Genomic DNA, 288358 nt, shown 5'->3' on the forward strand with positions numbered 1-288358 from the left:
AAGGGTGTGCCCTCATGGATGGAGCAATAGTGAGCGCACACCTGGACAAGGGAGGGGAAGGGGTTCTTATTGCTGACGCACGTGGCCCCTGCTGCTGTGTCATTCCCCTATTGGCCAGGGTTAGACCACACAGGCTAAACTAATTCCGATTGGCTAATTTAAAGAGTGATGGGGTGAGTGGTTTGGCAGCCACTCCCCATTGCTCATATCACCACCTGAGCTCCACCTCCTGTCAGATCAGCAGCAGCACTGGATTCTCACAGGAGCAAGAACCCTATGGTGAATCACACATGCAAGGGATCTAGGTTGCATGTGCCTTATGACACTCTAATGTCTGATGATCTGTCACTGTCTCCTATCACCCCAAGATGGGACCATCCAGCTGCAGAAGCAGCAGCTCCAGGCTCCCACAGATGCTACATTATGGTGAGATGTATAGTTATTTCATTATACATTACAATGTAATAATAATAGAAATAAAGTGCACAATAAATGTAAGGTGCTTGAATCATCCCGAAAACATCCCCCAACCCCAGTCCATGGAGAAATTGTCTTCCACATGAGTTCAGTGAGAATCTGTGTTCTTTTGTAACAGGACACAATTAGAGATACTGCTTATTTTATCAGTGCTTTGACTGGAATGATATATTTTCAGATATGACCAGACTGAGGAATTAAGATTGACTTTCTAGAACCAATAAAAAAGCTCCTTGGAAACACTGGCCTACTACCTTGCCTAACTGGTTCCTTTACAAAGTTTCCAACCTGTGGTAAATAACGAATGCCACTTTCTAACAGGCCCAGGAGCCTCAAAATATTTTGGGACCCCAAGAACAGAATTTATACAAGTATTACAAGCACAGTCTAAAAGTGAAATCCCTGCCCTGGCTTCTGCCCTCAAGGCTTTTAAAAAGTCAAATCCAAAATTCCTTATAAAAGCTCCAGCAAAGCCAACTTAAAAAGAACCTATATTCAAGAGAATCACTTGAACCCAGGAGGCAGAGGTTGCAGTGAGCTGAAATGATGCCACTGCACTCCAACCTGGGTGACAGAGTGAGACTCCATCTCAAAAAAAAAAAAAAGAACCTAGATAGTCAATCAATATTCTTGCTACACTTTGATACTTTGTATAAGTAACCAGCCCAAGTACGAGACCAAAATTTATTTTGCAGATAAATTTGTCCTACAATGATTTATTCTTGGTAAAAATGGGGGAAATGGAGAGAGAAAAATTTAGATTCTAGCCCTGACCATTGTTTTGATATTTTATTATTTGCTTACAATTTGAGATAAATCCTGAATTATTTCCTAACTACAAGACATCTCTAAAGGAAACCAGGTTTTAATTTTCTTCATGATGCTTTTAGTTGGCTCCTTAATGGAATGGGTTATTTTTGTTGCTGTTGTTATGGCACACACCTTCTCTTTTGGTTATAATCTTTGGATGCATTCTACGTCTACTGTTCAAATTACTCACAGTCTGTATCTCTTATTGTTTGACTTCTTCTGAGAAAACCAAAGTCATGGTATTCTAAACTGAAGGGATGGTGTTCTGAAGACTGGAGATGATTCCACAGCCTGTGAATCTCACTGGGCCCCGTCTGTTTCCCATGGCCAACACACCGCTGCTAAAGCTATACCGTATCAAGCACTCTCCCCACAGGCTCAGAGATCATCACTGAAGAAGAGGAGGAGGGAGTATGAGATTGTAAGAGCCGGAAGAGGGGGGTGGAGTGCAGAGGTGGAAACAGCTCCGTCTTGGAAACTCACCCACCATGTTGGCTTCTGATTAACCCCAGTTCCGGGAAGGCCTCTGAGATTTCCAGTTTCCCTATGTCCTTTGTGTCAGAGCACATGGCTACTGTAATTTCTACCCATTCCCCCTGAAGCACGCCTGCCCCTCCCCTGGGGATGTCGGCTGGTGGATGGCAGCTCCAAGGTAAAGGGACAACATCTTGTTTAGAAGGCCGCTCCTGTGATTGAAGATGAGTCAAGAAAACCTTTCTCCTTTTGAGTTACTTACAGCTCAAAAGGTATATACATATATACATTTCATTTATATATAGAATATATATGTTTCATTTATATATATATATATACACCTTTTAAGATTTGTGCCCTTCGCTGTATGTATGTTATACTCTTCAATATAAATATTTTAAAGTTAAATCTTGTCAATTTAGCACATCACTTGGGCTCAATATTAGCTACTTACAGCTCAAAAGGAAATACGGTACGAGTATCCACCATCTTGTCTCACCACTGCCTGGGAGACAGATGTGGCTTCTGTTAGTAAGTCCCTATTAAACGTCTCTTCCTATGGTGGGGGGAAAAAAGACCCAGCTCTACATGTATACTAATTTATTACAAGCAAATTTACAGCACAAGTGCCCCTGGAAGACCAGCGCAGTTAACTGGACACCTGAGTAGGACATGATAAACCTCATCTTCCAGTTTGTACAGCATATAAAACTTGATTCAAAATGGATCATAGACGTGACTGTGAAAAGGAAAACATTAAACCTTCTAGGAGACACACAGCAGAATACTCCCATGGGGGAGGGAAAATTTCTTACACAGAACACAAAAACCTCTAAACATAAAAGACAATGTTGACAAATTGGACTGCATCACAATTAAGAACTTCTTTCTTCTGCCCCATTCTCAGCCACTAAAAAGAAACTTTTATTCACCAAGAGACACCACTAAGAAACTGAAAAGGCAAGACATAGACTAAGAGATATGTATATCTGACAGAGGACCTATGTACGCAATATGTAAAACTTCTACAAATCCTTTAGAAAAAATCAAATGACCCACTTTTTAAAAGTAGGTAATAGACTTAAACAGGCAATTTACCAAAAAGGATGTCCAAAAGGCCAAAAGCATATGACAAGTTGTCAGTATCATTACTCATCAGATACATGCAAATTAAAGCCACACTGAGTTATCACACATGCACCAGAATGACTAAAATTAAAGACTGACAGTACCAAGTGTTGGTGAGGATCTGGAGCAACTGCAGTATCTACTGATGCTAAACGTGCCGTTATTCTATCACCCATCAATACCACTTTCAGGTATATGCCCAACAGAAATGAGTGCATTTGACTGCCAAAAGTTACAGCCAAGAATATATTACAGCTTTATTTATAATTTGCATAAACCTGGAAACACATCAATTGCCTATGAAGAGTAAAATGGATTTGAATTATTGTGACGTAAGTATACACTGGAACAGTGCATAGCGATGAAAAACTGGTCTACTCCATGCACAGCCTGGTTGAATCTCATAGACATAATCATGAGCAAAAGATGAAAACACAAAACAACTGTACATATGACGATACATAGAGGTAAAACTTATCAAAGGTAAGGAAAGTCACAAAGCTCTTTATCTATGGTTGGGGAACTGTGCAAGAAGAAAAGAAGAAATAGTGCTGACTTAGGAAAGAGCCACAAAGGAGCCTTCTGGGTGCTGTAAGCATTCTCTATCTTGATCTCAAAGTGGTGGCTATGCCGAGATATATATATATAGTGTATATATACACACACACACACACACACACACACACATACATATACACACACACACCTTTTCATTTAAGATTTGTGCCCTTTGCTGTATGTATGTTATACTTCAATATTAATACTTTAAAGTTAAATCTTGTCAATTTAGTACATCACTTGGGCTCAATATTAGCATAAATGCAAATTTAGGCAAATTGAGGTACCAAAGTTGCACAGCAGTACATAGTTACCAGGTGTAATCCAGGGACCCAGAACACGATCATGTCTTTTAAGATTGCAATTAAAATGAAACCACAAACATATATGCTTTATAAAATTCACAGGCCCCTGAGAATACAGCACATACTGCCAGGATGCTGTCCATTCTGGTTTTGGAAATATTTAGAAATATGGCCCAGCATTCAAACTACTGTGGTCAGCTGCTTATGAGATCATTAGTGCCCCCTCCCAGCCTTGGCACATCTTGGCACAGCCCCATGTTTTGTCTTTGAGGGTGCTGTCAGGGGTCATTTTGAAGATAAAAACCACGTTAAGTTTAGTTCCAAACTTCATTCTCTATTGTTAAAATTTAACCCTGGAAATACCTAACTTTTTCTCAGCAGTCCTTGTGGTTCATTAATTTACCTAAATTAATGGAGCAAAAGAGAAGAGATACAACAAAAAGAGCAAGTCTAGGCTCTGACTCCTGGCCTTCTGACTGCATGGGGTGCTCCAGACTCCAGCAGAATCAAGAATTCCCAGACCTTGTCAGCTTAGTCAGAAAACTTTCTCAACAGGATAGCAGGAAACATGGATTCAAACCCAGTCTTTCTGCTCAGCCTCACTGAGTTTTTGCTTCTGGACCTGGAAGACAGGGATGACAGCACTGGCCCCTACTGACCTCAGTTTGAAGCAATGATGAAAAATGAGACATCTTTTCAGAAGGAAGGTTGCTTAGGGTGATAATACCATCTTCACTGTCATCTCCACAAGGGTGGAATTGGTGAGATTAATGGATGCAGATTGGGCATCAGTAGTACATCTCTGTAAGAAACCAGGTTTAGATACTATAAATAAGTAATTTGCCCCCAAAATAATGATTTTTCTTTTACTTAATCCCCAATGTGATAGTAAAAGTAATGATTATTTCACTGGTAAAAAAGAAATTTTACTTTCAATAGGAAAATTTTTAATACTGATGCTCCCCCATGTTTTTTAAATGATCCCATTGACAAAAACTACGTCTTCCTGCTTCTTATTGTCCAATACTCCCCAGTGCAATGGATGTAGTCGGTGCCAGATCAATAGCACTTAAATGACACAGTGCTGATGCCTTTACTGACTGTGTCTGCCACTGCCATAAAGTCACCTAAGTCAAGTTTGCTTAAAAATTAGACTCTAAATCACTTGTCTCAAAGCAAGTCTTGGGGAACTTTAGCACCTTAAAGCGTTTTATGAGAAAGAAAACAAAAAGGATTCCAGCAACTATAATTTAGGACCATCTTATACACAAATACCCCCAGAAGGGCGCAAAGCTTGGCATAGAAGAAGGTACATGGCAACGTGGCCCCTCCTACTGTTAGTGTGCATCTGTTCACATTTCCTTTTATCCTTAAAGTTTTGGCAACACACATGTTGTCAGTTACACGTACATTTAGGGTTGTTATGTCTTCCAAAGAATCGATCCCTCTATCATATGCCATCCCCACTACTCTTGGTGATAGCTCTTGTTGGGAAGTCCACTGTATCTGAATTAATATAGCTATGCCAGCTTTCTTTGAGTCATGCTTTTTTATTATTATACTTTAAGTTCTGGGGTACATGCTCAGAATGTGCAGGTTTTTTACATAGGTATACACGTGCCATGGTGGTTTGCTGCACCCATCAACCTGTGATCTATGTTAGGTATTTCTCCTAATGCTATCCCTCCCTTAGCCCCCCTCCCGCCGACAGGCCCCTGTGTGTGATGTTCCCCTCCCTGTGTCCATGTGTTCTCATCATTCAACTCCCACTTATGAGTGAGAACATGCGGTGTTTGGTTTTCTGTTCCTGTGTTAGTTTGCTGAGAATGGTGGTTTCAAGCTTTATCCATGTCCCTAAAAAAGTCATCCTTTTTTATGACTGCATAGTATTCCATGGTGTATATGTAAGTCATGTTTTCTTGGACTATTTCCTCTATCCTTTACTTTTGTCTACATCTTTATGTTTAGAGTGGGTTTCTTGTAGACATCATACAGATGGGTTTTGCTGGGGAACTAAACCACATAGAAAAAATTAAGACAGAGCTACATATCCTGGAAGAGAAAAATGTCATGCTATAAGTAAACAAATAAATATAAGTTACAGAAGTGTGGAATAACCCTATTTAAGGAAAAGAAGAAGGCCGTGTGTGTGGATGTGTTCAGCACAAGAAACACTCTGAAATATGAACACTATAGTCAGTTCTGCTGGTCTTCAATCCTTGTCTTAAAAATGCGTATTTGTTCCAATGTGTTTGACATATTAGGGAAAAATTTGAGCATAATGAGAATTTTGCATTTGCTTATTCTGTGATTTTGTCCACCAGAAACACAAAATGTCTGCAGAAACCTGCTCCCAGCTTAACCAAGCACAAGAGGAAAACACAGGACACGCACGTGTGCACACACACGTACCCCTCAAGAATCTCCTGGCTGCCTCAGCTCATCCCATTGTTACAGGCTCCATGCATCCACATTTGGTGTCACAAATGTCCTTCCACGTCAGACGACCCTCCTTCCACCACTTCATAATCACTCACAAGCTGAAATCTTTCTGACACGCGTGTCCACAAACAAAATTCAAACTTTACTTTTTTGAGACAGCGTCTCATTCTGTCACTCAGGCTGGAGTGCAGCACTGCAATCTCAGCTCACTGCAGCCTCAACCTCCCAGGCTCAAGCAATCCTCCCACCTCAGCCTCCTGAGTCGCTGGGATTACAGAAGTCCACCACCATGCCCAGCTAATTTTTATATTTTTTGTAGAGATGGGGTTTTGCCATGTTGGCCAGGCTGGTCTCCAGCTCCTGGGCTCAAGTAATCTGCCCGCCTTGGCCTCGCAAATTTCTGGGATTACAGGCGTGAGCCACCGTGCCCAGCCCAACATTCAAGCTTTTTAAAAGTGCCATAATGATCATAGTATACATATATGTATTTCTAAACCATTTAACATGTAAACAATTGAGCTACTGTTTTTATTAAGTGCCACTTTTTTTTTTTTTTTTTTTGAGATGGAGCCTCACTCTGTCACCCAGGCTGGAGTGCAGTGGCGCAATCTCGGCTCATTTCAACCTCCAACCTCCCAGGTTCACGCCATTCTCCTGCCTCAGCCTCCCGAGTAGCTGGGACTACAGGCACCCGCCACCACGCCCAGCTAATTTTTTATATTTTCAGTAGAGACGGGGTTTCACCGTGTTAGCCAGGATAGTCTCCATCTCCTGACCATGTGATCTGCCCTCCTCGGCCTCCCAAAGTGCTGGGATTACAGGCGTGAGCCACCACACTCGACCTAAGTCGAGTGTGGCATAAAAATATGCCATATTTTTTAACATGTCACTGATAGTTTTCAGTGTTATTCCTCTAACTCATTTTTCACAGAAGCCCTGTAGCTTTTACGGCCCCATTTTGCATAACATGGTAACTTTTAGGAATGCTTATAGCAGAATTGACTGTATGAATTCTGGGAATGAATTGGGAGAGTGAATGGAATGAATGTCTCGCTTTTTTATTATACACATCCATGTTACACAATAAAATAAAATCAAGCACAAAACAGTTGAGCAATCAAGGGCTAAGGAGCAGAGCCTCGGGTATATCCACGCAGGCCGTCTGCTGCACAACTCTGGGGAAGACAGACTGCCGTGTGCCCGGTGTCCCCAGAGCAGTGGCAAGGGAAACTTCCTTGAGTTTGCAAAATGGCATGTAGTAGCCTCCTCTTAGAGACTGACAACACTTGTCAGCGTATCAAAGGCTCCGAGGGAGAGAGAGTATCAAAGGCTCCGTATCAAAGGCGTATCAAAGGCAGAGAGAGAGAGAGAGAAGAAGGAAAGAAGGAAAGAAAGAAAGTCTGCAACACAGAAAGAATAAATGTGGGTGGGATTAGGCAGAAAGTTGGGAAAGGAGGAAAGGAAACCAAATGAGAATGTTTTCAAGCTGCAGGCTTGGAATTTTTGCCTGTTGCTAACTTTCCAGAATCCACCATTGGGCTCTGCTGGACAGAGTATCAGAGGAAGGAGGTTTCTCCTGCATCTGACTCAAGTTAGTGCCCATTCACTAGGAGCAACTTAGCAAATACATGAGTTAGGGTCACCTTTAGGCTTACTTTCAGATCCAAATATCTGCTTCTTTGACTTGAGAACTCCTGAGTCTCTTCTTGTGTCCACTGAATTTGCAGACATTTTAAAAATTTTTTTCTACCTTTGTCGAGCTATGATAGGCAAATAAAAATTAAATATATTTACAGTGTACAACTTGATGCTTTGATAGAGGTATACATTGTTAAATAATCACCATGAGCAAGCTAATTAACTTATCCATCACCTCACATTTTTTGTGAGTGTAGTGAGAATATTTAAAATCTATTCTCATAGCAAATCTCAAGTATACAATACAGTATGATTAAGTGAAGTCACTGTGCTGGATGTTAGACCCCAGAATCTGTTCATCATACAACTGAACCTTTGTACCAGGTGACCAATATCTCTCCGTTTCCTGCAGGAATTAGATAAATTTCCTCCAGGAGCTCAGCCTCACACACTTTTACAAATCAATGGGCTACATTTTTGCTAACACTTTAAGAAATAATTAGCCTTGCTAAGAAAGCTCTCAACAGAATATTCTGAAATGAAGCATCTAGACTGAGGGGCACTGGACCTAGTTTCTTGTGAAATATACGGCAGCGTGGCAGCCTGTACTCAAGAGCAAAGCAGGTGGCATTTCTCAAGGCCATCAAACAAACCAGCCAACATGGCTGCCGCTCCTGGGGGCTTCCCAGCCCCGCTAAGCTGGCCAGAACACTCGTGTTCAAGAAGCTGAAGATCTGTTTTAAACCCCACAATTAAAGCTTCTCCTTGGTATTAGCTTAAGACTCAAGTGTCTGGAGTGAAACCACCTCTGAGATGGAAAATGGAATATTTAAGCAGAAGTAACTTCTCAGGCAGCCTTAAATGGTTCTGCCTTAGGGAACACATCCAACCATGCAAGAATGCTGTCCATTCCGAAACCTAAAATGTCAAAGGAAAAGAACCACTGTACTTGGGCTGGGCACGGTGGCTCATGCCTACAATCCCAGCACTTTGGGAGGCTGAGGTGAGTGGATCACTTGAGGTCAGGAGTTCAAGACCAGTGTGGCCAACATGGTGAATCCCGTCTCTACTAAAACTACAAAAATTAGACGGGTGTGGTGGTTTGCCCCTGCAATTCCAGCTACTCAGGAGGCTGAGGCAGGAGAATCGCTTGAACCCAGGAGGTGGAGATTGTGGTGAGCCAAGATGGCACCACTGCACTCCAGCCTGGGTGACAGAGCAAGACACTGTCTCAAAAAAATTTAAAAAAAGAAAAGAAAAAGAAATGCTGTGTTCGGAGGCCCAAGTGAAATAGGTTCGCTAGTTTATGTTCAGTACAATTTAGAGGAAACTTGACTTAGGTTGCAGTGCTGAGGCAGGAAAATAGGGTCTGGAGGCAGGGAACCTAAGGCCCATTCACACTTCAGTTATGACAGGAAACATCCTCTCCACAGGGCGCACCCCGAGGAAATGACTTTGTAAATTTCCCAGTTCATCCTCTCCCAGGGATGTACTTGGTGTACATAGGGCGTACACCGAGTAACCAGTGGAAACCCCTAGAAGGTATTTAAACTCCATAAAATTCTGCAACAGGGCCCTTGAGCCCCTATGCTCAGGTCCACTCCCACACTGTGGAGCATACTTTCAATTTCAATAAATCCCTTCATTCCTTCCTTTTTGTGTGTGTTTTGTCCAGTTCTTTGTTCAAGATGCCAAGAACCTGGACACCCTTCACCAGTAACAGTGCTTCAGAAAGAAATGACCAAAATTCTTATTTCTCAAGTTCGTCAGAATCTGGCCTTTGTTGAAGATACCACTGCAGATGAGGCAGGTCCCACTAAACTGAAGGTACCACAGAGCAGACATCAGTTGTCATCCCTCTCTGCCTACCCTAAGCCAGAGCTTACAGCACGCAGAAGATGCATAAATGTTTATTGGATAAATAAGTGAATGCTGCCTACGTGCTGTATGCCACCATGTTCTCACACAAGACGTCATTATTCCAATGAGAGTAATCTGGTCCCCTTTTTGTAATTTCCTTAATGAAACTCAACCAGACAGAAAATAGGGCATCACTTGGAGGGCAAGTCAGGCTAGAGGATGGGTTCGGAATGATTTTTTAGTGTTATTCTTAAATTTCCCAATAGGTCATTTGTTGTTGACTGCACAAAAGAGGCCATTGGGGATTATCGTTATCGGCAAATATTCTGATGTCATTTAAATCCAGATTTGATCCCTGCTCTGCCATTCATTGTGTTTGTAACCTTGGGAGATGCACAGAAGCCCAGTAAATGTCAGCGCCCTCCTCTGTGTGAACAAGAGCGTACCCACCTCATGGGGCTAGTGGGGGAACGACATGGTTGGCACAGGGGAAGCATTTTGAAAAGTGTTTGGCATCCACAAAATTCTCAATGCACATCAGTTATTATCAAAAAGTGTCACGTTATGGAGCCAGCTAGCTGCTCTTCTACGTGCCTTCACTGCTCAGAGCTCTCACAAAAAGGTGGTTAGACTCTTCCACTAATTATACTACTTCCCAGAAAGGAAATAACATGCTAAGATTATTATTATTACTATTATTATTATTATGCTTACAATGTACCAGGACATTGTTCTGAGTTACAAATATTATTTTTAATCTTCACATCAACCCAAGAGTTGTCTCATGACCATCCTCATTTTACAGATAAGAAAATGTGAACACAGAGAGATTAAGTAATTTGCCCAAGGTCACACAGCTTGTGAGCAGCAGAGACTCACACCCAGGCAGTCTGGCTCCAGAGCCTGGACACTCCCCCAATAACTTTTAGTATTTATGCCAACAGACCCATTATCCCACACAAAGAAGACATGTTGGTTTTGTTTATGTTACTCGGGAGAAAAAGAAAAGGCATATTATTTCCAGGCATCAGCCAGACCATTAGAAAAAACTCCATCTGTCTGTGCCTCAATCAGCCAGAAAATAACAAAAAATAAATTCAAAAAAGAAAAAAAAAAAAAAACACTTAAAATGTTTGATTGCCAAGATTTCAACATGCCTTAAGAAGGCCTCCAGCTAAAAATCATCTTTGGATCTAATCTTCAATTACAAAGGGACAAATTAATTCCCTCCAGATGGCAGCAAAACTTAAAAGTATCCCCACTTGCCTCATTATTTTTCAATCTGTCTAACTGAAAACAAACCAAAACCCTACAGGAAAATAATTTCAAATGTCTTACTGTTGTGAAATCTAACTGCATCAAAAGAGCCATGTCTCTTCCATCTAATTATAAATGGCATTTCTCCTTCCCCACACTGCTGGGTCAGAGTAGGAGAGTGGGTCTCCTGACACCCGATGTCCAGATCAGGCAGCGTGCAGAGCTGGACAGAACAAAGCTTCTGGGGCACGTAGGCAAGGCCAGGCATTGGTTGTCTTGGGACTCACACAGAAATTCTAAGGATGGCTGTAGCCAGGACACTGTGGGAGCCACAGGGCTAGAGTGGTGGGGAACACACAACACAAGAGTGGGTGGAGGTGGGGAAGGGCCGAGGTGGGGAAGGGCCGACGGGAATCAGTGTCATTAGCACAACCCAAGAGCAATGTCCAGAGATTCTGTAAAAGTCAACTTAGAACACGGAGTCAGGAGAATTTCATTCATTCATTACAAACTATATTTGTTAAAATAGATGACCTTAACTTTGAACTTATTTCAGTGTGGGGATGGATTTTTCATCCTAACTGCTTGCAAGGTTACCACCTCAGGTAACCTTTGTAATCTACCTGGTCATGATTTTATTTCTATCTGATTTGCCCTAAGAACTGCCTCCAGTGTTTACATACCCATACAGAAACACATGGAGAGTGCAGCACCACAAGAGTTGGTCAGATTTTGCAGAGTCTTTATTCTAGGTGTGTTGTGACCTTCCTAGGTAATGACAGGGAATGCATTTACAGAGTCTGCTGTCATACCCTGGAAACAGGCTACTTTCCAGCACCATGGGTCGGAAAGCTCGCATCATTTGCCTTGAAAAAAGCTTTCCGACGATGCATAGGCTTTCTTTTAAAACATGCTAAAGCATACTATTTTCTTTCAGAGACTTAGGTTGTATTTTGTGTTTCTGAAATCTAGCACCTCTGCATATTTGAAAATAATGGGACATTTTTCATTGGATTTTGGAAAATTGTTCCCCATGTGTATTAGTCCATTCTCACACTGCTATAAAGACATACCAGAGATGAAGTAATTTATAAAGAAAAAGAGGTTTAATGAACTCACAGTTCCACATGGCTGGGGAGGCCTCACAATCATGGTGGAAGGCAAAGGAGGAGCAAAGCATGTCTTACATGGTGGCAGGCAAGAGAGCGTGTGCAGGGGAACTGCCCTTTATAAAACAACATAGGATCTCATGAGACTTATCCACTATCACAGGAAAACACAGGAAAGCCCTGCTCTTATGATTCAATTAGCTCCCATGAGGTCCCTCCCATGACATGTGGGGATTATGGGAGCTGTAACTAAAGATGAGATTTGGGAGAGGACACAGAAAAGCATATCACCATGGGATTCCAACCTCACTACAAAATGAGCAAAAACTTGGCTAAGAATTCTTCCACACACCACTCTCCTTTGGAAGTGAATGGTGATGGGAAGGACAGAAATAACTATTTTAAAATTAGACTGAAGGAGAAAAGCAAAATTTCTGTTAGTTTCACCACAATTCTAGTTGTTAGAACAAAGTTAAACCCCCACAATCTTAAAAAGAAAATCCTTGGAGGTTTTAATTAAACATTTTACACATTTGAAGTCTTGCAATGGTGCTTTAAGTGTCCATGTTGCCTGTGAATGGCTTTGTACAGACAGATAAAATTTTCATTTTTGAATGATGAAATGTGGTAACACTTCCTCATCTTTCACTTGAAATCAAAATGATCACTTTTTTTTATATAATTTAAGGGTGGTGAACTTAGGGGACTAGAAGTCTTCTAAATTGGCTTCTATACATCCAATGATTTAAATGTAATTATTTTGCTGGGATTTTGTAGTCAAAATTATATTTGTGTATATAACTAACTCATCTGTAAATTATAATAAACATGTTTGCAATTATTTAAATGTTAAATAATATTTTGGCTCAACTTTTTAAAAAATAAAATAAAAATGATACTTGTTAATATGCTTTATGTTCCAAGCACATAAAGTTAATATGGTTTATTTTCATCTTCTATCTCCAGAGCTCCAAAGCGAGGAGATGGTTCCATCAGCAAGTCAACGGGAGAGATAAGGACAGGAAGTCAACAGGAAAACTGGATCCCAGAAGGTGATTAAAAATTCAGTTATTGAGAGAAATCAGTTTCTTCAAAAGACCAGAGTGCAAGGCAGGACAGGCAGTACCAGTGAGCAGAGGTGTGGAGCCTGCTGCATGTGTCGCCCTCACTTGTACCCTCACTGTGGTCATTGTGGTCATTGTCCTGTTGGGTTCTTCCCCAGGAGACTTTCTCCAGATTAAGGCTCATTGTGAACTGACAGAGCCTAGCACCTGAGAGATGCTCTGTCAGTCCTAGAGGATGGATGGGGGGTAAAGGGAGGAAGAGATGAGTTTAAAGCTAAGCATTGAAGGAAACTGGCCAAGGGAATAAGACGGCAAGTCAGCTACTGGGTACCAAAGTCAACAGGGATGATTGTCAGAGAGATGCAAAGCAAAACCACACTGAAATACCACTTAACATCCATCAGAATGGTTTTTATTAAAGCCAGAAAACAGTAGACGTTGGCATGGATGCAGAGAAAAGGGAACACTCATACACTGTTGGCAAGAATGTAAGTCAGTACAACCCCTAGGAAAACAGTATAGAGATTTCTCAAAGAACTAAAAATAGAACTTCCATTTGACCCAGCAATCCCACTACTGGGCATTAACCCAAAGGGTAAGAAGTCATTATATAAAAAAGACACCTGCACCTGTGTGTTTATTGCAGCACTATTCACAAAAGCAAAGTCATGGAACCAATCTAAGTGTCCATCAGTGGTTGACTGGATAAAGAAAACGTAATATATATACACCATAAAACACTACACAGCCATAAAAAAAGAATACAATCATGTCCTTTGCAGCAACACAGATGGAGCTGGAGGCCATTATTGTAAGAAGTGAACTATCAGAGAAACAGAAAATCAAATATCACAAGTTTCTCACCTCTAAGTGGGAGTTCAACAAAAGGTACACATGGACATAAAGACAGAGAAAATAGACTCTGAGCTGGGAGAGCGTGAGGGGGAGTGAGTGTTGAAGTTACCTACTCAGTACAATATCCAAAATTTGGGTGAGGAGTACACTAGAAGCCCAACCCCCACCATTATGCATGCAGAACCCATGTAACAAACAAGCACATGTGCCCCTGAATCTAAAATAAAAATTATTTTAAAATTCAGAGTGGAGCCAACAGTGGTGCTGATTTGATGCTGAACTCAAGAGAAATCCTTGAAACCTCAGATTCCTCATCTTTAACCTGGAAATGATCGTTTACTGTAGAGTTGCCACGAGGAGTAAGTGTGATCGGATACTGTAAATGTTCAGCAGAGTCTCTGACTCACGGCAAACACTCATGGTGGTTGCGCTGGTGTGAGGAGTGATCACGGTGACAATGGTAGTAGTAGTAGTGGCAAAGGTAATGGTAGTAGTAGTGGGAGTAGTGGCAGCCATAGTGGCAGCAGTGGTAGTGGTAGTAGCAATGATGATGGAAACAGTGGTAACAATGGTAGTGGTGGTAATAACAGTTGTAGTACTAGTGATAGTAATGGTAGGAGTAATGATAATAGTAATGGTGGTGGTAAGAGTTGTTATGGGGTGGTAGTAATGGTATTAGTGATTACAGTATGTGGCAGCAATGGTAGTGGTAGTGGCAGTAATGGTAATAGTGGCAGTAGCAGTAGTGGTGGAGGGAGAGGTAGCCATAACTTCCCTGACACTCTCCTACCACCCTAGCAAGATTAAGGTAAGCCCCTAAGCAGGGGCAGCCCACAGATGGGAGTAAAGTGTGCAGAGAAGGTAAAAAGTAGTACTCAAAAGTCTTGTACCTAACCGCTACGATAACTAAATAAACAACAAAGAGGTCTATGTACAAAAACATTTATTTCAATATTATTTGAGGTTTTTTTAACTGTGTGATTGCAGGTCCACTTTCTATCCGTTTCTCTCTAGTCTCCATCTCTAGACATTTGGAATAGGGGAGGAAAGTCCTTTTCTAACCTGTGGGAGCAGAGAACCCATTCCACTCCAAATGCTGATGAGGATGCAGAGAAACTGGGAACATCCTCATTGCTGGTGGGCACACAAACCATACAGCCACTCTGGAAAATGGTTGGGCCATTTCTTATAAAACTAAACATGCACATATCACATAACCCAAAAAACATATTCTTGGGCATTTATCCCAGAGAAGTGAAAACATGTTCACACAAAGAAACTTGTACAGAAGTGTTCATGCCAGTGTTACTTATAATAGCAAAAACCTAAAATGGAGGGAGCATGGCAGACGGGAGGCAGGACTGCCATGCTCTGACTCAGATTGCAGCTCTGACTCGGACAGACAGAGCAGCATGTGGAGGCTCACGCTGTGAATTTTTGCTCCAGAATGACTGCAGGAGTAAATCAGGAAACCCAAGAGGACCCACAGACCGTCTGAAGGAAGTGAATGGCTCCTGCAGGACCCGGGAGACACCCCCAAATACAGTGAGTGCCCAACTGTGGAAGTGGGAAAGGGAGGGCATCTGCTGCCAAACACACACCCCCAGTGGAGAAACTGAAGGTCTAGATTACAGGAGAAGATTCTGACCTTACCTGGAACCAAGTCAATTTAGAGAGCTGAGCAAAATACAGGGGTAGAGGAAGCATCAGCAAGAGCCCTGTGAGCTCGCTGGGTCCCCTAGCAAACCATTTCTGCCTGGCCTCACTGGGGTCCTTCAGCAGGCTGGCCAGAGGCACTAGGGAAAGGCCACAGGGAGAAGGGAATCTCCAGCTGAAGTTTGTAACAGTTTGAACTGATCAAGAAGTGTCCTGGACAGAACTTGAGGGAGGGTGTGAATCCGGTATGCAGACTCCACAAGCAGGAGAAAAAGCCAAGCCATACTTGCTTTCACAGCTGGGAGGTGGATAGCCTGGGGCAAGTTCTCCACCCCGCTCGCCCACTGTCTGGAAACAGACTCAGTGCTGTTGGTGGGGGGCACAGTGGGAGTGAGACCAGCCCTTTGGATTCTGTGGGAGCCGGGTGAGGCCTGTGACTGCTGGCTCTCCCTCACTTTCCTGACAATATGCAGTAGAGGCAGCCATAATCCTCCTAGGAACATAACTCCGTTGACCTGGGAATGTCACCCCCATCTCCCACAGCAGCCACAGCAAGATCTACCCAAAGGAGAGTCTGAGCTCAGACGTGCCTAGCCCTGCCCCCACCCAATGGTCCTTCCCTACCCACCCTGGTAACTGAAGACAAGGGCATATACTCTCGGGAGTTCTAGGGCCCTGCCCACCTCCTGTTCCTTCCCATAATATCATAGCTGATGCTCTCTGTAAAGTGCCACCTCCTGGCAGGAGGCTAACCAGCACAAAAATAATGCTTAAACCACCAAAGCTAAGAAACCTCACAGAGTCCATTTCACCTCCATGCTACCTCCACCAGAACAGGTGCTGGTATCCACAGCTGAGAGAACCACAAGATGGTTCACATCACAGGACTCTGTGCAGACAACCCCAGTACCAGCTCAGAGCCTGGTAGACTTGCTGGGTGACTAGATCCAGAAGAGAGATGACAATCACCACAGCTTGGCTTTCAGGAAGCCATATCCCAAGGAAAAGGGGAAGAGTACTACCTCAAGGGAATACCCCATGGGACAAAAAATCTGAACAACAGCCTTCAGCCCCAGACCTTCCCTCTGACAGGGCCTACCCAAATGAGAAGAAACTAGAAAGCCAACCCTGGTAATATGACGAAAGGAGGTTCTTTACCAGCCCCCAAAAATCACAGTAGCTCACCAGCAATGAATGCAAACCAAGAAGAAATCCCTAATTTACCTGAAAAAGAATTCAGGAGGTTAGTTATTAAGCTGATCAGGGAGGCACCAGAGAATGGTGAAGCCCAATGTAAGGAAATCCAAAATATGATACAAGAAGTGAAGGGAGAAATATTCAATGAAATACATACCATAAATAAAAAACAATCAAAACTTCAAGAAACAATGGACACCCTTATAGAAATGCAAAATGCTCTGCAAAGTCTCAGCAATAGAATCAAACAAGTAGAAGAAATTCAGAGCTCAAAGACAAGGTCTTTGAATTAACCCAGTCCAACAAAGACAAAGAAAAAATAATAAGAAAATATGAACAAAGCCTCCAAGAAGTTTGAGATTATGTTAAACAACCAAACCTAAGAATAATTGGCATTCCTGAGAAAGAAGAGAAATCTAAAAGTTTGGGAAACATATTTGAGGCAATAATCAAGGAAAACTTCCCCAGCCTTGCTAAAGACCTAGACATCCAAATACAAGAAGCACAAAAAACCTGGGAAGTTCATCACAAAAAGATCATTGCCTAGGCACATTGTCATCAAGTTATCTAAAAAGACAAAGGGAAGAATCTTAAAAGCTGTGAGACAGAAGCACCAGGTAACCTATAAAGGAAAACCTATCAGACTAACAGCAGATTTCTCAGTGGAAACCCTACAAGCTAGAAGGGAGTGGGGTCCTATCTTCAGCCTCCTCAAACAAAATAATTATCAGCCAAAAATTTCTTATCCAGTGAAACTAAGCTTCATAAATGAAAGAAAGATACAGTCTTTTTCAGAAGAACAAATGCTAAGAGAATTCACCACTACCAAGCAACTACTACAAGAACTGCTAAAAGGAGCTCTAAATATTGAAACAAATCCTGGAAACACATCAAAACACAACCTCTTTAAAGCATGAACCTCACAGGATCTATAAAACAAAAATGCAATTTGAAAAACAAAAACAAAAAACAAGTATACAGGCAACGAAGAGCATGATGAATGCAACGGTACCTCACATCTCAATACTAACATTGAATGCAAATGGCCTAAATACTCCACTTAAAAGACACAGAATTGTATAATGGATAAGAACTCACCAACCAACTATCTGCTGCCTTCAAGAGACTCACCTAACACATAAGGACTCATGTAAACTTAAGGTAAAGGGGTGGAAAAAGACATTTCATACAAATGAACACCAAAAGTGAGCAGAAGTAGATATTCTTATATCAGACAAAACAAACTTGAAAGCAACAGCAGTTTAAAAAGGCAAAGAGAGACTTTATATAATGATAAAAGGCCTTGTCCAACAGGAAAATATCACAATCCTAAACATATATGCACTTAACACCAGAGCTCCCAAATTTATGAAGCAATTACTAATAGACCTAAGAAATGAGATAGACAGCAACACAATAATAGTGGAGAACTTCAATACTCCACTGACAGCATTAGACAGGTCATCAAGACAGAAGGCCAACAAAGAAATGATGGATTTAAACTATACCCTGGAACAAATGGACTTAACAGATATATACAGAACATTCCATCCAACTGCAGAATATACATTCTATTCAATGGCGCAAGGAACTTTCTCCAAGATAGACCATATGATAGGCCACAAAACGAGCCTCAATAAATTTAAGAAAATTGAAATTATATCAAGCCGTCTGAGACCACAGTGAAATAAAACTGGAAATCAACTCCAGAAGGAACCTTCAAACCCATCCAAATACATAGAAATTAAATAACCTGCTCCTGAATGATCACTGGGTCAAAAATGAAATCAAGATGAAAATTAAACAACTCTTCAAACTGAATGACAATAGTGACACAACCTGTCAAAACCTCTGGGATACAGCAAAGGCAGTGCAAAAACGAGTGTTCATAGCCCTAAACACCTACATCAAAAAGTCTGAAAGAATAGAAACAGACAATCTAAGGTCACATCTCAAGGAACTAGAGAAACAAGAAAAAACAAAACCCAAACCCAGCAGAAGAAAGGAAATAACCAAGATCAGAGCAGAACTAAGTGAAATTGAAACAAACAACAAAAAACAAAAGATAAATGAAACAAAAAGCTGATTCTTTGAAAAGATAAATAAAATGGATAGACCTTTAGCAAGATTAACCAGGAAAAGAAGAGAGAAAATCCAAATAAGCTCAATAAGAAACGAAACGGGAGATACTACAACTGACATCACAGAAATACAACAGATCATTCAAGGCTACTATGAACACCTTTACAAGCATAAACTAGAAAAACTAGAAGAGATGGATAAATTCCTGGAAAGGTACAACCTTCATAGTTTAAATCAGGAAGAATTAGATACCCTGCAAACCACTAACAAGCAGCAAGATTGAAATGGTAATTTTAAAATTACCAACAAAAAAAAGTCCAGGACAAGACCAATTCACCGCAGAATTCTACCAGACATTCAAAGCAGAATTGGTACCAAACCTATTTACACTGTTCTACAAGATAGAGAAAGACAGAACCCTCCCTAAATCATTCTATGAAGCCAGTATCACCCTAATACCAAAACCAGGAAAGGACATAACCAATAAAAGAAATCTATAGACCAACATAGATGATATACATAGATGCTGATAAACATAGACCTGATAAACATAGACCTGATAAACATAGATGCTAAAATCCTTAACAAAATACTAGCTAACCAAATCCAACAATATATCAAAAACATAATTCACCATGATCAAGTGGGTTTCATATCAGCTATGCAGGGATGGTTTAACATACAGAAGTCAATAAATGTGATACACCACATAAACAGAATTAAAAACAAAAATCACATGATCTCAATAGATGCAGAAAAAGCATTTGACAAAATCCAGCATCGCTTTATGATTAAAACTCTCAACAAAATCAGCATACAAAGGACATACCTTAATGTAATGAAAGCCATCTATGACAAACCCACAGCCAACATAATACTGAATGGGGAAAAGTTGAAAGCATTCCTTCTAAGAAGTAGAACAAGACAAGGATGCCCACTTTCACTACTCTTCTTCAACATAGTCCTGGAAGTCCTAGCCAGAGCAATCAGACAAGAGAAAGAAATAAGGGCATCCAAATCTTTGTATGACAACAGAAAGAGGAAATCAAACTGTCATTACTTGCTGACAATATGACTGTTTTCCTGGAAAACCCTAAAGACTCCTCCAGAAAACTCCCAGAACTGATAAAAGAATTCAGCAAAGTTTCCAGATACAAAATTAACGTACACAAATTAGTAGCTTTTCTATACACCAACAGCAACCAAGCTGAGAATCAACTCAAAAACTCAACCCCCTTTAGAATACCTGCAAAAAAAAAAAAAAAAAAAAACATTTAGAAATATACCTAACCAAGGAGGTAAAAGACCTCTACAAGAAAAACTATAAAACACTGCTGAAAGACATCATAGACTATACAAGCAAATGGAAATACACCCCATGCTCATGGATGGGTAGAATCAATACCGTGAAAATGACCATACTGCCAAAAGCAACCTACAAATTCAATGCAATTCCCATCAAAATACCACCATTATTCTTCATAGAATTAGGAAAAACAATTCTAAAACTCATATGGAACCAAAAAAAAGCCCACATAGCTAAAGCAAGAGTAAGCAACAAGAACAAATCTGGAGGCATCGCATTACCTGATTTCAAACTATACTGTAAGACCACAGTCACCAAAAGAGCATGGTACTGGTAAAAATAAGCACATAGACGAATGGAACAAAATAGAAAACCCAGAAATAAACCCAAATGCTTATAGCCAACTGATCTTCGACAAAGCAAACAAAAACGTAAAGTGGGCAAAGGACACCCTTTTCAGCAAATGGTGATTGAATAATTGGCTAGCCACATGCAGGAGAATGAAACTAGATTCCTCATCTCTCACCTTATACAAAAATCAACTCAAGATGGATTAAGGACTTAAATCTAAGACCCAAAACTATAAAAATTCTAGAAGATAACATTGGAAAACCCCTTCTAGACATTGGCTTAGGTGAAGATTTCATGACCAAGAACCCAAAAGCAAATGCAATGAAAATAAAGATAAATAGCTGGAACTTAATTAAACTAAAGAGTTTTGCACAGAAAAAGGAACAGTCAACAGAGTAAAGAGACAACCCACAGAGTGGGGGGAAATCTTCACAATCTATACATCTGACAAAGGACTAATATGCAGACTCTACAACAAACTCAAACAAAACAGTAAGAAAAAAATCCCATCAAAAAGTGGGCTAAAGACATGAACAGACAAGTCTCAAAAGAAGATACACAAATGGCCAACAAACATATGAAAAAATGCTCAGCATCACTAATGATCGGGGAAATGCAAATCAAAACCACAATGCAATGCCACCTTACTCCTGCAAGAATGGCCATAATCAAAAAATTAAAAAATACTAGATTTTGGCATGGATGCAGTGAACAGAAAACACTTCTACACTGCTGGTGGGAATGTAAACTAGAACAATCACTATGGAAAACAGTGTAGGGATTCCTTTAAAGAACTAAAAGAAGGCATACCATTTGATGCAACAATACCACTACTGGGGATCTACCCAGAGGAAAAGAAGTCATTACACAAAAAAGATACTTAAACAAGCATGTTTATAGCAGCACAATTCACACCTGCAAAAATGTGGAACCAACTCAAATGCCCATCAATCAACAAGTGGATAAAGAAACTGTCATATACATGTACATATGATGGAATACTACTCAGTCATAGAAAGGAATGAATTAATGGCATTCACAGTGACCTGGATGAGATTGGAGACCATAATTCTAAGTGAAGAACTCAGGAATGGAAAACGAAACATCGTGTGTTCTCACTCATAAGTGGGAGCTAAGCTATGAGAATGCAAAGGCATAAGAAGGATACAATGGACTTTGGAGACTTAGAGGGAAAGGGCGGGAAGCGGGTGAGGGATAAAAGATTACAAATAAGGTGCAGTGTATATTGGTTGGGTGATGGGTACACCAAAATCTCACAAATCACCACTAAAGAATTTACCCATATAAACAAACACCACCTGTTTGTTCCCCAATAACCTATGGAAATTTAAAAAAAAAAAAAAGAAAACTAAAATGTCTTTCAATAGGCGAATGGGTAAACAAACTCTGGTACGGCCACGCAGTAGAATATCCCTCAATGAGACAAAGGAGAAACTTCTGACACACCATACAACGGCCTAGATGGATCTCAAGGGCATTATGCTTAGCAAAAACAAAACAAAACAAAAAAAGAGTCCATGGCAGTATGCAATGGGTTACATACTATATAATTCCATTTATATAATATTCTAAAAATGATAAAAGCATAGAGATAGGGAGGGGACTACTGGTTGCCCGAGGGACAGGGACAGGTGTTGGGGGGAATATGAGGGTCACAGGAGGGAGCTTCTTTTTATTGATGGAACATTGATTTTGGTGAAGGGTCCACGAATCTATATGTGGGATAAAATCACATAGAACAATACACACGGACACACACAAATGAATGCACATAAATAATGAAATCTGAACATGACCTGTTGTCTAGTAGCAGTATTATATCCCTACATGGCCCTTCTAGTTTGGGTACTGATCTATAATTAGATAAGATGTCAGCACTGGGGACAGCTGGGTGAAGGGTCTCCTTGCGCTATTTTTGCAACTTTCATTAGTCTACAATTATTTCAAAACATCAAGTTAAAAAAGGATGCCTTCTGCCCAACTAAACTCATATAATCCAACTCTCTGCTTGACATTTCCATTTGGATATGTCAAAGGCCCCTCAAATTCAACAAATCTGGAAACCAAATCATCTTGCTTCACTTGCTGTCCACCAGCCCCAAGCCTGGTCCTCCCAGCTCAGTGTCAATTCAATCCATTCCATCTAATCCTGAAGACCAGAAACTCCACAGCCATTCTTGACACCCTCTTGTCACACCCTGTTCCTGATATCTAACACATCATCAAGTCCTGTTGATTTTAATCCCTAAATATCTCTAGACCCTAAGGACTTTTTCCACTTCCACTGCCTCCACCCTTGGCTGCCACCACCTCTCACGAGGATGACAGCAGCAGCCATTCAACGTGACCATCTCCATCCAGATGTCCTTACTCCAACTCATTCTGCAGAGAAGCAGTTTTCACAATGCAAATCCAAGCACGTCCACCTTCTGATTTCAGTACTTCAGTCACCTCTAATTGCTCTTAGGATAAGGACAAACTGCTCCACACAGCGTTAGAAGTCCCAGAGACACGGCTGCGTGGAATATTGGTCCACACTCACTAGGGGCTTAGCCTGGAGCCTGAGTGTGGTCAGTGTTCTGTACATGTCGGCTTAGTTATTATTACCTTTTTAAACAAAACCACCCAATGAGATAATTACAATAAGCATTGCTTATAGATGAGGAATCCAATGCAGAATGATAAATGATGTGCCCGAAACTACCCATAGATAAATGGCAGCATCAGCAGGAAACCATGCCGTCTGACTCTCTGTCCAGTGCTCTCTCTGCTTTCATCACCACCTGGTGTGGCCTCTAATTGTTGATGTGGGTCCTAAGACACCTCCCCAGAATGACAAACAGCCTCCACCCTCGGTCCGGCCAGGACTCGCCTCCTCCCCATTCCTGTAAAGCCTTGCCGCTTGCTCACGGCAGGTGTTCACTGGGAGGCAGGGAGGCAGGGAGAGAATGAACCAACGAGCATTTCAGGTGAAACTGAGATACAAAAACATCCACCGGGAGACTCCCCTTCATCTTACCACCCTGATCCAGTGGCTGTTCCTATTTGGGAACGTGGACTACTGTGATCAGATTGTCTGATTCCAAGCCAGAAACCCAAAATTTTATATGATAGCCCCTGAAATTTAAATGTTGGAACTAATTTTTTAAAGTTGTAGATACGTTAAAATGTTTGTACTCACCAGGCAGAGTGGCTCACGCCTATAATCCCAGCACTTTGGGAGGCCAAAGCAGGCAGACCATTTGAGGCCAGGAGTTCAAGACTAGCCTAGCCAAATGGTGAAACCCTGTCTCTACTAAAAATACAAAACTTAGCCAGGGTGGTGTCGCACTCCTGTAATCCCAGCTACTCAGGAAGTTGAACCAGAAGAATCACTTGAACCCAGGAGGCGGAGGCTGCAGTGAGCCAAGATAGCACCACTGCACTCCAGCCTGGGTGACAAGAGGGCTACTGTTTCCAATAAAAAATAATAAATAAAAATAATAAAATGTGTGTACAAAACAAACATCTTTGGATGGAACCCTATTTCAAGAATTGTCTACTTAACTAACCAGACTTCATTCCAACAGGTATCCCTTTTGATTTGATTTGTGAGATTCAAATAAAAACACCTAATCAATAATTAATAAATATGCTACAAGTCCCTTTTGTTGCTTTCTATAATGTCCTATCTTCTTATTCCCCTACTCATTTCACCATTTTGCTCTCCAAGTCTCTACCAGAAAAAAACATTCAGAAAGTGAGAAATATCCTGAAATATCGAAGCCCCAGGCCATCATGTGGAATCTGTCACCTAACTAGACATTGAAGGAAGGTCGTGTTTGCTGCAAGGAAACAGCATCTCCATCGTGTACTCTAATCAGCTACAAATGTCTGTATTTTCAAAGCATAATCATTCTCGCCCTGAGGAAATGGAAAAGTATCAAAATCTTGGAATCAGTGCCATCTTGCCTGGACTTTTTGCCTCTCAAATGAATGTCAGTAAGAGTGCCTGATGGTACCTGTAATGTCGACAGACTGGAAGGACAAACGAAAAAAATCCTAGGCTAATTTCAAGCACCAGTGGAAACTATTTTTTGAAGTGAAAGGGGAATGTATTTAATAGGATGCTAAGAGGCTATTACACACAGAGGGAAAAAGATTTACTTTAAATAAGCTATGTATGTGACACCATGAAGGACCACTGAAACTCAGGAAACAATGTAATGATTTCATTGGAGAGCCATTTAAGTGCCTCTGTTGAGTTGAATCTTTGACTTCAGTTTCAGAACAAAGCCAAAATTATCTGACACTTCTTGTTCTTGAGTGAACTTCCCACAGCACTGCCCTGTGATTGGCTGGTGAGTACCAGGAACCAGGTTCCCACCAGGCTCAGCTCCAAAAGCTTCCTCACTCAGTACATGAGGGAGAAATGTCGGGAGGGGCTAAAGTCAGAAAGGAGTTTAGAACATCCAACGACATAAAATGCTAACACGGTGAAATGCCTGGGGAAGTCTATGCAGCCAGCCCAGGTCTACCAGGAGATGGGGTACAAGTATAGCCGCAAGATCTAAATGGGTCTTGGTCCCAGCTGCAATTTGGTGTCATCTAAAGGCCATTGTCCTTTGGGGATTAAACATTAATAAGAACGGTTTTTGTTCCTGTGGCTGGCTGAGACTTCCAGGATCTCCCCATTTTAACTGCCCGATCTATAGAAAAAGAGTCACAAAAATGCTGGGGACATCGGGACTCACCACCATCTCTCCACTTCTTAGTGATACAGTGATCTGCTGCCTTCTCTTTGTTAATGCAAAAAATTGCACCTGACAAAGTTAGACAGACAAGGAAGATTTTATTCAAGGCTATTGCAGTATGGGAGAGGCCAGAGATGAGTCCAAACTGAACTCTGCTGAAACAAACGGCAGGAAAGTTTTTAAGAGTTGGGCAAGGAGGGACTGGCACAGTGGCTCATGCCTGTAATCCCAGCGTTTTGGGAGGCCAAGGCAGGCAGATAACTTGAGGACAGGAGATCAAAACCAGCCTGGCCAACATGGAAAAATTCCATCTTTACTAAAAATACAAAAATTAGCCAGGCATGGTAGCAGGTGCCTATAATCCCAGCTACTCAGGAGGCTGAGGCAGGAGAATCATTTGAGCCCAGGAGGCAGAGGTTGCAGTGAGCTGAGATCATGCCGTTGCACTCCAGCCTGGGCAACAGACGCAGACTCTGTCTCAAAAAAAAAAAAAAAAAAAAAAAAAAAAATCTGCCAGGTGCAGGTGTAGTGGTGCACGCCTATAGTCCCAGCTACTCAGGAGGCTGAGACAGGAGAATCGCTTGAACCTGGGAGGCAGATGTTGCAGTGAGCCAAGATTGCACCACTGTACTCCAGCCTGGGTGACAGAGATTCTGTCTCAAAAAAAAAATAATAGTAATAAAGAGTTGGACAAGGGGAAGACCTGGGCCATCTGTGTTTGCTAATCACCTTTACTGTAAGGGAAAGGAAACTCTCATATCCTCATGACAGTTGGTAGTTTACAACTTGGAGCAAGGTACCTACAGAAGTTAGACTCTCACCCTCCCAGGGAAACCAAAGATAGGAATGCTATCTTCTCCAACGATCATATGTCAAAGGAATGGCACCTGGGTCCTGGAGAAAAGCATTCCTGGGTTTTAAAACTGACAAGAGGCTCAAAGGGGCAGACAGAGAATTTACAAGTTTTCTAAAGTAAATGCTGTAAGAAAGAGAAGTCAGGGACCAAGAGTCAAGGAGAAGCCTGCTTGAAGTTCAGTCCTGCCAAGGAGGCATTGGTCACCTTAGTCCCCTCCACTCTCCAAAACTCCAGTCCACCTCTTGGGAGAACGGCCTGAGCAACAGCTAGTCACATTACACCCAATGTGTGCCATCATGAGGGACACCACCACAGGGCACGGCTTTATTTGTTTCTCTAGTATTTGTCAGCAGAGCTGATTTAATGAGAAAGGATTTGGAAATGAGCGAATAATTCTTCCTGAGGTCTCTTTTCTCACGAACTTTTTCTCTGAGGTCTGGCACAGTTTTAGGCTGGGTAGAGTGAGACTGTCACCCTCTGTGATAACGCCTCAGACACATACCCAAGAAGATGTGAATCCTTCCTTCTAAGACACACTCCACTGCAATTTCTGCGGCTATAATATGCTTTATTCTTCTCTCAGTTTAAGCAACTGTGATGAGTTTTTAATCACTTTCCTGTGAATATTTATCTGTACCTTTGCTTATCATATGCCCCGTGGCCAATGCCTAAGATGTTCCTCCCCTGTTTGCTTTAACTCATCTTCCAAGACCTACCTCTGGTTCCACCATACTCCAGCAGACTCCCATGGCCTTGTCTACTCATAATTGGTTCCAGTCTCTCTTCCAGAATGGGCTCATTCTCCACCCTTCCACCTCCCATGACTGGTGATCTGCAGGTAAAAGGAAGGAGACAAGGGAGCATATGAAAACATCGAGCAGAAAGTAGAGATGAGGTCACATGAGTAGACAGTAGTCATGACAAAGCCAGCACTGAAGTCCTATGTTGGATTGCACAAGTCCCCCACACCCCAACTCAGGACACAGCAACCTGGGGATCAGGTGTGCCTCTCCACAGAGTCAAGCTCACCAGTGCTGGTCCAGCCCCAGATTTTGCTTTTCCTATTTTGTGGCTGGGCACCCAAGCTTTGCTCCTTGCAGCAGGAATGAAGGTGGGTCATCAGGGTACCAGGACAACTTGCCAGAGGCAGCTTCAGAGAGCCCCGAGACCAAGTCAGAGGGACCAAAATGCTCAGGGAACAGTCTCCACTTCCCATGGTCCCAGAGCATGAGCTCCCCTAGGCCAGTTGCACAGCATGCCTAGGGAGAGGGTCAAGGTGGGAGCAACCCAAGGGGTGTGTGTGCACATGTGTGTCCTCAGGTATGGGTGTGTGCATGTCATCATGCATGGGTGCATGCGTATGAGTGTGTCAGTGTGCGGGGTTGTCCTGAGTATGTGTGTGCATGCCATATGTACGCAAAGGTGGGTGCATGTGTGCATATGGGAGGTATGTGCACACATGTAGAAGTGCTAGGGTGTGGGTGTTTGTGTGTACACACGTGGAGACAGGAATAGGCATGCATGTTTGTGGCCAGAAAGGAAAAAGAGGTAGACATTTAGGAGCACTTATTCTGGCCAGGAAACAATTGTCTGAAAGGAATTTGGCCAAAAGAAAATTGGCCAACATGATCATTTTTTTCAAAAATCAATATTCCCAGTCTCAGGTTTTCCAAGTTTCTTTGCCTTCATTCCTCCAAAAGTGAAGCTCAAGACAAAACCTACATACAGTTTATTTGGGATGTGACCTTGGGGGTGTAGGAGTGGAGATTCAAGAAGAAAGGCCAAAACTAGGACTGTTGAGAATTAACCCGAGCTGTGACTGCCTGACGCTCCATCCTGCTGGAGGCTTCCGAGGAGCAGCTCAGGACATGTCACAGAGTCGCCCACCTGAGAAGTGAAAGGGAGAAGTACTTATCCATAAACTCCACTTACCATGGCCCCGGGACATGAGCTCCCCTAGGCCAGTTGCACAGATATGAGTGCTTTCGGCACCACAATGTTGGGGGAAGGTCCCCAGGCAGGAAGCCAGGGCCATAGTTGACACCTCAGGTGAGGTATTGTCAGAACAAAGCAGGAAAAACTGTTTGCCACCACCAGGGATGGACTCAGAGGCCGGGCCTGGGGATGGGAGGTGATGTCCCAAGGTACCTGATATAGCAGATGGTAAATCTTGCAACCCTTTACATGGAAAGGCATAGATATGTCGATGAAGAGTCAAACTCTGTCAAATATTTGAAGAGATTTATTCTGAGCCAAATATGGGTGACCAATGGCTCATGACACAGCCCACAGGAGACTGTGAGAACATGTGCCCAAGACAGTTGGGGCATAGCTTGGTTTTCTATATTTCAGGGAGACATGACACATCAATCAATACATGTAAGATATACATCGGTTTGGTCTCAAAAGGCGGGACAACTGGAAGCCGGGCTTCCAGGTCACAGGCAGAATCAAAGATTTTCTGACCATTGGTTGAAAGAGTTATTATCTAAAGACCTGGAATCCACAGAAAGGAATGTGTGGGATATGACAAGGGGTTGTGGAGACCAGGGTTTGATCATGCAGATGAAGCCTCCGGGTAGCGGGCTTCAGAGAATGGATGGTAAATGTTTCTTATCAGACTTAAAGAGTCTGTGAGTCTTAAGGTCTGTGTTGATGTTAATGCTGGTCAGCTGGGCCTCAATTTCAAAAGGGAGGAGGGTATAATGAAGCAGGCCTGATTCTCCCTTTCCATCATGGCCTGAATTAGTTTTATCAGGTTAACTTTGGAATCCCCTTGACCAAGAAGAGCCCATTCAGATGGTTGGGGGCGCTTAGGATTTTATTAGTTCCTCCCGGTAACACTTTATGCACATACAGCCCAAGTGACTCCCATACAAGCAGGACAGAGAAGACCATTATCTAAAAAAGTAACACACCCACCAGATGATTTTCCTACTGCCTTCTGCACAGCAGGGGCTAAGGTTGCCTCCCCTTCTCCCAGAGGTGCTTCTGTGGTTGAAATGAAATAGAAGCAATTAAACAATAAATACGAATTACTGGCTCTTCAGGAGCTCCAGGGGTATACAGCAAAGCAAATGGGACCCTGGCCAGATGAGGGGAACACCAGGAGATAGTGCAATGAAGCTGAATAGGGTATAGGATGGAGAAGAGGTGTACTTGCCCAGCGCTGAGTCTTGCTAGTGCACCATGGTGGTTTGGTACATTTTCCACCCTCCAGAGGGAGGACCTTGGTGGGGCAGGCTCCAAGAGCCTCACTGCCTCATCTGTGTAAACAGGTAGGCTGTAGGTAGGCGATGTGGTAGGGAAATAGAAATTAAATTTGCCTAGAAGATGGCATAGTGTGGGGTAGAAAGACACAACATACATACATACAAAGACACAACATACATACATACATACACACACACACACAGACACAAATATTTTGCCTCAGAAACTGTATTAAGTGTGAGAACACTGTTAACACTGTCCATAAAAGAGATCAGGATGCTTTCCAAGTCACGCTAACAATGGCCTCTTAGTGCATGATTGGAGAAGAAGAAATTATTACAAGCATTTTTTTTCTGTTAATTCTTCTACATAATATAATTGATAACACATCAAGCTTTTCCTTTAAAACATTCATCTTATCCATGTGCTTAATAGTAAGATATTCTCAGCCTGCTGAACTTCAGCTCACAGCAAAGCAATTATTTATTTTAACATCTGCATTTAAACCAAATGGTATTAAAATTCATCAAAGCAAGATCACTAATACCACAAAACTGAGGGCAATGCTATCTCAGCCCAGCTCTTTGAAGCAATCTGTCCTCCAAATAATGAGACAGTCTATGATCAACACAAATTATAGCTGACTTTATTGTATGTTTCCATTTAGATATGATTGTAACACCATTAATGAAAAAAACATTCAGCAGTTGGCTTTCTATCAACAATGAAGTCAACCTCAAGCAATTGTGAACCAAGAAAATTCCCTTTGCTATAAAGACACTGTGTCCATTTTATTAGATCAAATGGTTTTTGGAACTCTAAATAAGGTGGCAATGATTCAATTTTGACAACATTGCTCACAAAATGCAATGTGCATGAGACCTGTAGCACCAGATAGCTTCGGTTGCAAAAGGTCCTCCTTTTCTTTCAGCAAAGCAACTGTTTCTCGAAGCAGCCAGAGTCCAACAGCTCTTTATATTCAAGGGAACACTCCCTGGGTGAACTTTAATTAGTGGTGAAATATAATCCCAGATAAGTCAAAGAGGATGACAATTTATTCTTGTAGGACTTGAATCAATACCCCTGGAGCTCCCGAAGAGCCAGTAATTCGTATTTATTGTTTAATTGCTTCTATTTCATTTCAACCACAGAAGTGCCTTTGGGAGGAGGGGAGGGAACGGCAGCCCCTGCTGTGCAGAAGGCAGTAGGAAAGTCATTTGGTGGGGGTGCCACTTTGTCAGATAATGGTTCTCTCTGTCCTGCTTCTACGGGAGTCACTTGGGCTGTGTGTGCATAAAGTGTTACCAGCAGGAACTCATTATTGTCTTTAAACTACACACTGGCTTCAGCAGCTTTTGTTTGTTTGTTTGTTTGTTTTTGGTTTTGGTTTTTTTTGTTTTTTTTTTTGAGACAGAGTCTTGCTCTGTCGCCCAGGCTGGGGTGCAGTGGCCGGATCTCAGCTCACTGCAAGCTCCGCCTCCTGGGTTTAGACCATTCTCCTGCCTCAGCTTTTGTTTTTCCTCCAGCACACTAGAATAGACTAGGGAGAACAGGATAAAGGTACTTCATTAAGACCACTAATGTTGTTTTTACGTGCTGGGTCACTGTTACAAAACTTGAAATGAAGATATGCACTTGGGCGTAACAAGCCCCGAGGTCAGCCTCACACTGAGCTCATGCAATCCAGGAGGCTCCAGGCTATTTGAGTTCTTGCTTCCTGGAAGGGCCCTGATGACCTATTTTCACATAAACTCATAGACCTGCAAGACAGCTTGGCGATCATCAGACCTTCTCAGTGTGGAAATGGAGAAGCCACCCAGATCTATGATGGCAGGACACAACTACTAGAAGCCAGATGTTCTGAATTCCCATGCTGGGCTCTTTTTCCTAGGGCCAGAGTTGGAAAATTAAGCTCTCATTTCTCAGACTCAACTTATTTGGAATGGGCATCCACTGAGGTTAAGGTCTTGATATGATCTGGTTCTGTGTCCCCACTAAATCTCATGTCAAATTGTATCCCCATTGTTGGAGTTGGGGCCTGGTGAAAGGTGACTGGATCATGGGGGTGGCCCTTCATGAATTGTTGAGGACCATCCCCTTGGTGCTGTTCTCATGATAGTGAGTGGGTACTCGTTAACGAGATCTGGCTGTTTAAAAATGTATCACACCTCCTCCTACTCTCCTGGTAAGACATGCCTACTTCCCCTTCACTTTCTGCCATGACTGTAAGTTTCCTGTGGCCTCTCCAGAAGCAGAAGTCACCATGCTTCCTGTACAACCTGCAGAACCGTGAGCCAATTAAAACTGTTTTATTTATAAATTACCCAGTCTCAGGTATTTCTTTATAATAGTGCAAGAACAGACTAATACACATCTGGATGAAAAAAAAAAAAAAAAAAAGCAAATAGATTTTTAAATTAAATTTAAAACTTAGCTCTGAATTTCCTGTGAGTTGTATTATATAAGTAAATATAAAAGAAACGTTTGCTAAAATTAGAACTATCATACAGTCCAACAATCCCACCACTGGGTATTAATCCAAAGGAAAAGAAATCAGTAGATGGAAGGGATACCCATACTCACATGTTTATCATAGCACTAGTCTCAATAGCAAAGATGTGGAAGCCACCGATGTGTCCATCCACAGATGAATGGATAAAGAAAATGTGGTACTTATACACAATGGACTCCTGCTTGGCCATAAGAATGAAATCATGTCATTTGCAGCAACATGGATGGAACTGAAGGATATTAAGTGAAATAAGCCAAACACAGAAAGACAAATATCACATGTCCTCACTCATGGGAGCTAAAAGAAACTTGACCTTATGGATATGTAACATAGAATGATAGATACCAGAGACTAGGAAGGTTGTGAGAGGTGATGGGGGAGGAAGAAAGGTTAGTAATGGGTATAAATGGACAGATAGAAGAAGTAAGTTTTAATGTTTGATAGCAGACTAGGGTGACTATACTCAGAAATAATATTATATGTATATTTCAAAGTAACTAGAAGAGAGGACTTAAAATATTGCCAACACATTAAAATGATGAGCACTCAAAGTGATTGATATGGTTTGGATCCATGTCCCCACACAAATCTCATGTTGAAATATAATCTCCAACGCTGGAGGTAAGGCCTGGTGGGAGGTGTATTGGTCCATTTTCATGCTGCTGATAAAGACATACCCAAGACTGGGAAGAAAAAGAGGCTTAATGGACTTAGTTCCATGTGGCTGGGGATGCCTCACAATCATGGCAGAAGACAAGGAGGAACAAGTCATGTCTTACACAGATGGTGGCAGGCAAAAAAAGAGAGAACTTGAGCAGGAAAACTCCCATTTTTAAAACCATCAGATCTCATGGGACTTATTCACTATCACGAGAACGGCATGGGAAAGACCTGCCCCCATGATTCCATTACCTCCCACCGGGTTCTTCTCATGACACATGGGAATTGTGGGAGTTACAATTCAAGACGAGATTTGGGTGGGGACACAACCAAACTATATCAGGAAGTGACTGAATCATGGGGGTGGATTTCTTATGGATGGCTTAGCACCATTCTCTTGCTGCTGTTCTTGTGATAGTGAGTAAATTATCATAAGACCTGGTTGTTTAAAAGTGTGTATCGCCTCCCTCTTCTCTCTTTCTCTCTCTCTTCCCTTCTCTATTTGTAGTGCTGCTCCCCGTTTGCCTTCTTCCATGATTAGAAGTTTCCTGAGGTCTACCCAAAACCCAGCAGATGCCAGCATCATGCATCCCATATAGCCTGCAAAACCATGAGTCAATTAAACCTTTTTTCTTTATAAATTATTCAGTCTCAGGTATTTCTTTATAGCAGCGTGAGAACAGACTAATACAGTAATGGGTACCCCAAATATTTAACTTGATCATTACACATTCTATGCATGTAATGAACACACATACTCCACAAATATGTAAAATAAAGAAGAAAAAATAGGTTTGCTAATACTGTGAACAGATTACAGTTTACTGAATAGAACAATTTTTTAATACAGAGAAGGACTTGTTAACACACAATAAGCCAAAATCAAATATAATGAATGAATGACCCATTCATTCATTAAAACAGAACCTTGGAGTTTGCAAGATGAATACACAACACATTCCTAATGTCACTAATGTTTTATGTAAACATGAAGGTGACACAAGTGTTTGAATGAATGCTGTCACTCAGACTTGGCACAGATTCCTTCTGGCCTTGACCCCATTCGCCTGAGTAATGAGTCTCAGCTCTATTTGTATACACCTTTACCTATAATCACCCTCCTTACAAAAGATGGTGGCATGTTCCTCCAGGAACATATAGGTTAGCTCAGACACGCGCACACTAGGAAAAAGTTGAAAACATTAACAAGACCTGTAAGTAATTCAAGAAAACAAAGTTATCACAAAGCTATATATGTGTGTGGATCAAAAGCACAGGTAGGAGATTAAGTGCTTTAGTTTCAGAGGCAGCACCAGCCACTCAGGCCCACTATAAAAGGGGAAACCTTCACATAGGATGGAAGAATTTGAAGAAAATGGGAGAGCTTTCATAGCAGAAAAGAATGAAGAAAGCACCCCAGGTAAGGACACAGACAAAAAGATTAAAAGCCATATTTAGGCAAGATACAATGGTTTGGCTAGATCAGAATGTTCTCATAAGTAATAGGACTTATACAAAAAAAAAAAAAAAAAAAAAAAAAAAAACCTTTGTGGTGCCTTTTAAAAAAAGGCATGAGGCAAGGCGTGATGGCTCACACTTGTAATCCATGGGGTGGATCATGAGATGAACAGATCATCCTGGCCAACATAGTAAAACCCCATCTCTACTAAAAATGCAAAAATAGCTGGACATGGTGGCACACACCTCTAGTCCCAGCTACTCGGGAGGCTGAGGTGGGAGAATTGCTTGAACCTGGGAGGCAGAGGTTGCAGTGAGCCGAGATCGCACCATTGTACTCCACAGCCTGGCAACAGAGCAAGACTCTGTCTAAAAAAAAAAAAAGGACATGGTACATGAACACAGTGAAAATCAGAGTAAAATGGCAAGTCTACTCAATGAAGGAGGAAGAAAAAAAATCATTTCACCAGAAAACTTAGACTTAGTAATTCTATTTAAATTGTGGTGACAATGACAGGACAATACATATGTCTAAACTCAAACTCACCACGTCATCTACATTAATTACATGCAGGTTTTTTGTGCACCCACTACTCAGTAAAGCTGGGGAGAGAAGCACCTATAGGAATTCAGACTTATCAACATGAATTAGCAAGACACTAGCAACTTTATAAAAGGTTTATTTTTTAATTGACAAATTGAATATAATTATGATATACAACATCACGTTTTGATACATTATGGAATGGTTAAATAAAGCTATCTAATGTATGCATTACTATATATTTTTTTCTTTTTTTTTTTTTTGAGATGGAGTCTCGCTCTGTCACCCAGGCTGGAGTGCAAGGGCACAATCTCGGCTCACTGCAACTTCTGCCTTGCAAATTCAAGCAATTCTCCCACCTCAGCCTCCTGAGTAGCTGGGATTACAGCCACGCCTGGCTAATATTTGTATTTTTAGCAGAGATGGGGTTTCACCATGCTGGCCAGGCTGGTCTTGAACTCCTGACCTCAAGTGATCTACCCACCTCAGCCTTCCACAGTTGCTGGGATTACAGGCGTGAGCCACCACACCCAGCCTCACATACTTATATTTTTTTTGTGCGGTGAGAACATTTCAAAACCTACTCTCAGCAATGTCAAGTACACAATTCATCACTATTAATGAATAGCTGTCACCATGTTGAACAATCGATTTCCTGAACCTATTCCTCCTAACTCAAATTCTGTATTTTTACAAAAAGTTTAAAAATAAAAGTGCTTTAAATACCAAAGAAAAATAAAAATAAATTTAAAAATTAAAATGATGTAGATGTTTAATTGATATAAAATACGTTAGTAGTATATGAAAAAGCAATTTACAAACCATCATATACAGTATAAGCCATATATGCATTGAATATCACTAGGAAAAAAGTCAAGCCCATACATGGAAGTATTTATGTGGCTGCCCATACGTATAGTAGTATGTCAGAATTTTTACTTTTTTAAAATTATTATTATTATTTGAGACAGGGTCTCACTCTGTTACCCAGGCTGGAGTGCAGTGGTGTGATCCCATTCAGCTCACTGCAACCTCCACCTCTCAGGTTCAAGGGATTCTCCTACCTCAGCTTCCCTCAGCCTGGGATTACAGGCACGCACCATCACACCTAGCTAATGTTTGTTTGTTTGTTTGGTAAAGAAGGTGTTTTACCACGTTGACCAGGCTGGTCTCGAACTCCTGACCTCAGTAATCCACCGGCCTCGGCCTCCCAAAGTGCTGGGATTACAGGTGTGAGCCACCATGCCCGGCCTTTACTTTCTTTAAATAACTTTTGTGAATGTTCAGAAATTCCACACGATAAGCAGCTATTTGTTCCCAAATCAGCTAGCTAGCTAGATAGATGACAGATAGATACACACACACAATGTATATATATACGTATATATGTGTGTGTATATATATAAAAAAGTTCCCGAATCATGCTTGCTCGCTCGCGCTCTCTCTCTATATATATACATATAAAAAATAAACACAGGCCGGGCGCGGTGGCTCAAGCCTGTAATCCCAGCACTTTGGGAGGCCGAGGCGGGTGGATCACGAGGTCAGGAGATCGAGACTATCCTGGCTAACATGGTGAAACCCCGTCTCTACTAAAAAAATACAAAAAACTAGCCGGGCGTGGTGGCGGGCGCCTGTAGTCTCAGCTACTTGGGAGGCTGAGGCGGGAGAATGGCGTGAACCCGGGAGGCGGAGCTTGCAGTGAGCCGAGATCACGCCACTGAACTCCAGCCTGGGAGACACAGTGAGATTCCGTCTCAAAAAAAAAATAAATAAATAAAATAAATACAATTTTGTTTTTAATTAAAATTAAATTGCAAAATTTAGCTCTGAGTTTCCTGGCGAGCTAAATGTCTCCCTTTACAGTTTTACTGCAAGGACAGGAAACTGGGCGGGCGGTTGGCGCCTTGCTCAGCAGGCTGCGGTTCGGGTGCCACCTGCCCGCTCTTCCCAGCCGCACGTCCCCTGCCGGGGCGGCCCCAAGCTCGGCCTCTCTTCCCCGCGACGGTCTCCCGGCGGGTCCGGGGACTGTTCCCACCCATGTCCGCGTGACGCCACCGCCCAGTGGGGCCGCTGGACACTCGGGCCGGGTAGCGCGGAGCCTAGGTCCGGCCCCTAGTCCGCGATGGGGATGGACTCGTGCGGGGTGCGGGAAAATCGCCCACTGTGGGGCTGCCTGGGAGAGGGACGATGGGGCAAGAGGGGGCCCAGGAACGTCTGAAGAATGCAAGGCCCGGTCCTTGATTCTCCACAGCCTGCGGGAACCATGCGCCCCTCAGCGTCGGGGACGGAGCTGCCTCTGCGGACCCCCAACCCCCACTCCCTGCTGGGGCCTCCGCAGTCTCCAGCTGCTCCCGCAGCTCCGCGGGCCTCCGGGTCTTTGCCTCGGAATCTCCAGCCCTGGGAGGCTCCTTGCAAACCCGGCGGAGAGCGCGCTCCGGGATCTGTTTTGATTCCGCACCTGGGGAATCACCGCAGGGGCTCAGGCCGCGCCCCTACTCGCCTGGCCGGGCGTTGGCGAAGGGGGCGGAGATCAACGACATCCTTCAGGCTGCGGGCATTTACGAAGCGTCCCCTCGGCGCGCTCTCCAGTGACCCCGCCCCGCGGCGAGCGGCCCCCGGCCCCTCGGCCCTGCGATCCCCGCCATCCCCCAGCAGAGGCCGCGCCCGAGAGAACGCGGGCCTCCACCGTTCCTTCTTCCCGGAAGAAAAGCCGCCCCTCCCCTCTCCCTGAGATGCCGTGTGGCGCCCCCCACCCACCTCACTGTAGGGGAGGCTCCCGGCTCCTGCCCCCAGGCCCAGGGCAAGCCCCACGAACCACGCGGGACAGGAAACCAGGTCGCGAGCGTCCTTAGCCCAAAATGCCTTCTGTTCTAGAATCAAGGGGAGGGCGCCCCAGCTTATCAGAGTTAACCCCTAAAACCAGCACATTATATGAAAATCACAAATTGCCAAATGACTAAAATCCCTGAAAGGATTTCCCTATTCCACATCCACAAACCATCCCCAGAAAATGCACCACAACCCCTTGCCCTGAGAACTCGAGGAAGGCTGGCGCTGGCAGCCAAGTCAGGTGAATGCGGCTCTGGAGTCCCTTTAGCTGGGGGAAAACGGGGTCTCACCTCAAGGGGGACAGGAATTAGGGCCCAGCAGAGGGACTCGGCGTCCATGAGTCCTCTGGACATCCATGCATGCTGGAGGAACGCTTCCACATTTGGACGCCCCCACCCAGCGGCCTCCGTGGCACACACCGCAGGGCGGGCGGTGAGGATGTCTCCTGTTTTACTCTTGTCTGAAGGGTTCCCATCTGAGAGTGGGAATCCCAGCCACTCTGGAACCGCGTGCACCTGGAATTTAATCTGGTCTCTAACTGTCTCAGAAATTAGCTTAAGTGTTTGCCAGGCCCTCACCTGCACCGTATCTGAATCTGACAAGCCTTTCAGTTGCACACAGCTTGCAGGTGTGAGCTCCCCACTCTGCCCAAGGTCCGCCTTACTCTGCGTTTTACAGTCTCCCCCCAAGTTCTGCTTTCCCTCGCCTGGGGTTACATGCAGAAAGGGAGAGCTCTTCCAGGGGGTAGAGACTCGTCCATCCCAGGTTGGAAACCCCCAGGGGCCCTGGCACCTGGAGATGCTGAGTCTTGCATGGGAAGCAACCGGGCCTACGAATGGCTCACTGACGTCACACCCCTCAGCCTGGTGTTGGAGACCAAAGAATGACCACTCTGTTGATGCCACAAACAATAGCTATTTTTTTACAGGACATTGCTTGGGAATTGTTGCAATATATATCTTGCTGCCGTTAGTCTTCTAAAACTCATAGGTTATTTATCAATTAAATAATTTGCCCATGTGGACTGATCTCATTTGTCACGCTGTAGCGAGCTTTTGGGATTCTGAGCTGTCTCCCACTTGCACACTTTTATGATTGTGTAATTCGGCTCCTGGGGTGTGGGTGCTTCTTTCTGACTACCTCTGAAGCTCTGGCTAAGCTTTGGGTGAAGGAGAGTTGAAAATGCACGAAAAGATGCACACACACTCGAGCTTCACCAGGCACCAGCCTTGTGCGGCACACAGCGCCTGGCAGCACCAAGCAGCTCGTGGGGACTGGCTGCTGCCACGCACCCCGATGCGGCGGCTGGAGGAGCTGCTGGGATGGACCCACAATTCACATCATTTCCATTAGGGTCATTCCAGTCACTTATGAAAGGGGAGATGGCCCAACGCAAAACACCACAATTCCTCATCTCCAGCCTGCCCGCTCCTGGGAATGGGTGAGAGCTCACAAAAACCTGAGCATGCAAGAGTCAGTGGCAGAGCACAGGATGGGGGCCTGGGAGGCCTGCGGGCCGCCCAGTCTCCACAGATGAGGACCCAGCAGCAGAAAGTCCAACTCCTGCCCTCCTCCCACAATCAAGCAGCAAGGTGGGAGTGTAAGGCCCGGGGCACTTTGCAGAGTGCCTCGTGGGACTCCAGTTGTCAGTGTCTGTGAATGCACAAGCCTGGCCCAAGGACATTCAAGAAATACAGGTACTCACCCAGGTGACATAACAGCAGAGACACCCAAGAGGACTCGTACTACCTCCCCCAGAGCCTGGAGCATAAAGAACACGCTGGAAAGCCCTAACTGACCTCCTTCTCATTCTGTGTCCAAAGCTATAGCCTTCCCACATCTTCACAGCACTAAGCCACTAAGAGCTGCTCTGCTCGGCCTTTATTGGCCCCAAAGCTCTAAAACCAGAATCTTTAATATTGCCCAGTGCAGCACTTCAATTTAGTAACCTTCTCCAATGCCAGCAAACGACCATAAAACTCAGAGGTCAGCTTAGGGTTGGCAGCAGGTGAGTTATAAGCCAGCGATAGAGGGAGGGAAATAGGTAGGTCTATGCCCTCTGAGACCTTTCTAGACATTACTGCTCTTTTATTCACCTGCAGCCTCAGCAGTACAAGGCGTCGAGGAGGGAGAATGAGAGGCAAACAGCCTGGGCTCAAATCGCCCAGTGGGGAACAGTGGTCTTTGCGAGCCATCACCTCCCCTCCCTCCTCTCGATAACATAAATCTGATTCATGTTAAGTCATTCACAGATTCACTGAATTTATCTTCCCAGATAGAATGCAGAGAAGGGGCGGTGTTGGCTCCAAATAGAGTATATTGAGTTGATACAGCTGGATAAGCTGCAAGGAATTGCCCTAATTGATACCCACGGGGTAGATGGGATGGAGCAGAGTCAAAATGCTTTGCAGGGGACCTATCAACCACCACCCTCCCTGGTAATCTGATTATTTGAAATTGCAAGGAGCAGAAAGAGGAGTAGAATTTGCAAAATTGTGTTTTCCAGAAATCAGTTTTGCAGGATATCAATTGTAGTAACGGGGGCAAGGGGGGAAGGGTGTCATAATTTGGGAAATGCAGGGTTTGTTGTGGTGGTTATCATCATTGTTACGTGGAGGCTTCTGGAAGCTGTTAAGATACAAATATGCATTGTGAAGCTCCAAGAAAGGCATTAAGCAGGCAGCACCCCTCCCGTGGCCTTTGTGGCTGCTGCACTGACCTGTGGCACTGCCGTGGCCCCACACTGGCCCCTCGCCTGACCTGACCGTGGTCTGCTCTCTTCCACCACCACACTAGCCCGAATGATGCTGTCCGATCAGAAGTGCAATGAGCTCACCCTTCTGTTCCAAACCCTCCAGAAGCTTCTCAAGTCACTTGGGAACAGAGCTAAAAGCTTTACCTTGGCCTGGAACACCTGCACACGTTGCCCTCCCTCTTCCTTTTTTTTTTTTTTTTTTTTTTTTGTTGTTGTTGTTGTTGTTACTGAGACAAGGTCTCACTGTATTGCCCAGGCTGGTCTCAAACTCCTGGGCTCAAGTGATCTGCCCGCCTCAGTCTCCCATCATGCTTGGATGACAGATGTAAGCCATTGTGCCTGGCCCCTCCCTCTTCCTCTTGCTGTTTCTCAAACCCCCAGGTTGACTTGCCCACCAGGTCCTTTGTCCCATCCCTCAACCTGGATGCTCATCCCCACGTTGTCCAACTGCTCATCCCTCACCTGCATCAGTGCTTCCCCAAGACCTCCCCATGTAAACTAGCACTGTCGCCCGTGCTCCGCCTCCCACCATGCTTTGTTTTCCTTGTTAATGCCAACTACCGCTTAATAGAACACGATCTGTCTCTCTGCACGAGAACATGAGTCCCACCAGACCAAAGTCTTGGTCTTGTCCATGTTGTATTTCCAGCACCTACCAGTGCATATATTAGGGATTCAATCCGTGTATATTTGACAACAGTGTCCATATCACAGGTTCTTTCAGAAGGCTGGCATTCCATTTCCACTCTTCCTGGAAGTTAGAAAAATCTTAGCTCTTGCCCCTGCCATGCTAACCCCTGTATGGCTTTGGGTAAGTGACTGCACCTCTCTATAAAGTCAGAGGGTGGGGCTCAATCCAAAGTCACCAACTGAATGTCCTCAGGGGCCAGCAAGGAATGACACTGTGTGATGTAGACAAGGGGTCAGACAAGAGGGAGTGGTAGGGACTGGGGTAAACTGGCGAGTGTACATGGACACCTAAAAATATTTAAAACTGTTAAAGGGCAGCCTACAAGAAATACTTCTGCAGGCCACAAATCAGCAATGCTCGGGCCACATGGTCTCTAAAACCCACTTTACATAAAACTTCTCACTTCCAAGATTTATATGAACTGAGACAAATCATTCCCCCAAAGAAATCTGATTTTATTTGGTTGTCTGGGATATGATTTATTGTAGGGTACAGATTTCAGGGATCCCCAAAGTAGCAGAGAAATAGGCACAGGGGTCCTTCTAGGGACCTCAGCCAAAGGATTCTATGCTCTTCAGCCTAGTGACTCCCATTAATGAAACGAGCTACCATGCAAGCACAAGCTTCTCCTCTGTTCCTCCACTCTTGGCTCAGTCTCTAAGTGCCCGCTTTCAAATTCCTATGGGAGAATCCTCTGGGCCTGTCTCAGAGCCAGCTCTGGAGCAGCAACGACCCAAGAAGGGCCAGGACATGAAGTCGAATCCTAGTCATATGAGCACACTTATTAATTAGACAGTGTGATATAGTTTGGCTGTGTCCCCACCCAAATCTCATCTTGAATTGTAGCTCCTTAATTCCCATGTATTATGGGAGGGACCTGGTGGGAGATAATTGAATCAAGGGGGTGGTTCCTCCATACTGTTCTCGTGGTAGTGAATAAGTCTTACGAGATCTGATGGTTTTATAAGGGGAAACCCCTTTCACTTGGTTCTTATTCTCTTGCCTGCCACCATGTAAGATGTGCCTTTCACCTTCGGGCATGATTGTGAGACCTCCCCAGCCATGTGGAACTGTGAGTCCATTAAACCTTTTTTTTTTTTTTTATAATTACCCAGTCTTGAGTATGCCTATATCAGCAGTGCAAAAACAGACCTGGTGGGGGTGAGCAACAGAACTTCCCAATACAAGATCAAAATGGACAGTTTCAAGTTTCCCAGTTACATTTTCTCTGGACATTTCTGGTTTTCCATCTGTCTAGTGGCACCCTCAGGCTGTAGTTGCTGCTTTCTTCCCCTCCTAAGCTCAAGGATGGGATCAGTCCTGGTGCCACTCTGGTGGGCGTGGCTTCCCACCAGCACCCAAAGGGCTGCCTGCCTCTGTCTGGCATTTTTCTGTTGGGTGGGAAGGGAGCCTTGGCCACTGAGCACATGGATACAGTGTTCTCCTGTGAGCAGCCGTTTTGCCTCCTTGTCATTCATTCTCAGCACATATGAGATGTCATGGGACTTTATGAGTACTAAATCAGTTTTATTGGCCATATGATTTGATTGATCTTGTTAGACCTGACAAGAAATCAATTGGAAAAAAATATATGTACTTTCCCGGAATGTGCTCTCCACTTTAAGGTAAAAGAACAATCTAACACGCAAAGAGGAAGATCCAAGAAGCAGCCTTGGTAAAATATCACCATCCCTGTGGCCTGGAAAGAGGCTACTTTATGACCTCCAGAACCTAGAAGGAAATGAGGAGGGAGGCAGATGAAGGAGACTCCATAAATTTAGGAATGTCACCTAAATTTAGGAATGTCAGGAAGGCCCTGAGAGCTTCAGAAAACAGGAGCTGCACTGTGCCCAGATGTTCTCCAGGCTCCTACCACAAACACCAGAGACAATGGCATAGCCATGGAAGTCAAGGGAAAGAGACTTGAGGGGACCCCTGGGGATGTGGCAATGTCAGCATCCACCAGCTGCCCCATGTGATAAAAAGATGAAGGTCATCTTGAATCACAGTCATGCTGACTCTGCCATTCTCTGGCTGGGTGACCTTGAGGCAATAATTTTCTTTCTCTGGCCCTCAACATGCTCATTCATAAAATAGGGACAGTGCAAATATCACACCAGACAACCCTGCAGCATGGCGTGAGGCTGACGTGAGATCACGTGCAGAGAAATGCATAGCTGGGAACATACCAAGCCCCATACATGCTCCTTGCTTCCTTGAGTTGCCAGTTATGAAGGTTACTCCAGTGTTGATTCAACAGAGAGGCAGAATGACCCCATGGAAGGAACCAGGCTGTGGAACCTAACAGACCAAGGTTCAAATGCGGATCCTGATAGCATGACCAGCTGTGACTCCCCAGGTCACTATTTCGACTTTGTTTCTTTGCCCATCAAATGGCCCTGTATCAGAATCACCTGTATGGCTTGGCAAAAGTTCCCATTTCTGAGGCTGGGCATCTGTAATCCCAGCACTTTGGGAGACCGAGAAGATGGGATCGCTTGAGCTCAGGAGTTCAAGACCAGCCTGGGCAACATAGCAAAACCCCATCTCTACAAAAAAAAATTAACCAGGCATGGTGGAGCATGCCTGTAGTCCCAGCTACTCAGGTACTAAGGCGTGGGGATCACTTGAGCCCCAGGAGGTCAAGGATGCAGAGAGCCATGATTATGCCACTGCACTCCAGCCTAGATGACACAGACCCTGTCTCAAAAAAAAAAAAAAAAAAAAAAAAGTCCCGATTTCTGGGTCCCAGGCTCACAGAATCAGACCCTCTGGGGGTGAGACCCTACACACTAAATTTCTAACAAGCTGCCTCCACCCCCACTACAGGTGGCTGGATTGCACCGTGGATTTGAGAACTACCAGGCTTGTTACAGGCAGGCTGGGACTACTGTCGCTGGCTCTCCAGTGGAGCCTTTCATAACAGGAGCTGAATTACCAAAGGTCTCTTGTAAGCCCCCAATTTGCCCGTCAGACATCTACACAGGGGCTGCAGTCACCTCTGTGCCCTTCCCATCCCTAGGCCTCCCTATCCTGCTGCCAGGGAGACTCTGTGGGCTTGAAATTAAATTTAGAGGAGCTTTTCAAGACTCCGACATTTCCGAAGTGAAAGGTGAATGGAAAAGTGAAAGGAAATGGAAAAGCAAGAATGATCTCCTCCCTCTGTGACAGACACTCACCACCCCGACCGCTGCCAACACTGTTCTCTTCGTTCCATTTCCTTTCTCACTTTTAATCATTTTGGCCAGATAAGACTTTAGAAATTAATCCTTAGATTCTGATAGGGTCATTTTACAGGTGAAGAAGAAGAGATTAAGAGATCTAGGGATTCTGGTTTCAAATTAATTTGGGTCTTTAGCAGCAAAATTCAGAACAAATGAGAGATTAGTATTTTCAAAATGCAAATATCTAAAGAATTCAGGGGTCATGAGTCAATCTCACGTTTCTGTTAAGTGGACAATTGAGCACCTTTTCTCTAAGCCCCTTCAACAACTGTGACAATGGGGGTGAAGGGGGAGGGAGATGGGGAGAAGTAGCTACCTGGAACACGGGACACGTCTCGTGACACCAGCCTGGGTAGAGTGCTAGAGTGGGATGGGTGGATACGAAAGGTACCCTGAGGGTCCTAGGACTGTGTTAGCCAGAAGAACAGTGGGCTACAAGGTGAGATGGGCTGTGAGGAAAAAGATAAAAGGATTAGAACGAGAACTTCACTAGATTCTTTGGCAACAATGAGACGCTACTATACACCTCTCAGAATGGCCAAAAATCAGAACACGGACATTACCAAATGCTGGGGAGGGTGTGGAGGAACAGGAAATCTCATTCATTGCTGGTGGAAATGCAAAATGGTACAGCCACTTTGAAAGACAGTTTGACAGTTTCGTATAAAACTAAGCATACTCTTAGCATTTGATCCAGCAATCTCGCTCCTTGGTATTTGTCCAACTGAGTGAAAACTTAGGCCCACAAAAACCTGTATGTGAACATTTGTAGCAGTTTTCTTCATAATTGCCAATACTTGGAAGCAGTCAAGATGTCCTTTGGTGGGTGAATGGTTAAATACATTGTGATGCATCCAAACAACAGAATATTATTCTGCACTAAAACCAAAGTGAGTTGTTGGCTGGGCAAGGTGGCGCATGCCTATAATCCCAGCACTTTGGGAGGCCGAGGCAGGTGTATCACTTGGGGTCAGGAGTTCAAGACCAGCCTGGCCAACATGATGAAACCCTATCGTCACTAAAAATACAAAAATTATCCAGGTGTGGTGGTACACGCCTGTAGTCCCAGCTACTCAGGAGGCTGAGGCAGAAGAATCGTTTGAACCTGGGAGGCAGAGTTGCAGTGAGCCGAGATCACATCACTGTATTCCAGCCTGTATTAAAAAAAAAAAAAAAAAAGTGAGCTGTCAAGACCTGAAAATACATGGAGGAAACTTCAATGCATATTCCCGAGTGAAGGAGGCCAATCTCAAAAGGCTACATACTGTATGATTTCAACCTTATGGCATCTGGAAAAGGCAAAACTACAGAGACAGTAACAGGATCAGTGGTTGCCAGGGGTTGGCAGAGGGAGGGAGGGGTATAGGTGGAGCCCATAGGATTTTTAGGGGAGTGAAACTATCTGATATGACACTACAATGGTGGATACATTTGTCTTAATCCATAGAATGTACAACACCAAGAGTTAACCCCAATGTAAACTGTAAACTTTAGTTAATAATGTATCAATGTTAGCCCACAAATTGTAACAAATGTGCCACATGAATGCAATTATTATATTGCATAATTATTTATTATTGCATAATAGAATAATATTACTATTAATATACTATTAATATATTAGTAATAAGGGAAACTAGGGGTAGGGTTTGTATAAGAATGCTCTGTACTTTCTGCTAGATTTTCCTGAAATCTAAAACTGATCTTACAAATAAGCTCTATGAATCAAAAAAGAAATTAGGGCAGCCATGGTGGCTCACGCCGGTAATCCCAGCACTTTGGGAGGATCACGTCAGGTCAGGAGTTCGAGACCAGCCCGGGCAACATGGTGAAACCCTGTCTCTACTAAAAACACAAAAATTAGCCAGCCATGGTGGCACACGCCTGTAATCTACTCGGGAGGCTGAGGCAAGAGAACCCGGGAGGCAGAGATTGCAGTGAGCTGAGATCGTACCACTTCACTCCACCCTGGCAACAGAGACCCTGTCTCAAAAAACTAATAATAAAATAAATAAATTAGAAAACACATGCAGAAATTTTTTAAAACTGTGTTTGAGCTGGCCCCGTATCCGTTAAAAAAATAATTCTTTCATCCCCAAGTCCACAAACTCAGGCCAGGACTGTGCTTGCCGCAGCTCTGCTGCACTGTCTATGGGGAAGGCTGTCAGCAGGTAAGCATCGCTGGGAACAACGGATCTTTGAGCTAAAAGATCTGGGCTCCAAATGACCAAACTGGAACCAATCTTCAGAAAAGCAGCTTGTTCCAGAAGTAGCCCCAAGGTGCAAATGTGGAAGGCGGTTTTCTACTAATGGGAAGCACAGGAAGATACTTGTCTCCTCCGTTGTTATTATCCAGGAAAATGGCGGGGAGAACATCACATCACTTTTCAGTTACCCCTGAGGGAAGAAGGCTGAGGGCCCTCTCCACATGGAGGTCTGGGGCCTGGGAAAAGCCCTCTCTGCCTTTCCAACCAGTGGACATTAGAGGAGCAGCCTGTGGGCCCAGGGTGAGTGGAGCCCTTGGTTATAAGTGGGAGGACAAGCTGGTCTCCTGCACTCAGCTTCCTGGGTACTGCACAGCCACCAACAGCAATGGCCACTCCCTTGCTCTGTCCCAGCACCCCAGCCTGGCCAGGAGTAAGAGGAAAAATGAGAAGGAGGAGGAAGAGGAAGAAGAGGAGGAGGAGGAGGAGGAGAAGAAGAGGAAGAAGAAGAAGAGGGGAGGGGGAGGAGAAGAAGGGTGAGAAGGGAGAGGAGAACGGAAATAGTGAAAAGGAGGAAAAAAGGGAGGAAGGGGGAAGAGAGCAACAAGAACAGCATTTAACATTGATTGAGCTCTTACCATGAGCTATTATCATTGTTTTAAGCACTTTACATGTATTATCTTCTTGACAACCTGGTGAAGCAGGTACTATTATTATCTACATTTTACGGTCCTGGAAAGTTGTCCAAATTGGAAAACCCTGGGGTGATGCACTTCTATTCATAGCACCCACGAACTTTTCTTTGCTTCCTTTTATTTCAGTAACAATTGAAGTTTGCATGGGTCCTTCTATCACTTTCATGAAGTCCTGTCCCCTCTTTCCTTACTGTCTCCTTGTCTTGTTTCTGACCTGAGACTAGAGATTGTCATTGGTTGTCCAGGCCCAGTCAGCTCCTATGACCAGTGGCTCCAGATTCCATAGACCACCTGTGGGTGGGACCATGCCCTTCAGAGGATGCCTGCAGCTGGGAGCCACGTGTGCCCTGATTGGCCCATCGTGAGCCCTCCAGGCTCTATGTTATGTTCTCTAGATCACTCATTTTTGCCATACTTGAAATCAGGTGGCCTAGGCTCTGATCTTCCTGGGCCTCATTATTCTGCCTACAAAATAAGAATAATAAACCATGCCTTGGAGGTCATGCAAATTTATTACATTCTGACTGTGAAACTACTTTGTAACCTTCAATGTTCTGCACAAGTAAGGATGATGATGGTGTTGGTGTTGAAGGTAAGAATAATGATGCTGCTGATTGTGATGATGGTGATGATGATGATGGTGGTGGTGATGATGGTGTTGGTGATGGTGATGATGTTGATGATGATGTTAATGATGGTGATAATGATAATGATGGTGATGATGATGACAGTGATGATAATGGTGATGATAGTGATGATAGTGATGGTGGTGATGATGATGATGCTGATAGTGATGACAGCAATGATGGTGGTCATAGTGATGATGGTGATGGTGATGATGGTAATGATGATGGTTATGATGATGATGATAGTGATGATGGTGATGATGGTATAATGATGATGACAAAGGTGATGATGATAGTGATGACAGCAATGATCGTGGTCATAATGATGATGATGATGGTGATGATAGTGATGACAGCAATGATGGTGGTCATGGTGATGATGGTGATGATGGTGATGATGATGATAGTGATGATTGTGACAATGATGGTATGAAGATGGTAATAGTGATGAAGGTGATGATGGAGGTGATGGTGATTATGGTGATGGTGATGATGATAATGATGGTGACAATGATGGTGATATGATGGTGGTGATGGTGGTGATGGTGACCATGGTGATGGTGATGGTGATAATAATGATGATGATGATGGTGACAATGATAGTGACAATGATGGTAATAGTGATGATGTTGGTGATGATGGTGATGGTGATTATGGTGATGGTGATGATGATGATGGTGACAGTGATAGCAATAGTGATGATGAACACTGATGATGGTGGTGATGGTGATAGTGGTGATGGTGATGATGATGATGATCATGGTGACAATGATGATGATAGTGATGATGGTGATGGTGGTGATGACGATAGTGATGATAGTGCTGATGACGATGATATGATGGTGACAATGATGGCAATAGTGATGATGGTGGTGATGGTGATGATGGTGATGGTGATGATAGTGATGATGGTGACAATGGTGATAATGATGATGTTGGTGATTATGATAATGATGGTGATGATTATGATAGTGATGATGGTGATGGTGATGATAATGATGGTGATGATGACAGTGGTGGTGGTAGGTGTTAGTGATGATGGTGATGATGATAATGGTGGTGATGATGACGGTGATGATGATAGTGATGATAATGGTGGTGATGATGATAGTGATGATAATGGTGGTGATGATGGTGATGATGATGATAATGGTGGTAATGATGACGATAGTGATGATAATGGTGGTGATGGTGACGATAGTGATGATAATGGTGGTGATGATGACGATAGTGATGATAATGGTGGTGATGATGACGATAGTGATGATAATGGTGGTGATGATGATGATTGTGATGATAATGGTGGTGGTGATGGTGACAATGATGATAATGGTGGTAATGATGATGATAGTGATGATAATGATGGTGATGACGATAGTGATGATAATGGTGGTGATGATGATGACCGTGATGATAATGGTGGTGGTGATGATGATAGTGATGATGATAGTGATCATAATGGTGGTGATGATGATAGTGATGATAATGGTCATGATGATGATAGTGATGATAATGGTGGTGATGATGATGATAGTGATGATAATGGTGGTGATGATGATGATAGTGATGATAATGGTCATGATGATGATAGTGATGATAATGGTGGTGATGATGATGATAGTGATGATAATGGTGGTGATGATGATGATAGTGATGATAATGGTCATGATGATGATAGTGATGATAATGGTGGTGATGATGATGATAGTGATGATAATGGTGGTGATGATGATGATAGTGATGATAATGGTGGTGATGATGATGATAGTGATGATAATGGTGGTAGTGATGATAATGGTGGTGGTGATGATGATGGTGATGATAGTGGTGATGGTGATGATGATGATATGATGATGGTGCTAAAATTTATTCAATGTTTCCATGCCCCAATTGTCTTTTCATTTCACCATCTTTGCTATTATAGGGCATACTTTCCCACATACCTGTCTCTTCATTTGGGGCAGTCTCATTTCCTTTTATTTGCCCATTCCTAACTTTGAATTTTCTCCAGCAGCACATCACAGTCCTTGTTGTCCTCTGTCACAGACCCTCTTTGGATGTCTCCCAAATGCAGTCATCAGCTTCCTTCATCTCCTCTCTTTGTCTTGTTTGTCTGTGAGAGACTTTAGACTGTGGCATAACCAGGACTGGAAGCAAGATCTTTGTATTAATCTCCTGCTGCCTCCCTGAGCCCACAGCACAGAAATGTGTGTGATTCATTCCCAGCTGGATTACCTCCCCATGATGTCCCTTCCCCTCCCCCCCAATCAATTTGTTAGAGGCAAAGACAGAGTCACTGGTTGTGGGTGCTCAAGTCTTATGGTGGGAGTAGGAACAGATCCTCTGCCCCTTTCTATTAATAATGGTAAAGGCAAGTGTTGTTAAAAAAAAAAAAAAAAAGAAAGAAAAAGAAAAAAAGGTTGCAATTAACTTTGAAGTTTGCATTCCTTAATGACCTTCTTTCATCCATCAAGTTTCAAATGCTGGTGCCTTCTGTATACCTCACTTCTAACTGACAGAGCCTGGAATTAAATGCAGCTTTAGGCTCAGGTGGTGCAAAAAACAGTTATCTGTCTTCCAGCAGCCTTATGGGACACTGCATTTCTCACCTGCTGCTGCAGTAATGAGCCACACCCACTGCATACATCTGGAAGACTCAGGCGATACTTGGTGGAGAGTGGCCTCTCCATTGGGCTGAGACTCAGGAGAGCCTGGTTCTCCAAATCACTACTCTCTTCAGAACATAGTTTCTCTGACTATAAAATAAAGAAGCTCTTCCAACTGAAGCCTCTAGCTCCCTGGTCCACATTCCTCAAGTCCTAGCTCAGGCTCAGCAGTCCACATAAACCTACAGCCTGAAGCAAATACCACCTGGCACGCACACACACACACACACACACCTCAACTCACACACATACACACACCACAAACACACACCAGATGCATACACTAACATACACACTACCACCACCATCACCTTACACACAAATGCAACACACACTAACCACACACATGCATACACACACCAACTAAACACATACACTAACCCACACACTAACCACACACGCACACACACACACCAGATGCACTCTAACATGTACACTACCACCACTGTCACCTCACACACAAACAACACACACTAACCACACACATAACTCACACACATGAACACCAACTCACATACTAACTATACACACACCAGATGCATACACACACACTACCACCACCATCACCTCACACACAAACAACACACATTAACCACACACATACACATGTATACACACAGCAGCTCACACACATACACATACACACCAGGCATGCACAACCACACATACAGATACACACACTATCACCATCACCTCACACACAAACACATCACACACATTAACTATACACACACATGCACGCGCGCACACGTCTGCACACACATCCCCCTGGAAACTAGAGGGTAACCAAGGATGGCCTGGGAGGAGGAAGGCCTTTGAGAGCAACCCTAGGGAAGTGCACAGAAGGGCAGCTCTCTACCCCTCCCACACCCCACACAGAATGGTCCCTGAAGGTTAAAGAAAAGGAGTCACATAGGCTGAGCTCATCAAGGCTTATGGTGAAGGCTGCTCCCCTCTGCAGGGGCCTCCTGCTCTCAGGCCCCACAGCCAGCAAGGGAGCCACCCCTGGTCTGCAGGGGGATGCAGCCAGTTCTGAGGCAGCCTCATCCGTGGTCCTGGGAGACATCTGCGGGGAGCTGTGGTCAGCACGTGCCAGGCACCATTGCTGACCTACTTATGAACTGGGGGCCACGGCTCCCCACGCCACGACCAGCCTCCTGCCAAGGCCCTGAGAGCCGGACCAACAACCCCCTGCCCATTCCAGGCAACCCTGGCTGAGTTAAACATACTGTACAGTGGATTTCACTTTCAGCCAGTGTGATTTGTCACAAAGGTATTTTTCACTAGGTGACAATATATGCCGGTCAAAGGGTGGTCGCCAACTGAGTATATTGGTGCTGTGGATCTAAATCAGTTGCTTTGTGTCTGGGTAGGGCGGTGATCTGTCAGAGTCGATGGGTGCTAGATCTGGTTCAGTGGCTGATGTATGTGAGCCCGGGTGATAAATCTGGTCTGGTGGGTCGTCTATTTCTATTTCCAGCTGGTAATTACACGTTAATGGGTGATATATCCTTTTCGGGCTGAGGTGTATTAAATCCCTGATAACTGCGTATTTACCTCCCGTGTTATGTATGCATGCAGCTATTAATATACATTTCCAAGTTTAAAGCGCCCACTTTAGCATGCCAAAGATCCCTGGCTCTTTCTGAAGTTCAGGACTGAATGGCACCTCATAAAACGCCACTTCATTAAGAATCAACAGGAATAACCCAACCAGAAACATTTTTTATTGATGAAGGTTGAACAGAGAAATATCAAGTTCACTCATCACTTTTCACAGGGGAAGGAGACAATGAAATCTTTATTGGAAAGTTCTGTGTGTCAGGAATGCACTTCATCTTGTCGGGAAAGCACAGCCAGGAAATATATGGCCTGATGTGAATCATCAGCACAGGAGGAAGCCCCAGCCAAACACGCCGTCTCGGCAGCTTCCAGGGCTGTGTCCGATGGCTTCGACATTTTCATTCCTTGGTGACTTTTTTGTCAGTCTGACATTCCAGTCCCTTCCAGAAGCCCCTGGATGCTGAGAGAGTTGAGCCTCCCGAGTACCCTATTCCCTGCCCCACGCTGAGATGGCTCCAGGTGAGGGGTACCTGTCAGGCACGAGCACCTGTGGAGGGCTCAGGAGAGGGACACGTCAAAAGGAGACGCAGGCCCTGTGAAGGGAGGCCTGGGGTGATGTGATGCCACAGAGTCCTCTCGCACCTGCAATTAGCCCTGGGAGGTGGCCACCCCAGGGAGGGGTGACCGCAGCAGCAGTGACCCCCGCAGAGACAGATCCTGGCAGCCCTGCCCCCGGCAGTTAGAGCAGCAGATCCCTCCCGGGGGTGCTGGGTGTCGCATCTCCACACCCCCTACAAAATACACAAAGTACATGCCACTAGCTCTAATGAGGCTCTTGGCAGTTGTCCAGCAAGTCCCGCTTCATTCAACCTTCTGAATTTGCAGAAAGAATGCTGTGAACGCGCTCCTAGTGATCAAGGTCAAGCACATTTGTGAAGCCAGTGAGGTCGGTTTCCAGCACCCCCATTCCCCTCCCTGTGCTTTCCCCTCAGCTCCCCCAAAAACTCACCCTTCCCATGAGATCCTAGTCCTGCCTGTCACCAAAGGATGTAAACATGAACAGCATAGGAGAAATGAAGACAGAATCTTCCCTAAAAGCCAGCACAACCCTGCAAGCAGATGGGAAGACTGTGCTGGGTGGGCTAGGAGTTGGCCACAGCCGGTAATTATCTTAGTAATTAGTACATTCCTGACACACAGGATTTTCCAATAAAGATTTCTCTCTCTCCTTCCCCTGTGAAAAGTGGTGGCCACCCGAACCTTCATCTTTTCCTGAAGTTCTCAATGTATGTATGTATGTAAGTATGTATGTATGTAACTATGTATGTATTTTTAGGGGCAGAGTCTCTCTCTCTCTGTCACCCAGGCTGGAGTGCAGTGCTAAAATCATGGCTCACTGCAGCCTCAAACTCCTGGGTTCAAGCAATCCTCCCGCCTTGGACTACCAAAGCATGAGGATTATAGGTGTGAGCCACTGCACCAGGCCTAGATTTTGATTTTCCAGGGTTATCAGTTATCCTCCTATAAAGCTGTGATGCAGGAAAAGAAAAAACAAAGAACCCTTTCTTCTTTTCTCTTAGGCCAGGGTGCCTCACTGCGGGCACCACTGACATTGGAGCCCCGAAATTCCTTGTGTGGGGCCGTCCTGTGAGTCATAGGACATCCAGCGGGTCCCTGGCCTCTCCCCACTAGATGCCAGTCACACCATCAAAACTGTCCCCAGACATGAGTTAAAAGTCTCCTGAGAAGCAGAACTGTCCCTAGTTGAGAACACTGCCTTAGGCTAATTATTTTCTAATGGAACATAACTAAAAACTAATGAAAGGCAAAAATGATAATTACGGGAAACATGAGCAGCATAAAAATAACCAATCTGAAGTCTACGTTTACTTCCCAAGAATCCCATTCAAATCCTCAAAGAACTTCATGACATCCAAACGCCCTCACTCCAGGGTGGCGGCGATGCAGCTCTAGTGGCACAGGCTGCCTGGCGTCCCCTCCCCTGTGCCGTCTCTTCACATGGGAGCAGAGTACCCGTGCTCTTCTCGACACTGTCAAAAAGCAATGCCTGCTCCCCAGTTCAGAAAAATGTTTTTTGAAAAGGCAGAGGAAGAGGAGAAAAGAAAAAAGTAAGAAGAGGAGGAAACTGTTATAAACATTTCAAAGATTTCAAAGACATTTCAAAGGCAACATTGTTTTCTCTTTAATAACTCATAATTACCACTATGCAGCTATAAAAAAGAATGAGTTCACGTCCTTTGCAGGGACAAGGATGAAGCTGGAAGCCATCATTCTCAGCAAACTAACACAGGAAGAGAAAACTCAACACCGCATGTTCTCACTCATAAGTGGGAGTTGAACAATGAGAACACATGGACACAGGGAGGGGAACATCACACACAGGGGCCTGTCGGGAGGTGGGAGGCAAGAGGAGGGAGAGCATTAGAACAAATACCTAATGCATGTGGGAATTAAAACCTAGATGACGGGTTGATGGGTGCAGCAAACCACTGTGGCACATGTACACCTACATAACAAACCTGCACATTCTGCACATGTATCCCAGAACTTAAAGTAAAATTAAATGAAATTACATTTAAATTTAAAAAACTCATAATTCCCATCAGTTTAATACAAGTATTTTCATTTTTGGATATTCCTATCCAATATGGGCCCAAGTGCATATGTACTTTTACGTAAGCATACATCAAACGCAAGCAATGTTGTAGCCTGAATTTCTCACTTAACCTTGTATTATAAGCATTTTCCCATGATGCTATATCACTTTTTTTTTTTTATGAGACAGAGTCTAGCTCTGTCGCCCAGGCTGGAGTGCAGTGACGCCATCTCGGCTCACTGCAAGCTCCGCCTCCCAGGTTCATGCCATTCTCCTGCCTCAGCCTCCCAAGTAGCTGGGACTACAGGCGCCCGCCACCACGCCTGGCTAATTTTTTGTATTTTTAGTAGAGACAGGGTTTCACCGTGTTAGCCAGGCTAGTCTGGATCTCCTGACCTCGTGATCCACCTGCCTCGGCCTCCCAAAGTGCTGCGATTACAGGCGTGAGCCACCATGCCCGGCTGATACTATATCATTTATTGGATTATAATTCATATCAGTTGAGCAATACTCAACAATGGCAAATCAGCTGAGCTAAGCTGGGTTTTGCTGGGATGATCATCGGCTCTGAACTATGCAGTGAGGTTTATCTTGTACTCACGCAGAGCCCTGTGTGTCTAGGAGACTGTCCCGGCGCTGCACCGCAGGTGACTGCTCACGACACAAATCGCTTGGGTCTGGCGGTCCCTCCCTCTGAACGTGACTTCCAGGCTGACTGCAGGAGGGAGGGAGCATAAAGAATTGCACACCAGTTTTTCCTGCTTCCCCCGGGCGACACAGTCACTTCTACTTCCAGTCCATTGGCCAGAATCTGTCACCTCCATGGGGCTGGAAAATAGTCTTCCATGTGTCCAAGAAGGGAAGAAGGACCTGAGCTACCTGAGCCCTGATGCTGCCTGACCCACTTTAGCTTTGCCGTAAATGAACTCTTCGTTCCCAGTGCTGACCTTTGTTTTCAAAGTCAAACTTTGATGAACCAAACTCCCCATTCCCTGTAGGAGACTCCCAGTCACTTAATCTTTGATCTCAAACACGTCGGTCCTCAGAACAGCCAGGGCGACACTCTGAAGGGACGGGGTGAAGCCTGGGAATCGCCATTTTTAAAGGGCTCGGTGATTTTGCTCACTGGCCAGGCTGGAGACCACGACTTGAGTCCCAAGTCATCTTCAAGGCTATAGTAATTGTGCTTCTTCACTTCGATCTCCAGTGATCCATCAGACGGATTGCTAGGCTCACGGCTTTGGATCTCTGGTGGAGCCTGAGAAATAGTTACAAGGGACCTAACCCAAGCATTGATTTAATCGTGAATAAATAGGAGGGACTGTGCATACAATTTCAGAAATATACGTAATGCTATTGTGATTTATCAAATATAGATTCACTAAGCACATTCCTAAAAATGTAGCGTAGTTCTGATTTTATGAATTGTTTCAAGATAGACTGTATCAGTTGGGGTCCCAGAAGGAAATAAACAGCACGCTCAAAGGGGGAGATTGAAGAGTTTAATAGAGGGACTACTCCTAAAGGTGAGGGCAGGGTTACGGGACATCAAGAAAAGACGGCGAGGTTCTCACAGCCAGTATCAGTGGAGAATCTTATCAACCGCAGTCAGAAGGCATAAGGGAGGGAACAGTCACCACAGCCCAGAGAACAGTTCTGAAGGTTTTCATCAGAAACAGATAATCAGATTTCATCACATATTCTTTCTACATCATTGAGATCATCATTTTTTTTCTTTTTTAATTTGTGAATATGGTGAGTTACACTGATTTTTGAATGTTAAACCAACTTTACATTCCTGGGATAAATTCCTCATGGTGGTTGTATTAGGGTCTTCCAGAGAAACAGAGTGAAAAGAGAGAGCGATTGATCAATCAATAGATCAATCGATCAATAGATAGATGATTGGTAGGTAATTGATAGATGATAGGTAACAGATTATAGATGATTGATAGAGATGATAGAGAGATGACAGATAATAGGTGATAGGTAGATTAGATAGAAGATAGACAGATAGATAGATAGATAGATAGATAGATAGATAGATAGATAGATAGATAGATAGATAGATAGATAGATGGATAGGGGATTTGCTATGGGAATTAGCTCACAAAATGATGGAGACCAAGAAGTCCCACACGGTGCCATCTGCAAGCTAGAGACCAGGAAAGTAGGTGATATAATTCAGTCTGAGTCCTAAGACCTGAGGGGAAGGGGAGTGGTTGCTGGTGTAAACCTCAGAGTCCAAAGACTGGAGAACCTGCAGTTCTGATGTCCAAAGCCAGAATAGGGGATAAATTTGCCCTGCTTCTACCCAGGTCCTCCGTCGGGTTGGATGGTGCCTCCCACACTGGTGAAGTGGGTCTTCCTTAGCCCACTGATCCAAATGCTAATCTCTTCTGCAAACCCTCACAGGCACACCCAGAAATCGTGCTTCACCAGCCAACTGGGTGTCCCCTAACCCAGTCAAGAGAACACCTAAAATAAACCATCATGGTCATGGTGGGGATATATAAATTTATACATATAATTAACATATGTATATAACTAGATAAATATACAAACCTATTTTTATACATTTTTAGATTCACGTTACTAACATCTGAAAGCATAGGTGCCTCTGGGTTCATGACGGATAATGACCAGCAGCTTCACTTTCTGGTGAAATCTCCTTCTGGCATAGGAATCCATGCAATGCTTGTAATGCTGGCCTTACAGAGTGAACCAGAAGCTGTTCCCTCCTCTTCAGTTTTACAAGTTTGTGTAGAATTTGTATCATTTCTTCTTTAAGTTTGGCACAATTCAGGAATTAAGCTATAGTTTTCTTTATGTGAAGACTGTTAATTACAAATTCAATTGCTTAACAGACTCAGGAATATTCAGTAGATCTAATCCTTCCCGAGTCAGTTCTGATAGTTTGTGTCTTCCAAGGAATTTTTCAATTTTATCTAAATTGTAGAATATTTTGGCATAAAGTTGTTCACAATATTCTCTTATTATCTTTGTAACGTCTGCTGAACCTGTAGGATATTCCCTCCTGTTCTGACAGTGGTAACGTGGACTTTATCTCTTCATTTCCCAGTCAGTCATGCCAGTGATGTATCAACTCTGTTAATCTTTTCCAAGAACCAACTTTTGGCTTCATTGATTTTCTCTACTGTTGATCTTCTATTTCACCGATTTCTGCTCTTATCTTTATTATTCCTTTCTTCTGCTTACTGAGTTCCGTTTGCTCTTCTTTCACTAGTTTGTCTGTTAGGAAAAATCACCTGTGAAAATGTAACGTCTGCATTACACTGAAAACATTCTATTTGCCACTTGCATATGGTTAATTCACGTTATAGCAACACGCACTGTGGCAAAACAAAACATTCTCTCTGCCAAAGGGGACAGGTTCCCTTTAAGATTAAATTGAGGCCAGGCGCCGTGGCTCACGCCTGTAATCCCAGCACTTTGGGAGGCTGAGGCGGGCGGAGCACGAGGTCAGAAGATCGAGACCATCCTGGCTAACACAGTGAAACCCCATCTCTACTAAAAATACAAGAAAATTAGCCAGGCATGGTGGCAGGTACCTGTAGTCCCAGCTACTCAGGAGGCTGAAGCAGGAGAATGGCGTGAACCCGGGAGGTGGAGCTTGCAGTGAGCCAAGATGGCGCCACTGCACTCCAGCCTGGGCGACAGAGCAAGACCCCGTTCTCAAAAAAAAAAAAAAAAAAAGCTTAAATTGAACATGCTCTGTGTCGGATGAGTGTAACTGCATGCTCTGCAGAGGATGTGCAGCCTCCATCCTCAGGGAGCTTGTCCTTCTTACCTACCCATGACCTTCAACCTACATCAACTCACGCTTCCCTTAAACATCAGTGATAAGAAATTGCATACATTAGAATATGCTTGTTATAGCAGATCACGTAGTTCTCTTAGAGTTATGAACGATGTTTGCCATAGAAAATTGAATTCATTTGCCAACCTTGTTACAATTAATTCAGTAACTCTGACCTAACCAATCTCTTGAGAGTGAAATTACCTTTATATAAACTGAATACATTATCTTGCTAGCTTACAAAATATCTTTGATTCAGGGTCTAGGCCTTTCTTATGGAAAACTAAACAAGTAAGGTTTAATTGGAGGTATGAGTGTCCATTTCAGAAAACGACGTGAAATCTCGTTCCCCACCATGAGCACCTTGCAAATGGGCACCCAGTGGAAGTGTCTGGATCCGATGGTGACAGCAGCTCTCCTCTCTTTAGGAACTTTTCTTCAAAGCCTTGGAATCCTCTGGCACCCATGCATGCGGGCTGGCCCACAGGACAGGACAGTGAGCTGCAGCTCGTGGGATAGAGTAACCCCTACCTGCCCACCCGCCCGCTAGGAAGTCCCTCCCGTTCTTTTGGTCTCCGCAGCTCTCTCGGGTTTTCCTGCACTGCCCAGGGGGACTGGCTTCTCTCTATCAAGTCGCTTACCTGACAACAAGTCACATCATCTTCAGGAAGCTCTGGCGCCGAGAACCACACAAGGCTTTCTCTTTGCAAGCAGGTTTGATGTGATGAGATGGGAACATAAACAGAGATGGGAACCATCAGGCAGGCTTTGCCAGCCTGAGAGCAGAGGAGCTACGTGAGGAGAAGACTTGGCCCGGTCTCTGTTCCGTCGGCATCAAGTCTGAGCCTCAAGAAGTTGCAGTATCGGCTCCTTTTCAACACCCTTGTCTTGGTGATGTCGTCACGATGACCCTTCTCTGCTTCTGCTCCCCATTCCTTTCCCTGTGCCTTTTTCCTTCATCCACCGCCAATCAACACCGCCATCTTCTCAGAAATGAAAGAGATCACTTGCGTTTCTCCCGCGAGCCCTACAGACCTGTGAAGGTAAAGGAAGCTGCACCCATATTTCTTCTCTCTTCCATTTTATAGGGAACATCTTAAACTAAAAGTTATTAAGCATTTACAGTGAGCCAGGCACTGTGGAGCGTGGAAACTCATTTAACTCTCACAAGAATCATATGAAGTACATACCATTATCGTCTCCATTTTACAGGAGAAGAAACTGAGGCACACGGGAGGTAACGTAACCTGCCAAAGATCTCCCGCCTGGCAGGAAACAGAGCTGGGATTGGGTCTCAGTCTCTCAGAACTCCCCACTCAGCCCCACACTGCAGGTTATATGTTTTTAATGTCACTTCAATGTAGGTTATTATCTATCTAATTATTGAAAATATTATGTTGATAGATAGTGGAAAATACATAAGGACACGTCTATGAGTGCCATTATTTTCCACGGCAGAATCCATGCTGACCCGTGTAGCCTCCTGCAAACTCATGTCTGTCACATAAAGCAAGAACTGCCGAGTGCCTTCCAGTTCTGCTGCCAGCCGCAGGCCAGAGCGGCCAGTGGTCTCCGTGACCTCGGATTTCTTGTGGCCACCGCCGGCAGTAGACAGTGTGGTTTTGGTCATGGCACGGGCAAAACGCCCACATGTTCGCTGTGACAGCACATGCCCACGGGAACTGACAAGCCACAACCCAGCTCCCAGCCAGGCTGCTGTACGAAGGTCACCCGTCCTGTCTGTCATAACGCCAAGCTCATAAGGTCAGTGCCATCGTCTGTCACCCTGGCCTGCTACTCACCTAACGAGGTGCTGCAGTGAACAGGTGACAGGCGGGTGTGGAAGGAAAGCCCTGAGAGAGGCGACACAGAGGACAGGACACGGCTCGGAATGGCGGGCGGCGGGCGGCGGGCAGCCTGAGCGGGAAGGTCTGGGGCTCACTCCGTATCATCCATAATGGGACGGAATTCTTCCCTAGGGTGTGATGCCCGCCCCAACGGATGCAGCAGGGATTCCATTTTCGAACAGAGACCCCCCACCTCTGTTCAGATGCGACCTCCTGGAATATTCAAGCACCTGGCCAGACCCCAATGCTGCGTATGTGATGCACAGACCCACCCCACGGCCACCTCAGGCCTGAGGACCCTCGAGGCCAGTGCCGGCCACACACCACATGGCCAGGGCAAAGTCCAGAGGCATCCTCTCCCTTCCTCAACCTCCCTTCCTCCACCTCACCCAGCACACGCCCTGCCATCAGATCCCTGCACCCATCCTCCATCCCTTCACCACAAACTCACCACCCTGCCCACAGTCTCCAAGGCCCGCTTCCCCCCGAAACGTGTGGCCATGTAGCTCTCCCAGGGGCGTGTCCAGCCCTCCACTCCCTACAGGACTGCCCACAGGCTTGGCACCCAACCTGCTCTGATCGCCTGCTCAGCTGCCCCACACTGCCCTGCCCTCCACTCCCAGCACCACCCCTCACAGAGCCCTGGCATTGCCCAGCTACCCGGGGCTCCAGCATTCAGCCTAGGCCGGACCCCACAGCCCCCATGAGCCTCGGACGCCTTCTCCATACCTGTCAGCCCTGCTTTCAGGTCCCATAGGACAGATGGGCCCCTCGGTCCCTGACCCCCACAGCCCTGCCCTCCCCAACCACACATCCATCCACCTCTCCACCTCTCTCCAAGCGTAGAAGTGAATAGACGGACGACGATTCAGGGAACCTGGTGGCCATTTTTAGGGACACAAATAAAACAACAAAAGCAGGCGGAGTGGAAACACAGCAGTGGCTGGGGGTGTGGGGGGCAGTGATAGTGGAAGGCCACAGTGGAGTAGTTCTGTGAGTGACGCAGCCAGACATGATTATCTTTCCGGAATCTGATGTACCTCATGGTGAGGGAGGGAAGGGAGAGGCCCATGAGGATCCTTGCACGCATAAGCTGTTAGCTGTTAGCGTCGCTTCAGAGGTTCCCAACAGAACACTCTAGAAGCATATAGTTCTACAGGGGAGCTGCAGCGTTCTTTTGTTTCAGAGCTGCTCAGGTCAGAAATGCAAACACTTTGACTTCTCTGAGGAGGCACGGGGTCCCAGGGCCCGAGGGGCAGTGGCTCCGCCACAGAGAAGAGAGTCGAGTAAACCAGGGTGATTATGTTCCTGCATGTGGCCAAGGCCTGCTCCAGCTGCACAGAGCCAGTTCTTACAGACTCCATTCTAAATAAATCATCCTGCAAAACAGCTTGAAACCCAACACCAGTTTCCGCAGCTCTAAACTAGAATGTTTGCACAGGTAATTTAATTTTTTAAAACCAGTCCAGGTAACACTGCAGATGGTTTCCAGACTGCAAAAAGAACATTTGCAAACATATTCCTAAAGCCACACAGCCTCCTTCCCTTTTGCCCCGGAAGTCACTCTCCAATGGGGAAAAAATTGCCCAGGAAGGCACTGAGTCCTCGCCAGGTCCCTGCTGTGGGCCCAGCCCTGAGACAGGCATGGAGGGAAACATGATCTGACCGCGTTTCATGCAGCACATGCTAGAACTGCAAGTGTCAGACATGTTTGACATTTTCCTACCTAAGAAGTTATTAGCTCCAAGCATGACTGAGAAAGTTTTTTCATTTAGGAAAGGACACAAGAGAGGCAGCTGGAGTCCTGGTTCAGGACGGGGCCACTGGACCCAGCACCTCCAGCTCCTCAGCAAGAGAAGGTCCAGGGAAGAGATGGTGCGGAGATGCTAGAGGCCACGGGCCGGGGTGGGCAGGTGTCTGCGGAGAGGGAGACGGACCCACATGTCACACAAAACCACCCCAGCAGAGGAGTGCCGGTCACACCTGCCCCGTGTCCCTCTCCCCAGCACGTCACCCCTGACACTGAGCTGGTTATGGAATGAAATCCACACTCACACGTTCTCAGGAAGTCTGCTGCCACTTTTTGCAAATTATATACATATAGACACGAGAGACATTGATGTTGATATTGGTTGGCTGTGTCCCCACCCAAATCTCACCTTGAATTGTAGCTCCCAGAATTCCCTCGTGTTGTGGGAAGGACCCAGCGGGAGATAATTGAATCATGGGGGTGGTTCCCCCCATACTGTTCTCGTGGTAGTGAATAAGTCTCACCAGAGCTGATGATTCTATAAGAGGAAACCCCTTTTGCTGGGTGCTCATCCTCTCTCTTGCCTGCTGCCATGTAAGATGTGCCTTTCACCTTCCACCATGATCGTGAGGACTTCCCAGCCACATGGAGCTGTGAATCTATTAAACAGCGTCTTCTTGAGAAATTACCCAGTCTCAGGTATGTCTTGATCAGCAGTGTGAAAACAGACGAATACAGCACCTCAGGACAGGGCGCTGCTCAGACACCTGGAGGTCCCCACCTCAGCCGGGGCCGAGCGCCGCACTCCATGGCACATCAAGGGCACCCCACAGGCTGCCAGCTTCTGTATCTTGGTTTTTCGAAGCATCTTTCTTATCGTGATTAAAAGAAGCCAACGTTGGATTGGATCTATCCAGACAGCCCAGGCAGCCCCAAGGATGGCACAGCCTGTGGCTGAGGACTCTACAGGGACTGCCGGCGATGCCACAGGATGGGCTGTGGACACACAGGATTCCACGAGCCAGGCTGTGCGCTGCACACTGGGAGGTCTGGTGGAGTTTAAGAAAGGAGAAATCCATGCAAGGAAGATGGGATCCAGGTGCATCCTAAAGGCCCAGGAGCATTTAAATAGAGAAACCAAGGCTTCCAGCCATCAGTGGAGACCTTGCTATAGATAGACATAAATACAGAGATAAATACAGACATCGGCATGGGCACAGGTGCAGATAAATATAGACACAGACCAAGGTGAAGGTGACGTCCTTTCCCTTTACTGTGTGTGTCTGTCTGTCCCCACAAACCTGCCCCCGCCCCCCCCACAATCATCTGTCCCTCTCTCCACTCCTCCCCAGTGTACAAGTGAATAGAGTGATGACAACTCAGGGAACCAGGTGGCCGTTTTTCAGGACACAAATAAAATAACAAACACGAAAGAACAGGGGAGTGGAAAACATGGAGTGGTGGCTGGAGGGGGAGGGGGGAGCCGAAACCACCTTCTGAGCAGTGGCAGGGCGAGGCCACCTCACGGAATAGTGCTGGGGCAGAGTGATGCAGCCTGGCAGAGAGACACACACAGTAAAAGGGAAAAGAACATCAGCCTTGTCAACCATTACAGGTTAAACTGTGCCCCCCAAGCCCCCAAAATTCATATGCTGACGTCCTAACCCCCAGCACCTCAGGATGCGAACTTATTTGTAGACATGGTCTTTGCAGAAGTTAAAATCAGGGCAGTAAGGGCAGGCCCTACTCCAATATGACTGGAGTCCTTATTAAAAGGGGGAGTCTGGACATAGACACCCAGCAGGGAGGGTGTCAGGTAGAGACGATGACAGCATCTACAAGCCAAGGAGAGGGGCCTCAGAAGGAGCCAGCCCTGCCCACAGCTTGGTCTTCAGCATCAGGAACTGCAAGACAAGAAATCTCTGTTGTTAAATGTAAGCATCCAGATTGTGGTGCTTTGATATGGCAGCCACGGCAAAGTCCAGTGCAGGCAGATAACAGGTCCTCTACTAATATCTGAAGGACTAATAAATCATGTAATGCTTGCTACTTGGGAAAAGTCCCAAAGGGGACTGAAGCGTGTGGTGCTTCTTTGTCATCCTTTTCCCATCTTCAGGAGTGACTGGGTCTCACCATCTGACCTTGGCTCTGAAGCAAGGCCCAGCCCAGGCACCAGCATTGTCCCGGGACAGGCCCTGCACTGCGCTCAGGAAACACACAGAGCACCCACACATCCCTGAGCTTTGCTCCCTCTGGCAGGAATCCTGCTTGCTTGTTCTTTCTCGTGGGTACTGTTAAAAGAAAAACTTCAGCCGAATTAAATGTTAAGGAGTTTAACTGAGCAATGAGTAATTCATGAATCGGGCAGCCCCCAGAATCACAGCAGATTCCGAGAGACTCCGGGGGTGCCTCGTGGTCAGAACAAACTTATAGACCAAAAAAGTAAAGTGACTTGCAGAAATCGGAGGTGAGGGACAGAAGCAGCTGGATTGGTTACAGCTCGGCGTCTGGCTTATTTGGACACAGTCCGAACACTCGGCAGCATATGAGTGGTTGAAGTGTGGCTGCTCCGATTGACCAAGCCTCAGCGATTGTGACAGGCACACACTCCTAAGTTAGGGTTTCAATCTTGTCTACCTATTAAGTCAGGTTGCAGTTTGTCCACAAGGACTCAGATATAGCAGCACGGAGTCCTTCTCAGGCCACATTTAGTTCGCTCTAACAGTGCAGATTAGAGACAAAGAAAGCTGTAACTGGATTTCTCCAAGGTGGACAATTTCTGCCCAGAGAAAAGTCATAAATCAGGGAGAGATGCACCCTATGTATTCCAAAAAAGGAAGAAGGAAGTTGTCCTTGGTGCTCACCTCGCATCTTTGGTTATCTGAAAATGCCTATTTGCCATCGCTGGAAAGGTGGCCAGGCTTCCCTCTGCCCGCGGCCCTGTGCCCGCGTTCCAGCACCTCAGGACAGGGCGCTGCTCAGACACCTGGAGGTCCCCACCTCAGCCGGGGCCGAGCGCCGCACTCCATGGCACATCAAGGGCACCCCACAGGCTGCCAGCTTCTGTATCTTGGTTTTTCGAAGCATCTTTCTTATCGTGATTAAAAGAAGCCAACGTTGGATTGGATCTATCCAGACAGCCCAGGCAGCCCCAAGGATGGCACAGCCTGTGGCTGAGGACTCTACAGGGACTGCCGGCGATGCCACAGGATGGGCTGTGGACACACGGGATTCCGCGAGCCAGGCTGTGCGCTGCACACTGGGAGGTCTGGTGGAGTTTAAGAAAGGAGAAATCCATGCAAGGAAGATGGGATCCAGGTGCATCCTAAAGGCCCAGGAGCATTTAAATAGGCAGAGAGGAGAAACCAAGGCTTCCAGCCATCAGTGGAGACCTTGCTTCCCATCCCCCGGGCTGTGAACTGTGTGGCCGGAATGGTCTTTCTTAAGATGCTCATCACGCCCCAGTGCTTGAATTCCTTCCTATCCCCAGCTGCCCCCGACCACTGCCTACAGAGCAAAATTGCCACTCCTGAGCACGGCCCTCAGGCTCTTGACAATCTGTCCCCAAACTCCACCTCCTGCTCATCTCTCCACCTTCCCTCACCACCATCCCCACTCTCTGGCTACAGCGCTCAGCTTCCTCCAGCCCCACCCATCCGTGTCTTTGCCTCTCCGTACAAGGCCATCTCGGAAACTCCTACATCCTCAGAAGTCCTTAAAGCTTCAGCATCGATGTGACCCCAGAGTGGAGGCTCCGATGGCCATGAAAGCCCCTCTGGATTCTCCCGTGCTCCGGGTGTGCACATCTCTGGGCTGCGTCTGCCTCCTCTGCAAAACTGTGAGCTCCTATGTCAGGAAGGTTCCAGGAAGCCAACACGGAGATGGAGATGAGCTTACAGGGGGTATACTGGGGGCTGCTTTTGGGATTTGCAAGAAGGGAAGGGAAAGGGGCCACACTGGGCCCAAGGAGAAGTTGCGCTGTGGCTGGGATGTAGTCTGAACGGAGACCTCGCCGATGCTGGGAGGCAGGCGTGGAGTCAGAGACAACATTTTAGAATTGTCCAGGTTGAAGCAGGAGGCGGTGATCTTACTGCCCCTCCTCCCCACACTTCAACTAGTCACTGACTCCAGGAAGTGGGGGTGGCGGGGCGTGGGGGTTAGGGTTAGGGTTAGGGTTAGGGTTGGCTCTCGGCAGCCCAGGTAATCCCAGAGGGAGCCAGCAGCTGACCGCTGTCTGCTGGGGGACCAGCCCTTTATTCTGGACAATCCGGGTGACACATCAGAGCATCCACTACTCCCGGAGGGTAGAGTCTGACTCAATCAACTTTGAATTCTTATTACTTAAGCACAATGTCTTTAAAAATGGAATATGACAAATTTTTGTTGCCTTAAATTAAATATCCTTCCATCAAGGGCTTTGCTTTCCTCTCATCATCTTCAGTAAAGCAGACCTCGCGAGGCTATCTCAGGTGTCTCCTGAGGCCAGCGCTCAGCTCCCCAGGCTCTGATCTCCAAGCGCCCAGCTAAAAAGGAGCAGCGGACTTCACCTGCTGCCAGAAGCCTCTGGCTGTGGAGCCTGTTGGGGACAACGCACGCTCACATTTCTCAGATCTCGAAGGGCCCAAGGCGGGCAGCACTGCACACATTTCCAGAGCTGGAGCTCCATGCCCAAGACATGCAGAAGGCATGGAAGCCCAAAAAACATATCCCACCCAATATTCTGGCTTTAGTGTTTCAAACCCGACTGACACAGATTACATGCTCTTTCGAACAGAACTCCAGTTAAATCTACTGGTCAATTTCAGACTCCTGTGGAGGCAAAGCAAAAAAGATCTGCCTGACATCACAGCCCAATACTTCGTCGTCAGTAATCTGCAGAGGGCCAATGCACTAAGCCTGAGACTGCAGAACTATAAATCGCCTTTGTGGGGTCATAAGCTAAGTCTGGGGCAGACGCTGGCCTGAGGGGAGCCAGCCTAGAGGAGAAGGTGTGATTGGTATGTGCCTGGGCTGTATCCATGGAAGCTTCTGGAACGACTTTGACCTGCAGCGAACGCTCCAGCGAGAGCCCTGCAGTCCCAAGAGTCCCAAGGCCACCTCCTCAGAGCCCCCAGCCGCTGTCATCCCACCCTCTGCTCTTGATAACACATGTATGCGCACATGTATTTATAGGCAAACATATTGTCTATGCTCTGACGGGGAGGAGCTGTGTTTTTCCAGCTCTCTCTTTGGATGAAAAGTGCCTGAAGTCACAAGTGTCATTCCTCTACATCATCACACCAGTGGGGCACACCACCACCTCCCCCCTAGTCTTGCAAACTGAAAACCACGCCAGGATTAACCCCAGGCTAAGCCACCCAAAGCTTCTACCCAATATTCAAAGCCCCGTCCGGTACCATCTTTTCCCTCTCTTCTCTGAAATTCTACAGCATTTAGAGATAGATCAGAGCCCTCCACCTTGATTGCATATTAATTTTTATAGTTTCCTTTGTGCGAACTATTTCCTTGATCATTAAAATTATGAAATCCTCCAGGTAGAGAATGTGCCGAATCTTCCCTGTCCCCACAGTGCCTGGCACAACGCTGGGTGTCTTGGCACTCGGCAAAGGGGGCCGTCGGCTTTGTGTCTGGTCAACAGATGGAGATGGGGAGGCAGCCCCAGTCAATGTGTAGTGGGGGACCTCAGGTGAGGTCCAGCCAAGGATGCAGCTGCCGTACCCCAGGCTTGCACACTCTGGTGCAGAGCCAACATCAGAAACACGGGATGAAGGCAGCCACGGTGATGGGAAGTTAGTGTTGCCATGGGGGTGGGGAGGGGGCTCACCAGGTGGACATACCTGAGCCTCGCAGTGGGGCCCCCTCCCTCCACTCACATCCTTTCTTGAGCCTCTGTGCGGGTGTCCCTCAGGTGCACCCTGGAGACCTCGCTTAGCTAGGGGTGGGTACAGCCCAGCGGGCTTAAACCTGGGAAGATCCAGGGCTCAGTGTTAGATGGCAAACCACACCTCCTCAGCCTCTTTCCTCAGCCGTGTGGACAACTGACCACATGTCTGACACATCGGAACCGTCCACCCATCCTCCGGCATTATACCCGATGGCAGAGCTTCCCGACAGGTGTGTGCAGGCGCCCCAAACTCTGTTCACCTTTCAGTTCCTAAGCCTGTGGCCTCCTCCTCTCCTCCTCCCCTCCTGCCAGGGAACCTCAGTGTTACCGGGTGTTGACAACAGCCGGGCAAACATCCACCGCCACTCTCTGGAGTCACCCCGGTGCCCTCTCTCAGCCCCAAACCAACACACACGTGCCCACTCGCTAATAATCAGAGGCGTTGGAGAAACGTCTTTAAAATCATTACCCTCCATGTAAACATTCAAAGCCTGACATGCTGCACAGCGTAGAGAATCGTCGTGAGAACACGATCGCTGCAAATGGGCACAGCAAGGCCCATTTCCAGGCCACCCTGTGTCAATAAGATATTAGCTGAGTCGCAGCTCCAAATGGGTTAATGGGTTAAACCCATTAATGTAAAAGCTTTCTGAGACCCACACACACCTTCATGCCTTCCGAAACAGTGAATCCTCCTTAGCTTTCAGCCTCACCTTCAGCCACAGGGTGAATACTTAGGCCGTGCTGAGCTTCTCGCCTTCTTCCTCATCATCAGTAGACTTTTTCTGTGTGTGTGTGAGACAGGGTCTGGTTCTGTCACCCAGTCTGGAGTGCACTGGCACCATCTCAGCTCACTGCAACCTCCACTTCCCCGGCTCGTGTGATCCTCCCATCTCAGCCTCCCAAGCAACTGGACCACAGGCACACATCATCACGCCTGGCTAATTTCTGTATTTTTTTAGAGACGAGGTCTCCCTATGTTGCCCAAGCTGGTCTCAAACTCCTGGCCTAAAGCGATACTCCTGCCTCAACCTCCCAAAGTGCTGGGATTACAGGCCTGAGCCACCCCACCCGGTCCCAATGGCTGTTTCTGTAGTTGGTGGAGAGCCGCTTCCTCCTCCTTCGCACTTGTGAATCTGGTGTGCAAGGAGAAAGATGCTGGAGACTGTAAGAGATCACAGGCTCTGGGAGAGGGAGGCTTGGCCTCACAGCAGGGAGCTGGGCAGCAGCCTGGCGCCACAGTCGTGGTCCAGGGCATTCGGGGGCCCACTTCTCAGCACCGTCCTAGCAGCTGAGGGCTGCTGGATTCGCGGCCAACAGATGGGTACAGCGTCCAGGGTCTGCCTCTGGGTTCTTATTTCCAAAGAGCGCAGAGGGGCTTTTGGGCACATTTACTCCAAAGGCGAAATCACAAAATCCTTCGCTCTCTCACGCAAATCCCACGTGGTTCATTGCTGCTGCACATAATGAAAAGATTTTAACATCACTTAAAAGGGCTGCTGCAGGCCGCTTTTGCTCCATTCCTTCAGATTTCAACCCAAGGGACCTCTGAGAATGAACGGCCATGCATGGGTTCAGGACTTTAAACCCCCAGCGCTCTGCAGACAAAGGGCAGAGCGTGGCGGCGGCCCGGATGCGGGCAGGAGTGGGGGGCGCGCGCCCTCTGGCGTCCGCCTCGGGCACGGGCGGGCCTGGAAACCACGGCCCAGGTCAGAGGCGCCCACGGAGGGCCAGGGGGACGGGGAAGAGCCCCAGCCTGCAACCCCCGCCCTCCAGAACATTGGGGGGCAGAGCACAGAGCCGAAGGCACCCGGCACCCAGAGGGGTCCCGGCCAAGCATCCTCGTGTCCCCTCACGGCGCCTGCCACCAACCTTGACCTCAAGCCACAGCCTCCATTTGGAGGCCTGGAAACCGGGTTAAGAAAGCTGCTGAGGTTCACCCAATTCAGAATCCACATCGCTCTCCGACTCTTCGGCAGGGTTCACAAGTACAGCTGTGAATCAGTAATGAGGAGCGCGCATGGAAGGCGGAGCCGGGGTTAGCAGGGCAGGATGCGGGCACCGGGCCGGGTGGGCACACTGCAACGGAGAGGAACCCTGAGCTCTCAGGGAAGTGCGGGGTGCTCGGGGAGGTGCGGGGCGCTCGGGGAGGTGCGGGGCGCTCGGGGAGGTGCGGGGCGTTCGGTGAGGTGCGGGGCGCTTGGGGAGGTGCAGGGCGCTAAGTGAGGCCATGTAGGGAGGAGTTGAGTTCTATGAGGGGGTGTCATGTTCATATCTGTATCATCACTCATAAAACCGTTAAATTGCAAACTGAAGATTAACCTACCCAATCAGTAATTCATACAATTCCACAACACATTTTTTTTTTTTTTTTTTTTTTTTGAGACAGGGTCTGGCTGTGTCGCCCAGGCTGGAGTGCAATGGCACAATCTTGGTTCATTGTCGCCTCGATGTCCCGGGCTCAAGCAATCCTCCCACCTCAGCCTCCCGAGTAGCTGGAACTACAGGTGCACGCCACCACACCCAGCTAATTTTTTGTATTTTTTGGTAGAAACGTGGTCTCTCTAGGTTGCCCAGGCTGGTCTTGAACACCTGGACTCAAGTGATCTATCTGCCTCGTCCTCCCAAAGTGTAGGATTACAGGTGTGAGAGACCGCACCTGGCCACACATTTTCTTCCGAAAAGTTAGGTTAAATCCACTAATGTCTATGTTTGCAGGTATGGTGGCCAGATTTAACAAAGAAAAATACAAATCACCCACGTAGTTTGATGTTCAGACAAACAATGAATAATGTTTTAGTATAAGTATGTCCCACGCAATATTTGTGCTGTAAATATCATATGGGACATGCTTATGACAAAAAATGATGTGTTGTTTATCAGAAATCTAAGTTTCTGCTGGGTGTCCTGTCTTTTTTCCGCAGTTCTATTTGCAAGCTGGCTCGGGCAGTGTTCCGGGCTCAGGAGTGACTTTAGGGTGCCGTACGTGAGGACTAGAATGTGGCAGGAGTGTGGGGAGGCGGTAGCAAACAGTGAGAGAAACAGGAGTACCCAAGAGAGTAACAAGGCACCCCTTCAGAGCCAGTCTTCACATATTTGACAGTTCAGGTAGGAAGAAATGACTTTTCTATTCATAAACATGTAACAACTCTTTGTATTCCAAATAAGACATGCATTAAGTACCCTGAACGTAATATATCATTTTGCCCCATTTGGAGTTGCTGGCGGTGAATTATTTTAAAGATAGTCTCTGAGATGTGTGAAGCTATAGCTTTGTTCATCATGGACAAACATGGGGAAACCAGAGGCAACTGGCCCCGTGTTTTATATTATTCACGTATGGTCTCAACACATATCAGTGCCTCAGGCAGCTTCCTGGCAAGCCCATCCCTTAATTCACTATGAATAACATCTCATTACATAGAGAGGAGCTTATATCTTTGCCTAAACAATGTATTGAATAATATAAATATGGCACATTACCTGAGCTGGCTTTGCCGAGTTCTTCTTTCTTTCTTTCTTTCTTTTTCTTTCTTTCTCTCTTTCTTTCTCTCTCTTTCTTTTTCTTTCTTTCTTTCTTTCTCTCTCTCTTTCTCTCTCTTTCTTTCTTTTTCTTTCTTTCTTTCTTTTATACCTCTCTATGCCTCGCTTTCCTCATCTGTAAAAACAGGGCATACACAGAGTTTGTGAGAAGCAGAGCTACCGATACATGTGAGGCACATAGAGCCACGCCCAGCACAGTAAGCACTCAAACCAGCCGGTATCATTATTATTTAAAAACAATGCAAGACAGCATCCAGGGGAAGATAATCTTTCTAAGTTTAAGCAGAGTTATCATGTTATTTCCTTTTTCCAAGCTGGCTTGGTCAACATCCAAAAACGTCCACCCCAAGATCCCTGGTCCAGCTGGGGGGAAAGTCTGCAGGCAGCTTTTACCAAGTGACCTCTATCATTTGAAACTTCGCAGGTCCGGGCTGTGGTGGCACACAGACCATTTTGGATTGGTTCGACAGGCATTTGCGAAGATTTTAAATACTGTACTCGTTTGCTAGGGCTGTTGTAACAAAGTGCCACAGATGGGGTGCCAGAAACAAGAGCGGCTTCTTTCCTTGCAGTTCTGGAGGCTGGAAGTCAGAAATCAAGTGTGGCAGGGTGGGTTTCTCCTGGGCCTCTCTTCTTGGCTTGTAGATGGCCGTCTTCTCCCTGTGTCTTCATGTGGTCGTCTGTGCATGTCTGTCCTCATCTCCCCTGGTCATAGGAACACCAGTCCCACCAGGTTAGGGCCCACCCTGATGACCTCGCTTTAACTTCATTACCCTTCATTACCCTTGAAAGACCCTATTTCCAAAAGCAGTCACATTCTGAGGTCCTGCAGGTGAGAATGCAACACACAGATTTGGGAGGCACCATTCAGCCCACAGAGGTGCCTTTGCATGCCTCAGTGCTCTGTGGGGGCATGCTGTGGGGACGCCCTGTGTGTATGCTGTGGGGACGCTGTGGAGGCACTGTGATGTGCTGTGGGGGTGCTGTGGGGATGCACTATGGGGATGCTGTGGGGACGCCCTGTGTGTATGTTGTGGGGACGCTGTGAGGGTGCACTGTGGGGATGCTGTGGGGGTATGCTGTGGGGACATGCTGTGGGGAAGCGCTATGGGGGTGCTGTGGGGACGCGCTGTGTTTATGCTGTGGGGACGCTGTGGGGACGCCCTGTGGGGACGCTGTGAGGGTGTGCTGTGGGGACGTGCTGTGGGGATGCTGTGGGGATGCTGTGGGGGCGCTGTGGGGACGTGCTGTGAGGACACTGTTGGGGCACTATGGGGACACGCTGTGGGGACGCCCTGTGTGTATGCTGTGGGGATGCTGTCGGGGCACTGTGGGGACACGCTGTGGGGACAGCCTGTGTGTATGCTGTGGGGACACTGTCGGGGCACTATGGGGACACGCTGTGGGGATGCGCTAGGGGGGTGCTGTGGGGACGTGCTGTGGGGACATGCTGTGGGGACGCGCTGTGGGGACATTGTGGAGACACACTGTGGGAACGCTGTGGGGATGCGCTATGGGGAAGCACTGTGGGGATGTGCTATGGGGACGCGCTGTGGGGACGCGCTATGGGGGCGCTGTGGGGTCACGCTGTGGGGACGCACTGTGGGGACTCCCGGTGGGGACACGCTGTGGGGGCGCACTGTGGGGACGCACTGTGGGGACGCGCTATGGGGACGTGCTATGGGGGCGCTGTGGGGTCACGCTGTGGGGACGCACTGTGGGGACTCCCGGTGGGGACACGCTGTGGGGACGCACTGTGGGGACTCCCGGTGGGGACACGCTGTGGGGGCGCACTGTGGGGACGCTGTGGGGACGTGCTATGGTGGCGCTGTGGGGACGCCCGGTGGGGACGCTGTGGGGACGCCATGGTCCTGCGTTCGCACAGACCCCACCCATCTAAATCCTGCCTCCTGCATTCACTTGCTGCTCAGTCATAGGCGAGTCAGCCTGTTTCCTCATGAATAAAAGGACAATAAGAATAATAAGACCAGGCCAGGCGTGGTGGCTCAGGCCTGTAATCCCAGCACTTTGGGAGGCGGAGGCGGGTGGATCACCTGAAGTCAGGAGTTCAAGACCAGCCTGGCCAACATGGTGAAACCCCATCTCTACTGAAAATACAAAAATTAGCCAGGCGTGGTGGTGCATGCCTGTAATCCCAGCAACTTGGGACGCTGAGGCAGGAGAATCACTTGAATCCAGGGGGCAGGGCTTATAGTGAGCCAAGATCACGCCACTGCACTCCAGCCTGGGTGACAGAATGAAACTCCATCTCAAAAAAATAAAAATAAAAAACCAGAATCCTAAGTCCACAGGTGGATCTGCGGATTATATGACCAAACCTCCACGAAGCCGCCAGTTTGGTGCCTGGCACACAGCAAGGATGCCAGAGAGGCAAGCCCTGGCCTCTGCAGTCTTGAGGAATTGTGCTTCTGTCGCAGGGGTGATGGAGTGCTGAGAATCCACCCGCTGCGGACTGCATGCTTGTGTCCCTCAAAATTCACATCTTGAAGCCCTCATCCCCAGTATGATGGTATTTGGAGATGGGGTCTTTGGGAAGTGATTGGAGTTAGATGAGGTTACGAGGATGGGGTCTGCCTGAAGAGATGAGTGTCCTTATAAAAACAGAAACACAAGAGGTCCTTCTCCCTCCCACCCTCCCACCAGGCCCTGAGTGCACCCACCAAGGAAAGGCCATGTGAGGACATACGAGAAGACAGCCTTGTGCAAGCCAGGAAGAGATCTGGCTTCCAAACGCCAGGCTCCAGATCTGCCCGGTTTATAGTATTCAGCAGCCCAAATTGACTAAGACACAACCTTCATAATGCAATTTGCCTAACTCAGTGGTTATAAACTCTGGAGCACCTTACAACCACTCTGCTAATCTTAAAAGATGATACCCAGGCCGGGCACGGTGGCTCACGCCTGTAATCCCAGCACTTTGGGAGGCAGAGGCGGGTGGATCATCTAGGGTCAGGAGTTCAAAACCAGCCTGGCCAACATGGTGAAACCCCATCTCTAATAAAAATAAAAAAATTAGCCAGGCATGGTGGTGGGCACCTGTAATCCCAGCTACTCAGGAGGCTGAGGCAGGAGAATCGCTTGAACCCAGGAGGCAGAGGTTGCAGTGAACCAAGATCACACCATTGCACTCCAGCTTGGGCAACAGAGCAAGAAAAAAAAAAAAAGACGGTGCCCAAGCCCCAAAAACAGACATCCAGGCCCATGGAAGAGAATAGAGAGCCCAGAAACAAATCCACACAGTCACAGTCAGATGGTCTTTGACAAGACCAGGAACACACACTGGGGGAAAGGACAGGCTCTTCTATAAAGGGTGCTGGAAAAATAGGAGAGCCACATGCCAAATAATGAAACTCATCTCCCTCCATCTACAAAAATCAACTCAAAATGTATTAAAGACTTTAATGTAAGACCTGAAACTAGACATCTACTAGAAGACAACAGTGAAAAAAACTCCATGGCATTGGTCTGGGCAATGATTTCTTGAATATGACCCCAAAAGCACAGGCAACAAAAGCAAAAGAAAATTTTAAAAGACACAAAAATCACACAGTAGCTAGCAGCTAACAATCAAAAAAGCTCCTGATGTATGAGGTGTCAGACGTCCAAGACCATTGTCCACTGTTCCAGTGCCAGAGTCCCCCTTTGTTTCCAGGCCCCTCGGTCCTTCACTTCCTTCCAAGCCTTCAATGGCCCTGCTCACACTTCCCAGCAGTCACCAGACACTGTCCACAAGGTCAGGCACGTCCCAAGAGCATCAGAGCAATGCAGGCCCAACGCAGGACCACCTGCCCTTTGACGCACCACGGGATGGAGTGAGATGGAGGGCTGGACAGACAGAGTAGGACCGCGGCCCAGCGGCGCACCCTCGGCAGCAAGGGCTGCAGATCCTACGTTGCCTTCCTTGGCGCATTCTCTAAGATGTTTCAAAGATGACTACTTGGGTTCAAAAGTGAGCACGCCAACTCCCCCAATGCCCGAAGACGCCGGCATCTGAGCCCGCTGATTGACACTGGCTTCACACGCACTAAGAATTCCCTGATCTCTTCTCTTTAATAAGCCATTCTCGAAAGGTCTTCATTACTTCCTAATTGTCAGAATTCATTTGCTTCATTTTTCTGGTTAAGAAACATTTAAAAAATTAATCTCCAACCTTGGGCTGCTGTTAATTTAAAAGCTCCTCCACGCTTATTAATGGCATCATTTGTTTATCAATCTTACCCTACAACCACAGTGCCACCCGTGTGAATGCACACACACGTGCACACACACACACACTGATTTCAAAGTCCTTCCTTTGTTCTCTCTCTTTCTGGTTAAAAATTTGATTCACCGGGCGCAGTGGCTCACTCCTGTAATTCCAGCACTTTGGGAGGCCGAGGCAGGCGGATCACTAGAGGTTGGCAGTTCGAGACCAGCCTGACCAACACGGAGAAACCCCGTATCTACAAAAAATACAAAACCAGCAGGGCATGGTGGCGCATGTCTGTAATCCCAGCTACTCGGGAGGCTGAGGAAAGAGAATCGCTTGAACCCGAGAGGCAGAGGTTGCGGTGAGCTGAGATCGCGCCACTGCACTCCGGCCTGGGCAACAAGAGCAAAACTCCGTCTTAAAAAAAAAAATTTTTTTTTATTCTTTCATCCATCCCATAACCACTGTCCCTGTAATATCTACTTGACTTTTATTTTGTAGCTATTTATTTTTATATATTTAGGAGGCAGGAGTGCAAGCTTCTTACTTGTACATATTGCATAGTCGTGGAATCTGGGCTTTTAGTAGATCCATCTCTCAAAGAGTGAACATTGAGATGTTAGAGGTCACTCTGTGAACACTAGAATAGAAACAGGGCAGGTGGGCACGCCCTCTCTTTGAAGAACCCCAGGCTGCTCTGGGATCAATTTCACAGGCGGCTACAGGTCCACTCCCAGCTTCCCTCCTCCCTGCAACGGGTGCCGTCCTTGCCTCCCTCTCTCTTCAGTTCCTGGAAAGCCGTCATGATGGTGAGGTCATGGGAAACTAGTCGGACTCCACCCCTGCCTCATCCTGCTTACCCCACCCTGTCCTCCAGGACCTCCCGCCGAGGGTGTGGAAAAAAATGCTCCGCCCAGATCTCTGCTGCTCTGTGTCTCATCCCTCCTGATATCCACCATAACACTAAACACAGCACTTGGGCATCAGAAGCCCACAAATATTTGTTGAAAAATTAATTAGACAGTACCTAACATGAGAACGTCCATTTGTTTTATTAGTCAACATCCAGGAAGAATATCCACTACAATTAGAAGAGCAAGCACGTTTCCTCTCAAGTGCTGACTCCAAATCATCACAGTCCCCCCAACCTGCAGATGATACTGAAGCTGCATCTGGGATCAGAAGGAAGGAGCATCGGCAGCGGCTACGACCCATCATCACGCTGGGCCCGAGAGAGCGGCTGGTGGTGCGGGCAGGGTGCCAGTCAATGTTCTCTGGAGAAATGGAACCAACAGGAGAGAGAGAAAAAAAGATATACACACAGATCTAGACATAGATGGAGAGGGAGAAATGCTAAAGAATTGACTCACGGCATTGTAGGGGCTGGCAGGACAGACCAGCAGGACTGGACACTCAGGTAAGAGCTGATGGGCCGGGCACGGTGGCTCATGCCCATAATCCCAGCAGTTTGCGAGGCTGAGGTGGGAGGACTGCTTGAGGCCAGGAGTTACAGACCAGCCAGGTCAACATAGCAAGACCTTGTCTCTACAAAAAATTTAAAATTAGCTGGGTGTGGTAGCTTGCACCTATATAATCCTAGCTCCTCAGGAGGCTGAAGCAGGAGGATCACTCGAGCTGAGATCACGCCACTGCACTCCAGCCACGGATGGTGGTGTAAGACCCTGTCTCAAAAAAATGTTAAAAAAAGAACCAATGATGACTGATGTTTCAGCATTGAGTCCAAAATCTGCAGGGCAGCCCAGCAGGCTGGAAACTCAGGCAGGACTTCTATGTTACAGTCTTCAGACAGGATTCCTTCTTTGCTAGGAGCCCTCAGTTTTGGCTCTTAAGGCCTTCAGCTGATTGGGTGAGGCCCACCCATATACTGGAGGGTAATTCCCTTTACTTAAAGCCAACTGAGTGTAAACGTTAATCGTATCTACAAAATATGTTCACAGCCAGGCACGGTGGCTCATGCCTGTAATCCTAGAACTTTGGGAGGCCAAGACGGGAGGATAGCTTGAGCCCAGGAGTTTGAGAACAGCCTGGGCAACACAGTAAAACCCCATCTTTACAAAAAATAAAAAAATAAAAACATTTGTCAGGCACGGTGGCACATGCCTATGGTCCCAGCTACTCAGGAGACTGAGATGGAAAGATCACTTGAGCCTGGGAGGTTGAGGCTACAGTGAACCATAATCGTGTACTGCACTCCAGCCTGGGTAACAGAGTGAGACCCTGTCTCAAAAAAAAACACAAATATATATATTCACAACATCTGGACTAACATTTGACCGCACAGCTGCACAGCCTAGCCTAGCCTAGCCTGGTCAGGTTGACACCTAACATTGACCATCACAGGTACCATTAATTTTCCATCCCTAGTATAGGAGTTCCCCCCCCATCTAATCTGCTGTACCTTTGAGAAACCCTTGAGACAGTGCTGATGACATCCATCCAACAGGTTCTCAGTGACGCCACCTCTTCACGGAATATGGAATTCATAAAGCTGATGCTTGACTGTAGAATTTAGAAGCCTCGAGGACTTTAAGAATTCAATCAGAAAGTTCCTTGAGGCCCAAAGACATGTCAGTGTGTGTGAGTCTATCCCGATTTCCTGGGAAGTCCCCCCTTCACAGCCTTCAAAGTCGACAGTTTCCTCCCCTGTAACAGAAAAAGGGGAAGTGGGAGAGAAATGTAAAGAAAAAGGGGAAGTTCATATCCAATGGGCACTAATGGTTTAATGTGCCAAAATGAATTGATTTTCTGTTAAAAGCCAAAAGGCAGCAGTTAGACTAAATACGCCTTCCCTTGCTTGTGGCCTGTGTGCGTGGTAATGTATGGATGCAATACAAGTTAATTGGTTTTGTTGGGATTCACCAAAGAAAAAATTGCAGAATCCAATTGCAACCACTAATTAGAATTTCTGAGAGCACCGTAGTAAAAACCGATTATCCACTTCCTCAGTCATTTTCTAATCTTCTTGATCAAATTTATGCACTCAGTCTCTCTAGTGAGTCCCCAATACAGCCTTCTATCAAATCTGTATAATTAGTGCGCCCTGCAGATAGTCGCAGATTTTCTGCCCTGGCTAACAGTTGGGAACCAGTGAACGTCTCTGTTTGCTCAGCTTTCTCTCTCCAACCTACGAGAGCCCCAGTTAAGTCTCACACCCTCCATAAGACTTTGCCCAGTCATGGAGACCACGTGGTCTCACATGGTTTTGGCCCTCAGAGCCCCTCCCCATAGCCTCATTTGACATTAATATGTTATGTTGTTTAGCACGTCGTGATAACTTCCCTCTGCATCAGAACTGCACATTTTTAGAATAGTAGCTGTATCTTCTATCCCATTATTTTGGTCAACAAATGCTCCGAGAATGATGTCCCTTTAGAGGGGCATCTTCCACACTCTAAAAATCATCGTAACGATAGTCATTTGGCAGATACCTGACAAAGTACTTCTCCACATTATTATCCTGTTGGGCAGTCCCAATGCCCCTGTGAGGTCAGTCGATGTCTCTGGCACGCATGTCCGTGTGAAGAGACCACCAAACAGGCTTTGTGTGAGCATCAAGGCTGTTTATTTCACCTGAGTGCAGGCAGGCTGAGTCCAAAAAGAGAGTCCGCGAAGGGAGACAGGGGTGGGGCCATTTTATAGGATTTGGGTAGGTCGTGGAAAATTACAGTCAAAGGGGGTTGTTCTCTGGCGGGCAGGGGCGAGGGTCACAAGGTGCTCAGTGGGGGAGCTTCTGAGCCAGGAGAAGGAATTTCACAAGGTAATGTCATCAGTTAAGGCAGGAACCAGTCATTTTCACTTCTTTTGTGATTCTTCACTTGCTTCAAACCATCTGGATGTATTGGATGTATACCTGCAGGCTTTGGCTCAGAGGCCTGACATTCCTGTTGTCTTATATTGATAAGAAAAACAAAAAAAGATAGTGTTGAAGTATTGGGGTGGTGAAAATTTGGGGGGTGGTATGGAGAGATAACGGGCGATGTTTCTCAGGGCTGCTTTGAGCGGGATTAGGGGCGGTGTGGGAACCTAGAGTGGGAGAGATTAAGCTGAAGGAAGATTTTGTGGTAAGGGGTGATATTGTGGGGTTGTTAGAAGAAACATTTGTCATATAGAATGATTGGTGATAGCTTGGATATGGTTTTGTATGAATTGAGAAACTAAACAGAAGATACAAGATCTGAATAAGAGAAGGAGATAAACAGGTATTAAAAGACCAAGAACTGGGAGGACCCAGGGCATCTAATTACAGAGTGCCCAAGGGGGTTCAGCATAATTACTTGCTTGGTTGACGAGTTTTGGGGCTCTATCCTTGACAGAGTCCTCCTTTCTAAGTAGGAGGCTGAGCTTGGTGAAGAGTGTTTTTAAAAGACCATTAGTCCATTCTACCTTTCCTGAAGACTGAGGACAGTAAGAGGTATGAAGGTTTTACTGAATATCAAGAGCCTGAGAAACTGCTTGGGTGATTTGACTAATAAAAGCCGGTCTGTTATTGGACTGTATAGAGGTGGGAAGGCCAAACCAAGGAATTATGTCTGACAGAAGGAAGAAATGATCACGGTGGCCTTCTCAGACCCTGTGGGAAAGGCCTCTACCCATCCAGTGAAAGTGTCTACCCAGACCAAGAGGTATTTTAGTTTCCTGACTGGAGGCATGTGAGTAAAGTTAATTTGCCAGTCCCAGGCAGGGGCAAATCCCTGAGCTTGATGTGTAGGGAAGGGAGGGGGCCTGAACAATCTCTGAGGAGTAGTAGAATAGCAGATGGAACACTGAGAAGTGCTTTCCTTGAGGGAAGATTTCCACGATGAAAGGAAGTGAGAGGTTCTAAGAGGCAGAGTAGCAGCTTGTAACCTACATGGAAGAGGTTATGAAATGACGACAGAATAGAATGGGCCTGTGAGGCTGGAAGGAGATATTTTTCTTGGTCCAAGCACCATTTGCCTTGTGTGGGAAGAGATTGATCGGTGGACGTTTCAGTGGGGGAGTAGGTGGGAGTGACCGATGAGAAGGAGAAAAACTGCTGTAAGGGACAGAAGTTGGAACGCTAGCTGCTTTTTTAGCTACCTTATCAGCATAAGCGTTACCCTGAGTGATGGGATCTGATGCCTTTTGATGGCCCTTGCAGTGAATGACTCCAGCTTCCTTTGGAAGTAAAGCGGCCTTGAGGAGAGTTTTTATTAAAGGGGCATTAATGATGGAGGACCCTTGTGTAGTGAGGAAACCTCTTTCTGCCCATATAACAGCATGGTGGTGCAGGATACGAAGGCATATTTACAGTCAGTATAAATATTGACACATAGTCCCTTTACAAGAGTGAGGGCTCGAGTTAAGGCAATGAGTTTGGCTTGCTGAGAGGTAGTGGAGAGGGGCAGAGTGGTAGCCTCAAGGATAGATGTGGAAGATACTATAGCATAACCTGCTTTTGCTGGTGAGTGGTGATTAGGCCTGGTGGAACTGCCATCAATAAACCAAATGTGATCAGGGTGAGGAACAGAAAAGAAGGAAATATGGGGAAATGGAGTGAATACCAGGTGGATTAGAGAGATACAGTCATGGAGGTCAGGTGTGGTATCAGGAATAATGTGGGAGCCAGCCTAAAACAGTAAGGTCAAGTTGTTTGGACAGAAAGGCTACACGGTGCAGTCCCAGCTCTTGTGTAAGAATTTTGACCACAAAGTCCTGCACTTCGGCTCTGTGTAATGAAAAAGGGTTGGGATGAGTTAGGGAGAGCTGGTGTGGGAGCAGCTTCCAGGGCTGTTTTTAAGGAACAGAAAGAGGAGTGGGGAATGGATCTTTTAGGATCTATGGGGTCAGCTAGGTTTTCTTTTGTAAGTTCATATAATGGTTTAGTCAGGATGGTAAAACTAGGTACCCAAAGGCGGAAGTACCTAATCATGCCTAGGAAGGAAAGGACTTGTTGCTTCGTAGAAGGGGTTGGGGTTTGGGAGATTAGCCAGACATGATTAGCAGGGAGAGCATGTGTGTTTTTATGAAGAATTATGCCAAGATAGGTAACAGAAGAGAATTTCTCAGAATTTCTCAGAAATTTGGGCTTGACTGAAGTAACGGGGGTCATCCGTGAAGCTTTGTGGCAGTACAGCCCAGGTAATTTGCTGAGCCTGATGGGTGTCAGGGTCAGTCCAAGTGAAAGTGAAGAGAGGCTGGGATGAAGAGTGCAAAGGAATAGTAAAGAAAGTATGTTTGAGATCCAGAACAGAATAATGGGTTGTGGAGGGGTTGTGGAGGGAGGTATTGAGGATAGGAAAGTATATGGGTTTGGCACTTCAGGGTGGATAGGCAAGACAATTTGGTTGATAAGGCGCAGATCCTGAACTAACTTGTAAGACTTGTCTGGTTTTCGGACAGGTAAAATGGGGAATTGTAAGGAGAGTTTATAGGCTTTAAAAGGCCATCCTGTAACAGGCGAGTGATAATGGGCTTTAATCCTTTTAAAGCCTGCTGTGGGATGGGATATTGGCATTGAGCGGGGTCAGGGTGATTAGGTTTTAATGGGATGTAAGGGGTGCATGATTGTCACCAAGGAGGGCATAGAGGTGTCCCATAGTTGTGGATTAAGGTGGGAAGATACAAGGGGAGGATGCAAAGGAGGCTTTGAACTGGGGGAAAAGGGCGGCAATGAGGTGTGGCTGTAGCCCAGGAATAGTCAGGGAAGCAGATAATTTCGTTAAAATGCCTCCACCTAATAAGGGAACTGGACAGGTGGGGATAACTAAAAAGGAGTGCACAAAAGAATATTGTCTAAGTTGGCACCACAGTTGGGGAGTTTTAAGAGGTTTAGAAGCCTGGCCGTCAATACCCACAACAGTTATGGAGGTAAGGGAAACAGGCCCTTGAAAAGAAGGTAATGTGGAGTGGGTAGCCTCTGTATTGATTAAGAAGGGGATGGACTTACCCTTCACTGTAAGAGTTACCCAAAGTGTCTGTGATGGTCCAGAGGGCTTCCGAGGTGATCAGGCAGCATCAGTCTTCAGCCGCTAAGCCAAGAAGATCTGTGAAGGAGTCAGTCAGAGAGCCTTGGGCCAGAGTTCCAGGGGCTCTGGGGAGTGGCTGCCAGGCGAGGTGGACAGTCAAATTTCCAGTGGGGTCCCGCACAGATGGGACACGGCTTAGGAGGAATCCCAGGCTGCGGGCATTCCTTGGACCACTGGCCAGATTTCCGGCACCTGAAGCAAAATCCTGGGGGAGGAAGTCCTGAAGGAATCCCTGACCGCTGTGACTTAGGCATTTTGAAGTTCTGGTGTGTTGGAGATGTGGCTGAGGTTTCTCTTACAGCAGAGGCAAGTAATTGCAACTCTTCTCTATTATTGTACACCTTGAAGGCAAGGTAAATTAAGTCCTGTTGTGGGGTTTGAGGGCTGGAATCTAATTTTTGGAGCTTTATTTAATGTTGGGAGCAGACTGGGTAATAAAATGCATATTGAGAATAAGATGGCCTTCTAACCCTTCAGGGTCTAGGGCTGTAAAGCGTCTCAAGGTTGCTGCCAAATGGGCCATGCACTGTGCTGGGTTTTTATATTTGATGAAAAAGAGCCTAAACACTAACTGATTTGGGAGAGGTCGGATAAAGAAAAAAGAACATTAACCTTGACCATACCTTTAGCTCCAGCCACCTCTTTAAGAGGAAATTGTTGGGCAGGTTGGGGAGGGCTAGTTGCGAAACAAAACTGTAAGACGTAAGCTGGACCAGGTGTGAGGAGGGGAGGTGATAGAAGGATCATAGGGTGGCAGAGTGGAGGCTGAGGAAGAATTGGAGCCTGATTCAGCCTGGCAGGGAGCGACCTGAGGAGGAGCAGTCTGGGGAGGAGAGGTGAGGTCAGATGGGTCGGTAGAAAAGGAAGATTGAAAAGACTCAGCAACGCTTGGGGTTGGGACAGAGGGGACAGGTGGGAAGGAAAGGAGGAAGATTTGGGACAAGTCGCATTGGGAACAGAGACTAGGGAGGGACCAATGTATAAAACAATGCCTGGACGTCAGGCACCTCAGACCGTTTGCATATTTTACGACAAGAATTATCTAGATCTCGTAGGATGGAAAAATCAGAAGTGACATTTTCTGGCTATTTGGAACCATTATTGAGTTTGTATTGGGGTCAAGCGACATTGCAGAAGAAAATAAGGCATTTAGGTTTTAGGTCAGGTATGAGTTGAAGTGGTTTTAGGTTCTTGAGAACACAGGCTAAGGGAGAAGAGGGAGGAATGGAAGGTGGAAGGTTGCCCATAGTGAAGGAGGCAAGCCCAGAGAAAAGAGAGGGTAGAAACATGGAGAGAAGCGGCAGGGGGTGCTTGCCCCCTAGGAAAGTGGTACTTGCCACTAAGGGTGAAGGACCAAGGCAGGTGTCCCCACAGTGATTAGACACCTCTGAAATGTGGGTGAATAATCAAGCAGGCATCCCCACAGTGATTAAACACCAAGGGAAGATTGTCTTCCCGAGTCCATGACTGGCACCGGAGTTTTGGGTTCATGGATAAAACGCGTCTCCTCTATCTCTACCAGAAAAAGAAAGGAACTGAAATTAAGAGAAGGGAGAGATTGAAGGATGGTGCCAAGATTGAAAGGAGAAAGAGGTTGAGGGATAGTGAGAGAGGTTGGATAAGAGAGTAAAAAGAGTCCACTTACCCGATTTAAATTTGGTGAGATGTTCCTTGGGCTGGTTGGTCTGAGGACCCAAGGTCGTAGGTGGATCTTTGTCATGGAGCAAAGAGCAGGAGGACAGGTGATTGATCTCCCAAGGGAGGTCCCCCGATCCGAGTCACAGCAACAAGTGTCACGCGCATTCGTGTGAAGAGACCACCAACAGGCTTTGTGTGAGCAATAAAGCTTTTTAATCACCTGAGTGCAGGCGGGCTGAGTCCGAAAAGACAGTCAGCAAAGGGATATAGGGGTGGGGCCATTTTATAGGATTTGGGTAGGTAGTGGAAAATTACAGTCAAAAGGGGTTGTCCTCTGGCGGGCAGGGGCAGGGGTCACGAGGTGCTCAGTGGGGGAGCTTCTGAGCCAGAAGAAGGAATTTCACAAGGTAATGTCATCAGTTAGGGCAGGAACTGGCCATTTTCACTTCTTTTGTGATTCTTCACTTGCTTCAGGCCATCTGGATGTATATGTTCAGGCTTGGGCTCAGAGGGCTGACAGTCTCATTTTGTCAGCAGGAAAATAGAGGGTCCTGCCTCCAGGTACAGAGACTGAGGAGCTCACCCTGGGCTTGACCTCCAGATCTGACCTTCAAAACATACACTCTGCTCTGTCACAGGAAGCAGCGAGGGCTGGGATTCCCTCCAAGCTCCGGATGCACGGGCAGGTGCAGGAGCCAGCCTCTAGGCTCCCAAGCCACCGCTTCTACACTGTGGAGAATCAAAAGTAACTAGACAGGGGCCACCACGTGCCCCTGGTGTCAGCCTCCCCCTTCCCCAGCCTCCGCCCTCAGGCATCTTCTGCCTCCTGCTCCCCTGGTTCTCTATTTGTCACTTTACTACTTCAAGGAGCTCACTGTCTCCACTTGACATTTGCATAAGTAACTGTAAAATTTAAAACCTTCATCTATTAAAAACCCAGTCACTCAACAGTAGGTAGTAAATTTTATGAGGTGTCAACTGGTGAGTGGGGGAGGGGACAGAGACCAGCATGGAGCGCCCAGCACCCTGTGGGGCGTTTCTAGCACCCCTGCCTCTCCTGGCTCACCCCCTGCCCATGCACACCCCTCTGCCCGGCTCCTCCATGCTGGGACGGGACTCTGCAATGCAGTGACCTCAGCCTCTCGCTGCAAACCTTCCAATGACCCCTGCAGTCAGCCCTGGGGCATACACGGCTCTGTCCCTCACCACCTACCCTGCCAGCCTTCTTCCAGTGTCTTCCCAGTGAGAGGCCCTCAGCCATTAGACCAACGTCCCTTCTGGATTTAACAGGCCCAGGCCTTGCTTGAATTATCAGAGCACTTTAGCATCAAGCCCAAGGGCCTGTGGTGGCTCTCCTCCTTCCTCCACCCTTTAGTCCAGTGTTCCTCAAATTTAAGATGCACACAAGTCACCCTGCAGCCTGTACCATGAGGAGCTGGACTCAGTAGGACTGGCGGGGCCTGAGAGCCCTCATTTCCAGCAAGTTCCCAGGAGATATTGATGCAACGGCTCCACCCAGCACACACACGGCAGCAAGGATCCAGTCTCAGAGACGACTGTGCTGGGGGCCAGCGCTTCTTCCCAGATGCGTAACCAAGAGTCTCGGGAAGACTTAGGTCTTTTTCTTTCTTTTTCTCCCCACCCTTTAAGATCCTATCCTACTGGGACCAGTAGAAGAGCTAAAAGACCAAGTGCAGGTCAGGTGCGGTGGGTCACACCTTTGGGAGGCTGATGCGGGCAGATCACATGAGGTCAGGAGTTCAAGACCATCCTGGCCAACATGGTGAAACCCCATCTCTACCAAAAATACAAAAATTAGCCAGGCGTGGTGGCACACACCTGTAATTCCAGCTACTCGGGAGGCTGAGGCAGGATAATCACTTGAACCTGGGAGTCAGAGGATGCAGTGAGCCATGATTGCACCACTGTACTCCAGCCTGGGCGACACAGCAAGACTTCCATCTCTAAAAAAGGAAAAAAAAAAAAAAAAAAAAAAAAAGATCAAGCACATGCAAAGATGATACTGAACTACTTAGACCCCAGCGCAGCACAGATCCCACGGATCCCAGCAGGTGCCATCCATCAGCCGGCAGCCCCGCCAGTGAGGGGTGGCTCAACACCAGCCTCGGGCGTGCACTTATGCTGTGGTGGGTTGAACTGTGTTCCACCAAGAAAGATATGATGAAGTCCTAAAGATATGATGAAGTCCTGAGGATGTGATGTTATTTGGAAACAGGGTCTTTGCAATGTAATTCAGATATCAGATGAGGGTCATACTGGAGTAGGGTGGGCTTTTAATCCGATATGCCTGTGTCCTGATAAGAAGAGAAGAGACACAGAGAGAAGGCCCCGTGAAGATGGGCACACAGAGGCAAGACAGCCGTGGGACAATGAAGACAATGGAGGCAGAGATGGCAGCCATGCAGCCACAACCACAGAGTGCCAAGGACAGCCACAGCCCCAGAGGCCAGGAAGGTGCAGCCCTACCCACACCTGGACCTCAGACTTCTGCCTCCAGGACATGAGAGAAGAAATTTCTAATGTGGCAAGCCCCCCAGCTTGTGGAAGTTTATTACAGCCACTCTAGGAACTAATAATGGTGCCTCGTTCTGTTTTGTTTGAAACAGTCGCCATGGGAAGGGTGATGATGGAGATTGTACTGTGAGGTTACAATGAAGGTTTCTTCCAGTTATTTCATCTCCTTGCTCGACTCTCAAAGGGCCGGAGGAGACAGAATTGGCTGTGTTCATAGGAAATTAAAAGCCAGCAATGAGCATCATCCAGGAAAGCGTTCTGTTTCCTCAAGATCAAATTAAAGAACCTCACGAAACCCATCAGAGAGGCAGAGGGACGTGTCCCTTCAACCACCCAGGCTGTTTCAGAAAACGGAGCTTCATGTGATGCATGTGACATGCAGCAGAGGTGCTGGGCCCAGGGCCTCGGAGGGGAGGCCCAGCCCTCTTGCACTTTAAAGAAAGAAATCTGTAAAGATGGAGCCTTCTGTCCGGTTCGGCTGTGGCAGAGGCTGCTCATAACCGCCCAATGTCCACTCCCTTCTTCTTTCATGACAAACACTGATTCTTAGCTACGCCATTGCCACCAGCCCAGTGACTACATTTACCACCGTTCCCGGCAGTGAGTTGGTGCCATGTGACCCAGCTCTAGCAAGTGTCACGTCTGTGAAGTGCCCTACATTTCACAGTGGTCAATGACTACATTTACCACCACGCCCAGCAGCGAGTTATTGCCATGTGACCCAGCTCCAGCAAGGGGGTGTCTATCAAGTGCCCTAAAGGGGAGTGTCTCTCAAGTGCCCTTATGTCACTTCCTTCTTCCTGCTGACCGGAAAGCAGGTGTATCAGCTGGAGTTCCAGCTGTCATCTTGGGCTATAAGGACCAGGGCCACAATCCAGGGTTGGCAGGCCAGGACACTGGAAGGAGCAGGGGACCCTGGAGTTCATGGAAGCTCTGAGCATCCCTGGAGAGCCCACCTAGAGGAAAAAAACAAAACGTTATGTATTTAAACTACTGTTGCCAGGCACTGTGGCTCATATCTGTAATCCCAGCACTTTGGGAGGCCGAGGTGGGAGGATCACTTGAGTCTAGGAGTTCAAGACCGGCCTGGGCAACATGGCAAGACCCTGTCCCTACAAAAAAAATTTAAAACTTAGCTTGGTATGCTGGTGCATATCTGTGATCCTGGCTACTTGGGAGGCTGAAGTGGGAGGATCGCTTGAGCCCAGGAGGTCGCGGCTGCAATGAGACATATTTGCACCATCACACTCCAGCCTAGGTGACAGAACAAGATCCTGACTGAAAAAATAATAATAGTAGCCATTCTGGATGGGGTAACGTAGCATCCATTGTGGTTTTAATATCCCTGATGACTAGTGATGTTGAATGTGTTGAACATTGTATATTTTCCTTTTTTATTATTTTTTTTTAGAGACAAGGTCTCCTTATCTTGCCCAGACTGGTCTTGAACTTCTCCTGGGCTTAAGCAATCCTCCTACTGCAGCCTCCCAAAGTGCTGGGATTACAGACGTGAGCCGCCACACTGGCCATGTATATTTTCTTTTGAGGAATATCTGTTCAAGCCGTTTGCCCACTTTCTAGTGGGAATGATTCTGGGGTCAACAATGAAATCAAGAAGGAAATTTTTAAATTTTTCAAGATGAATGATAATACTGACAAGTTATCAAAAACCTCTGGGGTAAAGCAAAAGCAGTGCTAAGAGGAAAGTGTATACTACTAAACGCCTACATCAAAAAGACAGAAAGATCACAAACTGATAGCCTAACCACTGTTTCTTTTTTTGTTTTTTGTTTTTTGTTTTGAGACGGAGTCTCACTCTGTCACCCAGACTGGAGTGCAGTGGCATGATCTCGGCTCACTGCAACCTTCACCTCCTGAGTTCAAGAAATCTCATACCTAGCCTCCCAGGTAGCTGGGAATACAGGCATGCACCACCACACCCAGCTAACTTTTTGTATTTTTAGTAGAGACGGGGTTTCACCATGTTGGCCAGGCTGGTATCAAACGCCTCAAGTGATCCACCTGCCTTGGCCTCCCAAAGTGCTGGGATTACAGGTGTGAGCCACCGTGCCCAGCCCTAACTCACAGTTTCAAATATGTGCTGTGGACGGCAACTGCCTCTTAACTTCCTCAAGCAAATCACTGAGGTGGCAAAGGTCAATGGGAAGACAGTCAAAATAAGAGAATTATTTTATTTACAAATAAAAACTGCCTTCTTACACCAGCACAATGTATACACGGAGGAGGGAAAATTAGGCCTCTATAATCAGTATTTTTTTTTTTTTTGAGACAGGGTCTCACTGTCGCCCAGGCTGGAGTGCAGTGGCGCAATCTTGGCTCACTGCAACCTCCGCCTCCCAGACTCAAGAGATCCTACCACCTCGGCCTCCCAAGTAGCTGGGACCACAGATGTGCACCATCACACCCAGCTAAGTTTTGAAATTTTGTAGGGATGAGGTCTCACCATGTTGCCCAGGCTGGTCTTAAACTGCTGGCCTCAGGTGATCCTCCTGCCTCAGCCTCCCCAAGTGCTGGGATTACAGGCACGAGCGACCGCACCTGGCCTACACCCAGTATTTTTAACCAACCTCCTCCACCTCAGAAAACTTGTTTGTAGATAATTAGATTCATGAAATGGGAATATTTTCTTACTTGCTTGACAGCAATCATTACTCACCCTGAAGGAGAGGTTAGAGAGGTACTGCAACAAGAGCAGTTTAAATTATTTCTTTTGGTTTTTCACTGCTTTGATCCTTGGATACGTCTCATATTTCAATATAATAGTAAAATGGAGCCTTTGTCTTCAGTTGGCCTGGGCTGTTTCTGCTCCTGGTTCTTAGTCACTGGATAGCATTTTGATTTCTAAACTTATTTTAAAATTTGATCCTACAAAGAATACAATTTAGCTAAATTTGGAACTAGAGTTTACATCTCCATGTATCTCATGACAAAGGGGACAGGTGGGCCCCGGTATTTCCTTCCACACAATCGTTTTTCTTTTTCCTTCAGTTTTTCTGTCTCTTTCTGTATTATTCTGACTATCCTTTGGTTCAGCCTCTTTTGTGCCTCTGCTGCTTCCTGGGAGGAACTCAATCTGCTTTTAACTGTGTTGAAGACAGTGTGCAGGTCTTTTAAATAAACACAGGAAATAAAGTATCATAAAGTAGAACCAGAGTACTGGCAAAGGAAGGTGGATAAAGAGCTGGGGTCAGAGGCAAATTAAAGAGAACTGGAATTTCAGTTTATTTCTACAAGACACAGCACCATGGGCAACCCACCAAGAGGGCGCCATCCACCCAAGAGGGCGCCATCTACCCAAGACAGCACCATCTACCCAACAGGACACCATCTACCCAAAAGGGCACCATCTACCCAAAAATACACCATCCACCCAAGAGGACACCATCCACCCAAGAGGGCAACGTCCACCCAAGAGGACACCGTTGACCCAAGAGGACACCATCGACCCAAGAGGACACCGTCCACCCAAGAGGGCACCGTCCACCCAAGAGAGCACCGTCCACCCAAGAGGGCACCGTCCACCCAAGAGGACACCGTCCACCCAAGAGGGCAACGTCCACCCAAGAGGACACCGTTGACCCAAGAGGACACCATCGACCCAAGAGGACACCGTCCACCCAAGAGGGCACCGTCCACCCAAGAGAGCACCGTCCACCCAAGAGGGCACCGTCCACCCAAGAGGGCACCGTCCACCCAAAAGAGCACCGTCCATCCAAGAGGACACCATCTACCCAAGAGGACACCATCAACCCGAGAGGACACCATCGACCCAAGAGGACACCGTCCACCCGAGAGGACACCGTCCACCCGAGAGAACACTGTCCACCCGAGAGGGCACCGTCCACCCGAGAGGGCACCGTCTACCTAAGAAAGCACCGTCTACCCAAGAGGGCACTGTCTACCCAAGAGGGCACCCTCCACCCAAGAGAACACCATCCACCCAAGAGGACACCATCCACCCAAGAGGGCACCATCCACCCAAGAGGACACCATCCACCCAAGAGGGCACCATCTACCCAAGAGGGCACCATCTACCCAAGAGGACACCATCTACCCAAGAGGATAACCATTTACTCCATAGAACAGCATCTACCCAGGAGGGCAGGTGGAGGGAGCATCTTCCTGACACATTCATAACCACAGGTTGACAACAGGAGTGCCTATTCCAGGTTACAACCAAATACTTTTAACAAGCATAGAAATATAATGAGATGGAAATTTACACTCAACAGAATTCCAGGGAGTTCCTCCTCACTAGAGAAAAAACTATGTGGGCATGCGACTGCCCTTCCCAGGGGTTGTGGGCTACAGTAGGGAGGCCCGTGTGTCTGCAGTGGAATGCAGGTAGGTGTGCGATGATGTGCAGATGTGGGAGAGGACAGCGAGGGCAGTGGGTGGGAATGAGGGTAAGTACAGGAGGCAGAAAGAGGAAAGACTTGGGAGCCATACTGTGGAAGTTGCTTCATGTAGCAAGCTCAACTCCCGGCCCAGGCACATGCCTGTGGTTCTCGTACAAACTGTATAGGAAGGCCAAGATCACCCAGATGCTTTGCAGCTACCATTCCACATGTGACCAGGACCCTCCAGGCAGAAGTCAGTGTGGGAGGTGGCAGCCCACACAGGGAAATTAGATTTCGTGGCAGCCATAGGTGGACACCTGGAGCTCTCCTCCAGCAGCTGTGGAAGGGGTTTTCCCTTCCCAGCTCTGGCATTGGGAAGTGGGGAGCCCAGTGGGGGATGAGGTGGGGTTTCTGCATTTCTGGGTGGACATATCTCCTGCCTGGTTTGCCTGTGGCTTGGTGGCATATATGCCATCTTCCTGCCCTCCCAGGTGTGCTGAAGCTCCTAACACTCTCTCCCTTCAAAAGCTAACTTGGACAGCACTATTTACAACAGCAAAGCCATGGAACCAACTCAAATACCCATCAATCATAGACTTGATAAAGGAAATGTGGCACATACACACCATGGAATACTATGCAGCCAGAAAAAAGAAAGAGTTCATGTCCTGATTGTATATTTAGAAAACCCCATCACCTCAGTCCAAAATCTCCTTAAGCTGATAAGCAACTTCAGCAAAGTCTCAGGATACAAAATCAATATGCAAAAATCACAAGCATTCCTATACACCAATAACAGACACACAGAGAGCCAAATCATCAGTGAACTCCCATTCACAACTGCTACAAACAGAATAAAATACCTAGGAATCCAACTTACAAGGGATGTGAAGGACCTCTTCAGGGAGAACTACAAACCACTGCTCAACAAAATAAAAGAGGACACGAACAAATGGAAGAACATTCCATGCTCATGGATAGGAAGAATCAACACCATGAAAATGGCCATACTGCCCAAAGTAATTTATAGATTCAATGTTATCCCTATCAAGCTACCACTGACTTTCTTCACAAAATTGGAAAAAAACTACTTTAAAGTTCATATGGAACCAAAAAAGAGCCTGCAGAGCCAAGACAATCCTAAGCAAAAAGAACAAAGCTGGAGGCATCATGCTACCTGACTTCAAACTATACTGCAAGGATACAGTAACCAAAACAGCATGGTACTGTTAATGGAACAGAACAGAGGCCTCAGAAATAACACGACACATCTACAACCATCTGATCTTTGACAAACCTGACAAAAACAAGCAATGGGGAAAGGATTCCCTATTTAATAAATGGTGCTGGGGAAACTGGCTAGCCATATGTAGAAAGCTGAAACTGGATCCCTTCCTTACACCTTATACAAAAATTGACTCAAGATAGATTAAAGACTTAAATGTAAGACCTAACACCATAAAAACTCTAGAAGAAAACCTAGGCAATACCATTCAGGACACAGGCAAGGGCAAGGACTTCATGACTAAAACACCAAAAGCAATGGCAACAAAAGCCAAAATAGGCAAGTGGGATATAATTAAACTAAAGAGCTTCTGCACAGCAAAAGAAACTATCATCAGAGTGAACAGGCAACCAACAGAATGGGAGAAAATCTTTGCAATCTACCCATCTGACAAAGGGCTAATATCCACAATCTACAAAGAACTTAAACAAACTTACAAGAAAAAAACAAACCACCCCATCAAAAAGTGGGCAAAGGATATGAGCAGACATTTCTCAAAAGAAGACATTTATGCAGCCAACAGACATACGAAGAAATGCTCATCATCACTGGTCATTAGAGAAATGCAAATCAAAACCACAAGGAGATACCATCTCACACCAGTTAGAATGGTGATCATTAAAAAGTCAAGAAACAACAGGTGCTGGAGAGGATGTGGAGAAATAGGAACACTTTTACACTGTCGGTGGGAGTGTAAATTAGTCCAACCACTGTGGAAGACAGTGTGGCAATTCTTCAAGGATCTAGAACTAGAAACACCATTTGACCCCACGATCCCATTACTAGGTATATACCTAAAGGATTATAAATCATATTACTATAAAGACACATACACACGTATATTTATTGTGGCACTATTCACAACAGCAAAGACTTGGAAACCCAAATGTCCATCAATGATAGACTGGATTAAGAAAATGTGGCACATATACACCATGGAATACTATGCAGCCATAAAAAATGATGAGTTCATGTCCTTTGCAGGGACATGGATGAAGCTGAAAACCATCATTCTAAGCAAACTAACACAGGAACAGAAAACCAAACACCGCATGTTCTCACTCGTAAGTGGGAATTGAACAATGAGAACACATGGACACAGGGAGGGAAACATCACACACTGGGGCCTGTCAGGGGGTATAGGATGAGAGCATTCAGACAAATACCTAATGCATGTGGGGCTTAAAAACTAGATGACGGGTTGACAGGTATAGTAAACCACCATGGCACATGTGTACCTACGTAACAAACCTGCACGTTCTGCACATGTATCCTGGAACTTAAAGTAAAATTTAAAACATTTAAAAAGCTATCTTGGCTTCCATAGTCTGTAACTAAAACCCTGAGACGGTGGGAAAGTGGAATATTTAAAATGCTGTATTTTATATGCAAACTCCTGCCCTGTTCCTTCAGGAATTCTAAACTAAATCTTTGTATTCAAGCTTTCTTCAGTTGGATCTTATTTAAGTTTGAAAAATCAAGAACAGAAGCAAGCCTCAATGCAAGTATTTCTTAAAATCCCTTTTCTACCTAATTCTTCAGTGAACATACTGTGTTTTCAATACATTCTATCTGTAGACAAGCAACACGCTTTGCAAATGGAAAGTGAGAAAAATACATTGTGAAGGATAACCTCAGTCTTTGCCAAAGCACTGTGACAAAACTCGAATAGAAGACTCTTGGAGAAAATGATACAACCTATAGAAGTAAAAAGTAGATGAATGTCATGTGAACTTATCAAGAGTTTATAAAAATCCTTGCCTAAGATCTGTGGACACACTGGTTCTTGAAATTCTGTCTTCACCTGAGTGACCCTCCAGTTTCCAATATGACCAATGTACAGAGAATGGTTTCTTCTTTCCCTTATTGAGGCCAGATCCTGAAGCTGGGCAGCTCAGAAGTTACTCCTGATCCCCATCCCAAGCAGACCTTTGCAGGACAGAAGGATACCATCTTTCCAGGAACCTGTCTTGCTAAGTAAGCTGTGCTCTCATCAAAGCATCCCAGGAGTAGACATGTCTTACGTACCACAGCAGACCCAAATGGCCTCACGTGTACCTTCCTGAGGCTACCGCTGCAGCGACCAGCTTCCTACAGGTGCACCCGGCAGACATTGCCCCCAGCCCGCCCCGTGCACCGTCACTGCCACCCTAGCCTCCCTGTTATGTGCAGGAGAGCACATCACAGGGACCTGCCGGGCAAGTTCCGGGCATGAGTGAGATGCGACATGGGGCAAACTTTGAGCAGGAGGGGGGCAGGAGAAGTGGGTAACACTCCCTCCTCTCTCCCCAGCAAACGGGTGACTCTGAGACACAGTCCACACGGCTTCCAGGCGGTGACAGCACAGACCCACACAGGTCACAGCATATACAGATAGATAGGCAGGTCAGAGCAGGCATGCTGCACGGCCACACAACCATCCCCCTGAGCGGCCACGCGACCAACCCTCCTGCCCGGCCACCTGACTGCCCCTCCTGCAGCGGCGGCCTCGGGAAGGTACAGGTGAGGCTGCCGGACCGCCCCTCCTGCCCGGCCGCCAGACTGCCCCTCCTGCATGGCCTCTCAGCACTGCCCTCCTCCCCGCCCACTCCATCCCCTGTGACCACATCCACAGCAAAGCCCTGCACTTCAGTCATCACCTCACGCGCTGTGTTCTGGGGAACCTGGGCTGAGATCGTCTGGCCCCCAGAGCCACTGCTGAGGACAGCAGATAACACGATCCCACACATACAAAAGTCACAGCTGCCACAGGTTGCCCAGGAGTCTGTCATTGTGGGATCCAGCTCTAGAAATAGAACCTGGGCCAAAGACAGTCTTCAGAATTCATGAATTCCCAAGAATCTGAGCTAAGTTTCACAGTAGTGAGCGCTGGAGTGAAGAAGTCCTGCTATGTTAGGTCTCGCTGTGTCCATCCCCCTTCTCTTGGTAACAGTACCCTGATGTTCAGGCTCCTCAACGCGCTCATGGGTGTCAGGAAATGGGCTGACCACCACAGCTGCAAGACCGGGACCTGCTGGGCTTGGGCCCTGGCTCTGGGGACTGGTTCCGCGATGGGTCATGAGTGACACAGAGGTGATTTCTGGGGCATGTGGGTAAGAAGCCTGGCTGCACGTTGACACAGTGGAAGGACGGCCTCTCTCCCTGGGGGTGTGGTGTGTGGCTATGAGGCCTAGAGCTGCAGCCGCCATTGTGCTGCCACGAGGGTGTCTATCCTGGGGATCAGTCAATCCCCAGAAAAGCAGAGCCCTGGGACTCTCGGCCAGCCCCGGCTTGGAAGGCTGCCAGGTGCTCTCCCCCTTCGGCCATGCTCAGGACAGAAGTGGCGGCAGCAGCAGGAGACATTCTGGAGCTGGCTCTGTATCAAGCCTCACAGAGAGGCTCTGTGCCCCAGCTCACAGGGCCCTCTCACCAGGGAGGGAGCAGGTAGTCAGATGCAAGCACAGGGAGTGCAGTACCCCCCACAGGGGACCCCGAGTCAGGAAGTGCACTTGCCCAAAGGGTGAGGGCATCATCTGCGTCCCAATTCAAGAAACCAGCCCTGCTCCGGGGCCATCCGAGAGAACCTCCACTTACAAGGCTGGTGCTGCTTTTCTAGAACCTGGGCCCTTTGACACTTGAGAGGAGCTGCATATTAAGTTGGAGAAATCAAGGTGCGACCTGGAAGGAGAGGAAGGGTCTGGACAAACACAGGTGTCCTCGGATCTCAGGACCACAAGGCGTGACCACTGGCACTCACCGTAGGATGACAGAGCCTGGCTCCCCCAGAGGCTGGCGGTGCTGGCTTTCCTCCCTCCTCCTGCAGAGACCCCCTGCTCCGGATCCTCCTGCAGAGACCCTCCCAGATCCATGCTCCCCTTGCCTGGGCCTTTTCTTCAAACCACAGCTTTCCATTCATTCCTTTCTCCATCAGACACTCGCTGAGCACTTCCACGCCAGGCCTTGTACTGGAGCTGCAGAAAGGAAGCCGTTCTCTAGCAGGACTGATAGGTAAGTGGGGGCCCCTAGGATCACGTCACTTCTGACCCCAACTGTGTAGCCTGGGGGTCCCAAGACCACCTCACTTCTGACCCAAACTGTGGACCTTGGGGGTTCCAAGACCACCTCATTTATGAAACTAACTGTGGAGCTTGGGGGTCCTCAGAACCACCTCACTTCTGACCCCAACTTCGGAGCTTGGGGGTCCCCAAGACCACCTCACTTCTGACCCTGGCTGCCTTCCATGTCCAGCCCTGGGAGGTCAAGTCAATAGAGTGTGGCCCAAGGTGTCCACTATGAACACCGCTGTCAGCGTGCACTATCTAGGGGGGCCTGAGGGGCTCAGGTAACAAAGATGCTCCCATCAGACAGGACACCCCAGGGGCCTGGACACCAACCTCCCAGGGACCAAAGGTCAAGGGCCAAAGCCAGGCACTCTGCTGGCAGGGTTAACTGTCTACCACATGGTCCATGAGCAGTGACCATGGTGCAGTGTGCCGGACACTTAGAGGTGGGTGCAAGAGAACGCCTCACCCCTGAACCCGAGGACCCCTGAACAGTGCAGCAGGAGAAGCAAAAAGCCCTTCCAGGCAGACCCACTGTGCTCTAAGTCATGACTCAAGTGTGAAAGCCTAATGGATGACATAAAAAATTAGACCATATTTTTCCGCACATCATTGCGTCTGTGCTCTGCTTTGCAGGGAGACGCAGAAATCGATAACTACCACGGCCCAGCACGCTGTGGCTTATGTATCCCAAGCCCTTTGTCTCAACCACTTCTCCCAGAGGAACGTGGTGCTCTCAATAACAGGCATCAGTCAGAACGCCCCAGAGGTGCTGAGGGGCTTCGCACAGGTCCTCGCTCTCGGGAGGGATCCAATTTCGTAGGTGGTGACAGGTCGGGGTAGGGCTGCGCCAGGCCGGGTCCTCTCCCCTGCGTGCTTCTCTGCACCCCGGGATGGCATCGCATTTTGAACAATATGTGCTTCTGGGAGACTGTGGCTTATCTGGCACCACCAGGGCTTCACGGGTGTCCAACCGATGGAGTCACACGCAGACCCAACACTCACGCTGAACACCTGCTCTGCCATCTTGAAATTCTGAATCATTTATAACAAGAGGCCCCGCGTGTTCCTTGTGCACCGGGCCTGCAGATGAAGTGCCCACCCTGAGACCCGTCAACAAGAAGCTGCTGGGAGGCCTTGCTGTGGGGTGCATGGTGCTGACTGCACATAGAAGGCCTCAGAACAAGGCCCTGCCTGCGAGGGGCAGCACCAAGGGGTGGATGGGCACCACTGCGAGTCCATGCACCAGAAGGCACAGGCAAGTGCCAGGGCATGCTGCTGGCCCTCAGCAGGGCTGGGCAGATCTGGGGAGGAGCATGGCCTGGGCTGAGTCTTCCATACCTGCAAGGTGCTGAGGGGCTGAGAGGAGTGGGCTGGACCCACCCTGGGGACGGGTGGAAAAGGAAGTGCTCTCCAGAAGCAAGACGCCCAAATCCCTTAGGACAGGAAATGCCTGTGTTCCTCTGCCCCCGCTCTGCATGCAGCCCTGCAGACCAGGGTTCCGCTCATGTTCTGAGGTGCTAATAACAAAAAGGCCATCAGGCTCTGGGACCTGCGCCAAGCCCTTTCCATGTGTCTCCCCTGCTAATCCCTCTAACCACAAGAAGTGCACATCCCTACTCTCCTTAGAGTGAGGACAGAGTTAGAGTTACAGCAATTGGCTCACTTGCCCAGAATTGGCCGGCCAACACTCAAGTCAACCCCAGGAGCACTGACGGTACCCATCGGTTCGCAGGAAACAGGGAGACTCATGTGCCTGATATTAACGACGTGGATTTAAAGTCTTGCTGTGGCTTGAAGTGTATCCCCCCTAAGAACTTATGTGCTGAGGTCCTAACTCCCAGGACCTCAGAATGTGACCTTATTTGGAAGTAGGATCATTGCAAAGGAAAGTAACTGAGACAAGGTCACACTGGAGTAGGGTGGGCCCTGATCCCATATGACTGTGTCCTTGTAACAAGAGAAATCTGGACACAGAAGCAGACAGGCACACGGGGAGAACGCCACATGCAGAGAGAGCAGGCGATGCTGCCACAGGCCGGGGGACCACCGGAAGCCAGGAGTGGCCCGAGACTGAGCCTCCCCCAGTGCCCTGAGTGGGAGCCCAGCCCTGCCCACATCTTAACCTTAGACTTCTCACCTCCAGGCTGTGACAAAATAAGTTTCTGTTGTTTAAACCGCCTAGTTTGTATACTTTGTTACAATAGCCCCAGGAAACTAATACGGGTCTCCTCAACTATATTCAAAATTTTGGTATCATCATATTTTCCAGGAGGGTCATGGGCTTGGAGCTCCTCATACCCACTTTAAAAGCCATCTCAGGCCCGGCCGGTGGCTCACGCTGCAATCCCAGCACTTTGGGAGGCAGAGGCGGGTGCATCACTTGAAGTCAGGAGTTTGAGACCAGCCTGGCCAACATGGTGAAACCCCATCTCTACTTAAAAATACAAAAATTAGCTGGGTGTGATGGCCGTGCCTATAATCCCAGCTACTCAGGAGGCTGAAGCAGGAGGATCGCTGGAACCTGGCAGGCAGAAGTTGCAGTGAGCCGAGATCGCGCCATTGCACTCCAGCCTGGGCAACAGAGTGAGACTCTATCTCAAATAAATTAATTAATTAATTAAAATAAAAGCCACCTCAGGCCCATGGCAATGGAATGATTCGCCCAGACCAGACAGCACGTCAGGGGCAGGGGCAGGATTAGAACACAGGCCTCTGCCTTAATTTGAGGCTTTTTTCACAAACCCACAAGGCCACAATCAGGAACCTAAATTCTGTTAAAGAAAATTGTGTGATGTGGTAGAAAGGCACTGAAGGTTTGATTTCAGTAAAGTGACAGCAGTATCACAGTACAGATTCAGGATTGAGGCCTTCAACTTTTGCATTTTGAGTCACAGAAAAATGTAGAATGGTCCGGCCACACCTTATTCAAACTTCCACTTTTCCAACTGAGACCGGAATACACAAATGGACAATGGTAGATTGTACATAAACCGACCCACAGTCTGCAACCCAGGAGGAGAAACTGTGACCTCTGCAGCAATTGGCCCCAAATGCTCAGGACTTGATCAGTGTCTGCCCGCTCCCCTCCTTTTAGCCGCCGCTTTCCATTTGGGACCCAACAGAGAAAGGTGCTCTCCTGACCCATCACACAAGGACCTGACTCTGGCGAGCCGGCCTCCAGCTCCGCGTGCCTACAGCACCCCCTCAGCACCCCAGAGCTTCCCAGCACTTTGGGAGGATCCCAGATCCTCCCCAGATCTCCATGACGCCTCCCGCTCCTGTGCCCCCAGGAGGCTCTGCCATGGGGGCAGGACGGCGCCCAGGCCCTTGCAGAGCGGGCTTGGAGGGAACAGCCTCTGCTGCGCTCACGGCGCTGGCGTTCATTTATTCCCACACAACCATGTTTTATCTTCTTTATGACACATAATTTTTCCCAGAACTAAAAGGAAAGCCGTTCTCATCGTTAATTTTCCTCTGCGTTCTCTGAAGAGGTGCTGCCACGAAGCAAAATAGCCAGGGGGGCAGCAAGACCACCAGAGTCCCCACCGCAGGAAAGCAGTGACCCAGGAGGCTGGGAACGGCGCTGGTCACCCGAGTTCCGAATCGAAACAGCCACGACACGGAGAAACTCTGTCCACAAACACGATGCCCACTACAACTGCTCACAAGAGGTGAGTCCGGATGGCACCACAATATATCCACGTTTATCATACGCACAGAAGGAGTTTGTTTTCCCTAAGCAGTGAACACTTCAGCTGGGCACAGCCGTGTGCACCAGCTACTTAGGAGGCTGAGGTGGGAAAATCGCTTGAGTTCGAGAGCAACCTGGGCAGCACAGGGAGACCACAAAGAAAGGGAAGGGAAACAGGAAGGGGAAGGGGAAGGAAAACGGGAAGGGAGAGGGGGGAAAAAGGGAAGGGAGGCTGGGCACGGTGGCTCATGCCTGTAATCCCAGCACTTTTGGGAGGCCGAGGCAGGCGGATCACTTGAGGTCAGGAGTTTGTGACCAGCCTGGCCAACCTGGTGAAACCCTGTCTCTACTATAAATACAAAATTAGCCAGGTGTGGTGGTGGGCACCTGTAATTTCAGCTACTCGGGAGGCTGAAGCAGGAGATGCTTGAACTCGGGAGGGGGAGATTGCAGTGAGCCAAGATTGCACCATCGCACTCCAGCCTGGACCACAGAGAGTCCATCTCAAAAAAAAGAAAAAGGGAAGGGAAGGGAAGGAAAATCTGATGTCGCACTGATCACAACCACACTTACCAGCTCCCACTGGTTAATGCTGTCAGTCACCAGCATCTGTAACTCCTTTCCCTCTGGCGTGTTTTGTTTCTATTTGAAATGGAATTCCAGTAGATGGAAATTATATCCTTTTCTAAAAGAGGCTGCTTAAGCGCATTCTGAAGAGAGTAATAGATTGAATTTCTCCGTTATCTTAGATGATGAGTATGAGCATAAAAAAGAAACAAAAAAAAACCAAAAAGAAATGCCAAACAGTCCATTTTGTTAATTATAATCTTTCTGCTGAGTACCAAAATACCCTCTGTCACTTCAGTTCTCCTTATGTATCACCAATGACCATCAAAAGCACAACAATCATTTCTCCTCAGACCACAGTAAAATATGCCAAAGTAAAAAAAAAAAAAAAATCCTTTTTAGAAACCAGCTTCTCTCTCCCACTAAACACAGTCCACCTACACAAGTCTCCCCACAGATGCCCCATCTGAAGGCAACGCTTCATGGGGAGCCCCATACGATGGCTCCCCCACTCTGAGTTCTGGTCTGGAGGTGCGGCGGCCCCGACTCTGCGGTCTGGTCTGGAGGTGCGGCGGGACCCACCAAGGCTTTGTGCCAAGTCCCCGCAGGCTCCTGCTCAGGACACAACGCAGCCCGGCACATTAACAACAGTCTCACGGCCTCGAGGAAACAAACGTTTCCCTTTGTTAGCCGGAAGTTTCCTAAACACATCTGACTTGGAGCTAGATTTTCACAACTCTGCTGTACAAGCAAAGGCAGGAGCAGCTGCTCAGTAGGAAGCCACGGTCCCCCGGGCCAGGACCGAGTAATCGGTGTTGTTCCCCTCCAGGGGGTCACCGGTTTGACTCCTGTGTAACAGTGGACTTGACTCCGTCTTATGGACACAGACTGGATTCTGATCCCATCGGCCCTTTCTCATCACAAGTCATCAATCGCCTCCTTGGTAAAAGGGGAGGGTGGGGAGAGGTGAACTTGTCAGTCTAGCAGTCTGTAATTCTGTCATCCCCATAAACCCATCTCTAATACGGGGGAAAATGGACACCAAATCCAGTTCCTGATCTATTCAAACTGGCCACGCACATCACCGGGGGGGTAAGGATGGAGCTGGTGCAATTCCAGTGTTCATAGCCCAAGGCTTCCCAGAGCAATCTGCTGTAATGGTAGAGTTTAAATTAAATTATACATAGACACTCAAGATGCATACCTCTTTGTGTGAATGCATCAGTGGTTTTATTTTTAAGAAAAGGTGAAAAAAAAACTGAAAATCTGTCCCTGGGTGTGGTTACTAAGCCCTATCAACATTACTGTCATTTCACTTCCAAGGGAAATCAAGCACCTACTTTACTCTGCCACAAATATACAACGTCTCAGAGCACTGGCACAAACAACTTAGTACACACATGATTACTAGCAGTTTAGTGATTAGCGCTAAATTACAGAGGACGCTCCCCCCAGAAACGATGCTGTTCATAAAATCTCAGCACAAGGGCTGTCAGCTCTTTAAAAGTTACCCAACTGTAAATCAACCCGGACGTGAACTGCACATTACCAGAAAGTTTATAATGCTATTAATCTTTGCCATTAGGGGACATTAAGTTACGTAGAGTGTGGCAATCACATTCTTAAACTCTAATTCAGGAGAGCTGTAATTATATCATGCAATAATGTTTTGATTACCTATAAAGTTTATCATGGACATAAGACCTAATGAATAAATATGTAAAACATGCTAATTCAGCTCAAGAAAACGATTGCATAATCAGAAATGCCCGTTCAGTATACCAACCTAATTAAGATAAAAGGTGTCAGTGAAAAATATCAATTAGGCATTTGTACCTTTATAGCTCACAAAGTTACTTCTCCAATCAGCGTATTCCTAATTAGTGTCTATGTGTCTAGCTCTTTCTCACTCTGGGTTATATCCTAAGTTCTTCTTTAATAGTTCTCAAATACCCCTGATCCTGGACAAATCACAGAAGCTTTTTTCCTACAAAAGAAAGAAAGCAGAGTTGGAGGGTGGAAGAGAAGACAAACTACTTCTAAATTAAGCAAGACAAATGATCTAATTGGTACTTTCCATTTTAAAACTAAAATCGAGCCACATCCAACTAGCTATATATTTTGTTACACTAAACCTCAAAAAGCTCATTCCCTTCCTTCAGCTAAAGGTCGTAGCCGGTGACCCTGCTGATTCTGGAGTCTCTCCTCACACCCTTTATTAACTGTGCCCAGAGGGAGACACACAGTTCCTCCGTGGCTCCCATGCTGTATCCACCAAACCACGCGCCCTGCGTGCTGAGGGCATCTTTCTGGAGCTGCCGTTAGAAAGTGCAAGAGCAGGCCGGGTGCCGTGGCTCACGCCTGTAATCCCAGCACTTTGGGAGGCCGAGGCAGGTGGATCATTTGAGGTCAGGAGTTCGAGACCAGCCTGACCAACATGGTAAAACCCCATCTCTACTAAAACTAAAAATAAAAAATGAGCCAGGCGTGGTGGCACGTGCCTGTAGTTCCAGCTACTCGGCGGGCTGAGGCAGGAGAATCTCTTGAACCCAGGAGGCAGAGGTTGCAGTGAGCCGAGGTCATGCCACTGCACCAGCCAGGGTGACAGAGCGAGACTGTCTCGCACAACAGCAGCATTCCCACGCAGCCCGTGCGGCCCGCCTCCTCTCCTCCTCCAGGCCTGCTCCATGACTTTAGAGAAAAGCTCCACCTCTCGGGCAGACCTTCTAGGTATGTCTATGCAGCACACATCCAGGCACCCACTCTTCTGTTAAACACCTTTTCATGTGTTCCGGGACTTTGTTCCTAGGATAAGGACCAAAATGTGTAGCCCAGCCCCACGTGGACAACTTTACCTCTTTTCTTGAATACCCCGCACACCCGGCCTTCTTTCTGAAAAAGCCAGGCTTCCTTCTGCTCCAGGCATTTGTCTTAGTGACTCACTAGACGTTGCTGACACTTCGCTACATCTGACCTACAAGAAACAGCCACTTCAAGCTGTTAGGCTGGTGCAAAAGTAACTGCGGGTTTTGCCACTAAGCATAATTGCAAAAACCACAATTACTTTTGCACCAATCTAATAATACGTGCCTCTTCCTGCACTGCTCTCCCCTCCACCTCTTGGCCTGGCAGCCTCCACTCCCCTGCAGCTCTCAGCTCCACCTCCCCTTGGCGCCTCCTTCACACCCCTCGCTCATACCCCATTCCAGGCCTGCTGTGAGTTTCCTGGCACCCTGTACTTCCTCTCACGGGCCTTTGTGGTTTGTAATGATATAGCATGACGCTGGCACCCATGTCCCTGTCTTCTGCTAGGATAGAAGCTCCACATCATCGGACTGCGTCCTCCGACGGGCACTTGGTAAACATGTGACTCAGAGCCGAGCAAGCATTCGATAACTGACGGCTTTTCCTTCCGGAACCGTACCGTGGCCGCCGTTCCACATCCATACGTCCAGCCCCTCACATCGGCTTCCTCAGTTGCCCCTCACAGCTCATCTTTCTACCACATTCTCATTCTGAGCGGCTCAGAAATGTGGGATCCTGGGACCATGAACTCCACTACTGCTTGTTACCATCGTCTCACTGGGTGAAGGAAAGGAAAGAGACAGAAACGGAATGACGGACATGAACGCAAACAGAGAACCAGCCAATGGCAATGCCAGGGTCTGCACTCGATTCTGGGTGCCCACTCTCTGCTCAAGCCCCCAAGCTTCTGCAATACAATTATAAAAATGTCGCACAGCTCACTGCGTCGAAAATACCTCATCATACGGTCACTATTGCCAGTCACAAATGAGAAGCAGAAAAAAGATGACTCAAGGCCAACGTACATCTGATCCCTAAATGTAAGAAATACAGCCAATGTCCTAGCATTTAAATTTTGCAGGACAGGCATAGTGGCTCACACCTGTAATCCCAACACTTTGGGAGGCTGTGGTGGGAGGATCACTTGAGGCCAGGAGTTTGAGGCCAACCTGGGAAACATAGCAAGACCCCATCTCTACAAAAAATAAATTTAGCCGGGCGTCGTGGTATGGGCCTGTAGTCCCAGCTACTCCGAAGTCTGTGGCAGGAGAATCGCTTGGGCCCAGGACATTGAGGCTACAATGAGCCATGATCACACCACCGCATTCTAGCCTGAGCGACAGAGTGCGACCTCGTCTCAATAAATAAACACATTTTGCTTGACATCATAAACCCTTAGGTTTATTTTTTTTTAATAATTTAAAGCTTTGTTCTTCTCTTACTGATTAAAACATTTAAAAAATTGAAATTCCTAGCAACAATATGACATTAACAACTACATATATGATTATACACACACACACACACACAGAAAAAATAATCCACAGCACCCAAAATGAAAAACAAAAAAAAATCAAACCCGAGAAGTCAATCTGCAGAGAATGAGCTGCTGCTTACTTTTGAGAACCAATATAGGGTAAAAAGAGCTAATATTTTAAAACTTTAAAAAAAAAAAAGAACTTTCACAGTGATACCAAGATCAAGCTATAGTTTCTCTACCTCTTTTTAAAAAGATTTCTTTCTGTCTGACCAAGTAACATTGATGTAATTGCCAATTAGAACCCCATGCAATTATTTTGCCAATCAAGTTATATTTTTATTTAACAAGGGTGACAGTTACTTTTAAAAGAAACATTATGAAATATTCTTCAATTAAGTAAAGAATTATTTAACAGATAAATATTCTTAATGGGCCTCTCTTGCGGTTTTCAATAAGCTGTGCACTTGATTAACCCCACAAGCCTGTCTGGCACAATCGTAATTTCTACAAATGAGATAGAAAAGAGGGATCATAAAGAACGAATTAATCACCGAACGATCTGCACTTCAGTCACACGAGAGCTCATTATTCATAGGAGTAAAGTTGTGGAATGAGCTACGACTACCATAAAACACACGCACGTCTTCGAGGATCCTGCAGGCGGATTGCTCATCGGCCTCTGGCTGACAGCACTGCAGATGGTGGCCAGAGTGCAGGGAAGGCCACTTCGAGACAGGCGGCAGTCTTAGGCTTGATCCTCTACTCTTCAGGTTCCCGAAACCCTCCTGAAGTCCAAGCGCAAGAATTAGATTTTATGATACCACTAAACTCTCAAGGTAACGATAACTACATCCCGGGCGCTCACCAGCCTACAGTTATCCAAACACACAATGTGTCTCAGCACCAGAGCACACGCAGCCCGGGAAAACCAGTGATGCCTTGTTCTTTTCTAATAGAAACTTAGCGTCTACTGGGCACCTACCAGGCCTTGTGAAGGCCCTGGGGGGTCCCAAGATAAGTACCATACGGCCCCCATGTTCCAGGACGTCAGTCCGGCGAGGGACACAGGTGTCACTGGTGCACTGGTGAAGGAGGGGCTGCCTTCCACACACAGAGCGGCAGCGGCAGAGGAGGGTGAACACCCCGGACAGGCAACAGCAGTCCAGGGAAGGAAACAAACACCTCCAGGGGGGCCACTCAGGGCACCTTCCACTATATTGCCCCCAAGTAGCAAGCCTATGGAACATGCACAGCCGAAAACAGAGACGTCCCTCGCATGGCTGTGACGGGATGACTTGGTCTGGAGCCCAGTGGGAGACAGCTGCCATGCAGGCAACCCAGGGCTCCAAGCGGCTTCCTTTTCCTTAGATGGACGATGAAAGTGATTCGATCCTATCAGCTGCAGTGGTAAGAAAAGGCCCTGTGAGTCTGCATTCTACTACTACATACTAGTATCTTTTTTCTAACCCTTTCTTAATGAAATTCCAAAAGGCAATACAGTTCATGAACCTAAAATTCCCTTTTCCTATGCTGAAACTTTTTTTAACACCATTTTGATAAGTAGAGCTCTTAAGACACAGCAACTGCTTTGTAACAGAATAATAATAATGGCTAAAATTTATTGAACACTTACTAGGGGCTGATTATGGTTCCAAGCGCTCAGATTAACAACTGTCTTGTATGTGCCTTGTAACATAAAGCCAGTGCACCTGACAAGACATGTATTAACAAAGCACTGTGAACAGAAATGAAGATAATTCTACATCTAGACACCCTGCATCAGTAGCTCCCCGGAACACGTTACATACCGGGGCATCTGGATTCGAGGGGGATTTCCAGCTCCCCACATTTCCAAACTCTTTCTACTCCGCTATCTGATGAAGTCATGCCACAGATTCCTATCACTGGGTTTTACCACCCGGTCTCTCACCGGTTGCTATGACCTACTTCTACAAGACTGGAGAAAACAGATTCAGTATGACTTCTCGGCTTCCTGGCTGTGTGGTTTTGGCACGTTGTTGAATTTCTTTCAGCCACAGCTCTCCTGTCCGGAAAATGGGAATAGCAGCACCAACTTCACAGGGTTGCGTTCAGATGAAAGGAGCCTACGCAGCATCACTCCCGACGTGGGTCACTCTCGGCACAGTGCCCAGCTCACAGTCGGTGCTCAGCTCCTTGCCACCCCGAGACTGAGGCGGGACTTCAGGCAGCTGGACCAGTCTTCCTTTCATCTCCACCCCCACAGCCTCCTGCGTGAGCCAGCACCCACCGGACAACCTATCCAATGCTCTTCTCTCAAAATTCCCTACATTCTTCCATTTCCGTGAATTCAATCTCTACACAATGACCACTTCGATGACCCTGTTATTGCTGAGAGGTGCTCCACCTCTGAAATCTTAAAGTCAGTATCGTTCTTCAGGACCACAACCTCCTAATCTTGAAGCCCAGGGCCTCCAGTCCTCAGATGCCTCCATTCCTCCCCATCTCTCATCTCCCTCTGCTCCCCACCCTACTTGGAGTCCATGGTCCCTCATGTTAGCAACAGAGGAACCCCGTCTACACCTGCCTGCCCCCAGGACACCTGCCCCACCCATCATCACACTTGCCTGGCAAAACCCAAACCCCAACCCCTAAGAAAGCCTTGCCCTCTTCCCTCCTCCATTTGGGCCACGTGGAAATGGAAACTCAACCGGGGAGAGTCCTCCACCCACCTGCAGTTGGTCAACACAAGCACCGGGTGCCTTCCGCGCTTCCCCTTCCTCCCTCTGTAGGGGATGCAGTCACCTCCCCCATCCTCAGCAGCCCTGATCGGGTCCTCTTCTACGGCCCCCACTTCAGGAGTCTCCATTTCTCTCGTTTCTTCCCCAACCCTCACCATACGCAGAAACAAACTCATAAGCTTCACATTACTTAAGCTAATCTTGGCTTAAAAGTTCATAAAACCGAAGCTAAACCCTCAGGAACAGCGGATGAATATCCCCAAAGAAGTGAGAGGCTGTTCCCACAGGTGTGTTGGAAAGAGCAGCTCTGAGCCAGCCATCGTATCTTCTTAGAAAGATAATGTTAAATATTCACATACGCCGGGCGCGGTGGCTCAAGCCTGTAATCCCAGCACTTTGGGAGGCCGAGACGGGTGGATCACGAGGTCAGGAGATTGAGACCATCCTGGCTAACACGGGGAAACCCCGTCTCTACTAAAAAATACAAAAAACTAGCCGGGCGAGGTGGCGGGCGCCTGTAGTCCCAGCTACTCGGGAGGCTGAGGCAGGAGAATGGCGTGAACCCGGGAGGCGGAGCTTGCAGTGAGCCGAGATCTGGCCACTGCACTCCAGTCTGGGTGACAGAGCAAGACTCCATCTCAAAAAAAATAAAATCAAATAAATAAATAAATAAATAAATAAATATTCACATACTAGTAGCCACATTTTAAGTTAAGGCCATTCGTATAATATTCCCACCATTGTAAAGCTGAGTTTATGTCTAAATCTGTTAAATAGGGCAAAGCAGCTTCCTGCACTTTTTAAGAAGGTCTCACTGTTGCTGGAGTGTGTGGCACGACCCTGGCTCCTGCAGCCTTGAACTCCCGGGCTCAATGGATTCTCCCACCTCCACCTACCCAGTAGCTGTGACTACAGGTACTCGCCACCACACCTGGCTCCTGCACTATTAAAAGGTTTGCTTTAATAGTCCTAAAGACTGTAGACTTGTAATTTTAGAATTTAACGAGTATATTTGGTGAAATGTTTTCTACAGAAAACTGCTCACCTGGAGTTGTAATTTTGTCATAGGAGGTCAATTTCACCCATCAACTCTAGGAATACTTAACTCATTTCTAGATTATGATCTAATTAATTCAACCTGAACAAAAGGTAAGTAGAGATTCTATCAAAATTACTAACTGTAAACATTTTTCTTCCTTATAAAGTGAATGGTACACATGGCAGAATCACAGTTCGTTTCTATCTATAGTACCTGCCAAATTGAATAAACAAAAAATTATAACTCACCTCTATTAACAGCAAAAGGACCATTACAATTCTCCCACAGATGAGCAAACAGAAAACAGGATCTCATTTGCTTAAGAACAGCCAGAATTCATACTCAGATCTTTCTGAGTCAAAAACCCATCCTTCTGCTCATAAGCCTTTCAGATCCAGCTATGCTGGCAATGCCTAAGGAGTTTAAAAACAGAAAGCAAAAATGGGACGTCTTCCCTGGGGCCTGTATTCTGATTCTCTTAATTTGGGATGGATCTTGCCCAGGGTTGAGAACCACAGCATCATACCTGTCACATTCTAATGGATCACTCTGTCCTGTCAATGTAGGTTTAAAACAAAATGTGCTCAGCCTGGCATGGTGGCTCACACCTGTAATCCCAGAACTTTGGTAGGCCAAGGTGGGTGGATCACCTGAGATCAGGAGTTCGAGACCAGCCTGACCAACATGGAGAAACCTTATCTCTACTAGAAATACAAAATTAGCCAGGCGTGGTGGTGCATGCCTGTAGTCCCAGCTACTCGGGAGGCTGAGGCAGAAAAATCTCTTGAACCCAGGAGGTGGAGGTTGAGGTGAGCCAAGATGGCACCATTGCACTCCAGCCTGGGGGACAAGAGCAAAACTCCATCTTAAAAAAAAAAAAAAAAAAAAAAAATTCCCACAGTCCTTTAAGTTGACAAACAGAAGTACAATCTCAAAGATCATCTTATACCAAACATGGAAGCTTTGGGTGTCCTGTGGTGGAAGGACAGGTTATACAGCTCTAGCTTAGCCAGGCTGCCACACCACTGACATACAGAGCAGTGTTATTCCCGGGGTTTGGAGAAGGTGCAACAAAGAACCTGCCAATGCCCAGATGCAGAGCAGAGGTGGGAATGACAGTGCGCACTGTGAGATGTGCAAAGCATGCTGAACCGGGCAGGGCAGGGTGAAGGTGGGAGTATCAAGTAGGTCCCTGAATAGCATAGAACTAAGAAGAAAATGGCATTAGAAGGAATGGCTCTTGCTACCATGTTCAGGGTGCAAAGGTGTGACTGAAGGCAGGCAGACCAACCGGGAATATGATGCAATAAAATGGCTGGAAGATCATGAGAAGCCAACGGTACAGCAATCCCGAGAAGCAGCAAATCTCCAAGGGAATGCAGAGAGACACTTTGGATCAGGAGAGAAGCAGGTGGTACCAGACTCTTGACTGGGGAGACTGAGGGTCGAGCACAGTGACAATATCAGAGATTTGGGCAGCTGAGGCTTGGTAAACTCAGATTTCACCATACTGAGTTCAATATTAAACTTATTTCTAAACTCAAATAATAACATCACATTTTTGTGTTGTTATTCTTGGTTTTGTTTTATTTAAGACATGGGGTCTCACTCTGTCGCCCAGGCTGGAATACAGTGGCCCAATCCTAGCTTACTGCAGTCTTGACTTGCTGGACTCAAGTGATCCTCCTGCCTCAGCCTTCTGAGCAGCTGGGACTACAGGGGCACGCCACTGCACCTGGCTACGTTTCTTTACGAAGGCAAATTTTCTGAGAACAAAATATGCTTCATTCACCTCCTCTGAGAGTGGAAGTAAGGAAAAAATTTTAAAACACGACCAAAAAAAAAACACACTTCACAACTTAGAAGAAATACCATAAATAGCAATTTTTAAAGTAACATAATTATAAGAATTATATGAAGAGCGAAATAAACCTAAATCTATTAATTGAGCAAATTACCTTTCAAGCCAACAATCCATTCAGCAAACATCAGAGTAGTTACTGAAAGCTTACAGTCATGAATCCTGAATTTCTGGGAAAGAATATCAGAAATCATTAGTCGCTCCTTCCCACTATACCCCAGATGCCAAAACCATCTCTGACGGGTTATCCAGACCCACGATAAACCATCTCTGATGGGTTATCCAGACCCATGATACCTCTGGCCACTGCAGGGCACGCAGCCCACACCATTCAGAAAAAGACATTTCCTCCCACAAGCTGGGTATTAATCAAATCCGCCAATGATGTAAAACAATCTCAATATTCTTTGAAAGAAGCACAGCGACAGGGAGAAAAACAACAGACCACCACACTACAGCAGAAAGGTATTTATAAATATTCTAACAGCTTTTATTACAATGGTGCAAGGAAGTATTTCATCCAACACTCACCGACAACAAACCATCATCTTCTATAAAACAGTTCCAGAAAGTTCAAACAGAAAAACTAAAACATACAAGATCTGTAGTAATTCTCATACAATACTGTTTAGTGTTCAAACTTCATGTCACTCCAATAAAGTATAATCATTTTCTAGCAAACATGTGGCAAAAAAGTTTGCTGTTTTATTTGTTTGCCTATAAACATATCAGAACATGCCTCACAATTAAAAACTCTGGATCACAGCACTCCATGACATCAATATCTATTCGTGCTTAGTATCAGCCAGTTGTACCAAATACCATAAAATACAAAATGATAGGAAATATAAACATCGATTTGTATTTCAAGTTTAAACATTTTATTTACAAAAATAGGCTGGGAGGAAAAGGGTTTTGCACCCCCACATTCTCTCCCGGGGCAGAATGATTTTGCGCCATTTTCTAATGTTGTTTTCTCTAACAATTTTCAGTCACATTTGGATTCCTTCAGAATCGTATTTGTCAGCTAGCAGCTCGGAAGAGGAGGAGGAGGCGGGAGAGCGAGGGAGAGGAGGGCGGGTGAGGGAGGAGGCTGGCAGACAGCGGTCGCACACGGATAATGGCTTTTACTGAAGGGCCCGCGCCGCGCCTCATGCACCGGCAATGCAAGCACGCTGCTGGGCAGCAACACCGACGTCGCTATTTACAGAACGGCGGCCTTCTCTGGGTTCTGAAGGACACTTGTTCCCCAACGTGACACCACTGAACGACGCTTTCAGGCAGACACTAGGACATGACTCCGAAGACGGGGTTGTGGCGGCAGATGCTGGGCCCGTACTCTTCATAGTCCTTCTTGGTGTGGCAGACCTGAAAGAACTCGGGCTACGAGAGGCAACAGGCAGACAGAAAGATACACATTTCAGAAGAAAGTCAAGCACCAAGCAGGCAAGACACTCCCCTCATCCCGGCCTCCACCCTCCCTCACGGGACCACTGCTGCAAGGTTTTACCTCTCTGATGGACGGAACTACTAAATGGGGGGCATTTCACTTTTTAGAAATTTCATCAGCCTCTATCTTCTCAGGACCAACCAAATGCTGGTCCCCCACTAACAACGTGTGATAATGTGTAAGCTGTTCACAGACCCCCCACCACCACCGTGTGAGCTGTTCACAGACTTGAGGGGAAAAGTAAGAATTATTTGGAAAAGTCACTGAAATTAATGATTAATGCAGGATTTGTTTAGATTATTTTTGGATTCCACTTACCATGTTATCTGTAACCCCTAATTAGCAAGGATAAGTGATAAATGTGTTGTGTGATATATTAAGACCATAGTTTATATTGGGCCGGGCGCAGAGGCTCAGGCCTGTAATCCCAGCACTCTGCGAGGCTAAGCTGGAGGGGGGTGGATCACCTGAGGTTAGGAGTTCAAGACCAGCCTGGCCAACATGGCAAAACCCCATCTCTAAAAAACACAACCAAAAAAAATTAGCCAGGTGTGGTGGTGAACGCCTGTAGTCCCAGCTACTCAGGACGCAGAGGCAGGAGAACTGCTTAAACCTGGGAGGCAGAGGTTGCAGTGAGTTGAGATCGCGCCACTAAACTCCAGCCTGGGTGACAGAGTAAAACTCCATCTCAAAAAAAAAAAAAAAAAAAGATATAATTTATATTTTACAGAATTGTCTGTTTAGAGCCACACGATTAGGGCACACACTATTTCACCTTCAGAGACGATATTTACCCAAACTCAATAGAGAGCACAGGAATGGAAACACAGAGCCCGAGAGAGGGACTTACAGTCGAGGCCAGCATGGAGCCTCCGAACCACACGGCGTAGCGCTGCATGTGATGAGTGACCACCTGGACCTCCACAGGCTTTGGCTGGAAGAGAAAGCAGCTCTCACTCCACGCACAGACACATCTGTGATCCAATCATCCCCCAGCTGATGAGACCACGGCTTCACCCGGGGCCGCCCTCCTCTTACTGGCACAAGCACAACCTCACACCCAGCACTCAGTGACTCTGCCCCTGCTGCCAAATCCCCCCTAAGACCCACCACAATCCCAGCCCCAGGGCTCAAATGAACACAGTGCGCCCGGCAAGCAGACCCTGCCTCTCACAAGGCTGAAAAAGCACAAAATCCAGGCAATTAACCGCACTGCTTTTTCTTGACCAAACGTATCAGATGTTCTGGCACCGCAGAGATCATCCCAAATAAGATTAACCATCCCCAAAATACTCAAAGAAACTGTGCTTTTCCGGCTGGGTGAGGTGGCTCATGCCTGTAATCCCAGCACTTTGGGAGGCCAATGCAGGCAGATCACGAGGTCAGGTGATGGAGACCATCCTGGCTAACACAGTGAAACCCCGTCTCCACTAAAAATACCAAAAATTAGCCAGGTGTGGTGGCGGGCACACCTTTAGTCCCAGTTACTCAGGAGGCTGAGGCAGGAGAACGGTGTGAACCTGAGAGGCGGAGCTTGCGGCGGGCCGAGATCTCGACACTGCACTCCAGCCTGGGCGGCAGAGCGAGACTCTGTCTCCAAAAAAAAAAAAAAAGGAAAGGAAACTGTGCTTTTCCAACAGTGGACTCATGCGCGCTCTTCCTTGCGCCCACTGCCGCTATCGAAGCCCACTCTTGGTTAGAAGCCCACAGTGATCACCAGCTACTTAAGAATTACTATCTTGGAGAAACGCCTTGTAACTCCCTGCTAACGTTAGTTATTTTCATTTAACGAGAACGTTTCCGAAGGAAATGAGAGATCCTCACCGTAAATCAGTCCCATCTCCTTGGGACACTGGTCATTACACCCCATGCCTGATCTCTACGACACAAAAGGAAACTGCCAGCAGGTATGGTCAGGGAGAGTTTGAAGCTGCCATTGCTGTGTCGTCAGGACCATCGGTCTGAACCACCAGCCTGGAAGGACCTCAGGCAGCAAACCTCCGTGGTCATGTCAAAATGCAGCTCAGAAAGCGAGGCACACTTGTTTTGATTTCACGCAGCCCAGAGAAGCTCCTTCGGCTCTGTGTCAGGAGGGCCCGAGTCAGGCCTGGCGCAGAAGCCCCAGGCACCACGTGGAGGCCCCTGGCTCCTACCTTGATCCTCCCGCCGCTGAGCTCCTCGCTGAGCCTCAGCCTAGCATCCACCACTCTCTTCAAATCCCTCTGTAGTCGGCGTCCGAAATCCCTGAACATGGTGGAGCCTCCTGAGAGAACGACATTCTACAAGACACAAAGCAGAGGGAGCCTTGGGTGAAATCGCCCACCCATAGTTCCGGGAACCACCCACAACAGAGCTCCCACAGGTCCAATCGCTTGTGGGCACGACACACCTGCCCTATGAAAGACGTGAACAGAAGCGAACTTAACGCTATTGGAAAAGTGTAGGTTTTTTTTCTATGGCAACAACCATGTGCCACAGATGGCTCCTTAATCCTTTCCTCAGTTACAGCAAAGCAAAAACAAGGCGATTCTCATGCCTCCCCTGCCAACCCCTCACATGGACCAGGAAGCCAAAACAAATAACAGAAACTGTCCAGCTGACTTGAGCCAAAACAACACTGGCTCTCCCGCTGCTCCGCCTTAACCATCACCGGGGGAACGTCTTCTAATGGGTGCTTGGAGCTTCTCAGAAGGACGATCTTGGGAAGAAAGCATCCGAGTTACCAGAAGGAACATTCTCAGATGAGCCACCCAGCCAGCACTGCCCTCCAGTGCCAAGACTCGCTCGGTGGCCACCCCAGAAGCTCGGTGGGGGGCAGAGGAAGGGGAAGCACTCGCCTGTCCCGCTCCGCCTGCCCAGAACCTGAACCAGCCCTCTGTCCAGCATCTCCGCATTGTCACCCTGCCTGCCTGTCAGTCATCCACACCGTCTGCTCCTGACTTGCAGCCACTGACATCCTCATGGCTCGATGGCCCAGGTCACCCAAGCAGCCGGTCCTCTTCTGGTGTATGCCAGAGGCCACAGTGGCCTAACCTACATCACTCACCTCTCGCCTCTCACCACAGGGCACTGCATCATCTCACGTCCTCACAAGACGAGGAAGGGTGATATTTTTAGACAGAGAGACCACATTTATGTAACTTTTCCTACAGTATATTATTACAATAATTATTCTATTAGTTACTGCTGTTCAGAAGTCTCTTACTGAGCCTAATTTCTAAATTAAACTTTATCATAGGTATGTATGTACAAGAAAAAACACAGTATATATAGGATTTGGTACTATCTGCAGTTTCAGGCACCCACTGGGGTCTTCAATCGTATCACCCACTGGCAAGGGGGACCAGCGTATCTCCTGGTTGAACTTTCTTAGAGAAAACACCTTATATGAAAACTACATAAGGAAATTAATCCTTCAAGGAGTCAAAAAGCCCTATTTCCTTTAATCGTCTAAATATGTTAGCTCTTCCCGAGTTCCTGAGCAACTGCAGAGCTCTTTTTCAGGCACTCCTCCCAGTCAGCTCTGGGTGCGTGAACAGTGAGTCCCTCACCAAGTTTACAGGTAAGCAGAAGTCACAAGGAATCAGTACAGAGAAAAAAAAAAAATGCACTTTTCTGTCCCTAGCAACCCAGGTTCTAAGTTATATGATATGACAGTAGTCCGTTCCTGCTTACTGCTGTTCTGGGGAAAGACAGCCAGCACTGAGTGCAAAGGGATCATTTTTCTCTCGTGCCAACTCCTAGAACTGCTGTGACAGCACCCACATGGACTCAGAGTTAGATAGTGAAGTCAGAGCAGGAAGAATGAAAGGGGGCAGAAGCCATGGGAAGCCACCAGTGATCTGGCCTTCCACCTGAAGAAGTGACCAGTGATCTAAAGCCTTCCACCTGGAGATGCTGGCCTTCCACCTGGAGAAGTGACCAGTGATCTGGCCTTCCACCTGGAGATGCTGGCCTTCCACCTGGAGAAGTGACCAGTGATCTAGCCTTCCACCTGGAGAAGTGACCAGTGATCTGGCCTTCCACCTGGGAGTGCCACCAGTGACCTGGTCTTCCACCTGGAGAAGCCACGAGGGATATGGCCTTCTACCTGGAGAAGCCACCAGTGACCTCGTCTTCCACCTGGATTCTGCTCCGATTCCACCCTGAGTGTCTGTAGAGAGAAATTTCACCTCCGGTTACCTGCCAGCAGCAGATGTTTGATAAATCACCTAACATGCTATAGTCGCTAAGGCGAAAGGCTGTCAGGAGCTGAAGGAGCCATGTCCAGCCCTTTCAATGCAACAATGGTTTTGCTCATCCGTGGTGGCAAATACCAAAAACATGATGCACAGGACCTTTTTCTTCACTCGTCAGCTATTAGTGTTAGTGTATTCTATGTGTGGCCCAAGAGTTTCTTCTTCTTCTGATGTGGCCCAGGGACGCCAAAAGGCTGGACACCCCTGGGCTAAAGCTTCTACAGTGGCTTGGCCAGGGACAGAGCCTCACAAAACTGTGATCTCATAAAACTGTGCCACAATATTTTGTTATCAGCTTCGAGAAGGTCAAGGCTAATATATTGTTAAGGGAGGATCTGGGCTTGGCCTTCAGGGCCAGGAACTGGGGTGGTCCTGAGGCCACCCTTCCAGGACTCTCTGCAGCGGTGAGAGATCCCCCGGAGCCCACACTGTGCCCCATTCCTTGGTGTTTACCCCACACTTCTACTCACAGGGAACAGCCCTGAACACTGCAGACACTCTAAGGGGTACCCATGCCTTACGGAGACGACCTGATCATGAACACACTGAATAAAATACCTGGCAATGGTTTTCTGCCCCGGGAACTCTGCAGTCTGTCCTCATCTGGGGGTTTCACTGCTACACACTTCTTTGCTTTCTTAAAACTCTGTGGGCGTGGCCAACCGAGGAAACCGCCGTCACATCCATTTCTCGAGAGGCAACCCCGACGCCCCTCGCCACAGGGAGACCACAAGGTCACTGGGCACCTGCCTTCTTGACCCACTTTCAGTCTAGTTTTCAAGCCAACATCCTGTCCCAGGATCAGCATGATGAATAATCACTGTTGTCCTCTGTCACCCTGTGGAGAAATCTCTCGTGACCAACCTGAGCGCGCCTGGCTCCTGTCAGAGTCTAGGGACCATCAACCACAGCAGCAGCTATGGAAACGCCAAACTCAGGGGAGCCCCTGGATACCAACACTCAGGTAAGATGTCACCAAAAGGGGAGGACTGGCAGGAACAAGTCCCTGACAGATGGGGTGGCAGCTTGAAATCACATAAACAGGGTTATATTCTGATCCCTGGCTTCCTTCAGACGGGTCTCCTGGCCTGGTTGCTCTTTCAGACACACGGCATTCCTTGTTGCCATAATATCAAGAATCATAACTTAGAAGCATTCTTGATATTTTGATCATCTCATCTTAGAATAAGCCTCAGCTGATCCCTGGTCCTGCTCTCTCATGACTGGCCACGCTCGCCGATGATTTCCTGGAGAGACAGACCCTGGCTTATATCCAATTAAGAATTAAGTGAGGACTGGGGAAGAACAAGGATGGGTCAGTGCTTGGAATTAGACATTTCTAAGGGTGCTTTTGCTGAGGTTTTGTGATTTTTTTGTTCTTTTGCTATTGTTTTTCATTTACTGTTTTGTTTTTTGTTTTTGTTTTGTGGTTTTTTTTTTTTTTTTTGAGATGGAGTCTCACTCTGTCACCCAGGCTGGAGTGCAATGACGAGACCTCGGCTCACTGCAAGCTCCGCCTCCCGGGTTCACGCCATTCTCCTGCCTCAGACTCCTGAGTAGCTGGGACTACAGGTGCCCGCCACCCACACCCGGCTAATTTTTTTGTATTTTTAGTAGAGACAGGGTTTCACCATGTTAGCCAGGATGTCATTTACTTTTTTAAAACCCACCGCAGACAACTCCTTTAAAACTTCTCCAGGCTAAGATTCCTACAGCCTCGCTCTCTGTCAGGGAATGCTGCAGCCTTGGGAACAGTTCCTTGGGACACTGTCAGGCGATCCCAAACAGTGTCCCAAGGAAGCCCGGGGTGTCTGAGAGCTCTCCCTTGGCCCACCAGTGTAGGAGAGGGGCCACGGGGCCAGGTTTCTTGACTGTCACTCTGGACTTGGTGAGCTTATCCTTTCCTCAGACAACTGTCGAACACACGGGTCCGCTTCTCACTGTAATACCCAATGGCCGACACAGCACCATGGGCACACCTGCTGCCTCATCTCAAAATTCTGGGCCATTGTTATTTTGAAGGATAATCTGAGGGATACACAATCCGTTCACACCTCTAAGTCTTCTAAATTCTATCAATGGATCCAAAAGTCCCAGGGGAATGCTCCTGGTCTGCTCGGCGTTCTTTCATTATTCACTCACAAGACTGTTTCCCCTCTGAACTTCACCGCGAGCCATGAGAAGACAAAGCAGGAGGAAATCCATTTCATTATCCGCTATAGGGATGGGTGGAGGACATATTCTTAGTGAGAGTCTAAAGAAGAAATTTCTCTCAGATCTCAGTGTCAGAAAAAGCTGGGCCTCTTAGGAAAACTCACTGGCCTTAATCATATGTCCCCTGTGCCTGCCATTACAGACTGAGTTCCCATCTTTTCCCCAGCTGCTGAGAAGCTGAGAGCCACGAGGGGCCTCTCCCGTAGCTAGGCACAACCACAGAATGGTGCACATGGGTTCTGTCCTCGTCCCACCCTGCTGCACTATTCTGCCACCCTCACTTCTCCGCACCCAGATTCCTTCAGCTACTTCATCCTTGTATATTGGATATACTTTCCTGCCTGCTTCAAATCTTCCACACTAGAAGGCAAGCAGGCAGGAGGGGCAGGGGCGTGGGCTTGCATGATCTTCAGGCAAAATACAGTTAATCATTCCCTAAGTTGATGAAAGGATGCTGGGTCCTCATTCTGAATTCCTTTCCTCCTTCAGTAACTGAAGAACAAACCTCAACAGCCGAAACATCCCTGTGATCAGCAGCAAACATCCCACTGCATTCAGCAGGCAGTTACTGCGTTAAAGACACTGAGCTACAAACACAAAGAAAACATCACAGTGAGCCCTGCGGAGCGGACCGCAGCCCGGGCGCCGGGGTTCACCGCGGACCGCAGGCCGGGCGCCGGGGTTCACCGCAGACCGCAGCCCGGGCGCCGGGGCTCGCTGTGAGGCCTGAAGAAGATGCCTCAACCTCCCAAACCTAGAGATTCCTAAAAGTTCAGAAATGTAAACAGGGAACTTTAAAACACATACTTTTTCATTCTGAGGATCTGCATCTTCATAACAATCGTGAATGTTTTCAATGCTTCATTTCAGTTTTGTCTTCTAAAAAGCAATTCTATTTGTTTCTTACATTAAAAATAAATAAATAAAACAAAAATCATTTCATGGCTGAATCTTTATTTTCACTTAGGAAACACCCAGGAAGACAGCTGCAGGTGGCAGCTACGCTGAGCTCTCAGCGGGGCTAAGGCAGGCAGGGCCCTGGCCGATGGCAGATCCTCCCACAGGCATCCCTGTACTCCACTTTCCCCGAGGGCCGGGAGAGCTGCACACAACACCGCACGAGTAGGCCCCTAAAACAGAGCCAAGTCACTTCAGGAGTGGCATCCATTTCAAGAGATTCTGTGAGGGGAAGTCACAAACCAGCAACTGGCAAGGGCCAAACAGCCCTCATTCGCGCTGCTCCTCTGCAATTCAGAATCCCTGCCTCCTCACCACGAAACGTCACTTGAGCTCCAACAGTCCAGCTCAGCACGGAATAGAGCTCCTTGTGGTCAGCACTCTGCATGGGCACGATTAGCGTGGCCACAGATAGTGAACTCTAAAACTAGGCAACAAATAAAACCTGAAGACAACACGGCACGAATACTGCAAGATTCGGGATGACCTGTGCCGTCAAGGTGCTTCTGGAGAAGTTAGGAAACTCGGAAAGGAACATCACGAGCTCAGAAAGTGCTCAGCAAATGAGACGAATGTGGAACAGGAGAGACAGAAAAAGGGCAGAAAATGAAAACACTAACTGAGGGGTGCTCCGAGTCCAGGTTATAATGTATATCATATTACCCAGCATATACTGTATATAAATGTATATTAAAACCTCAAAGCAAAGACAAGTTGAAGAAAACAAAAGTCCCTAAACCGAGTCAACTAAGACACTCAAAGTTGCAAGTAGTGGATAAGACAGCAATGGGTCCCACTTGGCCATGGCAAGTGGACAAGACGGTCTCACCAACCAGGTCAACCACTGTATGAGAGCTCACTGGTTGTACTGATTTCCTCTAAATCCTCTCAGATTTCTGGCCTAGAAGTAGATAATCTGTATCCTAGCTTGTTCTGTTGACTTCGTTGTGGTAGAAAATAGACCAAATACAAAAGAGGACTTAACAAATACAATTAGATTCACATTAAATCCTTGGAGTGATACCTGAAATGAACAGTAATTCCATCTTTTAAAGACATACATGGGCTCTTGTGCAGAGGGCTCTGTAATAACTTTTACCGCTGTAATCAAACTAGGTGACCAAAAAGATAGTGAGAGAGAAAATGTATCCTCAGAAAACTTCAAACAGGCCAGTTTACCCGGCAAAACTGAGAGCTGGATTTCAGACATTAAGACAGAATTTGTAACACAAGACATCATCATAAAACTTTTTTTTTTGAAATGGTAAATGATCATTACATCTAGAATGGCCATTTAGTTTTCAGAGAAATTTCTATTTCAAATAAACGTAAGCCTAACAACCTAGATTTTTAAAATCACTATTAATGGCTATTTTAATACGTTTAAATTCTACTTCCATGTAAAAGGCGAATATTAAGCCAACAAATTAATGTAATAGATTTTTTTTAAAAACATTTTATTAAAAAAAATTTTTTTTGGTCTGGAGTGATGGCTCATGCCTGTAATCCCAGCACTTTGGCAGGCCAAGGCGGCCAGATCACCTGAGGTCAGGAGTTAAGAGACCAGCCTGGCCAACATGGTGAAACCCCATCTCTACTAAAAATACAAATATTAGCTGGGCGTGGTGGTATGCACCTATAATCCCAGCTACTTGGGAGGCTGAGGCAGGAGAATCACTTGAACCCGGGAGGCGGAGGTTGCAGTGAGCCAAGATTGCACCATTACACTCCAACCTGGATAACAGGAGTGAAACTCCGTCTCAAAAAAATAAAAATAAATAAAATAATTTTTCAATTTAGAAAGAATTTCAAGCTTAGCAAAAGTGATACATTCTTTATTCAGATTCACCTACTGTTAACATTTATGGTAGAGTGTTTTTATTTATCATTTGCATGCATTTATTCTGTCCCCTCCCACACGCACACACATCTGGAGCCGGGGAGCATCTGAGCGTAACTTACATACCTCATGGCCCTTTACTACTAAATACTTTAGTGTGTATTTACTAAAACTGAGAACATTCTTTCATGTTACCACAGTACAACTGCCAACTTCATAAACTTAACATTAATACAAAACTTTAATCTACTGTTCCTATTCCCATCTTGCCACTGGATTTATTAATATTCTTCATGGCATTTTTTTTTCTCTCCAGTCCAGAGTCCAGTGCAGGGTCAGACTGTGCAATTACTTGTCATGTCTCTGTAATAGGTTTTTTAATTAAAAATTATTCACTAGGGTATGAAAATAAATGTTCATTATAATACTTGAGAAGCATTACATGATCTTGAGTTGCCTTCAAAGGTATTATATAAATTCATTTCTTTCATTTATTCATATAACCATACAAACAGTGCTATGCGTGTGTGGGCAAATGATTTTACACCAAGTCACCCAGATACTTCAATAGGGAAAGAATAGTCTTTTTCAACAAATGATGTGGGAATAATTTATATCCATGGGTGAGAGGATGAACATTTATTTACTTTCTTCATTTCATATACACAAATTAACTCAAAATTTATCACTGGTTTAAATGTAAGGGCTAAGAGTACAAAATTTCTTTTTAAAACCATTTTTTAAAAACTTCGTAATTTTGTGGCAGGCAAAAATTTCTTAGCACATAAAAAAGCATGAACCATAAAAGAAAAAAGTTGATAAATGGGGTTCCATACATTTGTTCTTCAAAAACCACCACTAAGAAAATGAAAAGACAAGCCACAGACTAGAAAAAAAATCTGCAACACATAAATCTGACAAAGGATTTGTATCCAGGATATCTGAAGAACTCTCATTATTGAGTTGTCACTCAATAAACAAATCAGTTAAAAATGGGCAAAAGATTCAAACGGACATTTCACAAAAGAAAATATACAAATGACCGCTAAGTACAGGAAAAGACAATCAACAACATTTGTCATCAGGATCATACAGCTTAAATCCACCACACACCAAGTTTGGGTAAAGACGAACAACTGCAACTCTTGTGCGTTGCTGGTGGGAGGGTAGATGCTGTAAGTACTTTGGAAAAAGTCGGGCAGTTTTCACAAAGTGAAAACGATGTACACTTACCATACAACAAAGCGACTGCACTCCCAGGTATTTCCCAAGGAGAATGAAACATATCCAGCAGACGCTGAGTATATTTCCAATGTTCATAGCAAGGTTTTTTGTAATAGCCAAGACTGGAAACAACTCAAATGTCCGCCAGCAGGGGACGGCTGACTTGCAGCACAGCCGCTCACTGAGGCGCTCCCAGCAGTACGAGGGGACAAATGACACGCACACCTCAAAAGCACCAGCTGAGTGAAGGAAGCCGGAAACAGAGAATACGTGGAACACTCCATTTCCAGCAGCCCCCCATTATCTGTGGCTCACGCTGCAAGGTGTCAGTTACCCGTGGTCAACCACAGTCTGAAAAGATTAAATGGAAAATTCCAGAAAAAAATACTTTGTTAAGTTTTAAGCTGCACACCATGCTGAGAAGCATGATGAAATCTCAAGCTGTCCCACTGTGTCCCGCTTAGGGCACAAGTCTTCCCTTTGTCCAGCATGTCCATGCCACCCGCCCTGAGTCACTCAGTAGCCACCTTGGTGATCAGACCGACTACCGCACCATCACAGTGCTTGAGTTCAGGTGACCCTCACTTTATTTAATAAGAGCCCCACAGCACAAGAGTGGTGATGCTAACACACTGTTGTAACTAATCCGTATTATTAGTTATTGCTGTTAATCTCTTACTGTACCTAATTTGTAAACTTTATGAAAAGTATGTATGCACAGGAAAAAAAGATCGTATACAGAGGGTGTGGCACCACCCACAGTTTCAGCCGTCCACTGGGGGTCTTGGGACACATGCCCCATGGATAAGAAGGGACTCCTGTATACGAAACTCTGGCACGTCAAATCCCGCAGATGGGCGCCTTCCTGGAGCAGAGGCTGAGGAACTCCCGCCAGCCATGCTTCCCCGCTGTACCTTAACTGTGGTGATTATCACCTAAGTATGTAAACTTTCTTTTCAAACCATACACTTAAAAATGGGTTCATGTGACTCTGTATAAATTACATCTCAAAGTCGAACTTTTAAAAACAGAGCAACATAAGAGAAAGTGACGGCAACGGGTCACTCTGAGTTGAGACGGCAGGAATGGCCTTGCTGAAAAGGTGGCATCAGGGACTTAAATGAGAAGAAAGACGCCCTAAAGAGGGTGCACATTTAGCCAATGTGTACAGTCTCTAACTCTTCATTTCTCAATGTTCTGTAACTGTGTGAGGACATAAGATTGAGCCAAGTTGCCCAATTTTATTTTAACATTTTTAACATTTAATCCCCCATAGTTGCTATGGACAACAGGAAAACAATACGCACTACACTTCGAGACATTTCCTAAAAGCAAACTCCAGCTCCCACCCTAGTTCCACGTCGTGCTTTGTGTTGAGAAATTCTCATGTAAACTCAACAAACCCTTTAGTATTGAAGAATGAACAACCCTTGATCTGTTACCAAAGTAACTGTCCACCTTGTTCCTTCCGCCCTCTGAATACACTCCTGTCGTCCCCACCCTCCAACCCAACTCCTCCCCACTGGCAAATGTCCCCTTTCACACAGACACACTTTAGAGAGAACTCCGGGAGAAAGCGAGAGCTTCTGTGCCCCAGGCCAAATAACAGGTTCAAATCTCATGTTTTGCTCCTGCCTGAGCTTTGGAACACAACAACTCCCAGCGTCCACTGTCTACACGGATGTGGCACGCACAGTGGGTTCCGGATCCGTAAGAACGCAGAGTTGGTGAGGTCTCCTGCACACGCTTCCTGCACAGGCAGGCTGCCGTCCTACAAGTCTTCCACTAGCTCTGCCCAGATACTGTTTCTAAATTAATGCTGCAAAGTACTCTTGTTTTCGTCACGTTGAGCTTCGGCCTAGAATTACTGAAATGAACTTTAGCTCTATGCACAGAACGACAGCCTCCGGGTTAGAAGGTCCCTGTGTGGGCACGTCCTGAGGGAGGCAGGCCAGAGCAGACCTGCCCCAGACGGCACCTCCCAAGGACAAGGTCAAGGGACTGGCTTGTACTTCAGCAGCCCCTGAACCCCTCGCCCTAAGCTGTCCCACACCACCCATGGGGCTGACTCCCGGATGCAACTCTTTCCCCACGCCCCGCTGCCGACAGCAGAAGTTTCAGGGGACAAGGGGGACCTGCCAGAGCGACAGTGGAGGGTGGAATACAGTCTAAAAGGAACATACAAGTGCTAAGTGATAGGCTCTATCGAACTGTCAGCCTGACAGGAACACCAGATGAGAGCAGAGCCCGACAGAAGACAAGCGTTTAAGACGACGAAGCAGTACTGGCCCCAAACCCGGTTTTCCTGACAGGGTGTTTGGAGCCCTTCACAACCTGACCCCAACCTGCTCCCTGGAGCCAGGTGGGGATGCCCAAAGGCCTCACACTTCCCTCCACTGTCTGGTGCTGGGGCCTGAAGGAAGCAGCAAACCCCCTCACCCGTGAGCTCTCACGCCCTCATCTGTGACGACATCACCAGGCCGCTGGCAGGTCTGGGGGGAAATTAGAGGGTAATGACGTCAGCACCGGCCCAGGGAAGGCAGGACGGCGACAAGCACAGTGGGTTCTCTTGTTTGGCCCTCTCCGCCCTGGGCCATGCAGAGGCTTGAGCAGGGTCAGGTCTACACCCTGTCTGTGCACTCCTCCCTGAAGCCACCACTACACACAGCGCTCGGTAAGCAGGGACCCTCCACAGCCATCGTGGAATGAACGAGGAGCATTTCATTCGCTCTCCCCTCTGGAATAAAGGGGGGTCAGTAAAGGAAAAAAGACTCCAGCAAGTAACTCAAGAACCAGAAACAATAACTGACAATTTCTGATTAAGTCCTTGGATTCTGGTAACCTCCTAACATTTCTCCCTAGTGCACAGGTTCTCAATCAGGGACAATTGTCCCTCCAGGGGACATTAAGCAACATGTGGAGACGATTTTGATTGTCGGGACTGGGTGGGGGTGGGAAGGTGCTACTGGCACTTTGTGGGGAGAGGCCAGAGATGATGCTAAACATCCTACGATGAAAATGTCAATAGCACCAAGGCTAAGAAACCCTGCCCTAGTTAGCGCTGAGCAGTAAAACCAAAGATGCCTGCGCACCAGCAAAGAGGGCCACTGGGGAAGTGGTGTGCCACTCTGCAGCTAATCCAAGACATGTAGGAGTCCCAAAAGGCAGCAGTTGCCCGGGGCAAAAAAGCAAAGGAAACCAGGCAAAATCCCTGGGAACTTTAAAAATAGAAAAGTCAGTCGGCTAGAGGCCGCAGCAGGTGAGGAATCTGCTGCCCTGGCCTGGATGTGGAGCGCCATTTCAGAGTATCACTTGAAGTCATTTCATGGAACACAATGACAGTGCCTACTCACTGCCTGACACAGCTGAAGGCAATTCCACACACCAACTCCTTTCACCTTGCCAAAAATGGGATAAAGCAGGTACTAGTCCCATCCCCATTCTGCCGAGAAGGACGCTAAGGCACAGTGAGATCGAGTAACCTGCCAAAGTCACACAGCTTAACAAGCGGTAGGCAGGGCAGCACACACACCTGGCAGTCTGGAAGTTCACGGCCACGTGGCATCCACACCTGCAGACCTCGTGCTCACCACCATGCAGGATCCAAGCACTCACCACACGGGGGCACCACCCCCCGCAGCCCATGCACTCAGCACAGCACTCTTAACCACCAGTCCACACAGCCTCCCTTCCCGTGTCACAGAATTCGGACCCCACCTTGTATAGACCAATTTGTAAAGTAGCTCTCCCTGTGCTGAGATGAAATCTGCCGCCCTGGTTTCTCTCCTTCCTCGGCACTGCTCACCGTCCAGCCAGCTGCCCATCACGTGTCCCAAGACAGCCTCATGCTCCCTGCAGGGTCGCCAGTCCAACAATGCTGCTTCCCTCAACCATTTCTCACAGGCCATCTTTTCAGGACCTCTTGCTGTTCTGGGGACCCTCCTCTGGATAAACTTCAAAATCCAACAACAAGCCTCTTATAACGTGGACTCCCCTCCGCAGCAGAACACAACACCATCAACACAGCATGTCTCCCCAGGACAAACAGAAAGCAACTCTGAAGCAGTGAGGTGGAACCCTGGCCTTGAGGGCCAGTCAAGGTCAAAAGACTTGCCATCTCCTAATAGAGCAAAAAGTGTTCTGTGGCTGTAAACACCTCCACATCCGATGCAGTGGGAAATGGAGGAAGCGTTACTACTTTTTAAATTATTATTATGCTTCCATTCTGGGGTACATGTGCCGAACATGCAGGTTTGTTATGCAGGTATACATACACGTGCCACGGTGGTTTGCTGCACCCATCAACCCGTCATCTACATTAGATATTTCTCCTAATGCTCTCCCCTCTCCTAAGAGACCCACCAACAGGCCCTGGTGTGTGATGTTCCCCTCCCTGTCTCCATGTGATCTCATTGTACAACTCCCACTTATGAGAGAGAACATGCAGTGTTTGGTTTTCTGTTCTTGTGTTAGTTTGCTGAGAATGATAGTTTCCAGCTTCATCCATGTCCCTGCAAAGGACATGAACTCATCCTTTTTTATGGCTTCATAGTATTCCATGGTGTATATGACCACATTTTCTTTATCCAGTCTATCACTGATAGCCATTTGGGTTGGCTCCAAGTCTTTGCTATTGTGAACAGTGCTGCAATAAACATACGTGTGCATGTGTCTTTACAGCAGAATGATTTATAGTCCTTTGGGTATATATCCAGTAACGGGATTGCTGGGTCAAATGGTATTTCTGGTGCTAGATCCTTAGTCCGTTTGAACCCATTCTTACCATCAACAACCATGTTGCACATGACAAACAGAAAATCAAAAATTAAGTGTTATACTAACTGAAACCAAGGAAAACCTTTTTTAACACTCAACTACAAAAGCAAAACCTCCCCCCTCGCCCAGATTAAATGGAAAAACTTTAATGGAAGGGTTATTTCCATTCTAAACAGAAAAGTGACTTTATCAAGGAAAAGGAAAAAGCCCTAGACTCAACCTCGCAGCCTTCACTGCCCCTCACGCTGTCAGCATCCCTTTCCCGGTGCTTGAAAACACAAGAAATAAATCAGAGAGCAAACCACAACAAAGTCGGTCTGAAGCCTCTCAGCCATGCCCACGACAAACCATTTCTCAGTGTGACAGGTACTGTTATTACCAACACACAATCCAATTTTCTCTGAGAAAATGACACGGTTGAGAGTCTGCCTCTCATTCCTAAAATGTATTCAGCAGGAGTCTTGATGGGAGATTAAACACAAGGAGATGTCCCCAGAGCAGCTGAGGGGCGGGATCAGGAGAGAACAGACGGTCCCCACTCATTTTCTTAGTACCCCTTCTCTAACTTTAGTTAGTTTGTTTGCATCAAAGTAAAATTGGTTTTCTAACTAGTCTTTTATGAGGATTAAAACAGTATCTGAGCTTATTATTTTTAAACTCAAGTGACTATCCATCATTACTCTGATGGCTTAAATGTGGCTTACAGGCGTCATTTGCTTTAGTTTCTTATTACCTATGCTTGTTTCACCTTCACAGTGAGGAAAAAGCAGAAAAAAAGAGAAATATGTGAAATTACCAATAAATGTATTCTTTCCATCTCATCTCAAAGTAAAGCAACAGTGCTTATTCTAATAATTCTGTACCTCAGAAATATAAACATTTAGCCTAATAGGGTTTTTTTGTTTGTTTGTTTGTTTGTTTTGAGACAAGGTCTCACTCTGTCACCCAGGCAGAACTGCAGTGGTGCGATCCTAACTCTCTGTAGCCTCCACCTCCCAAGTTCAAGGGATACTCCTGTCTCAGTCTCCCACGTAGGTGGGACTACAGGTGCATGCTACCACATCCAGCTAATTTTTTAATTTTTTCTTTTGTAGAGATGGGGTCTTGCTATCTTACCCAGGCTGGTTTCCAGCTCTTGGTCGTAAGCAATCCTCCTGCCTCATCCCCCTAAATTGCTGGGATTACACACATGAGCCACGAAGGCCAGACTGCATTCTTAATCAATTTCCACAAGGAAGAGTAAGCAAACATTTTTTCTAAGAAAGAAAGGAAAGATGTCACAAATAATAACATTTTAGTATTTTAAAATCCAACCCCTTTATTTATAGAAAAGAAGCAGATTATCCCACACAACAGTCTAGAAAGAAAGCTCTCTCGGCAGCAAATCTAGCACAGACGAAACATTTTTAAATGCCCTATTAATCTAATACTGTTTTCAAAGTATGAAAAAATAGCATACATCACTGTTTTATTTCACTGCTTATAGAGCACAGACCAACGTGACAATTTTTTTTTTTTTTTTTTGAAACAGGGTCTCCCTCTGTCGCTAAGGCTAGAGTGCAGCGGTGCAATCACAGCTCACTGCAGCCTTGACCTTCTGGGCTCAAGGGATCCTCCCACCTCAGCCTCCCAAGTAGCTGAGACCATAGGTGTGGTGCATTCCACTACAGCTGGCTAATTTTTTTTATAGATGGGGTCTCCCTGTGTTGCCCAGGTGGGTCTCGAACTCCTGGGCTCAAGCAATCCTCCTACCTTGGCCTACCAAAGTGATGGGATTACAGAGGTGTAAGCCCCTGCACCTAGGTTAACATGACTTCCTAAAATAAGATTCTGAACTCAAGGTTTACTTTCGCAGTTTAACAAATATTTACTCAGCCTATCTGTTGAAATACTTCTTTCAGTAAGATTATAGAGTTGGTCTTCAAATCTAAAGTCAAACCCCCCAGACAGCAGACAAAGGCCCCTCAGGTCTCACCCCAACCTGCACCCCCACCCTCCAGCCTCCACATCTCTGTGGTCTTGCAGACTCTGAGCATCTCTGAGGGATGTCTCCAGTGCCTGGAAAGCCCTCGCTCACCACCTCGCCAACCTGGCAACCCCTCCTTCCCTGACTCCCCTGCAAGAGCGCAAAGCCCCCAGGCCCCACAGTGTGCCGTGTATCTCATTCACCAGGTCAGCAGCACTTACTGAGCACCCCGCACGGGCCAGGAGTGTTCTAAGCACCGCAGGTTAGCAATGAATCTGACATATCAAAATGGTTGCCCTCTTGAGACGTGTTTCAGGTAGAGAGGCAGAACTATTAAGTTTAAATAAGTAAATATATATAGCAAATTAGGAAACGAGTGTCATGGAGAAAAAAATAAAGCAAGGCAGGGCAAAATGGCGTGGGAAAAAGCGCCAAGGTGCAGTCTAGAGCAGGTGGTGAGGACGCCTCACTAGAAGACACTTCACCCATAATGCACTTCACCCATAATGTGTTTGTTACCAACTGAAGGTCTGAGGAAACAGCACCAGGCAGGTCTGTCAGTGCCATTTTCCCAAAAGCACACACTCACTTCATGTCTCTGTATCAGCATTTTTTGCAATAACATATTTTTTAAATGAAGGCATGTACACTGGTTTTTTAGACATAATGTTATTATACAATTAAACCATAATATAGTGCAAACATAGCCTTCATGTGCACCGGGAAACTAAGAAATGTGTGTGCCTCACTTCATTGTGCCATTCACTTCATCGGGATGGTCCAAAACTGAACCCACAAAATCTCCAAGTCACGCCTGTAATATTATTTATCACATATCAAGCACTACACTTCACCCTCTGTAAGGGTGACCTGGTAATTCCATGAGATGCTTACACCTGTCCCATCCTGCACCTGAGGACACAGGGGCTGGGGAATGAGTGCAGTCATGATGCTAGGAAGCAGCCTGGCCCAAGTGGTGACCCACGCGCTGGAGCCTATACTCTTAACCACGACAATCTAAAAATAATACTGCTCAAAACGCTTCCCACAAAAGCCAAAGTCCAATATGACTGATTCTAAAAAAACATTTAATTCAGAAAACAAAGTGATCCCTTATCACTTTTGATACAATGTGAGAAATCGGCAAATCTCCTGGGTTACATTCTGGCGATCAGCAGTCTTCTGGACACTTTCCTGACACCAGCCCACAGTCATTCCCTCCCACAGCCCACTCAGAACTGTGACTGGAAATCCAAACATATTCAAAAACCGGTTAAACCGGGTCAGCATTTTAGCCAGAAAATATCTGCTCCACTCAAGCCAGCAGATTCTCAAATCACAATCATTTGATTCAAAAAGCACCATTAGTTACAGACTCCTGTGTATGCCAGATTATGCCAGTGAAGCATACATATCCTGGTAATGCAATAAATCTTGACCTAAGCTAGAAAAGTATCAAAATTACCTAAATACAAAAAAAAGAGTTGGTACTGAAACGGACACAGCATGGAGCATCAGGCCTCATTACAAATCATGTTTTTAAAGAATTTTAATCGCTTAAGAAAGTGCTTACAACATAGTGGTGTTAATACACAGCATATGAAACATAAATATAACAGGATACAGGATATATCTACCTACCTATATACGGTTCATGAAAATAAAAGGGAAAGATGAAGTAATAACATAAACAGCAATGACCAGGCGTGGTGGCTCACGTCTGTAATCCCAGCACTTCGGGAGGCCGAGGTGGGCAGATCACCTGAGGTCAGGGGTTCGAGACCAGCCTGGTCAACATGGTGAAACCCCGTTTCTACTAAAAATACAAAAATTAGCCAGGCGTGGTGGCGGGTGCCTATAATCCCAGCTACTCGGGAGGCTGAGGCTGGAGAATCACTTGAACCCAGGAGGCAGAGGTTGCAGTGACTGGAGATTGCACCACTGCAGTCCAACCTAGGTGACAAGAGCGAAACTCTGTCTCAAAATAAATAAATAAATAAGTAAATAAACAAACAGCGACTATAAAGGAGTAACTTCTGCTTTGTAATAGTGTTTTTTACATCTCAAATTTTCTATATTGAACATGAATTTCAGATTGGAAATCATGCACTCTGCTCATGTGTAGAGTCTAAGTTCTTTTCAGTGAACCTCTGACCACCCTCCTCCCTCCAACCCTGTCTCACAGCACACCTTTCACTTCCCACCTGGTGTCAGCCGTCGTCTATTTATTCAGTTCCCCATGTCAACTGGATTTCTCAATAGCCTGCAACCTTACCTTGCCGGATAAATGTATATTTCATGATGCCAAATAAAAGTCTCCATTTTAAACCACCTCTGCAGATGGAAAGGCTGTGTCTTTAAGCTGGTAAAAGAATCCCACAGCACATACCATTATAAACACCACACATGACCCAACAATCTCCTGAAATTTATGTCAGAAAGACTGGAAATAAAATCCATATTAACAGCAAGTTCTTAATATCAAATGTGGTATTAAAAATAACAAAAATTTTCATTCCTGGAATACTAAGAGGCTCTCTTCTTAACTCCGTTTGGCAGACACACAGTGCCACCTATCAGCCATCCTCTGTAACTGCGGGTGCAAGGCAAAGAACCGCTCACAGACATGCCTTCCCCTCTCCCTGCTATTTCCGTGCCCACGACCACGACAGGCTAAGAGGACAGCTCTATTAGAAGCCCCTGCTATTTCTATATTGTGTTCTTGAAAAGTTTTACTTCCTTAGGAACTGGAGCTTTTCACTGTCGAACTGAACCCAGAGATTGCAATCCCAGCAAAGTCTGAACAAACCTATGTCTAAAATACAGGCTGTTATGATACCCAACAGTGTCCGAGGAGAAATCCAAGCAAATCTCCAGGTCCGGCTCCAAACAGCTGCCTGACGGGAAGGGACATAACAACGAATGGCAAATGTCTTACAAGGATTACCCACACATCTTCTTTCCTCTAACCACCCCCTCTTCGGCCTGCAACTGCTGTGATTTGGCCTCTGCCGGGTTTCTCTCACGAGGCTACTCACCCCTGTGTGGTGAACCCAAGGGCTACCTCTTGAGCCTCATCCTGTGTGACCTCTCAGTGTCACTTAATAGGGCCCCCTAGCTTCTAGAGATTTCTTTCTCTTCTCTGGCAACCCCTTCTTGACTTCTGTGACAGTTAATTTTGTGTGTCAACTTGGCCAGAGCACAGCACCCAGTGATTTAACCAGACACTAACCAAGGTGTTGCTGTGAGGGTATTTTGTGGATGGGGTCAGCATTAAGGAAAGATTACCCTCTATAATGTGGTTGGACCTCATCCAATCAACTGAAGGTCTCAAGAACAAAAACTAAGATTTCTCCGAGAAGGAATTCTGACTGAGTGTCCAGCCTGCCAGCCTTCCTACAAATTTTGAACTTGCCAGCCTGAAAGGAAGCCAGTTTCTTAAATTTTATAGATAATAGACAGATAGTGGCCAGGTGTGGTGGCTCACATCTGTAATTCCAGCACTTTGGAAGGCTTGAGCCCAGGAGTTTGAGACCAGCCTGGTCAACACAGCAAGACCCACCTCTTAAAAGAAAAAGAGATTGTGAAATACCCACTATTGGTTCTGTTTCTGAAGAGCCCTGACTGACAGTCTCCCTGGTCTCCTTTCTCTTGCCCATCCTTCAAAGCCTGACCTTTCTGCTGGTTCAGGCTAAGGCCGTCTTGTCCTCACCTGCTACTCTCCCCCGGTGACATCCATTTGCAGACCTTTTATTTCTGTTAGCACAACCTTTGGTCCCCAAATCTCTATGTCTGGCCCAGACCTGCAAAGCCTTCAACCTACAAATGCAACTCAACATCTCCACCACACTAGACTTAGTCTTTCGCTGCCTCAAAAAGGTGCCCCGCTCCTGTATCTCCTGTCAGTAAATGACCCCCCGCCCTCCTAGATAAGCAGCAAGAACCCTGAACCTTTTCCTCCCACTCGTCAAGCTCTCACCTATGCTCTGGAGCCTCTCTCCTCTCCCCGCTTCCTCCAGGAGCCACCTACGGCCACTTCCCAATACGGGCGCTGTCCTGCCTCCACGTGGCTCTACAGTGGCCTTCCGCCTGGTCTTCCTGAATCCAAACTCCATCTCCAATCTACATCCCCTGGTGCAGCCCAAGTGCCTTTCTAGAACTTAAATTGGGTCACATCACACCCCTGGAGAAAATCATCAACGCCCTCGGGATAAAATCTAACTCCATGCGAGGCCCCTCCAGGTGGATGTGCCTGTCTTTCCTCGGAGGCCCAGTTGGTAACGGTGGCCCCTGTGCCTTCCCCATAAGCCCTGTGTAACCGCGCCCCAAGCACATCCCAGGCTTCACACTCCCCATTCCCATGTTCAAACATGAGGTCCAGGGAAGCCAAATTCCCTCCAGACCCACAGGATCGTGCTACTCTCCTTCACCCTAGCGCCGCACACAGATCCCGCTGCTGGAAAACCCTTCCCCACCCATGCTGCACTCCCAGCACTGACCAGGTCACACCAGCCTTCACTCCGATCTCAGTTGATCTGAGTTGTCCCATAGGGTAGCCGTTAGCCACATACAGCAATTTCAACTCACAATAGTTAAAAGTTTAAAACGCTGTTCCTCAGCTGCACCAGTCACATGCCAGGGGCTCAGTGGCCACCCTGGGCAGCACGGAGAAGACACTGCCATCACCACCGAGCACCACTGGAGAACAGAGACCCGGATCCTCACACTCCTGTCCACTCGGACACCCACCCCAGCTCCTGTGGCTCTCCTAGCACAGCCCTGCCATGCCCCGCTGCTCAGTGCCCACAGGGGGACCTGGCACTCTGCAGGTGCTCACTGACATGACTCGATGCTGCCGCAGTGGTGGAGCTCCGCCATCCACGTCTCCACCAGCCTCCCACGGCCACAGGTGTCTCAATGTTCTTGTGAGCTGGGCAAGTCAATGTCCAATTTCCAGTTGTTAACATAAGCCTTCCCTTCCCAGTAAGACAAAACCATGCCATTTTGGGATGTATCAACAGGAAGCATCAAACAGATGTTACGAGGGATATTAGTGTGGAACTGGGGCTAAAGGAGCGGAACTCGGGAACGTTCTCTGCCCACTACCCTGACAAAACCAGAGCAGCTACCTTTTTATCTGTTCACATATTACACTTCAGCCAGGACTTCATCTGAATAAAAGACCTATTTGAAAAAAGATGAAAAAAACCAATGGTATGTATTTTTTCTGATTTTCTCTCTTCAAATATTAAAGGTATTTAAACATACCTTTAAACATTAAAAACTAAAAATAGAGCCGGCGCAGTGGTTCATGCCTATAATCCCAGTGCCCTGGGGCTGAGGCAGGATGATCACTTGAGGCCAGGAGTTTAAAACCAGCCTGGGCAACACAGCAAGACCTCAATTCCACAAAAAAAAAAAAAAAAAATTTTAAATTAGCTGCACGTGGTCGCCCACGCCTGTAGTTCCAGCTACTTGAGGGGCTGAGGTGGGAGGGCTGCCTGGGCCCAGAAGGTCGGGGCTGCAGTGAGCTGTGATCACACCACTGCACTTCAGCGTGGGTGACACAGCAAGCCTCTGTCTCTAAAAAGTATATATTTATTATAAATATAACTCATTTACCCTGCAACGTGCTTCTCTAGTTTAAAATGCATTAACATAATTACATATATTCAAGCAATTTGTTACAGAAAAATCAATTCCTTTGCTATAGTAGGATGTATTCACATCTGCTTCACAAACTTCATAAAGAGGAGGTGTTAACAACTCCCAACCCACTGGAGCAGGCTAAAGATATTTTGTTGCTGGCCCCACCCTCCCACCTAGGTTTGTTTCCCACTACCTTCCCCACCACTGTAGGCTTTGGCCAAAACAGGCACCGCAGGCACCTGCCCACTCTCCTTCTATCTGCGCTCATTATCTTCCCTCCACCTGGCCTGTCCACCCACCCCCAGCTCTGCAGGCCAAGCTCTCAGATTCAGCTCAGACGGCAGCTTCTCAAAGCCTTTCTTGATCCCCTCTAATTAAATGCAATCTGCCCCTTCTCTCAATTACCATAATTTGCATGATTCACTTTAATGACATTTAGCTTGTAGAGGTTCCCATTACAGTTATTTCAGTATTTTTAGCTTTTTTATAAGCTCTTGAAGACAAGAACCATATCTCGTACATACTTAAATCCTCTAATTTAACAACACTGTCTTGTACCTAGTAGGTACTCAAGTACCTCCTGAATAGAACTGAGAAGTAGAAAGACATCCATTACATTACAAAGCGATTCAAATTGGCCTCCCCCTCAAGTAAAGCCTGCAAGTTACTAAACACTGGCTGATCCAAGAGTGGGCAGGCGCTGATGGCCGGTCTCAAGTTAGCTGCACATTAGAGTCACCTGGGAAGCTTTTAAGATCCAGGTGCCCAGGCTCCACCCAGCCCAAGCCCAATTACATCAGAATCTCCTAGGGTGGGACCCAGACTCCGGTCCATTTCACAGCTCCTGGATGAAGCCCACGGTGGGCCGAGGCTTATGTTCACCTGCTCTCACACGGAGGCTTTCCCACAGGCCCCCGCCCCTGTCATTCCCGGAGGCGGAACAGATAAAGCAAATGTGTAAATACCCTTCTCATCTGCAAGTCAGACTGAAATAAAAATCAGCCAGATGATGGCTACTTTCACCTAAAAAAGCTGTTTTGCTTGTTTAAAGATTCTGAATTTTTAGTCAAACTCATAGAAGCAGAGAGTGGAATGGTAGTTACCAGGCACCGCAGAGTGGCGAGATGTTAGTCACACAGAACAAACTTGCAGTTACAAGATGGGCAAGCTCTGAAGGCCTAATTCCAGCATGCTGAGTAGTTAGGAAGAGGGTACGGTGTCGTGGAAATCTGCTGAGAGGAATCTTACATATTCTCACTGCACACACTGAAAAAGGTAGCTGTGTGAGGTGATCGGTGTCTTCACTAGCTTGATTGTGGTAAACATTCCACGAAGTACATACCTGCATCAAATCATCACGCTGTACACCTTAAATACACACAATTTTCCTGCTCTTGATGTGTGTGTATATATAGACATACAATTTTTACTTGTCAATATACCTCAATAACATACCTACTAACTACTCATAAAAATTAAAAATTATATTTCAATAGAGCTAGGGGAAAAAAGATTCTAAATTTTCCAGGCCATCTTTTCTTCTCCTCCTATGTTCTTGTCCTCTCCTCGTCCGTCAGTCTGAGTAACATAACTCCACAGCCAGGAGGGTTTCGGCAGAACCTAAAACACACACCTCCTACTTGCTTGGTAGTGCTCAATCCTACCAACCGTCCGGTGAAATAGAAACAGGCCAGCCCCACTGGTCCAGACAAGCACCTCAAGGCGCAGGTGTGGCAGAGGGAGAGCGACCACCTCTTCGGAAGCCAAAAGCACATCTTCAGGGCACCCACTCTGCTGGTCTATGCGGCCAGCAGAGCTGGCCAAATGAGGCTGTGAAACCAGTGAAAGCACACAGGTAGCCGAGGTCAGGAATCGGCAACATCACTCCTGGAGACAGGGCGTCTTACCTGGCAAGAGTGGCCCAGCAGGTTGGAAGCGCCACACAGTGAACCAAGAGGAAAGGCACACCCCTAAGACACAGGAACGCGCGCTGTCCAGAGAAAGGCGACTGCGTGCTCTGCAGAAGTACTTGCAGCATGTCTTCTAACCAGAAGAGTGTTTTAGAATTATTTTTAAAAACCCACAAACCTACCGATCTGTGCACTTGCACACACAGATTAGGGGCGTGCTCTCCGCCGCACTTAGGAGTAGGAGTTAGAGAAGGGAGCATAGCAGGGAGTGCACTGAGCAGGAGCGAACCTCGTCAGTGCAGCTTCACTGCTCCGATGCTGCTTCTGGAGGGACGCTCCTCCATCCCACACAGTGAGAGTCCACCTGGGAGGGCTGACAGCTTCCAGAAACCGAGTCAGCAGAAGCCCCAGCCGAGCACGTGTGACTACCCTGGGCTGTGAGCAGAGCTCAGCGGTGACTCTTCCAGTCTCTCCTAAAGGCGGCACTGACTTGCTGAGGAACTGGCAAGGCCACGCCTCCACATGCACCACCTGAGGAGGGTCCGCAGATGATTATCACCGGCCAACCCGGACAGTATTAGAACGAGGCTTTCATAAGTATCTCCTCACATGTCTACAACAGGCTCTCTCCTGCTTTTGTAAATAAAACTTTACAGGAACCCAGCCACTCCTAGTCGTTCAACACGGTCTTCGGCTGCTCTGGCAGAACTGAATAAATGCAGCACAGACCATACAGCCTGAGGAGCCAAAATGATTCACCATCTGGCCCTTTACAGAAAAAGTTGGCCAACTCCCGGTCTCTCATCACCATGGGGAAAAAAACACTAGAGCAGCTGTTACCTGGCAGGCTAACGCACAGAAACGGGCATTCTTAGGCCTCAGTATTCAACTTCAACTTAGTCATGAAGCCCCATACCTTGGAAAGAAGTCCCTTTCGTGGTGGCTACAGGAGAGGCAGCGGTGCCCACCAAACATTCTGTCACCCTCCTGCTTCCAGTGTCCGGTGGCGGCTGGCCCAGGTGACGGCCCAGGGAGGAGGGGCGGAATGGCCCGCCAGCTGTCTCCTCCCCGGCAGCAGGGACCCGAAGCAACGTTCCCAAGGGCAGCCACAACATGGTGGCAGAGCCTACTGCCGACCACACCAGATATGAACCACGTGCAAAGAAAGAAACCTTTGCTGCTAAACACTGAGATTTTGGATTAATTTTTCTCGTAACACATACTGGTCTACTCTAACTTAGAAAGGTGGCAAAGGAGGTGGCCTCCTTTGTGTCTTTCCTTTCCCACAGCGGGGTACAGAGCTCAGCTATGTGACAAAGGAGAAAGCATGGCCAGCCCTAGGACAGTCGATCCTTCCCCCTCTCAACCCTACTTGAATTCTCTATCACTTGCAAGGCACTTGTAACACTGGAGAGGTCCTGTACAAATAACCAAGACGGCTGAGGGAAGACAGAATTTATTCTGCACAAACTTGACAGCCAGGGCCAAGCTACACCCTTCTGAAAGCCACAGAGAATAAATGGTTATCCTAGTGACAAAGTGGTCAGGGACAGGGTTTCCCTCTTTGAAGAATGGCTGTGGTGGTGTGTGCCTGTAGCTATTTGGGAGGCTGAAGCAGGAGAATCGCTTGAGCCTGATCATGCCACTATACTCCAGTGTGGGCAACGAAAAGAAGAATCCTCTTCCCTCTACATTTTACATAATTTTCGTGTGATACGGTGGGATAAGCATGAGTTTTCAAAGACGCGGGAAATGGGCTTAAAAGTCAACCATGCCACTTGGCAGCCATGTGATCTCACCTAGCATGTAACCCAGGTGCCTTTCACCCCCTTTTCCCAACTCTGGGGCTCAGTGTCATTATCTACTAAATAACGGACTCCATCTACCTGGTCTCCAAGACCATCTCTACTCCAAAACTTCTATAGAAGTCCAGGGAACTAAACTGTCCAACAAGAAAATTCCCACCCCATCAGGAACAATCCGTAACTGCTGGCAGTTTCCTCTGCTTTATGGTGGGATTAAGATTGAACAGGGCTCGCCTGCTGCTGCTTTCACAGATGAGAAGACACAGCGAATGTCAGCCGGGACTGAAGTGGGAAGGCCATGACCCGCTATCTTTCTTAATTTTCATACTCCAGTCTCTTTTTAGTTTCCCTTTCTTTGTACTTTTTATTAGACAAGTGTTTAAGAATATGCAGTAAAAACTGAACTATAATTTGTTTATACCCACAAAAGTTATCTAAACAGAAATAAATTTTAATTATAAAAAAATTTTAACAAAATTTCAAACAACTTTAAAACACAAAATGGAGAAAGTAAAACTTATCATTCTACCCCAAAGATATTTTATTTACTTTAAGAGTTTAGCATATATAGTTCAAAAAATATGCAAACGGCACTATTCACAATAGCAAAGACTTGGAATCAACCCAAATGTCCATCAGTGACAGATTGGATTAAGAAAATGTGGCACATATACACCATGGAATACTATGCAGCCATCAAAAAGGATGAGTTTGTGTCCTTTGTAGGGACATGGATACAGCTGGAAACCATCATTCTTAGCAAACTATCACAAGAACAGAAAACCAAACACCGCATGTTCTCACTCATAGGTGGGAACTGAACAATGAGATCACTCGGACTCAGGAAGGGGAACATCACACACCGGGGCCTATCATGGGGAGGGGGGAGGGGGGAGGGATTGCATTGGGAGTTATACCTGATGTAAATGACGAGTTGATGGGTGCAGCACACCAACAAGGCACAAGTATACATATGTAACAAACCTGCACGTTATGCACATGTACCCTACAACTTAAAGTATAATAATAATAATTAAAAATAAATAAATAAATAAATAAATAAATAAAAATATGCAAACTATATTTTATATCAAATGAAATATATAAATTTTACAAGTTCCTTTTTCACTTTATACTGTAGCTATCTTTTCATCTGAATTTATATTGATTTACCTCATTCTTTTTAAAAGCTACAAAGTATTGCACGGTACAGGTGACGCAATGCTGAGTGCTGTCTGTTGAGCCTGATTCTCTTCTCTGTACAGTTCAGCAACCTGAGTCTGAATGAGGCGAGTGAGTCATGCTGACAGCACGACTCCCTCAAGCAAACACTGATAAAGGTGCAGGAAGGCGAACTGCCCATTACCACCTGCTCGCCATCTCTGGCTGTCAGCAGGACTTCTTTTTACTCAATAATCACATAGACTAGATTTTCCTCATTCCAGGTTTCAAAATTCCCTGCAATCAAAGAATTTTGGGGAAAAAAAAATACATGAGCATATTCTATCGGACTGTCCCATTTTGGGTTCTAACTTCTATCTGACAACACCACATCAGCACTAAACCCACATATGCATAAAACGAAATCAAAGGAGTTCACGGAAAGCATGGGAGAGGGTATCGCTCTTACTTTCAATCAATATGTGTGGCTAAAACTGTTCAACTTAAAACATATCTTGTCAGATAATAATAAAATATATTTACAATACTTAAATACTTCCAGTCGGCCGGGCACGGTGGCCCATGCCTGTAATCCCAGCACTTTGGGAGGTCGAGGTGGGTGGATTGCCTGAGCTCAGGAGTTTGAGACCAGCCGAGGCAACATGGTGAAACCCTGTCTCTACTGAAATACAAAAAAAAAATTAGCTGGGCATGGTGGCATGCACCTGTAGTCCCAGATACTTAGGAGGCTGAGGCAGAAGAATTGCTTTAACCCAGGAGGCAGAGGTAGCAGTGAGCCGAGATTGCACCACTGCACTCCAGCCTGGGTGATAGAGCAAGACTCCGTCTCCAAAATAAAATAAAACAAAATAAAAATTCTAGTTAACTGAGTCATTTCCATTTTCTCTTACAATTATACTGTCTTTAACAAATCCTACGAAACAGAAGGTGAAACAGGAATATCTACTAGTAATAAATAGTAATACCGACTTCTAAGAATGATGGGCCTTTAATTGTGGAATGAAATCAAGGTACCTTACCCACGCAGCTTATACCTTATACAGCGGACGCCGCACATCAATGGGGCAGTTCTGTATGACTTCATCAACAACATCTGAGATGGACTCCATAAAGTCTGGGTTGGCAAACTGAATTGTATATCAATAGAAAAGAAACATTACACATTTCTCTCAAATAGAACAACATGAACACTTTTTTTAAAGTAACTTTAACAAACATACAATTTATTATAACTTAAAAGAATTCACATTGGGGCCAGGCGCGGTGGCTCAAGCCTGTAATCCCAGCACTTTGGGAGGCCGAGACGGGCGGATCACGAGGTCAGGAGATCGAGACCATCCTGGCTAACATGGTGAAACCCCGTTTCATCTAAAAAAATACAAAAAACTAGCCGGGCGAGGTGGCGGACGCCTGTAGTCCCAGCTACTCGGGAGGCTGAGGCAGGAGAATGGCGTGAACCCGGGAGGCGGAGCTTGCAGTGAGCTGAGATCCGGCCACTGCACTCCAGCCTGGGCGACAGAGCAAGACTCCGTCTCAAAAAAAAAAAAAAAAAGAATTCACATTGGAATGAAGGATATGTCAAATGAATCCCACGTGACTACGTGTGCGTGGGGTGGTGATGACATATTTCTCCTCATGAGGTAAAATGTATGGATTTAGTGAAGAAAAAATACCAACAATATCAAAGACAGACCATCCCCACACCATGAGCACACAGTGATTCAGCCTAATAAGAGCAGTGGAGAGTATGTGCACGATCCACGTGATACACAGTGAGAAACGTGAGTTTGACATATCATTTGGCAATATTCGTATTATGAGAAAATCAGGATATAAGGAAAAAGAAACAGGTTCAATGAAAGATTAATTAAACCTGATCTAGAAGATGGAGGGAAGTGTTTTGTTTAACGAGAAGTGTTTGTTTAAAATGAAACAATCCACATGGTAATCACGTTATTGAATAAACAGCCTTAGATTCAATTCCATGAGTTAAATAAGCGTCAACTCAATTATGTTTCATTTGAAATATGTTAAAAATCAAAGAATGTGCACTCTCAGAGGAAGGAGGAGGCCACTCAGGGGCTCACAAGCTGTTCACTGGACATTTAACAGTTCTATGTCCACTTCAAATCCACAGATTAAAAGCGGGCATTCGCTGGATTATCATTGCCATCGTTTTATTCTTCGGATTACTAGTGAGGTATACTTTCCATGCTGTTTCTCTGCACAAAACAGCCATATACATATCTAAAACCAAACAGCAGCTTGTAACCCACCTATTGAATACAAACTGAAGTAGCCAGGAATATATATCAAAATATAAATAAAATGCATTATATGTAAATCTTAAAATGTGCCTCTTAATTACTGCTTTCTGCAAAAGTACTAATAATTCCTTACAACTACTAGTCAAAATGATGACATTTCTAATTCTTAAGATTACCTAAATAACAGAAATGCTGGCCTTAGACAGAAGATTAACCTAACTTGCAGCAGGGAACAGAGCAGGATCAACTGTCCAGGGTTAAAATTAGAAGTTAGGAAGGGCAATCACCAAAGATGGAAAGGTTATATGTTATCCTACTCTGAGGCACAGGCAACCTCCACATAGTCCTTGAGATTATAGCTACTCGTAATACTAGCATGTGACCACCCACAACCCTTGAAGATTACTTTTAGTTCTATTATCGTCTATTGCTCCTATAAGTCTTCCTATTTGTGGTATAACCCATCTTTAATTATTAACACAGACAGCCAAGAGGAGAGGCAAACTGAACAATCTGTCAAGCAGACAAACGGCATGGGGGATGCGGGGAGACAGAACGACGGCCGCCCTGCTCACAGGCCCTTTGCTGGGAAATGCTCTTTCCGCACTCTGGGTGGCAGTACAGCTCCATCCCACACACTTGAGCACACACAAAAGGAAACATCTTACCTCCGGGTGAAAGAATATTTCAGGTCCCAGGAACCTTTCATAACCAACGTCTATAACAAACTTCTTCTGGTTGATTGCGTTGATACCCGTGTACTGTTTGATCCACTTCCGGGGATCCACATCATACTTGGCAAATTCCTTGACTATATCAGGGCAAATGTAACAGTATTTCTCCTGCATACACACACAAAGATGTTGCCAGGCATTAACAACCGCCCAGTGTCTCTGCCCTCAGACAAATAACCAGGAACCCCATGCAGTAAACACGCCCTGGGATCAGAACCACCCCCACCGTCACTCCAGTGTGGATACGTGTCAGGTCTCACATTCCATCGTCTTTCATATTAGACATGGTTACACTTGGACTCTGGACAGGTAAGTCTGCTTTCTCTGCAACTCAGCTATTAATCTCAGCCTTGGTCTATCCAATTCTATCGCTATCATATCTGAAATGATGTCTGTAGGTGTCTAGAAAGCACGTCTTGCCTTCTTCCTCTCAGGTGCCCCCTATGGCCTGCCCTGGCACCCCTCTGTTGTCCACACCGGACCAGCAGACCCATGCTGCAGCCTCACCTACCGAGAGCAGCACTGTCTACACCCTAACACCTGACTGCAGAGGCTTCTTTCAGTCCCAGCATCCACAAGCTGGGTGGCCACTGTCAACCTGCTGGTTGTTAATCTGGTGTGGAGCTGGCCACACCACTGTCACCGGCTCCACTGACACCATCTCTTTGCCTAGACATAGTGTACCTTGTTGACTGGGTCTTCTAAGTCCCTCAATTAACACAGATTTACTGTCTAGGCACTTGGGAGACACAAGTGAGCGAAACACACACAGATCCCTGCTGAGATTACACTCCAGCTGGGAGTCAGACAACAATAAGCAACCATAACAAGTAAATGACATGGTAGGTTATAAAGTGATAGGTCCCAGGGAATAAAGGAAAAGGAGAGTCAGGGGGGAGGACTGGAGCTGCCAGGATGCTGCTGCTGTGAGAGAACCCGCTAACAATCCCCGCCCTGCACCGACAGGCAGCCTGAGGGATGCGAAGTGTTTCCTGAGTATCTGGTGAGATTAATATTCTTGGACACCTTTGTGTTGATACGTGTCCTTAGAGCTGGCCTCAGCCAAGCAGCAGGTGACCCCCAGGTACTCGCTGCCTACGGGAAACACCAGGTGGGCTGCCCAGCTGGCACTCAGCACACCGTGGAAGGAATGGTTCTCTCAAGGACCTCCAAAGACGTTCTTGTGGTATTAAGTTTAAAGTTTCTTAGCATCCCTGAAACATATTCTAATGCCATCTTCTGGGTATCTTGGATATACTCTAGCAGAATTTTAGGAAGAATGACAGGCAAGAAGTGTTACACAACCCTGTGTTCCTTGATGACACAGAGAAACAGGGTCAGCTGATTACAACCTCAAATCAACCAAGACTGGAGACAAAGGCATTCAGTTCTCCTCACAGGCCTGGTCAACATCCCACAGCATCTCAGCTCACTTAAACGCTTCCTATGAAATGCTTCCATGGAGTTGGGTGCAGAGTAACAGGCTTAATCTTAAGGTTCAGGATTCATGATGCAAAGGTGGTGTGTTCACGGTACACACTCCCTCAGGCCTGCTCACGACCACAGAAGGCCATGGCAGTAAAGGGAAGCAGGGGGAGCTCTAAACCACGCCTTTCAGGATCTGTTCCTTTAAAGAGAGAAGTGAGGCAAGAACTAAAAGGGCTACCCCACACAGCAGGGCCAGGGCAGCTGATTTGGAGGCTATGAACAGAGTCTCTTTTACTCCCAGCCTTCACAGGAGGGTGACACACAGTCACATCAAGCACACCAGCCCAGATTTCAGGGTCCAAATTGGAACTCCAACAGCCCTGAGGAGAGTGTAAGGCCCAGCATGAGGGTCAGGAAAGCCCCTCCTTAGCAGTGCCGCTCAGCAATCCTGGTGGAAATAGGAAGGACTCAGACCCACTGGAGTGGACCCTGGGTATCAGTAACAAGAGGCTCAATTCTTTTTTTTTTTTTTTTTTTTTTTTTTTAAATAGAGGCGAGATCTCACTATATTGCCTGAGCTGGTCTCAAACCCCTGGCCTCAAGCAATGCTCCCGCCTCGGCCTCCCAAAGTCCTAGGATTATACGTGTGAGCCACTATGAAGGGGCTCCATTCTGACTTACATTTCTAACAGATTTGGAGTGGCAAGGGAGCTTGGATCAAATAGTCAAATATTCTTCCATTGAGGAAAGGCAAAGAAAGGAGACGGTAACCCCTTAGGAAAAATTTTAGTCTAAAAAAGAATGTCTAATGATACCTCAGGAAACCTCCCCCTGAGATGGAAGGGACCACGTCTTCCCCATGTCACCATTTCAGCACTGACAGCCTCCTTCCCAGGAATCTCTGGTTCCAGGTAAAGTACGGCAGGTCATACCCAACTGCAGAGCCTGCCCCATGCCAGTGCTTCCTGTCCTAAAAACACCTCGGGAATCATCTCTGATGCTTCCTTTCCTTCAAGCAGCCTCAGTTACGAGGTGCTGAGAAGGGGGGAAGGCAGTGAGGAGAAGGGTGGGTGTCAGGCTCACCCTCCTCAAGCTCCACTACACTCAGAAACTGCGCAGTAAAGGAAGGAGATGCTTATGGCCACACGTCACACCGACACCTGTGTGTGAATTTTGTGCAATAGCTCTGGATTCTAGGGTGGCAGTGTTCTGCTGCTGCAGTCGCCTCCTGATTCTACAGCGAAGCATGGAGGCAGTATGGAAGGAGCGCTCTGGTAGTTGAGGCTCTGGCAGTGAGGTTCCAGCTGAACAATGCGCCTCTGCATGCTGGGACACTGCACCAGCTACCAAGCTGTTCTCACTGACAGCTGGAACCTCAGAGCATCTAGTTTGGAAGAGGTTAAGCTTTACATCTTCAGCCCACTAAACCCAAGGTGTAAAACAAATCAAGCCCCACACTCATGGGAAGGGGAGAGGAAGGAAAGGAGAAGCAGGGATGATGGCACCGAGGGGAAGTGTCCAGAACACCATCTCTCTCACCCCCAAACCAGCCGGTTTCCCATCTGTTTTTACCTTAATGGCTTTTGCTGTCTCCAGTGACTGCTCAGGAGGGATTCCCACCTCCCTCTCCCTTAGCAGCTGTTGAATGAAATACGTAATATCTCTACCTGCAATCGGGATGTGTTTGATGCAGCTTCCAATAACATAACCTTCTGCCTAGGGAAGAAGAGGAGGCAAAACAGCTGTGTTAGTGATTCTGTAGTGGAGAGCAGCCTGGACTCACAAGGTTTCCTGTCTCAGCCTCCCTGTCTGCCCCTCACAGCATTAACAAGCATTTACAGAATCCCCACCCTCTGCAAGCTCGGTACAGAAGGTCTTTCGAAATGACTGCATACGCAATTCCATTTATATTCAAACTTCCAGATTATTCCAATAATCTGACGCTCTCCGAAAGCAACCAAAATGATGTCTTCGTTAGGAATATGAAAAGAAAAAACACACGGGATAGTTCATTTCCAAAAAGTAATGCTGTCTGTGAGAACACTAAACCCAATAGGTTTTTTCCCTAACAAAAAGGAAAAAGTTTTATTTATAAATTGTTAAGCCAACTATAAATCTACTTATGTTTCAAAGTCAGCAATTTGGTTAATACACAGGGCTTAGATTCTAACAACCTGGACTCCAATTCCGGCTCCACATTTGCAAGTTTCACATGCTTCAGCCTCAGCGCATTTGTCCATCATATGGGGCAAACAATACCCTGCAGGGGCCAATAACACAGTTCAGATGAAACTGTGTGTGTCGAGCACATAGCACTGCTTTTGGGGGTGGGGAGCCTCTCATTCCACTGCCTCCCTGAGCCAGTGAAGGTATGTCTGTGAGGGACCAGAAAAGAGGGGTGACCACCACCTGTGCCGTCAATGGCAGGACCGGTGTAAAGTATCCACATGCCCACAGCAATGATGGGTCCAAAGCTCCCTCATCAGCCTTCCTGTGGGCACAGACCTGCCACAGGAGCCACAAGCTTGGACACACATCCAGCTTGTTCCACAGGGGTGAGCAGGATGCTGACCATCAGAGTGGACAACGCCTACCGCTGGATCATCCGGTAAAGACCCTCAGGTTTCACGTTACAGCAATCACAGCCTCTGTGCCACACTCCCCAAGTGAGACAGAAGGGAACAGAAGTGAAACGCTGACTTCATTTTACACACGTATTCATTCTAATAGTTGCATCTAGTCACCAGTAAAGTTGCAAGGACAACTTACTGAATTCCTCCTATGGTTTTTTTCTGATGTACCTAACTTCTAGAAGCAAAAAAGGATTTAGCCTTTCTGTAGAGTCCAAGTATTTGTAAAGTATTTTAAGACGGAGCTAAAAGATATGTACAAATTATTAAAAATCAACTTAAACCCATAAAAATAATATTAGCTTTCTAACACATAAATTATTCAAAATTACCACATTCTATGCATTACACGTAATATTTTCTAAAATACTGTTAAATAAATATCAGCTCATGACAGTGGTAAAAATATTAAAACAAGATACATGTCCAACAACAGAAAAATAAATTATGTACTTCTTAAATGTATTTTCACAGAATATTTAACCACAAGAGAAAAAAATTAGGGTTAAATCAATATGCAAAATATAACTTTAGGATTGTATTATATATAGAATCCCAGACCAGACATGAGACATTCCAATTGTGTTTAAAGTGTGTGCGTGTGACATGTGTCTTAGAAAAAGAGCTCAGGCTGGGCACGGTGGCTCACACCTGTAATCCCAGCACTTTGGGAGGCCAAGATGGGCAGATCACCTGAGGTCGGGAGTTTGAGACCAGCCTGACCAACATGCAGAAACCCCGTCTCTACTAAAAATACAAAATTAGCCAGGCATGGTGGCGCATGCCTGTAATCCCAGCTACTCAGGAGGCTGAGGCAGGAGAATCTGGGAGGCAGAGGTTGCAGTGTGCCGGATCGTGCCATTGCACTCCAGCCTGGGCAACAAGAGTGAAACTCCATCTCCAAAAAAAAAAGAAAAAGAGCTTAAAGACTATACAAATAAAGGCATAATACAGGTCTTTGGGTGGCTTTACAGGTAATTTTATTTCTTCAAATTTTTCTATTTTATCCAAATTTTCAATGACAATGTAATTTTTATAACTGGGGGAAAAACCGAACTAAGATACGATAAAAAATCTTTTCAAACAACTTTCTTGGTGGGCCTGGACATGCTGTGAAATGTATTTTCTTCCCTTTTCCTAAATCAGACATAAGAAATAGGCAGAGAACCAAAGGCGGTGCAGGCCAGGGGCCTAGGGGCCTCATCTTGGATCTCAGCAGCGCAGCTCTCTGAGTAAACAGCAGCCTGAGTTCTCAGTGAGGGCTCTGCACCCAGGGCACTAACTCTTCTCGAGATCCACGGACAGGAGTGCTGAGACTGGCTTGAAGGAGGCTCAAGTCTAGAGCACACTTCACAGGGCAGGGCAGCCACCTCTCCTCCCCACGGGAAGGACCATGGCCAGGAGTACAAGGCACGGGTGCAGGAGGTTGGCCTTTTTCTCCCTGACTGTAGGCACATGGACCATGAAGCCTTTCCACTGCAGTGATTCCTAACCTTCAAGGAATTAAAGGCATTAGTATTAGTACATCATCCCATCACCTCTCAAAATGAAATGGTGACTATTTTTTCAATTAAATGGTTTTTGAAAATCCTAATTTGCATTTTAAAAGAGCTGTGTGTGTATGTAAAAATATACACATACACACACCCCCATATACACATGCAGAAACACATCTGTAACATAACAGAAGTAACTAGCAATGGTGGTTCCTGAGGAGGAGACCTCACAGGAGAAAGACCAGGATGAGTCTGACTTCCCTCTGAATACCTTCTTCAGACACTTCCGATACATTTTCCAAAAACATGAATTTAAGATAATTCCTTTAAACAGTCCATTGGACCAAAAGAAAAATTCAGAGATCTCTTGAGACCCAAATTAGGAATCACTTATCTAAAACCAAAAAGTGGTATTGCAGAGCCTTCTGCAAGCCAAAATGTACAATCTCCCATTCTTGGCTTTTAAATAACCTTTTCTTTTTGAGACGGAGTTTCACTCTTGTTGCCCAGGCTGGAGCGCAATGGTGCGATCTTGGCTCACTGCAACCTCTGCCTCCCAGGTTCAAGCAATTCTCCTGCCTCAGCCTTCCAGGTAGCTGGGTTTACAGGCATGTGCCACCACATTCGGCTAATTTTGTATTTTTAGTAGAGAGAGGGTTTCTCCATGTTGGTCAGGCAGGTCTCGAACTCTCGACCTCAGGTGATCTGTCTGCCTGGGCCTCCCAAAGTGCTGGGATTATAGGCATGAGCCACCGCGCCCGGCCCTTAAATAAATTTTTAAAACAAGAAGCAATTTTTCCAAGCCTGAGCTGGTTGCAATTCACATCTTTTCACAGAACACAGATGTGCTCCTTCAAATGGCCATGCACTGCACCTACAAATTGAACATCCAAAATGATGTCTATCTCCCAACACGTCAGAATGATAACTCTGGAAAATATTCTTTTGATGTTACACCCATGGTGTAACAGAGGCTCTGTAGATCCAGAGACATCCTGGACATTCTCTGACATTCTGACTGTAGAAATATGCCACCATGAATTTAAAATTGCCAAAGCCACAATAATTGGCCATCTTTTTCATTCTTTCCCACATACTTGGGGAATTCAGTCAATTCCCTTATATAAGGTGGCAAAAAAATAAAAAACTTTTATTACCTTTTCTAAGTATAACTATCATCTGAAATGTATTTTCATTGCAGAAGGCTGTTTTTTTTTTTATTTGCATCCTTACCTCGAATCAGGTGTTAAGCCTACAGAGACATATATACATTAACCATTCTGCTTACCACTGGGATAACATGGGTGACTCCATCTCCACTGTCAATGACTATCCCCGTTAACGTACGTTCGCCCACTTGTCGAGATGTCCAAGATGCCGCCAAGGCCAGCACTGCCTGGAGAAAAGACATGGAAACCACTCGCACATGGGAACTCTTTCTAAAGCATCTGTGGGCCTTTCCAGGTCCAATCAACAAACTCTCTTACTAAATATGTCTGAGTAACTCTTTCCTTTTCCTATCTATACTCTGACCCCTGTCCCTCAAATTCCAATTCAGACTTGGACAACTAACACGAAAATGTTGAGACTTAAAACTATAGGAGTCAAGTTTTCGATAAGGAAACCTGGCTGAATGTGGTGGCTCATGCCTGTAATCCCAACACTTTGGGAGGCCAAGGTAGGCAGATCACTTGAGCCCAAGAGTTCAAGACCAGCTTGGGCAACATGGTGAAACCCCATCTCTACAAGTAACACAAAAATTAGCCAGGTGTGGTGGCACACACCTGTACTCCCAGCTACTTGGGAGGCTGAGGTGTGAAGATCCCTTCAGCCCAGAAAGTTGCAGCTAGAGTGAGCCATAATTGCACCACTGCACTCCAGCCTGGACACCACAGTGAGACCTTGTCTCAAAAATGAAAGAAAAAAGAAAAGAAAAGAAAAGAAACCTGAAGTTTTGCAAAGAAAAGCCAGTGAAAAAGATATTTCATTATAGAATCATAAGATTTTAATTTCTAATTCATTGGTTTCCAGTGTGGGGCCACAGATTGGCAATGAGGTCACTTGTGGAGTTGTTTAAAATACAGACTACTAGGCCTCACACCCAGGAATTCTAAACTGGAAGGTACAGGGTAATTTTTCAACCAAAGAAAATGTTGCCCCAAAGGGAACATCTGGCAATGTCTGGTACCATTTTCTTTGTCGGGGTGGGGAGGCTTGAGGTGGGGCTGCTGTCTTCTAGTGGGCAGAGGCCAGGGATGCTGCTAAGTCCCCTGTAATGCACACTGCAGCGCCCACAACACAGGACTACCCAGCCCAAAGCACTGAGGGTGGAAAACGCTGCTCGAAGATGAAGCCCAAAATCTGTACTTCTAAAAAACATTCTCCAGGTAAACTTGCTGCACAGACCACTTTGAGAACCACCAGTCTTATGTTTCCTAAAGTGTTTCCATATCCCATGGAATACAAATAACTTAGCCAGGGGGAAGATCTGTAGTTAAATGAATTTGGAAGTGCTACAATACATAGATTTCAACACAGGAATCCTCAGAGCCTAGACTGTGCTGACAGGCACTGTGAATCAGCCCGAGAAAGCTGCAGGATGCAGCACCGCCCAAATTCATCTTTCTATGGAACTCTTCCTCCTTCTCCTCCTTAGAAGTGACTAGTAGTATGCAGGAAACATTTGGGCAACACCCATCTCATTTATTCCCCAAAATTTCAGTCAATTCCCTTATATAAGGTGGCAGGCAAATAATGACCAAATGCGACCAAATGCAACCAAAAACCATCACACCCAGAACCGCAGCTTCAGAACAAGTTCTGCGAGCTCATGAAAACACAGGGCCCCTCAGAATCAAGTACACCGGGGCTCATAAGAGCCCAAAATCAGAAAGGGGAAACCTCTAAAGGTATTTATTTTGTTTTTCTGATCAAAGTAAGTCAGAGATGCCAAAAGAAGAGGCACATCTACACCTGTATCTTGTCACTCAGATAAAAATGCATTAGACTTTAATGCATGTAAAAAGAGCCAGACGACGTCTATACCAAAAAATGGCATAAATATGAAAAGAAAAGTCACAGGACACGTTCCCTGTAGTCCTGAATGGCATGGGGGCGGGGCAGGGAGTGGAAAAAGGAAGGGTGCACAGTGCAGTCTTCCAGCGGAGAACCTTGGGAAATGCCATTGCTTCCACTATTAGACAGCTCACGTGCTTCAGGAATCACAAAAACAACTGCTTTTACCTGAACTGCAATGTAGAGTCCTGGTACGTTAAACGATTCAAACATAATTTCTGCAAGATACTCTCTGTTTTCCGGTGTATTGAGTGGAGGCTCTGTCTGTAAGAAAACATTCACTATATTTAGTATTTGCCCAAATTTCATGTAAATACATCAGAACCATAAACAGGTTAACCCGAAAGTATGTTAGTAAGGACATTATACAACTCCCTGATTTTAGAAGATGCCCAAAGTGTATTAAAGAAATCTGGCTGTGAGCCTTAAAAGCTTTAAGATGGCAGAGTAAAGACCTCTCTGAAGGCTTCTGTTCTTATTACCCACCCAAAATAAGAACGAGTTACAGAAAAAGAAACTCTGTCTTCAGTAACATAACACCTAAACACCATGAAACTGAATATCCCAGAAGCAAGTTGCCAAGGGCTGTGAAAACACAACCAAGACGAGTGAGGACACCAAAGGCAAACCAGTGACTTCAGGTCTCAGCAAAGGAGAGCCAGAGGAGCAGCAAGCCCTTGCTCAGGACAGGCCCAGTGTGAGGAGCCATAGGGTGGCAGAGCAGGCAAGGTTAGGCCAAGCACCCTTACAGTCCAGTGGCAAGGGAAGAGCCCAGGGCAGAGCACAGCTTCCCCCAGACGCTGCCCAGGACCTCCCCAGCCTACCCACACGCCATTAGTTCAGAAGAACTCTGCTCATTCAGAGACGAGTAAGGGGCACAAAGAAGCCAGCCAACAGTGATATAAAAACACTCAAAGAAAAAGAAAAGGGACAGAGAAAATAGGAAAAACAAATGGCAGACAAAAAAACGCCTATCTAGGGGCAGGTGGGTAGCTCACATCTATAATCCTAGCACTTTAGGAGGCTGAGGAGGGAGAATCATTTGAGTCCAGGAGTTTAAGACCAGCCTGGGCAAACTGGTCAAGACCCCACCTCTACGAAAAAATTTAAAAGTCAGCCAAGTGTGGTGGCACATGCCTGTGATCCCAGCTATTTGGGGGGCTGAGGTAGGACCACTTGAGCCTCAGAGGTGAAGGCTACAGTGAACTGAGATTGTGCCACTGCACTCCAACCTGGGTGACAGAGCAAGATCCTGTCTCCAAAAAGAAAGAAAAAAAAAAACGTATCTGGAAAAATATTAAAACAAAGCAGATAAAAATTCCCAAGAATTTCCAAAGACATTTCCAAGAATCCAAAGTATCTATTTTAAAATAACCATCATCAAACAGGAGGAAATGACAGATAACAGAAACAGAAAAAGAATAAATAAACCTGATTTTTGTCATTCAACAATATACTATGAACATTTTTCCTTGTCAACAAATATGGGTGTACATCTCATATTTAAAACTGAAAAAATTAAAAGTCCCTGGACCTTTGGGCAAAACGTATACATTACCCTTTATTACGAATGAACTGTGCTTCCCACACCTCCAATTCATAGATTAAAGCCCTAACTCCCACTGTACTATAGTTGGTAACAGGGCCTTTCAAGAGGTCATCATGGTTACCTGAGGTCATAGGGGTGGGGCCCTAATTTGATAGGACTGGAGGAAGGTCTTCTAAGAGGAGGAAGAGACACCAGAAATCAATCTCTCTCTCCTATTCTCTCCCCACTCTACACTCACACAGGGGAAAGGCCTGTGAGGACACAGCAGGCAAGGGGACCACGTATAAGCCAGGAAGAGGGCCGCACCAGGAGCCAACCCCGATGGACCTCGATCTTGGACTTCTAACCTCCAGAACTGAGAAAATCACGAACTGTCTGCTGTTTAAGCCACCCAACCTGTGGTATAAACAAAATTACAGCAGCCAAGTAGACTAATACACCCCTACGACAGGGAAAGTACAGTCAGCCTCAGCCTTCAACACTGCTACATTTAACACTAGGACACATGCGGCCACACTTAGAGTCTTCAAGGGAAGAAGGTACAACCCAAGAATTCTACATCTGGCCACACTGTCAGTCAAGTATGTTACAAAATCAAAATATCTAATATTTGAGACGACGGATATGCTAATTACCCTGATCTGATAACCACACATTATATGTATCAAAACTTCACTCTGTACCCCACAAATATGCACAATTATTATGTGTCAATTAAAAAAATAAAAGAATAAAATAAAATACTAAAGAGAAAAAATATATATCCTTAAACATGTAAGAACTTGGAAAATTTCATTCCCATGAGCCAAAATGTGTGGGTTCATGAACTATTAGAGGATAAACTTTATCCAACCAAGAAGAATGCAGAAAGTCCAGCAAAGACTTACAGTGAGCAATGAAGCCATTTAAGATGTAGGAATAAAGACTTTTCTTTGGCCAGGCATGGTGGCTCATGCCTGTAATCCCAGCACTCTGGGAGGCCGAGGCGAGTGGATCACCTGAAGTCAAGAGTTTGAGACCAGCCTGGTCAACATGGTGAAACCCCATCTCTACTAAAAATACAAAAATTAGCCGGGCATGGTGGTGCACACCTGTAGTCCCAGTTACTTGGGAGGCCAAGGCAGGAGAATTGCTTGAACCTGGGAAGCAGAGGTTACAGTGAGCTGAGATTGCACCACTGAATTCCCGCCTAGGCAATGGAGTGAGACTCTGTCTCAAAAAAAAGACTTTTATTTTCTGGGAATTAAGAAAAGAATGTAAATGTTATAAATTTTAACAGAAAAAATGGTATCAAGTTGAGCAGTGTACAAAGAAAGGAGGAGAAAATGTAAAGACATTTGCCTCTTACAGTGAGATCAAAAGATATTATTTAAAACTGATAAAGAATCACAGGCATTAGTAAACATAAAGTTATAAATGTTAACATTGGAGTAAGTTTAGTAACATCATTAATCAAAAGCAGGTGGTGGAGAGAAGGAAGGGGAGGCAAGAACATGTGGCAATACCAACCTGGTCACTGATTACAGCAGGAAGGAGATAGTTACCCCTAAACAAATACAGGGTAAATATATCAAATTATACTAAAATATGCAAAAAGGAGTCCTTTTAATTATTACTAAGAACACACACCCAATACAAAGCAAAGAGAAAAATAAGTCTTCAGTTAAAAAATACTAATACATAAATAAAACACATTAAAAACATGAAGCATAACATTTTTAAAAACTAGTTAAATTAAGACCAAACATATCTGTCACACAGTAGCATGCCACACCAGTCTGATTAAGAGATCTGAGGTCAAACTGACTGGGATCAAATCCCAGACTTCCACTTTACTAGGCTTGGTAAACTATTTCCTCTCTCTCCCTGAGTCTCCTCATGGGTAAAGTGGAGGTAATTAGTACCCCACTCAGAGAGTTGCAAAGATTAAAGGCAGTCTAAATAATGTGCTTCGAGCAGTACTGGACACACAGATGTGTTCAATGCCAGTGAGTTGCTATTACTAAAATTATCAGCAAATATAAATGGGAAATGCAACTACTAAAAACCTCTCAGTTAAAAACAAAACCAAAATCAAATTACATTCTGAGGTTAAGAGACCCAACCAAAACAAAGTAGCTTTGAAAGGCAAAAAGTCAACACTGCCTGTATCAGAAGATCAGAAACAACCTAAATACCCACCACTAAACACTTTGGAACAATTTTAAAAAATGAACTCTATGAAGAAACAATCTCTGTGATGAATTGCTAAATTAAAAAGAGAAAGGTGTCTTCATTCCATACACATTCTTAAATATCCTTCTGCTTCAACAATTTGTAATGAAAACTTTTTTTTTTTTTTTTTGAGACAGAGTCTGACTCTGTCACCCAGGCTCCAGTGCAGTAGCCCAATCTCGGATCTCTGGGAGACTCCACCTCCTAGAATTCAAGCAATTCTCCTGCCTCTGCCTCCGGAGTAGCTGGGATGACAGGCACATGCCGCTATACTCAGTTAAATTTTGTATTTTTAGTAGAGACAGGGTTTCATCATGTTGGCCAGGCTGGTCTCAAACTCCTGACCTCAAGTGATCCACCCACTTCGGCCTCCCAAAGTGGTAGGATTACAGGCATAAGCCACCATGCCAGGCCAAAAACTATTTTTAAAAAACAAAGTGTGGGCCGGGCGCGGTGGCTCAAGCCTGTAATCCCAGCACTTTGGGAGGCCGAGGCGGGCGGATCACAAGGTCAGGAGATCCAGACCACAGTGAAACCCCGTCTCTACTAAAAATACAAAAAATTAGCCGGGCGCGGTGGCGGGCGCCTGTAGTCCCAGCTACTCGGGAGGCTGAGGCAGGAGAATGGCGGGAACCCGGGAGGCGGAGCTTGCAGTGAGCCGAGATCGCGCCACTGCACTCCAGCCTGGGCAACAGCGTGAGACTCCATCTCAAAAAAAAAAAAAAAAAAACAAAGTGTGGTAGCCAGGTGTGTGCCTGTAGTCCCGGCTACTCAGGAGACTGGGGTGGGAGGGTCACTGCCGCCCAGGAGTTGGCGGCCGCAGTGGTGTATGACTGCGCCTGGGAATAACCCGCCGCTGCGCTCCAGCTTGGACAACACAGAGACTTCCTCTCAGGAAAAAAAAAATTAAACAGGCTGAGCACTGTGGCTCCCACCTGTAATCCCAGCACTTCGAGAGGCAGAGGCAGGTGGATCACCTGAGATCAGGAGTTCAAGACCAGTCCGGCCAACATGGGGAAACCCCATCTCTGCTAAAAATACAAAAATTAGCTGGGCGTGGTGGTGCGTGCTATAATCCCAGCCACTCGGGTGGCAGAGGCAGAAGAATTGCTTAAACCCGGGAGGCAGAGGTTGCAGTGAGCTGAGATGGTGCCACTGTGCTCCCAGCCTGGGCAACAAGAGTTAATTCCATCTCAAAAACAAAAAACAAGGTGGGGGGAGAGGGGAAATATAGGGACTTGTTCAACGAGCACAGAGTTGCAGTTTTGCAAGACAGAAAAGTTCTAGAATCTCTTATGCAACAGTGTGAATATAGTTAACATTACAGAATTGTACACTTAAAAATGGCTAAGAGGGTACAAATAGTATTAGTTTTTTTTTACAATTTAAACAAAAAAAAAAAGTTTAATTCAAAATCCAAGGTGTACAACAGTATGCATACTGTGTTACCATTTGTGTAAAATAAAACTGTGTACTAGCCAGGTGCAGTGGCTCACACCTGTAATCCCAACACTTCAGGAGGCTGAGGCGGATGGATCACGAGGTCAGGAGTTCAGACCAGCCTGACCAACATAGTGAAACCCCGTCTCTACTAAAAATACAAAAATTAGCCAGGCGTGATGGCATGTACCTGCAGGTCTAGCTACTCAGGAGGCTTGAGGCAGGGGAACTGTTTGAACCCGGGAGGCAAAGGTTGCGATGAGCTGAGATCGTGCCACTGCACTCCAGCCTGGGCTACAGAGTAAGACTCCGTCTCAAAAAAAAAAAAAAACAGTGTGTGTAACCCATATGCCTACACACAATCACCCCTGAAATATGAACAATCAGCTGGCTAAGAACTGGTAAGGGCAGCTTCCTCTAGGCAGGAAAGAGGCGAGGGGGGCACACTCCCTAGAAATCTTCCAGCGCCTTTTCAATTCTGCACTGTGTGTGTATCACTTCTTCAAACAACAAGCAAGCAAATCTACCTACCAACTAGCCTGGCACTTTAAACTCTGGCACAACAGCTGGTGCAAAGTTCAAACATGCTGCCTCAAGTAAGTTTTAGACACTGTAATTAGAATCCATCAATTCCTGGATGGGAGAGAGGAAGCCATCTCAAAATGTGGAAGAGAGAATAATGAAGTCATACTCAAACACAGGCTGCAAATAGGGAACCTAAAAAGCACTCCACGACATGTTATTTATTTAAATGTGCCTACTCGGGGCTGAGGAGATTAAAGTTGCTAACAGCAGTGAAGTGCCCAGAACACAGTTAATAGCATAAATGTTAGTGATTAATACTTTAAATTTCCTTCATTTAAAGCACATGAGTAAGAGCTGCAGATTCCAACAGTAGTGTGTACAATCTCTCTCTTAAGGCACCTCCTATCAATCTGAAAAATGGGCCTAATAACATTACCTATTGCAGAGGGTTGTTGGTGGCATTAGAAAATGAGTTAATACTTGTGAACATTTAGAATGGGGCTGGGCACATAGAAGCACTCAATAAATAGCCATAATAGCCAATATTGTATCTCATTCCAGAAGAAATAACATATTAACTAAAGAAACCTATAAAGTTGTTTCTCATCTTGAATAGGAACCCAAGCATAATTATAAGTGAAATAAACAAACATTTAAACTGAGTAGAGGGGAGAAGTATCAGCAGAGAAACGGTAAGAAGGTATGAAGATGTCTGAGAACAGATAGGAAGGTTTCTTGCCTCCCAGCATAGAGCTGCGTATTAAACCTGAAGCAAAAACAGACCTGTAAGAAGACATCACCAACAAGAATCAGATTACCCCTAGCTCCCTGCATGCTCTCTGGGTCTAAGTTCAGTGTGAAATGATGATCCAAATAAATCCCAGATGGATGAAGATTAAATACAAACATCAAAGGAAAATGAGTTTTACCACATACAAATTTAAAGTTATGGATGTCCAAATGAAATAACCAAAAGAGAAAGGCAAAAAATTAACTGAGTAAAACTAACCTGCTGCAAATATAACAACAAAAGAAGCTTGCTATCCTAATTACATGAGAGCTTCCAGAGAATAAGCAGAATGTGGTATCTATGTACAATGGAATATTATTCAGCCTTAAAAAGAAAGGAAATCCTGGTGCATGCTTCAACATGGATGAAGCTTGAAGACGCTAGCTAAGTGAAATAAGCTGGTCATAAAAGGATAAATACTATATGATTCCATTTATATGAGGGCCCTAGAGTCATCAAATGTATAGAGACAGAAAGCAAAATGGGCATTCCAGGGGCAGGTAAAGGAGTAAAGAGAATTTGTGTTCAATGGGGACAGAGTTTTAGTTTGGGAAGCTGAAAAGCCTTCTGGAGACAGACGGTGGCAATGGTTTGTGAATGTGCCTAATGCCACCAAGCTGTACATTCAAAAATGGTTCAAATGGTAAATTCTGTTATGTGTATTTTAGAATAAAAACATGTTAAGTAAAAACAAAGTTCATAGAAATCACAGCAACAAGAAAAGCAATAAAAATGATACATAAAAGAGCACAGGGCATGAATGGATAGCTCACAAAAGAGGAAATACAACTAATATGTGGAAAAATTTATAAGGTCAAAGTGATCAAAAATGCAAATTTAAAGCATATGGTAAATTTTAATCCATTAAATAATCAAAAATATTAATGCTGACAAGAGTACAAAGAAAGCAAGCCTCTTGTACAGTGCTGATGGCAGTCCGAAATAGCACACTGTGCAGAGACTGATAAAATTATTAACACTGCTGAACTCCATAATCAAACACTGCTAGTTCTTTTTAAACAAAAAATACTCAAAATATAGGAAAAACTGTCTGCACAAAGATTACATTATTTCTTATAAAACCGAGAAAATGACTAAAAATAGCAGAGCTGCTGCACAGGAAATACCTACTAGACAGCTAATCATATAGCTATTAAAATAAGGGTTATGAAAACTAAGAAAATGAGTACAATATTGAGTGTAAAATCATTTTTAAATGGGTAAAAAGATGAAATGAAAATATACTAAATGTCAACAGTACCTATGTTAATGTGATAAGACTATAAAAAGTCCCATAGATATCTTCCAAATTTTCTCTATCATACTTACAATTCTACTATAATGGAGGGGAAATCATCTCTACATCAAGTGTTAAACTCTGAGTTAGGGTCATGGGGCAAGATCACACAAACTCCTAATATAACTTCCTAATTTCCTAATGTACTTTATCTACAGACAGAGAAACTTACGGCAGCAAGATGGCAACGCCAAGCAGGAGACGCAGCACATCTTGCCACAGCTTCCTCCTGGCCAGCGGCTCCCTAACGTGGGTGACACTCTCCAGATAGGTAAAATCCAGTCAGAGTTGTGAAAGCAGCTGAATCTTTCCTTTGCTACTGTCTTCATGCCTGTGAGTGACACCACTACAGCAGGCATTGTGAGTTACACTTACCGACACTGCAAGTTTGTGACGGACAGACCACTGATCTATGATGGGAAACGGCAACAGGCCCAGACAAAAGCATTTCCCAGATGTCCTTGTGGACAGGGATGACTAAGTGAGTAAGTTCTGGCCAGTAAGACACAAAAGCTGGAGTATGGTTGCCAAGAAAGCTCCTTACAAAGCTGAGTAGACTTGCCTCCTGCCCTTAACACACTCTTCCTTCGTGCAACACAGAGGCGACAGTTGGAGCTGCAGTAATCAACTTGTGATCATGAGGCATCCTTAGAATGAAAGCCATATATTCAAGACACTAGAGTAGAGAGATCCTTAGCAACACCAGAGAGCTGCCGTATCAGCACTGGACTCTGCTACAAATTTAAGAAAAATAAAACTTTAACTTTTTTAAACTACTGCTTTTATACTTCTATTACTTGCTGCCAAAAACAGTTCACCATCTTTGAAGAATTAAAATCTATGTACTTCCATTTAAGGGAACATTTACAATATAATGACGTTCTCCTGGTTCTTAGTCCAAAATCGACATTATTCAGGCCATGTCCTTATAGATTCTGAGGACCACAATCACAAACCCTACATCTTCCTCAATCTCCCATTTCATCTCTATCCACCATTATTGATGTTGTAATTATTCCTTTAGGAGACAAATGTAATTAAAATTTTCTCAAACTATTATTTATAACAAGATCTAAATAGGAGATGTCCAGTTTTTCTGGGGGATTTCCTCTCTTTAAGACTAGTCAAGTGCAACAGTGAGAAGAAGAGAAAGAGAATAATCTGGTTTTTTTAAATATAGAAGCATATGATCAAAGCATCAATGAATGCAAGCTACATAAACATTTTTATACATAACAATGGTAAAATTATCACCTGGTATTGATTTAAAAATGAATAATGACTATCATAAAACCTACCCATATTTCTGGATAAAGACAGAAAATTGAACACATGTATCTAATATTACTCCACCTTCATGCCCCTCTAAAACTACAGTAAAGAAACATTTTTTAAAATACAAATCCTCAAGGAAAAGAGAATAGGAGAGGAGGCGACCATATACTGGAAGCTGGAAAGTACGTGCAGGAAGTGGCTTAGCAAATCCAAGAAAGCTGACCTCTACACTGGCTAGGTCTACACTGGCTAGGTCTACACTGGTTAGTGAAGTGCACAAGGCAGGTCTAACCATTCTCAAGAATTCAGAAAGGAAACTAGAGTAAGTCAGGACATAACGCAATTGTGATTCAGATGTAGGGTACTGCCATGGCTAACATTTTTTAATTTCACCAGGTTCATGAAGAAAATGATTTACTTTACCTAGAGATCTCAAAATGATCATATATTCGTACATTCATCTCTAAAATACCAAGGATGGTATGTTTTATCTTTAGTAATCAGAGTTAATTTTCCATCAACAATCAACACGTGAACGCTACTGACTCCTACATCAACACCTGCAGCTTGGAGCTGGCTGTTCCTCGGCTTCTTTACCTGTGCAGCCCAGTTAGACCCTTAGACCTCAGCATGTACAAAACCAAACTCTCCTTCTTCCTCCTCCCTCCCTCAAGTGAGTTTCTTCTCATGTTTCCCATCTTAACCAATCACATTATCATCCATGCACTGCCCCATCTCAAAATCTGAGTCAGCCTAGATTTCTCTTAACTGCTACCAATTCTCATCACTAAGACCCACCAAGTCTACCTCCTGTTTATCTCTGCTAACTATATATAACTTACCCCAACCAACTGTACATGCTCCAAAAACACAACAGCATACAAAAGCTAGTGAGGGTACAAGCCAGAACAATGAGGCCAAATATGAGAGCAGGTGAAATAACTACATGAGTAATACGATGTCTGCCCCGGGCTCCTTAATGAGTACTGGCTCTGGGAGTCCAACTGCTCTCAGGTGGTCTCAGCTTCAACGTACTGGGACTGGGAGCAAAGTGCTGGACTGAGGGCAACCTAATGAATCATTTGTGCTTCCACACACCACACTGTCCTCCTAAATGTAAGTCAACCACCCCAGCTGGTGCAGAAGAAAGTTCCTCTATGCTGAGGGAAAATCCATTTTCTCTCCACTGACTCAGAGCTGTATAAACGGGCCCTTCCTGAGGGATTTTCATGGGTGGTTTCGACTATACATATCCCCTTACATAATTTTAAGAACCTCGCAAATGACAGAACTCCCCTCCACCCACTCCTGCCATTCTCACCGTACGCCCTCCTCACAGGCACCTGTTACCTCACATGGGGTCATCTTCGAGACTCTGTGTGCCGGAGGTGCCTGCCCATAAAGTCTCCCTAAAACACAAAACTGGCCTCGCGGCTCACTGTCTACACCGCACAAAGGCTGCCTGACCTCCTCTCTCCACACTCCCCTGCTCTAATCACCCTAACCCAGTCAGGTCCTCAGAGTCACCACGCCCTCTCACTGCTGGTCGTCTGCATGTGCTGCTTGTTTGCTCTTGCAGGATTTATATTCAAAAAGTTTGAAAATCCCTTCTGAAGTTCTAATCCAATTTCCACTCAGGAGCACTGCATCTCTTTGACATCTCTGAGTGCGTTCTGAGCTTTGGGCAATGCACTATTGGGGAAGAGCGGAGTTCCCAGGTGCCATGTGCTCAGTCCGCATAACCAGTGTAAGCTGTCTCTGCACCTCCCTGAAAACAGCCAGTGGCAAGGAGGTCATTCTCTCTGCATGTTCAGATGACTGGGCAAGGCTGTTAGAAAGGATAATTCTGTGAGCTCCTGGGGGTCCATCATTTGGGCCTCTTAGACTCTCTTAATGTCTTCAATTCACTTTGATGGCTTGGCCTTAAATCTTTCCACCTGGTTCACTCCCCTTTATTCCATCAACACACGGTTAAGGACATATACCTGAAGGAAATTTACCATTCTCACCACTTCCTCAACCACGACATGCAACAAAATGACTTGCAGAATTCAAAGCACAACACATGTAATACAGTATTTTCTTATCTTTTTAATAATAAACTTGATTGTTTTTGAACATTCATTGCAGGTACCCATTTTTAGCAAATGGCCTTTTCTATGTTCACACCAAACCTCTCCAATTCCATCCTGGCAAGTGGTTATGTTTTACTATCTCATATATGCCAGCTAAATCACAAAAAGAATCCCCTTTAATAAAAATTCTTGTGAGCTGTGTGGTGGTCCGTATTTGTTCCACATGCCTGAGATTAGATGTCCCTCTAAGTAAAGCAAGAACTCCTGGCATGGGAAGCTGAAGTAGACAGAAGGAAGCAGCTGGGCTCCGTGCCTGCTCCTAAAATCCTATCCAACAGGTAGTTGATGTGATATGCTAGAGAAGGAAAAATGCCAAATCTGACAGGTGGGAATCTGTGATTTGTTTTGGCTGTAAAGACAAAGCCACTCACACACAGTCAGTTTATTGGCTCCATTTGTTCCACATAAACCACTGTGGGCCGGGCACGGTGGCTCATGCCTGTAATCCCAACACTTTGTGAGGCTAAGGTGGGAGAATCACTTAAGCCTGGGAGTTTGAGGCCAGCCTGGACAACAGAGTGAGACCCCGTCTCCACAAAAAATGTTTAAAAATTAGCCAGGCTAGTGGTTTCTACCTGTGGTCCCAGCTACTCAGCAGGTTGAAGCGGGAGGATCAACTGAGCCCAGGGTCTGAGGCTGCAGTGACTGGATAGGATTGTGCCACAGAACTCCAGCCTGGACAACAGAGCAAGATCCCATTTCTAGAAAAATAAAATACAAAGCAAAACAGCAAAATAAAATAAAACTACTGTGGATGTACAGAGAAAACAGAGTGGCCTGTGAAACGCAGCAGCCATACTTGGCAATTTCAGTTGTGAAGACACAGCCAGGGAGAAAAGATCAAAGACCAGCTTTAATATACATTAAATATATATATTCGTTATAGAGTTATTCCATATTTAATAGTTATTCCATTAACTATTAGCCTTATAGTTAAAATATTTCTTATACCAGATAATTCTTAAAAACACTTCATATTCTAATGTTAGAAACAATTTTATAATTGGATCTGGGACCATTTGACAATGCACTTGCATGAAAAAAAATCCAAACCTAAATTATGTAGATTTAATATGCAGCTGACGTCACATGAAACTGCCCTCTATAAAGCAAGCATTCTGTACATGCAATTAATTTTAACTTGAAAAGAGCATCTCACAGAAGAAAACATGTAATGCTGAGTAGAACCACTAGAGAACCAGGAGTTATTTCTTCTCATTTATCTGTGATGTTTCATTTCATTTGAATGAAATCAATTAAGTATCATAATTAGGGCCCATAACTCAGTTCAGTTATATTTTACAGTAACATTTGAACCCTAGAAAAAAATAACATCTTGACCTGGTTTCCTCTGCTATAAGTGGCAATAATTACAATCATCTTGCTATGTCTCAGGAAAACTAAAGCAGGTAGTTGGTTTATCCAAATCCATTCCTCCTTCTATTGTCCTTGCTTTTGGAGGCCTGTTTAGTTACTTACCCTCCTCCAGAGTCCAGAACATCAGACAGGTTCTCCTGGTCCCCGCCCCAAGGAGAAAGTCTTCATGAATCTAAACCAGTCACAGTAAATCCCTTCCTACTGCTCTAACCAGGTTAGGCATAGGCAGATGGGGCAAATCTGCTGGGAAGGTTTCTGGGAAAGGGTCTCTAAATTCTTAAAAAGTGAAAGGAAAATCTCCTATCTCTGTATGGAAATGTCCAAAGAGGTGATCTGGGAATTTGGCAGCCACCCTGGGACCCAAAGGGAACAAACAGAAGAGCTCAAGCTGTGCCCTAGGTTGCATGTGCAATTCCATCACTGAGCTGCTAAAACAACGCCCCAGAGCTGCCTCACTTGGGCTTCCTGTTTGGTGAGCTAACAAGCCCCTTTTGTTCTGAACATTTTTATTGAGCTTTCCAGTATTTTCAAAAAAGCAGCCTGATTCATGCACATATCTTTAGAAGAAATTTAAAACGCCCTAGAAAAGAATATCTTCAGTTTAAAATCTAAGCAATTTGGAACTTACAGGAATATATTCCTCTTAGTTCCAGTTACTCACCATTAAAAAATAATGGTCCTCAGGTTCAGCTCGAAGATATTTAAAAACCACTTGCTCCATGAACCTTTCCATAAGATCCCAGTCTTCAATGATTCCATGTCGTATTGGCCACTGGAGGAAGAGAAACTAGAGTTGTCAAGCCTCAGTTCATGACAATAAGAGCAGCAGTTTAACAGTGGCACAGAAGAAACTGTGTTATTACAGAATAAAGGTCTCCTTCTCATTGTAGTTTTTAATTCTTGTAAAGAAACAACAGCATTTGAAAAAAAAAGATTAAGTTATATTATTGTTCATATTCTCCCCCACTCATTTCTACAAACAAAGAATCACCTTAACAATGACAGGGAGACAGGCCAGGCACAGTGGCTCACGCCTCTAATCCAACACTTCGGGAGGCCAAGGCAGGAGGCTCACTCGAGCCCAGGAGTTCGAGACCAGGCTGGGCAACATAGCAAGACAGTCTCTACAAAAAATTTTAAAAATCAGCCAGGCATGGTGATGCGTGCCTGTAGTCCCATCTACTTGAGAAGTTGAGGAGAAAGGATTGCTTGAGCTCAGGAGGTCGAGGCTGCAGTGAGCCAAGATGGCATCAGAGCACTCCAGTCTGGGTGACAGAGTAAGACCTATCTCTAAAAAAACAACAACAAAAAAAAACAATGAGGAACAGATAGAATACTGCAGCTAATTATCATACAACCGGATCTGGAGCTTTAAAAAAAAAAGTCTGCTTAGGCTGGGTGCGGTGGCTCAAGCCTGTAATCCCAGCACTTTGGGAGGCCGAGACGGGTGGATCACGAGGTCAGGAGATCGAGACCATCCTGGCTAACAGAGTGAAACCCCATCTCTACTAAAAAAAAATACAAAAAACTAGCCGGGCGAGGTGGCGGCGCCTGTAGTCCCAGCTACTTGGGAGGCTGAGGCAGGAGAATGGCGTAAACCTGGGAGGCGGAGCTTGCAGTGAGCTGAGATCCGGCCACTGCACTCCAGCCTGGGCGACACAGCGAGACACCGTCTCAAAAAAAAAAAAAAAAAGTCTGCTTAAATAATGTTAGTGTTTCTTTTTAATTAACCAATCTGCAATTTTCCCTCAACTGACAGGTTAGTCAACCTGTCAACAATTTTCCAGAGGGGGGGATCTTGCTTTCATGTGTGACCTGGTGTTTCCTGAGTCTATTCTGCATTCCAGGGATCTGTTAATTCCCTTAATTCTCCAATCAAAAACACCCCCATTCAAAAACCAACCACCACCACCACCTCTATTCAAACATAATAGAAACACATTCCACAACTCACAAATACAACTTCTAGATGACCATTTTGCATTACTCATCCTACTGCTCTACACTTAGAGAAGCAAACACCCGTCGGACATTTACCTTTGTAGCATATGTAGGTTTATCGATGGCTTCATCTCCTATGAAAAAGTCAAGGTCATCAACTCCCCTCAACACTCTCCTTTGGGCTTGGTCAACTACCTTTGCCGACTCTCTGATGGCAATACCTTAAAAAAAACACACACACACAGATTTCTATCACTATCCATATCTATTTAAATGATCAAAAGGGATAATATCCCTATATACACACAAGTAAATTTTCATTGTTAGGGTTCCATGTGGGGTGAAGGATGCTCACAAAAAAGACAATGTCAATGAGTACATAAAATAATACAGAAACAAGCTATTCTATTCTGGTATGATTTTCAGAATGGTACAAAGGAAATGAGCTGCTCTGCTTTTATACTGGCAGAAGCTACATTACTAAATTTCTGTTTTATCTGGAAAAATCCCTCAAGATAGTAAGTGAAATGCCTATACATCAGTAGGTTCCAAATTTAAAATACAATATAGAAGGGGACAAAATTCTGTACAATACAGAAAAGGAGAGTAAACAGAAAAATAATGTCTCTAATAAAACTCTACATCACATAGCCTTAAAATGTATTTTTAGTATTGTTACAGGAGAAAAAAAGCCACGACTTCCCATTAAAATGATAAATTAGAATGTTACTGGTTAATATCCGTAGCCAAAAAAAAGTACCATAATCAAATAACTATTACATAAAAATTCCAAATATTAATGGCTTTATAATTCATTATTTTAGTAAGATCTTAACCTTAAATATTTGGGAATATACTTAGTAGTTAATAATCATATCGAACTTCACTCTAGAATTTAACATCTAATGAAATGTGGAGGGCATCACAAAGATTCCATTTTCCATTGAAATTCCTAACTCCTGGTCACACTCTTGAGCTCTCCCATGAGCTATTTTCATCCATCAGGTCCTGACATCAACACCATCTCCTCCCTTGAAGGCTTCCTTGACAAACTGCAGTTCTGCACATGTGTTTGATGCTTCCACTGGCCCTTTTATACCTGCATTAAGGCATTTTTCAGGATGAATTACAATTGTTTAAGATCAGTCTACCAAACTGTAGATTCCTTAACGTCAAATAACACCCACCTTTCACTGTTTCTGCAGTGGGAGGCTCAGATATCAATAACTAAAAGTTTACATTTATTGAACACTCTGCTAAGTGTTTCCTTTTGCACACTACTTTATTTAATCCTCACAACAGCTTATGAGACAGGTACTATTATCTGCATTTTACAGAAACAGAAACTTAACAATCTATCAAGGTCACACAGCTTCTAAGAGACACAGACAGGATTTGCACCTAAGCAGGCCGCTGACTATCAGAATAGGCATTAGAGAAATATTTGTTAAATTAACATTTTACTCCACTAAAATAGTTATTGTGGGTTTGAAAAATGGTCAAACTATACCTAAATAATTCTAACATAAACCTAATTCCATAAATACACTAATGGCATCTCACTATCCTTAATGTATTTCAGATGAAAGTACAACTCTCCTAGCTATACAAATATAAGTGCTAGATAAAATTTCTCCAAATTAAAACATCAAAATCTTTGTGACTTACTACCCAAGTGATGTACAGAATCAGTACAGTCCTTATCAAAATACCAATGGCATCCTTCACAGAAATAGAAAAAATAATCCTAAGTTCACATGGAACCACAAGAGACCCCAAATAGTCAAGGGAATCTTAAGCAAAAAGAACAAAGCTGGAAGGATCACACTACCAGACTTCAGAGTACACTACAAAGCTACAGTAATCAAAACAGCATGGTACTGGTATAAAAACAGACATATAAACCAGTGGAAAAAACAGCCAGAAATGAATCCATGTATTTACACTCAACTGATTTTACACAATGGGTAAAGTGTAAATGTTACTGGGGAAACTGGATATCCACACGCAGAAGAATGAAAATGAATGCTTATCTCTCAACCATACACAAAAATTAACTCAAAATGGATTAAAGACTTCAATGTAAGACCTGAAACTGTGGAACTATTAGAAGAAAATGAGAAAATGCTTTATGACTTTGGTCTGGGCAAGGATTTTTTTTGGACAAGACCTCAAGAGCACAGGTAATAAAACAGATAACTGGGACTACATCAAACTAAAAATCTTCTGCACAGCAAAGAAAACAAACAACAAAGTGAAGAGACAATCTATAGAATGGGAGAAACTATTTGCAAACTATCTACCTGACAAAAGATTAATAATTGAAATATATAAAGAACTCAAAACAGCAATAAAAAAACAAATAACCCAAGCGAAAAATGAGCAAGAGACCTGAATGGACATTTCTCAAAAGAAGACATACAAATGGCCAACGAGTATATGAAAAAATGTTCAACATCACTAACCATCGGGGAAATGCAAATCAAACCCACAATATCAATCACCTCACCCCACTGAGAATGGCATTTATCAAAAAAGCAAAAGATAGTAAGTGTTGGTGATGATGTGACAAAAAGAGAACCTTTATACACTATAGGTGGGAATGCAAATCAGTCGAGCCATCATGGAAAACAGTATAGAGGCTCCTCAAACAATTAAAAATAGAACTACCATATGACCCAACAATCCCACTACTGGGCATATATCCAAAGGAAATGAAATCAGTATGTTGAAGAGCTATCTGCACTCCCATTTTTACCGTAGCACTATTCACAATAATCAAGATCTGGAATCAACCTAAGTGTCCATTAACAGATGAACAGATAAAGCAAATGTGGCTTTATAAACACTGGAAAACTATTCAGCCATTTAAAGAAAAAGGAAATTCTGCCATCTGCCCACAACATGGATGAACCTGGAGGGTTATGTTAATTAAAATAAGCCAGGCACAGAAAGACAAATATCACATGGTCTCATTTATACACGGGATCTTAAAAAGTTGACCTCATAGAGGCAGACTGTAGAATGGTGGCTACCAGGGTCTGAGGCTGTTCGGGGATGGGAAGGACAGGGAGATGTTGGTCAAAAAATATGTAACTATAGTTAGATAGGAGAAATAAATTACAAGAGATATAGCATACAACAAGGTGACAACAGTTATGATGATATATTGCATTCTTAAAAAAAAAATGTAGAGTACATATGTTATCACCACAAAAATGATGACTATATGAGGTAATGCATTTGTTAACTAGCTAGATTTAACCATTTTACAATGTATATATACCTCAAAACATCATTTTATATATGATAAAAACACACAATGTTATCTGTCAATTTAAAAAATTAAAATCAGAGCCAGCTGTGGTGGCTCATCGCTCATGCATGTAATCCCAGAGACTCAGGAGGCTAAAGCAGGAGGATCGCTTGAGCTCAGGAGTTTCAGAACAGCCTGGGCAACACAGCAAGACCCCATTTCTTAAAAAGCTAAAAAATTAGCCAGGCACAATGGCACACATGCCTGTAGTCCCAGCTACTCGGGAGGATCACTTGAGCCCAGGAGGTTGAGGCTGTGGTCAGCTATGATTGCCCCACTGCACTCCAGCCTGAGCTACAGAGAGAGATCCTATATCAAAAAAGTTTAAATTTTTTAAAACTGTTTTTAATCAAAAATTTTTTTTAAATCCTTGTGACTAAATTTCAGGAGAGAGTACATAATGTTTCTAGGCTGGGCAGAGTGGCTCACACCTGTAATCCCAGCACTTTGGGCGGTGGAGACAGGCAGATTGCTTAAGCCTGGGAGTTTGAGAGCAGTCTGGGCAACGTGGTGAAACCCTGTCTCTACAAAAACAATACAAAAACTAGCCGGGAGTCCCAGTTACTTGGGAGCCTGAGACAAGGGGATTGGGAAATTGAGGAAGCAGTGAGTCATGATCACACCACCACACTCAGCCTGGGTAACAGAGCCAGACCCTGTCACAAACAAAACAAACAAACAAACAAAAAGTTTCTGATATGAACTAATTTCTTCAAACAGTCCAGGCAAGTTAATTTTTCCATACAGCTACTTCATGAATGAGCACACAGACTTTGAAGGGATGAAAACCTAGGTTTGAGCACTTACTAGTTAGCTGACTTGAGAAAAGTTATTATTAACCCTCAGTGCTCTCTCCTCTAAAATGCATATACTACTACCTATCAGAGTGGTGAGAATTAAATGGAACAATGTTTATAAAGTGTTTAGCAGAGACTGTGCTATAGAATAGTACTCAATAGGCCAGGTGCAGTGGCTCAAGCCTGTAATCCCAGCACTTTGGGAGGCCGAGACGGGCGGATCACAAGGTCAGGAGATCGAGACCATCCTGGCTAACACGGTGAAACCCCGTCTCTACTAAAAAATACAAAAAACTAGCCAGGCGAGGTGGCAGGCGCCTATAGTCCCAGCTACTCGGGAGGCTGAGGCAGGAGAATGGCATAAACCCGGGAGGCAGAGCTTTCAGTGAGCTGAGATCCGGCCACTACACTCCAACCCAGGCAACAGAGCAAGACTCTGTCTCAAAAAAAAAAAAGAGAATAGTACTCAACAAACAATATTATCTATACTAAATTGGAGACCAAATTTGTGACTGGCTGAACGCTGAACAGGTACCCAGATACAACCATTCCAGAGAAGAACTGAGAAAAATATGTTTATCCAACAATTCCACTTCTAGAAATTCATTCTAAAGAAATAATCATTGAGTAAATAAAGGTATATATACAACAATACTCTTTGTAGAACTAATAATAGCAACAAATTGAAGGGGGAAAGTTAACTGACCTGAAATCAGAGATCAGGTAAATAAATTATATCAAATCCTTAGAAAGAGCTACTAAGGCCGGGCGCAGTGGCTCACACCTGTAATCCCAGCACTTTAGGAGGCCAAGGCGGGTAGATCACCTGAGGTCAGGAGTTCAAGACCAGCCTGACCAACATGGTAAAACCCCATCCCTACTTAAAAATACAAAAATTAGCCAGGCATGGTGGCAGGCACCTATAATCCCAGCTACTTGGGAGGCTGAGGCACGAGAATCACGTGAACGTGGGAGGTGGAGGTTGCAGTGAGCTGAGATCACACCACTGCACTGCAGCCAGGGCAACAGAACAAGACACGGTCTCAAAAAAAAAAAAAAAAAAAAACACAAGAGCTACTAAGTTGCCTTTTAGAATATTCACAGTATGACTCCACTTCAGGAAATACACAGAGTTGCACGTGCGTGTTTAATGTATATAAGACGCCCAGACAAAAGATTAATACTGGTTAACCATGGATGGTAGAGCTATTGGTGACTTTTGCTGCTTCTACTGGGTATATTGGTTTTTCAACTATTAAAAAGAAGCTAACAAACAAAAGTAAAACCTAATCTTTTGTTTATGAGCTGAAGTATTTACTCTGTTACCTCTCAAAATCATTTACCCTTAACGCCTCATTTCCATATGAAAAGTTTTCAAGGTAAGTCAGGCTGTAGAATTTTTTTTTTTTTTTTTGAGACGGAGTCTCGCTCTGTCACCCAGGCTGGAGTGCAGTGGCCAGATCTCAGTTCACTGCAAGCTCCGCCTCCCGGGTTCACGCCATTCTCCTGCCTCAGCCTCCCGAGTAGCTGGGACTGCAGGTGTCTGCCACCTCGCCCGGCTAGTTTTTTGTATTTTTTAGTAGAGACGGGGTTTCACCGTGTTAACCAGGATGGTCTGGATCTCGTGACCTCGTGATCCGCCCGTCTCGGCCTCCCAAAGTGCTGGGATTACAGGCTTGAGCCACCGCGCCCAGCCAAGGCTGTAGAATTTTCTCAGAGAGCTACCAAGCTAGCTAGAAATTTATATTTTGTTCCAAGACAAATTAGTAAACATACACAATTATTTCTAAAAGTAGATTATCTGGAATCCCCAATTTACTACAAATGAATAACAACACAGCTGTAAGAGTGAATTTGAGGCCGGGAACGTGGCTCACGCCTGTAATCCCAATACTTTGGGAGGCCAAGGTGGGTGGATCACTTGAGGTCAAGAATTAGAGACCACCCTGGCCAACACAGTGAAACTGTGGCTGAGGCTGCAGTGAGCCGAGATCGCACCACTGCACTCTAGCCAGGAAATAGAGCAAGACTCTGTCTAAAAACTAATAATAATCAAAAATAATAAAAATAAAAATAAATTAAAACACATACACACACACACACACAAAGTATACTTCTTTTAACTACTACACAGGAAGCAACTGTATTCTCGCAAGAGAATAAAAGTATATAGAGCTTATATTCCAATATATACTTATATTCCAATTAAAAAAAAAAATTACAAAACTTAGCTGGGCGTGTTGGCACATGCCTGTAATCCCGGCTACTCGGGAGGCTAAGGCAGGAGAATTGCTTGAACTCAGGCGGCAGAGGTTGCAGTGAGCTGAGATCATGCCATTGTACTCCAGCCTGGGTGACAGAGTGAGACTCCGTCTCAAAAAAAGAGTGAAACTGAAGACTTTATCAGAAAGGCATCTTGAAGTAACAGGATAAAAAGGTGAAAAGAAAAAGACACAGGGCAGAAATCACTTTCCCCACCTCCTTTTCTCATTCCAACTCACTGCCACATTTAAAGTCTCGAAGATATCAAGTTATAAACAGTGGCACAAAACTAAAGGACAGAACTTAAGCAGAACTGAAGAAAGCAAGAGTGAAGTGGAAACACTGAGGCTGAGAATGAGAAGCAAAGAGGACATCGGAGACCTTGGGCTGAACATGGGCTAGAAAATTCTAGTGGGCCATGACGACTGCAGTGATCTGCAGAAACAGGTAACACCCACCTCTGACCACACCATTCAGTGGCACACTGGCGCCACACAGAACCATCTGATGCACAAGTTTGGTATTCCAAAGGGCCACTGGCCAAAGTGCCAATACAAGTGACAGATTGTATCCTCTGGGCAACATCAAACTTAATTGTGTGTGAATTCAGAATTAAACTGTCAAGTCAATATAAAAGATTGTAAAGAGACAGTCGTGTGCCGTGGCTCACGCCTGTAATCCCAACACTTTGGGAGGCCGAGGCAGGTGGATCACAAGGTCAAGGGATTGAGACCATCCTGGCCAACATGGTGAAACCCCAACTCTACCAAAAATACAAAAATTAGCTGGGCATGGTGGTGCGCACCTGTAGTCCCACCTACTCGGGAGGCTGACACAGGAGAATTGCTTGAACCCGGGAGACTGAGGCTGCAGTGAGCCGAGATCACACCACTGCACTCCAGCCTGGAAACAGAGCAAGACTCCGTCTAAAAACTAATAATAATCAAAAATAATAAAAATAAAAATAAATTAAAACACATACACACACACACACACACACACACACACAAAAAGTATACTTCTTTTAACTACTATACAGGAAGCAACTGTATCCATGCAAGAGAATAAAAGTATATAGAGCTTATATTCCAATATATACTTATATTCCAAATATTTTGTCTATACCTATGGAAACCAAGATGTGGCCCAAACAGTTCTTATGAACACAATGAAGAAATCTGTCTAAATATTCTATGTCACCCAAGCTATCTCTAGTACACCACAACATACCACAGTCCATCCCAACCCAGCAGTAACACAGAACTCCTCCCCAAGTGACTGTCAACAAAGGCCAAAAGAAGAACCTCAACTTTGACTCCCAAACTGGCAATAATGAAGTGGTATCCCCATTCCCCTGCTGGAGTAGTATCAGAAAAGACTTGCTAAAACACAAAATTAAAATAAGAACCTCATAACATAATACCCAAAGTACCTAGGTTTCCATTTTAAAACTCTTACCATGGCAAAACCCAGTAACATCTCAACTGAAAAGAGAAAAGACAATGCATAGACAATGCCACCGAGATAATACAGACATTATACTTATCAAACAAGGATTTTAGGAGCCATCACAAAATGCCTCAATGAGCAGTCTCAAATACTCTTGACTCTCGAAACAAATGGAAAATAAAAGGAAGTCTCAGCAAGCAAATACAAAGCCACAGCAAAGAAACAAGATATAAAGACAAAACCATATGGAAATTACAGAATTAAAAATCACAATAACTGAAATAAAAATCTTAAGAGATGGCCTCAACAGAAGAAAAGGACAGAGGAAAGAAACACTGAACTTGAAGACAGAATAACAGAAATTAACCAGTCCAAACAAAAGAGAGAAAATAGACTGAAGAAAAAAAAAAAAAAAAAAAAAAACCCAGAGCCCAGAGCCTCAGGGACCTCTGGGATATATAAGAAAAGATTCAGCATTCATGGATTACAATTCCCAGAAGGAAAAAAGAAAGAAGGCAGGACCAGAAGGGATGCAAAGAAATAATGGCTAAAACTACCAAATTTGGCAAGAAAAAAAAAGGGAAGAAGAAAAAGAAATAAACTAATAGATTCAGTACTTAACAAACCCCAAATAAGATAACCCAAAACAAAACAAAACAAAATCCATTCCAAAACACATTATACTCAAACTTCTAAAAAACTAAAGACCAAAAAAAAAAAATTCAGCTTCCAAGGACATTTCTCATCAGAAATCATGACATACACACAAAAAAAGGTGCCACAACATTTTTGTGCTGAAAGAACTGTCCATCCAGAATTCTGTGTTCAGCAGAAATATCCCCTAAGAATAAAGAGCAAATCAAGACTTTCTATTGAAATAAAACTGACACAATTTGTCAACAGCATTCCTACTTCAAAAGAATGGCTTGGGATGTTCAGGCAGTCCATGATTTTTGGGTTTTTTTGTTTTGTTGTTGTTGTTGTTTTTGAGACAGAGTCTCGCTCTGTCACAAAGGCTGGAGTGCAGTGGTGCAATCTCGGCTCACTGCAACCTCCACTACCTGGGTTCAAGCGATTCTCCTGCCTCAGCCTCCCGAGTAGCTGGGACTACAGGTGCACACCACCATGCCCAGCTAATTTTTGTATTTTTAGTAGAGACAGAGTTTCACCATATTGGCCAGGATGGTCTCAATCTCTTGACCTTGTGACCCGCCCACCTCTGCCTCTCAAAGTGCTGAGATTACAGGCATAAGCCACCGTGTCCAGCCTATGTTTTTTTTATTATGAAAAAATAAATAAATTTTAAAAAGAATGGCTAAAGGAAGTTCTCTAAAGAGAAAAGAAATGATAAAAGAAGGAATTTGGGTACATCAAGAAAAAAGAACAATGGAAAGAGCAAAAATGTGGAGAATTATTTTCCTTTTCCTCTTGAGTTTTCTAAATTATGTCTGGCAGTTGAAGCAAAAATTATAACTGATGTGAATCTCATGAGATTCAATGTATATCAAGGAAAGATTTAAGACAATTACATTAGAATTGGGGGGGAGGCACGGTGGTTCACGCCTGTAATCCCAGCACTTTGGGAGGCTGAGGCAAGGGGATCACCTGAGGTCAGGAGTTCGAGACCAACCTGGCCAACATGGTGAAACCCTATCTCTACTAAAAATACAAAAATCAGCTGGGTGTGGTGGCAGGCACCTGTAATCCCAGCTACTTGGGAGGCCTGAGGCAGGAGAATAGCTTGAACCCGGGAGGCGGAGGTTGCAGTGAGCCAAGCTCACGTCACTGCACTCCAGCCTGGGAGACAGAGTGAGACTCCGTCTCAAAAAAAAAGAAGGGAAGGGAAAGGAAGGGGGAAGGGAAAGGGGAAGGAAAGGGGGAAGGGAAAGGGGAAGGGAAGGGGGAAGGGAAAGGGGAAGGGAAGGGGGAAGGGAAAGGGGAAGGGAAGGGGGAAGGGAAGGGAGAAGGAAAGGAAAGGAAAAGGAAAAGGAAAAGAAAAGGAAAAGGAAAAGAAAAGAAAAGAAATGGGGGTAAAGGGACCTACAGGGAGGTAGGGTTTCTACATTTCATTCCAACTGGTAAAATGTTGATACCAGTAGACTAAGGGGGAAAATATATATTTCTTTAATTATAACAACTAGAACCACCACTTAAAAAACTATACAACGAGATGTATGCAAAAATACAATAGACAGGCCAGGCACAATGGCTCACACCTGTAATCCCAGGATTTTGGGAGGCCAAGGCAAGCAGATCACTTAAGTTCAGGAGTTCGAGACCAGCCTGGCCAACATGGCAAACCTCTGTCTCTAGTAAAAATATATATACAAATTAGCTGGGAGTGGTGGCACATGCCTGTAATCCCAGCTACTTGGGAGGCTGGAGCACGAGAATAGCTTGAACCCAGAAGCCAGAGGTTGCAGGGAACTGAGATCGCGCCACTGGGCGACAGAGCAAGACTCTGTTTCCAAAAAAAAACTATAGATAAATGGAAATGCAATTCTAAAAAAAAATGTATAAATAACCCATAGAAGTTAGGCAAAACAAAACAGAAAAACAAAAAACAAAAAAGGAATAAACAGAAAAGCATTAATAAATAATTACAATAAATATAAATGGTCTAAATATACCAATTAAAAATAGATACTGGCAGAGTGCATTAAAAAATAAAACTGAACTCTGCTGTCTACAAGAAACTCTCTTCAAATGTAATGATATAAGTAGGTTGAAAGTAGAAAGATGAAAAAAGATATTCCATACAAACATTAATCAAAAGAAAGCACAAGCAGCTATACTGCTATAAGAAAAAGTAGTCTTTCAAGCAAAGAAAATTACCACTTATAGACAGGGACATTATATATGATAAAGAGTCAATCCATCAAGAAGACACAGAAATCCTAAATGGGTATGCACAAAAAAACAGAGCTGCAAAATACGTGAAGCAAAAACTGATGGGGGAAAAAATATACAAATCCACAATTATAACTGTAAACTTCAATGTCTCTTTCTCAACACTTAATAGAACAAGTACACAGAAAATAAGCAAGAAGATCAAATAATTCAATAATGCCATCAACCTACAGGCTCTGACTGACATTTTTATAGAACACTCTGCCAAACAAGAAGAGAAATCACATTGCTTTCAAGTGCCCATGCAGCTTATACCAAAGGAAACCTTATGCTGGACCATAAAACAAATCTCAACAAATATAAAAGAATTTAAGTCATACAGAGTGTATTTTCCGACTACAATAAAATTAACCCAGAAATCAGTAACAAATAATAATGAGAAAATCTCCTACATATTTGGAAATTTAAAAACACAGTTGTAAGAGTCCATAGTCAAAGAGGAAGTTTCAGAGAATCTAAAAAATACATTAACAGGATGAAATGAAAACATATCAAAATTGGGAGGAATGTCACAGCTAACAAAATGCTAATACAGAAAATTTTAGCACTAAATGCTTATATGAGAAAAGAAGAGTCTCAAACTAATAATCTATGACCCCACCCCACATTAAGAATCTAGAAAAAGAAAAGCAAAATAAACACAAGACGAGCAAAAGGAATGAAATGATGAAGATAACAGTAGAAATCACTGATATTTCAAACAGGAAATCTGAGAAAATCAATGAATCAAAAAAGCTAGTTCATCAAAAATAAAAACTTTGTGGAAAACTCTGTGAAGGTAAAAAACCAAGCTACTGACTGGAAGAAATTATTATAAACCACACATTTGACCAATGGACTTATATCTGGTATATATAAGCAACTCATAGTGAGATATCATCTCTACAAAACTTTAAAAATTTAAAAATTAGCCAGGTGTGGTGGTGCACACCTGTAGTCCCAGTTACTCAGGAGGTTGAGGCAGGAGGATCACCTGAGCCCAGGAGTTCAAGGCTGCAATGAGCTGCAATTGCACCACTGCACTCCAGCATGGACAACAGAGAGACACCCTGTTTCTAAAAAATACAAATTTTAAAATAAAAGTAAAAATAAAGAACTCTCAAAACACAACAGTAAAAATATAAATAGTCAAATTTAAAAATGAACAAAATACATGAAAAGGCATTTCAAGGAAGATGACATTCAGGTGGCAAATACACACATGAAAAGATGTTTGACATCACTAGCCATTAGGGAACTGAAAATGATGAGAAATCATAACACACTTACTGATCAGCTAAATAAAAAATAGTGACCGGGCACGGTGTCTCACACCTGTAATCCCAGCACTTTGGAAGGCCGAGGCAGGTGGATCACTTGAGGTCAGAAGTTCGAGACCAGCCTGGCCAACATGGTGAAAATTCATCTCTACTAAAAATACAAAAATTAGCCGGGCGCGGTGGCAGGCACCTGTAATTCCAGCTACTCAGGAGGCTGAGGCAGGAGAATTGCTTGAACCCAGGAGGCAGAAGTCACAGTGAGCCAAGATCGCACCACTACACTCCAGCCTGGGCAACAGAGCGAGATTCTGTCTCAAAAAAAAAACAGGCACACATTGTATGAGTAGTAGCATTACTGCTGAGTAGTATTTAGTATATGATATACCATCGTCAGTTTAAATATTAATCTATTGAGGAACATATATTATGGAGATGATAAAATTATAGAGATGGAAATAGAGCAGTGGTTAGGAATAGTGGAGGCAAAGAAGTAAGTGTAATTATATAGGAATAGCACCAGAGAAATCTTGGTAGTGAGAAAATAATTCTGTAACTTGATTACAGTGGTAGTTCAAGGAATCTACAGATAGAATTACAATGACATAGAACTGTACACACACATTGTACCAACGTCCATTTCCTGGGGCTGGTCTGCTTTTGTTTTTTCGAGACAGGGTCTCACTTCTGGTTATAATATTGCACTACAATTTGTAAGATGCAACCTTCGGGGAAAAATAGGAAAAGTGTACACAGGATCTCTCTAAACTATCTTTGCAACTTCCTATTAATTTATAATTATTTCAAAATAAAATATTTTAAAGACAGTTTATAAATGACTTAAACTAGAAAATAAAACACTTCAGCTGTAATGATGAATCAAAACTAACAAGATTAAACTTAATAATAAAGAACCATGGGCCAGCACAGTGGCTCATGCCTGTAATGACTTTGAGAGACTGAGGCGGGCGGACAGCTTGAGGCCAGGAGTTCAAGACCAGACTGGGCAACACTGTGAAACCCTGTCTCTATTAAAACTACAAAAATCAGCCGTGCATGGTGGCACACGTCTGTAATCCCAGCTACTTGGGAGGCTGAGGCAGAACTGCTTGAACCCAGGAGGTGAGGGTTGCAGTGAGCTGAGATGGTGCCACTGTACTCCAGCCTGAGCGACAGAGCAAGACTCTGTCTCAAACAAACAAACAAACAAACAAACAGAACAGTTCTTTTTTTTAACAAGCTCTGCAGTTAAAAAAAAATTGTTTGGGTATAGGATTACAGGATGTGGATAACCAAGAAAAGACGTGACTACTCTCCTAAATGCCAAAAAAGTCATCTGAGGGCAATCTAAGGAAGGTCATCAAGAAGACTGTATCTAAGGACTTAAGACACAGATACTTCAGAACATTTGCTACAACAGTTGAGAGACAGGACAAGAGTCATTTTTTTAATCCAGCATATTTCTCAAAAGACTGTTATATATTTTTACTAAAGCTTGAAGGAATAAACAATTCCTGTCTTATTCAAACTGTTCCAGAGAATAAAAAAAGAAAGCTAACAAACTCATTTTATGAAGCCCATATAATCCTGATACACGACCAGACAAAAACAAGAAATCAAAATTGCAGTCCAATCTCACTTTTGAATATTGACGCAAAGTTCTCAAATAAATATTTGCAATTACAGTTCAGCATGTACTTCCTATTTCATAACCTAGTAAGATTTATCCCAAAAATGAAATAATTGTTCAAGCTGGACACGGTGGCTCACTCCTATAATCCCAGTGCTCTGGGAGGCTGAGGCAGGAGGATCACTTGAGGCCAGGAGTTTGAGACCAGCCTGGGCAACACAGAGAGACCCCATCTTTACAAAAAGAAAAAAAAAGAAAAGAAATAACTGTTCGATATTTGAAAATGTATTAAAGTAATTCCTCCTATTAAGAGTAGGTGGGGTGGCTCACACCTGTAATTTCAGCACTCTGAGAGACCAAAGTGACAGGATTGCGTGAGCCCAGGAAGTTCAAGACCAGCATAGGCAATATAATGAGACTCCATCTCCATGAAAAATTTAAAAATTAGCCAGACATGATGGCTCCCACGTGTGGTCCCAGCTACTTGGGAGGCTGAGGTGGGAGGATCTCTTGAACCTGGGAAGTCAAGGCTGCAGTGAGTCATGATCATGTCACTACACTCCAGTCAGTGTCTCAAAAAAAAAAAAAGCACAAATGTCCAAAACCACATGATCATCTCAATAACAGAAAAGCCTTGACTACATGTCAATACTCACTGTCATTCATGATTTTTTTTAATTCTTAAAAAAAAACCCTCGGGGTAAACTAGGAATAGAAGAGCACTGTTTTCATCTGAAAAAACATTTCTGCAAAAACCTACAGTAATCACTAGTAGAGTACTATAATAAAATCTCATTCTCTTTAAAGTCAGAAAGTCAAAAAGCACCTGCTGTCTCCAGTCCTGATTATTATTTTAATAGAAGCTCTAGTCAACACAGCAAGATCAAGAAAAGAAACACAAAGTATTAGAATTGGAAGATACAAAATAACCACTATTTGAAGGCAATACAATAGTCTGCATAGAAAACTTTAAAGAATCTGCAGACTATTAAAACAAATAAGAGAGGTCAATAAAGGTTGTTGGATTTAAAAAAAAAAAAAAAACTTACAAACCTCAGTAGCATTCCCATATGCTGGCAATAATTAGAAAATATAATTTTTAAGGTATTTTGATGACAGCAACAAAAACATAAAGGTACCTAAAAACAAAGCTAGCAAAAACTATGTAAAGAGTTGTTTTGGGGTTTTGCTTATTTTTGAGACAAGGTCTCACTATGTCACCCAGGCAGGAGCGCAGCAGGGCAGTCACAACTCACTGCAGCCTCAATCTCCTGGGCTCAAGCAATCCCCTCACCTCAGCCTCCCAAGTAGCTGGGACCACAGATGAGTGTCACTACATGTAGCCAATTTATTTTTATTTCTGGTAGAGACAAGGTCTCACTATGCTGCCAAGGCTGGTCTCAAACTCCTGGGCTCAAGCAATCCTCCCACCTCGGCCTACCAAAGTGCTACAATTACAGGCGTTAGCCACTGTGTCCAGCCCTCTGTGTAAGACTGTAAGGGCTTTTTTGTTGTTGTTGTTGCTGCTGCTGTTTTAAGACAGCATCTGGCTCTGCTGCCCAGGCTGGAGTGCAGTGGCACAATTGCAGCTCACTGCAACCTCCACCTCCCAGGCTCAAGCGATTCTCATGCCTCAGCCTTCCAAGTAGCTGCGATTACAGGTGTGTGCCACCACGCTAATTTTTGTATTTTTTAGTAGAGACAAGGTTTCACCATGTTGGCTGCGCTGGTCTCTAACTCCTGGCCTCAAGTGATCCACCCACCTTAGCCCTCCCCAAAGTGCTGGGATTACAGGCGTGAACCACTGCGCCCATCCTGTAAGAGCTTTTTAAAGAATACTTTAAGGCCGGGCACAGTGGCTCACACCTGTAATCCCAGCACGTTAGGAAGCTGAGATGGGCAGATCACAAGGTCAGGAATTCAAGACCAGCCTGGCCAACATAGTGAAACCCCGTCTCTACTAAAAAAAATTAGCCAGGCATGGTGGTGTGCACCTGTAGTCCCAGCTACTCGGGAGGCTGAGGCAGGGGAATCATTTGAACCTGGGAGGTGGATGTTGCAGTGAGCCGAGATTGTGCCACTGCTCTCCAGCCTGGGCAACAGAACGAGACTCCATCTCAAAAAAAAAAAAAAACTTTAGAACATTAGAACATTACTGAAAAACACAAGAGACATAAATAAACAATAAAACACATAAACCATCTTCAAGGGTAGGAATACTCAATTCCAATCCACAAAAGTCAAATTTGATGTCAAATTTTTCCCCAATTAATCTATAAATAATAGGCCAGGCACAGTGGCTCACGACTGTAATCCCAGCACTTTGGGAGGCCAAGGCCAGTGGATCACCTGACCTCGGGAGATCGAGACCAGCTTGACCAACATGGAGAAACCCCATCCCTACTAAAAATACAAAATTAGCCCGGCGTGGTGGTGCATGCCTGTAATGCCAGCTACTGGGGAGGCTGAGGCAGGAGAATCACTTGAACCCAGGAGGGGAAGGTTGCAGTGAGCCGAGATCATGCCACTGCACTCCAGCCTGGACAACAAGAGAGAAACTCCGTCTCCAAAAAAAAAAAAAAAAAAAAAATCTATAAATAATAATCAAGGCTGGGCGTAGTGGCTCACGCCTGTAATCCCAGCACTGTGGGAGGCCGAGGCAGGAGGATCATGAGGTCAGAAGTTCCAGACCAGCCTGGCAAACATGGTGAAACCCCATCTCTACTAAAAATACAAAAATTAGCTGGGATCACGCCTGTAATCCCAGCTACTCGGGTGGCTGAGACAGGAGAATCGTTTGAACCTAGGAGGCGGAGGTTGCAGTAAGGTGAGATCACACCATTGCACTCCAGCCTTCACAACAAGAGCGAAACTCCATCTCAAAAAAATAAAAATAATAATAATAATCAAAACCCCATTATAATTTTCATGGAACTTAAGCTGATTCTAAAGAGCCAAAGCTATTCTGAGAAAAAAAATGAGTGGGAATTGAATCCACTAGATTAAAATATGATAAAGTAATAGTATTTAACACTGTGAGTATGGAACACAGATAAATACATCAATGAAACAAAATAAAGACACCGAAAATATTCCCAAGCATAAACGGAACCTCAATATGATCAAGGAGGTGTGCCAAATGGGAACACACTTTTTAATAAATAGTGCTGGGACAACCAGCCTTCCACATGGAAAACTAAATTACCTATCTCCTTCACACCATACTCAGAAGTTAACTTAAAATTTTCTTAGAAAAAATATAGAAAGTCTTTATGACTTTGGAGTACAAATGCATTTTTTAAATAGAAACAATTTATAAAAGAAAAAGACTGAAAAGTATTACTATATCAAAATTTTAAATTTCCAGATGATAAAAGATAATTTTTTAAAATGTCCTAGAATAAAAAAGTGTCTGCAAAAAGTTCATATTTAACCTCTACAAAGAGTTCCTGTAATTCCATTTTAAAATGCAATAGAAAAATGGGCAAAGATATGAACAGGCAATGAAAGGTGCTGAACCTTACCAGTAATCTGAGAAACAGAAATTTTTTGAATGAGCCATCGTTTTACATTCATTAGACTGACCAAAATGTAAGTCAAACAATATCAATTATCAAAGATGTATGAATGAAGCAGAAACTCTCACACACTGCCGATGGGATATACATCAGGACAGCCTCCTGGAGGAGCAACGTGGCAATCCCTAATAAGGTGTTGCCTAAGGATGAAGGGGTGTACACTCTGTGACAAAACAATTCAATTTCTGATTCTTTCCTCTCAGGAAACTAGCATATGCATAAGGAGATTTTTACCGCACCATTTTATATAACAGAGAAATGTGAAAAATACCCAAAAGGAAAAAAATTGTTGTATATTCACGTTAGAACTCTGATGTACATCTGTATGTATCAGAACTGATACATGATAAAAACATAATATTGAGAGTTTTTCTTTTTAAAGACCACGGAGAAAGTTAGTTACAGTGTGATACCATTTTGGAAACGTTTGAACTCACAAAACAATGTGTATTTGTATATGTTATATACAGATAAAAATTGAATAGAAATACAATCAGAAAATATCCACCAGAGGAAAGAGGGAAAGAGGAGGGGGCTGATACTCGACCTATAAGAAAGAGGGAAAGAAGAAGGGGCTGATACTCGACCTATAATGTATTATTTATTCATTTACTCTGATACAGAGATGAAATATGCAGTAATGCTGATGTGTTCATCCTCGGTGGTGAGTCCATGGCATGGAGTGTGTGTGTGTGCGTGTGTGTGTGTGTGTGTGGTTTTTGTTTTTGTTTTTGTTTTTGTTTTTTTGAGACACAGCCTCACCCTGTCCCCCAAGGCTAGAGTGCAGTGGCTCAATCTCGGCTCACTGCAACCTCCACCTCCCGGGTTCAAGCGAGTCTCCTGCCTCAGCCTCCCGAGTAGTTGGGGTTACAGGCACCCGCCACCATGCAGAGTTAATTTTTGTATTTTTAGTACAGATGGAGTGTCGCCATTTTGGCCAGGCTGGTCTCGAATCCCTGACCTCAGGTGATTCGCCCACCTTGGCCTCCCAAAGTGTTAGGATTACAGGCATGACCCACGGCGCCCGTTGTTATACTTTCTATCTGCAGCCTAACTCTCTTTCCTGGTTCTTAAACTTCCTCACACCTGAACTCTTCCCATATCGAATTTCCAAAATGTGTGCCCTTTCTCTTAGCCCCTCGCTGCTCCTCCTCCAGCCTCTTTCTACACCACACATTCTCTGATCACCACACATTCTCTGCCTGAAGCTGTGGCAGGACCACCGATATCCTCCAACAACTTAACAAAAAAAGTAGGAAAAAACTTTCTTCAAGCAACCAAGCAAATTCTGCACAGAAGCTTCAACAAACCAGACACAAGCAGAGATGCCCCTGGAGGCAAGGATAGGGCTTGAGGATTCTCTAGTCCAGTGGGCCAGGCCCCAGAGAGAAGCCTCAAAAACAGTCTGAAAATTCCTAGTATGCAAAACAAAAACAGAATTCCTTAAGAGGACACTTGCAAGTCCCTCGCCACCCGGCCCTTCTCCACAGGTCATCTCCACCTCCTGGCGCTCTCCCCACCATCCCACAGCACCCCTGCTTCTCCACACCCCCACAGTGCCTCCCCTCCGTGCCCAGCAGAGAAAGTCTTGCTCCAGCACGTACCACACATCCACACACTTGCACAAAACGGTTCCACTCCCAGTCCCAAGACATGCAGCAGGCTAACTGTCCACAGTGACCCAGGCCCTCACTTCCACATCTCAGTATCCTCACTTCTGCCCGAACATCTTCTAACCTTGACTCCTGGGGCCTCCATCTCTCACAACAAACTCAGCCCAACAAAGTAACTGTTCTTTTACTCCCACCTCTTTGACATTTGTATTATCCTCCCAGCTTCTGCAACTGCTAAGGTTCTGACAGCCGCAGTCTGAGAGCTCTCCTGCTTTTTGACAGTGAATGAAATCCTGATAATAACTGTCTTCGCTTCCCGTCTCTATTAATGACGACAGGTTAAATGGGGCAGCCAACTGAATGCTACCGACAGCTTTAAATGGCAACACATTAAAGCAAAAGGTGCAAGGTCAGCCTTTTATAGCTGTTGCACTTAACAAGGTTAAAATCTAATCTTCTGCTTTGAAAAGTCAGGAAGTTCAATTTATCAACTCAGCATGGAATGATCGGGTTCTGGGGCATTCACATTAATGAAATTCACAAAAGACTGATTCATCCTACAAAATACCAATTGTCATGGACTGAACCATGTCCCCACAGAATTCACTATGCTGAAGCCCTAACCCTCAATGTGACTGCATTTGGAGATGAAACTTTTAGGGAGGCGGTTAGGGTAAATGTGGGGTCCCCATCAATAAGAGTGGTGGCCTTATTAGAAGAGAGAGAGACACCAGCGAGGTCCCCAGCAACCCCACACACTGACACGGAGATGAGACCATGGGATGACACAGAGAGAAAGAAGGCGGCCCTCTGCAGGCTGTGGAGAGAGGCCTCACCAGAAACCAACCCTGACAGCACCTTGATCTTGGACTTCCAACCTCCAGACTATGGTAACATTAATTTCCCCGGTCTTTAGTATTTTGTTATGGCAGCCCAAGCACACTAAGACACTCATTTACGAATTCAAAATGAGGACACAGCAGACCAATCACGCCTGTCATCACGATAACCCATTCACGGCAGCACGTTTACATCTAGAAAATCACATTCATGGCCAGTTTTTCAGCAAGCAAGGAACTGGAATGAGGTTACTTAAATGTTCCCAAAGAATCTGGAGTCCACTTTCTAATGATGTGAATATCCACATTCACCAAACACCGCTTTAGCCCTCCCCTGAATAAATACGAATCAAGCACCTTCTCTCCAGCTGTTTTTTCCCTCTCCAAGTTCCTCACTCTTCGCAAAGCCTGTTATTACAACATCATAGCCCCCTAAAAACTTACGATTTCTAAAATCACAACTTATCTTATGAGAGCTAACATGTAGAAAACAGAATTTCACTTACGCTTGATGAATACATCCTACTCTTCAGCAAACTGTTTCCAAATAATAACCTGAAATATAGTTAGTTCCAGAGAATTCTATCCTTTTTTTTTTTTTTTTTGAGATGGAGTTTCACTCTTGTCACCCAGGCTGGAGTGCAGTGGCACAATTCCGGCTCACTGCAACCTCCACCCACCGGGTTCAAGTGATTCTCCGCCTCAGCCTCCCGAGTAGCTGGGATTACAGGTGCCCGCCACCACACCCAGCTAATTTTTGTATTTTGGGTAGAGACGGGGTTCCACCATGTTGGCCAGGCTGGTTTCGAACTCCTGACCTCAGGTGATCCACCCGCCTCAGCCTCCCAAAGTGCCAGGATTACAGGCGTAAGCCACCATGCCCAGCCGAGAATCCCATCCTTTAACAACTGACTAACCTTGGGAAGACTCCTACAGGAAATAGTGAGTGAGTAGAACGCCCCATGCCAAACTGCAAGGACACTTCTGTTAAACTTATTCTCTACTGATTAAAACTTAAACAAAAATAGAACACTACTGAACACAATAAAAACAGTCACCAGGCCTATCATTTCCACCAAAAAAAAAGAAAAAATCTTTCAATAGTGTGAATAGTGTAGTACAGGAGATATTCAGTCCATTAAGTTACTAAGCTAACAGATTGTATGTACTTAAAATTACAAATTAACCTTAACGACCAGATACACTTTTTCTAGGCAGTTCAGGCATTTATAACTGAATAAACGGACCTGCTGACCACCCAAGCTGAGATTCCAATGACAGTGACAAGGGCTTTATCAGAATGGAACAAAAGGACTAGAAAGTTGTGGGTAACCAGAACGGTCTTCTAAAAGAAGATGGTAAGTACATAAGTACATTAATATGCCTTGAAAAACAGAATCAGAACACTTAGAACAATTCTGAGAAACACAAACCTTTATAAACCCAAGGATAGAGCTTTACTTACATGAAGGAATAATGAACTGGGGCTCAGTGTTGCCTGCGTAGCCAAGCTTGGTATACCTAAAAGCACAAAGTCATCAACACATGTTTAGATAATAATACTCTCGTCTATATTGGATTAATGTCTTTCATTATAAGCTCTCCAAGTCCTAAAATATCAAGCCTCAGAATACTCCTTGAAATTAAAAAAGAAAAAACTTGTGATTACTGAGAATCAAACACTAATTTCAAAGAAAGCAGTTTTGCAAAAACTTAAAATATTCTGCTTGTTTCTAGTAGAAAAAAAAGACATATATACTAACATATAAATTACATTTATGCATCCCTAATAACTTTAAAAGTGCTTTTACACTCTATCTTTACAGAAACCCTGTGAAGAAAGTAGAAATTATCCCTGTTTTGCAAATGAGAAAAGGGAGGTACTGAGAAGTTGATTAAACTGCCCACACTAGTGAACTGCAGAAAAAGAACTCCAATCTACATATGCAGGCTAATTCCAACGCTAGCTCTCTAAGAAGTATACTTACTTCCTAGAACTTTCATACAAACTTCCTGAACTTTGCGGGGTGGGGGGCGGCGGTTAGAAAATGATTATATAATTTTCTTAAAATGTCATGGCATATGTCTAAGAAACAGCTACTGCCGTCTCCTGAGAATCATCTGACAGGAGCATCTCTTTATCATCTCATTTCAGAAGGAGCCCATTTTCTGTCAAGACACTGCATGATAGATTCCAAAAGTCTTAACTAAAACAAATGCCAAAATACTACTATCTGTTCCAAAAGCATTTGCTAATCTCCTAAATATAAAAGGGGGGGTGGTGAAAAAAAAAAAAAAACACCACTCAGAACCATCTGCTGGAAATAAAGTTGAAAAGCGGTAAGTAAATTGAGAAGACTCATCAGCACTTCCCTTCTTATTAGGATTACTCTAATTAACAGTAACGTCTGGACAACCAAGCCGTCATTCTGTAATAATGCTAGCTAATACTAGCAGTGTTGAAACTAACTTTATTCATTCATTCTACTTAAAAATTATTTCAAGATGCTTGATATTAAATTTTTGATCTGGTAATACTTCCAAATTCTAATAAATTAATTTTACAATTTTTAAATATATTTTACCATATGCTAATTTTACTATTTTTGAACACACAGTGAATGGATAAGAGACCAAAAAAAAAAAAAAAGTCAGTTCCCCTCAAATCACATATGACTGCTGAACTTCCACAGGATCTGAGGTCTTCAAGCCACAGGAGCCAGGGCAATGCCAAGTCCTGAGACTCCTGAGGCCCTACAAGGAGCTTCTGGAGGTAAGACCATGTGAAGCCCTCTCCAGTTCCACAACTCAAGAGCTGCAAACAGAGCACGAGGCCAAGTGGACCCACAACAACTCCACTCCAGGGTTCCACCTACAAGGTGGAGTTCAGAGCCAACCGAGAGCCAACCCAGAATGGAGGCAACAGAGCCTGACCTTTAGAATTCCAGATCCTTCCCAATTTTAACATCTGGAATTATATTCCAGAAAATACATACAAATAAGTGAATTACTAACCCAAGGCTAAAGATGCCTACAGAATCCAACAAGCAGACCAGAAATCACTAAAATCATCAAATCTGTGTCTTTAACAAGCTACATCAGCTCCTTCCTACAAAATGATGCACCTTATGCTTAAATAAATCCAACTTCCCACACTGTTAGACTGTGAGTTCCACACGCTGCCCAGAACAGGGTCCTTTCTCATAGTTATATCTACACCCCCAGCACAGTGCCTGGCACATGGCAAATACTCCAGAAATAACTGCGCAATGTATTCTCACCAGTTATAAAAAAGGTAATCATCGTCAGACTGCTAGGGGAAGGACCAATATTTGCAAGAAGGATGCTGAAAGTCAGAAAAAGAATCTGATGGAACCAGAAAAAAATCACATCTCCTACAATTTCCTACTTAAGCAGAAGCAGTGGCCTATGTGTAATGGGTTTCAGAAAAAGAAAAAAAAAAAAAAAAAACACTGAAACTAATATGGTAAAATGTTAACATTTATTAAAATTAGGTGCTAAGTTTGAGGCTGTTATATCATCTTCATATTTTGCACTTTGGCACCATACTGAGTTCAAATCCCAGCCCCACTATTTGCCAAATATGTATGTTCGGGCAAGTTACTTTACCTATCTGTATGTCAGTTACTGTAAAATGGGGATAATAGACTGAGGCAAGAGGACCCCTTAAGCCCAGGAGTTCGAGGTTGCAGTGAACTATGACTGCACCACTGCCCTCTAGCCTGGGTGACAGCGAGACCCTGTCTCAAAAAAAAAGAAAAAAAATCTGAAAAGTTGAAAAAAACAAGCAATGTGTTCTGGGTCCCAAGTGAAGCATTCATTCTTTCCACTGCACACCATGGACAGTTTAATTTGTATAGTGGTGAGAGTGAAATGTATGAAACAAATGGTAGATCTAGTAGATACCTGATAGGCCTTCAACAACTATGCCTCATTTCCATCCCAAAGTTTTATACCCTGAAATCGTAACTACGGCCCACAGCAGGAAAATGTCAGACTACAAAAACAGACTTGAGCGCTGTTAGGCCCACAGCTCTAAAATTCAACTAAGCAGCTGCTGGAACATTCAGATTCTGGAGCCACATCGTTCTTTTAGACAGTATCATCTTGGAAGGAGGCCTCTGTGTCAGAGTCACACGGGTACCTTAAGTATCAATGACATTAAGCCAATGATGATTTTCATGACTGAGGAAAATAATTTTTTTTTTTTTTTTTTTTGAGACGGAGTTTTGCTCTTTTGCCCAGGCTGGAGTGTGGTGGTGTGATCTTGGCTCACTGCAACCTCCGCCTTCCTGTTTCAAGCGATTCTCCTGCCTCAGCCTCCTGAGCAGCTGGAATTACAGGCACCTGCCACCATGCCTGGCTAATTTTTGTGTTTTTAGTAGAGATGGGGTTTCACCATGTTGGCCAGGCTGGTCTCAAACTCCTGACCTTGTGATTCGCCTGCCTCGGCCTCCCAAAGTGCTGGCATTACAGGCGTGAGCCACCACGCCTGGCCCTAATATTCTCATGTGCTAACAACTTACTATAAGATCCTTACCCTCCTAGCAGAACTGAAGTTATTTTTAAAAACACTGGCAAAAGCACAAATTATTCAGATCATTTTATCCTAATGTAATATCTTTCCATTTTCCTGGACTATTCCTTATACATTAATAGTATCAAATACACTTGAAGTTTTGTTACTTTGAATAATCATAACGTAACAAACATCAAACAAAATTTAAGAGACATTCAAATTTAAAATTTTAATAAAATCTGCACCAACACAGCCTCATCCATCCCAAACTTCAATGACAATCTATTAAATATAATTCAGCAGATGTCATCTAAAAAGTACGCATCCTCAAATTCTTTCCCAGGAAAATTCAATGCTAGACTGGCCTGTCCCATGATAACATCACAGTTCAACGCCATGAAGAGCAGGACCAAAAAAGCAACAGCAAAACACAATTCTTAAATATGGCAAGTGCTCAAGACACCATTTACCAAAAAAAGAAACTTCCCTATTTCAACCAATTTACTAGCTAGAAACAATGTAGCAGGCACTGTACTAATCACTGAGCCGCACTCAGACTGAGGATGGGGAGGCGGGTGGACATGGCCCAGGTCCTCAAAGTGTTCCTCAGAATGTTTACCTATCCGATACAGGACTTCAGATTGAGTTTTCCAGTTGTATCACGGCTTACCTTACCTGGAAGGCAAGTTTAAGATCTTCGTAGGCATCGAGAAACAATAAGCCACATGTGGCTGACCAGATCACCTGGGGAACTCCTGAACAGATTCCCAGGGGCTGTGCGAGTTTCAGTAAATGGGAATCTCCAGAGAAGGCTGGGCATCTGTGTTCTTAATACCCCTCCCTCACCCGCATGGTTCTGGTGGTCAACCAGCTTAGAACTCACTGACCTCAACTATACCACATGAAGTCACCTTTAGCATTTTTATATAATGCAAGCTCCCCAACCTCACTGTCACATTCTACCAAAACCTCCTTCCACCCACATTTAGCAAGATGTATCTATAATACTGAAGTTTAATACTGGTCAGAAGTTCAGAAGAAAGAACCCATATGTCTTTTTTTTTTTTTTTTTTTTTTTTTTGGAGACACAGTCTCACTGTCACCCAGACTGGAGTACAGTGGTGTGATCACAGGTCACTGCAGCCTCAACCTCCTGGGCTCAAGTGATCCTCCCACTTCAGTCTCCCAAGTAGCTGGGACCACAGGCACATGTCATCACACTCAGGTAAGTTTTTTTTATTTTTTGTAGAGAGGGGTCTTCCTGTGTTACCCAGATTGGTCTCAAACTCTTAGGCTCAAGGGATTCTCCCACCTTGGCCTCCCAAAGTGCTAGGATTATAGGTGTGAGCCACAGAGCCCAGCTACCAAATGCAGCAATTTTATCTTATTATTTAAAACTTGTGTGTGTGTAGGTACTCTATGAAAAAAAATGTAGGAAATGCTTTTCAATTCAAACTATGCAATTAAGAAGTAGTGAAAATAGGCCGGACGTGGTAGCTTACGCCTGTAATCCCAGCACTTTGGGAGGGTGAGGCATTGGATCACCTGAGCTCAGGAGTTCAAGACCACCCTGGGCAACATAGTAAAACCTTATCTCAATACTAAAATACAAAAAATTAGCTGGGCATGGTAGCACGTGCCTGTAGTCCCAACTACTCAGGAGGCTGACGCACAAGAATCGCTTGAGCCCTGACGCCACTGCACTCCAACCTGGGCAACAGAGTGAGACTCTAGCTCAAAAAAAAAAAAAACAGAAGTAGTAAAAAAAAAAAATCTAGGCTCAATCTAGGAAAGTAAAGAAAGTAAAAAACTTAAGCTAAAAAGGGAAAGATTCCTTAGGAAGAGATGATGGGGAAAAAAAAATCTCAAACCAAAATAAAATGAAACACTTAAGAATCCTTATTGAAGCCAGAATTAAGCCAAGGAGATCTACTATCATTATTCTGATTTTATACTGTTTAGGAAGAACTAGATATTACAAATCAAAAAGAACAGAGTAAAGGAAAAGATTCTGGGAAGAAGGAGGAGATTAAAATTTCTTTTTTTTTTTTTTGAGATGGAGTCTTGCTCTGTCACCCAGGCTGGAGTGCAGTGGCACAATCTCGGCTCACTGCAACCTCTACCTCCCAAGTGTGAGTGATTCTCCTGCCTCAGCCTCCAGAGTAGCTGGGACTATAGGCATGCACCACCATGCCCAGCTAATTTTTGTATTTTTAGTAAAAACGGGGTTTCACCATGTTGGCCAGGCTGGTCTTGAACTCCTGGCCTCAGGCAATCCACCTCGGCCTCCCAAAGTGCTGGGATTACAGGCGTGAGCCACCGTGCCCGCCAAATTTCATTCCTTATAGATGATAACTGTATACCTGGAATAACTAAGGAAATTAAGTGAAAAACTAAAAGCAATAAAAAAATTCAAAAAGATGACCGGTTACTAAATGAAGAGACAAAAATCAACAACTTCTCTAACAATAAGAACATATAATGGATGAAAACATCCCACTCAGAATGGCAACAGCAACAGAATATTACCCTTAAGAATACATTACATAACTATATGAATAAGCTATTACTCCTACCCTTAAAAATAACATTGCTCTTTAAATAAACTCTCTATATACAAGCAGACAAATAGAGACATACCTTAATCTTACATAGGAAGAGTCCTTTCTTTTTTTATATTTTTCTGGTCAATTTTCAGTTCAGGATGAGGAAGAGTCAATATTTGTAAAAATATTGAATATTACTAAATCTACCTACAAATTTAATGCAAAGCCACTCAAAACTGGTGCCAATACTGAAGGTGGTGGTAAATTATACACAGGTGATAGTAAAGGGTTAAAGAGCCATTATAAAAGATCGCACTAGCTATCAAAAAATTTAATGCATATACCCACCCTATTAGCCAAATAGCGCCTTTCTAGGAACTTACCTAACATAAGTATTTTTACATGTATGCAAAGATAGACACACAAAAAAAATGTTCGGGGAAGCAATATAATAGCAAAACAAACACCAGAACCTGGAAACACTCAAAATAGAGGATATATTAAATTATATTATATTACATCCATTCAATAATATTCTATACAACCATCAAAAATGAAGATGTATAGTTACTGCCATAAACAGATGTATAATATAGCTTGAAAGTGCTTGAAAATATTATATATTTATAATGTGAGGCCAGCTTAATAGGGCCACAATGCTAGGTTCAAATCCCAGCACCCGCTATGTGATTTCAGGCAAGTAAATTAATCCGTTCATTCCTTGGTTTCTCCATCTCTAAAATGTGCGTAATAATCCCTACCTCAGTGTTAAATGTTGCCATTTTTGGATAATATTTCCTAATTCAAAAGAAGTAGGATTTCATCGTGCAGTGATTTATTTACTTACTACTGAATATTATTTTTCTGTATACTAGTGATCTCTATTTCTCTCATGAATTCTCCTTAGATTACTTTTCCACTGGAGTTTTAGTGCTTCTTATCAATTTGTGTGAATGCTTTGTGTGAGGATATTTGTGCTTGCTCACAAACATTGCTAATTTTTCCCCACTTGTTGTTTACCTTGCTCTACATTTTCTGAAATATAAATATTTAAACAGTCTAGGTGATCAAATTTACCAATTATTTTCCTGAATAATTTCCTTCCTGTTTCTACATTGAAAGTCCCTCTATATGCTAAAATTTCATATCGTTTCTCTTCCACATATATATTTTATCCCAAATGGGAAGAACTACACTAATCAATTTTCCCAAACACATGTATATAAGCATTTAAGACCATCACCTTTACATTAAAAGCCCTTGGTTTTTTTAACACTCCTTCCAAAAGCTAGCATGATGGAGGTAGGCACTACTCTCAAAAACACATAAACTATACTTACAGGTTGCCAGCCATGTTCTCAAACTCATCCCACCTTCCACGGGTCCCTTAACTTTTCTGAGACCTTTTCTCATACAGAAATCAGGAAAGACAGAAGAGGAAGCCATGGAAGCAGACCCAGTCAACAGCTGCATAAAGCACTACCAATAATTACACCTCTGCCTTTTAAACAAAGAATATGTTATAGCTCAAAATTCAAAGCAATATAAAAAGGTATCCCTTAAGAAGTCTTACTCTACCCCATTTCTGCCTTCTATCCACCTTCTATTCCTGTGTATCTTTCCAATGCTTCTCTCTGTAGATACATCATTATTTGCCCCAAACTTTTTTTTTTTATTTTTTTTTTTTGAGACAGAGTTTCACTCTTGTTACCCAGGTTGGAGTGCAATGGTACGATCTCAGCTCACCACAACCTCCGCCTCTTGGGTTCAAGCAATTCTCCTGCCTCAGCCTCCCAAGTAGCTGGGACTACAGGCATGTGCCACCATGCCCAGCTAATTTTGTACTTTTAGTAGAGACAGGGTTTCTCCATGTTGGTCAGGCGGTCTTGAACTCTCGACCTCAGGTGATCCACCCGCCTCAGCCTCCCAAAGTGCTGGGATTACAGGCTGAGCCATCACGCCCAGCCTGCCCCAAACATTTTAAACAGTCCTTGCACAAAGACTCGTTCACTTTACTTGTTAGATGCTCCTATCTTTCAACAGCAGTAATATGTAGACTTTTCAGTTCTACAAAGTCAGGAGAATTAACCTATTGTTGACTCAACATATATATATATAATTGAAACTCCTCTTCCAAACATGTGTCTTAAGCAGAAGGTAACGACCCTAAGGTCAATTAATTTGTGTTTGAAAGTAGAACTGTTACATCTTAAAACGGTGTTTTACATCTTTTTTTTTTTTGAGACAGGGTCTCCCTCTGTCACCCAGGCTGGAGTGCAGTGGTGCAATCATGGCTCATTGCAGCCCTGACCTCCTGACCTCCTGGCCTCAAGCAATCATCTGCCTCAACGTTCTGAGTGGCCGAGACTATAGGTGCACGACACCACGCCTGGCTAGTGTTCTCAAACTGTGTCCTGTGATAAGTTCTTTTGATTGAGACCCCTGGTGAGGTCCAGTCTCAAACCCCAAACTTCAATCAGAATAGCTCTACTCCCTCCTAAGATTTTTCACAGTTTAAATATTGTTTTGGTCAAAGTAAAATTGTTCCCAGATCCTAACAATAGTTTTAAAACAACGCACAATCTCCATATTGTGCAATGTAAATTACGTGACCTATTTTTTTAATGTTCCTTGGGTTGTTGCATAGAAAAGCATAGTCTCTATAGAACGAAGAATTCAATATATAAAGTTGAAACTTAAATGTTTTATCCAAATCCAGTATCTTTGCCTGTGCTTAAATTTTCTATTCCTCCTTCTGAGTACTTTTATTTTTTTTCTCTATGTTATTCGTATATACAAGATCATAAAGCATACTGCCCTTCTGTGGATTCTGAACATTATTATAAGGTAAACTCTGACTTCCAGTTAAAGTGTTTTAAAAGTGTTTTAACTGTTTAAATGATGGACAAAACATATTATCTAATTTCACTCTTACCCAAAGCCCCACTAAAACCAAGGCAAAAACAATTTTTAGCAATTATTTTAAAAATTTAAAAAAAAAAAAAATTTAGGCCAGGCGCAGCGGCTCACGCCTGTAATCCCAACACTTTGGGAGGCCAAGGCGGGTGGATCACCTGAGGTCGGGAGTTCGAGACCAGGCTGGCCAACAGGGAGAAAGCCCATCTGTACTAAAAATACAAAACCAGTCAGGCATGGTGGTGCATGCCTGTAATCCCAGCTACTCTGGAGGCTGAGACAGGAGAATCGCTTGAACCCAGGAGGCGGAGGCTGCAGTGAGTTGAGATCACGCCATTGCATTCCAGCCTGGGCAACGAGCAAAACTCCGTCTCAAAAGAAAAATAAATTTAAAACAATATTAAACCTTGAGGATGTGGAGAAAAGAAAAGGTGACAACAGCAAGGCTTTGGTCCTGGAAAGCTGAGGACCCATCGTACCTGACTTTAGAGATACAAGAAAGCCAGCAGTGGCAAGAGGTGAGAACCAGCCCAACATACACCCTAGATTCTTTTTTTTTTTTTTTTTTGAGACGGAGTCTGGCTCTGTTGCCCAGGCTGGAGTGCAGTGGCCGGATCTCAGCTCACTGCAAGCCCCACCTCCCGGGTTCACGCCATTCTCCTGCCTCAGCCTCCCAAGTAGCTGGGACTACAGGCGCCCGCCACCTCGCCCGGCTAATTTTTTTTGTACTTTAGTAGAGACGGGGTTTCACTGTGTTAGCCAGGATGGTCTCGATCTCCTGATCTCATGATCCGCCCGTCTCGGCCTCCCAAAGTGCTGGGATTACAGGCTTGAGCCACCGCGCCCGGCCACACCCTAGATTCTTAAAGGCTCTGGAACTGGTTGGTGCCCAGCTACCTGTGGGACTGGAATTGGAGGACTTAGGAGCAAGTGTGGACAGCCCAAAATATTCAGGCTACAGTGAGACCCCTCTCCTGCCCCACACTGCTGGGCGCTTGCCCTTCCCTGTCTTTAGCCTTCTCCAGAAGTTTTCTGGTATGTGTAAAGCAAAGGTTATTTGCACTTACAGTTAACTGGCAGGGTCAGAGTACAATGATAAAATCAAACATTTATAAATAAACCAAAAAATAACAATTAAACCCTTGTTTCATTTAAAATTTTTTGCTTTGCAACCAATACTCATGCTTTCTTTTACTGTGCATTTGGCTTATTTTTGAACCATCCTTTTGCTCTTTTTTTTTTTTGAGACAGAGTCTCACTCTGTTGCCCAGGGTAGAGTGCAGTGTCACGATCTCCAGTCACTGCAATCTCCACCTCCCAGGTTCAAGCAATTCTCCCGCCTCAGCCTCCTGAGTCGCTGGTATTACAGGAATCCACCACCATGGCCAGCTAATTTTTGTATTTTTAGTAGAGACGGGGTTTCACCATGTTGGCCAGGCTGGTCTCGAACTCTGACCTCAAGTGATCCACCCACCTTGGCCTTTCAAAGTGCTGGGATTACAGGCGTGAGCCACCCTGCCCGGCCCCTTTTACTTTCTTTTTTGAATTTTTTTCCATCCTTTTACTTTCTGAATGACTGACTTATATGTAACCAACACAGTTTTCGTTTAGTACAGAAAGTGAATTTAGTTGAGTCCATGCCAGGTGAGGTCGTCTCATGTGCAACAGAACAGTCTTACTCTTGTTTTAACTTTTGTACTATTCCTTGTTGTTGCCTGTTTCCTTTTACTCCCTAATCTATTTTATTTGCTTTTCTTCCTCTCAATTTGTACATTTCAAAGGTATACAAAGTCTGTTTTTAGTATAATAGCCTTCTCAATTTATCAATTTCAAAAAATGAAACAGTATTCCTTAACTACATATTCTGAAAGATACAACAATTAGCACGGTGCTATCTCCTGCTCCCACTCCCACTCCCCGTCCCCAGCCCAATCCTAACCTAATCCCCCATGATATTGTTGACTTTCAGGAAATTTTGCTAGGGCATGTTATCATTGTGTTGACATTTTTAAGGTTGAGTCAGTATTTATTCAATTTTTTTTTTTTTTTCGTTCTGGCTTATTTCTCCAAGAAAGATTATTCAATTATTGAAGCTGGTATCTTTATACTTCAACCTCTCTATTTCTGGAGCCCTCACTGATTCATCTTTCAGTTGGCTGGGTTATATCTGCAAGTAGATTTTTCAGTGAGGTTTCTGAATGCTATTAATTCCTGAGCTTTTGCCCATTTGTAAATGTCTTATTATGCTGCATTTTAATGACATTTCAATCCAATCACATTGTCTTCCTTCTTGCCCTAACTCCCCTACTCGTTTTTTTCTTTTGAGCTATAGTCTCGCTTTGTCACCCAGGCTGGAGTGCAGTGGCACAACCATAACTCACTGTAACCTGGAACTCCTAGATTCACACCATCCTCCCACCTCAGCCTCCCACGTTACTGAGACTACAGGCACGCATCACCATACCCGGCTTTTTCCTTCGGGGGCCAGGGGAATAGAGACAGGCAGGGTCTTGCTACATTCCCCAGGCTGGTCTCCAACTCCTGGGCTCAAGCAATCCTCCTGCCTTGGCCTCCCAAAGTGCTGGGATTACATGCGTGAGCCACTGTGCCCGCACCCCACGCCACCCCCACATTCTTAAGCATTGCTTCATCACCTTTTGGCACATTACATTGCTGAAAACCCCCAGACTAAGGTGATTTTATTTTTTCCATTAGAGGTGGCCAGTTTGCTTTTTTCCTGCTTAAATATAGGATTCTTTTATCTTTCAGGGGTTTTTTTAAATTTTGTTTTGTTTTTGAGATGGAGTTTCACTCTCGTTGCCCAGGCTGGAGTGCAACAGCGCAATCTCAGCTCACTGCAACCTCCGCCTCCCAGGTTCAAGCAATTCTCCTGCCTCAGCCTCCCCAGTAGCTGGGATTACAGGTGTGTGCCACCACACCTGGCTAATTTTGTATTTTTAGTAGAGACGGGGTTTCTCCCTGTTAGTCAGGCTGGTCTGGAACTCCTGACCTCAGGTGATCCGCCCGCCTCAGCTTCCCAAAGTGCTGGGATTACAGGCACAAGCCACCGTGCCTGGTCTATCTTTCAGGTTTTATAAATTAACCAGGATACGCTTCCATTTTAATGACTCAGTGAATTTTTTCCAGTTCACAGTGAGTCCTTATATTAATATTATATGATCTTTCATTATATTCCAGGAAAACTTTGTCTTTTATTTATTAATGTTACATCTGTTCCATACACTCTGTTCTCTTCTTCAGGAACACCAGCTCTGACTACGGTAGATTCCTTCTGGACTCTTCTCCCACAGCTTCCATCTTCTCTCTAATCACCATTACCCCTTTGTTCCTTCCTACCGTGGTCTATGTAATTTCAGGAAGTTGATCCTCCATGTCAGAGATTTCAGAACCACTGGTACTACCTCATGCAACCCCCAACATGCTTTTCACTCCTGAAATGATTTCAGTTTTCTATTTCTTTCCTTATGGATGTCAGCTCACTGACCTCCATGTCCTCCTTTTAGCTTTCTTTAATCTTTTAAAATTACTTCTTTGTTCTTTTGTTTTATTGAGCTCATGTTGTCTAAATTTAAAAGCAAAGTGGTTTTATCTAAAATTCCATTCTAGCCGGGCACAGTGGCTCACACCAGTAATCCCAGCACTTTGGGAGGCTGAGGCAGGCATATCACCTGAAGTCAGGACCTCAAGACCAGCCTGGCCAATAAGGTGAAACCCCGCCTCTACTAAAAATACGAAAATTAGCCAGGCGTGGTAGCAGGCACCTGTAACCCTAGCTACTCAGGAGGCTGAGGCAGGAGAATGGCTTGAACCCAGGAGGCAGAGGTTGCAGTGAGCCGAGATCAAGCCATTGCACTGGAGCCTTGGGGATAGAGCGAGACTCCATCTCAAAAAATGAAGAATAAAAAAATAAAATGCCACTTTAATGACTGAAGTACTGTTTCCAAAGTATACTTTCTCATCTATTTTTGTTTATTATGTTTCTTTCCTTATTTTCTGTGCACAGTCCCATGGTGGGTCCTTTCTGCTTCACACTCAGCTTCGAATGGGTGCAGGGCTCCCTGGACCTGCTCGCTCAACAACTCTTCGCCCTGCTTACAATGATACTGAATACAATGTCTTGAATCTCTGTGTAGTCCTCTGGTTGTTTAGAAGAACTGGCTGAACAGTGAGCGATCGGAGCCTGAATGTGGGTTTACTTTCCTACTACTTCTACTAAATCCTTTGTTCTGGGCATATGTCTAATTCCGAAGTTCACTGTGGAGGACAGGCAGGTTTAAGGGGAAATGCCTTATCTTAGATATTAGCAATTTCTGATCAGATATAAGCTGGTCATCCTCACAGGTTTTCTCCTTTAGTGACACAAAGTCAAGGAACATAATGACACTGTTACTACATGATCCCTCTTTTAGCCCAGCATGCCCTGCCATATTTTAGGACGGAAAGGAGCTGCTGCCAGAATATGCTTCTTTGGCAGTGGTCCATTCATCCATCAGCTCCTAGCTCTGCTGCAAGGACTGTGAGTGGTACTTACAGAAACGTATGCTTAGACACCTGCAACCAGCCAGAGATGGGCAGGAATGCCACATCTCAGTATCCTCCTGCAAATGGATCCACACTTCACTGGAAATTTCATAAAATGTGATACGAATTTTAGCTGCTTTCTTCTCTATTTTTGGTTAGTTTTGTTCATTTTTAGGAGGTTCCAGGAAGTAGTGTTACTTGAATGTGTATTTATAGCACCATATGCCCAATAAACTATTAAAGAATCTTTTAGTATGAAAAGGATATAAGACATATGGTAAAATCAATGCTACAGAGAACTTTTCTTAAATGAAGCTTTTATGGCAGTTGTAAGGGAAAAAGTATAGTAATTTATGGCTCTGTCCTCTGTCAATACAGGTCCAATGCAACATGAAAAGAATGCACATAAAATATAATAAACTTGTTGACTGCTAATAATTTCTATTAATTAGAAGGCTTTTTTTTTTTTTTTTTTTGCAAATCAGATGCTGAAAAGGAGAAGCGGGAGGGGAAGAAGAGATGCAAGCTAATTTCATGATTACTCACAGTTGGGAGCCAACAGAAAACAGCCACGAATAAAAGGACTATATATAATGATAACCATTAGACAAAAATACAGTCTGCCCTAAAGTGCACCAAAAAAGATATAATATAAATCAAACAAAATAGACTATATGGCAAAAGATTATGTTTAAATACATATACATGTAAATATTGCAAAACTAAGGCCAAATATATCAATCTTATCAATACATATAAATATGCTTAAAAATCACCTATCTATGAGTATAAATGAGCTTAAGTCATCCAATAAAAGGCAACATTTTCACACTGACTAAAAAGCAAAATCAAACAATATTTTGGGTACAAACAATTCAGAAAGAATAATAAAAGGATGGACAAACATACATCAGATAAACAAAAGGAGAAGCAAGCAGGGATCACACATCTTGATATCTGACAAAGTAGAACTCTGCTGAGAAAACAATTAGAAGGCTACTTAATATGCTAAAACGACAGCTCTAGTGAAGATACAAATTATTTCCATCTAGACAACCAACATGGCAGCAACAACTTTCATAAAGCAGGACCCACAGAAAATGCAAGGAGACCTTAATAGGAGACTAATAACAGGAGGCCTTAGTATGCCATTCTCAGTCCAAGACAGACTAGTTACACACACACACACACACACACACACACACACACACACACACCCAAGTGAGTTCAGGTGCAGTGGCTCATGTCTGTAATCCCAGCACTTTGGGAGGCAGAGGTGGGTGGATCACCTGAGGTCAGGAGTTCGAGACCAGCCTGGCCAACATGGAGAAACCCTGTCTGTACTAAAAATACAAAAATTAGCCAGGAAGGCCGGGCGCGGTGGCTCAAGCCTGTTATCCCAGCACTTTGGGAGGCCGAGACGGGCGGATCACGAGGTCAGGAGATCGAGACCATCCTGGCTAACATGGTGAAACCCCGTCTCTACTAAAAAATACAAAAAACTAGCCGGGCGAAGTGGCGGGCGCCTGTAGTCCCAGCTACTTGGGAGGATGAGGCAGGAGAATGGCGTGTACCCGGGAGGCGGAGCTTGCAGTGAGCTGAGATCCGGCCACTGCACTCCAGCCTGGGCGACAGAGCATGACTCCGTCTCAAAAAACAAAAAAAAACAAAAAAAATTAGCCAGGCATGGTGGCAGGTGCCTGTAATCCCAGCTACTGAGGAGGCTGAGGCAAATAACTACCTGAACCCAGGAGGTGGAGGCTGCAGTGAGCCGAGATGGCACCACTGCACTCCAGCCTAGGTGACACAGGGAGACTCGGTCTCAGTTAAAAAAAAAAAAAAAAAAAAAAACTGAAACCCTAAGTAACATCATTAATAAGATAGTTCATATAGCTACATTAAACTCAGAACTTACAAAGATTATATCTCCTAGCCAGGCACAGTGGCTCATGCCTATAATCTCAGCACTTTGGGAGGTCGAGGTGGGTGGATCACCTGAGGTCTGAAATTCGAGACCAGCCTGGCCAACATGGTGAAATCCAGTCTCTACTAAGTATAAAAAATTAGCTGGGAGTGATGGCAGGCGCCTATAATCGCAGCTACTTGAGAGGCAGAGGCAAAAGAATCACTTGAATCTAGGAGGTGGAGGTTGCAGTGAGCCGAGATCGCTCCACTGCACTCCAGCCTGGGCGACAAGAGTGAAACTCTGACTTAAAAAAAAGAATACAAAGAACATTCACAAACCCTCTTCGACCACAATAAATGGGGGAAAAAAAAAAAAACAGACTATCCCACTAAAATCAGGGATAAAATAATAATGCCCACTAACTCCACTCTAATTTAAGTTAACATTGTTTTGGAGGTACTGGCCCCTGCATTATGTCAATACAAAAGCAGTTAGAGTCCCTAAAAATGAAAAAGAAGAGGTAAAACAATCTCTTTTGCCATTGTCAGGTCTTGGTTTTGGTTTTTGAGACGGAGGCTGGCTCTGTTGGCCAGGCTGGAGTACAGTGGCTCAATCTCAGCTCACTGCAGCCTCTGCCTTCCCGGTTCAAACAATTTTCCTGCCTCAGCCTCCCAAGTAGTTGGGATTACAGGCGTGTGCCACCAAACCCAGCTGAATTTTTTGTATTTTTAGAAGAGACAGGGTTTTGCCACATTGGCCAAGCTGGTCTCGAATTCCTGGCCTCAAGTGATCTGCCCGCCTTGGCCTCCCAAAGTGCTTGCAATTACAGTGCTTGAGACACTGCGCTGGGCCCAATGACAAGTTTTTATACCTGAAAATCCCTAGGGATCAAGGGAAAAATTCATACAAATAACGTGAGTATTCTGTAAAGCAGCAGGTTATAAAATGAATAACTACCATGAAAAACCACCATGCAATCTAGAAATGAAAAAACTGTCTTCATATATTCAAGAAAAACAGAGGATAAAATGAAAGAGAAGGCACCATTTATGATAGCAAAAAAAAAAAAAAAATCAAATACATAGATATAAATAAAGTTAACAAGAAATCTACCTGCGGAAAGACTACAATATTCCTAAGACACAAAAGAGACTTGAACTAATGGAGAGATAAACCATGTTCTTTGATAGGAAGACTCAGTGTTATAAAGATGATGATGCTCATTAAATTAATTTTTAAGTTTAATACAAATCCCAATAAAAACGCCATCAGGCTTTCTCTCCTGGAACTAGAGAAGCTGATTATAAAGATCACTTGGAGGAACAACAAGCAAAAATATATGGGAAAGCCCTAAAAAAGAATTAGATGGGCAGGGGAAGCTGGAACCATTAGAAATGAAATCATTCTAAGTAGCCTAATTAAAACTGTGTGGTGCTGCTATTATGAACAGACCAATAGACTAATACAACGCCATACAAAATCCAGAAAGAAACACAATTGCATAGACAAATGTAGCACATGATAAAGGCAGCATCTCCAGTCGCTGGGTTTTTTCCATAAACTATGTTGAGATAAACAGGACAGCCATAGCCACACACACACAAAAGTGGATCCAACTGGGTTCATTCTTCATACCTTATCTCAGGATAAATTCCAAATGAATTAGAGATTTAAATGAAAAAAATGAAACCATTAAAAAAAAAAAAAAAAAACTACCAGCTGGGCACAGTGGCTCATATCTGTAATCCCAGCACTTTGGGAGGCCAAGGTGGGTGGATCACCTGAGGTCAGGAGTTTGAGATCAGCCTGACCAACATGGTGAAACCCCCATCTCTACTAAAAATACAAAAATTAGCCCGATGTGGTGGCACGCACCTGCAGTCCCAGCTACTCGGGAGGCTGCAGCGAGAGAATCGCTTGAACCCAGGAGGTGGGGGTTGCAGTGAGTGGAGACTGTGCCACCACACTCTAGTGTGGGCAACAGAGTGAGACTGTCTCAAGAAAAAAGAAAAAGAAAAAAGAAACCATCACATAATCTGGGAATGAAAAAACCTTTCTTAACTATGACTCAAAATCTAGAAACAATAAAGAAAAGATTAATAAATCCGACTGCCTAAAGAAAACAAACTTTGCATGGTAAAAGACAAATAATAAATAGGGGAAAGATATTTGCAATATATATCACTAAGGGTTAATATTCCCTACGTGCAAAAGAAAGTTAATGGGCCTGAGACTGCAGTCTCTTAGAAAGTCCTGCTTGGAGGAATGGCCTTTAACTGGCATCTAGGATCTTGGAGTTGGGGGGTTCCCATCATTCCCTAAATGCTAAAAGTAGTTCACTGCGCCTAGAGTGGCAAACAATGTGGTTTATGCCAATGCCTTGCTTTCCTTCTGGGACTCTGGAATTCTGGCACGTGCTATGCACAGGGTGCCTCCATGACAAGCCCCCAGTGAAAATCTTGGGCCCTGAGTCTCTGAGGAGCTTCCCTGGTACAGAGTATTGCACACATGTTGTCACAGCCTGATGTTGGAGGAATTAAGTGCATCCTCCGTGGCTGCACTGGGTGAGGACTCAGGAAGCTTGCCCCAGTTTCCTCTAGGCTCCACCCCACATCTTTTCCCTTGGCTGATTTGCTTTCTACATTTTCACTGTAGTCCTGATTCCTCCTAGCAAATCACTAGAACTGGGAGTGGTCTGCGGAACCCAAAAGACCCTAATACATGAAGAGCTTCTAAAAATAAAGAAGCAAAAGACCAAAACCCCAGAGAAAAGCTAGAGAAATGAAGAGACAGAAAAAATAAACCCAAGGATTATCATAATCATGAAAGTGGGTTGTTAAAATATGAAGTACAGCCCTCTCTCATGCTCACAATCTCACCCGCTCTTACCCTTCCATCTTCCACCATGGGATGACACAGCACGCAGGGCCTCAGCAGATGCTGGCACCATGCTCTAAGACTCTGCAGCCTCCAGAACTGTGAGCCAAATAAACTTTTTTTTTTCTTTTTTTAAGGTGTGCACTTTTACTGAACTGGTCTCAAGTCAGTGTACAGGTATGCCCTGGCTGCCTCCACACTACTACCCACTCCCAGGGAGACCAAAAGCCTTCATACATCTCAAGTTGGGGACAAAAATGGGGACCATGATGGCTGATTATTCAAAATAAAACAAAAAGTATTCAGATGAAGATTTTTTAAATTTTGCATTATATAATGTACATGAAAGCAATCCTGTCACCTCCCCTTTGTGGACTCAGGAGAGAACTGGGCCATTCTCTTGACAGAGAAGTGGGGTAGCTTTTGGGAGGGCAAGGGACTTCCTGTAACAATACATCTCACAATATTTGCAATGGCTATTTAAAAAAAAAAAAAAAAAGCCAGGTGCTCACGGCTGTAATCCCAGCTTTTTGGGAGGCCAAAGCAGGCAGATCACCTGAGGTCGGGAGTTCGAGACTAGCCTGACCAACATGAAGAAACCCCATCTCTATTAAAAGTACAAAATTAGCTAGGCACAGTGGTGCATGCCCGTAATCCCAGCTACTTGGGAGGCTTAGGCAAGAGAATCACTTGAACCTGGGAGGCAGAGGTTGCAGTGAGCCAAGATCACGCCATTATACTCCAGCCTGAACAACAAAAGCAAAACTCCGTCTCCAAAAAAAAACAAACAGGCCGGGCGCGGTGGCTCAAGCCTGTAATCCCAGCACTTTGGGAGGCCGAGACGGGCGGATCACGAGGTCAGGAGATCGAGACCATCCTGGCTAACACGGTGAAACCCCGTCTCTACTAAAAAACACAAAAAACTAGCCGGGCGAGATGGCGGGCGCCTGTAGTCCCAGCTACTCGGGAGGATGAGGCAGGAGAATGGCGTAAACCCCGGAGGCGGAGCTTGCAGTGAGCTGAGATCCGGCCACTGCACTCCAGCCCGGGCGACACAGCCGTCTCAAAAAAAAAAAAAAAAAAAAAAAACAGGCCAGGGCAAGACCCAGTCTCAAAATAAAAATAAATAAGTAAAATAAAGAACAATGTAAAATCAAGCAATCAAGGTCCTCGGCCACACTGTAGAACTTTGGGAGATGCTCACTCCAACTAACTGCTGTCACCTTCACCATTCTATTCTTTTCGTTATAAATCACCCAGTGTGTGGTATTCTGTTACAGCAACACAAAACAAAGACATTAAGATATCATTTCTCCTAGGCTGGTAATTTTACAAATTGGCAAAGGCTCTACTGGTGAATCTGTAAGACACAGGTATCCTCACACATTACTGGTGAGAATGCACACTAATGAGTGGAATTTGACACTGCCTAGCAAAATTACATACGCATTTGCTCTTTGACCCAGAAATCCCATTTCTAAAAATCTAAACCACAGATACTCAGGCAAAAAATACAAAAAGATATCCTTGCTTTTTTTTTTTTTTTTTTTTTGAGATGGAGTCTCACTCTGTCGCCAGGCTGGAGTGCAGTGGAGAGATCTTGGCTCACCGCAACCTCCGCTTCCCAGTTCAAGCAATTCTCCTGCCTCAGCCTCCCGAGTAGCTGGTACTACAGGCTTGAGCCACCACGCCCGGATAATTTTTGTATTTTTAGTAGAGACTGGGTTTCACCTTGTTGGTTAGGCTGGTCTCGAATTCCTGACCTCAGGTGATCCACCAGCCTTGGCCTCCCAAAGTGCTGGGATTACAGGTGTGAGCCACCGGGCCCAGCCCCTTGAATTATTTTGATAACAGCAGAATGCTCAAAAAATGAAGACATGTCTAAAGAACATGGAAGGCCAGGCGCAGTGCCTCACGCCTGTAATCCCAACACCTTGGGAGGCCAAGGTGGGCGGATCACCTGAGGTCAAGAGTTCAAGACCAGCCGGGCCAATATGGCAAAACCCCATCTCTACTAAAAATACAAAAAAAAACAGCCATGCATGGTGGTGTACACCTATAATCCCAGCTACTCAGAGGGAGGCAGAGGTTGCAGTGAGCCGAAATCACACCACTGCACTCCAGCCTGGGCAACAGAGTGAGGCGCCATTTCAAAAAATAAATAAAAAATAAAGAATATGGGAGCCAGCCTGAATGAGCTTCACTTGGCCAAATCTGGGACAATTTAAGCATCAAAACAAATCAAGGCAATAGATAATAACCCATTAATGACAATAAGGACAGCATAATGGATTATCACTCTTTGAACAGAACGACAACTGATACAGACAATCAAACAAATGAGGACTATGGATAAGTTCTCCCTTAAGATAAAATGTTAACTAATAAATGGAGACAGAATAATAGAGTTTAAAAATCACCATTTTGCAATCATCACCATAATAAGCAATTCAGGCAAGAATCACAGTGGGCCAGGCACAATGGCTCACGCCTGTAATCACAGCACTTTGGGAGGCCAAGGTGGGTGAATCACTTGAGATCAGGAGTTCAAGACCAGCCTGGCAACATGGTGAAACCCCATCTCTACTAAAAATACAAAAAGTTAGCCAGGCATGGTGGTTCATGCCTGTAATCCCAGCTACTTGGGAGGCTGAAGCAGGAGAATCGCTTGAACCCAGGAGACAGAGGTTGCAGTTAGCAGAGACTGTGCCACTGCACTCCAGCCTGGGCAAGAGAACAAGATTCCGTCTTTTAAAAAAAAAAAAAAAAAAGTCACCAATGGATGCTTAAATCTAACGGATGAAAGTTTAAGAATACTTACATAAAATACTTCCCCACAAATGACTTTTTTTTGAGACAGAGTCTCACTCTGCCGCCCAGGCTGGAATACAGTGGCCCGATCTTGGCTCACTGCAACCTCCGCCTCCCAGGTTCAAGCAATTCTCCTGTCTCAGCCTCCCAAGTAGCTGGGACTACAGGCATACACCACCAAGCCCAGCTAATTTTTGTATTTTTAGTAGAGACGGGATTTCACCATGTTGGCCAGGCTGATCTCAAACTCCTGACCTCAGGTGATCCACCACCTTGGCCTCCCAAAGTGCTGGGATTACAGGCATGAGCCACTGCGCCCAGCCAAATGACTTCTTAATTACAAAGGAAAACAGTAACTGAACAGTGAAGAAATCTCGTGGACATCACCCTCTCCAAACGATCCAAGTGGACCTCATCAAGAGTGAGGCAAGTCCCTATCTTAAGCCTTTTGATGGAATGCACTAAGAAGGATCCACAGGACTTCTGTGGCAGTCCTGACAAATATGCATATCCTGTATCTATCACAGAGAAAGACTAGGTAACAACTGGCTATCAAAAATGTCAACATCTTGAAAGACAAAAAAAGGCTAAGGAATTATTCCAGATTAAATTAGACTTAAAAGACATGACAACAACCAGATGCAATGTATGACGCTAGATGGGGAGGTCTTTTATGGGTGATATTCCATAAAACACAAGAATCTGTACTGTATACAGGATACTACTTGTACATATGTTAAATTTTCTGATTTTGATGATTAGTATGTGATTCTAGAAGAGAAAATGTGTCCTCAGAAAGTAGACATTGAAGTATTTTGGTATAAAAGGAAGTGGTGTCTGCAACTTACTCTCAAACAGTGCAGGAAAGTAATAATAATATGTATGGACATACAGACTGTGACAAAGCAAATGTTAACAGTTGGTAAAACTGGAAGAAGAGTACACAGTAGTTTTTTGTTCTCTTCCAGCTTTCAGTAGATTTGAAATTATTTCAAAGTAAGTTGAAAAATGCAAAAGACTTCATTTAAAAAGTTTGGCTCAGAGAAGTGAGACTGGAGTTGTGAAATATTCTCTGAAAACTATGCAGCCTAGTCATCTCTTTAAATAGATGAAGCTTTATTTTTGGATTCGACAGATCCCTTTGTCCATATTATCCTGGCCCCCAGCACACCAGTGCTCACTCAGTCTCAGAGTTTAGCAGAGGAGGATTCAAGGATACTGGGATGAAATTTATTTGTAAAAAATACTGTTTATCACACTGTCCAATAAATCATTAGTGCCCACTATGTATAGCTCCACATTAATGTTTTTACAATTTAGTACTACAAAAAAGGCTTTTTTCACCCAAGAAACAGATATTTCTCTTGATTTCTGATGACAGAAATTACATAACTATGACTCTTATGATGTTGTTGGATAGGAAGACTAAGCTCAAATGTGCGGACCAACTTCAGCAGCCACTGGGCTAAAGCTCAGGGTGACTTCCTAGGTCCCTTCTTTTCCTTTGGCTTGGTTATTTTTATCTGAATTTTACCTTTTTTTTTTCCTATTTTGAGGCAAAACTGAAGCCAAAAATCATTTTAGCTCTCTGGGAAATACAAGATGTGCTCAAGCTGGAAAATTCGGGCTCTTTCAGGCTCCTTCTGGCCATACACTGGCTATGGGGAATTCATACGGGGACTCCCTGCCACCGTTTCTAAGTCTTGACACCAACTTCTGAAGCATGACTTTGGGCCACAAAATAGCGATCTATAGAAGCTGAATCTCCAAGTGAGCCAAGCTACATTAATCACTTACCTCAAAAGGTCAAAACTGAGCATGACATTTTGGGTATTTATAGCAAGAGAGATGAGTAAGGTCCATGACTTACTAATATGAAAGGTATGCCAACTCTGTGAGCATTATTTTATTGCTACTATCAAGAAATCCTTTATACTTCAATAGTTCTGCAAGACCAAAAATACAAAGCAAAAATCTCACATGCAAATATGGAAATGAAAAATACTTTCACCTGCTGGTTTCATTCTTGACACAATCAGACCTGAGGGGACATGAGATGAACCCACGGGGCGGGGCGGGGGAGGAGGGCATGAGTTAAGAGGAGTTGTAGTATCAACAACACTGACTTTGTCTTGTTAAGTTTTAGGTAGAAAAGCAAGTTCTAAAATAAACAGCTACAAAGGTTGATATGATGTGTATTTCAAAAAGAACTCATACAAGCAAAGAGGCAGATTTTTCCAGTCCACAACCACTTCTGGTCGCTTCAGCAGTAAAAAGGAAGGAACTACCAGTAGGAGATGGACTGTAGCAAATTAAAGACGGCACCCCCACAAGGTTGTCAAGGAAACCAAACCAAGTGCATTTTTCTATAGAAAAGAATCAAGGGTAAGGTGAACATGCCGTGGAACATTCTGTGGCAAAAATGATTAAAAACCCTTCTTGAAAAAAATCTCTAAGAGACCAAATTTACTTCCACGCTATTTTACTAAGCACTACATCCATAACGCAAGCAGGCAAGCTTGTATTCCCAAACTACCAGCTACATGGATTCAGCAAACAGCTTACTACAACCAGCTAACTTGGGTCACCGATATTTCAGGACATTTCCTACGATCTCTTTAATAGCTTAACGGCATCGAAGGGGTCACACTCAAAAAGTTAAAAACAAAAACCTGTACCACAATTCCACACACATGCTTTCCCAAATTTAGGGTGTTTTTCAAAATGGAGTCTTTTTAAACACATCATTTTTCAGCGAAAAGGCAAATCTATGCAAACCAAAGCGAGAGCTTGGCCTGAGTGTGCCATTTCATACTGGAAAAGCGCAGGGAGGGCAGTAAAAAGGGTGTCAAGTTGGGAGATCGATGCAATTCTCTCCACAAGTAGGTGGTAAAGAATCCTCAGCCAGGAGGAATGACATGCACACGCGGGCACAGAACGAGGGCCAGTGCTGCGAACGCTGGAAGGCAGGGACACCGTTCGCTAGGAGGTGAGTGACGTTAAAGGATCTGCAGTGATCTGTGCCTCACGCTGGCGAATATTCCTAGGAGGGGAGATCCCGCGCTCCCGGTGCCCCTCAGGGTGTCCACCCCGGCGGCGGCCGGAGCCGGGCTGCGGGTCCAGGGACCCGGCCACGTGGGCGGGGGAGGCGAGGAGCGCCGGGCTCGCTCAGAGTGGGCACCGCGTCCCTCCCCTCCGTGCTTTTCCTCTTGTGACCCTTCCCGGCGGGGAAGAGGGGGTTTTACGACGTCAAGGCAAGGCTTGGAGGGAAGCGGCGGCCGGCGCCCCACCTGCCCAGGTAGGTGGACGCGGGGCTCAAGCCCGGGGCGACGGACACAGCTCGACCTCCAGGTGAGGTGGACGCCGGGGGCCGGGAGCGGGGCCGCGGAGGAGCGGGGGTGGGCGCCGAGCGGCTCTTACCCGGTGCCACAGTCCACCACGCAGGGAGGCAGGGAGCCCGCCATGCTCGGGACGCGCGGCGCTCGGCCCCGCTGGCCCCCCGGGAGCGCCCCGCCGCTGTCCGCTCGGCCGCCCGCTCGCCCTGCGCGCCGCGTCTCCCGCGAGCCTCCGCAGCGCCGCCGCCAGGAGCCCGGATGCTCGGCGGCCGACACGTGACGTCACTCCCGGGTTGGCCAATCAGAACGCGCGTGTGCCCCGCCCCCTCCCCTGGCGCGCCATCTTTAGTGCTGGCGGCGAGGCTTCTTGGCCCCACAAGTTCAACGTCGCTGCTGGAGAGATTGGGGTTTATTTTTAACCAACTTACATGAACGTGACCCCATTTCCGAGGCCTGGCGCCTTTCTCATCCTGTAACTCTTCGCTCGAATGTCACCTTGCGAGGGAAGTTGTTCCTGATCACCCTGACTAGGTCCCCTACCGGTACTGTATCCTCTGCCTCAACAATCTGTTGGTTTCATTCCTAACCCTTAAAGCAAAGTGTTTATATTTTTATATTTATGTATTTGTAGTCTGTCTCCCCTACTGGACTATCAGATCTTCTAGGATAGGGCTTGAGTCTGTCTTAATAACTATTGATGAGCAGCAGGTGCTTAGCACAGTATTTGGTGTATATGTGGAAGTGCCCAAATGCTTGTTGAATGACTGAGTAACCTTCCCCATATAGCAAAAAAAAAAAAAAATTAGTTGGAATTGCCTGGTCGCGGTGGCTCACTCCTGTAATCTCAGCACTTTGGGAGGCTGAGGAGGGTGGATCACAAGGTCAGTAGTTCCAGACCAGCCTGGCCAACATGGTGAAACCCCTTCTCTACTAAAAAGACAGAAATTAGCCGGGGGTGGTGGCAGGCGCCTGTAAGCCCAGCTGCTCGGGAGGCTGAGGCAGGAGAATCGCTTGTACCTGGGAGGCGGAGGTTGCAGTGAGCCAAGATGGTGCCATTGCACTCCAGCCTGGGCAACAGGGCGAGAGTCCATCTCAAAAAAACAAACCAAAAAAAAAATTAGTTGGAATTATTATACTTAACACTGCCTAAATTTTTCTCAGAAGAAAAATCAGCAAAACAAATGCTTGGACAGCCTTAAGGAATGAATGACCTTAGACTGAGTAAATCACACCAAGATCACTCCTGGAAAATGTTTTCAAGTGTCAAAGATGGGATGATTGCCCAAAAGTTCTTACCGAAACCAAAGAAGGCAAACACCACCTACTATATTATAAAGTTACTGAAAGCCCCACTTGCCACTTGCTTCCTGCTTCTTGCCCGATCGTAAATTCTTGATACTAATTTTTTAGGAGCTTTCTGGAAACATGTCATTTTTTTATTTTGTTTTTTGAAACAAGTCTCACTCTGTTGCCCAGGCTGGAGTGCAGTGGTGCAATCTCAGCTCACTGCAACCTCCGCCTCCCATGTTCAAGCAACTCTCCTGTCTCAGCCTCCCAAGTAGCTGGGATTACAGGCGCCCACTACCATTCCCAGTTAATTTTTTGTATTTTTAGTAAAGACAGGGTTTCATCATGCTGGCCAGACTGGTCTCAAACTCCTGACCTCGTGATCCGCCTGCCTCGGCCTCCCAAAGTACTGGGATTATAGACATGAGCCACCACGCCCAGCTGAGACATGTTGTTTTTACAGGTACTTAAAACATTGTGTTTTTTACCTAGAAGTGATAGATATGTTGACCACTCCTAGGTAACCCATTATCATTTCTTTTTTTAACTCATAAGTACCCAATAAGGCCCAGACCTAGAGAATGTTCAGGAGAACTGAAGAGAGAAGTAAATGGGAAGAAAATAAAAGGGAGTAAGTGTGGAGGAATCCCAGTTTAGGAGCCCAAGGCTGGGGTCAGAGATTGGCTGGCTTGCTTTGTGTTTTGCCAAAGCCCTGCCTTGCTCCCTTTTCTTTTTCTTTTCTTTTCTTTTTGCTTGTTTCTTAGAGATAGGGTCTCACTATGTTGCCCAGGCTGGAGGGCAGCGACTGTTCACAGGGACAATCCCACTACTGATCTGCATGAGAGTTCTGATCTGCTCCATCTCTGACCTGGGCCAGTTCACCCTTCCTTAGGCAACCTGGTGGTTCACCGCTCCTGGGAGGGCGCCATATTGATGCCAAACTTAGTGCAGGTCCGTCACTCGGGGTGGCACAGAACTCCTGGGCTCAAGGGACCCTTCCACCTCAGCCTCCCGAGTATCTGGGACTACAGGCAAGTGCCACTGCTCCCAGTCCAACTCCTATTTTTTCCATGGTCCTGGCCTAAACATAGATTAATTCTAAATTACAGACTGTTGACACTGCCATGTCTTTTATTTTATTCACTTAACAGACATATCAAGCGCCTGCTGTGAGTCAGGCTTTGTGTTAGACTGAGCATGCAGCAGTAAACAGGATGTTCAGAGTCTCTGGCCATGAGAGTCCACTGGGAGACAGCAACAGGAAACAGGCAATTACAATACCTACTGTGTAGTCAATGCGAAGACAGGGCAAGTCCAGGGTGCCCAGCAAGCCATAGAGGGGCTGACTTGGGAATCAGTAGAGACTTCTCAAAGCAATGGTATTGAAGCTGAAACCCAGAAGGTGGGCAGAGAGCAGCTAGGAGGAGACTGTAGGGTGGAAGAGTGTTTCTGGGATGGAAAACATGTATAAAGCCCAGGAAGAAAGATCTCAAGGCTTGTATAGGACCCAGCTACTACACCAGGGAAGAAGCATGTGTAGGAATTTTGGACTGACTAGTAATAAAGGGTGTGCGTGTTCAGGGAGCATCTTCTCTGCATAGGACTTACTGGGATTGATGGTTACGGTCAGCAGCTGGTAGAAAACAAAAGATTTCCTGACCTCAGTGATTTCCTCTAGATACCACTAACCCTTGAAATATCAAAGATGTTTTGTAGGCAGATATCAGAAAACCTAACTAAAAGTGGCACGAGGAAAGAGCAAATTTGTTATCTCACACGATAGGAAATCCAGCGACTCCGGGATAATTTGTCCACTCCATGGCATCATCATGGGCCTGTACGTTCAGCTCTGCCAGGGCCCTGCATGTTAATGTTTGTCCTCAGCTTATCACGTGCAGTTTTGAGATGGCTGCAGCCACTCCATGCACCAAAATCATGATGGACAAAAACAGTGGAAGAAATGCCCCATCATGATGCCCTTTCTCAAAGGGAGTGGGAGGAAATGTTTCCAGAAGTTCCCAGCTGCTTCTCTTCTTGTGTCATTAATCAGCTCTTTTTCTGTTCTTTTTCTGGGGTGGCCATGACAAAGAACAACAAACTGGGTAACTTCAACAAGAGATATTGATGCTCTCACAGTTCTGGAGGCCAGAAGGCCAAATCCAAGTGTCAGCAAAGCCATGTTCTCTCGAAAACTCTAGGGGAGGTTCTGTTTCATATCTTTCTCCCAGCTTCGGATGGCTCCTGGCAACCCTTGGCATTCCTTGGCTTGCAGGTGCATCACTCCAATCTCTGCCTCCATCATCACGTAGCCTTCTCCCACTGTCTGCATCTTCACATGGCATTCTCCTTATAAGGACATCAGTCATATTGGATTAGTGCCCACCCTAATGACCTCATCTCAACTTAACTACATTTGCAAATATCCCGCTTCCAAATATCACATTCACCGGTGCCAACGGTTAGGATTTCAGCACGTTCTGTAGGAGACACACTTCAACCCACAATTCCAACCTACACCAAAAGCAGTCACTGGATGGTTCATTGATGTTCATAGATGTGCAGCATTGCCAGCATCAAATGGTGTTTATCACAAGTTCCTTTGAAAGTGGTGCTGGGATGATGCAGGACTCAGAATAGTAGTTATGAAACAGTCACCTCTGATAGACTGAATTCACTTAGATCATTGAAGAAGACCCGTTGGGCTGGAGAGGGGCCTCATCTCCTCTGAAATATATGGCTGCCAATACCTGACTGAAATTGGGTTTGATCAACGAGAAGAGGAATGGCCATTGTGTGAAGACACAGCACTGTCTTGTGAGAACAAAAGAAGGCGGCTGTCTGCGAGCCAAGAGGAGAGGCCTCACCAGAACCCAACTCTGCTGGCACGCTGATCTGAGACTTCTAGCCTCCAGAACTGTGAAAAAATAAATGTCTGTTGTTTAAGCCACCCCGTCAATGGTATTTTGTCATGTCAGCCTGAACAGTCTAAGACAATTCTCTGTATATTCTTCTGTGTTTTCTTCCTAGATTGTATGCTCCTATACATCAGAAACTAATTGCATCAGCTTTGACAGTACCTAAGGCAAAACACCCACAGAGGTATAAACCTCCTATTCTATAAGAAACACTTCACTGGGCGTGATGGCTCACACCTGTAATCTCAGCACTTTGGGAGGCCAAGGCAGGTGGATCACCTGAGGTCGGGAGATGGAGACCATCCTGGCTAATACAGTGAAACCCCGTCTCTACTAAAAATACAAAATTAGCCAAGTGTGGTGGCACCTGCCACCAGCTACTCAGGAGGCCGAGGCAGGAGAATCACTTGAACCCAGCAGGTGGAGGTTGCAGTGAGCTGAGATCGCGCCATTGCACTCCAGCCTGGGCAACAAGAGCGAAACTGTCTCAAAAAAAAAAAAAAAAAAAAAAAAAGCAGGTCAAGTACTATCTTTATTAATGATATTGCTAAAGAGGTTTTGTCCTCTCCAATATACTTTTAAAAATTCCTGCTACTAAATGCATATTAACCTAGGAATCTTTTCTCTGAGTAGCTCAGCCTGCTTTCTGATTTGTGCCTTAAATTCAACTTGTCATGAGAGAAGTGTTTTAGTTGGCTTTTGTCAGCAGGAAGAAGCATCTCTTTATTGTGCTTCTACGTAACAATGGCCTCCTACTCCACCTGCTGCCAACAGTCAGAAACATGGAAACCAGAACACCTCCCATATACAATTCAGCATCTCCTCTAGCAGACGATGTGACCGTTTCATAACTACCATCCCAAGTACTGCCTTATATCCACACCACTCTCAAATGAACTTGTAATAAACACCATTTGATTCTGGCAATGCCGTATATTTATGCATATCAAGACAGCTTAAGAACAAAATAATCAGGGCTTAGAGATTGTCTATCTAATGGGATTTAGTGCATGAGCCCCCGGACAATGGGATCTTAATGTCCTGCATTTAAGTAGTTGTGCTGGGCCAAGAAGGATAAAGAACACAAAAACTAAAGGCTGTCTTCAAAACCTGCCCACCCAGCAGCTCTGCGAATCTTAAATCTCAGAGCTGTAGGCAAGAGCAAGCTGTGTGTTCCCTGTTGCCATGAGGATGCAAACGAGAAAGGAGTACCAAAAAAATTAGAACCCCGTTCCTTTGAAAGTAGCTGGCATTCTCCTTTAAGAGGAAGGGCCTGTCACAGGACTCAATGGGCCTCGCTGATGTCTTGGCAACAGCAGGAGAAAATGGTCCAAGCAAGAGTTGATTGGCCGGAGTGTGTTGAGTGAGTTCAGCGAGTTAATAACAGACCCCAAACCACAAGTCTTAAGAAAATTACCTAGAGAACTGAACATATTCAGACCAACTCTGCTATGTTTTGTCTCTGCCAAGGGCAGTTACTCAGACTGTGACCCTCCATGCCCCCTTCTCTTCTTGCTTCCCTCCTGTACCACTCAGCTGCCAAGCCCTGGTCATTCAACCCCACCACTTCCCTTGTGTCTCTGTCCCCTACTTTTCATTCCAACTGTCGTTCTTGCTCAACTGCTCAGTAGCCTCCCACTAGCCACCCTGTCTCCAGGCTTTTGTCTCTCCAAGACATCTTTCAGGAAAATTATACTGCTATGAGGGACATCATGACGGAATTCCAAAATGTATGTATTATGTCAGTCTTCTTTCCCTAAAACCATCAGTGATGTGTTTTTCTTTGGAATTTGATCCAAACCTTTATTATGGCATTCAAGGTTCTCTAAGATCAGATTCTAAATTACCTTTGCAATCTCATCTCACATTATGCCCACACACTGTTCTTCAAACCCTCTGTATTGTCAGGTGTTTGTGCAGGGCTCTGAGTCTAGAACATTCCTCACCTACCTCATTCTCATCATCCTTTAAAACTCTGTTCAAAGCTTCTCTCATCCTTCCAATTTCAATTCACATCCACTTCATTTATTCATTCAACAAAGTAGGCTGAGTGCTTCCATGTGCCTCTCATCAGAATCAATCACTGATTCTATGCCCACTGCTCAGAATCCAGAGATGAAATCTGGGGAGCTGCATTTTAATAAGTTCATCCACTCTATCAGACAAGATTTAGGGTTTGAGAGATAAACATAAAATTCTAAGCCCCACAACTGACTGAACAGACTCCCTCTTGGCCAAGGGGACCCCAGAGAAACCTTGAAAGCTGAGTTCCTAGCCATAATGGGGTGTGATATGGTTTGGCTCTGTCCCCACCCACATCTCATTTTGAAATGTGCTCCCATAATTCTCAGGTGTTATGGGAGGGACCCGTGGGAGATAATTGAATCATGGGGGCAGTTTCCCCCACACTGTTCTCATGGTAGTGAATAAGTCTCACGAGATCTGATGGTTTTATAAGGGGAAACCCCTTTCTCTTGGCTCTCATTCTCTCTTGCTGCTGCCATGTAAGACGTGCTTTTCACCTTCTGCCATGATTGTGAGGCCTCCCCAGCCATGTGGAACTGTGAGTCCATTAAACCTATTTATCAGCTGGGCACAGTGTCTCACGCCTGTAATCCCAGCACTTTGGGAGGCCAAAGCAGGTCGATCACCTGAGGTCAGGAGTTCGAGACCAGCCTGGCCAACATGGCAAAACCCCGTCTCTACTAAAAATACAAAAATTAGCCAGGCATGGTGGCGGGTACCTATAATTCCAGCTACTTGGGAGGCTGAGGTGGGAGGATCGCTTGAACCCGGGAGGCAGAGGTTACAATGAGCTGAGATCACGCTATTTCACTCCAGCCTGTGTGAAAGAGCGAAACTCCATCTCAGAATAAATAAATAAATAAATACATACATACATACATACCTATTTACCTTCCTAGTCTCAGGTATGTATTTATCCGCAGCATCAAAACTGACTAATACAGGGTGAGAGGCTGGACTTGGCTGGTTACACCCCCTCCCTTTCTAACTGCCTTTTGACTTTCTTCCCTAAAGGTAAACAGAAACCAGGCCTTTCAAAGATGCCACCACTGAGTTCAGTCAAAGCCTGGACTGCCACCCTTCCCTTTTTACGGTTTGTGCACAACTGAACATCATTCCTTCCTGGTAAGAGACCACCAACCACAGAGCAGTTCTGGCCAGTCTACGGAGATGCACTGTGAGGGTTTTCCAGTCCTCTGCTTCACCTTTTGACATCAGAGTCCTGAAAACTCCACCCTGAGATCACACTTTCAATGCCACCATTTTTTGAACATGGGACCCATGGAGAAGCATGAAGTTCAATTGCACATGTGCATGTTTCCCGTCTCATGAATATTCATGGTTCCACCTATAGCTTATTGAATATGTATATTTACACTCCATTCAATGTAAATCCCTGTCTCTTCTTTCAACCTTCAAAGTGCCTATTTCCAGCTTCTGGCCAGAGGCTACACTTCCCAGCCTGTCAGAATGGGCCCCCTCCAGGCTGCAGGCTTTTTTGAGAAATAAAGCTCTCCTTTCCAAATATATGAACCTCATCATTCTTCAGCTGACAGTTTGTAACAATTTCCTATTCATTTCTTATGGAGAACTGAGTTACAATAATATCTTCATTTCCAAAGCATTTTCAGCACACCATTACATTTAATCTTCATAACATTCCCACGAGGTAGATATTATAAATACCTCTCTTAATCAAATAAGAAAACTGAGGCTCATACTTTGAAAATTAGCCTAGATTAAAATTTAATTTTGTTCTGAGCACCTTCTTTAGGCTCTCTTGAGAAAACAGGAGCCGCTAAAGCATTGCAAACCCAGCATCTGGTAAGCATAGGTATAATAGGTGTTAGAGCCAGAAGGAATCTCAGTGATCAGTCCTTCAGACTAACATTTTAAATACACTTTTCTACTTTTGAGCTCTTTACCTTGAATGTTGTCTATTTTCAGTAACAAATGACCATGAATTCCCATCACGCAATCACTATATGTCCTAGAGACTGAGTGGTATCCAATAAAAATTAAATTATTTTGCCAATAGGGAGGGAAACTGCTGAGTAGCGTAAATTGGATTCCAGGCAATCTGGACACAGCGTACTGCCAAAAACTAGGTCCAAATGTTTCTTGCCATTGTGCAATCTCACAAGCAACAGGTTTTGGAGGAGCTGGCTTTCCAAGGGTCTCTCCTCTCCTTATTGATGTTCATTCTAGAACATTATCAGAAGCAGGACAGCAGGAATTCTCATGTAATTATAGTAGAATGAATAAAGCAAGACTATGTCATTACAAAAATATCTTCACCAGATATTAACTTGGTCCTTTCCAGCAGAAGTTGTGCTGGGAAACAAGGAGGTCACAGTGAATGGGGTGGAGCAACAGAGCAGGCACAGGATGGAGGAGGGTAAATGGGAACCCACACTTGCTGCCTTGACTGTTTCATTCAGCAGAACCTCTAGTTGCAACAATGTGTATCTGAAAACTGGGTGCAAAGTTACAATATGTTTCTGAGAAAAGACCTTTTATCAGAGGAATACCAGTCTTTTTCAACTACCAGGCCCAGAGAGGCGCTGAAATGAGACAGCAATCCTGCCGTATTCTCCCCTTTTTGAGCTATGTATTCACGTCTTGAAACTGCTTACTATTGCCACAAGTAGCTATAAATTAACCTAATAATGCCACACTGGACACTATAGCCACAACCTACAGCTTAACAATGTAGAGCCCCCCAATAGTTTATTTGATGTTAATGTAAATTGTTGTTAACAACTCAGGAATTGCCTTTTTTTTTTCTTTTGTTTTGTTTTGTTTTTTTGAGACGGAGTCTCGCTCTGTCGCCCAGGCTGGAGTGCAGTGGTGTGATCTCAGCTCGCCGCAACCTGCTTCTCCCGGGTTCAAGTGATTCTCCCGCCTCAGTCTCCTCAGTAGCTGGCACTACAGCTGCCCACCACCGTATCTGGCCAATTTTTGTGTATATATTTTTTTAGTAGAGATGGGGTTTCACCATGTTGGTCAGCCTGGTCTCGAACTCCTGACCTTGTGATCTGCCGGCCTTGGCCTCCCAAAGTGCTGGGATTACAGGCGTGAGCCACCGCACCTGCACCCAACCAGGAATTGCTTCTTTTTTCCCTTTACAAATCCACTTGTGACCCGGCATGTTGGCTCACACCTGTAATCCCAGCACTTTGGGAGGCTGAGGCAGGCAGATTACTGAGGTCAGGAGTTCGAGGCCAGCCTGACCAACACGAAGAAACCTCATCTCTACTAAAAATACAAAATTAGCTAGGCGTGGTGGCACAATGCCTGTAATCCTAGCTACTCGGGAGGCTAAGGCAGGAAAATCACTTGAACCCAGGAGGCGGAGGTTCCGGTGAGCCGAGATCGTGCCATTGCACTCCAGCCTGGGCAACAAGAGCAAAACTCCATCTCAAAAAAAAAAAAAAAATTCACTTTTAACTGCTGCTAACCTGAGTGCAGATTCAGGGTAAACTGGAATCTACGTTCTCGGGTTGCAATCCTCAAACCTGGCCCAAATAAACTCTCTATTTAGATTAATTTTGCCTCAGCTTCTTCCCTTTAGGTCAACATTTCCATGTCTTATCCTTCTATTTCGTGTACTTGCCTTACACAAAAAAGTGCAAAGTGAATTCTCTGCAAGAATAACTTGCAGAACAACATATGGCCACTGGGTTCCTGATATCTAGAGCTGATAGTTAAGGTAAAAATGATACTGTATTTTTTTCATTCAATTGTCACTTTATTGCAAGATGGTAGAATTAATTGCAAATTTAAACTATAACCTGGTAATCTTTAATCAGGCAGCAGGTTTTAATAAAGGCAAACTGCTTATTCAGAAGTGGTCATGGAACTCAAATGCAGAGTAAAAAGGATGAGAAACATCTGACTGGCCAATAGATTTTGTGCTTTCACTATATGAAATAAACTTTTCATTTTTAAGAGAGGTAAATTATAACTTCAGTAGACACCAATATAGAAAGATTTTGTCACATAGACTAGTTTCCATTTAGTCAGTCAACTATTTCTAGCTGTCTCAATTGGGATAGATACATTTACATAACTGGCTGTGCTTGAGCCTTCTTTGCCAGAAGCTTGAGGTCCGCAATGCACTTAGCAGTTGTCTCCTTTTTCTGCTGTGCAGAGATGCTCTGCACCACGTGCTTCTCCACCCAATTTATCATGTGCTGTTGTTCCTTTCGACGCATCATGTTCTGCACAGATATATGATAGTCCCGGCGATTCTTTACTTCCTTATATACTTTATACAGTCGTTCCTGGTAAGTAACTTCCAAAGCCACAGCAGTGTTATTCCTCTGCACATCGAAAAGGTAATGGAGCTTCTGAACCAGTGCCTGCTGTGACTTCTCCAAATCAATTGCATCCTGGATTTGTTGGATGGAAGCCTGCTTCGCCTCTTCTAGTTGGGCAAGTTTTTGCTCATTGAGTTTATCAGCAAATTCTGCAACAGAGGCACCATATTTTTTAATTGCATAGACAAGTAACGCTACTACTAATATGGTTGAGAAGGTCTCTGCAATAATCACATATATTTCTTTGGATAAAGGATACCGGATAAGCCTAGTTCTGAGCACATAAGGTCCTGTTACACCAGCTTTAAGATAAAGAAACTTGAAGAATTCCTCAAGGATCAGTCCAAGACGAACTTTTCCTCCACATTAGGGAAAGGTGGTAGAGGGCCAAGGTGTGGCTGCCTGCGTGAAAGGTCCTTGTTGCCTGCAATACCCCTGGACCTAGGAAGGCTGCATTCTTCAGAGAGGGGGCCGCTGTGGCAGTGGCAGAAAGTTCCACCCGGGACAGCATGGTCAGCAAAGGTCCAGGCAGCAGTCTAAGCATCCCTGTGACCCCGACCAGAGACTGTCAGGGGCAGGAGCAAGATGGCTGCTCACCAATACTGTATTCTTAATCCAAACTTTTTTCTTTTTTTTGAGACAGAGTCTTGCTCTGTCTCCCAGGCTGGAGTGCATTGGCGCGATCTCTGCTCACTGCAACCTCTGCCTCCTGAGTTCAAGCAATTCTCCTGCCTCAGCCTCCCAAGTAGCTGGCACTACAAGTGCCCACCACCATGCCTGGCTAATTTTTGTATTTTTAGTAGAGATGCGGTTTCACCATGTTGGCCACGCTGATCTCAAACTCCTGACCTCAAATGATCTGCCTGCCTTGGCCTCCCAAAGTGCTAGGATTACAGGCATGAGCCACCACGCCTGGCCCAAACATTTTTTTTTTTTTTTTTTTTTGAGATGGAGTCTCACGCTGTCACCCAGGCTGGAGTGCAGTGGCACAAGCTCCGCTCACTGCAGCCTCTGCTTCCTGGGTTCAAGCGATTCTCGTGCCTCAGCCTCCCAAGTAGCTGGGACTATAGGCATGTACCACTGCACCCAGCTGATTTTTGTATTTTTTTTTTTAAGAGATGGGGTTTTACCATGTTGGTCAGGCTGGCCTCAAACTCCTGACCTCATGATCCACCCGCCTTGGCCTCCCAAAGTGTTGAGATTACAGGCATGAGCCACTGTGCCCGGCCCCCAACATTTTTAATTATATTAATTTATACCAACAAAAATGCATAAAATTAACTGTACTTGTTTTTTGCAGAATAGAAAGAGCCCACATTTTGAAATCTCTAAGACCTGCATTCAAAGCCCATCTTAGAAGTGAGGCCAGGCGCGGTGGCTCATACCTGTAATCCCAGAACTTTGGGAGGCCGAGTAGGGTGGATCACCTGAGGTCAGGAGTTCAAGAACAGCCTGACCAACATGGTGAAACCCCGTCTCTACTAAACATACAAAAATTAGCTGGGCATGGTGGCGTGTGTGCCTGTAATCTCAGCTACTTGCAAGGCTGAGGCAGGAGAATCGCTTGAACCTGGGAGGCAGAGGTTATAGTGAGCCAAGATCATGCCATTCCACTCCAGCCTGGGCAACAAGAGTGAAACTCCATCTCAAAAAGAAAAGAAAAGAAAAGAAATGTATGTTTTTGTATGAGTAATTTAATATCTCTGAGCTTTAGTTTCTTTGTCTGTAAGAAAGGCTTTTTCTGAGTTTTAAAGTTAGTGTATAAAAATACCAAGGGCTGGGCATGGTGGCTCATGCCTATAATCCCAGCCGTTTGGGAGGCCAAGGTGGGAGGACAGTTTGAGCCCAGGCATTCAAGACCAGCCTGGGCAACATGGCAATACCCCACTTCTACAAAAAAAAAAAAAAATTAGCCAGATATGGTGGTGTACCTGTAGTCCCAGCTGCTCAGGAAGCTGAGGCAGAAAGATCACATGAGCCCAGGAGTTCAAGGCTACAGTGAGCTGTGTTCAAGCCCCTGCACTCCAGCCTGGGCAGCAGAGTGAGTCCTTGTCTCAAAAATGAATCAATAAATAAAATTTTTAAAAATAAAAATGCTAAGTAGTGTCACTTGGCAAGTGTCCATATCATTACTGCCCTGGTCCTTAGCAGCTGCCTTCTTCTAACTCAAGGGGGTCCAATCTTTTGACTTACCTGGGCCTCATGGAAGATGAAGAATTGTCTTGGGCCACACATGAGATACACTAACACTAATGGTAGCTGATGAGCAAAAAAAAAAAAAAAAAAAAATCACAAAAATCTCATAAGGTTTTAAGAAAGTTTACGAATTTGCACTGGACCACATTAAAGCCATCCTGGGCTGCATTTGGCCCACAGGCCATGGGCCAAGCTTGTTCTCATTGGTGATTCTCTCAACTTTAGATTTGTGTGGCCAACATCACACAGCTATGTTTGGTTACCTGGATTATAACCAAGGTATAAAAAATGGTTGAAAGACACCGATCCTCAATATTACTTAAGATTTGAGACATCTTTTCATTAATAGAAATGAGCTATGTTGAATTATTCATGTCCTCATACCAACTCTCCCTTGTGTCCAAAGACACTTAATGGTCACGGTGCCAGAACTTCTGTAATTCAAAGCCAAATAGTCCATGTTGATCAAAGGTACAGGCTTTGAGACCAAACTTCCTGATTTAAATCTCAGTTCTGACTTGATGCATTTGTTACCTTAGGCAAGTTACTTAACCTCTCTGTGACTCAGTTTCCATCTTGTCAAAAGGCAGGAAATGACTTCACAGGGCTGATGTGAAGAATAAAGACATGGTTTATTACTTTATTACCTTACAATTACCTTATTACCTTACAGGTTCGAGGCCATCCTGGGCAACATGGCAAAACCCCGTCTCTACAAAAAAAATTTAAAAATTAGTCAGGCATGGTGGCACGCACCTGTAGTCCAAGCTACTTGGGGGACTGAGGCAGGAGGATCACCTGAGCCCAAGAGGTCAAGGCTGCAGTGAGCCAAGATCACGCTACTGCACTGCAGTCCGAGTGACAGAGTGAGACCCCATGTCTTAAAAAACAAAGAAAAAGAAAAATTACCGCTGGAAAATGTTCCAGCCCCTCTTCAGTGTTTTCTTGTAAGATGCTATATTAGTCTGTTCTCATACTGCTATGAAGAAATACCTGAGACTGAGTAATTTATAAGGAAAAGAGGTGTAATGGACTCGCAGTTCTCCATTGCTGGGGAGGCCTCAGGAAACTTAACAATCATGGCAGAAGATGAAGGAGAAGCACAGATACGTCTTACATGGTGGCAGGTGGGAGAGCATGTGTTCGAGTTCAGGGAAACTGCCCTTTAGAAACCATCAGATCTCATGAGACTCACTCACTATTATGAGAACAGCGTGGGGAAAACCACCCCCATGATTCAATTGTCTCCATCTGGTCTCTCCCTTGACATGTGGAGATCACAGGGATTACAATTCCAGGTGAGATTTGGGTGGGAACACAGAGACAAACCATATCAGATGCCATGGTGACTGTGAGTGCTTTCAGTGACCTTAAGGGCCTGACCAATGCTTCTTTGAATAAGACTGCCTTGAAGGTGCTCACAAGGAAGCCCACAGCTTTGTACCTAACGCAAGGGCAAAGCGATGCAGCCCAACCAGGCGTGGCGGTGGGCACCTGTAGTTCCAGCTACTCAGGAGGCTGAGGCTGTAGGATCAATGGAACCCAAGAGTTGGAGAATAGCTGGGCAACCTAGCAAGATCCCACCCTCCCTGCAAACAACAAAAAACAAAAGCATACAGCTTGACATGGGCACGACTTGCTTTTAAATTGAGCTTATCTTTTCTTTCTTTTTGACACAAGATCTTGCTCTGTTGCCCAGGCTGGAGTGCAGTGGGACAATCAAAACTCACTGTAGCCTCACCCTCCTGCAAGGGATCCTCCCACCTCAGCCTCTCAAGCAGCTGAGTGAGTGCTCACACTGCTCCTGCCTGCAGACCCTCTCCACTGCCCCTTTCACCATCTCTCTTTCTCAGCCTACCTGCCCAGGACTCACGTTCAGCCCCCCAGCTTCCTTCCTCCTGGCAGTAGTTATCCTTTCTCTCTCATCAGTTAACTCTTAACTCTTTCCAGAAAGATCCATCGAGCTCTAGAGTTTCTGCCCATCTCTCCCACTCTGGTCTGCAGGTCTCATTCCTGAGAAGGACATAGGCATTTAGAATAGTAACTCAAACATTTCAGCCAAAATACTCCCCAAAGCTCCTTACTGAGCAAGGAAGGGATTACTAATAATTTCCCTATCCCCTAATTCTTATATAGATATGAATACTGGCCGGGCGTGGTGGTTCACGCCCGTAATCCCAGCACTTTGGGAGACCGAGGCAGGCTGATCACGAGGTCAGGAGTTCGAGACCACCCTGGCCAATATGGTGAAACCCTGTCTCTACTAAAAATACAAAAAAAAATAGCCGAGCATGGTGACATGCGCCTGCAGTCCCAGCTACTCGGGAGGCTGAGGCAGGAAAATCATTTGAACCCAGGAGGTAGAGGTTACAGTGAGCCGAGATTGTGCCACTGTACTCCCACCTGGGTCATAGAGGGAGAGACTCCATCTCAAAAAAAAAAAAAAAAAAGAATACTTATGCCGTCATACTGCAGATTTCTCTACCATGCTGGAACTAGTCTAAGTGTAGTTTCCCACTTTTGAAGTGGCTGAATCTTAATTTTTACAAAGCTGGATTCTGGTTCCCATGGACCCACCCACTGCAGGAGCTGGTGGCCCACAGTGTAGTAAACAAGAACCCTCTCGCTTTGGTGTGAACATTGCTATGGTTTGAATGATGGCGTGGCGTCCCCTCCAAAATTCATGTTGAAACTTCATCCCCAGCGCAGTGCTGTTGAGAGGTATGGCCTTTGGGAGGTGGTCAAGTGGGGAGGGCTCTGCCCCCGTAGGTGGGATTAACACCCTTACAAAAGGGCTCACTGGCCAGGTGCGGTGACTCACGCCTGTAATCCCAGCACTTTGGGAGGCTGAGGCAAGTGGGTCACCTGCTGTCAGGATTTTGAGACCAGCCTGACCAAAATGGTGAAACTTCGTCTCTACTGAAAATACAAAATTAGCCAAGCATGGTGGTACACGCCTGTAATCCCAGCTACTTCAGAGGCTAAGGCAGGAGAATAGCTTGAACCTGGGAGGCGGAGGTCGCAGTGAGCCAAGATCGAGCCACTGCACTCCAGCCTGGGCGACAGAGTGAGACTCCATCTCAAAAACAAAAACAAAAAACAAAAAAAAGGAAAAGTGGGGGGCTTTTCCCCCACTTGGCAGTGAGCCAAGACTGGGCAACAAGGGTGAAACTCTGTCTCAAAAATAAAAATAAAATAAAAAGGGCTCACACCTGTAATCCCAGCACTTTGGGAAGCTGAGGCGGGAGGATCATTTGAGATCAGGAGTGCAAGACCAGCCTGACAAACATGGTAAAACCCCATCTCTACTAAAAATAGTAAAAATTAGCTGGGTGTGGTGGTGAATGCCTGTAATCCCAGCTACTCAGGAGGCTGAGGCAGGAGCATAGCTTGAACCTGAGAGGCAGAAGTTGCAGTGAGCCAAGATCGAGCCACTGCACTCCAGCCTGGGCGACAGAGTGAGACTCCATCTCAAAAACAAAAACAAAAAACAAAAAAAAGGAAAAGTGGGGGGCTCAAGGTTGAAGGGAGCATTTTCTTGCCTTCTGCCTTCCACCAGGAGAGGACACCGCATTGGCCCCTCCAGAGGTCACAGCAACGTGGCGCCATCTTGGAAGCAGAGAGCAGCCCTCACCAGACACCAACACCAGGTGCTGTGATCTTGGCCTCCAGAACTGTAAGAAATAAATTTCTGCTCCTAATAAATTACTCAGTCTCAGGTGTTTTGTTCTAGCAGTGCAAACAGACTAAGACAGATGTCCATCATCACAGTCCAATACAGAGCTCCGTTCAGAACTCAGTTAACTAACAGCACATCTGCCGATCAAATTCTTGCTGGCTGGTTTTGGAAAATGCAATCTTTTTTTTTTTTTTTTTTTTTTTTTTGAGATGGAGTCTTGCTCTGTCACCAGGCTGGAGTGCAGTGGCATGATCTGGCTCACTGCAACCTCCACCTCCCAGGTTCAGTGATTCCCCTGCCTCAGCCTCCTGAATAAGTGGGATTACATACACGCGCCACCACACCTGGCTAATTTTTTATATTTTAGTAGAGACAGGGTTTCACCATGTTAACCAGGATGGTCTCCAATTTCCTGACCTCGTGATTCGCCCGCCTCAGCCTCTCAAAGTGCTGGGATTACAGGTGTGAGCCACCGCGCCCGGCCTAGAAAACGCAGTCTTTTAGTCCAGTGTCAGTAGAGCTTTCCCCCTTCTTCTCCACCCCTTCCCCACAGGGAAGGACTTCCCTTTCCCGGATGTTCTCCTGACTCAGCTTTGGTGCAGAGAAACCAGGAAATACTGTCCTCTTCTATACACAATAACAAAAACCTAGAAGCATGGCAGAAGGTCCCCAGACGGGATTCTGAAAATAATTAAGGGATCAGGACACTGGCTGTATGAAAGCCCAATAGAAACGGATTCTTTTTTTTTTCTGAGACAGAGTCTCACTCTGTTGCCCAGGCTGGAGCGCAGTGACACCATCTCGGCTCACTGCAAGCTCCGCCTCCCAGGTTCACACCATTCTCCTGCCTCAGCCTCCCGAGTAGCTGGGACTACAGGCGCCCACCACCACGCCCGGCTAGTTTTTTGTATTTTTAGTAGAGACGGGGTGTCACTGTGTTAGCCAGGATGGTCTTGGTCTCCTGACCTCGTGATCCAACCACCTTGGCCTCCCAAAGTGCTGGGATTACAGGTGTGAGCCACCATACCTGGCCAAGACGGATCCTTTTTTTTTTTTTTTTGAGACGGAGTCTCGCTCTGTTGCCCAGGCTGGAGTGCAGTGGCCAGATCTCAGCTCACTGCAAGCTCCGCCTCCCGGGTTTACGCCATTCTCCTGCCTCAGCCTCCCGAGTAGCTGGGACTACAGGCGCCTGCCACCTCGCCCGGTTAGTTTTTTGTATTTTTTAGTAGAGACAGGGTTTCACCGTGTTAGCCAGGATGGTCTCGATCTCCTGACCTCGTGATCCGCCTGTCTCGGCCTCCCAAAGTGCTGGGATTACAGGCTTGAGCCACCGCGCCCGACCGACGGATTCTTTAAGAATGAAAACCAAGGGCCTTTCATGGGTGGCTATTGTGAATCTGAGCCTCCGATCACTTTACTATCAGCTACCTTCTTCCTCTCCTTCTCTTCCTACCGCTTCCTCCCGCCTTCCCCGCTCCCCTCTGTCGCATCACTGGACAGGAATGTGGTGCCCGACAGGGTTGGCTTTCACAGTCTGTCACCCGTGCAGATGCACAAAGGCCGCGTGTTTGGTTTTATTTTGTTTTTGAATTGTATTGTTAATAGTATTGTGTATAGTCACAGGGTAGAATGTGATGTTACTATATATGTATACATCGTGGAGTTATTAAACCACGCTAATGAACACAGGCATCACCTCCATTCTGACAATTTCTTTGTGATAAGAACATTTTAAAGCTACTGTTTTAGCCGAATAGAGATATAACAATACATTATTATTAACTACAGTTGCCACATTCTACAGTAGGTCACTAGAACCCCATGCTTAGTTTAGTCTCTGTAGCAGCTGTCTTGAAGTGCTTAATACCCTTTTTTAGCAAAGGGTCCTGCATTTTTATTTTGCACTGGATGCTGCCAATTTTGTAGCTGGTACCAATGCCTGGTCTTACGGGGGTGAAAGTGCAGGACAACCACCCTGACCTACACCCTCGCCAGGAGGGGAGAAACGAAGCCTGGGCCATAGGGCACAGAGTGGCAATCCCACCTCGTTCATCCCTGATGAGTCCCCCGCACCCAGCACAGAGCCTGGCACACGGATATGATTCAGTGTTTGTTTGTGAAGGAAAAGGAAGGAGAAATAATGAGGGGTGGGAGGGTTAACACAAGCACTGTTTCAGCTGAACACCCCCCCAGAAGAAAAGCACTGTCCTTGCCCCTGCCCCCTTCGCTGTGTGAAATGAAGACAGGACTGTGCCTTCTCCCCAGGGACAATACTCCAAAGTAAATGAACAGCGTACACTTGACCTCAAGACCTTCCTCACTGGCACAGAATGAATTATCCCTTAACAAGTGAACTTAAATGGCCAGTATTTGGGTTACTGTGAGCAAAGGCAGTAACGCACTTAGAGAACAGGCACCCTGTAACCCCGTACACCTTCCACAGTCCCCCAGCCAGACAGAGAAGCCCCTTTTCCCTCTCACTGCACAGTCACACGGAGCCTCTGCTTCACGCATCCTTCCCTGTGGCCGCCTTTGAGACTCCCTTCCCAGGGGAGGTCCTCCCGGAAGCTTCTGTCCCCCTCCCTGCCCACAGCCACCTTCTCGGCCCCCCACCTCCTCTGTGTAAAGGGGCAGTTGCTGCTTCTACTTGCCTGTGACCCCCTTGAGGACAACAAGGACCTCCTTGTTCCTCTTGCCCCCGCACTAACCGGCTCTCACCTCTCCCATATCCCAAATGACTCTAGTGCTGAAATGTCACCATTCTTGTAGGTTTCATTAAGAAACCAGTTTTTGGCCAGGTGCAGTGGCTCACACCTGTAATCCCAGCACTTTGGGGGGCCGAGACGGGCAGATCACTTGAAGCCAGGAGTTCGACACCAGCCTGGCCAATATGGCGAAACCCCGTCTCTACTAAAAGTACAAAAATTAGCCAGGCATGGCGGTGCAGCCTGTAGGCCCAGGTGCTTGAGAAGCTGAGGCAGGAGAACTGCTTGAGCCCAGGGGTTATTTGTTGTTGTTGTTGTTGTTGTTTTGGTTTGTTTTGTTTTTCTTTTTCTTTTTTTTTTTTTTTTTTTTTGAGACTGAGTCTTGCACTGCTGCCCAGGCTGGAGTGCAGTGGCACAATCTTGGCTCACTGTCACCTCCACCTCCCGGGTTCATGCGATTCTCCTGCCTCAGCCTCCCGAGTAGCTGGGATTACAGGCGCACACCACCACGCCCAGCTAATTTTTTGTATTTTTAGTAAAGACAGGGTTTCACTATGTTGGCCAGGCTGATCTCGAACTCCTGACCCCGTGATCTGCCCAACTCGGCCTCCCAAGAGCCCAAAAGTTTGAGATCAGCCTGGACAACACAGTCAGACCCCATCTCTACAAAAAAAAAAATTAAAATTAGCAAGGTGCAGTGGCAGTGCCTACAGTCCCAGCTACTCAAAAGGCTGAGGTGGGAGGATCACTTGAACCCAGGAGGTCAAGGCTGCTGTGAGCCATGATGGCACCACTGCACTCCAAAGACAACAGAGCAAGACCCTGTCTCAAGAAAAACAAAAAGAAAAAGTGGGAGAAGCAGAACAACACTTGAAAGGCACAGAGGCTGATTTCAGGTAACGGCTGGTGGTTCTGTGAGCTGAAGAAGGCTGTGCTGGATAAGATAAAGTCAGAAAGAAAGGTTTGGGGCCAGGAACGGTGGCTCTCACCTGTAATCCCAGCACTTTGGGAGGCCGAGGTGGGCAGATCACCTGAGGTCAGGAGTTTGAGACCAGCCTGGCTAACACAGTGAAATGCCCCCCTACTAGAGATACAAAAAGTAGCCAGGCGTGGTGGTGGGTGCCTGAAATCCCAGCTACTCGGGAGGCTAAGGCAGAAAAGTCGCTTGCACCCAGGAGGCGTAGGTGGCAGTGTGAGCTGAGATCTTGCCACTGCACTCCAGCCTGGGTGACAGAGTGAGACTCTGCAAAAAAAGAAAGAAAGAAGGCAAGAAGGGAAGGAAAGAAGGAAGGAAGGAAGGAAGGAAGGAAGGAAGGAAGGAAGGAAGGAAGGAAGGAAGGAAGGAAGGAAGGTTGGTTGCTTTTTGTTGTTGTTGTTGTTTTCTTTTTTGAGTTGGAGTCTTGCTTCTTTGCTCAGGCTAGTGCAAGGGTGCAATCTCGGCTCATTGCAACCTCCACCTCCCGGATTCAAGTAATTCTCCTGCCTCAGCCTCCTGAGTAGCTGGAATTACAGGTACGTGCCACCATGCCAGGCTAATTTTTGTATTTTCAGTAGAGACGGGGTTTCACCACGTTGGCCAGGCTGGTCTCAAACTCCTGACCTCAAGTGATCCACCCACCTTGGCCTCCCAAAGTGCTGGGATTACAGGCGTGAGCCACTGTGCCTGGCAGGAAGGTAGATTGGAAATCAAATTGGAAACAAACTGGAAAATACTTTCAATACTATTCTATGACATTTGTATTTTATTCTAAACAATAAATATCAAGGCCGGGCATGGTGGCTCACACCTGTAATACCAACACTTTGGGAGGCCAAGGCAGAAGGATCACTTGAGCCCAGGAGTTTAAGACTAGCCTGTGCAACACAGTGAGACCCTGTTTCTATTAAAAAAGATTTTTAAATCTCCAGCCTGAGCAACATGGTGAAAGCCCATCTCTACTAAAAATACAAAAATGAGCTGAGCATGGTGGTGTGCGCCTATAATCCCAGCTACTTAAGAGGCTGAGGCAGTAGGATTGGGGGAATCACACCACTGCACTGCAGACTGGGTGACAGAGTGAGACCCCATCTCAAAAAAATAAAAATAAAATTAGCCAGGTATGGTGGTGCAAGCCTGTATTTCCAACTACTTGGGAGGCTGAGGTGGGAGGATCCATTGAGCTCAGGAGGTCAAGGCTGCAGTGAACCGAGATGGGGCCATTGCACTCCAGTCTGGGCGGCAAAGCAAGGCCCTGTCTCAAAAGAATTAAAAAAAAAAAAAAAGGGTGGCCGGGCACGGTGGCTCACACCTGTAATCCCAGAACTTTGGGAGGTGGGCAGATCACGAGGTCAGGAGAATGAGACCATCCTGGCCAACATAGTGAAACTAAAAATACAAAAATTAGCTGGGTGTGGTGGCGCACACCTGTAATCCCAGCTACTCGGAAGGCTGAGGCAGGAGAATCACTTGAACCTGGGAGGTGGAGGTTGCAGTGAGCTGAGATCATACCACTGCACTACAGCCTGGAAACAGAGTGAGACGCCATCTCAAAAAAAAAAAGAAAAGAAGGAAACAAACAAACAAAGAAAACAAAACAGGGCTGGGCACGGTGGTTCAGGCCTGTAATCCCAGCACTTTGGGAGACCAAGGCGGGCAGATCACCTGAGGTTGGGAGTTCGAGACCAGCCTGACCAACATGGAGAAACCCTGTCTCTACTGAAAATACAAAATTAGCTGGGCATGGTGGCACGTGCCTGTAATCCCAGCTACTTAGGAGGCTGAGGCAGGAGAATCACTTGAACCTGGGAGGTGGAGGTTGCGGTGAGCCGAGATTGCGCCAGTGCACTCCAGCCTGGGCAACAGAGCTAGACTGTTTCAAATAAATAAATATCCAAAGATTTTTCAAAAGGGAAATATCTTTTTTTTTTTTTTTTTTTTTTTTTTTTAAGACGGAGTCTTGCTCTGTCACCCAGGCTGGAGTGCAGTGGCATAATTTCAGCTCACCACAACCTCTGCCTCCCGGGTTCAAGCAATTCTCCAGCCTCAGTCTCCCGATTAACTGGGATTACAGGTGCACACTACCACGCCCAGCTAATATTTGTATTTTTAGTAGAGATGGGGTTTCACCGTGTTGGTCAGGCTGGTCTCGAATCCCTGACCTCGTGATCTGCCCACCTTGGCCTCCCAAACTGCTGAGATTACAGGCATGAGCCACCGTGCCCGGCTGAGAAACATATGTGTGTGTCTGTGTATATATCTGTGTTTGTGTGTCTATGTCTGTGTACGAGTTTATGTGTCTGTGTGTATATGTGTGTCTTTGTGTGTGTCTCAGTGTATGTATACGTTGTGTATGTGTGTGCGCATCTGTCTTTATGTGTCTGTGTGTCCAGGTGGGTGTGTGTGTGTCTGTGTGCCTGTTTGTATGTGTCTGTGTCCATGTGTCTGTCTGTATCTGTGTATGTCTCTATGTGCCTGTGTGTCCAAGTGGACATGTGTGTGTCTGTGTCTATGTGTGTGTCTGTGTCTGTATGTGTGTGCCTGTGTGTACGTGTCCATGTCCATGTGTGTGTCTGTCTGTGTATGTCTCTGTGTGTCTGTGTGCCCAGGTGAATGTGTGTGTCTATGTGCCTGTATGTGTGTAGTGTATGTGACCGTGTGTGTGTGTGTGTGTGTGAGTGTGAGTGTGTGTGTTTCTGGGTGGAAGGAGTGTGGTGGGAGAGACTGGACATGTGGTCGTTCACCAGAGAACTATTGAGGTGGCTCAAATGGAATATTGTGATGGCAGCTGGGCATGGTGGCTTACACCTGTAATCTCAGCACTTTGGGAGGCCGAGGCAGGCAGATCACCTGAGGTCAGGAGTTCTAGACCAGCCTGACCAATGTGGTGAAACCCTGTCCTTATTAGAAATACAAAAATTAGCCAGGCATGGTGGTGCATGCCTGTAATCCCAGCTACTCAGGGAGGCTGAGGCAGGAGAATTGCTTGAACCCAGGAGGCAGAGGTTGCAGTGAGCCGAGATCACACCATTGCACTCCAGCCTGGGCAACAGAGTGAGACTCTGTCTCAAAAAAAAAAAAAAAAAAAGAATATTGTGATGACAACAGTAATAGAAAAGACATGTCAGAGGTAGAAATAAAAGGTCTCAGGGACCAGTTGGATGTTTTTAAGTAAAGAAGACAAAATAATCGCTATTTGTAGCTTGGATGGCTCTGCACGTGGCGGAGCTGTCAGCTGAGATGAATGAAGGATCAGGCCGGGCACAGTGGCTCACGCCTGTAATGCCAGCACTTTGGGAGGCCGAGGTGGGCAGATCACCTGAGGTCAGGAGTTGGAGACCAGCCGGACCAATGTGGTGAAACCCTGTCTCTACTAAAAATACAAAAATTAGCCAGGCATGGTGGCCGTGCCTATAATCCAGCTACTCAGGAGGCTGAGGCAGGAGAGTTGCTTGAACCCAGGAGATGGAGGTTGCAGTGAGCCAAGATCACACCACTGCACTCCAGCCTGGGTGACAGAGCAAGACTCCATCTCAAAAAACAAACAAAAAAAAGAAGAAAAAAAGAAAGAAGGATCAGACGGACTTGTCCTTCGAAGACCTGCTGGGATTTGCTTGGAGAGATGCTCAAGAGGAGGTTGGAGACATGGCTGCGGGGCCAAGAGGGCAGGTGCCTTCACTGCGGAACGGCCACAGGCCTTGCTGGTCCTTGCTAGCATCTGGAAGGGGTGTGGCAAGTCGGACTGATTCCTGTCTGTCTCTGTCTCTGACACAGGGATATAGAAATATCAGAACTCATCCCCTCTTCCCAGTGCTCTGCCCGGCTCTGGCAGCTGCGTGACTTTGGCTTTCATCCCGGTTTCAATTATTTGGTCCCATTGTCCCCATAAATTTATTTGTACTTGTCAAAATATGCGTTGCAGTTTTTGGCTTGGCCAATGTGCCCCTTAGTCATCGGTTGACCATAACCCACACGTTCTGTCACTGGTTTGAAGATGCCCTTGAGCCCTGCAAAGGCATAGACAACCTTGACTGAGTCCTGAGCAAGCCCAGACCCTGCCAGAGATCCCCACACACTCCCAGTTTTTCTAAGAGCCCCTTTATCTTTCTTTGAGGGGCTCCCCCCCACCAAAAAGAATCCAGGGGCTCTTGGGCCAGGCGCGGTGGCTCACGCCTGTAATCCCAGCACTTTGGGAGGCTGAGGCGGGCAGATCACCTGAGGTCGAGAGTTCAAGATCAACCTGGCCAACATGGTGAAACCCCGTCTCTACTAAAAATACAAAGTTAGCCAGGCATGGTGGTGAATGCCTGTAATCCCAGCTACTCTGGAGGCTGAGGCAGGAGAATCACTTGAACCTGGGAGGCAGAGGTTGCAGTGAGCCAAGATTGTGCCACTGCACTCCAGCCTGGGCAACAAAGAGCATAACTCTGTCTCCAAAAAAAAAAAAAAAAAAAAAAAAAAAAATCCAGGGGCTCTTAGAAAAACTGGCTCAAGAAACAGAAGAAGGAAAGCAGGGATGAAGACAGACCAGCTTAAGAGAGCTGATCGCAGGTGGCCCTCCAGGGATAGCTGGTCTGCCTCAAAGCGCCTTCCAGCAGCAAAGGGTCACATGAGCAAAAAGGAGGGGTGGGGAACCTACCTGAGGAACCCAGCACTGTCACGGCAGCTTTATAAGAAGGGCACGGCCAACATCCCGCGCTGCAGATGCTGGCACAGCTCTCTGCGTCACTCCTGAAACTCTGGATCTCACTCCTTACAAACATCAACAATTTCGGGAAGGTTAAGGGGCACAGGGCATTCCCGGGTCTCATAAATGAATGCTGGCTTTCCTGAGCCAGGGACTGAGGAAATGGGAGTTTCGATGCAAGGCACGGAGGGCGAAGGGTTGTTTATTTTTTTGTAAGGTTGAACAACCGCCAGAGGCACTGAATATTTAATTACTACTGCAGGAAGACGGTAATTTTTGAAGCGGAAAATCTCCTTTAGAATGGAGGGCTTGAGGCAGCTGGAGGGCTCTTGGACTTGGCCTCCTAAGGAGAAAAGTCCTGGTGTACAACTGGTTCCAGCCTGTCCTCCTCCCCATCCAGCATTGCCCAGCTTCTAGGATGCATATCCAGGCCAATCAGCACCCTGTGAGCTACGTTATCCTAGTATTTATTGGTAATTGAATAGGATGCTTAGCATCCTTTACATGAGTAAATGTGTTCTGAGTTCAAATAACGAATGTAAAATGAACTTTTGGAACTCAATGCATATTCAAGCTGGGAGCTTAATAATAATAATAACAGTAACAGTAGTCTAATAATAACAGCTGCAAATATTTTTCAACACTTATTCGTCACTGTGCCAAATGCTTTATGACGTGGCTAATTTTATTTAATTCCCACTACAGCTCTGTGAGACGGATACTGTCATTACATTCATTTTATAGACAGAGGAACCAGGTTTCGATACCAAGTGGCAGATCCAGGATTCAAATGCAGCAGCCAGACAGTGGCAGTCACTTGTATTCATCCAGGGAAAAAGCAAAGGGTGTCACTCCCCAAGGGGATTCTGGGTGCTGTCCTCGTGGGAGGCACCCTGAGTGGTGACTTAGAGCAGCGACCTTGAGCCACATCGACTAGGGCTCAGGTCCTAATTCTGCCGCTTCCTAGCTGAGTCACCTGGGGCAGGTTCCTCATTCTCCCTGAAACTTAATACCTTCGTCTGTAAAACAGGGAAAGTAACACTGACCTGATAGAAATGGCGTGCAGATTAAATAACGTGGACATAAATCGTGCCTGGCATTTAATAAGCACGTGGTAAATGGCAGCCGCCCCTCTGTGTGCCACCTCTGTGTCCCCACTCTGTGTACCACCTCTGTGTTGGACGCAGACGTGTAAGCCCTGGAGGGAGTACTTGAAAAAATGCAATATCCAACAAGAAATTGGGAGGATTTCACCAAAACAGGAGAGTTGGATAATGCCTTCTATTTTTTCCCTCGAGTGTCAGCATTTTATTTTATTTATTTATTTATTTATTTATTTAATTTTTTTTTTTTTTTTTTTTTTTTTTTCCCAGGCGGAGTCTCGCTCTGTCGCCCAGGCTGGAGGGCAGTGGTGCGATCTCGGCTCACTGCAAGCTCTGCCTCCCGGGTTTACGCTATTCGCTGCCTCAGCCTCCTGAGTAGCTGGGACCACAGGCGCCTGCCACCATACGCGGCTAATTTTTTGTATTTTTAGTAAAGACGGGGTTTCACCGTGTTAGCCAGGATGGTCTCGATCTCCTGACCTCGTGATCCGCTTGCCTTGGCCTCCCAAAGTGGTGGGATTACAGGTGTGAGCCACAGCACCCGGCCTATTTTATTTTATTTTATTTTATTTTATTTTATTTTATTTTATTTTTTCTTTGAGAGGGAGTCTCGCTCTGTCACCCAGGCTGGAGTGCAGTGACCAGATCTCAGCTCACTGCAAGCTCCGCCTCCCGGGTTTACGCTATTCTGCTGCCGCAGCCTCCCGAGTAGCTGGGACTACAGGTGCCCATCACCTCGCCTGGCTAGTTTTTGTATTTTTTAGTAGAGACGAGGTTTCACTATGTTAACCAGGATGGTCTCGATCTCCTGACCTCGTGATCCGCCCGTCTTGGCCTCCCAAAGTGCTGCGATTACAGGTTTGAGCCACCGCGTCTGGCCTTTTATTTTATTATTATTTTTTGAGATGGAGTTTCACTCTTGTTGCCCAGGCTGCAGTGCAATGGCACTATCTCCGCTCACTGCAACCTCTGCCTCCTGGGTTCAAGCAATTCTCCTGCCTCAGTCTCCCAAGCAGCTGGGATTACAGGCACCCACCACACCCCACAAATTTTTGTATTTTTAGTAGAGATGGAGTTTCGCCATGTTGGGCAGGCTGGTCTCTGTGAAAAGTAAAAATTCCTCTTCAAAGTTTCTTTTTTTTTTTTTTTTGAGACGGAGTCCCACTCTGTCACCCAGGCTGGAGTGCAGTGGCACAGTCTCGACTCACTGTAACCTCTGCCTCCCGGGTTCAGGTGATTCTCCTTCCTCAGCCTCCCAAGTAGCTGGAATTACAGGCGTGTGCCACCGCGCCCAGCTAATTTTTGTATTTTTAGTAGAGACAGAGTTTCATCACGTTGGCCAGGCTGGTCTAGAATTCCTGACCTCATGATCTGCGTGCCTCAGTCTCCCAAAGTGCTGGGATTACAGGTGTGAACCACTGCACCTGGCTTCAAAGTTTCCCTTTTTGTTAAAGAATAAATAATAAGTGTTAGAAATAATAGCTTCTGTTAAAAACTAATTTCCTTTCAGCTTCCTTGCTTTTTGCTAATAACTCTGTTAAGCCCTATGTAGCTGTTAAATATAACAAGTGAATAACTAAATTCTATGTCCTTGTACTTTAACCAAGTTATTTATTCTGGCCTCTAGCCTGCTCAGACGTGTCCGAACATGCCTAGGCATTTCTCAGCTTACAGCCTACGCCCCTTCCTTATTTGGAAATGTTATTGTTCTCCTAGTTTCCTGTAAACAACCCCCTTCCTTTCTTTGTTCTCCATCAAGCGTTTGGCTATTTAGGAAAGTTTTAAGTGTTTAGCCAATCGGGATCAGTCTAGATTGTGCAGTCCAGCTCCAGCCAATGGAGATAGGACAAAGTAAAATTGCCTTGCTGAGAAAATTCTTTGTCTTAGCGCTAGTTTCTTCTTTTTGGCACTGAGGAACAAGCATTTGTTTGTAACATCTCAAACTCAAGACCTCAGGTGATCTGCCCACCTCAGCCTCCCAAAGTGCGGGGATTACAGTCATGAGCCACAGCACCCAGCAGATTCTCAGCATTTCATCATGGGATATTAAACAAGATTTCCCCCAAGCACTATACAGGCAGACACATCATCAAAAGTATTTCCACACAGCCTATAGCAGCAGCCCACCTCATAGTAATTCAGTGATATTTATAGTCCTCACTGGGATTACCTACAGTTGACAAGAGTAAAACAATGAAAGTGGCTGGGTGTGGTGACTCACATCTGCAATCCCAGCACTTTGGGAAGCCAAGGTGGGTGGATTACTTGAGGTCAGGAGTTCAAGACCAGCCTGGCCAACGTGGTGAAACCCCATCTCTACTAAAAATACAAAAATCAGCTGAACATGGTGGCACGCACCTGTAGTCCCAGCTACTCAGGAAGCTGAGGCTGGAGGATCGCTTGAACCTGGGAGGTGGAGGTTTCAGTGAGCTGAGATTGTTGCCAGGGGTCCTTGCTCCCAGAGCTCCCAAGATGGTGGCGGGCTGCATCCAAAATGGCGGCAGGCCACTTCCAAGATGGTGGCAAGCCTCATGTTCTCTGACCTGGGGTTCTTGGCCTCACAGATTCCAAGGAATGGAATCTTGGGCCACGCAGTGAGTGTTATAGCTCTGTTAGAAGCCGTGGGTCATGGAAGAGAACCGTGGAACCCAGTGACTAGTGTTCAGCTCGATTAGAATGAACCCAGGCACTTAGCCGTGCAGGAACAATGGCAAGCCTTTAGCCCTATTGGGGGTGGCAATGGGCGCCTTGCTGGATCAGAAGCACAGCAGACACTCTGCTGGATCCAGCGGGATGGAAGTCAGTGGCGGGTCTGTGACGGCAGCAAACAGCAGTGGTGGACAGCAAGCAAAAGCTCAGCTCGAGCTGTAACAAAGCACAGACCAGAAGCGTGCAGTTGCAAGATTTAATAGAGTGAAAACAGAGCTCCCATACAAGGGGAGGGGACCCAAAGGGGGTTGCCGTTGCCGGCTAGAATGCCTGGGTTTATATTCTGATCCTTGTCCCTCCTGCTGTGCTCTCAGGCAATAGATGATTGGCTATTTCTTTACCTCCTGTGTTTGCCTCATTATCATTTTAGTGAGCTCTCTGATTGGTCGGGTGTGAGCTAAACTGCAAGCCCCATGTTTAAAGATGGAAGTGGTTACCTTCCTAACTAGGCTTAGGGATTTTTAGTCAGCCTAGGAAATCCAGCTAGTCCTGTCTCTCAAGATCATACCACTGCACTCCAGCCTGGGCAACACAGCAAGATTCCATCTCAAAAAAAAAAAGATGAAAGCTCTGAAGCTAAATTGGTTGGGTCACTGTGATCAATCACTAAGTAAAACAAAAACAACAGCAAATACCCACAGCCACACAATCTCCTTCTTCATTTGGCTTTGCAATTTTGTCTAAAGGATAGAAGATACTAGAATATACGGGGAAAAATACAAAAGACCATAAGATATTTTGGAAACTGATTTTAAGTCTCAGGGAGGATGCACTATTTTAAAACTTTCCATGGATTTCAGTAATACCTCCGGCTCAGTTTCCAAGCCTTTCTGCCAGTGACAAGTTCTATTATCTTGGACAACTTACTTGACCCCAAGTTTCAGCATCCTTATCTGTAACACTGGAATAGAAAAGTATGCTTTTGACCGGGCATGGTGGGTCACGCCTGTAATCCCAGCAATTTGGGAGGCCGAGGTGGGCAGATCACCTGAGGAGTTCAAAACCAGCCTGGTCAACATGGCAAAACTCCGTCTCTACTAAAACTACAAGAATTAGCCGGGTGTGGTGGCATGTACCTGTAATCCCAGCTATTCGGAGGGTTGAGGGGGGAGAATCACTTGAACCCAGGAGTTGGAGGTTGCAGTGAGTGGCAATCGCACCACTGGACTCCAGCCTGGGTGACAGAGCAAGACTCCATCTCAAAAAAAAAAAAAAAAAAAGACAGCAAACAGATTTAATATCTCCCACATCTGTTTTCCCAGAGCCTGTGCTATGCTCTGGGTGAGGCAAGAGTGAGCAAAAGCAGTCAATACTCATTCCCATCGAGTTTGTTGCCTCGCTGCGGGGGGTTGTGAGAGTGCTGCACACTTACAAAAAGGTCGGGGAAAACTTTTTTTTTTTAATTTTTTTAATTTTTGTGAGACCGAGTCTCGCTCTGTCACCCAGGCTGGAGTGCAGTGGCGCAATCTCAGCTCACTGCAGCCTTCACCTCCCAGGTTCGAGTGATTCTCCTGCCTCAGCCTCCTGAGTAGCTGGGATTACGGATTACAGGTGTGTGCCACAAAGTCCAGCTAAGAACTTTTTTTTTCTTTTTTTTTTTTGAGATAGAGTCTCGCTCTGTTGCCCAGGCTGGAGTGCAGCAACCTTGCCTCCCAGGTTCAAGCGATTCTCCTGCCTTACCCTCCGGAATAGCTGGGATTACAGGTGCCCGCCACCACACCCAGCCAATTTTTGTATTTTTAGTAGAGACAGGGTTTCACCATGTTGGTTAGGCTGGTCTTGACCTCCTGACCTCAGGTAATTCACCCACCTCGGCCTCCCAAAGTGCTGGGATTACAGGCATGAACCACTGCCCCTGGCCAGGACTTTTCTCTTTCTTTTTTTTTGAGACAGAGTCTCACTCTGTAACCCAGGCTGGAGTGCCGTGGTGCCATCTCGGCTCACTACAAGTTCTGCCTCCCACATTCATGCCATTCTCCTGCCTCAGCCTCCCTAGTAGCTGGGACTACAGGTGCCCGCCACCACACCCGGCTAATTTTTTTGTATTTTTAGTAGATACGGGGTTTCACCGTGTTAGCCAGGATGGTCTTAATCTCCCAACCTCATGATCTGCCCACCTCGGCCTCCCAAACTGCTGGATTACAGGCGTGAGCCACCTCACCCAGCCGCCAGGACTTAAGAGTAGGATTGGGCTGGGTGCGGTGGCTCACGCCTGTAATCCTGGCATTTTGGGAGGCTGAGGCTGGTGGATCACCTGAGGTCAAGAGTTCAGGACCAGCCTAGCCAACATGGTGAAACTCCGTCTCTACTAAAAATACAAAAATTAACCTGGCGTGGTGGCACGTGCCTGTAATCCCAACTGCTTGGGAGGCTGAGGCAGGAGAACCCAGGAGGCAGAGGTTGCATTGAGCTGAGATTACACTGCTGCACTCCAGCCTGGGCAACGGGAGTGAAACTCTGTCCCAAAAAAAAAAAAAAAAAAAAAATTAGCTGAGCATGGTGATGCATGCCTGTAATCCCAGCTACTTGGGAGGCTGAGGCAGGATAATTGCTTGAACCTGGGAAGCAGAGGTTGCAGTGAGCCAAGATCACGCCACTGCACTCCAGACTGAGTGACAGAGCGAGACTCTGTTTCAAAATAAATAAATAAATAAAACATATATAAATGATGAAATGTAAAAGATTGAAACAAATATTACTTTAAATTCTCATTCCATTTCCTGCATTAATGAAACAAATTTGTTTTGTGATTGATTATGCTTCACTATTTCATAAGATCTTTACTTACCAAGGTGGCACAGTTATTTGAAGGCTGGTATCAAATCCAGTTACTTCTGCACTTGTTTTCATTACTGAAACTTGCTGGCAAGACTAGAAAAGATACTTCACAAAAATGGAGAAGTGAATGGTTCATCCCTAAATATCAAGACTCTTGGAAGTACCTTCCAATGAAACACCCAGTGAAGTCACGTATAGATTTTCAAGGTAATTTCCCAACTCACCACAAACCTTTGTGAAGATCACACAACTTAAGATAATACAATACACATATGAGGCCATGCAGACCGCTGACCAGCACGAGGTGCGGAAAGCAACTCATCCTTTGTCACTTTCCATCAGTGGCACACGGCCAAGGGAGAGTACCCGTGTCCATCTGTCAATTACAAATCATCAAAACCTTGTTTCATTTCTGAATATTTAAAAAATAGATATAGATACAAGCCTTATTCTTTTTTTTTTTTTTTTTTGAGACAGAGTTTCAATCTGTCACCCAGGCTGGAGTGCCGTGGCACAATCTTGGTTCACTGCAACCTCCACCTCCTCGATCCGAGTGATTCTCCTGCCTCAGGCTCCTGAGTAGCTGGAACTACAGGCGCCTGCCACCACACCTGGCTAATTTTTTGTATTTTTAGTAGAGATGGGGTTTCACCATGTTGGCCAGGCTGGTCTTGAACTCCTCACCTCAAATGATCTGCCGGCCTCAGCCACCCAAAGTGCTGGGATTACAGAAGTGAGAGCCACCATGCCTGGCCACAGGCATTACTCTTTGTCTTTCCTGCAACCTCCGTGAATTGTCTTACATAAACCCCACTTGGGAGACCAGTGGTCCAGGGAGAGGAAGATTCCAGGCACTAGTCAGGCTGTAAAGACCCCATGTGACCCAAGCCTCAGGCCAGAACCAAGCTCACTGAGGGCCAAAGTCCCCTGAGAAGGGGCTGCTCTGTGGGCTGCTGAGCCTCAGCCCCAACCACAGTACCCGAGGCCCCGGGCGTGAAGGTGACAAAACAAATCCCTCAAAATCAATCAATCAATCCTTCGCACCTATGGGGTGAAGGGAATCCTGATTGTTCTTGTTCTCTTTCTCTTTTTTTTTTACTCAGGGATTAGGCAGGACCATACTTAAAGGCTACAGATTTTTATTTCTGTAGTTGGACAGGGCTATTTATAGGCAGGAACTTGAAAAATCATTCTGAAGGATCTGGTTCCTTATCAATTTCAAAATATGGGCGCTTCAGTCAATCACATAGCCTCGCTAGATCTCAGCTACCTCATTTGTAAAATGAAGGGGTTGGACCAGATCCTACTTAAAAATCCTTTAATTCTATGGGCTGGGCTTGGTGGCTCACATCTGTAATCCCAGCACTTTGGGAGGATGAGGCAGGAGGATCGCTTGATCCCAGGAGTTCAAACAAGAGAAGCCTGGGCAGTAAAGCAAAACCTCAGTCTCTACAAAAAATTTTTTTTTAATTTGCCAGCTATGGTGGCACACACCTGTAGTCCCAGCCACTCAGGAGGCTAAGGTGAGAGGATCACTTGGGACCAGGAGTTTGAGGCTACAGTGAGCCTCAATCATGCCACTGCACTCCAGCCTCGGCAACAGAGTGAGAGCCAGCCTTAAATAATAACAATAATAATAATTAATAAATCCTTTAATTCTATTAAGTGAAAAGGAGGTGAATACTAATCCACCTCTAGAAACTCAGTGTCATTCATAAATTTTATTTGTGCTTTCTAAGTCTTTATTTAAAAAAAAAAAATGTCTGGACACAATGGCTCATACCTGTAACCCCAGCACTTTGGGAGGCCAAGGCAGGAGGATCGCTTGAGCCCAGGAGTTCAAGACTAGCCTGGACAACATAGTGAGACTGAAAAATAAACACAATACCATATCTACCAAAAAATAAATACAATAAAAATAAAAACAAAACCAAAGACAAATATTTAATACTTTTCTACAACCCTTCATCCCTATCCTTTGGGAGTTTGCATTTCAGAATTCAGAATGGTTTGAACTTTGGGAAGGAAACACAATACATACAGAGACCCTTACATCGCATCAGCAAGGTCTGCAGTGACACCTCATAATCAATCATGTTCATCCTTCTGCAGTGAAACACATGGGCTTTTACACTAAGTAGGATAAAGACTAAAATAGTCTCGTTATCAGTTCAAGCCAAGTTTTGTAGCCAAAAAGTTTGCCGCATGCTGAGCAAAAACCTTTCTGTTTTCAGAGCTCTTTTGGACTTCAGAATTTCTGCAAGGGATGTATGTCCTTACACATGCTAAACCCTAGATAACACAATTTCATGGTATATATCGACCTAATATCAATAAGTTCTAAATATTTCACAACCTACCAGTAATTATGTTATTATTCAGAATATAAAGGCAAAAATTCACTGAAACTGAATTGCCTCATACCTATTCCAAGTCCTTCCAGTAATTAATCATCATTATGGAAGAAAAGTAGGATGAGTCTGATAAAGTGTGTCCCTTACAAAACCAACTTTTGAGGCCGGGCGCAATGGCTCACTCCTGTAATCCCAGCACTTTGGGAGGCCAAGGCAGGTGGATCACTTGAGGTCAGGAATTTGAGACCAGCCTGGCCAACATGGTGAAACCCTGCCTCTACCAAAAAACACAAAAATTATCTGGGCGTGGTGGCACACGCCTGTAGTCCCAGCTACTGGAGAGGCTGAGGTGGGAGAATCCCTTGAACCAGGAGGCGGAGGTTTTAGTGAGCCGAGATCACACCACTGCACTCCATCCTGGGTGACAGAGCAAGACCCTGTCTCAAAAAAAAAAAAAAAAAAAAAAAAAAAAATTGAGATTTTTAAAGTGGCGTGTTGGACATTTTAGAAATTAAAATTAAGTGAACTGGACTGTAATCTCTGGTTATATCCATTCTCCTCTTTTTCTAAATAAAGGCAGCACATTTGCCTGTTGGCATTAACTCTTCCCTTTGCCACCTCAATAGCCAGGCTTCTCCAACATCCGACAATCTAGAAGTTTCCAGCATGCAGCTAAAGCAGAACCGCCACCAGCAATGCACCATGTTGACAGGAAGTATGGGCGTCTTACTCTGATGGAGAAAAAACAACCTGGAGAAAATGTGGACAAAGATCTTCAAGAAGTATCTATTTTTTTTTTTTTTTTTTTGGAGACTGAAAGTTTTACTCTTGTTGCCCAGGCTGGAGTTCAATGGCACGATCTCGGCTCACCGAAACCTCCACCTCCCGGGCTCAAGTTATTCTCCTGCCTCAGCCTCCCAAGTAGCTGGAATTACAGGCACCCACCACCATGACCGGCTAATTTTTTTTTTTTTTTTTTTTTTGAGACAGAGTTTCACTCTCGTTGCCCAGGCTAGAGTGCAATGGCATGATCTGGGCTCACCACAACCTCCACCTCCCGAGTTCAAGCCGTTCTCCTGCCTCAGCCTCCCGAGTAGCTGCGCCACCATGCCGGGCTAATTTTGTATTTTTAGTAGAGACAGGGTTTCTCCACATTGGTCAGGATGGTCTCGAACTCCCAACCTCAGATGATCCACCCACCTTGGCCTCCCAAAGTGCTGAGATTACAGCTGTGAGCTACAGCACCCAGCCTAATTTTTGTGTTTTTAGCAGAGATATGGTTTCACCATGTTGGCCAGGCTGGTCTCCAACTCCTGACCTCAGGCGATCCGCCCGCCTTGGCCTCCCAAAGTGCTGGATTGCAGGCGTCAGACACCATGCCCAGCCTTCAGGAAGTATCTTACTGATCTGCCTCTCCTGAAAAAGACCTCCTAGAGTTTCTGCTTCATCACTGCCCATAAATAGTGAACAAGAAATTGCAGGTCTTGGCTCAAATGATTTCTTCTACCAGGAATGCATTTGCTTGCACATGCATAACCTTTCGGCTCACATTCAGCTATCAATTGTAATGAGGGAGAAATCGTTTATTTTAACTGACCATTTATTATAATGATTTACACTCCAGAATATTAAAAAGCAGTAAAATAAACCAGGTTAATTTTTAACTTCTTTCATTGTGTTTCTCAGCTCTCCTTCAAGTGAAAGTCCTAACGATTTTTAAAGTATCACTCCCCTAGAAGAAAAATAAGCTGAGTTACCCTGAAAATCGAGATGCAGAACTATCAAGGGACCATGTACTCGCTCTACTTTATGATGTCGTAACATCATATGTAAATGATATGTACCCCAAGACATTTCATGCTTTCAAAAGAATTTTTTTTTTTTTTCCCTTGAAACAGAGTGTCACTATGTTGCCCAGATTGCTCTTAAACTCCTGGCCTCAAGTGATTCTTCCGCCTCAACCTCCCAAGTATTAATAGCTGGGATTACAAGTGTGAGCCACCATGCTTAGCTAAAAATAAAAAAATATATATATATATTTTTTTGAGACAGAGTCTCACTCTGTAGCCCAGGCTGGAGTGCAATGGTGTGATCTCAGCTCACTGCAACCTCCACCTTTCAGGTTCAAGCAATTCTTGTGCCTCAGCCTCCCAAGTAGCTGGAATTACAGGCATCCACCACCATGCCCAGCTAATTTTTGTATTTTTAGTATGAACAGGGTTTCACCTTGTTGGCCAGGCTGGTCTCAAACTCCTGACCTCAAGTTATCTGCCCGCCTTGGCCTCCCAAAGTGCTGGGATTACAGGTATGAGCCAACGCACCCGGCCTAAAAAAATTTTTTTAAATTAATAGCTGCATAGCCTGGGCAACATGGAGAGACTCTGTCTCTACAGAAAATAAAATAAAATGAAAACAAATTAGCTGGTGCACACCTGTAGTCCTAGCTACTCAGGAGGCTGAGGCAGGAGGATCACACGTTAGCCTGGAAGGTAGAAGCTGCAGGGAGCTGTGAACACACTACTGTACTCCAGACTCAGAGATGGAGAAAGAGACACCCTGTATCAAAAAAACCAAATTAATAGCTGTGCTTGACTGTGTTATTCAAAATATGAAACTTAAATGCTCAAATAAAATCAAAATATGATATGTCTTTTGCTTCACTCAGCCTAGCAATCAAAACACTCACTCCATTGAAGAAGAAAATTAAAAAGAATTGACGAGCCTTATTCTCATAATCGTGCTTTTAAGTTGATAGATTGACTGCTGTCAACTATTGAAAGCACTCTAATGTTGGTCAGTGTCTTCAGTGGATACATGGAAAATTAGATTTGCCTAGTTAATATAAATTTTAACATAGATATAAATTTAACATAGATATAAAAAGAGTATAATATTTCCTAATTAAAAGCTAAACCATCAATCCACAATCACTTTTTAAGAAAAAAAAACTGCCTTTAATACAGAGTTTTTAGAAACTTTACCGAGGCCAGGCGCATTGGCTCATGCCTGTAATCTCAGCACTTTGGGAGGCTGAGGCGGGTGGATCACCTGAGGTCAGGAGTTTGAGACCAGCCTGGCCAATATGGCGAAGCCCCGTCTCTACTAAAAACACAAAAATTAGCCAGCTGTGGTGGCAGGTGCCTGTAATCCCAGCTACTCAGGAGGCTGAGGCAGGAGAATCGCTTGATCCTGGGAGGTGGAGGTTGCAGGGAGCCAAGATCGCACCACTGCATTCCAACCTGGGTGACAAGAGCGAAACTTCACCTCAAAAATAATTTAAAAAAAGAAACTTTAACAAATGAAAAAAAAGATGACTTAAAATTGAAGAGAAGTTTGAAGTATATATTCCTGCAAGGTGCTAAGAGTTTATAACAGTGTCTTATATACTCAAGTGTAATCAATAGTAAAGAATGAGTCAACATTCCCCCGGGCAAACCCTGGATGGGCTTTTGCCCTAGTTTGGCTTTGAAAGGACATGTCACACACCTTTTGAATCTATTGCCAAGTTTTGGATAATTTTTTAAATAGTCTCCCCACCTTGGGAACATTAAAAAAAGATTATTTTTTATCATAAGCCAAGGCTGGTCTCCCTATGTTTGGTTTGGTATTACACAGTTACAGCAAGAGTGTTATATTAACTTGTCCAGTGCAACTCCAAAAATATCTGTGGATTGAGAGTAATTCTTGTGTTGTGAATTTGATTTAAAAATTGCCACGGTCAAGCACAGTAGTTCACACCTGTAATCCCAGAACTTTGGGAGGCCAAGGCGAGTGGATCACCTGAGGTGGGGAGTTCAAGACCAGCCTGACCAACATGGAGAAACCCTGTCTCTACTAAATACACACAAAAAATTAGCCAGGCGTGGTGGCACGCGCCTGTAGTCCCAGCTACTTGGGAGGCTGAGGCAGGAGAATCGCTTAAACCAGGGAGGCAGAGAGTACAGTGAGCCAAGATCGCACCATTACACTCCAGCCAGGGCAACAAGAGCGAAATTCCATCTCATAAGAAAAAAGAAAAGATGGAAGACTAACAAGAATTGAATGTAGACTCTGGAGAAGAGTAAGGGGACGGTAAGAAAAATTATCCAAAATTGAAAGCAAGGTAAAAAGGTAAACCACACAGCTCCTCAATGACATACAAGGATAAAGGTCCATCCAAGCGGGACAATCTAGGAAATACACTTTGCTCAGTCACTAGGTACTACTGATTAAAGTTCCCAGGCTCAGAGAAGTTGCCTGTAACTTAGAAATTTTTGTCTGGTGGAAATGCAGGCTGGGGGCTGTGACTGGTGCCTGTAATCCCAGCACTTTGGGAGGCCAAGTGCAGGAGGATCGCTTGAGCCCAGGAGTTCGAGGTTACAGTGAGCTATGATTGTGCCACTGCACTCCAGCCTGGGTGGCAGAGCAAGACCCTGTCTCTAAAAATAACCCCCCGCAAAATCCAGAACCAAAAAGGCCAGGCACGGTAGCTCATGCTTGTAATCCCAGCACTTTGGGAGGCCAAGGTGGGTGGATCACCTGAGTTCAGGAGCTTGAGATCAGCTGGACAACATGGTGAGACCCCTGTCTCTACAAAAACTACAAAATTTAGCTGAGCATGATGGCATGCACCTGTAGTCCCACCGACACAGGAGGCTGAGGTGGGAGGATCGCTTGAGCCCAGGAGGCAGAGATTGCAGTGTGCCAAGATCACACCCGTCTGGGCAACAGAGTGGAACTGGGTCTCAAAAAAAAAAAAAAATCCAAAAAACAGAACAAAACAAAAAGAGCTGCAAATAATTTTCATCCAGCAAAAAAGAAAACCCCAAACATTATGGTCTGGTGCCCTCTAGGATATTAACCAGTTTTGGATCCATCAATTTTATCCTAATATTTATTTATTAACATGATTATAAATACCTGGCTCCTCATTTGTTCTTTGAACCAGTCTTAACATCTTACCATTTTCCTCATTAATGAATTAGTTGAATAAAATATTTGAAGTGTTCATTTAATGTTATTATTATATTTTGATATAGGCATGCAATGCATAGTAATCACATCATGGAAAATGGGATATCCATCCCCTCAAGCATTTATCCTTTGTGTTAGAAACAATCCAATTATACTCTTTTAGTTATTTTTAAATGTACAATTAAATTACTATTGACTATAGTTATCCTGTTGTGCTAATACTAGGCCTTATTCATTCTTTCACTATGAACATTTTCATACACGTCTTTGAAGTACGTATGTTTCCCTCATCTTGGATGTATACTTAGGATTGGAACTGCTGGGCCACAGAGCAGACATATGTTAAATTTAGGCATTACTGTCAAACAGTTTTCCAAAGTGGCTGTATCGATTTACACTTACACCAGCAATGTCTGAGATTTCAGCCTCAGGAACACTTGTTCCTGGACCTGGAGGCTCGATCTGATTGAGGCGGGATCCCTTTGGCAGAACTAGAGGTTGTATTTTGTTCTTTCATCAGACCACACATAGTATCTGTTTTTCTCTCTTCTTTCATGTTAGCAGCTACTGAGACCCAGTGTCTAGATCTATTAGTTCATTAGAGTTGCAAAATGGTGATGTTCTAATTCTTTAATCTATAAACTGAAATTAATTAATTATTTATTTATTTATTTATTTATTTATTTATTTTGAGATGGAGTCTGGCTCTGTCGCCCAGGATGGAGTGCAGTGGCGCGATCTTGGCTCACTGAAACCTCCGCCTCCCAGGTTCAAACGATTCTCCTGCCTCAGCCTCCCAGGTAGCTGGGATTACAGGTGCATGTCACCATGCTCGACTAATTTTTGTTTTTTGTTTTTTTGTTTTTTTCTGAGACAGAGTCTCACTCTGTTGCCCAGGCTGGAGTACAGTGGCGTGATCTTGGCTCACTGCAGTCTCTGCCTCCTGGGTTCAAGTGATTCTTGTGCCTCAGCCTCCCAAGTAGCTGATATTACAGATGCCTGCCACCACACCTGGCTACTTTTTGTATTTTTAGTAGAGGTTTCCCTATGTTGGCCAGGCTGGTCTCGAACTCCTGACCTTGTGATCTGCCTGCCTCAGCCTCCCACAAAGTGCTGGGATTACAAGCATGAGCTGCCGCGCCCAGCCTGAAATAATTTCTTTTTTTTTTTTTTTTTTTTTTTGACAGAGTTTTGCACTTGTTACCTAGGCTGGAGTGCAATGGCGTGATCTCAGTCCACCATAGGATCTGCCTCCCAGGTTCAAGCGATTCTCTTGTCTCAGCCTCCTAGGTAGCTGGGATTACAGGCATGCGCCACCACGCCCGGCTAATTTTGTATTTGTGGTAGAGATGGGATTTCTCCATGTTGGTCAGATCGGTTTCAAACTTCCAACCTCAGGTGATCTGCCCACCTCAGCCTCCCAAAGTGCTAGGATTACAGGCATGAGCCACTGCGCCCAGCCTGAAATAATTTCATAAGAAGCTACCCCTGGGCCAGGCACGGTGGTTCACGCCTGTAATCCCAGCACTGTGGGAGGCCAAGGCCAGCAGATCACTTGAGGTCAGGAGTTAGAGACCAGCCTGGCCAATATAGTGAAACCCCGTCTCCATTAAAAGTACAAAAACGGCCGGGCGCGGTGGCTCATGCCTGTAATCCCAGCACTTTGGGAGGCTGAGGTGGGTGGATCACGAGGTCAGGAGATCAAGACCATCTTGGCTAACACAGTGAAACCCCATCTCTACTAAAAATACAAAAAATTAGCCAGGCATGGTGGTGGGCGCCTGTAGTCCCAGCTACTTGGGAGGCTGAGGCAGGAGAATGGTGTGAACCCAGGAGGCAGAGCTTGCAGTAACCCCAGATCCCCCGCCACTGCACTCCAGCCTGGGCGACAGATCGAGACTCTGTCTCAAAAAAAAAAAAAAAAAAACAGTACAAAAATTAGCTGGGTATGGTGGTGCAAGCCTGTAATCCCATTATTCAGGAGGCTGAAGCAGGAGAATCACTTGAACTCAGGAGGTGGAGGTTGCAGTGAGCTGAGACTGTCCCACTGCACTCCAGCCTGGGCGACAGAGTAAGACTGTCTCAAAAGAAAGGAAAAAAGAAGCTACCCTTCCCCTAAGTAACTTATTGGTAAAGTTCTTATAGGAAAGGCAGGATACATACTTGATTATTTGCTTTTATTTACTAAGTTTTCAAAGAATGAATAGGTTTCCTATCATCCTTAGAAGGTAAACAATTAAAATCATATATTATTGTGGCTGGGCACACTGGCTCACGCCTGTAATCCCAGCACTTTGGGCAGCTGAGGTGGGCAGATCACTTGAGGTAGGGAGTTCAAGACCAGCCTGGCCAACATGGTGAAACCCCATCTCTACTAAAAATACAAAAATTAGCCATGTGTGGTGGTTCGTGTCTGTAATCCCAGCTACTCAGGAGGCTGACACAGGAGACACTCTTGAACCTGCGAGGCAGAGGTTGCAGTGAGCAGAGATCGCGCCATTGTACTCCAGTCTGGGTGACAGAGTAAGACTCTGTCTCCAAAATAAAATAAAATAAAATAAATAAAAACATACATTATTGCAAATTTATTTGTTTAAGCATAATTGTTGATTGTTTATGGTTTTCAGAGACACGGTCTCTGTTTCCTGGGCTGGAGTGCAGTGGCAGGATTACAGTTCACTGTAATCTCAAACTCCTGGACTCAAGCACGCTTCCTGCCTCGGCTTTCCAAAGTACTGGGATTACAGGTGTAAGCCACCATGTCTGGCCTACTTGTTGGATTTTAATTCACTCTAATTCTTACTTTTCTTGAAACCCAAATGGTCCAGTCTCTGGCCAGCGTGGGCTTCTTTAGGTCCTTTTGCCATAACTTTAGTGGTCTTTGATAGTGTCCTTGCTTTCTGATATGTCAAGGTGTTCCAAGCTTATCTTGTACATTTCCTGCCCCAGATCGGGAACTAGCCATTTTCTTGAAGATGCTCTGATTGATTGATTGATTGACTGATAAAATGAGAGAGGGTCTCACTATGTTGGCCAGGGTGGTCTCAAACTTCTGGCTTCAATCAATCCTCTCACCTTGGCCTCCCAAAATGCTGGGATGATAGGTGTGAGCCACCACACCTGGCCTTGCTCTGATTTATTTCGATGGGAAATGGTTTACAAGAGTATAGTCTGAGAAGGAGGCATGCTTTCTCCTACTGGGTTGTTCATTGTCTCTTGACTTCTATTGGCTGGAACTAGAAATTATATATCTAAAGATAAAAATACCTCATGAGCTCATATTAATATTTAAAATACAAATTTTGGACTACGGTGGTTTTCCTTAACCTCTTTCATATTGCATTTGTATCTTATTTCTTCCACAGCAAGGATTTTGGTTCTTAGGGGAATGATGGAATTAGAATAGCCCAAACTGACTCATGGAATTAAAATATCCCACAGGTAAACACAACACTGTTAAAATAAAAATAATAAATATATACATATATATTTAGCGAGAGAGAGAGAGAGAGAGACAGAGTTTCGCTCTTGTTGCCCAGGCTGGAGTGCAATGGCGGGTGAGATCTTGGCTCACCACAACATCCACCTCCTGGGTTCAAGTGACTCTCCTGCCTCAGCCTCCCGAGTAGCTGGAACTACAGGTGCACACGCCACCACACCCAGCTAATTTTTTGGCCTATCCCAGATTCTCTGCCTCTATGGTCTGAATGTTTGTGTCTCCCCAAAATGTATGTGTTGAACCCTAATCCCCAGTGTGATGGTATTTGGAGGAGGGGCCTTTGGGAGGTGATTGGGGCTTGAGAGTGGAGCCTCATGAATGGGATTAGTGCCCTTAGAAAGAGGCCTCAGAGGCCAGGCGCGGTGGCTTATACCTGTAATCCCAGCACTTTGGGAGGCTGAGGTGGGCGGATCACCTGAGGTCAGGAGTTTGAGACCAGCCTGGGCAACATGGTGAAACCCTGTCTCCACTAAATATACTGAAATTAGCCAGGTGTGGTGGCACATGCCTGTAGTCCCAGCTACTTGGCAGGTTGAGGTAGAAGAATTTCTTGAACCCGGGAGGCGGAGGTTGCAGTAAGCTGAGATCACGCCACTGCACTCCAGCGTGGGTGACAGAGCAAGACTTTGTTACCAAAAAAAAAAAAAAAAAAACAGGTCATATCTGGCTTTGGTGGCTCATGCCTGTAATCCCAGTGTTTTGGGAAGCCAAGGCAGGAGGATGGCTTGAGCCCAGGAGATTGAGGCTGCAATGAGCTGTGATCGTGCCACTGCATTCCCACCTGGGTGACAGAATGAGATTTGGCCCCCAAAAAAAAGAAAGAGAAGGAAGGAAGGAAGGAAGGAAGGAAGGAAGGAAGGAAGGGCGAGGGAAAAGAGGGTCATATCTTGGCACATCTTGGTCATTAATAGAAAACAGAGGCTCTATCAAGTCCCTTCATCCTTGAGTGCCCATTTCTTCACACGCCAAAAGGAGTGAATGATACCTACACTGTCACCCACCTCAGAGGTGACAAGATTGCGGGAAAACAATTATGAACATGATTTGGAAGCCAACGATGCACTTGTTAAATGTAAGCTTTATTACTGGCACCTATTACCATATAGAACACAAAATAAAATGCTCAATAAACAACTGAGTGTTGATTGATTATTACTCTCTAGCCAGCCAGGCTACTTGAGGAAACCCCATCAGGACACGTATCCAGTACATATTATCATTATCTTTTTTTTTTTTTTTGAGATGGAGTCTACCTGTGTCGCCCAGGCTGGAGTGCAGTGGCATGATCTCGGCTCACCACAACCTCTGCCTCCCGGGTTCAAGTGATTCTCCGGCCTCAGCCTCCCGAGTAGCTGGGATTACGGGCACCTGCCACCACGACCAGCTAATTTTTGCATTTTTAGTAAAGAAGGGGTTTCACCATGTGGGCCAGGATGGTCTCGATCTCTTGATCTTGTGATCTGCCCGCCTCGGCCTCCCAAAGGGCTGGGATTACAGGCGTGAGCCACCGCGCCCAACCCAGCACACATTATTTTTAAACATCTAATTGTCAACACCAATTCTCAATCTTGTCAGGTTGCCAAATTGTTACAGGTGGAGAGTATCTAGGTTCTTGGCGTTTTGAACAAAGAATTGGGGGAAACGCACAAACAAAGCAAGGAAAGAATGAAGCAACAAAAGCAGAGATTTCTTGAAAATGAAAGCACACTCCACAAGGTGGGAGCGGCCTGAGCAAGTGGCTCAGGGCCTTGGTTACAGAATTTCCTGGGGTTTAAATACTCTCTAGAGGTTTCCATTGGTTATTTGGTGTGCACTGTATGTAAATGAAGAGGCTAAAGTGAAGTTACAAAGTTATTTACTTGGTGTACACCCTATGTAAATGGAAAGGATATTTCCTGCCATAGCTGGAGTGTTTCCATTTGATTTAGTTCTAAGAAGTCCTTAGGTTTTCCGCCTCTTAGGCCATATTCTCCTGCCTCAAAATCAACCTTAGGATGAGTTTTTACTTGAGAGTCAAACACAGGACAGATCTATTCAACTAGGTAATAGGCCAGGCATGAGTAAGTCACAGAGAAATAAGCTAGTGCCCATGGTGTGGGTAAAAGACCATTCTCACCACATGGAGGCAGGTTACTGCTCATAAAGAAAAGTGAGATGATGGGCCACGGTGGCTCATGCCGATAATCCCAGCACTTCGGGAGGCTGAGGTGGAAGGGTTACCTGAGGTCAGGAGTTCAAGAACAGCCTGGCATGAACCCCGTCTCTACTAAAAATACAAAAATTAGCCGTGGCGGCGGGCGCCTGTAATCCCAGTGACTAGGGAGGCTGAGGCAGGAGAATTGCTTGAACCCAGGGGGCGGAGGTTGCAGCGAACCGAGATGGCACCACTGCATTCCAGCCTGAGCGACAGAGCTAGACTCTATCTCAAAAAGAAAAAAAAAAAAGAAGGATGAGATGGGGGCAGCTAGAGATACTGTAAAATCCAAGGATGGGACCTTAGAGGGCAGAGGAATCATCGTCCCTTAAGCTCAGCTGGACCCTGGCTGTTGCACAGACATACTCTTTCCCTATGCACATGCTTTTCTCCTTTGATTTTACACTTTTGAGCTTTTATTTCATTTTATTTCTTTTTTTTTTTTTTTTTTTTGAGACGGAGTCTTGCTCTGTCGCCCGGGCTGGAGTGCAGTGGCCGGATCTCAGCTCACTGCAAGCTCCGCCTCCCGGGTTCACGCCATTCTCCTGCCTCAGCCTCCCGAGTAGCTGGGACTACAGGCGCCCGCCACCTCGTCCGGCTAATTTTTTGTATTTTTAGTAGAGACGGGGTTTCACCATATTAGCCAGGATGGTCTCGATCTCCTGACCTCGTGATCCGCCCGTCTCGGCCTCCCAAAGTGCTGGGATTACAGGCTTGAGCCACCGCGCCCGGCCTATTTCATTTTCTTTCTTTGAGACAAGGTTATGAGACTGGCTAATTTTTGTATTTTTGGTGGAGACAGGGTTTTGCCGGTTTCACCGGGTTGCCCATACGTCTTGAACTTCTGAGCTCAAGCGATTCACCCGCCTCAGCCTCCCAAAGTGCTGGGGATTACAGGGGTGAGTCACCACGCCTGGCTATAGTTCTGAGCTTTTAAAATATCCCCGCCATTCAAATTCTAGCTGCTCTCAGTGGCGCTGTCAAACAGCCCAGAAATTTTCTGTGAAAAGAGGAAGGTGTCCATTTTAAAACTACTGATATCCATTAATTCTTTTAAAACACTACTGTGTTTCCCTTCAGATTTGGAGAGTTGAGATTTGCTGTCCATTCATATAAATTTTTCTCCCTCCCTCTTTCCTTCCCTTTTCCCCTCTTTCCTGCTTTTCTTTGCCCCTGTTTCCTTTCTTTCCCGGATCACAGCCCTTTTCTTCTTGTTTTTAATTTTAAGGTATTGCTTGCTGATTTTGAGAAAGATTTCTAAGCATCTACCTCTTGCTGAATGTGGCATTCTCCACCACTCACCAGCACCTCTCTGGTCCCTGCTGTGACAATGGCTTCCCCATTGTCTGAAAGGTACATGGCAAGGTCAAATGAGATCATACATGAGAAAGTGCTTTGATGAAGGCAGAAGAACAAGACAGATGTCAGGTGTTATTATTAATAATTCACGAACTGGAACACTGACTAATATTCTCTAACAGAGTAAATTGGTTTTTGGATTTTGATTTTTTTATTCCACTTAGTCTTATTACAAGATAGCTTTTACTAAAAACTGGAACCAAAGGGGTGGCTCATTCTCAACAAGTTGTCGGCATGCAAGACACTAAGCATTAAAGACTTACTATGTCCACAGAGACAATTAACCCAAGGCTAACGCCTATTGTACCATGTTCAAAAAAAAGAAGTTAGAACAAAAGGCTTTTAAGACTCTTCTCTGCTGAAGCTTTTGGGAAGGTGCTGATTGCCGTGGGGAATTAGCAGTCATTTAACAGGAGTTGATGACATCAGGCTGAGTCACACTAGTCTGTGACACTAGTATGAGGTCATTTTAAACTAATCAAATGGGTGCTGGAGAAAGGTGCCATTTACCATTTATTACCTCAACCACCAACAAAAGGGCTGGATTTAGTTCATGGAAACCAAGGGCTTAATGAATCCGACTAAATAAGGAGGGTGGTGGTAATTGTGTCATTAAGGCCCTAATGCTGAGAACCTGTCTACTTCTAAAATTGGCCCTAAGGCAACTTTTCGAAAGGTGATTCTATGGTCATTTAAAAAGCTTTCTGCTTTTTACGGTAGAGCTTTTCTTCTTGCAGTCACTGAAAAGTGGTTTCTGGGTTACTGGGAGTTTGTTCTGGGTCACTAGGAATGTTCATTACTGGGCTGCAAAAGTGTTGGTAATGCCTCTCAAACTGTCTCCCAACAGCAGATGTCTAATCAGCTAGTTGATGTGACTATATAAAAAGAAGAAAACCTGAGGCTGATTCTATTGAATGGCTTCTGGAAACCAGTCTCATTTTCTTTTCTTTCCTTTTTTTTCCTTCTGAGACAGTTTTGCTCTTGTTGTCCAGGCTGGAGTGCAATGGCGTGATCTCAGCTCACTGCAACCTCTGCCTCCTGGGTTCAAGCGATTCTCCTGTCTCAGCTTCCCAAGTAGCTGGGATTACAGGTGCCCACCACTACGCCCGACTAATATTTTGTATTTTTAGTAGAGACAGGGTTTCACCATGTTGGCCAGGCTGGTCTCAAACTCCTGACCTCAGGTGATCTGCCCACCTCGGCCTCCCGAAGTGCTGGGATTACAGGCAATAGCCACCACGCCCGGCCCAGTCTCATTTTCTTACCATGCCATCACATCAGATGAGCACACAAGTGATTATAAGGTGGATCACTTGAGGTCAGGAATTCGAGACCAGCCTGGCCAACATGGTGAAACCCTGTCTCTGCCAAAAAATACAAAAATTGGCTGGGCATGGTGGTGTACACCTGTAGTCCCAACTACTTGGGAGGCTGAGGCAGGAGAATCGCTTGTACCAGGGAGGCGGAGGTTGCAGTGAGCCGAGATCATGCCAGTGCACTCCAGCTTGGGCAACAGAGGGAGACTCTGCCTCAAAGAAAAAAAAAAGATAGTGCTGGTATAAATATGGTAACTGGAGAGGAGCCACTAAGTGATAACAAAACAAACCATGAGGATGCACAGGCCTTGCCATCGTCACTGTGTGGTGACTCTGGCAGGTGCACTTCAACAGAGGACATGTGGCTGGGGTGCGGTGGCTCATGCCTTAACCCCAGCACTTTGGGAAACCAAGTGGGGGGGATTGCTTGAGCCCAGAAGTACAAGACCAGCCTGGGTAATATAGTGAGACCCTGTCTCTACAAAAATAAAAAATGAGCCAGGCGTGTTGGTGTGCACCTGTAGTTTTATCTAGGAGGCTGAGGCAAGAGGATTTCTTGAGTCCAGGAGGTCAAGGCTGCAGTGAGCCATCATTGCTCTATTGCATTCCAGGCTGGGTGACAGAGCCAGACCCCGTATTAAAAAAAAAAAAAAAAAAAAAAATCAAAAGAAGACACAAACTCCTCTGGAGTTGGGAGGCAAAAGATGGGACAGATTTCTGTTACCATTGCCAAGACTCTTCTCTTTTTCTGGGTAAGGTTTAGGGCATAGCCCCATACCAAAGACATAGAGGATGGGCAGGAAATAGGCAGAAGAGAACGGAAGCAACGGTGGCAAATTCTATTACATCCAAGACCCGCCACATAATTTGCAGTTCCCTGTGCAAAACAAAGATGCATATCCCCTGGTCAGAAAGCATTCAGAATTTCAAGATAGCAGCTGAAGTCTTGAACCAAGTGTGGGACTCCTAAGCGTGTTTAGGACCTGTTTGCACGGGTCACATACCCACAAAGCCAACCAAGGTTACAAGAGCCCATGTCACCTATTGTACTGAGGCACCCACTGGGAAAAATGAGTATCTCATGTTCGCAAACTCAGTAGCAGAGTTCACTAGGTTTGGCAACTTCTTAGAATTAAAAAGAAGCTCCAAGAGAAAGAAAATCTCTTTTCTCCCATTTAAAATCCTTTAGGCCAGGCGTGGTGGCTCACGCCTGTAATCCCAGCACTTTGGGAGGCCAAGGCGGGCAGATCATAAGGTCAGGAGATCGAGACCATGGTGGCTAACATGGTGAAACTCCGTCTCTATTAAAAATACAAAAAATTAGCCAGGGATGGTGGTGGGCGCCTGTAGTCCCAGCTACTCGGGAGGCTGAGGCAGGAGAATGGCCTGAACCCAGGAGGTGGAGCTTGCAGTGAGCCGAGATCACACCACTGCACTCCAGCCTGGGTGACTGAGTGAGACTCCGTCTCAAAAAAATAAATAAATAAATAAATAAAATCCTTTAAATGTAAATTTGCACCTTAGTGATGTGGTCCTCAGACATGTTTCTGAGCTCACACGATGTTTTAAAAATTGAGGAAACTGAGCACTTTCACACAGGGCCTGCCTTTGCCACTCCTGGGATGTCACTTCCACGTGCCAGGCTCACGAAGGCGTGGGAGTGTGTAGACCTGGTTTGAATCCTGGTCACAAAAAGTCAAAAGTTCCTTGCTCCTTGCTTGGGATCCATTGTATAATTACACTTTTTTTTTTTTTTTTCTTTTTTTGAGACGGAGTTTTGCTCTTGTTGCCCAGGCTGGAGTGCAATGGCATGATCTCAGCTCACTGCAACCTCTGCCTCCCAGGTTCAAGCAATTCTCCTTCCTCAGCCTCCTGAGTAACTGGGATCACAGGCATGTGTCACCATGCCTGGCTAATTTTTGTATTTTTAGTAGAGATGGGGTTTTACCATGTTGGCCAGGCTGGTCTCGAACTCCTGACCTCAGGTGATCCACCTACCTCAGCCTCCAAAGTGCTGGGATTACAGGTGTGAGCCTCCACGCCCAGCCATGATTAAACTTTTTAATCCATAGCTTGTGCTGGCCAGTTAATAGATATTCACACATACTGCAAAACCTCCCCTCCAACAAACCACAGCTTCACATCCAAACCTTTCAAGCAGTGTCTACCTTAGACACTAGGAGGCAGCGTTGGCTAGTTGTCTTTTTACAAGGCCACAAGTCAAGGAATTTTTTTCTCTCAGTCCCACTCGCTGTGATCCCTTATTGTAAAAAGGTGAAGGGCCATGCTTAATTGTCTATCTCACAACCATTTAAATATATTAGCTTGCCGGGCATGGTGGCTCATGCCTGTAATCCTAGCACTTTGGGAGGCTGAGGCGGGCAGATCACCTGAGGTCAGGAGTTCGAGACCAGCCTGACCAACATGGAGAAACCCTGTCTCTACTAAAAATACAAAATTAGCCAGGCATGGTGGCACATGCCTGTAATCCTAGCTACTAGGGAGGCTGAGGCAGGAGATCGCTTGAACCTGGGAGGCGGAGGTTGCAGTGAGCTGAGATCGTGCCATTGCACTCCAGCCTGGGCAACAAGAGCAAAACTCTGTCTCAAAAAAAAAAAAAAAATATATATATATATATTAGCTTGATGGGAGGACTGTGAAAGAAAAATGCAAAGGGACTTTTGACTGCCATGATTAATTTGGTTGCCTAAACCGTTCAACCTAAATCCACTGTGTCAAATTCTAGTTTCAAGACAGGATGAAAGAGATTCTAGGGAATGACTGTCTAAATACTGAATAAGAGCTCAAAAAATTTTTTCCAAGTAAACTTGCAGTGCAACGAAGCCCAAGGCACTAGCTCTGCCTAGAAGGGAGGGACATTTCCATTCGATTCCTATGGCGGAGGCGTAACAGCTTTCTTTGGTTAGCAAAGCAAAGTAGAAGTGATCCTGAGCTTCAGCGGTTCCACCCCCTCAGGGGCCACACCTCCCTGCAGGTCTCATTTCTGGGAAAAGCCAGCAATCCATGTCTTCTGGAAATACTCCCTGAACCCCCAAAATGGGCTTGGAAAGAGCTTTCTACACGTTGGTCTCTATCTTCTTACAGGAGAATAAAGGAGATAATTCATGCACACAAATAACTATATGCAATATTACATTTAGGGAAATACAATAATTTCACTGTCTTTGCCTTAGGATTTCCATTTAGGTAGGCAGAGATCCCTTTGGACAGGAATAATCTCGTTTCACAAAAGGGTGACACCCGGCCGGGGGCCGTGGCTCAGGCCTGTAATCCCAGCACTTTGGGAGGCTGAGGCAGGTGGATCAACTGAGGTCAGGAGTTTGAGACCCGCCTGGCCAACATGGCGAAACCCTGTCTCTACTAAAAATACAAAATTAGATGGGTGTGGTGGCTCACGCCTGTAGTCCCAGCTACTCAGGAGGCTGAGATTGGAGAATCACTGGAACCCCCAAGGCAGAGGCTGCAGTGAGCCAAGATTATGCCACTGCATTCCAGCCTGGGCAAGACAGAGCAAGAATCCATCTCAAAAAAAAAAAGCAGGTTGGGGGCAGGTGACACCTGAGAGGCTTTTCAGTAAGTTTGAGTGGCAGCAGTTAAATCTCTAGGAGCTGTGTCTCCAAAGATGAATTGGAGCACATTGTAAAAGGCCTTGAATGCCAGGTTAGAAAATATGAAGTTTTACATATGCAAATCAAAAGCCAGTTAGAGGTTTTAGAAAAGAATCATCTGAGAAGTATCTTGAAAGAAGACCCGGCTGACTGTGTAAGGTAGAATAGACTGAAGGACATACAAACAAGAAAGAACTTTACAAAAAAGTATACCAGAATTACCTCTGGAATGGGAGAGGCAACGTTCGGGCTATTTGCATATGAAATTTCAACTCTCTCCAGGGCTGAGTGTCCTTGGGCAAGCTGGTTAACCCCTCTGAGCCTGTTTCTCATCTGTAAAACAAGGTTAATAAGGGCATGAACCTCATAGGGTTGATGTGTAGATTACATAGATCATCTCTGTAAAGCACTTAGTACAGTGACTGGCATATAGTAAATGCTCACTAAATAGTTAATGATGATTATGACATTATGAGGAAACTGCAGTTCAAACACACTAAAAACTAAAAGAGGCACATCTGGGACACAACCCCAAGTCTTCTGATTCAAACACAGTGTTTTTTACCTTTGTTAGAAATGCGAAATGCTTGTTCCTTGGTGCCACAAAGATATAGCACTCAAACATATATTTAATTTTCTCAGCAAGGCAATTTTTACTTTCTACAGAAAGGGTGCTCCTTGCAGATGGAACAATGGTGAGAGCACACCTGGACAGGGGAGAGGCAGGAGTTCTTATTCCTGCTGCAGGTAATCCCTACTGCTGTGTCATTCCCCTATTGGCTAGGGTTGGACCACACAGTCTAAGCTAATTCTGATTGGTTATGTTAAAGAGAGCAGGAATATGAGCTGGAGTGGCAGGCGGGTGAGTAGTTTGGTGGGAAGGATGGTTAGGAACAGGTAACTAAAGGTGACTTAGGTCAGAGCAGGTGACCAGAGGTGACTCAGGTCAAAGCAGGTGACCAGGGGACAGATGTGAACTACTGATTAGGACTGGTGGGAAAGTTGTTTACTGAAACTAGAAGCAAGGGGGCAAAGAGAACCAGGAAGTTAAACTTTAAAATGGAGAATCAAAGAATAAGAGAGCTGAACATACTGACATACTGATTCTTTGAAGAGAAACTGGGGTTCACTATATTTAACACCCTTGCTCATGCATTTTCAGAATTTAGGAAATTCCACCTGTCCTGAAATATCTCCTGCAATTTTGTGTCTTGATCTTTATGTCAAAGCACAAATTATTTGATAAATGCAGATCCTGAAGTAGCTCCACTTGCATAACTCTGAGGAAGAAAGCCTAATTTATTGATGATGATGATGATTATTATTATTATTTTGAGATGGAGACTTGCTCTGTCGCTCAGACTGGAGTGCAGTGGCGCAATCTCGGCTCGCTACAACCTTCGTCTCCCAGGTTCAAGCAATTCTCCTGCCTCAGTCTCCCGAGTATCTGGGATTACAGGCACCTGCCACCATGCCTGGCTAATTTTTGTATATTTAGTAGAGATGGGGTTTCACCATGTTAGCCAGGCTGCTCTTGAACTCCTGACCTCAAGTGATCCACCCGCCTCCGCCTCCCAAAGTGCTGGGATTACAGGCATGAGCCACCGCACCTGGCAAATTTACTGATTATTATAGTTAACCAGTTTCAGGTAAATGGAGAGTTTATACAGCTGGGGATTTATAATTTCTTTTCATTTAGTCCATGTATTTTCTTTTCAATTAGTAAATTTGATACTATCTATAAACATGCCATACCATAAAATGTATTAAAACTTTTTTTTCAATTTAGAAGGCGTACTCTATATATTTTTTAAGTTGACCAGGTGCAGTGGCTGACGCTCGTAATCCTAGCACTTTGGGAGGCTGAGGCAAGTGGATCACCTGAGATCAGGGGTTCAAGATCAGCCTGGCCAACATGATGAAACGCCATCTCTACTAAAAATACAAAAAATCAACCAGGTGTGGTGGCAGCGCCTGTAATCCCAGCTATTTGGGAGGATGAGGTAGGAGAATCGCTTGAACCCAGGGGGCAGATGTCTCAGTGAGCCAAGATCACGCCACTTCACTCCAACGTGGGCAAAAGAGCAAAACTTGAAACTGTCAAAAAAAAAGTTATCTTGATTTTTAAAGTTTACTTTTCCAGTTGAAAAAAACAATCACATGAGTATCTGAGTATCTTATTGATACAGGCGAAATACAGATAATTCAGATATGGAAAGTCTTTACTCCACAACCTAGTGTTATGGCATAATATAGGCTACATAAGAGCATAATGATACTATAACAGCAAAAACAAACACACAAACCTTTCACCAAAAGTAATTAACTGGTTTTATCTAACTCAAAGCAAACTTCCTATTCTGAATATTTTTCTTTGGCAAGAAATACATATAATTATTTCAATTCCACAATGCCACAGGAGGAATTGTTTAAAAAAAAACAAAAACTGGAACTATTTTGACTGGCAATGAATAAAGTGGTACAGGGATGGGCGAGAGAGAAGTAGACGTTAGAGGAGAAACGAAATCGCTGTCTTGAAAATCTTGCAGAGCAAGATCACTCCACAGTGCATAGAAGAGCTCCACTCATTCTATGATGTTCTGGAAGCCAAAACAAAGACTTGAAATCCACCAAGATTTTAATTCAATTTTATTTTATTTATTTATTTATTTTTGAGACGGAGTCTCACTCTGTTGCCCAGGCTGGAGTGCAGTGGCACGATCTCGGCTCCCGGGTTCACACTATTCTCCTGCCTCAGCCTCCCGAGTAGCTGGGATTACAGGCGCCCACCACCATAACCGGCTAATTTTTTGTATTTTTAGTAGAGATGGGGCTTCACCATGTTAGCCAGGATGGTCTCAGTCTCCTGACCTCATGATCCGCCCACCTCGGCCTCCCAAAGTGCTGGAATTACAGGCGTGAGCCACCGCGCCTGACCAGTTCAACTTTAGGTACAACTTTCTGTCGATTTGAGTGCTCAAAATGGAATTTAATACTAGCCTGGGCAACATGATGAAACCCTCTCTTTATATATAAAAAAAAAATACAAAAATTAGCCAGGCATGGTAGCACACACCTGCAGTCCCAGCTACTCAGAAAGCTGAGATGGGAGGATCATCTGAGCCTGGGGAAGTCGAGGCTGCAGTGAGCTGAGACCACTGCACTCCAGCTTGGGTGACAGAGTGAGACCCTATCTCAAAAGAAAGAAAAAATGGAATTAATCCACAATTATATTGTCATTTTCGTTGTTGTTGTCGTCGTTGTTTGGGACAGGGACTCGAACTGTCACCCAGGCTGGAGGGCAGTGGTGCGATCATACCTCATGGCAGCCTTCAACTGCTGGGCTGAAGCCATCCTCAGGCTCCCGAGTAGCTGGGACTACAGATGTGTGACACCATGCCTGGCTAATTTCTTTTTTGTGTGTGGAGATGGGGTCTTGCTATGCTGCCCAGGCTGGTACGATCTCCTGGCCTCAAGCGATCCTCCCTCCTCGGCCTCCTGAAGTACTATGTGAGCCACCATGCACAGCCTATTGTCATTTGTGTATAAAAATACATGTGTGGTGCTGGCTGAAGGAAGTGTACTTTATCATATTCCATGTGTACAAAACCCTCCTATTAAAAACATATAGCGACCAGGCACAGTGGCTCACGCCTGTAATCCTGGCACTTTCGAAGGCCAAGGCAGGCAGATCACGAGGTCAGGAGATCGAGACCATCCTTGCTAGCACGGTGAAACCCCGTCTCTACTAAAAATACAAAAAATTAGCCTGGCCTGGTGGCGGGCACCTGTAGTTCCAGCTATTCAGGAGGCTGAGGCAGGAGAATGGCGTGAACCTGGGAGGTGGAGCTTGCAGTGAGCCAAGATGGCGCCACTGCACTCCAGCCTGGGCGATAGAGAGAGACTCCATCTCAAAAAAAAAACACACAAACATAGAAACCTGACAATGGTTGCCACAGGGAGGGAGACTGAAAAAGGGTGGGGAATGGCCTGCCCAGCACACTCTTTTGTTCTGCCTGTATTTTATTTTATTTTATTTTATTTTACATATATATTTTTTCTTTTTTTTGAGAGAGTCCCACTCTGTTGCCAAGGCTAGAGTGCAGTGATGTGATCTTGGCTCACTGCAACCTCTACCTCCCAGGTTCAAGTGATTCTTCTGTCTCAGCCTCCCAAGTAGCTGGGACTGCAGGCGCCCGCCACCACACCTGGCTAATTTTCGTATTTTTAATAGAGATTGGGCTTCACCATACTGGCCAGGCTGGTTACGAACTCCTAACCTCGTGATCTGCCTGCCTCGGCCTCCCAGAGTGATGGGATTACAGGCGTGACGCCCGGCCACGCCCAGCTAATATTTTTATATTGTAGTAGAGATCCGGTTTCACCATGTTGGCCAGGCTTGTCTCAAACTCTTGAACTCAGTTTATCCACCCGCCTTGGCCTCTCAAAGTGCTGGGATTACAGGCGTGAGCCACCGTGCCCAGCCTTATTTATTTATTTATTTTGAGACAGGGTCTCTCTCTGTCTCCCAGGCTGAAGTGCAATGGTGCGATCTGGGCTCACTGTAACCTCTGCCTCCTGGGTTCAAGTGATTCTCCTGCCTCAGTCTCCTGAGTAGCTGAGATTACAGGCATGTGACACCATGCCCAGCTAATGTTTTTTGTATTTTTAGTAGAGAAAGAGTTTTATCATGTTGGTCAGGCTGGTCTCGAACTCCTGACCTCAATTGATCAGCCTGCCTCAACCTCCCAAAGGGCTAGAATTACAGGCGTGAGCCACCATGCCCGGCCCTGCATGTATTTTAATATACAATGAAACAAAAATAAAGGAATGTCCTAACAGTTTTTCTGATTTTGACTTAAGCAGGGTCTTGTCAATCAGGAGTCACAAATTTTTCTCTTTTTTTTTTCAGAGGGACTCTTGCTCTGTCGCCCAGTCTGGAGTGCAGTGGCGCCATCTGGTCTCATTGCAAGCTCTGCCTCCCGGGTTCATGCCATTCTCCTGCCTCAGCCTCCCGAGTAGCTGGGACTACAGGTGCCCGCCACCAGGCCAGGCTAATTTTTTGTATTTCTAGTAGAGACGAGGTTTCACCATGTTAGCCAGGATGGTCTCGATCTCCTGACCTCGTGATCCGCCCGCCTCGGCCTCCCAAAGTGCTGGGATTACAGGCGTGAGCCACGGCGCCCGGCTCACGAGACACAAATTTGTAAAAGGAATTCCTGCTTTGAGTAAGGATGGGGTCCTGACGGTATCACGAAGTTCCCTATTAATTTACAGTTTACTAGGTGGACATAGAAGAGGCGAGAGAGGCAGGGCAAGTGAGGTCGTCTTGTTCTGCCCCGTTTCCTTCCAGAGGAGGGGAGAAAGGGGCCTTCGCCTCTCAGGAGCACAGCAACGCCGGATGAGCAGTGCTTGTCGGACCAAGGCAGGAGAGAAGGTTGCGACCCTGTCTTGATTCTTTCCTTACGCTTTTCTGCTTTTGCATTTCATCCCCTTTTCAGTTTCAAATCAGCACCATAGCAGATCCTATCAACAAACATTTTCCCTGTCCTGAAGCAGTTGTCAAGCCAGGGAGAGAAAGAGGATCCACTCTGGGGAAACAGCACCCTGGCTTTTGCTTCTGGAGGCTGCAATTGCCTGTGAGGAGAGGTATCAAATTCCACTTCCCGAGGCTGCAGCCAGCCGAGATTGCGCCACTGCACTCCAGCCTGGGCGACAGAGTGAGACTCTGTCTCAAAAAAAAAGAAAAAAAAAAAAAATCCCACTTCCCTGTTTGCCCACAGAAGCCAGTGTGAAATCCCCTTCCCTTGCATTCCTTTGGACTGGTCCCATCGAGAAAGAGGCTGGCACTGGTCAAGGAGAGGAAAGCAGACTGTCCCAGGTACAGTGTCTCACCAAGCTGCTTCCAGCTGCCGTGGCCCTGTCCAGGTCTGCTGACCTCTGGTGACGGCCAATGCCATCCCTCCTTAGCTCATGCCCACTTTGGCTGAGTTACTCTGGTCCAGCTTAGAATGCCGTGTTTTGTTTTGATGCCTGACTCTGCATAGTCCTTTTTATAAGGTCACCTGCCCTGCTTGGATCTTCCCCTTGGTGCTGCTGACACCCCTGATGTGACGTACGCTGTGCACAACTCCAGGTCACAGAGGAAGTAAAAAACAAGCTCTTTCCCACCTGATAAAATACCTGATTACTTTATGCTTTGCATAAAGAGACATTTGCCTCAAGGAACAAATAAGACATAAATACTGAAAATGGGATTGCCCTTTAAAAAGGAGGATGTCTGCTCAGTCTAATTTGGGGAACGTCTCTTTTATCTCCATTGTTCAGGCTGACTACATGGTTTGTGAATTAACCCGATCTTTTCCTTTGTCTTGTTTGGCCATCTGCCTTGCTTCTCAGTTATTTAGAAAGTGCTTTAATAGCATCTTCACCAATGACTAAAGAAACAGAAAGTGGCATTAAACAAACAAACAAAAAAAAGCAACCCTGTATTTTGTTTACTATCAGCTTGTCTGGTAAGAATAAAATTTTCATAAGCATTGAGTTTGATCTCTCTGAAAATGACAGACTAGATAATGAGGAACCACCCTTCCACTGAAAACAAGTGCAAATGCAGCAGAAAGGCTAAGAATAATTTGCTTTAAGGCATTGGGGGAGCTCACAACACAATAAAGAATTAAAGAGTTACAGGACTGAGATCCACAGAAGAAGATGTGTCCGGTTTGGGCTACTGTTCTCGCAGGGCATTTAACAAGGTCACAAAAGATTGAGAAGCTGAGCAGATGTTTCCACAAAACGTGGTGAGGAGGACCTACAAATGAGAAGAAATCTTGGGGGAAAAAAATCATGCTTTGGGTTGGGAAAACTCAAGGGCTAGACCCTAGGAATAAGGGTGAACTAGAGCCCAGCTTCCAACCATCTCAAGGCCTAAATTAAATCAACACTGGAATTGCCAGTGTCCCTAGGCTCCTGCAAAAACCATAAGTAGATCTTCCCTAGCAAAAGATAACATCAGAGTAGACTCAAATTATTTCTTCAATAATTAAGGCAATTATTACTTCTACTTACTTGACTCCTCATGAGCCTATTTATTTTCTATTTTTACGTTTTTACAGAATGTCTTGCATAGTGAAAAGTAAATAGGCAGGCCAGGTGCCTGTAATCCCAGCACTTTGGGAAACTGAGACAGGTGGATCACTTGAGGTCAGGAGTTTGAGACCAGCCTGGGCAACGTGGCAAAACCCCGTCTCTACTAAAAATACAAAAATTAGCTGGGCATGGTGGTGCACACCTGTAGTCCCAGCTACTCGGGAGACTGAAGCTGGAGAATCACTTGAACCCGGGAGGCAGAGGTTGCAGTGAGCTGAGATCGCTCCATTACACTCCAACCTAGGCGACAGAATGAGACCCTGTCTTAAAAATAAATAAATAGGCCGGGCGCGGTGGCTCAAGCCTGTAATCCCAGCACTTTGGGAGGCCGAGACGGGTGGATCACGAGGTCAGGAGATCGAGACCATCCTGGCTAACACGGTGAAACCCCGTCTCTACTAAAAATACAAAAAAAAAAAAACTAGCCGGGCGCGGTGGCGGGCGCCTGTAGTCCCAGCTACTCGGGAGGCTGAGGCAGGAGAATGGCGTAAACCCGGGAGGCGGAGCTTGCAGTGAGCTGAGATCCGGCCACTGCACTCCAGCCTGGGTGACAGAGCAAGACTCCGTCTCAAAAAAATAAATAAATAAATAAATAAATAAATAAATAAATAGGTTCATGAGGAGCAAAGTAAGTAGAAGTAATAATTGTCTTAATTATTGAAGAAATAACTTGAGTCTACTATGATGTTATTGATTGATTGATATTGATTGATTGATTGATTTGAGATGGAGTCTCACACTGTTGCCTGGGCTGGAGTGCAGTGGCGCAGTCTTGGCTAACTGCAACCTCTACCTCCCGGGTTCAAGCGATTCTCCTGCCTCAGCCTCCTGGGTAGCTGGAATTACAGGTGCACACCACCACACCAGGCTAATTTTTTGTATTTTTGGTAGAGATGGGATTTCATTATGTTGGCCAGCCTGGTCTCGAACTCCTGATCTTGTGATCTGCCCACCTTGGCCTCCCAAAGTGCTGGGATTACAGGTGTGAGCCACCGCACCCGGCCATGATGTTATCTTTTGCTAGAAAAAATCTACACATGCTTTTGGCAGGAGCCTAGGGACACTGGCAATTCCAGTGTTAATTTAATACAGGCCTTGAGATGGTTGGAAGATGGGCTTTTTATTCCATTCAATATTCAACACATTCATTCTTTATTTATTCTGAGACCGAGTTTCAGTCTTGTTGCCTAGGCTGGAGTCCAATGGCACAATCTCAGCTCACCGCAACCTCTGCCTCCCCGGTTCAAGCGATTCTCCTGCTTCAGTCTCCCGAGTAGCTGGGACTACAGGGACACGCCACCACACCTGGTTAATTTTTGTATTTTTAGCAGAGACTGGGTTTTGTGTTTTTGTTTGTTTGTTTGTTTTTTTGAGACAGAGTTTCACTTTGTTGCCCAGGCTGGAGTTGCAGTGAGCCGAGATTGCGCCATTGCACTCCAGCCTGGGTGACAAGAGTAAAACTTCGTATCAAAAAAAAAAAAATTCTTCATATTTGAGTTCATGTCCCATATACTTTGTAAAACCAGGTTATTTGCTGTTTTTGCTTTGCTGTTGAATTGTAGGAGTTCTTTATATATTTTAGAAATCAACCCCTATCAAATGTTCACTGTAGCATTATTCACAATAGCAATGCTATGGAAGCAACCTAAATGTCTATAGATGGATGAGTCGATAAAGCAAGGGTGGTATGTACATAGAATGCAATATCGTGGAGCCTTAAAACAAAAGGAAATCTTGCAATATGCAAGGACGTGGACAAAACTGGAGAACATTATGCTAAGTGAATTAAACGAGTCACAGAAGGACAAATACTACATGACTGAATGCATATGAGAGATCTAAAATAGTCAAACTCAAAGAATCAGAGAGTAGAATGAAGGCTGCCAAGAGCTGGAGGAGGGGGAATGGGGAGCAGCTAATTAACAGGCATAAAGTTTCGATGATGGGGACTGAGTGAGTTCTGGAGATCTGCTGTGCAACATTGTCCCTATAGTTAACAGTACCATATCTTACACTTAAAATGTATTAGGAGCTGGAAGGCATGGTGGTTCACGCCTGTAATCCCAGCAATTTGAAGGCCGAGGCGGGAGGATCAGGAGGTCAGGAGATCAAGACCATCCTGGCTAACACGGTGAAACCTCGTCTCTACTAAAACTACAAAAAATTAGCCAGGCTTGGTGGTGTGCACCTGTAGTTCCAGCTACTCCGGAGGCTGAGGCAGGAGAATGGCGTGAACCCGGGAGGCGGAGCTTGCAGTGAGCCGAGATCGTGCCACTGCACTCCAGCCTGGGTGACACAGCGAGACTCCGTCTCAAAAAACAAAAAAAAACAAAAAAAAACACACTGTATTAGGAGCATAGACCTCATGTTATCTTATATTAAAATAAAGTTTTTAAAATTTTACTTTTTCTTCAATTCATTTTGCAGTTTCTGCTTTTTTTTTTTTTTTTTTTTGAAATGGAGTCTTGCTCTTGTGGCCCAGGCTGGAGTGCAGTGGAATGATCTCGGCTCACTGCAACCTCCGCCTCCTGGGTTCAAGTAATTCACCTGCCTCAGCCTCCCCAGTAGTTGAGATTATAGGCACATGCCACCACCCCTGACTAATTTTTTTTTTTTTTTTTTTTGAGACGGAGTCTCACTCTGTCACCCAGGTTGGAGTGCAGTGGTGCCATCTCAGCTCACTGTAAGCTCCGCCCCCCAGGTTCACCCCATTCTCCTGCCTCAGCCTCCCAAGTAGCTGGGATTACAGGTGCCCGCCACCAGGCCAGGTTAATTTTTGTATTTTTAGTAGAGACGGGGTTTCACCATGTTATCCAGGATGGTCTCGATCTCCTGACCTCGTGATCTGTCTGCCTCGGCCTCCCAAAGTGCTGGGATTACAGGTGTGAGGCACCGCACTCGGCTCTGTTGGCTAATTTTTGTACTTTTAGTAGAGATGGGGTTTCACCATGTTGTCCAGGCTGGTCTCGAACTCCTGACCTCAAGTGATCCACCCCCGTCAGCCTCCCAAAGTGCTGGGATTATAGGCATGAGCCACCGTACCTGGCCTGAAGTTTCTGCTTTCAGCCAAATTTTGTGAAATTAGAAGGGAAGATTCTGCCCTCAAAGAGGTTTTAGTCTTTTTTTTTTTTTTTTTTTTTTTTTTGTGAGACAGAATCTTGCCTTGTGGCCCAGGCTGGAGTACAATGGCTCAATCTCAGCTCACTGCAACCTCTGCCTCCCAGGTTCAAGTGATTCTCCTGCCTCAGCCTCCCGAGTAGCTGAGATTACAGGTGCCCACCACCATGCCACGCTAATTTTTTTTTTTTTTTTTTGAGACGGAGTCTCGCTCTGTCACCCAGGCTGGAGTGCGGTGGCCGGATCTCAGCTCACTGCAAGCTCCGCCTCCCGGGTTCACGCCATTCTCCTGCCTCAGCCTCCGGAGTAGCTGGGACTATAGGCGCCCGCCACCTCGCCCGGCTAGTTTTTTGTATTTTTTTTAGTAGAGACAGGGTTTCACCGTGTTAGCCAGGATGGTCTCGATCTCCTGACCTCGTGATCCGCCCGTCTCGGCCTCCCAAAGTGCTGGGATTACAGGCGTGAGCCACCGTGCCTGGCCTCCACGCTAATTTTTTGTATCTTTAGTAGAGACGGGTTTCACAGCGTTGGCCAGGCTGGCCTTAAACCCCTGACCTGGTGATCCACCTGCCGCAGCCTCCCAAAATGCTGGGGTTACAGGCGTGAGCCACCACGCCTAGCCTGAGGTTATAGTCTTATCAGAGAGACATTTAGGGAATTTTTTTTTTTTTTTTTTTTGAGATGGAGTCTCACTCTGTCTCCCAGGCTGGAGTGCAAAGGTGTGATCTCGGCTCACTGCAAGCTCCGCCTCCTGGGTCCAAGCAATTCTCCTGCCTCAGTTGCTCAAGTAGCTGGGAATACAGGTACCCGCCACTACACCCAGCTAATTTTTGTATTTTTAGTAGAGACGGGGTTTTACCATGTTAGTCAGACTGGTCTCGAACTCCTGACCTCAGGTGATCAGCCTGCCTGGCCTCCCAAAGTGCTGGGATTACAGGCGTGAGCCACCGCGCCCGGCCCATTTAAGGAATTTTTAAAAATACAGCAAGGTAGACTGACTGTTAAAGTCGCAGTGAAACTGACAACTGCTATTCCTCTGGTTGCATTTTCCATTTCATAGTTCTAATCTATACTGTCACTCCACTTCCCAATTTCCAATTGACACCCTTTGGATGTACATTTTGGGTTGATGCCTGGGGACATTTAAAAATAGTTTGGTGCTGAGCATCAGCTAAATATATTCCCATAATTCCTATGCTAATCAATTATTTATCCCTTACAAATGCTAAGATCAAAAATGAAAAAAAAAAAAAGTTACATATTTCAGTTTGACAGGAGGTCTTGGGAGACTAGCAAAAATAAAAAAACTTTCAAGTCCAAAGTGAGTAAAATGGTTATACTTTAAACAAGGCAAAGAATACTCTTTTGCCACCAGTAGTTAAAAATAAATGTATAGGCCGGGCGCGGTGGCTCACGCCTGTAATCCCAGCACTTTGGGAGGCCGAGGTGGGCGGATCACAAGGTCAGGAGATCAAGACCACGGTGAAACCCCGTCTCTACTAAAAATACAAAAAATTAGCCAGGCGCGGTTGTGGGCGCCTGTAGTCCCAGCTACTCGGGAGGCTGAGGCAGGAGAATGGCGTGAACCCGGGAGGCGGAGCTTGCAGTGAGCCGAGATCGCGCCACTGCACTCCAGCCTGGGCGACAGAGCGAGACTCCGTCTCAAAAAAAAAAAAAAATAATAAATAAATAAATAAATGTATAAATTATGAGAAATTTATAATTTATATGAAATGTTTTAGTCTTTTAACATGAGAATCATTGGGATTCTCTACTATAACTGGCAAATATATTGTGATATCTGCCACACTTTGCCCTTCATTTTTGCTTTAATACAAAAGGTGATCGAATACAATAAATTATCACTTTAAATAGAATCTGTTTATCCTTAAATGTTTCATTTGTGCTCATATATGTGTATATATATACACATATATATATATATATTTTTTTTTTCTCTCTTTCTCTCTTTTGAGACAAGGTCTCGCTCTGTCACCCAGGCAGGAGTGCAGCAGCATGATCTTGGCTCACTGCACCCTCTGCTTCCTGGGTTCAAGCAATCCTCATACCTCAGCCTCTCATGTAGCTGGGACTACAGACATGTGCCACCACGCCCAGCTAATTTTTTTTTTGTATTTTTGGTAGAGACGGGGTTTCACCATGTTGGCCAGGCTGGTCTCCAACTCCCAAGTTCAAGTGATTCACCCACCTCGACTTCCCAAAGTGCTGGGATTGCAGGCATGAGCCACCACACCTGGCCTAGTTCTATAATTTTACATTTACAAAAAAAAGTGGAGACAATCGTGCAGAGTTCCCATATACCCAGCACCCAGTTTCACCCATGAATGGCATCTTACGTTGGTATGGTATATTTGTTACATTTAAAAATATTAAGCCGGGTGCAGTGGCTCACGCCTGTAATCTCAGCACTTTGGGAGGCCGAGGCTGGCAGATCGCCCGAGGTCTGGAGATCGAGAGCAGTCCAACCAACATGGAGAAACCCTGTCTCGACTAAAAATACAAATTAGCCAGGCGTGGTGGCGCATGCCTGTAATTCCAGCTACTCAGGAGGCTGAGGCAGGAGAATCACTTGAACCTGGAAGATGGAGGTTGCAGTGTTGCAGTGAGCAGAGATCCCGCCATTGCACTCCAGCCTGGGCAGCAAGAGCAAAACTCCGTCTCACTGAAAAAAAAAAAAAAAAAAGCTCCAGGCTGGGTGTGGTGGCTCATGCCTATAATTCTAGCGTTTTGGGAGACCAAAGCAGGTGAATTGCTTGAGTCCAGGAGTTAGGGAACAGCCTGGGCAACATGATGAAGCCCCATCTCTACTAAAAAAATGCAAAAATTAGCAGTCATGGTGGTGTACTCCTGAAATCTCAACTACTCGGGGGGTGAGACAGGAGGATTCACCACTGAGCCTGGGAGTTTGAGGCTACAGCGAGCAGAGATTGCATCACTGCACTCCAGCCTGGTGACAGAGCAAGATCCTGTCTCAAAAAAAAAAAAAAAAGCTTCAGACTCATTCTGTACATTTCTGCCCCAGTTCTAGAATCAACCATTTCTCTGAGGAACCCTGATTCCTTTTGTAGGAAAATGGTATTAGAAATCATGGTCTTAGCCCGAGCACTGGGGCTCATGCCTGTAATCTCAGCACTTTGGGAGGCCAACGCAGGTGGATCACCTGAGGTCAAGGAGTTCGAGACCAGCCTGACCAACATGATGAAACCCCATCTCTACTAAAAATACAAAAATTAGCCAAGCATGAGGGCATGTGCCTGTAATCCCAGCTACTCAGGAGGCTGAGACAGGAGAATCGCTTGAACCCAGGAGGCAGAGGTTGCGGTGAGCCAAGATCGTGCCACTCCACTCCAGCCTGGGAAACAAGAGTGAAACTCTGTCTCAAAAAAAAAAAAAAAGAAAGAAAGAAAAAAGAAAAGAAATCATGGTCTGGGTGCTATTGTATTCTAATGATATCAGAAATCATGGTCTGGATGTGCTCACTACTACTGTGATATCATTGCTCCTAAGACCTCTCAGATGACAGAGCACATAAATATGCATGAGTATAATAACCCTCCTCATATCTGTAAATATTTATATATGTTACTACATGTATCTATATTAAGCAACATACGAGTTCTTACTAATCCATCTAACTCTATTCCATTACCATATGATTGTTCTAGCCTACTTCCCTTGCTTATATGTAAATTCCCACCCCAACAGTGAGACACCTGGCTCCCATCATTCACTATCTATCTATCTATCTATCTATCTATCTATCTATCTATCTATCTATCTATCTGTCTGTCTGTCTATCTATGTTTATCTTTTGAGATGGAGTCTTACTCTGTTGCCCAGGCTGGAGTACACAGGCATGATCTGGGCTCACTGCAACCTCTGCCTCCCAGGTTCAAGCAATTCTCCTGATTCAGCCTCCCGAGTAGCTGGGATTACAGGTGTGTGCCACCACTCCTGGCTAATTTTTATATTTTTAGTGGAGACGGGTTTTTGCCATGTTGGCCAGGCTAGTCTCTAACTCCTGACCTCAAGTGATCTGCCCACCTCGGCCTCCCAAAGTGCTGGGATTACAGGCATGAGCCACCAGGCCTGGCCTTTACTGAACAATATTCTGTCCATACCATTTTCATACCTATATATAGATTTACATCCACTATGAGAGCTATGTACTATTTTGTTACATGGAATCACCATAATTTATTAAGCTAAGCATTCATTTACAGATATTTGTATTATTTTACTTTTTCTAGTACAAAGATACAGTACACATCTTTGCAAATATTTATGTATACGTGCTATTATTTCTTCATTTTATTAGATTTTTTCTTGTATAGATGGAGTATCACTATGTTGCCCAGGCTGGTCTTGAACTCCTGGCCTCAAGCAATCCTCCCACTCAAGTCCCCAAAGCGCTGGGATTGCAGGCATGAGCCACTGCACCTGGCCAGTGTGCTAGTATTTCTGACAGATGGATACTTAGAGGGGCATTGAGGAGTCCCAGGATATTGGCTGTAGTCTTTTAAGCCTTCTAGAAATAAAGATTTTGAAATAGTGAATCTGTTTTGTTAGTCTTATTTCTCCATCTTATTCACGAACTATTAAATGCTTGGTTTAATAAAAATATATCATCTCTATGAAAATTGCATGATAAAAGGGCTTACTCATTTTTAGAGACTTATCTTTCTTTGACCCTATTCTCTTTCAAATTATCTACCCACATAGTTTCAGCTCTATTTTTTCCCTTCTCTGAAATTCTACTATTCTTAGGTCTAGGACATATCCGACTGGACCCCATGCTTCCTCTAAGATTACAAGCTTTTTTTCCATTGCCCTTTCCACTCTGTCAGAATTAAGTTGTTGCAGAATTAAGGTTTTTGTTTTTTTTTTTTTTTTAGATGGAATCTTGCTCTGTCACTCAGGCTGGAGTTCAGTGGCATGACCTCGGCTCACTGCAACCTCCACCTCCTGAATTCAAGCGATTCTCCTGCCTCAGCCTCCCGAGCTGCTGGGACTACAGGCATGCACCCCCACACCTGGCTCATTTTTTGTATTTTTAGTAGAGATGGGGTTTCACCATGTTGGCCAGGCTGGTCTCGAACTCCTGGCCTCAAGTGATCTGCCTGCCTCGGCCTCCCAAAGTGCTGGGATTACAGGCATGAGCCACCGAGCCTGGCCCAGAATTAAATTTTATGTAACAATTCCTCTCATTTAACATCCCTTTGAACAGTTTTTAAATTTTGTTACATCCAAGTAAAGTTTGTATCAGATGCTGTTTCCAACAGAAGGAGATATCCACCAGCGAGTAAATGGCTTAACCCTTTGTGTGCTCCTGGGCTGGCTTTGCCTCTCATTTTCCCCATGGGCCTGGCAGTCTCTGGCCGGCTGTCCCTACAGTCACCTCCCTTCTCCATTTCTGCTTTCCTAAGCTTCCCACCATCTTCTCCACCAGGATGTGTGTTCCCACTAATAGGTGCACAGGGTTTTTTGTTGTTGTTGTTGTTGTTTTATTTTTTAATTTGTTTTTGTTTTATTTTCATAGGTTTTTGGGGAACAGGTGGTATTTGGTTATATGAGTAAATTCTTTAGTGGTGATTTGTGAGATTTTGGTGTACCCATCACCTGAGCAAGCACACAATGAACCACCCAATTTGTAGCCTTTTTTTTTTTTTTTTTTTTTTCAGATGGTGTCTCACTCTGTCACCCAGGCTGGAGCAAAAACTCAGCTCGAGGTGTAACAAACACGGACCAGAAGAGAGTGCAGTTGTAAGATTTAATAGAGTGAAAACAGAGCTCCCATACAAAGGGAGGGGACCCAAAGAGGGTAGCCGTTGCTAGCTGGAATGCCTGAGTTTATATCCTGAGGTGGGCAGATCACAAGGTCAGGAGTTCAAGACCAGCCTGACCAACATAAGTGAAACCTGTCTCTACTAAAAATACAAAAAGTTAGCTGGGCATGGTGACAGGCACCTGTAATCCCAGCTATTCTGGAGGCTGAGGCAGGAGAATCACTTGAACCTGGGAGGTGGAGGCTGCAGTGAGCCGAGATCCCGCTATTGCACTCCAGCCCGGGAGACAGTGCGAGACTCCACCTCAAAAAAAAAAAAAAAAAAAATTGGCAGCAGTGGCTCATGCCTGTAATCCTGAGATCACGCCAATGCACTTCAGCCTGGCCAATAGAGTGAGACTCCATTTCAAAAAAAGAAAATCAAAATAACAACAACAAAAAACTATCCAGACTGGATTTGAATAACTATTTTAGTGTAGCAGTTCTCAAACTTTTGGGGCCAGTAACTCTGTACTCTTAAAAATTATTGCTGGCCTGGTGCGGTGGCTCACGCCTGTAATCCCAGCACTTTGGGAGGCTGAAGTGGGCAGATCATCTGAGGTCAGGCGTTCAAGACCAGCCTGACCAATAAGGAGAAACCCCATCTCTACTAAAAATACAAAATTAGCCGGGCGTTGTGGCGCATGCTTGTAATCCCAGATACTTGGGAGGCTAAGGCAGGAGAATCACTTGAACCTGGTATTAGCGGCAGGTGGGGGGCCCGGGGGAGGGGTCCTTGCTCCAAGAGCTCCCAAGATGGTGGTAGGCCACTTCCAAGATGGTGGCAGGTCACTTCCAAGATGGTGGCAAGCCTCATGTTCTCTGACCTGGGGTTCTTGGCCTCACGGATTCCAAGGAATGGAATCTTGGGCCATGTGGTGAGTGTTATAGCTGTATTAGAAGCCATGGGTCACAGAAGAGAACCGTGGAACCCAGTGACTAGTGTTCAGCTCCATTAGGATGAACCCGGGCCCTTAGCCGTGCAGGGACAATGACAAGCCTTTAGCCTGATTGGGGCAGCAATGGGCGCCTCGCTGGATCAGGAGCACAGCGGACACCCTGCCGGATCCAGAGGGATGGAAATTGGCAGCGGGTCTGCGACAGCGGCAAAGAGCAGTGGTGAATGGCAAGCAAAAGCTCAGCTCGAGCTGTAACAAACACGGACCAGAAGAGAGTGCAGTTGCAAGATTTAATAGAGTGAAAACAGAGCCCCCATAAAAGGGAGGGGACCCAAAGAGGGTAGCCGTTGCTGGCTCGAATGCCTGGGTTTATATCCCAGTCATTGTCCCTCCCGCTGCACTATCTGGCGATAGATGATTGGCTATTTCTTTACCTCCTGTTTTTGCCTAATTAACATTTTAGTGAGCTCTCTTTACTACCTGATTGGTCGGGTGTGAGCTAAGTTGCAAGCCCCGAGTTTAAAGGTGGATGCGGTCACCTTCCCAGCTAGGCTTAGGGATCCTTAGTCGGCCTAGGAAATCCAGCTAGTCCTGTCTCTCAGCGGAGGTGGAGGTTGTGGTGAGCCAAGATCGCACCATTGCACTCCAGCTTGGGCAACAAGAGCAAAACTCTGTCTCAAAAATAAATAAATAAATAAATAAGAAATTAAAAAATTATTGCCAGGTGCAGAGGCTCACACCTGTAATCCCAACACTTTGGGAGGCCTAGGCAGGTGGATCTCCTGAGGTCAGGAGTTTGAGACCAGCCTGACCAACATGGCAAAACCCTATCTCTACTTAAAAATACAAAATTAGCTGGGCTCAGTGGAGCATTCCTGTAATCCCAGCTACTCGGGAGGCTGAGGTAGGAGAATCTCTTGAACCCAGGAGGCTGAGGTTGTAGTGAGTTCATTGTACTCTAGCCTAGGTGACAGAGCAAGATTCCATCTCAAAAAAAAAAAAAAAATATATATATATATATATATACACACACACACACACACATATATATATATTAAGGACCCCAACAAGGTTTTTGTTCAGGAAGGTTATATCAACTGATATTTACCATACTACAAGTAAAATGGAGAAATCAAAATTTTCCTTATTTATTCAACCGATTACATGTGCACATAAAAAACTTATTTTATTAGAAACATTTTCTGGAATAAAATATTGGGAAGAGTAGCATTGCTTTTCATTTTTGCAAATCTCTTTAATGGCTGGCTTACTTGAATGGTTAGCTACAAGCTCATGCCAGCTTCTGAACTCAGTCTGTCATGGTACCAACGTAATGCGAATAGCCAACGCAACAGAAAAAGAAAATGACCTCTCAGTATTTTTAGGAACATAGTTTTGATCTTGTGAACCCTGTGAAAAGCCATCCTGAAAAGTCTTCAGGGGTCATTATTTTTTTTTATTATTTTTTGAAACAAAGTCTGGCTCTGTTGCCCAGGCTGGAGTGCAGTGGCGTGATCTCGGCGCACTGCAACCTCCGCCTCCCAGGTTCCAGGGGTCTTTAGATCATACTTTTACAACCACTGGTTAAGGCCAGGCATAGTGGCTCACATTTGTAATCCCAGCACTTTGTGAGGCTGAGGTGGGCAGATCACTTGAGGTCAGGAGTTCAAGACCAGCCTGGCCAACATTGTGAAATCCTGTTTCTTCTAAAAATACAAAAATGAGCCGGGTGTGGTGGTGTATACCTGTAATCCCAGCTACTCAAAAAGCTGAAGTGGGAGAATCACTTGAACCCAGTGGTGGAGGTTGCAGTGAGCCGAGATCGCGCGACTGCATTACAGCCTGGGCAACTGAGCAAGGCTCCGTCTCAAAAAAAAAAAAAAAAAAAAAAGAAAAGCACAGTTAGGCCTTAAAATATGGTGTCCATAAAAAGGGGGAAAACTAAATGTATCAGCGGGGGATTAATCAGGAAAACAGAAACTACTTTAAGGTTTTTTTTGTTTTTAGACAAAGTTCCACTCTTGTCAGGCTGGAGTGCAATGGCGCATTCTCGGCTCACTGCAACCTCTTGCCTCCCGGGTTCAGGCGATTCTCCTGCCTCAGCCTCCGTAGTAACTGGGATTACAGGCATGCACCACCACACCCGGCTAATTTTTTTGTATTTTTAGCAGAGATGGGGTTTCGTCATGTTGGCCAGGCTGGTCTCAAACTCCTGACCTCAGGTGATCTGCCCACCTCGGCCTCCCAAAGTGCTAGGATTACAGGCATGAGCCACCATGCCCAGCCCCTTTAATTATTTTTTTTATTATAAATATTAACTCATTTAGACTTTAAGTACTTTTAAACTAGAATTTGGGCTGCTTCTGGAAAGGGAGCATCTGCCGCCTTCCTCTTCCTCCCTCCTTTAGGCTCCCCACTGTAAGCACAGAAGGAAGCTCACCTGGGAACCTGGAAAGGCAGTTGGAAAGGTCAGCCCATGCCTCCCCTCCTTGCCACCCCACTCTCCCGTCCCCTGCCCTCTCCTGCGATACAAAGCAGAGCAAGGAAAGAAGAAGAGAATTTGAGAGTAAAAGGTACCAGCTTGAACACTGACTGATCACAACTCTTCATACAAAGTACAAATAAGAACGCATTCAAAACAAAACTACTTTTTTTTGGCAAGGAAGTTATAGACACAAGTAAATATTTAAAATACATTAGAGTAATTGCCTATGCAGGGATGAGATAGGGAGTAAGAAATGGGACTAAAAGGGAATAAATAAATGAAGAAGAGCAGGGCCTGCAGGAGCCGAGAACTGGCCACAAACTGAAAAGTGCAATTAACTAACCCCAAGGTACATAAAAAAGAAGTTCAGTGAGAATGACTTCAGCATAAGGGAATATTCATTTAGCTGATACTCATTTAGCTGTTGTTATTCCTCTGGGAAAAGGGAGTGGAAATTTAGGTTATGACCTATTGGCACCTTAATAAACATGCCCATTTCCTCGATCTTCTTGCTTCTTCATATTAAAGAATCACAGAATCTAGCCTTGTAAATGGCCTTCGATCCTTGGAATCATCTGGAAGCAACTTAACATGTTAGAAAGACCACAGGCCTTATAGTCTGATGGAAGATCTGTCATCTCATCCAAACCCCTCACCTCACCAAGAAAGAAGTGGAGGCCATCGTGTCTCAGAGGCCGGGCCCGGAATCATGTAGGGAGAGCAGAGCTGATGACAGATTTTGAATCTCTTGATCCTCATTCCAGAAACATTCCACCCGGCTATGCTGCTTCTGTTTGTCTGCTTCACCCTGAACTGTATTAATTGAAAGGCCAACGATTGAATGACTCTTTAGGCAGAGGTTTTTTGGTTTTTTTCTTTTCTCTTTTTTTTTTTTTGGAGATGGAGTCTTGCTCTGTTGCTCAGGCTGGAGTGCAATGGCATGATCTCGGCTCACTGCAACCTCCGCCTTCCAGGTTCAACCGATTCTCCTGCCTTAGCCTCCCAAGTAGTTGGGATTACAGGTGCCCACCACTATGCCTGGTTAATTTTTGTATTTTTAGTAGAGACAGGGTTTCGCCATATTGGTCAGGCTGGTCTGGAACTCCGGACCTCAGGTGATCCACCCACCTCGGCCTCCCAAAGTGTTGGGATTACAGGCTTGAGCTACCCCGGCATTTTTTTTTTTTTTTTAAAGACAAGTTCTCACTATGTTGCCCAGGCTGGTCTTGAGCTCCTAAGCTCAAACAATCGTCCCACCTTCGCCCCCCAAAGTGCTAGGATTATAGGGATTAGCCACCATACCTGGCCAGGCTTAGCTTTGTAGATTGACTTTCTATTTGTTTCTTATGATTTTAAATAAGTGAATTTGAAATTAGTTCATACTAACAGAAATATCTTTAGGAAAAAATCTTGGCCAGGTGCGGTGGCTCGTGCCTGTAATCCCAGCACTTTACGAGGCTGAGGGGGGTGGATCACCTGAGGTCAGGAGTTTGAGAGCAGCCCGACCAACTTGAAGAAACCCTGTCTCTACCAAAAATACAAAAATTAGCTGGGCGTGGTGGTGTGCACTTGTAGTCTCAGCTACTCAGGAGGCTGAGGGAGGAGAATTACTTGAACTGCGGGAAGCTGAGGTTGCAGTGAGCTGAGATCGTGCCACTACTCCAGCCTGGTGACAGAGCAGGACTCTGTCTCAAAAAAAAAAAAAAAAAAAAGATGTCTAAAGACATCAGTGTATATTTTCTTGAAACAAAGGCTTTCTCTCAGAACATTAGAGCATCATTTCAACATTATGAAATTAATATTGATAAAAAATTATCTAAATTATATACGTGGCCAGGTCCAGTGGCTCACAGCTATAATCTCAGCACTTTGGGAGGTCAAGATGGAAGAATCACTTGAGCCCAGGAGTTCGAGACCAGCCTGAGCAACATAGCAGGACCCTGTCTCTACAAAAATACAACAACTAGCCAGGTGTGGTGGTGCATGCCTGTAATCCCAGCTACTTAGGAGGCTGAGGTCTGAGGATCACTAAAGCCCAGGATGCAGAAGTTGCAGTGAGCCCAGATGGTGCCACTGCACTACAACCTGGGTAACAGAGAAAGACCCTGTCTCCGAAAAATAAACAAATAAATAACAGATGTATTTGACTTTTGTCAACTGTCTCACTAATGTATTTTTCTGGTTCAGAATCCAGTTCAGGATCACACATTATATTAATATATAGGTGTCATGCCTCTTTAGTCACTCTTAATCTGGAATATTTCCTCAGTCCTTGTTTTGTTTTGTTTTGTTTGAGATGGGATCTCACTCTGTTGCCCAGGCTGGAGTGCAGTGTCATAATCTCTGCTCACTGCAACCTCCATCACCCGGGTTCAAGCGATTCTCCTGTCTCAGCCTCTGGAGTAGCTGGGATTACAGGCACCTGTCACCATGCCTGGCTAATGTTTGTATTTTTAGTAGAGACGGGGTTTCACCATGTCGGCCAGGCTGGTCTTGAACTCCTGACCTCAGGTGATCCACCCACCTCAGTCTCCCAAACTGCTGGGCTTACAGGCAGGAGCCACTGTGCCCAGCCACGTTTTTTTTGTTTTTGTTTTTGTTTTTTTAATCTAGATTTTTCAAAGAATACTGGTTGGTTACATTTAGAATATAATGTACCTCAGTTTGCGTTTGTGTAATGTTTGTGCATGATTAAATTGGGGTTATGCGTTTTTGGTGGGAATACCACAGAAGGGATGCTGTGTTCTTCCCAGTGCACGGTACTAGGAGGCACGTGATACCTATTTTTCTCATTACAGGTGATGTTAACTTGGATCACATGGTTAAGGTGATGTTTGATAGGTCTCTCCATGGCGCTAGGCATGGTGCCTCACACCTGTAATCCCAGCACTTTGGGAGGCTGAGGCGGGTGGATCACCTGAAGTCAGGAGTTTGAGACCAGTCTGGTCAACATGGTAAAACCCCGTCTCTGCTAAAAATACAAAAAAATTAGCTGGGCGGCAGGGCACGGTGGCTCACACCTGTAGTAATCCCAGCATTCTGGGGGGCCAAGGCGGGCACATCACAAGGTCGGGAATTCAAGACCAACCTGGCCAATATGGTGAAACCCGGTCGCTACTAAAAATACAAAAATTAGCCGGGCATGGTGGTTCGCATCTGTAGTCCCAGCTACTAGGGAGGCTGGGGTAAAAGAATCACTTGAACCCGGGAGACAGACGTTGCAGCAAGCTGAGATTGCGCCACCGCACTCCAGCGTGGGCGACAGAGTGAAACTCCATCTCAATAAAAAAAAAAAAGAAAAGAGAAATAGAAAAAAGTTTTCTCCATGGCATGGTCACTCTTTTCTTTGTAGTTAACAAGTATCTTGTAGGGACAGACTTTAGGCTATAGTCTGTTTTTAATTATACTTTTATCTAATAATTTTAGTATCAATTGATTATCCTTAATCTCTTCCAAACTATTACTGTGGCAATTTTTTTTTTTTTTTTTTTTTTTTTTTTTGAGACGGAATCTTACTCTGTCGCCAGGCTGGAGTGCAGTGGCACAATCTCAGCTCACTGCAACCTCCACCTCCCGGGTTCAAGTGATTCTCCTGCCTCAGCCTCTTGAGCAGCTGGGACTTCAGGCACATGCCACCACACCCGCCTAATTTTTGTATTTTTTTTTTTTTTTTTTGAGACGGAGTCTCGCTCTGTCGCCCAGGCTGGAGTGCAGTGGCTGGATCTCAGCTCACTGCAAGCTCTGCCTCCCGGGTTCACGCCATTCTCCTGCCTCAGCCTCCGGAGTAGCTGGGACCACAGGCGCCCGCCACCCTACCCGGCTAGTTTTTTGTTTTTTTTAGTAGAGACGGGGTTTCACTGTGTTAGCTAGGATGGTCTCGATCTCCTGACCTCGTGATCTGCCAGTCTCAGCCTCCCAAAGTGCTGGGATTACAGGCTTGAGCCACCACGCCCGGCCAGTTTTTTGTATTTTTAATAGAGATGGGGTTTCACCATGTTGGCCAGGATGGTCTTGATCTATTGACCTCGTGATCCACCCGCCTTGGCCTCCCAAAGTGCTAGGATTACAGGTGTGAGCCACCATGCCCAGCCTCTCTCTTTTTTTTTTTTTTTTAGACAGAGTCTTGCTCTGTCACCAGCCTGGAGTGCAGTGGCGCCATAGACATGAGCCACCGTGCCTGGCCTACTGTGGCAATTTGTAAACATTTTGATTTTGGGTTCAGGGGTACATGTGCAGGTTTGTTATACAGATAAACTCATGTCATGGGCGTTTGTTGTAGGAATTATTTTGTCACTACTAAGCCTAGTATCCAATAGTTATTTTTTCTGCTCTTCTCCCTCCTCCCACCCTCCACTCTCAAGTAGGCCCCAGTGCGTGTTGTTCCTTTCTTTTCGTGCATGAGTTCCCATCATTTAGCTCCCAATTATAGGTGACAACATGTGGTATTTGGTTTTCTGTTCTTGTGTTAGTTTGTTAAGGAGAGTGGTCTCCAGCTCCGTCCATATTCCTGCAAAGGACATGATCTTGTTTTTGTTTTGTTTTTTTCTTGTTTGAGACAGAGTCTCACTCTGTTGCCCAGGCTGGAGTGCAAGGGCATGGTCTCGGCTCACTGCAACTTCTACCTCCCTGTTCAAGCAATTCTCCTGTCTCAGCCTCCCGAGTAGCTGGGATTACAGGCATGCACACCAAACCCGGTTAATTTCTGTATTTTTAGTAGAGACAGGGTTTTGCCATGTTGGCCAGGCTGGTCTCAAACTCCTGACCTCAGGTGATCTACCAGCCTTGGCCTCCCAAAGTGCCAGGATTACAGGCGTGAACAACTGATAATTTCTTTTTTAGGAGGTAAAACATTAGTATGATTCTAAAAGTTAGAGCTGGCCAGTCATGGTGGCTCATGCATGTAATTCTGGCACTTTGGGGATGCCAAGGTTGGTGGATCACCTGAGATCAGGAGTTCCAGACCAGCCTGACCAACGTGGTGAAACCCCATCTCTACTAAAAATACAAAAATTAGCCAGGCATGGTGGCAGGAGCCTGTAATCCCAGCTACTCAGGAGGCTGAGGCATGAGAATCACTTGAACCCAGAGGCAGAGGTTGCAGTGAGCCAGGATTGTGCCATTGCACTCCAGCCTAGGTGACACAGCAAGACTCTGACTCAAAAAAAAAAAAAAAAAAAAAAAAAAAATTGGAGCTGTCAAAAAAAGTTACATGTAGAGAAGTATCCCTCACCCCATCTCTTTTACCCTATTTTCATCCTCTATTTTTTCCAACCTATTTTTATCCACCCTCTGTAGATAAAGAATCCTGTTTGTTTCTCATGTATTCTTCCTGTGTTTCTTTTTACCCAGATGAGCAGAGACATGTGTACCTTTTTCTTTCCCCCTCCCTTGTTACAAGAAAGCTAGCAAACTGTAGACACCCCTTCCCATTTTGCCTTTTTCACTTAATGCTATATCCTGGAAATCATTCCTTACACATGTATAGAGATCTTGACCATTCTTTGTTGCAGCTGCATAGTGCTCCATTTTGTGGCAGTGCCATATTGTTTTCAACCACTCTCCTACGTATACGCATTTAGGCCATTTCCAGGATTTTGCAATTACAAACCATGCTGCAATATGCTTTTTTGCATACATGTTTTTGCAATGTTGGAAATATGACTTCAAGCTAAATTCCTAGAATTAGGATTGCTGAGTGAAAAAGTTAATAAATGCATCATTTTGTTAGATAGTGCCAATTTCGGCCAGGTGCAGTGGCTCATGCCTGTAATCCCAGCACTTTAGGAGGCAGGAGGATCACTTGAGCCCAGAAGTTGTAAACCAGCCTAGGCAACATGGCGAAACCCCATCTCTATTAATTAAAAAAAAAAAGATATTGCCAAATTCCTTTCCAAAAAGACCGTATGTTTTCATGTCTACCAGCAATTTCTGAGAGCGCTTCAAGTATCCTTTTAAACAAGAAGAGATGTTTCTGGAGCATTAAAACTGAAGTAATTTCAAAACCATGTTGTGCTCACACAAACAGGTGTGCACTTAATGGACTAAACTAGTTCAGCTGACATGTCGTCTTCATTAGGAACAGTGTGGAGACTGAAAAACTAATTTAGCCTAGAGCAGCTATTCAATTGTAAAGTCTCCTTTCTCAAATATTGATTTACTATGTGAGGAAATATTTACTTTGTATAGAAGTGTGTGGAATGGACGAGGGGGTTGACCTACATATGTGGTTTGGTACACACATATCCTCATTACAGAGGGCATAATGAAGATAGAGGTGGTTCGGCACCATAGGAAAGGGAAAAAAGAAGAAAAAAAAAAAGACGGTAGAGGTGGCCTCCCAAGCATCCACTCTCCCTCCTCTTGTTAGTGATTCACAATTTGTTGTTATTGTTGTCATTCACTGTTCTGCACACCTTTCCACAGAGCCTATGTGCTTTGAAAGAATATGTCTGTATTCCGGATAGAAGTGGAGCACATGGGGCCAGGTGCAGTGGCTCACGCCTGTAATCCCAGCACTTTGGGAGGCCGAGGCGGGCGGATCACAAGGTCAGGAGTTCGAGATCAGCCTGGCCAATATGGTGAAACCCCGTCTCTACTAAAAATACAAAAATTAGCCAGGCGTGGTGGGGTGTGCCTGTAGTCCCAGATACTTGGGAGGCTGAGGCAGAAGAATCACTTGAACCCGGGAGGCAGAGGTTGCAGTGAGCCGAGATCGCGCCACTGCACTCCTGACTGAGTGACAGAGCGAGACTCAGTCTCAAAAAAAAAAAAAGGAAAAAAAGAAGTGGGGCACACGGCTCAGGCCTAAGCTAACCAGACCGATCTCACTCCTGATGGTTGTTAATGTTTCAGATGTGGGTCTGCAACCCTAGGTAGAGAAGAGGCCAAGGTAGAAAATATGAATCTGAGGTAAAAAGAAATGAGGTACTTGTTTGCCTAATCAAGCCTCTCAATTAAACTAAACTTGAAGCCTGTCTTACCCTTGGACTTCTAGTGATGTCACCCGGTAAAGCCCATTTGTTTCAGTAAATAAGAGTTGGGTTTTCCGTGACTTGCAACCAAAACCATTCTAACTTACAAAACAAGCAACTTTAATATTATGTATGAGAAATACTTCATTGTTACATGCTCTTTCTCCAGCATGT

The 288358-nt window shown here is 45.2% G+C and overlaps 1 protein-coding gene, 2 long non-coding RNA genes and 1 pseudogene across 7 annotated transcripts; 1 reads left to right on the forward strand and 3 right to left on the reverse strand.

Annotated features, from left to right (window-relative positions):
- Positions 1–76303: 76303 nt before the first annotated feature.
- Positions 76304–85965, reverse strand: LOC105474940 (uncharacterized). The gene is made up of 5 exons (XR_011621837.1): positions 84146–85965; positions 78943–79402; positions 77913–78157; positions 76864–77038; positions 76304–76767 (listed from the first exon to the last, which is right to left on the reverse strand). It is a non-coding gene; the product is annotated as an uncharacterized lncRNA (long non-coding RNA).
- Positions 85966–110991: 25026 nt separating this feature from the next.
- On the reverse strand, positions 110992–211292 carry LOC105474937 (actin related protein 3B). Of its 5 annotated transcripts, none has more exons than XM_011729877.3 (12): positions 211118–211292; positions 187025–187080; positions 166006–166130; positions 164630–164740; positions 151535–151630; positions 149580–149687; positions 145738–145881; positions 142672–142845; positions 140771–140863; positions 114129–114254; positions 112826–112909; positions 110992–111908 (listed from the first exon to the last, which is right to left on the reverse strand). In XM_011729877.3, the coding sequence occupies exons 1-12, from the start codon at positions 211159–211161 to the stop codon at positions 111813–111815; spliced, it is 1257 nt and encodes a 418-aa protein (XP_011728179.1). In that variant the 5' UTR covers positions 211162–211292; the 3' UTR covers positions 110992–111812. The 5 variants fall into 5 exon arrangements, with proteins under 5 accessions (XP_011728179.1, XP_024646437.1, XP_011728180.1 ...); XM_024790669.2 differs by having other exon boundaries at positions 210988–211292; XM_011729878.2 differs by having other exon boundaries at positions 145833–145877; positions 211118–211262.
- A 56-nt stretch (positions 211293–211348) lies between these two features.
- Positions 211349–218788, forward strand: LOC105474939 (uncharacterized). The gene is made up of 2 exons (XR_983020.3): positions 211349–211574; positions 218274–218788. It is a non-coding gene; the product is annotated as an uncharacterized lncRNA (long non-coding RNA).
- Positions 218789–220799: 2011 nt separating this feature from the next.
- LOC105474935 (ATP synthase F(0) complex subunit B1, mitochondrial pseudogene) lies at positions 220800–223741 on the reverse strand (annotated as a pseudogene).
- Positions 223742–288358: the final 64617 nt, after the last annotated feature.

This window comes from Macaca nemestrina, chromosome 4 (assembly GCF_043159975.1).
Source record: "Macaca nemestrina isolate mMacNem1 chromosome 4, mMacNem.hap1, whole genome shotgun sequence".
NCBI lineage: Eukaryota > Metazoa > Chordata > Mammalia > Primates > Cercopithecidae > Macaca > Macaca nemestrina.

Excerpts from the sequence above, each read along its gene's own strand:
- LOC105474937 (XM_011729877.3), bottom strand. The coding sequence starts at position 211,161 with ATGGCGGGCTCCCTGCCTCCCTGCGTGGTGGACTGTGGCACCGG. Across the intron at positions 187,081-211,117 it reads GTGGTGGACTGTGGCACCGG|GTATACCAAGCTTGGCTACG; the intron begins GTAAGAGCCGCT and ends TTGTGCTTTTAG. Across the intron at positions 151,631-164,629 it reads AGGACCATTATTTTTTAATG|ACAGAGCCTCCACTCAATAC; the intron begins GTGAGTAACTGG and ends GTTTTCTTACAG.